Source organism: Mustela erminea, chromosome 1 (genome assembly GCF_009829155.1).
Source record: "Mustela erminea isolate mMusErm1 chromosome 1, mMusErm1.Pri, whole genome shotgun sequence".
Taxonomy (NCBI): domain Eukaryota; kingdom Metazoa; phylum Chordata; class Mammalia; order Carnivora; family Mustelidae; genus Mustela; species Mustela erminea.
The window spans coordinates 62,985,657-63,229,449 of NC_045614.1; the positions used below are offsets into that span (position 1 = coordinate 62,985,657).

The window sequence follows — 243,793 nt, forward strand, 5'->3', positions numbered from 1 at the left end:
AAGCAGACGGCCCACCGAGGCTCCAGGGCGTCCCTGCCAGTCGTCCAGCAGCTTGCCCATGGGGTCAGCGTGCATCTCCAGATGCCGAATCTCCAAGTACTCGAAGCCCATCTCCTCCGCCAGCGCGGTCCAATCCGCCGCAACTTGCGTCCGCACATTCAGGAACAGCGATAGGCGGCGCCGCACTCGCACGTTGAGAGCAGCCAGGGGCAGGGAGGACATGGAGCAGACCCGGGACGCGGACTCCGCGGGGGAGACTTCTGCGGCCATGGCGGGATACCCCGGAGCCTCAGCGCTGTTGAGTCGCGTAGCCTGTCTGAGCTTCCTCCTTCCTTTACCGCCACCCCCGCCCCCGGCCCCGCCCCGCCGGTTTCTGTTTCCGAGAAGCACCGCCCTGCACTTGAATCTGGAGCCCTAGCAGCTGTGCGGAGGTGGGGACGCCCCGCCTCGGTTCTCAGGGTCTGGGGCAACAGGTTATATGCGAACCGGGGACCCTCCTTTGGGGGTTGTAGGAAATAGGTACCTTGCTCTTTGGGATCTGGTAGAATCACGTCCTTTCTGTGGGGGATCTGAGGGGTTCAAATGGTACTGCCCTCCAGGATGGCGGGGAGGGGGCAAAGGGGGAGACATTCCCCCACTACACCGGTCCCTAGATCTCTTGGGAAGGCACATTCCAGAGGTGAGGTGGAAAAGGGTGTACTCCCTTCTGAAGTCTGAGGCATGCCACGGCCCTGCCTTTGAAAGGTGGGAGCCCCTCTGGGTTGGGGGTAACAGGGCACCCTGGCCTTTGGTGTCTAGGAGAGACCCCCTACTACTCTCTCAGGTCGAGGGAACACTTTACCATTGGATTCAAGGGGGGCATCTGGCCTTGTTCTTTAGAGTTGTTCAGGGGCGAGAGGTTGAGAAACACAGTCCTGACCTAGGAAGCTCTGGGCTTTCATTCCATAGGTATTTACTGATCACCTAGTAAGTGTCAAGCATGTTGCAGGGCACCCCGGATACACTCGGTGGAGACCCCAGCTTAGTGTTGGGGGTGGGCACCGATTAAATAAACCCAAACCACTGTAAAATGGGTAGGTATGTGCCACTCTCCTTGTATAGGGAGTTTATCACATCTCGGCAACTTCATACAATCTGTTCTCCTACAGAAAAGAGTCCCCAGTTCCCTATGTGTTCTCGAAAGACTTCCCAGGACAGCGCCAGCACGTCAGGGTAGGGGTCTGGGGCCTCTGGGGATTATTTAAGACTCTCAGCTCCAGTGCAGAGATCCAGGAGACAGCAGAGAAAACTGACAAGTGGAAAGAGGAATTAAGAGTCCCTGCCTCTTTTCCAAGCAGGAAGCCGCCGATGGGCGGGTTGGGGAGTGGTGCTGGCGATCTCCCTCTTCTTGGGTTTGGTAGCCTGCAGCAGGCAGGGTTATAGGGGAAACCGCCCCGGCAATGGCGGACTTTGTTTCAAGATACTGAAAGGGCTATGCAGCTCCTGGGTGGCTCAGTCGGTAGAGCGTCTGACTGCTGGTTGCAGCTCAGGTCAGATCTCAGGGCTTACAGATCTAAGCCCCAAGTGAAGATGCTGCTCATGGTGGAGTCTTAAGATTCTCTCCTCTCCCTCTGCCTCTCCCCTAGCTCGTGATTTTGGGCTCTCTCTCTCTCTCTCAAATAAATAAGTAAGAATTGTTTAAAGCTTATTTATTTATTTGAGAGAGAGAGGAAGACAGCCCCAGAGAAAGAACAAACGGGGTGGGGTGGGGGGACAGAGGGAGAGCAGACTCTCCACTCAGCAGGAAGTGCCATGCGGGTCTCGATCCCAGGACCTGGGGATCATGACCCGAGCCGAAGGCAGACGCTTAACAGGCTGAGCCACCCAAGCGTCCCAATAAATATTATCTTGAAAAATAAAGACACACACAAGCCACCGAAAGGACTCTTCAGTAGGCAGGACTGCAACGCGAAGGGTTTCCGGCCTGCATTTCTGGGCGGGGCTTGGAAAGGGCCCCCCTCCTGGTTGGCAGCCTTGGGCTACGGCAGGCGGGGCTTCGGGGCTTTGAGGGGAAAGAGCTCCACCAAAACAAGAGCTCTGCTTTAGGTGGACTGATTAGAAGAAGGGGGCGGGACCTGAGGTAGATACCCCTTCTGGTTGGCTGAGGTGGGAGGCGGGCGAGACTTTAGGGCGGGGCTCTGGGAAGAGTTAAAGCCTCCTGGTAGAGTGGGTTCTGCGCCTGCGCGGAAGGCGGTCTGTTAGCTTCTACGCTCTTCCGGGCGGAGCGGGGGCTTAACTGGGCGGAGAGTCGCCATGCGGAGGCTGCAGGTGGTACTGGGCCACCTGACCGGTCACCCCCAGTGTCGGGGGGAGCCGGCACCGGAGGCCGCGCGGTGCTTGAGCGGCGCTCCGCAGGTGTCGGCCGAGGACGTGGTGGTGGTGCACGGGCGGCGCACGGCCATTGGCCGAGGGGGGCGCGGCGGCTTCAAGGTGAGGCCCCAGGGTCCGGGCGCCCGGTGGATGACTGGGGGCCTGAGGGGGCTGGGGGCTGGCCCCTCGGCGCCGGAGGGGGCTCCGCGCCCGAGCTGTGACCGCTTTGTGTCTCTCGGGTGGGGTGGGGGAGCGGGGGTCCCGGGAACGCCGTGCACTGGTGGCGGGGGATCACCGCGGCGGTGCCTCTCGCTGCAGGACACCACCCCCGACGAGCTTCTCTCGGCCGTCATGACCGCGGTTCTCCGGGACATGAAGCTGAGCCCGGCGCAACTGGGGGATATCTGCGTGGGTGAGTACATTCCCCGAGCTCTGGGCTTGGTCCTCCTCGCCCTCCATCCGGCCAAAGCCCTCCGCAAACACCTCTTCACCCTCCAGGCATCTTGTAGGTGCTTTCACTGAGGGGAATGTCAGGGGACCCCATGCAGTGAATTTAATCGTTTCTTCAGAGCCTACCCTTCCCTCCCACTTCCAGGCACTCTCTGCCTCTCCACCCCTACCCAAGCACGTTCTGCCTGTTAAGTATGATGGAGAGCAGCGATCTTCTTGCCATTCTAACACCCAAGCTGTTGGCACAGGAGTTTGCAGACACCCGTAGGAGACAGGGTTACATCCTACCTGTGCCACCACAGAACAGGACCATCAAAACCGTGTAGTTCAGCCCCTCACAGATGGAGACACTCAGTCCTGGGAAATTAGCAGCAGAAATTGGACCTGAAATCCAGAGCCTCTTGACATTCTCCAACCTTTTACCTCCAACCCTACTCCTCTGGCCTGGAAACAATAGAATATGGCTAGACTCCTATCAATGGGTGCCATCCTTAGGTGGAGCATCACTGTTCTGCCTCTGAAATGCCAGCAGGTTTGGCTGATGACACTTCAGAGAGGTGTGCATTTTCAGAAATTCATTTTCCTGACAAGACCAGTTTGTTTGCGAGCTTTGCGTTGCAGTCTCCCTTCCATGTTTCCTTTAAAGGCAGGCACCCAGCCTTCCCGCTGTGCATTGATTTGGAAAAGCACAGTCCAGGTCAAGGGAGTCTGTGACTCCTGCGGACTGGGTTTAATTGTATGACCAGGGCAAGCTGCTGTATGACCAGCTCCTTGAAATTCCAGAGCCCCAGTGGAGCCTGCTGGGGGCTTGTGTTGTGGAAGAAAGACCTGGAATGTCCTCTCTCTAGTATTCACAACTGTACCTGAGTGTCTGGAACACTATCTGGCACTGAATAAAGGTTTGTTGTCCACAGGAAATGTGCTTCAGCCGGGGGCCGGAGCAATCATGGCCCGAATTGCTCAGTTTCTGAGGTAAACTTTTCTAGTTCTAGCTGTGGGTTGGCCATTTTGATTCTTGAGTAGGCTCAGTGAGGCCCCAGGGACCTCAGCCTATGAGTGGTTGGGTACCAGATCCAGATGCAGCCAGGGTCCTTGACACCCTGCTTTTGTGGACACTACCTTTCCCCTACTTTGGCATATCCTTGTGTTTTTGTTTTTGTTTTTGTTTTTTTTGTAGGTTTTTTGTTTGTTTGTTTTGTTCTGTGTTTTTTAAGTAACCTCTGTGCCTAGTGTGGGGCTTGAACTCCGGACCTCGAGATCAAGAGTGTGGGCTCTTCTGAATGAGCCAGCTGGGTGCCCCTCCCCTACTTTGCAGGAAGTTTGCATTATCGGTGCTGAGCCAAGACAAACAGGGCCTTTGGGACTAGAGCAAAAGCTCTCTGGGGCCTGATGATTTAGCCAAAGTCAGCTGTTGCTTGCCTAATCGTGGACTCTGTCCTCTTTTGCCAGGCAACTAACCAGGAAGACACACTGAAGGGTGACTTTGAGCTTTTATTTTTTTAAGATTTTATTTATTTAACAGAGAGACAGAGATCACAATTACGCAGTAAGGCAGGCAGACAGAGAGGGGGAAGCAAGCTCCCCGCTGAGCACAGAGCCCGATCCCAGGACCCTGAGATCATGACGTGAGCCGAAGGCAGAGGCTTAACCCACTGAGCCACCCAGGTGCCCTGACTTTGAGCTTTTAAAACCTAGTTGAGCAAGCCAAGACCTTCAAGACATAGTTCATCAGCAGAGACCTGGGGATGCGGCAGAACCCTGGGGTGAGGGGTAGCCCTGGAGGGGCCCTGGGAAACTTGCCCTTCACCACTTGCTGTCCCAAAACAAGGGAGGAGTGCTTAAATTATCGTCATGTGTAGATTTAAGAACCAGTTTGCACTTCTACTACCTGGAGAAGAAATAATAGGAACGTAAGCTAGTGAAGGAACAGGAAAACTGACAAACCTTTAGGGACTAGGATAGGTTCGGACTGCTTAGCGTGGAGTTCGAGGATTCCCTCTATCTAGCTCCAGACGTAGCATCCAGCCTTACCTCCCAGCTGTTTATTTGCCTTGACTTTTACTCTTTCAGCCCACCTGTCTGCCCACTGTCTTCCCTGTGCTGGTCACTCTGTCCCCTTGGAGTGCTGTCCCTCCCTCCTCTCTATGCGCTGTTATTGCAGTCTCTGCCAGCTGATCCATTGTCTCTGTGCTGGTTAGCCTGCCTCTAGGGATGTCAGCATCCCTCACATGGTGCTTTGTATAGAGCAAGTTTTTGGTGAACTGCTGATGGATTGGGTGAAGAAGTGGTAACGAAGTAGTAACTAGCTAGTAAGGAGTTAGGAGACCTGGGAGGGATTATACAGGCTGCATGAGCCTAGGAGGCTACCCACCTGAGAGGCTCTCAGCAGGGCCTGGCCTGGGCACTAGCTCACAGGTTGCTGACCCTGGCTACACACCAGATCATCTCCATAGCACGTTCACCCCCTGAAGTTCTGAATCCAAGGGTCTGAGGAAGGGCTGGGGATTTTCCCAGGGGTTCGTACCCTTGGACAGGGAGGGTTACATCAGGAGGGACAGCCCCACCAGCTTCTCGGACTGGTACCAGTGTGGAAACCCAGGGGAACACACCCAAACAAGGGATGTTAGAATACTTGGTACCCATCAAGGGTTCTTTGTCCAGCTGGGAACAGACCTTCCAGAGAGTGGGAACATAAAGGGTTAGCTAAAGGGGCGCCTGGGTGGCTCAGTGGGTTAAGCCTCTGCCTTCAGCTCAGGTCATGATCTCAGGGTCCTGGGATCAAGCCCCACATTGGACTCTTTGCTCAGCAGGGAGTCTGCTTCCCCCCTTCTCTTTCTGCCTGCCTCTCTGCCTACTTGTGATCTCTATCAAATAAATAAAATCTTTTAAAAAGAAAGGGTTAGGGCGCCTGGGTGGCTCAGTGGGTTAAGCCGCTGCCTTCGGCTCAGGTCATGATCTCAGGGTCCTGGGATCGAGTCCCACATCGGGCTCTCTGCTCAGCTGGGAGCCTGCTTCCTCCTCCCTCTCTCTCTCTGCCTGCCTCTCCATCTACTTGTGATTTCTCTCTGTCAAATAAATAAATAAAATCTTTAAAAAAAAAAAAAAAGAAAGAAAGGGTTAGCTAAATAGTGGTAAGGTTGGTGGTTTCTGGCCTCATGCTTGAGACGTTCATTCATCCATTCATTCATTCATTCATTTTTTTATTTTACTATTATTTTTGCCCTGGTTTTCTGCCCCAGCAACAGATCCGTTCTTTTATTATTATTATTATTTTGAGGAAACGGATGTATAGTTTTCCTTTTTTTAATCTTCAAAGGGAGAGAAAGAAGGATCCTTGTGGTCCAACCAGTTTTCCTTGCCTTTGGGCTGTTCTTGACCTTGGTTAAGGAGACTCAGAGGAGGAAAGAGCATGTGTTGTGGGGCCCTGGGGTACAGGTTCCTGCAGAGATGGGGTCTGCCCAGAAAGGATCTGGCCTAGAGTGGCGACAGGGCTGTTGGGTTTGTTCCCTTGATTTTTGTATCCCTTGCTGGGGCAGTCTTATTGACCAGGAGCATAGGCCTGCTTTCCATGAGAGCCTGGCAGAGGAGAGGGGGCTGACTGTGGTTTCGCTTTCTGTTTCAGTGACATCCCAGAGACCGTGCCTTTGTCCACCGTCAATAGACAATGTTCATCTGGGCTCCAGGCAGTGGCCAACATAGCTGGTAAGTTATGACGGGGTGGGTACCCACTGCTCCAGCCTGGCGTTGGTCCTGGCTCCATGGGTTTAGGTCTTACCTAAGGTCTACCTTACCTGGGTCTTACCATCTCTGAGGCTGGGGCCAAGTCCCATTTAGAGACCAGGTGGGGAAGAGGCTCCTCTGTTTTAGAGCAGATGGACTCTGATAAAGAATGTTTATGAAATGCTTTTGTTGCAGGTGGCATCAGAAATGGGTCTTATGACATTGGCATGGCTTGTGGGTAAGAATTTCTTTCTGCCAGAGCTTACTAATCAACGTCTAACAATAACACTAATTTTCATGTCCTGAGTTCTCAGGGGCCGTAATGACAGGATTCTCCCTTAGCCCTTTTAAGCAGATGGCTGGGAGTAGGTTCTTAGAAATTCAGCTTAGAAGTAGCCCCCAGCTCTGCATGCTCAGGAACTGCTCACACCTCTCAGCACTAGTGGGGAAAGGGAATTGGCTTTTAAAAGCTTGCTTTCTTGGGAATTTGTCAGGCTGGAAAATGCAAGTATTTTGAGAAAATAGAGCCCTTGGATTTCCTTCTGTGGCCCTATGATGCTATTGAGACATTGCAGTTTGGGTTGCCTGAAGCCAGGGACAATTGTCTGCTATGTAACTAGTCTGTTCATTTTATGAGGCTGTGGGTCCTCTTGACCCCCTCCTTGGTACCATGGTGGAAACTTGCAGTTGCCTGCTGGGCTCTGAGGGGCATGGTCAGATCTGGGGTGGTTTGGTCACTGTCAGCTGTGGCTCTGTCTTCAGCGGAAGCACCTGGAGTCACAGAAGGCATACAGGGCAGTGCCTCCAGGGAGGGGAAGGGCCCTGGGACCCCGTCTGGGGTGGGCATCTGGTATCAGAAGGCAGGCAAAGCCAGGACTCTGGCCGGCTCTGGGAGGCAAGCAGCCCCAGGATTTCGACACGTTCTCTCTGCCTTTCATTTCCACTTTGGAGCATTTCTTGGACTATTGTTGGGCTGCCTCAGGGCTGTGCTGCCTGGCACTTGTTGTCTGCTCTTGTAAACAAAGCCGGAGACCACACTGCAGAGCCTTGGGCGAGGCAAGGGCCACTGCCAGTCTGCCCTTGGATTTCTCTCATGGTCCTCTTATCTTCCTAGGGGTGGGACAGGTATGGATAACTTGAAAAGGGTGGAGTCTTCATGAGTTCTTAAGCGGGCATCTGAGTCCCCAGGCAGATTAAAGACTATGTTTCTAGAGTATTGAATGTCTGGGCCAAGACTGTCCCCCATAGACTTTGATCATGAAGAGAAGCCCCAGGGCATCCTGGTTGGGAACGGGCTCTGGGGCCAGACATCTAAGTCTGGATCCCTGCTGAGTGACTATGGACAAGTTACTCAGCTCTTTGGGCCTCAGTGTCCTCATGTATAAAATGGGGGGAAAAGACCTCAGTCCTGTTGAAGTTGATAATATTAAAGGGAGTAGTAACAGCAGCTACCACTCTGGGATGTATGGCATGTGACTGATGCTGTTGAAAGCTTTCTAATATCTGAACAGATTTTCAAGTAGCACAGGGCATGTGAAAAGCATTCAGAGTTACATGTTATCCCTTGAGGCCCTATGTTCCTTGAGGGCCTTGAGGGCCTTTTTTTTAACCTTTTTATGAGAGAAAGCACATGTGCCCGAGCCAGGGGGAAGGGTGGGCAGAGTGAGGGAGAGAGAAAACCAAGCTGACTCTGCACTGAGCATGGTGCTGGACTTGGGGCTCAATCTCATGACCCTGAGATCAGACCTGAGCCAAATCCCAGAGTTGGACGCTTAACTGACTCCGCCCCCCAGGTGTCCCCCCACCCCCACCACAGCCCCTTGAAAGCCTGTTTGACAGCTCCAAACTGAGATCTTGCCTTCCAGAGCTCCTAGCACCTCGTGGTCTGTGCAGATCAGATGCCCTTTGATCTATGGCTTTTAAAATACTCTTCTTTTACCCTCTGAACCTTTGCTGCCTGAGGACAGGGCCTAGGCTTCCTGGATGTGGCCCGCACTAGGTGGCTTTGCCAGGGAACCACGGACTGGCCAGCTGCAGGAGCATTTGCGCTAGAGAAGCACAGCCCTGCCTGGAAGTGTGGACTGTGCAACACTCCGTCCTCGTGTGGGGGTGGAGGGGACCCAGCAGCCCTGCATGGCCAGCTCTGCCTTCCTGGCCAGTGTCCTGCCCAGGGTTCCGAGACAGCCTGCTGGATTTCTCAGGGCCTGCAGCCTTTTTCCTAGCACTCGCCAGAGGCATAGCTCTCCCTGGGGGAGTCCTGGGAGTGACCGCCCTCCTACGCTGCCTCCTCAGGGTGGAGTCCATGTCCCTGGCTGACAGAGGAAACCCTGGAAATATTACTTCGCGCTTGGTGGAGAAGGAGAAGGCCAGAGACTGCCTGATTCCTATGGGGTGAGTTTGCCCCCTCAGCTCCCTTCCTGGCCTGGAGCAGGCACACAGAGTCTTGGATCATCTTGTGACTTCCTGGGCTTGTTCTGCTTTGCTGGGACATGGGGATGGGACTTGCAGCCCCTGACTTCCCTTTCTTGAGGCCTCCAGGTCGTCTGTGCCTCTAGGTTTCTAGTCATGGCCCAGCCTGTCATTCCCACCCTGAGGGGCCAGTAGCATAAGGAACGATGGCAGCTGCATGCCAGAGGTTTGGAGGCCTACAAACTTGATGTGGAAGGGCTTTGATTTGGAACATGCTGGCGCGGGGGCTCGGGCCCTGTCAGAGGCAACGTCACAGTGCCTTGCATTTCCTCGGCACCTTAGCTGTGCAGCCAGCATCACTGAGCCTCTGGGCCATCCCCCAGGTTCATAAGCAGGGCGTCATAGCTCCCCTGAATGTGAGATTTGAGGCTAAGAGAGGGGCAGTACCCTGGCTGCCCCCACATCCAGTGACCCTGTCTCCCAGGGAAGCGTCTAAAGCCAGGCGGCCAGGTTGGAAGGCCTGGCTATGGCTCTGGGCTTTGAGAGTGAGGGCTGGGTCTGGTCACAGTGAGCAGAAAGCCTGGGGGTAGCCTTCCCAGAGAGCCATGAGGGCCTTCCTCTCCCCACCTGAGAGCAGCTTTTCTCAAGGCATAGGGGAAGCTGGCTAAGAGTAACTGGTTAGTATTCCCACCCATTCCTCATCTGCCCCACTACTGGGCTGGTCTTTCCAGTGTACAAGCTTCTCGGAGTCCGGCCAGCACTGCTGCCTCCCTCTCTGTGCCCCCACACTCCACCCTAAGTCATCTTCTGTCTCCATGGCATGGACCGGCCCTCCTGTCCTCCTCTGCCTACAGCCGCAGGAACTCTGAGGTGCAAGCAGAGCTCTGCAGCCTGGCCCAGGCCCCCAGGCTGCTGGACATATACCCACAGTGCGCACTGCTTTTATTTCAGGATAACTTCAGAGAATGTAGCTGAGCAGTTTGGCATTTCGCGGGAGAAGCAGGATACCTTTGCCCTGGCTTCCCAGCAAAAGTGAGTGCCTTTTGGGATGGGGTGTGTAAGGGGCTAGAGAGAGAGAGGTTTTGAGGCTGGATTAAGTGGCCTCAGGTGGAGCTGCCCTTAGGCTACAGCTGGTCAGTGAGTGGTTTCCAAGCCTAGTGCCTATCGGGAGGGAGAGGTGGGCAGGGACCAGGGATGTGCTGGAAGTACACTGACAGCTCTTTCATGTCCTTTTACTGTCTGTTCACCCCGAGTCTCTCCCTAGCTGGGCTTCAGTTTCCCCGTCTATTCATCAGTGTGATGAGGACCAGGACTCTTGATTGTCTGTGGTTTGGTGATTCGACATGGCAGCCATAGGCTTCTCTAGATAGCCTGGCTGTGGGGCCTACACTGCTGGGGACCCTGGCATCCCAGCTCCTGGACCACCCCTGTGTCTGGGGAGCATTAGAATACCCCCGGGGGCTCAGGCCTCTGTTCAGTGGCAGGCTGAGGTTGACAAGCCCCAGATGCCCAGAGAGGACAGCAAAAGAAGGGAGGGGGCTTCTCTGAGGAAGTGGTTCTTAGGCACCTGGGGTCAAGGAAGCATTTGAAAACTGGAATCTTCTCCAGCGGGAAACCCTGGGCACTGACATGTTGCCTGTGATTGCAAGGATCACCCTAAAAACACCTTGTGCTTTTGTACTCTTTAAATAATAAGATTCATTAAGTAATTTAGTGTATGTCATTTTAAATGTTTGGAAACTGGGGAATAAATGAAACTGAGCCATTGGGATGGAGCAGACAAGTTGGTAGAACCCAGCACAGATATTCCTGGAGCTCCATCTTCAATTTGGCGAGGGAAGGGCTAAAAGGGGGAGGTATCACATCTAAACTCACCCTTGCCCTTCAAGGTTGGGATTGGCCAAGATCTGAAGATAGGCAGCTGAAGGCCAAGAAGGCCCCATAAAGGTTTCAGGTCTCCCACTCCCAGGCTGGGAAAGAGGGGCCCTCGGAGTCGCTTAGAGCTCTCCTGAGGCAAGCGTGTCCCCATGTTTAGGAGTCTGAATTAGTGTGTCTGCCCCAGTGGGCAGGAGCGGTAGAGGCAGTGGGAGGGACCCCTGGAAGGAAGGGACCCCTGAGAGGAAGGCACCCCAAGGGAGCCTGAGCCTGGCTGTCCATGGTGCTGGCAGGGCAGCCAGAGCCCAGAGCAAGGGCTGTTTCCAAGCTGAGATTGTGCCTGTGACCACCACGGTCCATGATGACAAGGGTACCGAGAGGAGCATCACTGTGGCCCAGGATGAGGGTATCCGCCCCAACACCACCATGGAGGGCCTGGCCAAACTGAAGCCTGCCTTCAAGAAGGGCGGCTCTACCACGGCTGGTGAGACTGGGCTGGGGGAGGGCCAGGAGGGTCCGTGTCCCTGCGGGGTGTTCTCTGGGAGCCTGGAACCTCCAGGCAAGGTGTGCAGGTGGAGCTCCTCCACCTGCCCTGACGCGTCCTAAGCCCTACGATTTGCCTCTAGGAAACTCCAGTCAGGTGAGTGATGGGGCAGCTGCCCTCCTCCTGGCTCGGAGGTCCAAGGCAGAAGAGTTGGGCCTTCCCATCCTTGGGGTCCTAAGGTCCTATGCGGTGGTTGGGGTCCCGCCTGACATCATGGGCATTGGACCTGCCTATGCCATCCCCGTAGCTTTGCAGAAAGCAGGTAAGGTGGTTTCTTCGAGATCTCTATCTGTTTCCCACTCCTGCCTTTCATGCTGTTGCCGCTGTGGGGGGAGGTCATGTGAGTGCTGCGGAGTGAAGGTGGGCCAGGCTAGCCTCCTGACCCCCAGCCCTTCCTGACCTCACAGCCGGGACCCACCTGCCCATGTGGATTAGGCACAGCAAGCAGTCTTTAGGCCATGGCTGAGATGGGGCCCTGGGGGACAGAGTTCTGCCACGGGGACGCTGGGTCAGCTCAGGTCTTCTCCCTGTGCCCGCAGGGCTGACGGTGGATGACGTGGACATCTTTGAGATTAATGAGGCCTTTGCAAGCCAGGTGAGTTTTCCTTTCTCCATGTTGCCTGGGCCCAGGATGGCCAAGGAGGAGCCCATGGGCATGGGATGCAGGGGTTGGGGAGGGAACTGTAACTGATGCTCTGCCCCCTCCCAGGCTGTCTACTGTGTGGAGAAGCTAGGACTCCCCCCCGAGAAGGTGAACCCTCTCGGGGGTGCAGTGGCCCTGGGCCACCCGCTGGGCTGCACTGGAGCTCGACAGGTCATCACGCTCCTTAATGAGCTGAAGCGCCGTGGGAAGAGGTAAACTGGGGTCGCTGAGCGGGAGGCACATATGCATGTGTGCTCTGAACGGAGGACACAGGGCCTTGACCCCTGTTCTCCCTAAGGGCCAGCGAGTACTTGCCATCCTGGGTGTGGCCTTTCTTCAGCGGGCAGTCTGGGAGCCCCACAGGCCCAGAGGTCTGTGGAGAGCTCAGTGGGGAGGACCTTGCCCTTGGTGCCTTCACCCAGCCAACATAGTCTTGCTTCCCTAGGGCCTACGGGGTGGTGTCCATGTGCATCGGGACCGGGATGGGAGCCGCTGCTGTCTTTGAGTACCCCGGAAACTGAGCAGGGCCCCACTGAGTTCCGCTCCAGTGGCGGTGGCAGCACTGGGACGAACATGAGCACTGGTGACACAATACATGTGTGGTTGAGGTTCAGGGCTGCCTTCTGCCAGGCCACCCAGGTCACCATGTGGGTCCTGGGGATGAGGAGTGCAGCGAACAATAAATACATATTCTTATCTTGGTGGCTGTGGTTTTTCCCAAAGGCCAGTTCTGGCTGTCTCGGGCCTTGCCTCTGGCCCAGCTGCATGCTGAGAGCAGATAAGGCAGGGCCTGGGCTGGGAGCACTGCCCTCCAAGGGAGTCCCTCCCCTCCCCAGAGCCTCTTGGAGGTCCTCCCGTGTGTACTCCAGCCTAGCAAACCTGTTCCTTAGCTCAAGGTCATGTTTTATTTCCGAAGCTGGGGGGCTGAGGATAGAACCTCAGAGCTGGTGGGGTGACATGTATTTCTCGTCGTAAGAGCCTTGGCCACGGAGCCGCAGGGTGCAGGCCTTCTCACCGAGCATGCCTTCCACCACCAGCGTGGATTCATACAGCATGCTGCTCCTGTGTGGGTGAGGGTCACTCGCTGAGGTTAGAAAGGGGACCCTGGCCTGTGGGAAGGCTGGGAGAGGCTGGTACCTGGCAGTGAAGAAAACTTGGAGGGTGATGGTATTTGGGGGCCCGTTGACCAGTCGTGCCTCCAGTAGCCCGCTATTTGGAGATACCCTGAATGCTGCAGCATCCTTGTCTGGCTCCTGCTGGCCTGCCCCAAAGGAAGGGAGCACACAAGAACATAGGCAGCTCCGTGTGCTACCCCAGAGAGCCCCCCTGACCCGCAGCTCAGGTGTGCCCTTCTGGTCCAGCTCAGTGCCACGGGGTAAGGCTACCCTGGAATCACTTGGGATCTGGGAACCGGCCATGGGTGGCCATGGGGCACCGTGGGTGGTGCCAGCCTGCAGGGGACATGGAGGGCAGGTACAGCCTACCCATAAGCACAGCCCAGTAGCTCCGACAGCCACTCAGGTTCATGAGGTAGACCTCCCGGACCCGTCCCTGGTTCACAAAGCAGGTCCCGAAGTCCACCCAGCTGGTGGAAAGCTGCAGCTCAGGCACGGCCACTGTGGCCCTCAGGGGCACCACCTGGGGGACAGAGCCTGGAATGTAGGGCCCTCGTCCCCTCCGTCTGGGCTCCAGGCCAGGGACTCAGGGATGCCAGGCCCTGTTGACCCCAAGTCCTGACGCTTCGGAGGAGCACACGGGCAGGAAGGGGGTTGGCACCAGCATCTAAAACCAGGGCTGTTGGGGGTCTGTGCCGATAAGGGGTCCCGAAGACGCTATCTGCTCTCCCTCTACCTCCCGTCCCCTGCCCTGATCAAGCCCTGTGGTTTCTGCTCCCTTGTTAGGCCACCCTCCCCCTCTGCCCCCATCCCCTGGGGGCCCAAGGGCCAGCCCTCTGCTCCTCCTGGGCTCTGGGCCATCTAACCTCTTCCCTTGGCCTTGGGCCCCACCTGTGCGCTCACCTGCCCAAGCTGCTGGGGGTCCCCCCACATCTGCCTCAGGCACTGCCATACACATCTCATCACCTCAGCCTTCCCCACCCCCAACCCCCGAGGCCCAGCAGCCACCCAAGGACCGGGCTGGAGGGCCTCCCTGGTCACAAACGGTTTCTTCCTCCGCTCCGGCCTCCCTAGAATCCACCCCTTAGGCTGTTCCTTTCTGTTTCTCGCATGGACCTATGAGGCTTCATAGGCCACATGCCTCCTCCAGGAAGCCTTCCTTATTTCCCACCCTCCAGCACCTCACCTGGTTCTGTGCTGAGACAGGTAAGGAAGGATGACCCTCCTCTCTCCAGGGAAAGGCCTCTTCCGGGGCAGACCAGGCCCTCGAGGCGAGGGATGGGGCTCCTCACTTCTGAAGACCTGGAGGGGTCTGTCCCCCTCTGACCCAGGAGAGTGGAGTCGGGCCCATTTCTGTCCTCTCGGACATGGGGCGCCTGGGACTGACCTGAGTGGTCTGGTTGGCATACTCCAGGAACAGGTTCTGAGTGAACACCATCTCCTTCTCCCCGCTGGCGCGCTGCTGAATGTCCACCCCAGGCAGCATCTGGTCAGCCGGCAGCTTCTGATAGGAGAGCAGCTCCAGGGACAGCGAGAAGGACACGTTCACCTGAGCCACGTGAGCCAGCCGGTCACCCGAGGCTGCCGGAGGCAGGCGGCAGCTTCCCCTCCCCCGGGAGCTCCAGTCTCTTTCCCTCCATGGCCCCCACTGCCCAGCAAGGCCCCATTTCGGCATCTGCCCACACCCAGCCCACAGGGTCGGCCTAGACTGAGCATGACCAGGGCTGTGGGTGTGGGATGAAGAGTGAGGAGACATGGAAACTGAGGAGGGGCAGCAACAGGGTGTGGGGGGCTGGCTGGTCAGGGAGGGGCTGTGGAGCAGAATGCCAGGGCTCTGCTTGGGCACAGGGTCGGGCGCAGTGGTATTTGCCGAGATTGAATGCTCCTGCCAAGAGTAGTGGCTCAGGCATGGGCAGGACTGGGTGAAGAGGACAGTGGAGAAATGAATTTGGGCTAGAACTCTGATCAGGACCAGATGCCTGGGTCAGCACATGGAGGGTCAGAAGTCCTACCGTTACAAAATGTCCTCTCTCTGAGAGACCAGGGGCTCCCAGAGGCATTTTAGAGGGACCTTTACTCGGTGACAGCCTGTGGTTTCATGGGTGCCCTGTTGGGACAGGACCTCTGGCTGTGATTCGGGGCTGCCTCAGTCATACCTTTGAAGAAGGGAGCCAAGGCTAAGTGAGCTGAGGGTGCCCTTCCTCCTCTCTTCTGTAGCAGCTGCCCCCTCCGTGATGAGGTCTGGGGCGGAGGGTTGGGGGGTCTGTCACCTAGCACAGCACCTGGCACGTGGCAGGCACTCAGCACACGTGCACGGAAGTACATGGTTTGGAAGAGCGGATATGACCGCTCACGAAAGCTCTGGAGGCAGATGCCATGAGAATGTGCAGTGTCTGGACACTGATGTGGACAAGTGCGGGATGGCGGTGTGCACACGTCCGTCTACACATGTGCATGTGTGTGTGAGGAAGGTGACCTCCGGCCCAGGTGACGGTCTGCAGAGCCCCCACTGACCAGCATGTTCTCCTGCGGGTAGAGCACCAGCTGCTTGCTGGCTGTGGCTTGCTCTTCCTCACCGCCCCTCGCCTGGCCAGGAGCTCTGCGGCTGCGGCTGGCCCCTTCCTGAGAAACGGAGAAGGGCCTGGAGACCAGGAGCCGAAAGTACTGCGGGATTTCAGTGGTATTACTCAGCTTCACATGGTGGGTGGTCACCAGCTCACTCAGCACCTGCGGAGCCACAGAGGTGGGGAGGCCGGGCTGCACTTCTACCCTCCAAGAGCCTGCAGCTCTGGGGTGGAAGCACTCCTAGGGGAGGAGGACCCAGACTGTCAGAGGGCTCACAGGGACCTCTTGAGGCCCAAGTGGACTGGCAGGGCCAGGGAGGACAGCACACTCACCCCAGTACAGGGCTGCTCCGGGATGAGATCACTGGCCTGGTGCCAGAACTCCACACCGCCCCCGTAGTCCAGCTCCATGCTTAGCCTGCCAACAAGGAGCACGACTGGGCCCTGGGGGCCTCCTGGCTGTCCCACTGTGCTCACTGGGCCCCAGCCAGCCTTTGCCTGGGCTCTCCCGCTAGCTTCTCCCTTCCATGCCTGTCCTCTTGCTCCCAGAGTGCAGGTGCTCCCCACAAGGGGATCACGGGAGGCCGTGGCCACTCACTGTGCGGGCCTCACGTAGCTACACAGGTCCAGCTTCCGCGGTCCTGCTGCAAAGTCCTGCAGGCGACGCCTCCTCCCCGGAAGCTCTCTTTCCACCTGTGAGGCCAAGCCTGATTATGGGCTGTCCCTGAGCTGAGGGGCACCATGCCAGCTGGAAGAGGGGGTGGCCGTGGCCCCATCCTGGGCATGGAGAACTCACCTCATCGTCCAAGCTCATGAAGCCCAGGGCGTAGCCAACACATTCCACCTTGTGCAGGACATCAGGGCCCAGGACCATGGGTGTGAAGGAGATGGAGATGGTGCTGCTGCCCCCTGCAGGGACCACCTGACACGGACAGTAGCCTCAGTGCTGCTCCTGCCCATGGAGCTGGTGCTGCTGGCCCCAGTGCGGCAGCCCGCCCTCCACCCCGACTCACCACCTGCTTGGGGCTGATGTAGTACAGGTGGTCAGCGGGCACCCCATCATGCTCCCGCAGAATGACTGAGATGAGCTTCTGTGAGACCTTGTTGCTGACACAGGAGCTGTCCTCGGCCTGTCATCAGGGAGTTGTTGGGGCTCACACAGGCTCGAGGCTCACTGGCCCCAGCTCAGCTGCCATCCCACCCCACCCCTCCACCCCTGCTCACAGTCTGGACGGCTTCGTGGCTGGAGTCCGAAGTGTTGGAGGGGCTTGGGGACGAGAAGGAGCTGCTGCTCTCAGGGGTCTCTGGGCACAAGAGGTCATTCCCAGCTTGGTCCCGCAGTGGAAAAGGTGGCCCGTAAAACACCAGCAGCTCCACCAGCCGGTCCTCCCTGTCTTCCGGCATGTAGGTCTCCCAGTCTAGGCGGATGTCTGCAGGAGGGAGGGGGAGGGCTGAGGAAGGGGCAGGCGAATCTTCCCTGGACCCCTGCCCCGCTACCCCTACTGGTGCCTGTTCTCCCATACGCAGGGTGGAGAAGGGTCTCGCCTTCTCCCTAATGCCACTTCAGGCAATTCTTGTTTTGCAAATAGACCACAGGCTGCGTCAGCTGGCTCTGTCAGCCCTACCCTAAGGATCGCAGCAAGCAGCAAGCAGGCCCTCGCATCCAAATGTGCTGCTCCAGGTCCTTGGGGCTCTCCCCACAGCCTCCCCAGGCGCTCCAGCCCTTCTCCCTGCTTTCTCCCCTCCATCAGCTCCCACTGCACTCACTTCCTTCCCCAGCTGAGCTCGTCTAGACGCCACCATGTCAACCTCCATCTTGCCAGGATTCTTATCCCTCCCTACCCCCAGCCTTCTACCCACCTGGCAAAGCCTTACCCTGGAGAACTGAACTGACCCTTGGCCCCACTGTCACGCCTTCCCTGTTCTCTGACACCTGAGCTGCCTCCTGGGCACAGGGCTGCTGGGCACTGGGCTACTGCCTGCAGCTCTCCTCCCCAAAGCCCCCACATCAAGAAGGCCCTCAAGTCCCATCGCAACACCCCCATTGCTCGGCAGGTATCTCAGCTATCCCCCTTTCCCTTCCACCTCCGTCTGCCTCCACCCCCTCTCGGGCCAGGCATGCCCAGTCTCCCCACCTTGAACAGTTTCCCTCCACCAGACGACCTTTCCAAACCACCTCTGTCCCTCCACAGCACGCTTGTAGGACCCTGTCCACCATCGCCTCCCCCACTCTGCTCTCAGCCACTCCCCAGCTAACATCTGACTCATGGCTAGCCCTGCGGGAGACCTGGCGAACAGGCTTACGCTACCGAGCTCGTATTTCTTCAAGTTACTACCTTGGCACCCGCCTCTTATACCCACCAAATCCCCCTCACCAAGGCCACCAGTGACCTCCCCCCTCCTACCAAAGTTCAGTAAAGACAGAGAAACGGAGTGTGATGATGAGTCCCAAGGACAAGAAGGGAACCACCAAAACAAAGGAAGGTAGAAGAGAAATTCAAAATTAGACAAAAGGAAAATGGCACAAAGTCACAACAAACAAAAGAAAGTAGAAAATGTAAAATCATAAAATAAGTATGTAGACTATTCCTATTAAAAGCTAATGTCAGGTTGGGCTTTTTAAAAGCTCAGCTCTCCATTGTTTACAAAGAAACATATCAAAATGATAAAGGGTAAAAACGGCAAAGGCAAAGATGTGATTCAGTTCTCAAATGCATCGAACAGCTAAGAAATAAAACTGCTGCAAACACCAGATCTTTCTTTTTAAGCCTGTATTTTTAAGTAACTTCACCCAGTATGGGCCTCGAACTTACAACCCCAAGATCAAGAGGCACAGGCTCTACCGACTGAGCCAACCAGGTACCCCTGGAAATGCCAGGGGATCTTGAAAAAGCCAATTTGAGCAGCGAATTCAGTGCCCCTTTCCTAACTGGCCAGACCCCATGGACAGACGAAGCAGGGACACCATGGACAGACGGAGCAGGAGGGCTGGCATTGCCCTGCTGCACATTCTTTACAGGCACCAAGGAGCTTAAAGTCAGAGCTGCTCGGGCCCTGCCCCTGAAGACTGGCTCAGCCCCTCGTGGCCCAGCCTCGGGATGCCTGGAACCCTGGTCCACCTCCAGACGGCCAAAGCTTTTCCTGCAGCCCGGATACCCTCCATTCCCATACACTTCCCCAGGCCCAGCTGGTTCGTCCTGCCTCCTGGACGCCCCCGTTCGATCCTCCAGCAGTCCCCCTCAATGCACTCAACCTGACCACGGCACCCCACCAGCACAGTGCTGTGCTGTCCTGTTCCCTCTGGGTCCCCAGCAACTTGTAGAGCACCTGGCTATGGCTCAGGTAGTGCGGGCTGAAGGGATGAGAAAGGTGTCCCCCACCAGTGTCTGTCCTTGTGCAAAGCGAACCTGATGAGAGCAGGGCACCTGCGCCCCACAGACACTGGGGGCGCCCAGGGGTGAGCAAGGGCACGTCCTGTCCTAGCGCATGGAAGCGGCTATCTCTGACAACCCCCAACCAGCAGGTCACTCCCCACCTTGGCCCTCAGGGGCCTCCCTCAGTAACCACAGGCCACCTGGACTCCTGGGTTAGAGGGTCATCAGCCTCCCTCCAGTGCCATTGTCCTCCAGCCTCGCCCACCACATGGCAGGACATGTCACGAGAGCCCCAGTTTTCTCCCGAAAGCCTCTCACCACAGGGGCTGGAATTATTCAAGCGAAGGATCCGGGTGACTGTGTCCCCTCCGGAGACCTGGGTGCCGAACCTGGAGGCAAGAGACCAGGCTCAGCGCCACCACAGCAGGCACACACAGCGCAGGCAGGGCTGGAACTGGGGCCTAGGCACAGAGGAGGCCCGCAGCGGTGGTGGATCCTGAAGTCACGGAGACCTAGGGCTGGAGGCCTTCTCTTGGAGCGCCCAGCGAGCATGACCCAGGGCTGCTCAGTGCCTTGGTAGCACCCCCTCCCTGCCCCACATCTCCCGACAGATCCCCACTCGTGGTGTGTGGGGCCCAGGGTCTGGCACGGCCCTCAGGCCACCCTGACTACTGGCTACTCCTCTCCCCAACTCCCCCAAGCCCTGTGCAGAGAGAAGCCATGGCCTCAGAGGCCTCTCCCTTCCCGGGCAGCCCTGTCCTGGGGCTTTCTTGCTGGGTGGTGCCACGAAGCCTTGGGCCTCTTGGAGAGCAACAAGGTCAGCATGTGGAGCCAGGGTGATGGCCAGAGGGTCTCAAGGGTTGGGGGGATGAGGCCGGTGGGGTCACCTGATGACTGGTTCCTTCTGCAGCTGGTCAGTGGTATAGTAGGTGGTCCTCTGGGAGCTGATGGGGCAGCCCACCACTGCCATGTGCACTGGGATGACTGCTGGTGGCAAGTCCCCCACCTGCAAATGCACACCAGTTCTGGGTCCCTCTTGTCCTCTGCCCTGGCAGTCCCTGGCTCCCCATCCCCCCCCCCCCCCCCCCCCCCCCGTTCAAAGCCATCCCTCCAACTGAACAACAGACAGAGTTTGCCCCTCTGCACTGAGCTAGGAACTCCTTGTTGCATCATCTGTTCTTATTTGTCCTTGTCCAGAAGGACCCCACAGGAACCCATGCACAGCAGGCGCCCCCTTCAGGCGGAATGAGTGAGAGACGGGCCAATGGGAGAATGAGTGACTGCACCAAGGGCTAGGTGACATGTGGCTCTGGGAGGCTGTTATTGCTTCGCCACACTCACGCTCCTTCAGGTCTCGAGTCCTGGCCCAAGTAGGCAGCCTGTCAGATTCCTCAGTGTGCCCTCCTCTGCCCTCCTCAGTGTGCCCAGCCTCAGGGGACCCCGTGGGAAAAGTTATGAAATGGTCTGCTCCCGAGAACCATTCCCTCCTGAATCCCTGTGGTTGCTGGGGATGCGAATGCCCATCCCAAGCTCATGGGCATTGTCCTCCAAACAGGAGAGATCCAAGAGGCTAAGGGGCTGGAGCTGGGGGAGGGAGAGGCTGAAGGTGAGGCCGGGCTCAGGCTTACCGTGCAGATGAGGTTGTCCCAGTACTCGCCCCACATGTTCGCATAGCCTGCGATGTCGATGCTTAGCTGCTGGTGGGCCCCCAGCATGCCCTGAGAAATGTGGGGAAAGAAGGCAGCTCCTTTCCCATGAGACAACATGCTTTCCATAAAATCTGGGTGATAACCAGGAATGGGATTCAGGACTGCAGGGCAAGAAGGAGGTCCAAACCCTCAGGAGTTAGCAAAGCACTATACCAGACAAGCCAGTCCATAGCCCAGACCCTTCTCCCAAGAGGCCAGAACGCAGCAGGCAGCCTCCTTCACCTCTCAGGGGCCAGGCCCCCATGAGAGCCCACCCTTCTGAGTCAACACGCATCCCAAATCCAAACCAGACCCTGTCCATGGGCTGTATGTCCTAGCCAGGAGATGGCCCCATTCAAAAAGGGTATACTGTCAGGCAGGGGGCCATGGCTATCTTAGAGATCTTGCTAGAAAAGACACTGACATGGGGTCTGTGACCAGGGTCCCCTCCCTGCAGCAGGTGGCCCAGCCCCTGAAAAGGCCCCAGGAAACACTGCTCTGGCCCACCATGGGGCTCTTACTCAGCTGCTCTCGCTTGGCCAAGTGTTCTCGAATCCGAGACGTCTTCAGCAGGGCAGGGGGCATGTCAGGGCTTCACCAGACAGGACACAGAAAGAGCAGTAAGTCATCAGGGCTGTTCCCCAGAGCTGAGCCATGCTCCCGGCAACTAGCATCCTACCAGGAGCCCAGTGGAGGAAGGCAGCTCGGCCTGCTCCTCCCAGGGAAGAGGTCAGGTCTGTACACCTCCCTCTCTGGTCTTGGCACCTGCTATACCCCCACCACCCAAAGCCCTGTGGCTAGGCCACCTGCCAGCCCAGGGACTGCCTTCCAAGAAACACAGAAGGGCGCTAGGGTAGAGACCTCTTACCCCCAGGATCTGTCCTGCCGACCCTGGATACCAACCCAGCGCAGACTCATCTCTTGCCCAGCCTTCTACAAAAGACCCTGTTTCCAGTCTTTCCTGATGACATCTGTCCAGCATCGAGTATCCACTAGCTTTACTGGACTGGGAAAGTTAATGGCTTACAAACCACGCGTGGCTCCCCACCACCCATGGCAGTGGTTTTGAAGCTGGGCTCTCCTGCCTTAGGGGACGGAGCGGTGAGGGGTTTGCTCTGGTGTGCTGGTAAATTGCCAATTTCTGTGGCGTAAAACCTTCCCCAGGCTGACGTCCAGCTACAGATTTGCAGACGCATCACTGTGATATCTCTGACTTCACAGCTCCATCGGCTGCCAGGAACTTCTCCCTCACCTACTGGCCTGAACCGCCTCATCTACCAGGAGCCCCCTCCAGTCCCCCAGCACAACCCCAGCATCTCCCGAAGGTCCCCGCAGAGTCTGGGAGATGGGTGCTGCGAGATGTTTCTCTACATTTCTCCACGTATCCTTGTGAAAACACACCTTTCTCACTCCTCACACCACACAGCCTCGGGCCTCCTGAGCTACACAGATGCTTAGCGGCAACCCCACCAGGCCCCATGCTCCCTGGGGACTGCCCCTGAGAGAAACCAGACTTACAGGCTGGCCTTCTGGGTCAGGCTGTTCTGGGGACTCCCGAAGTACTCAAACTGGAGGGTGAAAGGTGTCTGGATCGGGGAGTGGTTGGTCAGGATGAGCCGGCAGCTCACGCGGGTCCTCAGAGGCACCGTCGAGCCGAAGTCAAGGCGGAGCTCCTCCAGGCGGTCTGGACACAGCTCTGTGCTGGGCACACTGGCCCGGGCCCAGGGCACTGGTTACATGCCGCCCTCAGGCCTGCCCAGAGAGCCCGCTGGGATGGGAGTGTGAGAGCCACCTACGCACTAGGCTTTGCCCTTGGACTGCCTCCCGTGAAGCTGCTGGCCCACAGGCACATCCTTCTTGTCAGCTCGTGAGACCAGGAGAGGCCTCAACCACAAACCCTCTCTGACCAGGGGTGACTGGCCTTGTGTGGGAGAGCCCAAGCTGCCTACAGCCCTGTCCCCTGCACCTCCCACCAGCCTGGATGCCATGTCTCCAGGTGTGTGGGGAAAGACCACACGGAGGGCAGGGTTTGGGTAGAGAGACCTGCTCCAGAGAGGTGTGGGTGGGAGGGTGGCACAATAATACTGTGGCCCTTTCCTGGCCACAGGAGTCAGCTGGGAGTAGGTGCTGGTCCTCTGTGTGGTCGCTTCAACCCTCAGGCCCTGGCCCCAGCCCTGGGTTCACCTGCTGCCAGAGTCCTCCATAGAGATGGCAATAGCCACCTGCAGTCCCTGGGGCTTCCCAGAAATGCCCAGAACCAGTGGCTCCTTCATGCCTGACACGGTACAAGGGAAGGCCAGATCAGTCAGCTCTTCCTATAAGAAAGCGCACCAAGGGCACATCACTACCCATAAGTGCCTGGACTGGGCCCCAGATGATCTTGCCTAGAAGAGGTGGTTGCTATGGGGCCCTCAGCACAAAGGCCTTGACCTCTGTCTAGTCTCCACTCTGTGAAAGGTCTCTCCAGTCCCTCCAGTGAGCCACCATTCACAGGTCCAGCCTGACATTCCACACCTTCCTCAGGGCTCCTGGCTGAGTCTGCTCCAAATATCTGTGCATAGCCCCATGAAGGGAGACCCTCCAGGTGGGCCTCTGGAGAAGCCACACACTTATTCTGATGAAGCTGTTCCCACAGAAATCAAGCCCAACCCAAGTGAGGTCTGTTCCATGTCTGTGTCTATCTGCCTATCACCCTAGTGCTCAGATTCAGCTGAGAAAGTCCACCATCTCCGGGTTTGCCAGGGAGAAATGGGACTGGGTCTGCAAGCCTCTGCAAGGAAGAAGTCTCTCTTCTCACCAGAACCACAAACAGCCAGCAACCCCCAACCAAGTCCTGAGCACATTCTGCCCCGAGGGACTTCCTGTGGGCCATGCCAGGGAGCAGCTGTGCCTTTCTTCCGGGAAGGCGGCCACCGGCTAACCTCTCCCAGTAGCACCCAGCACAGGGCCTGCTGTGAGCAGCAGCTCTGCTCTGCATCTCTGGGCAAATTGGAAAGGCGGGCCCACCTACGGCTGCAGAAGAAGGGAAGGGTAAATCTGGTACCAAAGGCTGGACGTGGCCAGTGGGTTTGAGGGCACATTCAGGCCTGCTCTAGGCTTCGGGACTTTGTATCCCTAGAGAGCAGGCCTAACAGGAATGGGGACCCCAGGCACAAAGGCAAGAAATCTCTTGCCCTCTTAGAGAAGTGGGGTTTGGGGCGGACCTCCCTGCCGGCACATAGTTCCGGGGAACCTTTGTAGTACCTCAGACCTCCTCCCCACCTTACTCACCTGGGTATGCGCAGTCAACTCCAGGTTGAGCTGGCGCTCCTCACTGGGACCCAGCGTGCCCCGTCTAGGGGAGATCTTTGCTGTGCAGACGCTTGCTTGGCGCCCTAGCAGCTGGCAGACATAGGGCCTCTTGTCACATGCTAAATTCCCAGCATTGACCTGGTGTCCAGACAGTGCTTAGTCCTGGGGCACACTCTGGTGGAGGCTGGCAGTCTGGGGGCCCACGGCAGGGCCAGAAAGGGCTGTGCGCTCACTGGTGGGGATAACCCACTCTTCCCTTCGCCTCCCCTCCCCAACCCTGGGCAGACTTCCCACCTGTCAGGAGTTGCCTGGACTAAGCTAGCTGCCCTGGGAGGCCTAGAGTGATGGTAAGCAGAAGACAGCTGCCTTGGAGGCACAGGACACGGCCCCACCTCCCACAACATGCAAAGGAAACTCCACAGTGAGCCCCATGTGCGGTGCCTAGTGGGGCTCCCAACAGCCTGGGGACCAGTCATGGGCTATGCTGGCCGGGAGCCCTGGCTGTGTGCTCCAGAGACTCCTTCTCAGGTAGGGGGGGAACTGGAATTCCCCGGAGGCAGGGCAAGGAAAAACCAGACCAGATGTGCTGCTCCTTCAAGGAACCCAGCATGTCAGATCACCCTGGGGCAAGGGGCAGGCTGCGGGAGAGAAGTGAGACTCTGTTCTGGGGAGCACCTGGGGGGCAACTGCAGGCAAGACCCGCTCCACATGGGCCTCTGGTGCTGAGGACTGCAGATCTGGTGCTCAACAGCGCAAGTTCACTCACCTTGCCCCAGTGGAACTGGGTAGGCAGGAGGGTGCCATTGATGAGTGTGATGGTTGTCTTGGTAGGCACGCCCAGGTAGAGGTTCGTGACTTCCATGTGGCTGCTTTGCAGGTACACGTGGGGCTCCTGTACTTCAGCATACACAGGAAGATAACTGGAACACAAGGAAGTAAGAAGTATACTGATTAGAGAAGAAGAAACAAAACCATCCCTATTTGCAGATGACATGATGGTCCATGTGGAAAATCCCGAGATGATTGTATTTTTAAAAATTCTTAAAAAACAAAAACAACAACAGCTATAACAACCTCCCACAATTATTGAGTCAGGAAAGCAATGAGGTTCAAATTCACATTTTTTGTATGCTAACCATGAACGTGTGGACATAGGAATTAAAAATACAATGTTATTTATAATTGCTCAGAAACACTGAAAATACTTAGATGTACATCTAATAAAACCTATACAAGATTTATATGCTGACAATTACAAAATGCAGGTGAAATTAATCAAAGATTTAATAAAAGGAGAGATGAACTATATTCATGGATTAGAAGACTCAACATAGTAGAGATGTCAATTCTCCACAAATTAATCTATAGGTTTAACATAATTCTTAGGAAAAATCCCAGAAAGGATTTTTGTAAATATAGACAAGCTCATTATAAAATTTATATGGAAAGACAAAGGACATAGAATAACTAAAGAAATTTTTAAAAAGAAGAATAAAATAAGAAATTGCTGTATTAGGTGTTGAGACTTTATGGCTACAGTAATCAAATTAGTGAACTGCTGGTGATGAGATACACACACAGACCAACAGAACAATATAGAAAATCTAGACATACATCCACTCCAATCCTTCGCAAACTCTTAAATGACAGAGAAGGGGAGTGAATACTTCCAGACTCATTCCAAAATGTATTACTCTTGTAACAAAACCAGACAAAGACATCACAGAATACCACCGACCAATATCTCTTATGGCTACAGATACAAAAATCCTCAATAAAATACCAGGAACCCCAATCCAGCAACATATAAAAAGGATCATACACTGACCAAACGGGATTTTTTTTTTAAAGATTTTATTTATTTATTTGGCAGACAGAAATCACAAGTAGGCAGAGAGGCAGGCAGAGGGAGGGGGGGAAACAGGCTCCCCATGGAGCAGAGAGCCCAATGCGGGGCTCGATCCCAGGACCCTGGGATCATGACCTGAGCTGAAGGCAGAGGCTTAGCCCACTGAGCCACCCAGGCGCCCCCCAAAAAGGATTTTTTAAAAGAATGCAAGGTTGGTTTTAACATCCAAAAGTCAATGTAAAACACCATGCCCAATGCACACCAAGGACGAAAAGGACAAAAAGGACATGAACGTTTCAATAAATGCTGAAAAAAAACCTTCAAGGAAATCTAACATTCTTTCAATGAGAAAAACAATCAACAAACTAGGCATAGGAGGGAACTTCCTCAACCTGATAAAGGACATCTACAAAAAGCCAAGAGCTAACATCATTAACAGTGAAAGATTGAGTGCTTTCTTTTTAAGATGGGGAACAAGACAAGAATGTCTACTTCTGCATCTTTTATTCAACACTGTACTGGAGTATTAGGTCCATTAAGCAGAAAAAAGAAATAAAAAGCATCCAGATTGGACAAGAAGAAGTAAAATTATCTCTATACATGGATGACACAATCTTCTACTTAGAGAACTATTAGAAATAATAATGAATTCAGCAAGGTTGCATGATACAAGATCAATGAACAAAAATATTTTCATTTCTATAAAGTAGCAATGAATATTCATAAAATAAAATTAAGAAAACCTGTCTATTTCCAAAAGCACCAAAAATGATATATAAGAATAACCTTAACAAAAGAAGTAGATTTATACACTGAAAATGCCAAAACATCATAAAAGAAAAAAGACCTAAATAAATGGAAAGACATTTCATGTTCACAGATAAGAAGACTTAATATGGTTAAGCTGAACACACTCCCCAAACTGACCAACAGATCCAGTACACTCCCTATTAAAATTCCAGCTGGCTATTTGCCATAAGTGATAAGCTGATCCTATAACTCCTAGAAAATTCTGAGGACCCGAAATAGAAAAAACAATCTTGAAAAAGAAAAAAGTTGGGGAATTCACATTTCCTGATTCCAAAACTTACTACCAAGCCACAAAAATCAAGAAAATGTGTTAACTACCATAAGAATAATTATATAGATCAATGGAACAGAGTTGACAAGCCATAAACAAATCTTCACGTGTATAATCAATTGATTTTTAAGATTTTATTTTTTTTAAGCAATCTCTACACCCAGTGTGGGGCTCAAATTTACAACCCTGAGATCAAGAGTCACGTGATCCACTGAATGAGCCAGCCAGGGGCCCCTAGTCAACTGATTTTGACAAGGGTGCCAAGACAAGTCAATGGGTAAAGAACAGTGTTCTTAAAAAATGGTGCTAAGGGGCGCCTGGGTGGTTCAGTCGAGAGTCTGACTCCTGATTTCGGCTCAGGTCATGATGTAAGGGTCCTGGGATCAAGCCCAACAGCTGGGATCCCTGCTCAGTGGGGAGTCTGCTTCTCCCTCTGCCTGCTGCCCCTCCCCCTGCTCTCCCACTCACTCTCTCCCAAATACATAAATCTTTTTTTCTTTTTTTTTAAATGGTGCTGGCACAACCGGTTATCTGCATAGAAAAGAATGAAGCTGGATCCCTTCCTCATACCATACACAAAAGTTAACTCAAAACAGATCAGAGACCTAACTGCAGGAGTCCAAACTACAAAACTCCTAGAAGAAAATCTTAGTGACATGAGATCAGGCAATGATTTATTTTTTTAAAAGATTTGAAAATTTTTATTTTTTATTTTATTTTTTTATTTAATTTTTTTAAAAGATTTTATTTATTTATATATTTGACAGAGAGAGATTACAAGTAGGCAGAGAGGCAGGCAGAGAGAGAGAGGAGGAAGCAGGCTCCCTGCCGAGCAGAGAGCCCGATGCAGGACTCGATCCCAGGACCCTGAGATCATGACCTGAGCCGAAGGCAGCGGCTTAACCCACTGAGCCACCCAGGTGCCCTGAAAATTTTTATTTTTAAAGATTTTATTTCCTTATTTGACAAACAGAAAGAGCACAAGCAGGGGAAGCAGCAGGCAGTGGGAGTATGAGCAGGAAGCCCAATGCAGGGCTCAATTCTAGGAATCCCGGGTTCATGACCTGAGCTGAAGGCAGACACTTAACAGACTGAGCCACCCAGGCGCCCGAAGGCAATGGTTTTTTAGATATGACCTCAAAAGCACAAGCTACAAAAGAGAAAAATGAAGTGGACTTCATGGAAATTAAGAATTTTTAGGCTTTGCAGTATATCATCAAGAAAGTGAAAGGATATTCCTCAGAATGGGAGAAAATATTTGAAAATCATATACCTATAATATATTCATATCTAGACTATATGAAGAACACTTACAACTCCATAATAAAAAAAGACAACCCTATTTTTTTTAATTGGGCAAAAATCCCCAGAGACAGTTCTCAAAAAAAGACATAACGAAGGGTCAATAAGCACATGAAAGATGCATCAGGAAAAAAAAAAAAATCAACCAAATCCTCAATGAAATGTCACTTCACACACACACTGGGATAGCTACCATGAACAGATCACGAGGATGTGGATGGACAGGCCAGCAGGGTGGAGAAGGCGGGAGGCTAGACCGGGACTGGCCATGGTTACACCTGCACCATTATATAATACCCTGGGCCATTTGTGGAAAACTGTAAATAAAGAATAAAGAAGTACATACGATGCTGCTCTAATGAGAAAGAAAAAGAAGGGCGGCTGTGATCAGATTAGCTAATGACACAGAGAACAGACTATTCAAACTCCCTGGAGAGCTCCCCTAACAGCAGAATGGGGCGCGCCTCCCCGTCAGGAAGAATCCGTGGGGAAAGGGCCGAGGACTTAACTCAAGGCTGCCCGGAGGTGAGCATGGTCAGTTCAGGGCCCATCCTGCAGGAACCCTGGGCCTCTCAGCTATCCTCGGGGAAAAGAGCCACAGAGCTCCACTTCATTCCTATTTATGGATAAAGGAACGCAAAGATTTGGGTCACTGGCCAGCGTGGGTTGCCTCTTCTGCTGTCTTGGCTGCCTTCCCCAACGGTGATCCGTCCTCCTCCCGGGTTCAGGTCGCTGGGTACTGACGGCGCTCACGCCCACTCGGCTCCCTAGAAGAGGAGTGCTCTCCACACCTACACCCACTTCCTCAGAAACGAGACCGCCAGCTGCTCGTGTAAGTCTCCTTCCTGTCACACTCCAGACCCCAACTGGGCAGCCAAGGATTACTTACTGTACAAGAAAACCCACCAAGTGAAGGTGAAGGATCCCAACAGCGACATGAGGAAACAAAGATGACTTTCCTTGGGGGGGATCGGAGACGCTATTGCATCCATAAGACAATAACATATGGCTCTAAAAAGGAACAATCTGAGAACAAAAAGCTTGGAAATTTAAAAATATGACTGCCACAAGGAGGGCATCCACCCAACACTGAATGAGCACCCGGCAAGGCCAAGGACATCTCCCTGAACAAGGAGCACAAACCCTGAGAGATACAAGAAAAATGGTTCAGTTCCTGCCGTACAGATCCAGCAGGCCTGTGGTGGGCTATAGCCTTCATTGTCTGGTGAACTTTCCCACCAGGCCGACCCTCCCCCTCTGGCACAGGCATGGGGGGAGGGGAGGCATGTGACCCAAAGAGGCCCAGTCAGAGCCGGAGAAAGCCGGTTTCATTTTCCTCCAAGGCTGTTAAGCTGGAAGGAAGTGTGTGAGTCTGAGCCCTAAGTGGCCCCCGCCCCCAGGGCAGAGAGGCCAAGGGCCTTTGCCCTCAGGGGAGAGAAAGGCAAACAGAGAAACAGAATTAGAGGCGGGGGCGGGGTGAGGGAAGTGGGTAGAGAACCAGAGAGAAGCAGAAGAACGGACCCAGGAAAAGACTGGAGCCCATGGATTCAGCAGGGCAGGAACGCCCAGCTACAGGAGCCAACAGCTTTCCAGTTTTGCTCAAGTTGGTTACATCTGTGTTTCCATTACCTACACCCGGAAACATTCTGATTCAGGCCGGGTCCTTGAAGAACAGGAGAGATGGGAAAGGAAACCAGGCAGACTTAATAAAAGGCATTCTCCCAGAGGAGAAAGACTTTACCTTGGTATTTAAGGCTCACAAGATGCCACATGGGATCAGTGAGACAGAGTCACACTGAAACCCATGCTGGGTAGAAATACATTCAAACCGAACGGGCACGGGTGGTACTACCCCCCCTCCCCCAGCCATCAGGTGGTCACGCTTAAAAGTCAGATTCTGTCTGTGGCTGGGAGAGGGCGGGGTAATGGGCAGTCAGTCTCCTGCACTGGAGGTAGAAGGATAAAATGACAGTCTTTTGGGAGGTAATTCAAGAGGATCCGTGAAGATTTAAAATAAGCACTTCAGTGTCTTTCTAGTGAAATACCAAATATATGCAGAAATGACTATTATTAACAGCGTAAATATAAATACAGTTTAAAGAATTATAAAAAGAGCGCCTGGGTACTACCCTCGCCCAGCTGAAGAATGAATACGATGCTTCAAAATAATTTAGGAGGGGATGAAGGATAGGAATGAAACAGTATTTGTAGTGACATGATAATTACTGAAGGTAGGTGATGGGTACATGGGGGCTCATTACACTGCTCTGTTTTTATGTATGTAAGAAATTGTCCACAAGAAAGAAAAGAAGGCAGGCAGGCAGGGAGGGAGGGAGGAAGAAAGAAAGGGAACAGCACCAAAAACCTTGGAGCTGTCCAGTGTGGGCCTCCCAGAAGACAGTGGTATTTGCTCATTTAAACACGTCACAATTTTTGGTGTCCGTTCTCCTGCTGGTGAACGCTGGCCGTTTCCAGTTTTTCACGACTATGAACAATGGCGACAAGCATCCGCTGTGAGTGCTCGGCTCCCAGGGCACACGTGTGTGTTTCTCGGGGAGCACCTCTCTGAGGGCTGATGCTGGGTCACAGGGAAAGCACAGTCTTCCCTTTACTGGGTGACACAAAGTGCTGCTGTGATTATACTTATTTCTAATCTTTCATCACACAAACTGGAAAGATACACGCTATAATATGACCAGTGGGTTTTCTCTAGGTCATGGAATTCCTTTTCTGTAATTTCCAAATCTGATAGAATAAACAAGTTTCACCACCTTTAAATTCTTTAATGACTCCAAATCCTTCATGGCATACAATATCCATACACTGTGAAGAGGCCTGGAGTGGGCTGTCCTGGCTGTGCCCCACCGCCCCCTTACCTCCAGGCTCCGTTCACCACCTCCAGCTCCAGGACGGTCTGCAGCCGCTGACACTGCTTGGCCTCCAAGGTGATGGTCACTCTGCACTCCCCCAGAGGATGAATCTGGCCACTTGAGGGCTCAATGTCGAAGGAAGACACCTGATGTGGAGGTCAATCCGGAAGAATGAGGAGAGAGGACACTTGGAATTGCAGAACTGGCAGCTGGGTTGCCCCCAACCAGGGTCGCCCCCAAGCTGCTCTGGCTCTTCAAAGAGGTGCTAGGAGGCAGGACAAAGCAAACAGGGAGAGCAGGGCCCTCGGGATGAAGAGGATAAAGACCAAGTCTCGAAGTAAAGGAGAGGGTCCCCGTGTCCTGGCCCAGATCTGAGAGGTAGAGGACAGAGGGCGTGCCCCCAAGGGGAAAGGGGAGACACACTAGGGCAGGCTCAGTGGCTCTGTGAGGTCTGCCCAGCCCCAGCGATCACACATGGGTCAGGACCCTGATGGCTCTAAGGAAGGCAAACCACCAAGTCACCAGATTGGGGGAAGGGCGATGCTTCCATGACTACCCCCCACCCACAGTTGCCCACTGCAGGCTTGAACCCCTTAGCCTCCATACCAGCCATAGGAAGGGAGAAGAGAAGGGCAAAAGCTTAGGAAGAAGAATGTACCTGGGAGGGGGGCTCTCTATCTTTCTCTTCTGGTCCCAAACCTGCACTGGTCTGACGGAAGGGCCCTGTGGTCACACTTCCCTAGTGAGGGTGTCACTGAACATGGAAAGGTCACACCAAGGAAGGAAGCTCTCTCCTCTGTGGTCTCTTCGTTCCAGGAGACTGAGACAGTGAGTGCCAGGCCCTGCCTGGAGGGCAGCCTGCCCACACCACAGAGGCCTGCCATCTTCCACCCAGTCTGCCACGCTAGCCAAGGTCAGGTGCAGGCGGCCTGTCCTGGGCTCTGTGCTCTCTTGTTTCCTCCCTGGCACTGGTGGGAGGGAGGAGCTGGCCTAATTCAGTAAAAGCAGCTCATGAGCTCAAGTCTGGGCCCCAAGCTCTAGTAGTAAAGAAGAGCCCCTTTGCTTTTATTGGTCTTTGTTCCTCACATGCATCTCCCTGGGAGTCCTGGGGGGATTCTGTAGGCCAGGACTACATCTCTGTGCCCCTGACCTGAGCACATCTAACAGACCCCAAATCCCAACATTATTTTTGAGAGCTCAGAAGAACAGAGTACAGAGAACTGCAGAGACAGGATTCGTACCAGCCTCGATTAAGACATAAATCTTAACATACTATGAAATTGACGGTTACTTCAATTATAAAAAAATTGTCATTCTTCACAGTGGGAAAAAAACGCAGAGGACCTGATGATTCCACTACCCATTAGCTGTGTGATCCTGGGGAAGTCACTATCCCTCTCTATCTCTATCCAGTAAGGAGCACGGCTGTGCTCTGTGCTCTGGGAAGTCCCAGAGTACTTAAGGAAGGGGACTAGGGTGGGGGGAAAAGGCAGGCTAGGGCAGCAGGCACCTAACAAGGGCATCTCTGGGTGGCCAGAGCAGTCGCACTTTATTCTCCATCTTGAGCTTCTGCCTAAGGTTTCATTTGAAGAAAAGCTTCTTGCCTAAAGATATTGATACCACCCTGTCCCTGTCCCCATCTTCCATGCTTCCCAAATCCAAGCAGGGAGACCAATGAGCCTGGACGGAAAGTGCAAAACTCCAACCCTGTGAAACAGGGCACTTGCCAGCGTTTCTTGGCAATGGTGCTGGTAATTTGAGACAAATGGTCCCAACCGCTAAGTTTCAGAGTGCCCAGAGAGAGAAATGAAGCCATTGCCTAAGGAACAAGGCTGGTCAAGTGTAAAAGAGAAGTCTGGGAGAAAGGGAACGCCCACGGGCAGATCTGCAGCTGCACCTGTCTTTCCTCAGCTTCTGAATGCGGAAGGAGGGAAGGGCAATGTTCTGTCCCTAGACGGTATGTGGGCAAGCAAGAGGGGGACCTTGGCAGGGAGTCGGAGGGAGGGTGCTTTCATCACACAGACCTGGTCAGAGCTTCACAAGGGCAACAATGACCTAAGGCAGCTTCCAAGAAGCCACAGTTGTCCCGTGTATGAAGAGTGGGGGTGACCAGTGGTGACACACAGCTAGCCAGAGGCAGGTAGGGAGTAACTGACATTTTGTGCCATTTGCTCTGGTTTTGTTCTGGATCGCACATTGTATTTAGTGATGATAATGATGATTATATTTAATCACTTTTAGTATTCTCTAAGTTTATAGCTAAAAGGAAAGAGCTACTTCAGTGGAAATACCTCTTGGATTCTCTTGTTTGGGGCCACAAGCCCAGGAGCAAGTGCCCCCTGGTGGCAGGTACTGGAACTGCGAGTACTGTCCCTGGGAGGTTGGGAGCCTTGGGGGTGAGCCCTGAGGGCCTGGCCCTCCCTAGAGACTGGGGAGCTTCACGCCCAGCTCAGCTGCCCATCTTCCTCCCAACTCAGGCTGCTCTGACAGAGGGAGAAACCCATATCTTATTTCCACGTCAGAAAGACGGTAGAGAAAGGAACAGGAACATCCAGTTCAGGCTTAAGTTCTGCTGTCAAGGGTAACCCAACTGCGTCAGAGATGGGGAGAACCGGTGACACTGCCAGGCGGGGTGACCAGGCAGGCTCCTCCTCTCCAGCCTCAATGCTCTGAATGTGCCAGGACAGGTGAATCAGCTGCCAGCAGCGGCGGGGTGGCAGTGGGGAGGCAGCCCTGGAGCTGGTGGGCACCCGACTTACATCTTCGCCCCTCTCTTGGAGGCAGACCAGGCTCTCCTTCATGCACCACGTGGCCAGGAGCTGGCTGACATTCTGGATCTGGATGGAGTCCATGGCTTTCTGTCCCAGGCGCAGCAAACCGAACTGAAGGGCTGAGACGCTGATGACAAGGGCGGGCCCCTGAGACACCCAGAGGGGCTTGTCACCAGGCCACCCTGGGAACAGACTCTGCACCCTACCCCTGCCACCCTGCAGGCCCTCCCAGCCGCACAGCAACGACCCCACCACCACCCCCGCCCAGCACCACCTTAAAGACTGCCTCAACGTGTAACACCACTGGCAAGGGTGAGTTTTGGATTTCACACAGCAGGTCCTGGCTTGTTGGGCCAGGGACACCCCCAGTAAAGCTCAACTCAAAATCCTCCACTTCACTGGGCTCTGGAAGAGAGGGGGAAGTGAGCTGGAAAAAGGGAGGGGGACAGTTCCCTGCTGTGGCTGGGCCCAGATGTGTGGCCTCTGCTGACTTCTCATCCACTCCATGTGCCAGGCTGCAGCGGGAGCTGATCCCAGAACCCCCTGAGCCCCTGCACAGGCCGCCATCCTCTCTCAGGTCTCCCCCACAGCCGGCCTCAGGACATCTTGCCTACACCCCCACCCCGCCCCCACCACAGTCCCTGCAGTACCTATGGTCCCCATGCAGGGCTCTACTTCAATGATGTGGCAGTCACTGATCTTTCCCCACAGGTATCTGATGGGGGACTTGCTGTTGTTCCACATCTGCAAGACACACCCCAGTCCAGACTCCACAGGCACCGCCCCTGCACAAATCTGCACCCACCAAAGGACTGCAGGGCTGTGGGCCCACAGTGGGTCCTCCCTACACCCTCCCAGCTAATTCTTGGCCACCCAACAGGCACCCCCACCACACAGCAGGGTTTGTGGGTGCCGTATCCCATCAAAGACCCACGACCATAGGAATGGCCCCACAACCCTATCATTCAGAGGATGCTGGGGAGCTGGTAAAATGACAGACATGCCTGGCCCATCACCTGTGCACACCAAATCAGGTTCAGGAGCCCTGGAGACAGTCTCATCCTCTGTGCGGAGGCTGCCACCCGCTCCTCCAGCCACACCCTCCCCATACTCACGCCAAGTTCCGCACACTCTTGGCTAGCCTAGGCTGGGGGGAGACCATAGCCTACCTTAAAATTCTTCTTCACATTTATGCCAATGTAGTTCTCCCCGGGGATGATGAGGGCATATGGTTCTAGGAGAACCTGGAAAGGTTCCACTGAGCCTTTCACCTCGATTTCCAGGACAATCACATCATCCATAGAGCAGGAGGAATCCTTCCAGTTTTCCAGGTCCAAGCTGAACACAAACCCACCGTGAGCTAAGTGCCAACACAGCCCAGGAGCACAGCCCTTCCCTCTGTCCCTTATCTGTGGTCTTGTAAAAAGAAAGCACTCCCCTATCCGCAGCTCCTAAGTGCCCTCAAATCAGAGGCATGAGCCAACCAACCAGTGACAGTCCTGGGACAGGATGCCTTGCCTGCTGCCTCCTGGAACTCAGCTGTGGTGGCACCCAGCCTGGGGTCTACACATGAGGCTGCCTGGGCCACACCCTGACAGTCTGCCTGGGGAAGAGCTGGTGGAGATGCCCACAATGGGGCAGAGCCTCCCCTCCTCATTGGCCACCACCCAGGGCCCAGCAGTATGGCTGCCCTGGGCTAGGGCTAAGTGGAGCCCAGTGCGTCATTCCCTGCAGCTGAGCCCCTCTGGGCCTAGGTGCCAGGGCAAGGCAGAAGTGCTCCCCCGTGTCAAAGCCTGCTGAGGTCAGGGGGCCCATTGACTCCTTGCCCTTGCCTTCCCCAGTATCCCTAAGGGGGAAGGCAGGCCCTGTGGCCCACCCCTCAAGGGCCCTGTCCCCACTCACTTCATGGGCTCTGGGACTTCCTCTAGCACCATCTGGAGCACACTGTGAAAATCCCTGGACTGCAAGGCAAACACGGCACCTTGAAAACAAACTGCATTCTAATCAGGCTGCCCTAGAGAAGCCGGGAGCCATGGCAGGAATTCCTTCTCCCCCTTGGCCTAGCTGCCAGAGAGGCCTTCCAAAGAACATAGTGGTGCTCCCCTTCTGCCATGCCCCCATCCTAGGGAAAGAGGGGTAGCCTGCCAGGATGGGAGGCAGGACTCGAGTGTGGGGGCTGCCGCAGTCCCGAGACTGGTGTTCCTACCTCAGCTGGGCCAGAGCGGACAAGAAGGACAGGCTCTTCAGACCCTGACATGGCCCATGGGCAGTGCCCTCAACTGTAGGAAGCACCAGGGCCTCCCAGAACAATAGGGCCAGGATGCCGGCTGGACAGGCCAGGGAGCTCTTGGGGGTCCCAGAGCACCCCCTTCACTCCCAGCTCTTGTTCCCCTCTTGAGTTACACACAGGGCCTCGCACAGGAGCCCACCATGTGAACCCAGCCCTCGGCTCCTGCACCTCACTCTTCAGGAGAGGCGGGGGCCTGAGCAGAGATGGTACTGTCACCAACACAGTGGAAACACGGAAGACACCAGAGCAGAGGAAACGAGCCCAGGGCCCCGGCGCAGATGAGGTGTGCGCACCATCAGGACCAGGTAGAATACACCGCTTTGTCCTCCAACCCCACTCTCCGCTAAGTCCTGGCCTTGGAGGATGCCAGGATCTTGTCAGGCTCAGCGGCGGCTTCAGCGTCACTAAAGGAGGACGGCGGTGGGGCAGGGGGTGGACGGAGGCGGGGGATGGAAAGTACCATGGCCCCATCACGTGTGACTACCAGGATGGCATCATTCTTACCTCATGAGGAGAAAAGCTCAGGATGAACTCGTGGTCCGTGTGGGGGCTGAGAAGCCCCCTGTCGGGCAGGATGGAGAAGGCTGTCTCCCTGTCCGGGTGGTACTTGAGGCTTTCCAGGCTGTAGCTTTCCCCAGGCATCAGGGGCTGTAGGTTGGGCTTCATGATCTGCCAGTGGAAGGCCAGCTCCACGTGCCTGTGGGGGCCAGTGGAGCCATCTTGCCAGGACCAGTCTCCTGACCCCCTGCCTGGCTGGGCCCCGCTCCAGGAGTGAGTAGAGAGGACCCAGGATCAGGAAGTGGGGGAGCACGGGGGTCAGGGGGTCAGGCTGGAGACCTCTCTCAGGGAGCTTCCCTCTCTCCACTGCAGTAGCCATGGTGATGCAGGGAGAATGGTAAACACAAGAAATCCAGCTCTGTTTAACTGTAGATATCTGGAGACTTTTCTGCCATGACTCCTACCACACAAGAGTTCCAAAGGTTTGCTGCCTGGTGTCCCCATTCTACCACCCTCTGCCCCTCCAGCTGTGGCGTCCCAGGACAGCTCTGTCCAGAAGGGGGTGTGCCCACCGGCTCCCAGCAGGGCAGTGACAACTCCATGGCGGTGGGGAGGTGGGACTCCGGCATGCTGCTGATGGAGGGTGGGGGATAGCCGACGGGTATAGCTCATCACCTCAGGGGACAGACCCTCGTAAGGCCTGGGGTCGCCAGGGAAGGTCTGTGCTGGCTTAATGGCCGGGCTCACAGACTGGTCAGGACCTGAACCCACTGGTCACAATCTGCCTGATCCTGGAACTTGGCTGGCCTCCCTTCACAGACAGGGCAAGACCTTTCTGCAAAACTGCTCTGGGCTAAGGATACTCCAGAATGATGTAGAACAACACTGTCCAATATAACAGACTGCAGCAGTGGCAGTCTTATGTATCTGCTCTGTCCAAAAGGATAGCCACGAGCTACACCTGTGGCTGGTACTTAAAATGTGACTGGTGCCATCAAAAAAGCGAGCTTTATTTTACTTCTAATTGATTTCAATTGCAATAGCCACATGCAGCTACTGTGATGGGCAGTGCAGACCTGAGTTCTCCCATCCTGTACCCAGATTCCTTCCTGGCCCTTGGAAGGAAGCTCCAGCCTCAGTGGGAACTCTGGGTCAGGTGCAGAAGGAGGAAGGGTGCATGTTGGAGGGCCCGGCACAGGGGTCACTCACGTAACATTTCTAATAATCAGCTGCTTTTTAGCTGTGGACTGAAGGTTCTCAGGCTCAAAGCGTATGAAGTGCTGGGCTGTTAAGTCTGTGAGCTCTCCAGGCTCCGGGTGACTTTCTTCACCAGAAATATAGATCAGATCCAAAGCAACCAGCTGCCCAATTCCTGACACCGTAAGATGGTAAAGTTTCACCAGGGCTGAAATCAGATCTCTATGGCCAAAGGCTGTCCCAGGATCCATGCCACCATCCACATGCAGCTGGCCTTGACCATGAACCCCAGAAGTGTGCAAAGAGGGGAATGGGGGCCATTAGCACACACATCCCATACCCATATCTCCCCAGACTACAAGGAGGTGATTTTGATAACTTGGCACATAACAGACACTCAGTTAATATTTACTGGGTGAAACTGGATGGAAGGACAGAAGGACGAAAGGATGGAAAGAAGGAAGGGAGGGAGGGAGGAGTACATGTTGGAGGAGATCCAGCAGAATGCCCCTTCTAGCTCAGAACGGAACAGGACATGGGATGCCTCTGGTCATTTCTATTTAAGTTTCTGGCAATACCCCAAAGGAGATCCAGGTGAGTTTCAAAATGAAGAAATCAAAGACTTCACCCAGGTTTCCATCTGTCTATCACCAGAAGTCTCCCTGGGGTTGTACCAGAGGCCACACTGGCTTGGGTCTCCAATGTCTGACCAGAGCAAACCCCAGAGCGCGACTAAACCAGACCCCAGAGCCTTGGGGCTGCAACACTCCTTCAGGGCACCCCCCTGAGGTAGGGTGGGCACAGCTGAGCTATGGACAAGGCTAATGTGGCAGTTTCTGGAGTCATAGCACCTGTCCACCCCAGCCCAGGCCTGGGAGCACACACAAGCCTACCTACGGTCACCAGCTCCTTTATCTGGCAGTTGTCACACACAATGATGAAGGTCTGCTCTGCCTTTTCTAGGTTCGTTGGGAGGAATAAGACCTGGAGAAGAGAGGGGCTGCCCTGTGACCTCCCACCTCCTTGCAGACACACACCCCTCCCCTTGTTCCACGTCTCACTTCCCACCCTGTCCCTGCCTGCTCTTCCCCCACCCCCAGCCTTCTCCCTAAGGCCAGGAGGTTCTGCCAGGGCCCCGGCCCAGACTAAAGCAGGAAGCATGTTGAAAGGTATGAAGAAGAAGTTCACAGAGACTGAGATACAAATGGCTCTTCATCACGGGAACACACGTTTAACCTCATTCGTGATACAAGAAATGCCAATGGAAACCACCCGGAAAAAATTTTCACCCTTCATATTGGCAAGGAGCAGAAAGCCAGCAATCAGGAAAGCAGTGACAAGATAGCTGGAATTCTCTTCATAATTATCCAGAGGGGAAGTGTGGGGTTTGGCTGGAAGAGGCGGAGAGGCGCAGATGCCATGAGCTTGGCCAAGAGTTAAGGAACATTGACTGGGCGCCAGAGAGCCCACTCCATGTTTGCATGTGCTTTAAAATACACACGACGACAGGCTTTTCTTGCTTTCTTTCTTAACAGCTTTTCTTTTACATTTGATAACACACTGTACTGGCAAGGGTGTGAGGGATCAGACACTCTGACGCACCCACGTGGTGGGGATTCAGTGCGGTCACAGTTCTGACCAGCAGAGACCCCAGAGCCGGCAAAGCCCCTTCAAGGACTGGAAGCTGCCAGGAGATTCATGGTTGGACAGGGTGATGTACGGAGTTGCCGAAATGGCCAGAGATCAGAAAGAATCTTTGTGGCCAGCAGTAGGGGACAAGTGACCCGGGTTAAGGTTCATTTGTTCAGTGGGATACTATGCAGCTGGGACAAATACGAGAACACTCTTTAAGACAGAACAGAACGGTGAGTGGGCAGAACAGAGTGTGGTCAGTGATTTGTGGGAAGGAAAGGGAGAAGCAAAGGAAAGAAAGCACGGATGCAGTTGCTCATTGGGCATGGTGTTATCTGGCAGGCGGTGAGAGACTGGTGGCGCTGCCTGATGCGGGGCTCGATCCTGGGACCCTGAGATCATGACCTGAGCCAAAAGCAGATGCTTAACCCATGGAGCCATCCAGGCAGCCTGGAAATATAAACACATTTTAAAACAAACCCCAAATAATCGATAAATAAAATACACAAAGGGGATGCCTGGGGGGCTCAGTCAGTTAAACGTCTGCCTTCGGATCAGGTCATGATCCCAGGGTACTGGGGTGGAGTCCTACATCAGCCTCCCTGCTTAGCAGGAAGTCTGCTTCTTTCTCTCTCTCTCTCTGCTGCTCTCTCTGCTTATGTGTGCTCTCTCTGTCTCTTTTTCACTCTTTGGCAAATAAATAAATAAAATCTAAAAAAAAAATACACAAGGAATGCCAAGGGGGGAAAACCTCCCTTTGACTCCTCATGACTCCCCAGAGTCCTGCTGCTCCTCTCTTCCTTTCCCTGAGGATCACAAGAGGATGGGATGAGGGGAAGTCCTGGCCTGGGCAGGGGTGGTCAGCCCCAATTCCTTAAAGCCATACCACAAGGTACTAACAAGGCCTGGACCAGGCAACAGGACCCAAGCCACGCTCCATCAGCAGGTGAGGTCTGACAAAGCCCTATAACACCCTGAACTGGCTTCATCCCAACCCCAAAAGTGAGGTCCTTATCAGGGATCAGACTGGCACAGACATGAACAAGAAGGCATCACTCCAGGACTCCCAAACGAGATCCTTTCAGACATTTGATACCGGAAAGCAGCTTCTAAAGGAAGCCTTCCTCTTCACTGTGCCTCAGACAAACCCCAGACCCATTAACTCAAAACCTCAGGACTGGGGTCAAGATACCAGTGCATTTGCAAGATTCTTAGAAGATTGCAATAGGTAGTATGAAAATGCTATGGCTCTTGGCTCTCACTACCTGATGACACAGTGCAGTCCAAATGCCCTTCCCTAGAAACAAGACCGCTTTCACTCTAGAATGTCAGTGCCCCTCCGACAGGCCAGCAAGGAAGGCCACGTAAGCTTGCAGCTCAGAGTCTGAACCCTGGACCGTGAAGTTGGGGAGGGTGAGGTGTGGAGCAAGAGGTGCAGGGAGAGGGGTGTCTGGTGGCTCAGTCGGTAAGCATCTGCCTTTGGCTCAGGTCATGACCCTAGGGTCCTGGGATTGAGCCCTGCATCATGCTCCATAGTCAGTAGGGAGTCTGCTTCTCCCTCTCCCTCCTGCTCTCTCTCTCTCTCAAATAAATAAATAAAATCTTTTTTTTTTTTTTTTTAAAGGGGCAGGGAGACATCATTGTTTCTCACAGACAGTGCTGGGGATCAATGAGCAGGTGTGATGGGCCAAAGGGGCCACTGAAAGAAGCTGGTTAGGAAAGGACAAGCCACACAGCCAGCAGATCCAAGTCTGGGAGCTTCCGCAGAGGTCCAGGATAAGGGGGGAGGAAGGAAGACTTTGCCAGCCAAGTAACTGAGAATGAAAGAGGAAAGAGAGGACAAAGTCACTATCGTCCCCAGGCACCAGACCTGGTAGGGGTTGAGGGGAGGTGTCTAAGAGAGACCAAAGAACCAAAAGAAGATTCCGGAGGCAGCTAAGATGGGAAGGACTCCCAGGCTAACAGTGCGGACAAACAGCACTGGGGGATCATGGGGGAATGTTAGGGCTATCCGCACTTGCTCTGTAAGAGGGGTCATGAGACGGTCAGATGACATCACCCCACAGAATAACACCCTCCTACACAGAAACCATCCTGGAATGAGAGTGGATATTCAAGTCACGAAAACAGAGGTGAATGAAATCACGTAAGCAGTTGAAGGAACATCCATGACTGATTGTAATGAGGAGAAACTCTATGTGCTGTCCAACTACCGACCTCCATACATATGGCCTGTCCTGGAGCCAGCTCAAACACCGAAGGCAGGATTCCAAAGGGAGGTTGCTCAACGAAGCCAATGGTTGCAACAGCCTTAAAGAAAAGCGGAAGATTACACAAGAGCTTGGAAGAGATTGTAAAATCTAGCCCTTTGATGACACACTTCTCTCCTCCATCTATTTTGCAATCTGAAGGATCTTAAGGATCATCCAGGACACAGCCAATGAAGAAACTGAGGCTCGCCCATTCCGCAAGCACTCTCTCCACCTTCCTTGGGCTGAAGGCTCACAGAACCCCCATGAGGAGCAGAAGGAACTCACCACTGACGAGTGAGTGCTTCAGACATGAAGCAGAAGCATGAGATGAAGCCTCAACCTGGAGGCGGGCTCTCAAAGCATAGTCCTGCCCCCACCCCAGCACCCTGTGTGGCTGCCTCAGTCCCAGATCCACCCCTGGTTCTAAGTCCCAGAGTCGAGGGGAGCTGCCATCTCGCTGGCAAAGTAGGCCATCTCAGTGTGCCGGGGACCCAAACCCACACCTAGAGGACCCTGGCAGGTAACAGAAGTGAGGGAAATGGTCTTGGAACATGCAGTCCTCCGGATCTATCACCTGTTTCCCAGAGACACAGATCTGAAAAATAAGAGCGTGAGCACACAGTCTATGCTGCCAAGGGGCCACAGGGAATCCTGGCCTGGCGCTGCACATCTTCCAATTTTTCTTTTCTCTTTTTCAAAAAAGATTTTTTAAAAGTAATTTCTATGCCATAAGTGGGGCTCAAACCCACAACCCCTACATCAAAAGTCATGTGCTCGGGATGCCTGGGTGGCTCAGTTGGTTAAGCAGCTGCCTTCGGCTCAGGTCATGATCCCAGCGTCCTGGGATCGAGTCCCGCATCGGGCTCCTTGCTCAGCAGGGAGCCTGCTTCTCCCTCTGCCTCTGCCTGCCATTCTGTCTGCCTGTGCTTGCTCTCTCCCTCTCTCTCTCTGACAAATAAATAAAATCTTTAAAAAAAAAAAAAAAAAGTCATGTGCTCTACCAACGGAGCCAGCCAGGCACCCCTCCAATTTTTCAGAGACTGGAAATGCAGATTTTTAGGTGAAATCTCCCTAGTTTTAAATGTTGGCCCCAAAAATGTTTTTGAGCACTGCGCCAAATAAATACAACACAGAACACAGCCAAGGGGCTGCCAACGTAGGGCCTTGGCTCTGTGAAAACGTTTGCCACAGGGATGCCTGAAGGAAGGAGTAGATGCGGTGACACTTGAGCCTGGCTTGGAAGGATGAGGGAGGTGACACAAGCTGCCCAGGTGACACAGGTCTCCGCGGCAGGACAACAACCAACCACAGTGCTGGTCTCTGTGGTGTTGATGACAGCAGGTGGGTGAGATACACCACACCGTTCTTTTGTGTGTGTGTCTCCAATCACAGGTCACTCTAGCAAGTTCCTCATGGGGTGGGGGTGGGCGGGATTTTTGTGGATGGATTTGCTCTAGCTCCAGGCAGCAGCCTGCGGTCACTCACCCGGAAACTTGGTGGCGGCCAGCTCTTCTTAGGCATCACGCAGAACTTGCCGACGCTGAAGCCCACGTTTTTGCAGACAAATCTGGTTATCTTCATTCCCCCGATGAGGCAGTAACCGCAGTCCAGCACTGGTGACACTGGAGCCACAGGAGAAGGGGCACAGCAGAAATAACGTGTTGCTCTGAACAGGCCCTGTGGCCCCTTGCGCCCCTGAGGTCATGCCAGAGCTCAGAGCAGCTGTGGAAGGATGCAGGGCCTCCGGCCCAGCGCCCAGAGCAGAGAGGCTGGATGGGCACCTACCCTGAGCCCTGCACCCACACGGTAGTCTCTGGTCTCCATGCGCTGCTGGCTAGATCAGCAGGAGTCTGTGCTCACTGGAGACTCAGGCCTCAGCCAGGGCCACGCAGCATGGGTCAGAGTCCTGGGTCCAGCCGAAGAGGCTTGCTGCTAATGAGGGAGCCCAGCCCAAGCCAGCTTTCCCAAAGCCACCCATACGGCCACAGAGGTGACATCTGCTGAGGGCCCCAGGCACCCCTGGCTTGGCTCAGTGTGACACAGACCCACTTGGGAATCTAGGAGCCAGCAAAGCCTGTGCTGGGGCTGGCTAGGCTGCTGGCCTCCTCTCTTGCTGTATACAATTCTGAGTCAGCCTCCACCAGGAAGCAGGACAACGGGGGCCCAACACAGCGGAAGGCTGTATGTACTAGCAGGTGCCTCCTTAGGACCCAGAAGCCCCTGCCTGGGAGGACCAAGTCATGTGCTGCCACAAAGGGCCCCTGCTAGCAGACGGGTTTTCCAGGGACGTGTCAACCTGAACTGCATCCCAGGGAGGGCAGAGCACACACTCACACGTCAGCACTGGGGGGGCCCGCCGGGCCTGCAAGGGGATCAGGAGGGTGTGGGCTGACTGGGTCTCGACCAAGATGAAGTCATCAAAATCCCCAAGACAGTCAGGAAAAAACTGGACGATGAACTGGCAGGTCATTCCAGGAGCCACCATTCCGCCTTTGCCTGGGAACATCCCTGTGCATGACAGAAGCAAAAGATGAGGACCTGGGGACCAGTCAGCCCCCGGGGCTTGGGCTCATGTGTTGCGTGCGGCTGGCAACCAGGGGACAGAGGTAGACCCCATCACAGCTGGGCTGCTCCAAGAGTAGATGCCTTCTGTGCCAAAGCCACGCTGATGGCAGAACCACCAGGCTGTGCAAGGGGGACAAGCTGTTAGGGCTGGGAGTCCTAGGGAGACCACCAGGGCCCGGGCAGGTGGGTGGCAGAGTGATAGGGTCCATCTGGAATAGTTAGGGGAGAGATGCCTGGCCTGATGGCTTAGAATTTATTTTGTGGACAGCAGAGAGCCATTTGAGCTTCCGAGCGTGGTTGGGAGGGGAACGACGTGACCAGAGCTATTCTTGGATAAAACACTGTGGTGTGGAAGCTGGAAGGCCAGCTGGGAAGCCCCCACACTGGTTTAAGTGGGGAATGAGGACAGTCTGACTCGGGCCGTGGAAGCATGGAGAGTGAGCAGAGGGCAGGTCCAGGGCCCAGAGGGGGTGCCCGGAGAAAGGGGCTGGCGGGACTCAGAGACATCACTAGGAGGATGGGTGTGAGGTGGACGGGCTATCTGCAGAGCAGAAGGGCCCCAGGGACTGCGACAGGAAAGGAGGGCCCAGGCTCATGTGAGGGTCAGGTGGGCCTGTGCTGGGAGTGAGCCCACATACAATTTCGAGGTGGTCCGGATTACTGCTAGGCTGACTCACCCAGTCCCAGAGCGAAGTACGGCGTAGAAGGTGGGAGGACTCGCAGGTAGCGACTGGTCGCGGTGGTGTTCTGCAGGGAGATCACCATCTGCCCGGAAGTCAAGGGGAGCTCTTTTAGACAACGCACATGGCCAAGTGACGGGAGGCACATGCTGTACGTAACATGGAAAGAGGGTAGAGGTGTAGATGCAGTGAGTCTGAGCTGGGGGATGGGCGCATGGGGATTCAATACGCCCCTCTATCTACCCTAGATTGTATTTGGAAAAAATAAAATACAAAGTGAACATGAAGACAGGAATAGATTTGACCTATGCTTTGCCCTCTTTAAAACAAGACCTACTATTTGCCGAGCATCTGCCATGTGCCCCTCAACGAGCTATCTCTGTTTTACCCTGACAAAGTTGAAGTTAAAAGAGGCCCCTTATCCAGTAAGTAATGGTCTTGATATTTGAGCCCAGGACATCTGGCTCCCAAGTCCTGCCCACCTGGCTTCTTATGTTGCTGACTTCTTCCCCACATATCCCTTTGGGTCGTTTCTTCTCATGGGCCCAGTCAAGAGGTGTTTGTGGGCACCTATATGACTGGTTTGTAATTGGGCCTCCCACTACCACTCAACCCATCCAACCCCTATTAAACCCTGCCTTCTATTCTCCCTCCCTCTGACTGGGAGACCCCCAGGGCAAGGCCTGGGACTCAAACACTGCTAGCCCCCACCAGCACTCCACACAGGGCTGGCAGAAAAGAGAAGCTCAGTGTATGAGCATATCTCTTGCTTCTCTTTTGTGAAATATTATACTAGAAAAAAAATTTATAAATTATAACATGACAAAAGGCATGTTTCCATTACCTAGATTAAGATAAAAACATTAAAAATACAGATGAAGCCCTACCCCAGCTCCCTTGCTGTCCACCAGATAACAGCTACATAAATGTGAAGTGTGTGTCTTCATACTTTTATTCATAGGTATGTATTCCTAAGTCAAAACTTGTCCATTTTTGGCCAACACAACAATTGCATCAGTCCATCTGTAAACCACACCCAAGTGTGGAGAGACCCATATTACTATTTTAACCTTACTCTGTTATTAATGATGATGAGCATTGTTTCACAGGTTTATTTCCTATTTGGGGTTCCTCTTGTGTGAGTTGTCTGTCCATATCCTTTTTTTTTTTTTTTTAAAGATTTTATTTATTTATTTGACAGAGAGAGATTATATGTAGGCAGAGAGGCAGGCAGAGAGAAAGAGGAGGAAGCAGGCTCCCTGCTGATCAGAGAGCCCGATGTGGGACTCAATCCCAGGACCCCGGGATCATGACCTGAGCTGAAGGCAGCAGCTTAACCCACTGAACCACCCAGGCACCCCTGTCCATATCCTTTTACCATTTTGCCATTGTATACTTTGTCTTTCTCTTATTGATTTGTAGCAGTTCTTGATATATTCTGGGTACTAATTCTTTATAAGGTATATGTTGTAAACATCTCCAAGTTTATAACTCATATTATCTTTTGATATATAATTTCTAAGATTTTAATATAAAATTCATCAACTTTTTGTGGTTTGTGCTTCTGTTTCTAGAAATCTTTCAATATCTCCTATATTTTCTTCTTTAAATGTTGTTTGAGGGGTACCTGGGTGGTTCAGTTAGGTAAGCATCCAACTCTTGGTTTAGGCTCAGGTCATGTTCTCAGGGTTGTGAGATCAAGCCCCACATTGAGCTCTGTGCTGGGTGTGGAGCCTGCTTAAGATTCTCTCTTTCCCTCTCCCTCTGCCCCTCTTTCTGAAACAATATAAAACAAGTAATGATAATACAATTAAATTTCACCTGAAAATAAATAAATAATTTTTGTTTGAGATCTTTGCTGAAAAGTACTTTGCTTAGGGTATGGAGTGAGGTAGGGATTAAATTATTTTCCATATGCAAGGATGCCATTTCAGTTTTGTTTCCTCAGGAGTGCACATGTGCATGGAACAGCCCAAGCAACAGCATGCGTGGTTCCCTCCATCAGGCTGCTGTTCCCTCACACATGGAGCCAGCTGTACCCACTGCTGAGATTCATGGTCAAGGTGTTCATGGTTGGCAGCTGTTCCTCACATCCACTGGGCCATCAACAGAGCCTTGCTCCAGCCACACAAGGCAGACCTCTGACCAGTAACGGGCAGGAGCCAGCAGTTTATGTGGCTTCTGAGGGGATGTGCCACAAGATGAAAGAGTCAACTGGGCTCTATGGCGGACAGCTCAGTAACACTTTCTTGGATTAGCACTTCCTGCTTCCACCCCCTTTCCTCAATCTTCTCCAGAGATGTGATTGACAGCACAGACTCTCACTGTCTCAGACCCTGCTTTATGAGGCACCCAGGCTATGACAGCTGGCATCAGAAGGGTCCTAAGGCAGCAGACCCTCAGGAGGCAGGTCTTGTGTTAGTTTTCCCACCAGTCTGGTGGTAATCAGAACTCCAGCTGGTGTGAAGTCGGGTGTAAGGACCCCGGTAGACAGTGGCATCACAATCACCATGGCGTTCACCCACGGTCAGCTGCAAGGAGGTGCAGAGGGACGTCAGGCTCTGGAACGGGGGCAGCTTTGGTGCCTGCAAGTTCTGGGGCAGTGATAATAATAAGCGGGCTGGCTTTCCTTAACAGCACTGGAAGCCCCAGAGGGAAAAATGAGAGGCTTAGGGCAGGGAACTGCCAACTCAAGGCCCACGGTGAAGACATTTCTTGCATTCCTGGGTTATACACAATTTGCTCCCTAGTGCGTGTGTGTGCATGTGCAGGTGCACACGTGGGTCCAAATGCATTTCTTACTTGATTTGGCTTGCCATTTTTCACCTTGTATTTCTGTACCTGGTTTTTTTTTCTTTCAAATGTCTTTTTTAAGTTACCAAAATATTGACAGGAAACAAAATAGCCCCCTGGCTTACAAGGTACAGGACTTTCTTCCCACCACAACCCTTTAGCCTTCACACTCACAGCCTGGGTCCATCTGCCTCCACCTCGGACAGAGCAGCTTTCTCATAACTTCCAGAGGCCAAGGACTGGGAGTATACCTGTGTTCTTAAGCAAGCCTGGAGCATGTTTTTCATTGTTATACCTCCTCATCTGGCTTTGGGGTCAAGGTAAGATCAGGCTCTGTCTTAGTCCATTCGGGATCCTCTACAAAATACTATAAATTGGTTTTCTTACGAACAACAGAAAATCATTTCTCACAGCTCTGGAGGCCAACAAGTCGAAGATCAAGGTGCTAGCATGGTCACATTTCGGTGAGGGCCCTCTTCCTGATTATAGCTGGTACCTTCTCACTGTGTTCTCAAAGTGGTGGAAGGGGCAAGGGATCTCTCTAGAGCCTTTTTTACAAAAGCACTAATCCCACTCATGAAGCACCTCCCGAAGTCTCTACGTTCTAATACCATAGGATTTCAACATAGAACTTTTGGGGGACATGAATATTCAGACCATAGTAGGCTCATCACCTAATAATGTGGGTACGTTCCTTCCTTTTCTAGTCTCCGAAACTGTTTATATATAATAGGAATTAGCTTAAATGGTTGTGGTGTGTACCTGTAAGATGATCTAGGCCTAGCATTTCTTTTGCTAAAAAGTTTGTTTGTTATTTTCATCACAGTTGGACCACCACACAGGTTAAAGAATCAAAGGTTTTGAAAAACAGAAATCCTGCTTTCTTCCCCTGAGCCAGTCTCCTGTCATTTCCTATAATATTTTTTCCTCCCTTTGATTATTTCAGAATATGCCTCCAAATGACATAATATCTTTCTTAATCTGTATGCATTAAATATGGATGCACGCTGTGAACATTCTCTCTTTCCTCTCCCATATCCAATTCACCATATGATATGCACTTCCTATCCCCCATCTTCCCAATATAAGTTATATCATACTACTTGGTTAGTATAGTAACTGATATTTACACTATTGTCACTGTATAAATGATACAGCTGTGCATGAAATTGTCCCTTATATAATTATTGTCCATCCAGAGTTAATCAGTTGATTATTTTGTTTAATATGTACTTATTAATAACTCAATCTCCTTGCACTACTCTAAAAATTTCTTCCCAAATGTCTAGATGCATCAGGGACTCTGAATGATGTCACCCCCATATTGTAATACACTGTAGCAGACAGTATCTCTCTTTTTGGGAGGCCAGTTCTGGGGAAACCAGCCACTGGGCTGGGAGGGGAGGGGAGGGAAGGAGAGGAAAGGAACTAACTGATATGGGCAAGCCTCCACAGGAGGCCCACGGGGAAAGGAACTGAGATCTAAGCTGAAAGCCAGCATCAACCACCAGACACGTGAGTGACTGACACTTCAGAAAATTTCTGCCTCCAGTCTTCTGGCTAAGACTCCAAACATCACAGTAGACAAACTCTTCTCACTGTGCCCTACCTGATCAGCAAGCAAATGGCTGTTTCACAAAGTCTTTGTGAGGCAATTGGTTACATGGCTATCATAACTGGAACACTAAATACATTCAAACAGACACCAATAAAAGTTGCCCTTGAAGTCGTGCCAGAAAAAATATTTCAAGTACTTTTTTTTCTATCAAGTACTTTTAGCCACAAATGTTATTCTTAAGCTCCAGAACATAATACATCTGGGATATACGCCTTCCACTATATAAATACTTGGAATCCTGCCACTGGACATCCACTTATCATGGAGCTCTGACCCTGAGCCTCACTACAAAGCCACTAGAGGCAGAGACTTCCAAAAGTAGAATTTGATTCCAAGATTCTTCACATGATGGTAGGAGAAGGAACCACAAGCATGGAAGAGGAGGAGGTAGTGTGGAATTAGACTAGAACTAGAGGCATCAGTATAGTCAAGATTTTAAATACTATGCAACTGTGTGTGGACATATGCATGAACACATGTGTACACACATATGTCTGTTTATGGTTGGATCTATGCAACTGCTCTTTTTCTCCAGCTCTGTCCATTGAAAGGACCCACAAGCAATGACACCCCAGCAGCAAACAGCATCTCTAGTGCTTAGACCCTGGTTTCTAAATATCAAGTTTCTGTGTTCTCTAAAAAAAGGAAGCAGGGCTTTTTAGAAACTGACTCCAGAACTGGGACAAAGTAAGAACAAGATGAAGCTGGAACATCTTTTAATGCCAGAATGCAAGGAAGTGCTTAAAAAAACAAAAACAAAGAAACAAACCCAAAAAACACCACAACCAAAAACCCCACAAAAGAACATGGGAGTCTCTCATTGGAGAATACTTGTAAGATTCCCACTGGACAAATCTAGGATAATTACAGAAGCAAAATGAATGTTGACTTTAGATAAACTCATTTGAGGTTAGTCTAACATAACTTTATTACTTAGAATGATTCTAAGTAGATGTGCCCTTGAATCAATATTCAAGGCCACACGAACACATGAATATTCAAGAAAATGAACTCTATAGAAATAGCTGTTAAATTTAACAGTACTGCTAGAATACATGTCTTGGAAAAAATGAAATAGTCAATTATTCAAAGGGGGAAAACCCAATTACTTCACTAAGACTGACCAAACTGATCTTTAAGATGATGTATGCTCTTGATTAGATCCATGCAGACAAAAAAACTGGGTGCAAAATAGGTTCTCAATATTTCTTATAATATTTATAATTGCCCTGGTATATTTTGCTCTCCACTGTCAGATGTTCAGGTATACAAATGTCGCTATTGTGCCAATATCAAACTGACATCCCCAAAAGATTCTGCATCAGAGAATAAAGCTCTTCAGGTTAAATTCTCTCCTTTAGGCACTACTGACCAAAATGGGAAGAGCTGAGGACAATGGTTCAGACCTGGACTAAGACAGAGTTACTAACAGTGAACACTGGATGATTCACTATTGCCAGACTACAAGTTTTTTCTCTCTCCTCTTGTTATAAATTTGCTTTTGCTTTTGTTCACTGACAACAGTATACTGACTACTATTCCTCACAGGAGTATGCAGATAACAAATTCCTCTGAATTATTCTTTGACAATATCCCTCTACTAATGAGTCTTCCAATCCATGAATACAGTATATTCAGTAGTGTGCTGGTGAATGTTTAATGACAGGCTCTTGGGGGTGGAAGAGAGCCCTGATTTGATAGTATTTGTTGATTTCCATAGTGTAAATACTCCCACTGTGGTCGAATTCAAGAAACCATCACTGAACGTGGATGTGGGGAGAAGGTACGTGGTCAGCTCTCATGTGCTACTATGACTTGGCTCCAACGTACCACTGGGTATGTACCTATTCATCTATTTGGGTCTCCTCTAATTTCTTTCACTTATATTCTTAGTTTTCTGTCAATGTCTTGCACATATTTATTTAAATTTATTCCTGGGCTGCCTGAGTGGCTCAGTCATTAAGCATCTGCCTTTGGCTCAGGTCATGATCCCAGGGTTCTGAGATTGAGCCCCACACCAGGCTCCCTGCTGGACGGGAAGACTTCTTCTCCCTCTCCCACTCCCCCTGCCTATGTTCCTGCTCTGGATGTCTCTCTCTCTTTCAAGTAAATAAATAAAATCTTAAGAAAAAAATAAAATAAATTTATTCCTAAATTTGATTTTTTAATGCACTATAAATAGTATCTACTTTAAATTCATTTTATAATAGTTTGCTCTAGTACAGAGGAACAAATTTGGTTTTGGTATATTGACTTTGTGTCTAAAGATTTTCAATAAATTCACTTAATTTTATTTAATTCCAATAGGTTATCTGTAAATTTATTTGGATTTTCTAGGTACACGATCATGTCATCTGAATAATAGCAGTTTTATTTTTGTAAATACCTTTTGTCAAATTATGAAACTTTTACCCTATTCCTAGTTTGCAAAGAGTTTTTTAAAAAAAATTATGACTAGATATTAAATTTTGTCTGCATCTAGTGAAAGATAACTTTATGAGTTCTCTACCTTATTGTGTTAGGGTGGGGAATTCTACTTGTTGCTTTTCAAATGTTAAACTAACTTGGCACTGCTGGATCAACCAACTTGGTTGTAATGTTGATCATTTTTAGATAAAGCTGAATTCAGTTTGCTAATGTTTTGCTAGGAATCTCTGCAGTTCTGTTCATGACAAAGTTTAGCCTCTCTTGTAATAATCCTTTTCAGATTTTGGTGTCAAGATTATGCTTGTCTTATAACACAAGTTGGGGTGTGTTCCCTTTTATCTATTCTCTGTAAGGCTTTGTAAAAGATCATTGCAACTCTTCCTCATAGGTTAGAAAGAATTCACTGGTGAAACCATCATGGCCTGAAATTTTATTGGTAGGAAAGTTTGTCATTGTTGTTTTTACGTAAACTCCACATCTAGCATGGAGCCCATTGGAGGGCTTGAACTCATGACCCTGAGATCAAGACTTAAGCTGAAATCAAGAGTTGGATGCTTAACCAACCGAGCCACCCAGGCACCCTATTGTTGTTGTTGTTTTAAACAGCTTTACTGAAATATAATTCCCACGCCACAACTCAACAACTTAAAGTGTATAAGACAGTGGTGTTTAGTATATTCATAGAGTTGTGCGATCATCACAATTTTAAAACATTGTGAGGTTTTAAACAGAGATTCAGTGTCTGAACATTGTTCAGATGTTTTATTTCTACTTGTATCTGTTTTGTAAATTGTATTTTCCTGAAAATTTCTCTATTTCATCTATGTTTTCAAATTTCCATGTTTAACATTGCTCATAAACCTCTTTTTCTTCTATGTCTATAGGATCTATAATGATGCCCTCTTTTTCCTTGATATTGGTGAATTCGTACTTTCTTTTCTCTTTGATCTGATCAGTTTTGCTAGGGATTAATTTCATTAATCTTTCCAAAGAACTAATTTTTGGCTTTGCTGATGCTACCGCATATTTGTTTTCTATTTTGTTTAAATTTCTCCTTGTTTTTGTGATTTCCTTACCATTTCTTTGGGTTTAATTTGCTATTCTTTTCTGATCTTTCAGATATACCTAGATAACGGATTTTCAGACTATTTCTCTTCTAACATGTAAATATAAGTCTACACATATTCTTTTAAGCTTGGCCTTACCTGCATTCTACAAGCTTTGATGTACCATTTAAAAATGATCATTCATATAAATAAGCCATAGAGATGAAAAGTACAACATAGGGAATATAGTCAATAATATTGTGATAACATTGTATGGTGACAGATGTGACTTATCATGGTGAGCACTGAGTAATGTATTAAATTGTTGAATCACTGTGTTGTATACCTGAAACAAAAGTAACCCTATATGTCAAGTATACTTCAATAACTCTTAAAAATGATCATTATTTTCTATTTTTTGATTTCCATTATGACTTCTTTGATTCATGAATTTACTAATGAATTACTTAATTTCCAAATATTTAGGTAGTTGCTATTATATTGCTATTGTTCATTTCTATATTAACTCTATATATGTTTTTTGTTCTTTGAAATTTTTTCGTAATTGCTTTATGGTCCAGCACATAGACAATTTTGGTGTTTCATATGCAATTTTAAAAGAAAATACAGGGGTGCCTGAGTGGCTCAGTGGGTTAAGCCTCTGCCTTCAGCTCAGGTCATGATCTCAGACTCCTGGGATCGAGCCCCGCATCGGGCTCTCTGCTCAGCAGGGAGCCTGCTTCCCCCTCTCTCTCTGCCTGCCTCCCCGACTACTTGTGATTTCTCTCTGTCAAATAAATAAATAAAATCTTTTAAAAAAATACATATTGCAATTGCCAAGTGTAGTCAATATAAGTCAATTAGATGTAGTTTGTTAATTGCTTGATACTTCTATATCTTTAGTGGGTTTTTTTGTCTACCTAGTTTTTAAGTTTTTGAGGGAAAAAAATGTTAAAATCTCCTACGTGTTTGTTATTCTATCTGTTTTTCTTCCAGTCTTGTAAAATTGTACTTACATATTTTGAGGCTAAGTCATTACTGTGTGTAATTTAGAGATTTTGTTTATTTATTTGTCAGAGAGAAGGAGAGTGCAAAGAGGGGGAGCGACAGGCAGAGGGAGAAGCAGACTCTCCATTCAGCAGGGAGCCCAATGCAGGACTCGATCCCAGGACCCTGGGATCATGACCCAAGCTAAAGACAGCTGGTTAACTGTCTGAGCCACCCAGGTACTAGATCCTTCTCTTTTAACTGCAGTACCTGGTCCATTTGCAGGTCATGTGATTGTTGTTGCTGTTCATTCCTTCTTGAATTTCTCATGCATGTTCTTCTGACTAAAAATTCCTTTGGTGCAGATCTCCTGGTGACGAATTATTATTATCTCGTTGTGAATTATCAGTTTTTGTCTGAGAATGTCTTCCTTTTATCTTCATTTTTGAAGACTATTTTCCCTGGGTTTAGAATTCTAGATTGAAAGGTACTTTCTTTCAACACTTTGAAGCTTCCATTCCAAGCATTTTGTAGGTTCAGTCATGTCCATTAGAAGATGGTAGGTCTTTTTTCTCTCGATGGTTTAAGTTACAGTCCCCCCTCCTTTTCTTTGGCTTAGAACAGAATTTTACTAAATATGCCTGGGTATGATTTTTTAAAAAATTTTATTCTGCTTAGTGTTGTTAGTGCTTTACTCTATGGCTTGATGTCTTTGTTAATTTTGGATCACTGTCATCCACTACGTCTTCCAACCCTGCTCCTGTCCCATTCTCCCTCTACCCTCTTTCTGGGACTTCAATTATACAACAGATCTGTTCACTAGGTCCCATATTTTAAAATGCTACTTTACGTATTTTTCCTTCTTTTTTTCTTTGTGCTTTAGTCTGGATCATTTCTACTGACCTCTCTGCAAATTTTCTCTTCATCTGTGTCTAGTTTGCTGGTAAGTCCTATTACTATTGAGTAATGTCAGTTCTAGAATTTTCATTTTTTGTAGATTCTTATTCTTCAGGCTATTTTTTAAAAAGATTTTATTTACCCATTTGACAGACAGAGATCACAAGTAGGCAGAGAGGCAGGCAGAGAGAGGGGGGAAGCAGGCCCAATGTGGGGCTCGATCCCAGGACCCCAGGATCATGACCTGAGCCAAAGGAAGAGGCTTTAGGGGCGCCTGGGTGGCTCAGTGGGTTGAAGCCTCTGCCTTCGGCTCGGGTCATGATCCCAGGATCCTGGGATCGAGCCCCATGTCGGGCTCTCTGCTCCGTAGGGAGCCTGCTTCCTCCACTCTCTCTCTCTGCCTGCCTCTCTGCCTACTTGTGGTTTCTCTCTCTCTGTCAAATAAATAAAATCTTAAAAAAAAAAAAAAAAAAAAAAAAGGAAGAGGCTTTAACCCACTGAGCCAACCAGGCACCCCGCTTCAGGCTATCTAGTTACATAACTGGAGCTCTCCTTAATACATGTATATTTTTAATGCTTGATTTTGAAATTAGAGCTACAAGAGTTATAAAAATAATCCAGAGAGTTCCCATACGCTCTTCACTCAGCTTTCCCTTATGTTAACATCTTCATAACAAGAGAACTATGGTCAAACCTAAGAAATTAAGTTTGCTATAATATATAAACTAAATCATAGGATCTACATAGACTTTTCCAATTTGTCCACTAACTTTCTTTTTCCACTACTGGATCCAATCCAAAATCTGAAATTGTGTTATGTTCCCATGTCTTTCTAGTCTCCTCTGATCTGTGACATTTCCTTAGTTGTTCTCTATTGCCCATGATCTTGAGCCTTCCATTTTTTTTTTTAAGATTTTATTTCTTTATTGGAGGGGCAGCGGGAGAGGGAGAAAGAATCTGAAGCAGACTCTGTGCTGTGCACAGAGGCCCACATGGGGCTCGATCCCACAACATGAGATCAAGACCTGAGCCAAAACTGAAAGTCAGATGCTTAACTGACTGAGCCACCCAGGCGCCCCAACCTTGAGCCTTTTAAAGAGCACTAGTCAGTTATTTTATGTAATATCTTTGTAGAATGGCATTCAGTTTGGTTTGTCTAATGTTTACTCATGATTAGGTTGAGGTTATGCATTATTTGCAAGAATACCAGGTAAGTGATGTGCCCCTCTCAGTGTGTCATATTCGGGGCATATGATATCAAAGTGTCTTATTAGTGGTGATGTTAAAATTCATCACTTGGTCAAAGTGGTGTCTGCCAGGATTCTCTATTGTAGGGAGTCTGCTTGAGGATTTCTCTCCCTCTCCCTCTGCTCTTCCCCTCATTTGCAGGCTCTCTCTCTCTTTCTCTAAAATAAATGAACAAATCTTTAAAAGAAGAATGATGGATCTGCAAGTTCTCTTAAACTGTAAAATACAATTTACATATATATGAAGGATCTGTCATGAGATCTGTCATGATTAAACCTGGTGAGCAGAGCTGGCAACTACTAAGCTTGGTCTTGGTCTGATTCTCTATAATCAGTGGAGTCTAGCATAAACATGAAGGAAACTGGTGAAAAAGGAATCAGGACAGTCACTGTAACTACTCTCAGAGGAATCACTGAATAAGTTTTTAAGTGAAACTAGAAAGATGTTGAGGGCAGTAAGGAGAGGGAGTTCAAATATACCCATATATTTACTTATGATTCCAGAAAGAAACAATGGAAGAAGGAAGAACCCAAACTAATAAAAATAGTTACCAAAAGGTTAAGGAGAGCATAAGGAAGGGGGGAAAGGGATATGAAGTGAAGTTTCTTTTTAAATAGAAAAATCACAGCTAGGGCGCCTGGGTGGCTCAGTGGGTTGAGCCGCTGCCTTCGGCTCAGGTCATGATCTCAGGGTCCTGGGATCGAGTCCCGCATCGGGCTCTCTGCTCAGCAGGGAGCCTGCTTCCTCCTCTCTCTCTCTCTGCCTGCCTCTATGCCTACTTGTGATCTCTCTCTGTCAAATAAATAAATAAAATCTTTAAAAAAAAAAAAAAGAAAAATCACAGCTAATAAACACAGAAGGAATAACAGAATTAGAAATCACCATTTTGTAACCCTTAATTTTGTTTAAAAAAATGGATCTAGGTAACAATCATCTAAGGCTTCTAAAGCCAATAATATGAAAGGTTGACAAAAACTTTATATATGATGGATCAGGCTCATAACCTCCGACGCCATTCTTCACTGGTAATAGGAAAGGCAGATACATTCCTCCTGATGGGATGCAATAAAAAATACACAGCACCACCAAAGAATTACCCTCATCAAAAAATAAAAAACAAAAAACTGAACATGAATCTAATAAAACATCTACATCTAAACTACAGTTTTATAGAAAATATGAATAAAAGAATATGTTTAATGACATCACAAAAATGCAGGGGCATCTGGGTGGCTCAGTGGGTTGAGCCTCTGCCTTCAGCTCAGGTCATGATCTCAGGGTCCTGAGATTGAGCCCCACGTCAGGTTCTCTGCTCAGCAGGGAGCCTGCTTCCCCTTCCCTCTCTCTGCCTGCCTCTCTGCCTACTAGTGATCTCTGTCAAATCAATAAATAAAGTTTTTTAAAAATGCAATTAGCCAAACCTAGGATGTAAGAAACCACAGTTTCAACAAATATGGCATTTTTAAAAAGCAGGTACAGGGATTTCTGGTCCAAGATGGCAATGTAGGAAGACCCCAGAACTCACCTCCTCTACAGGTGCTCTAAATCTGCACCTGAGGGCCACTGAACAGCTTCTATACAATACAAGATAGATACCACATAGATGGAACAGCAAGAGATGAGAAAGAGTGAGTCACAGTGGGAACCGCTACCCCTAATGCTGCAAGCTGCAGCAGGGAGGAACAGTACTGAAGGCATGGGCAACTAGAATATAAAAGGCCCAGTCCTAGAACTCTGCTGAGCAGTGAGAGCTCCTGAAACCCCTCAGCTGGAAAGTTCTACAGTTTGCATTTCCTTTTCACCTCAATAGCCCAGACAAGAGCAGGGTCTGGGCACCATAGCTGGCCTGCTGCCTCACTGGGTCCTTAGCATCTACCAGCCCAAGCCATCCCACCAATGTGGCCCCAACACATTACACACCAGGACACCCCAGCCGGTGCTCACTATAGCTCCAGGATCTTGTCAAGGTGATACAAGTTCAAAGCACCCTGGAATGCTCCAGTCTGGCACTAACCTCTGCTCCAGACTTGCCAGGGGACTCCTGGCACAAAGTGCCCCAGGGAACCCTGGTCCATGCCCACCTCAGCACCAGCTGTCTCACCATGGTAGCCCTATGCAAAGTACCCCAGGACACTCCAGCCCATGCCACCCTTGGCTCCAGCCACCTTGCAAGGGTGCCACTGTGTAGACCACCCAGGACATCCTGATCCATGCCCACTTCAACTCCAGCTGCATTCCCCTACCAGAGCACCCCTGTACAGAACATCCTGGGACAACCCAGCTTGTACCCACTTCAGCTTCAGCTGTCCTCCCAGGGCACTGTCTATACAGAGAGCCCTGGGATCCCCCAGGTTATACCCACTTCAGCTTCAGCAATCCTGCCAAGATGCCCTCTGCACAGAGAGTTCCAGGACCACCCCAGCCTGCATCCACTTCAGTTCTAGCCATCCCACCAGGACAGTTCCAGCATGGAGTGTACCAGGTCCTCCCGCCTATGATAGCCACAGGTTCAGCCAGCCAGCCTATTAGAAGGTGGAGGAGGGATAGGAAAATATCTTCCAAACTGAGAAGGTACTTTGAGACTATAAAACGAAGCAGGTGACTCCATGTAGTTTACAGAGTTTTATTCAGGGTAACTTACTGACAGGGGCGAATTGGGGGAGCAACAATTCAGGCAGCTGTGTGGCTATTTTCCACAAAGTCTGGATCTTAATCCATAGATTTTATAAAGCAAAGGGACATGCAGAAGGACTCTGTAGTGAGATCAAAGGGTTTTGCATGCACCTAATTGACAGCTAACTTTTATTAGATCTTGTGGTGCCACCTGTGCATCAGGAAGGGGAAAGACTATGGTATCTCTATCAGATTCATGGGAGGCCAAAGTAAGCCTCCCCCCATCCCAGCCCTGGTAGCCATTTCTAAGGTATGTATATTAATCTCCAATGGGCTCGCAACACATAACCCCAAGACAGGTCATCTGGTGAACATGAACATGATGGAGAGCCAAAGATGAAGACAGTCTTGTCAGCATTTCTACACTCTACAATCACTAGGCACACACAGTCTACACAGGTAATGACCATACAAAGATTATCCCTTCAAATTTAGGAGAAGTAGTTATTCCACCTAGTTTGTAGAAACAAACACAGAAAGTCAAGCAAAATGAGGAAAAAAAGAATATGTTCTAATGAAAGAACAAGACAAAAATTCAGAAAAAGAACAAAATGAAATGAAGATAAACAATGTATCTGATAAAGAGTTCAAAGTGATGGTCATAAAGATGCTCACCAGACTGGAGATAAGGGTGGAGAAACTCAGTGAGAACTTCAACAAAGAGAAAGAAAATATGAAAAAGAATCTATCAGAATTGAAGACTATAGTAACTGAAGTGAAAAATACAGTAGAGGGGATCAATCACAGATTAGTGGCTACAGAATAATCAGTAATCTGGAAAACAGGGTAATGAAGAACAATCAAGCTGAATAATAAAAAGAAAAAAAAAAGGCAGGTTAAGGGATCTCTCAGACAGTTTCTAGTGAGCAAATATTTGCATTATAGGGGTATGAGAAAGAGAAGAGAAAAGGGGGCAGAAAACTTACTTGAAGATATAATAGCCAAAAACATCCCTGAACTGGGGAAAGAAAGAAACATCCAAGTTCAGGATGCACAGAGAGCTCCAAATAAGATGAACCCAAGGAGCTCTACACAATGATATGTAATGGTTAAAATGTAAGATTAAAGATAAAGACAAAATTTTAAAAGCAGCAAGAGAGAAGCAAGTAGTTACTACAAGGGAAACCCCCATAAACCTATCAGTTGATTTTCAGCAGAAACTTCATGGGTCAGAAGAGAGTTGCATGATATATTCAAAGTGTTGAAAGTTAAACACCTACAACCGAGAATATCCTACCCAGCAAGTTTATCATTCAGAATTGAAGGAAAGATAAAAGTTTTCCCAGAAAAATACAAGTTAAAGGAGATCATCGCCACAAACAGGCCTTAGAAGAAATATTAAAGGGACTTCTTCTTTAAGTGGAAAAGAGAAAGTCATAATTAGAAATAAAATTATGAAAGGAAAACATTTTAGGAGTAAAAGGAAACACACAAAAAAGGTAGGGTAGTCATCACTTTGAAAGCTAGTATGAAGTTGAAAAGACAAAATAAATCAAATCAATTATATTTTAAAAATCAGCTAAGGGGACTCACAAAATTAAAAAATGTAAAATACAATAACATATACATAAAATGTGGAGGGGAGAGTAACAATGAAGTTCTTTTACAATGTGTTCAAATTTAAGTGACCATCAACTTAATATAGATTGCTATATACTTAGAATGTTATATATGAACGTCACAGTAACCACAAACCATTTTTTATGGTACATAAAAAAATGAAGAGGAAGAAAATCCAGCCTCACATTAAAGAAAGTGATCAATCACAAAGAAAGATAGCAAGAGAAGAAAGGAACAGAGAAGAACTACAAAAATAACCAGAAAACAACAAACAAAATGGCAGTAATACTTATCAATACTTAACAATACAATACCTACTTACTTATAGTACTTATCAATAATTACTTTAAATGCAAATGGTCCAAATTCTCCAATCAAAAGACACTGGGTGACGCATGGATTAAAAAAACAGGAGCTCTCTATATGCTGCCTACAAAAGACCCATTGTCAGAATGAAGACACGAACACACCGAAAGTTAAGGAATGGAAAAATAAATTCCATGCAAATGGAAGTGAAAAAAAAAAAAGAAAAAAGGCAGGAGAGCAATACTTATATCACAAAAAAGACAAAGAAGAATATTACATAATAATAACGGGAGCAATATAATAAGAGGATATAACAATTATAAATGTCTATATGCCCAACATTGGAGCACCTAAATACATAGCGCAAATATTAACAGACATAAAGGAAGAAATTGACAATAATATGATAATAGCAGGGGACTTTAACACCCCACTTACATCAAGGAACAATTTCCAGGACAGATCCCATGTTAAGCCACAAAACAATTCATAAAAGATGATATCCAAATGGCTGATAGACACATGAAAATGTGCGTAGTGAGTGATCTCTGATACCTTTCATAATGGTCAGAATGAAAAAGACTGAGTCTTGGTGAAGATGTAGAACCAGAAATCTCGCACACTGTGCACAGCAGCATAAACAGTCTCTTTGGAGGAAAAAACTAGCAGAGGGTAGAAGAGTTATTACCCACTAAGGAGAAAAAAGAGATATTTTACCCAAATGCAATGTTTGAATTCTGATTCAAATAAACCAAATGTAAACTGACTCTTTTTTAACAAATGAAGGAAAATCAAACATGGATTGCTATTAGTTAATACTAATCAATATTAATTAATGTTAATATTCCTGAATATGATCTTTTTTTTTTTTTTAACAATTTTTATTTATTTATTTGTCAGCAAGAGAGTGAGCACAAGCAGGGGGAGCGGCAGGCAGATGGAGAAGCTGATTCCCTGCCAAGCAAGGGGCCTGATGCAGGGCTCAATGCCAAGACCCTGGGATCATGACCTGAGCCAAAGGCAGATGCTTAACCGACTGAGCCACCCAGGCGTCCTGACAATGGTTATTTTGTAAAAGTGCTTACCGGTTAGAAATATAGACTGAAGTACTAACTAAAGAACGACCCTACCTCTAGGCTTTTCCTTCAAACACTTCCAGTGTACGCACGTGTACACGGACACACACACAAAGAAGTTGTGGGAGTGATATGTGAAGCCAGATTTGCAGGAAGAAGATAATTACTGAAGGTGGGTAATGGGCACACAAGGGTTTATTACTGTCTTTTCTCTAATTTTGTATATGGCTTTAATTCCATGAATGACTTCAAAACATAAGGAAGCTGGGGTGCCTGGGTGGCTCAGTGGGTTAAAGCCTCTGCCTTCGGCTTAGGTCATGATCCCAGGGACCTGGGATCGAGCCCCGCATCGGGCTCTCTGCTCGGCAGGGAGCCTGCTTCCTCCTCTCTCTCTGCCTGCCTCTCTGCCTACTTGTGATCTCTGTCTGTCAAATAAATAAAATCTTAAAAAAAAAAAAAGTAAAGAACATGATGAAATGGGAGCTGGAAAGAAATAAGACTTTTACCTCATAAACTGGCCCAATTTCATAATCTGTGAAAAATCCAACTGATGGTTTAGCTAGAAACACTGGAGTATCAGCACAACTGTGGGAGGGCACAAGAGGGAAGAAAGGCTGTTAGTTTTGCCCATTGGATTTGTGCAAAATAAATACACCCAAACTGCCAAAAATAATCACAGTATGTCATTTACTGGGTTTTGTTCCTGTTGTTAAAGCAGATTATGGGATAATTTTACTGGATGATAGACTCTTTATGAAGATATGTGCAGCTACTGTGGTTCATTTTTGACGTGTGTAGGAAGCTATCCTAACTGGGTTTTTAAATATAGGTGCTATGTTTCTTGGCATAGAAGAGTCCAATTTTTCTTAATAAAAATGATGTCATTTGACTAATAAATGTTAAGAGTTTGAAGTCCCGGGGTGCCTGGGTGGCTCAGCGGGTTAAAGCCTCTGCCTTTGGCTCAGGTCATGATCCCAGGGTCCTGGGATCAAGCCCCTCGTCGGGCTCTCTCCTCTGCAGGGAGTCTGCTTCCTCCTCTCTCTCTGCCTGCCTCTTTGCCTACTTGTGATTTCTGTCTGTCAAATAAATAAGTAAATAAATAAATAATCTTAAAAAAAAAAAAAAAGTTTGAAGTCCCCTGAAACTATGAATCCATGAAGCTATTCATTCCCTTCACAAGGACAATTAATGAAATAAGCCAAAGGCCCTCTCTGAAAGAAAATCACAATTTATATGTATTATTTGCAATTAAACAAATTTTAAATATTTTTATTTTTAGGGTCCTATTCCGAGAGAGGTGACTGCAAGGGAAGAGCATGGCTACAGACTGAGACTGTTCACATGAACGCAGGGGAGCGACACTAACCGCCAATCCCTCAACAACACTGGCAGGTCAGGAAAGCACAAACCCAGGTCTCTGGGGGCTGTCCAAAGGCCAGGTCTGTGGGGACCCCTGAAGCCTTGCTCTGCTCAGATACTGACATCCCATCCCCCAGCCCCCGCAAAAGTTCAGACCAGATCCAGGACCTTCTGGGTTTACTCGCATGGGTCCCACCTCCTGACAAATCCAAGTCCGGGAAAGACCCACCTCTGCTCCAAATCTCCCACCAGGAGTGGCTTCTTCGGAGGAAAGAGAAGAGACTTGCCTCCATAGGGAGTGTTAGGAGGGAAAAACCGAGGGTTTTTTAGGAAGTGGTTCCGACTCTCCATTCTGGCAAGCAGCAGTCGCTCCAGTTCTCTCTGGGGCACATGTAAGTGGCTCATCCACGTTTTATTCTTGGGTGGACCTGCCTTCTTTGAAACACACAAAAAATAGAGTCTGTGACAGGCCGGGGGACTGACTGTGACCACTGACACTGGGCCAACTCCATGACCCAATGGTAATCCGTGCCAACTCTCCTCCCTATTTCTCTGTGGACCCACAATGTCCTGTGTCACCGGGGACTCCTTCCACTCATCGCCTCCCTGTGCCCACTGCCCACACACACCACCTTGCATGGACTTCCACTCCAACCTTGATGGCCTTGCGATTGGCCTTTGAACACAAGTCCCCCGTCAGGCTGTCCACGGTGTAGTCTAACTCGTCTTCAGACTTAGTCAGCGTCTTGCAGGAAGCCTCAAGCTTCTTAATCAGGTTCTTCTTGGGGACAGAGCGCTTCTCACAACTGAATGTGAGTTTTGAACATCCGGGCATGGAGATGCCTATGGCACCAAGGAATCAAACTGAGCAACCACCGATGAAGGGGTCGTTTCTAAGAAGACTACATAATACCACCAAAGTCACAGTTGATACCTTTTCCTCAACTTTCACATTTACTACACTAGATATAACTGCTCTGTAGCATATAACTTACTCCTGTAACTTATTCTCTGTACTTGAGTCTTAGGACTAGAGAGTTACGTATTTGTTTGATTGTCGAACGTGGTCAAAGAACATGAGTAAACTACTGTCTGTCTGTCTCTCACTCATGTACACATACCCCATATGAGAACTTGCTTTTTGAAAAGCTCACATGAGAAATCAAAGTTTGCATTAGCTTTTTACACCTCTAAGATCAACCCCAAAAGGTTAAAGGAGAACACCCATTGCTAGCAAGAACTGGTACCAGCACCAATACTAGATCACTCATAGCTAACAATGAAACTAGTACCAGTACAGTTACCTGGGAACTTCTCAAAACATGTTAACTCTATCCTTACTTACCTGCATAGGACACTGAATTCCCAATTAACTTGGCAATATTAGGAGGTCTAATATCATGAAATGCTTACTTCTGCTCTTTCTCTCTGGCCACCTTCTCTACATGGCTCAGATTGTCAATGGAACTCGGTTCTCATGAGCATCCTCAATTCTCTGGATCCCAGTCTTCCCACCCCAAATGCCTTCTCAGTTCCAAAGCCTCAGAGGTCATCAGAGTCCCACTGACTGGGGTGCCTGGAGAGCTCATCCTCCAAGCCTGGCACCACTGGGCCATCCAGATATGTGGCCACAGGATCCACGGAGCAATGTCTTCCTATCCATAACACTGACTCTCCCAAAAGTCTACCTCCCTGCTTAAAACCACAACCCAGCTCCCACCATACTCACTCTCAGAATATCTTGCCTCCCGCATCCCAGAGAACTGGCCCAACACCACACACACAAATACACATCCTTCTCTGCCTCCCTACCCAGTCTTCCCACCAAACTCAAAGAAGGTAAAGCTGCTCTTTTCCTAGGTGCAGTATGGAAAAACCCCATGGTCCATGTTCTGACTCCAGCAGGAACTTGTTCCCTGATGTATCTGCCTTCAGTCCCTCCCTCTCTTGGCTTATTCAATTACTTTTTAAAACATTTTAATCTCTCTTGGTGTTGAGCAGCTGACAAGGGTGCAAATTCCACATGTACGAGTTGAAACTTTTGCCTTGCAGGGGTTAGGAACCCAGAGAGGAAGGGGCATGCTTAGAGTGGATGCGCCCAAGAACCACTAACAAAAATTAAAAAGGGGGGAAACATCAAGGAGGAAATGGCAGCAGAGGTAGCCAGTGTGGTTGTGATCCTAACTTCCCCAGAATGAGAGCGCATGTCCCAGCAGAGGACAGAAGCCTTACCTTTGGGTGCAGAGCAAAATGGCACTATGTCACTGTAGTAATCGTCCGGGCTGATCAAATGGTGTTTCTGTAGCAACTCGCTGTCCACACACCATCTGAACATAGTCTTTGCTACATAGAAGAGAAGGACAGAGGTGTGTGAAGCCAGACTGACATTGAAGAACCTGTACTCCAAACTTCTTCATCCTCCAAATCTAAACCATCTCACAAAGTTCTTTCTAAGAACGATGTGGTCATTTTGAGATTTCCGAAATTAATCAGCAAAAGCTGACCAGCCATTTCACAGAGGCCAACCATTAGGTAAGGCTGTGCTGTGGTATTATTTGAGCTAAAGTACTGTGTGACCCAAGGAGAGGTCTATTAATAAAATGCAATTAAGGGAAGTATGGTAGATTAAAGAAATGGCCCCAATCCTTTACCCTTCTCTGTATCCATGCCCCTTGCCATACGACTCTGCAGCTCCTTTTACTAGAGACAGAGAGCACTTCTTCACCCTTGACTCTGGCCATGTGATGTGTTTTGGCCAATGAGATTCTGGCAGAGGTTTGCATGGCTGAGCCTTCTCTCTTGCACCCTTGCCATCATCATGAGAAGAGCTTTCCTGCCCAAGAAGAGCTCCTGCTTCTTTATCTTGGATTCCAGCACGAATCCATGTGGAGCAGACTTGAGCCTAACTTGTGGCAAGGAGCCAAGTTCAGCTGGGCCCACGGCTTGAAGCTGGTCTAGCCAGCCAAGCCCAGGTAGATCAGCCAACCCCCAACAGACCCACTGACACATGAGACATAAGATCTCATTTAAAAGAGCCGGAAGTCAGTCATTAATATCCATGGCTGATGAGCCAAGAAAAAAACAATAGAGACATATTATTTAGAAGTATTCAGAAAATTAAAAATGGCCACCATTGGCAGATGGACTGAGACCAGGAGAGGTGCCATGGAGGACTTTTTCCAATGGTCTTTTTAAAAAAAAGAAAGAAAGAAAGAAAGATTTTATTTATTTATTTGTCAGAAAGAGAGAGAGTGAGTGAGTACAGGTGGAGCAGCAAGCAGAGGGAGAAACAGGCTCCCTGCTCAGGACTCAATCCCAGCTCATGACCTGAGCTGAAGACAGACACTTAACTGAAGAACCCAGGCATCCCTAGACTTTGTTTTTTAAGGCACTTTTAGGTTCATAGAAAAATTGGGTGGACCAGAGACGTCTCATAGAGCTCCTGGCCCCACGCATGCACAGCTGCCCCCACCATCAGCATGCCCCACCAGACTGGTACATCTGTTCCAACCAATAAGCCCACACTGACACCCTGTTCTCATACGCAGTCCATAGTTTACATCACAGTTCTCTCTTGGTGTTGCAGATCCATGGGTTTGGATAAATTTATAATGATGTGCATGGGTGGAGGCTTTTTATATGTCACTAGAAGCTTTTCTAAACTATTTGGTTTTTTTTAAAAACCATGTATATTAACACTTGGATACAAATTAAGGAATAAATAAGATTAATGGAAGACTCACAAGTTTCCAGACTTTGTTGCTTGCTCCATTAACCAACATGGCCTTGCCCTTTGGAGGTTTCTAGTAACCCAGGGTGAGACAAGCGAAGAATACATGTTTTTCCCATGATATTTGTTAACTGAGGAATTTCAAGGTTTGGCTTAGTTCCTGTTGTAGTCAGGGTTCAGCGAGGAAAACAGAAATCACTCTCTGCATGTCATATATAAAAAGGTTGGATGCAGGGGTCTATGGAATGGGAGCTTGAAGGTCAGGGAAACTATCACTACTGACTTTGGCCAGCAGCACTGAGGGAGGGGCTTCTCAAGAAGCTTTCTGGAAGGGACCCCTGGGTAGCTCAGTGGGTTAAGCTGCTGCCTTCAGCTCAGGTCATGATCCCAGAGTCCTGGGATCGAGTCCCGCATCGGGCTCCTTGCTTGGCGGGGTGCCTGCTTCTCTCTCTGCCTCTGCCTGCCACTCTGCCTACTTGTGCTCTCTCTCTCTCTGACAAATAAATAAATAAAATTAAAAAAAAAAAAAAGCTTTCTGGAAGCTGCTCAGTCATCTGCCTGTTACTACTGCTGGAGAATAGTGACCTCTCCTTCCAAAACTCACCAAGAGCCTTTCATGAGTGACCTAACATAGAACCATCGGGAAAAGCTGAATTCTGAGAAATGCCCGGACTCTCCTTTGCAATACAGAGACCATGGCAGGGGGTGGCAGGAATGCCAAGTTCTGTTCCAGCCCTGTTCCCAAGGACTCTGGTGATGGCCTATTTGAAATATCAAAAGATAAAACTTCTTGCCATGTGGGAAGATGTGGTCTCTGTCTTCTGATGCCATTCCCTCCACAGTCTTCCCCCAGGCTGTGGAGGGTTAGGTGTTATGTCTGCAGAAGCAGGGGGCAGTCTGTATGTCAGCTCTTTGGAAAGTCTCTCTCCATGTCCGGCCTGGACTATGTGAGCCTTGGAACACCCCTCACTGGCCCCGTGAGCAGGCTCCTCCATCCAGGAAGAGTGGGCTTCCTGCAGCAACCCTATGCTACCACGCGTGGCTCTGTTCCACTCCCCAAGAGATAATGTGGACAATTTATCAGCAATGGAACGGAATGAAAGCACAAGATGTTCTGATCTTCCCCCTCTGTCTGAAGAATTTACATATGTTTTCGACTTTGTGACATTTGTATTAACAAACAGATAAAGGCTGCCTCTGTACCTCAAATAAGAAAAGTTTCAGAGGAATGTCATCACCATCAATCATCTAAGGAATAAAGGAGATCCTGGGGTCACCTCACCCTCCTCCCCAAACCAGAAGCAGGAACCGGAGGGATGTCTGAGGAACTGGATCAAGATCTCTAATTCTGCTACTTTTGAAATAAAAGAGAGAAACATGGGGCACCTGGGTGGCTCAGTGGGTTAAAGCCTCTGCCTTCGGCTCAGGTCATGATCCCAGGGTCATGGGATTGAGCCCCACATGGGGCTCTCTTCTCCACAGGGAGCCTGCTTTCTCCTCTCTCTCTGCCTGCCTTTCTGCCTACTTGTGATCTCTGTCAAATAAATAAATAAAATCTTTAAAAAAAAAAAAAGAGAGAGATAGAGAGAGCGAGAGAAACATTACCAGCAGAAGGCTGAGAAACCAGGGCAGATAATGTCTGATTCTAACAATACTACCTTGGCAAAAAAAAAAAAAAGTCATCGAAAAACTCCCCTGACTGGGGTTTCTCAGTTCTCAGTGTTTTAGCTCATTTCATTTAAGAACAACCAAACAATTATTTCATCCCCCTTGATCTCTAGCCAATAGAATCCTAGGAACAGCATTGGACTCTCAGGACTCAGAGGACAGCAGGCAACCAATAATACCCCCCAAGAATCTGCTACCAACAATCTCTGCCAAATCCACAAGAGAGAAGCTATATGACTCTGCTCTGAAGGCCGGGGAACAGAAGGTACGGAACACACACCATCACTCAGTGTCTGCTGGGCTGAGCCTCAGAGGGGCAGGACCGACAGAGGTCATGGCCTCACTGCCCAGAGCCACACCCTTCGGGAAGTCATCAACACCTGTGTGACACCCCGCCTGATCTGCTCCATGAGCCTTTCTCCTCCAGAAGGAAGGTCAGCTCTGACAGCAGACTCACTCAGGTCCAAATTCGGCTCCCAGCCCTTCTGAGTTGTGTGAGTTTAGGGAAGTCATTTGATCCATTCTCTCATAGTTCCTGCAGCTATAAAATGAAGAAGAAACCTACCTCACAGAGTTGTTGGAAGGGTTCCGTGGGATAACCTATATGAAACATCTTACATAGCATCTGGTCCCTAGTAGGACCCCATAAGCATAATGCTTTTTGAAGCCACGACATCCTCCACTTCTCCCTCTCTCTGGGCCACAGATATGCTGTACCTTGAAAGTATAGCCCTCAGGGCACCTGAGTGGCTCAGTGGGTTAAAGCCTCTGCCTTCGGCTCAGATCATGATCTCGGGGTCCTGGGATCAAGACCCACATCGGGCTCCCCACTCAGCAAAGATCTGTTTCTCCCTCTCCCTCTGACCCTCCCCACCGCTTGCACTCTCTCTCTCTCTCTCAAAGAAATAAAATCTTAAAAAAAGAAAGAAAGAAAGAAATTGTTTCTGGGCATACAACGTATAAAGATGCAATTCTATGACATGTGATTTTGTGACATCAACAACCTAAGAGGGTGGAGATGGGTCTATAAAGAAGCAGAGTTTGTATGTTATTGAAGTTAAGCTGCTATAAATTCAAATTAGAGTGTTATAACTTTAAGTTGTTAAATGTAATCCCTATGGTAATCACAAAGAAATGAGTTTATAAACACAAAAGAAATTAAAAAGGAATTTAAACACTTCACAGACACACACACACACAAACTGACCCAACACAAAAGAAGACAGTAATGTAGGAAATAAAAGACAAGAGCTATAAGGTATATAGAAAAAAATAACAAAATGACAGAAGTCCCTCCTTATCAATAAGTACTTTAAATGTAAAACTCCCCAGTCAAGACAGGCTAAAAGAATGGCTAAAAAGACAATGTTCTAACTAGATGCTGTTTATAATGAACTCACTTTAGATCCAAGACACAAATAGAATGTAAAGGAAAGCATGAAAAAAGATACTCCATGCAAATAGTAACCAAAAAGTAACGGATAGTATTCCATGCAAAAACACCAAAAGGGGTGGCTATTCTAACAGACAAAATAGTCTTTAAAAATCAAAAGGTTCCAAGACACAAAGAAGGACATTATATATTAATAAAAGGTTCAATGCAATAGTAAGATATAACAATTCTAAACATTTAGACTCTTAATGACAAGTCATCCAAATAATGAAGCAAAAACTGACAGAATTGAAGGGACAAATAGTTCTACAGTACTAGTTGGGGCCTTCAGTACCCCTTTTACAGTAATGGATAGAAAAAACAGACAGAAGATAAGTAAGGAAACAGAGGACTTGAAGAACACAATAGACCAAGTAGATCCAACAGACCCAGAACACTGCCCAACAGGAGTGTAATGTTCTTCTCCAGTGCATATGGGACATTTCCCAGATCATAGGTAAGGCCACAAATCGAATCTCAGTAGATTTCAAAGAATAGATATCATACAAAGTATCCTCTCTGACAACAATGGGATGATGGATGAGTTAGAAATCAGCACCAGAAGGAAACTGGAAAATTCACTAAATTGTGGAAATTAAACAATATACTTCTATTTTATTATTTTTTTAAGATTTTATTTATTTATCCATGAGAGAGAGAGGCAGAGGCAGAGGGAGAAGCAGTCTCCCTGTAGAGCAGGGAGCCCAATATAGGACTCGATCCCAGGATCCTGGGATCATGACCTGAGCCAAAGGCAGACACTTAACTGACTGAGCTACCAGAGCCCTTTTAAACAATAACAATACACTTTTAAACAACTCAATAGCTCAAAGAAGAAATCACAGTGGAATTAGAAAGTACTCGGAGACAAATAATAAAAGTGAAAACATAACATACCAGAGCTTATAGGACATGGTAAAAGTGGTACTAAGGGGGAAAGTTACAGCTATCAATACATTTAAAAACAAGAAGCATCTCAAATCAGCAACCTAACTTGAGAACTTAAGAAACTAGAAAAACTAAATGCAAAGCTAGATAAAGGAAATAACAAAAACTAGAGCACAGATAAATACAGAACAGAAAAACAACAGAGAAAATCAATGAACCTAAATGTTGGTTCTTCAGAAGAATCAACAAAATTGACAAAACTTTAACTAGATCAACTAAGAGAGAGAGAAGTACCAAATAACTAAAATCAGACATGAAAGTGGGGGTATTACCACTGATTCCACAGAAATAAAAAGGATTATAAGAGAGTACTAGGAATAATTCTATAGCAACAAATTGGATAACTTAGATAAAATGGACAAATTCCTAGAAACATGACACCTACAAAGACAAAATCCCCAAAAAACAGAAAATCTGTATTGACCTATAACTAGTAAGGAGGTTGAATCAGTAATTAAAAGTCTCCCCCTGGGTGGCTCAGTGGATTAAGCCGCTGCCTTCGGCTCGGGTCATGGTCTCAGGGTCCTGGGATCAAGTCCCACATCGGGCTCTCTGCTCAGCAGGGAGCCTGCTTCCCTCTCTCTCTCTCTCTGCCTGCCTCTCCATCTACTTGTGATCTCTCTCTGTCAAATAAATAAATAAAATATTAAAAAAAAAAAAATAAATAAAAAAAAAAATAAAAAAAAATAAAAAAAAAAAAAAAAGTCTCCCCCCAAAAAATGTCCTGGACTTGGTGGTTTCACTGGTGAATTCCACCAAACATTTAAAGAACTAATACCAAATCTTCTTAAGTTAAAAAAAAAAAAAATGGAGTTACTCATTCTGTAAGGTCAGCATTACCCCGATACCAAAGCCAGACAAAGACACTACATAAAAACTACAGACCAAAACCTCTTTTGAACCTCAATGCAGAAGTCCTCAGCAAAATACCAGCAAATCGAATCCAGTAGCTTATTGAATGGATTATATACCATGACCAAGTGAGATCTATTCCCAGAAAGTAAGGGTAGCTCAACATAGGAAAATTGGTCAATGTAATACATCACATTAGTGGAATAAAGGAAAAAAAATCATATGATCATCTCAACTGATGCAGAAATAACATTAAACAAAATTCAATACCCTTTCATGATTAGAACACTAAAAAAGCTAGGACTCGGAGGAAACGACCTCAACATAATAAAAGCCACAGATAGAAAACCAGTAGCAAACATCATAGTCAATGATAATAGACCGAAAGCTTTTCCTCTAAGATCAGGAACAAGGCAAGGATGCCTGCTTTCACTATTTCTAATCAGCATAATGCTAAAAGTTCTAACTAGAGCAATTTGGCAAGAAAGAAAAAGGAATCCAAATTGGAAAGGAAGAAGTAAATTTATGTGTTTACAGGTGATATGATCTTAAATTTAGAAAACTCTAAGGTCCCACAAAAACAAAACAAAACAGAACAAAATAAAAACTGTTAGGATAAATGAATTCAGCAAAATAGCAGAACACAAAGTCAACATGTAAAAATCAGTTGCATTTCTACCCATTAAGAATGAACAATCTGGGGCGCCTGGGTGGCTCAGTGGGTTAAGCCGCTGCCTTCGGCTCAGGTCATGATCTCAGAGTCCTGGGATCGAGTCCCACATCGGGCTCTCTGCTCAGCGGAGAGCCTGCTTCCCTCTCTCTCTCTCTGCCTGCCTCTCCATCTACTTGTGATTTCTCTCTGTCAAATAAATAAATAAAATCTTTAAAAAAAAAAAAAAAAGAATGAACAATCTGGAAAGGAAATTATGGAAACAATTCCATTTAAAATAGCATCAAAAAGAATAAAATACTTAAAAGTTAACTAAAGGGTTAAATACTTTTATAATGAAAAGTACAAAGAATATTAAAGATGACATAAATGGAAACACATTCCATGCTCATGGATTGGAAGAACTAGTACTAAAATGAGAGTACTATCCAAAGTGATCTATAGGTTCAATGCAATCCCTATCAAAATGATGTTCCCTGCAGAAATAGAAAAACCCATTCTAAAGTTCATATGGAATCTCAAGGGATCCCTGATAGCCAAAACACTCTTGAAAAAGAATGAACAAGGGGTGCCTGAGTGGCTCAGTGGATTAAGCCTCTGCCTTCGGCTCAGGTCATGATCTCAGGGTCCTGGGATCAAGACCTTCACCAGGCTCTCTGCTCAGCGGGGAGCCTGCTTCTCCCTCCCTCTCTCTGCCTGCCTCTCTGCCCGCTTGTGATCTCTCTCTCTGTCAAATAAATAAAAAAATAAAAATCTTTTAAAAAATGAACAAAACTAGAGGATTCACAATTTCTAATTTAAAAACTTACTGCAAAGCTGTGGTATTATTATCAAAATAATATGGTACTGGCATAAAGATAGACATAGAAACAAATGGAATAGAATAAAAGCCCAGAAATAAACCCTTACATATGTGGTCAAATGATTTTTTAAGGATTTTTTTCTTAAGATTTTACTTATTTATTTGACAGACAGAGATCACAAGTAGGCAGAGAGGCAGGCAGAGAGAGAGAGGGAGAAGCAGGCTCCCTGCTGAGCACAGAGCCCTATGTGGGGTTCAATCCCAGGACTCCTGAGATCATGACCTGAGCCAAAGGCAGAGGTTTAACCCTTTGAGCCACCCGGGTGCCCCTGGTCAAACGATTTTTGACAAGGATGCCAAGACCATTCAATGAGGACAGAACAGTCTTTTCAACAAATGATGCTGAGGAAAGTAGATCTCCTCATGCAAAAGAAGGAAGTTGGACCTTCTAACACCATTTAAAACACATCAAAGTTAGTAAAAAATCTTTGTCTTTCTGACTTATTGCACTTAGCATTATACCCTCTAGGTCTATCCATGTTGTTGCAAATGGCAAGATCCATGTTTTTTTATGGTTGAGTAAGATTCCATCATATATATGTACCACATCTTCTTTATCCACTCATCTATTGATGGACACTTGGGCGCTTCTGTATCTTGGCTGTTGTAAACAATGCTACAATAAACATTTGATTTAACTCATATGTGGAAATTCAGAAACAAAACAAATGAACAAAGAAGAAAAGACAAATAAAAAAACAGACTCTTAAATACAGAGAAGAAACTGCTGGTTGCCCAAAAGGAGGTGGGTGGGGGTGGTGAGTGAAATGAAGGGGATTAAGGGTAGGTGAGTCACTGCGTCTTAGTCTGACTTCATGCCAAAGGGAGTTAAAGTAATTTCATCACTTCTAACTCCTGAGCTTAGTGAGGCACCTATGGTGTTACTCAACAGGAAGCCATTTGCATCTTGGGATAGATATTTTGCTGTGCGGAACCATCTTAAGTACTGCAGTGTTTCTTAGTTTCCCTGACCCATGGAGTACTAAAAGCCAAGAACACAACCCACTGGCTATTAGGTTGCATAGCAACTGGCATAGCAAAGATACTTCCAAAAATTTCTACTTGCCCCCTAGGAGGACAGCACTGCCCCAAGGTTAGAACTGCTGAAGGTGCTCTCATGTTAAGTATGTCCTTCCCAAAAAACTCAAACCCCTATCTTTCCTGATTTGGATGGTGTGACAGCCACTGCAAGAGTATATATATATATTCCACTTTGACTAAAAGACCTCTTACTTACTAGCTGGGTGACCTTGAACAAGGCAGTGAAACTTGTGGAGTCTCAGTTTCATCTGTAAGATAGGGAAGACGCTTTCTTAGCTCAGAGCAGTAAAGCTCTGGTGCAGAAGCAAGTGTTCCTTCCTGAGCTTCCCTTGGCTCCTCTTCTGGCTCCTCTTCCTTTCCTTGTGGCTCGGAGAACATGGGGAGATCACTGCCTAATTTACCTGCCACAAGGTTAAGGAACAAGGATGTGTAAAGAAATGAAGTCAGTGGGGAGAGGCTGAGTCCAGCTTTAGCATAATTATCTTGGCTGACGCAAATGGCAATGCAGGTGCTAGTCCACAGGCAGGATACGTAGGTGGTTTTTCAATTTTGTAATGGAGAATTCTCTTCACACTGGCGCTTAACACCATTTGCTTTTACTGAATACAAAATATAGGTCTTGGCTATTTTGGAATATCTTTTTTTTTTTTTAAGACTTTATTTATTTATTTGACAAACAGAGATCACAAGTAGGCAGAGAGGCAGGCAGAGAGAAGGTGGGGGGAAGCAGGCTCCCTGAGGAGCAGAGAACCTGATGTGGGGCTCGATCCCAGGACCCTGGGATCATGACCTGAGCCGAAGGCAGAGGCTTTAACCCACTGAGCCACCCAGACGCCCCTACTTTGGGATATCTTGTACATTAGGATCCCTTCAGAATTTGTAGAAAGCTTGTTCCATTAAGCATAAAATTTTATTTAGAGCCAATAAAACAGACTCAATTTCAAAAGAAAAGGGGGGACACACTTATCAGCATGAGCACTAAGTAATTATATAGAATTGTTGAATTATTACATTGTACACCCAAAGCAAATATAACACTGTATGTTAATTATACTCCAATTAAAAAATTTCAGCAGAGACCTAAATGTAAGACCTAAAACAATAAAACTCTTAGAAGAAAAATATAGGGCAAAAGTTGCCCAGCATTGGATTTGACAATGATTTCTGAGATGCCTTGATATGACACCAAGGCACAGACAACCTTTTATTTTTATTTATTTTTATTTTTTTAAAAGATTTTATTTATTTATTTGACAGACAGAGATCACAAGTAGGCAGAGAGACAGACAGAGAGAGAGGAAGAAGCAGGCTCCCCGCTGAGCAGATCGATCCCAGGACCCCGGGACCATGACCCGAGCCAAAAGCAGAGGCTTTAACCCACCGAGCCACCCAGGTGCCCCACACAGACAACCTTTTAAAAAATGATTAAAAATGGGTTTGAAAGGATATTTCTCCAAAGAAGATATACAAATGGCCATAAGTCCATGAAAAGGTGCTCAATGTCACTAATTACGAGGGAAATGCCAATTAAAGTACAGTAAGATACCAACTCACAGTAAGATATCACCTCACACTCGTTTGAAGAGCTACTATCAAAAACAAAAACTAGGGCACCTGGGTGGCTCAGTGGGTTAAGCCGCTGCCTTCGGCTCATGTCATGATCTCAGGGTCCTGGGATCGAGTCCTGCATCGGGCTCTCTGCTCAGCAGGGAGCCTGCTTCCTCATCTCTCTCTCTCTCTCTGCCTGCCTCTCTGCCTACTTGTGATCTCTCTCTGTCAACTAAATAAATAAAATCTTTAAAAAAAACAAAACAAAACACACAAAACTAACAGATGTTGGCAAGGACATGGAAAAATGGAAATCTTGGTGTGCTCTCAGTGGGAATGTGAAAATGATTCAGTAGCTGTGGGAAACAGTATGGTGGGTCCTCAAAAAAAATTACAAATAGAACTGCCATGTGAAACAGCAATCCTTCCCTGGGGTATACCCCCAGAAGAATCGAAAGCAGGGTCTCAAAGAGATATCTGTACACCCCTGTTCAGAGCAGCATTATTCATGATAGCCAAAATGTGGAAGCAACCCAAGTGACCATTAGTGGATGAACGGATTAGCAAAATGTGTATAGATATACAACAGAATACTGTTCTGTCTTTAAAAGGAAGGAAATTCTGACACAGGCTACGACACGGGTGAACTTTGAAGACACCAAGCTAAACGAAATAAGCCAGTCACAAAAGACAAATACTGTATGACTCTACTTATATGAGGTACTTAGAGCAGTCTAAATTGTAAAGGCAGGGGCACCTGGGTGGCTTAGTTGGCTAAGCATCTGCCTTCGGCTCACGTCATGATCTTCAGGGGCCTGGGATCAAGCCCCGCATCAGGCTCTCTGCTCATTAGGAGTCTGCTTCTACCTCTGCTTCTCCATCTGCTCCTTCTTGTGCTCTATCTCAAGTGAATAAAAAAAATCTTAAAAAAATAAATTGTAAAGACGGAAAGCAGAATGGTGGCTGCCAGGTGCTGGGGTAAGGGGAATAGGAAGGTATTGTTTAATGGGTACAGGGTTTTAGTTTTGCAAAATGAAAAGAGTTCTGGGGATGGAAAATGATGATGTTCATACAACATTATGCATGTGCTTAGTACCACTGAACTGTCCACTTAAAAATAGGTAAGATGGTAAATCTTATGCATATTTAGACACAATAAAAATTCTTAGGAGAGAAATACAACCCTCAAAACATGAAAGACAATTAGACAATTATGGAATGAAAAGTCACCAGAATAAAATCCACAGCATAAGGAATGAGGTCACTCTGAGAAACAAACTGGGGGTTTTGGAAGGGTGGGGATGGGAGGATGGGTGAGTCTAGTGGTGGGTATTAAGGAGGGCATGTATTGCATGGAGCACTGGCTGTGGTGCGTAAACACTGAAAAAATAAAATTAAATTTAAAAAAAAAAAAGGAATGCAGTCAATGACATTGTGATAGTGAGGTCTGGGGCAGATGGTGCCCACACATGTGGTGAGATGGCATAATGTCTAAACTTGTCAAATCACTAGATTTTGCACATGAAACTAACGAAACACTGTGTATCAACTGTGCTCAAATAAAAAAGAAATATTTTGAGAGGTTGAGAGAGCAAGAGGAGGGGCAGAGGGGGAGAAAGAGAAAGAGATGGAGAGAGAATTTCAAGCACAGAACTTGACACAGGACTCAATCCCACAACTCTGAGATCATGACCTGAGCCAAAATCAAGAGTCAGACCCTTAACTGACTGAGCCACCCTGGTGCCTCAGAAAAGAAATTTTTTTTAAAGAACACAAAAGACAAGAAAAGACCGAAAAATTCTTCCAAACTAAAGACTCTAAATATGGGTCTTGACAATCACATGCAACATGACTTCCTAGACACAGTCCTGGACCAGAGAAGAGAAAGAACCACTGTGGGACAGCTGGTGAAAATCGGAACGCAATCTGCGAATTGGAGGTTAGTGTTTCACAAACGCTGAGTTCTAGGCTGGAATGGCTGTATGCCGGTTACATAGGAGAGTCCCCATTTTGAAGGCATGCATGTTCGAGTGCTTTGTGGTAATGAAACATCACACCTACAATTTGATCTCCAAACGATCAGAAAACTAAAGAGAGGACCACGGAGCAAACACTAATATAGTACCAGCTGGGGAACCAGGTGAAGGGCATTTGGGAGTTCATTCTACACACCTGGAGGCATCTTGACGAAGGTATCAAGGACATGCACTTCGGCCATTTGCGAGATCCGTTCGTTCTCTGCAAGAGCTCGTGCACGGGCCTGAATGATATGTCTCTCCAACATTTCAGCTTCATCCAGTCGCTGCTTATAGACCTCCCGAATCTGGCAGGTAGACCAACAAATGCACAGAAATATGCGGAGACCGCAGAGCTTTACTCATCCTCCGCATCCCCCCTCCATTTCCGGAGTATCCGGGCTTCCTGCAGAGCGCAGAAGAGCTGTTACAGAACTATGAAGGCCATCTGGTCCAACATAACAGATGTGAAAACTGGGACGCACAGAGGAAAATGGGTTAAAACTTTCATGGTAAAGTCGGGTACAGAACCGAGCCTGAAACTCCCCCTCCTGCCTTCACAGCTGCCTCCCAAACTCTGAAAGAGCAAACACAAGTTACACCAACTCTGGTAGACGGGGCGTGCCACACAGATGCCTACCTCACCTGAGACTCCCTTTCAGGGACTCCTCAGCAGTGTGGGTAGCAGTCAGACGCAGCAGAGAGGATCCAAGTCAGCTGCTTTGCTCCTCGTACAGATGAGGAGGCAGCTGCCTTCCACAGACAAAGCAGGCTTTCTCAAATCTGGGCATGAATGCCTAGGCACGACTGTGGTTTGGGATACAAAGACAGGCACCCCAAAAGGCAAGTGACTTTTGGCCTTATCATCTCCAGGAACAACTATTTGGCTATCTGCCCCAGTCCTTTTATTTATATATGCAATATTTCGTGTGTGTATGCATGTAGAGAAATGAAGATGGAGGGGTGCCACAGACATATAACTTAGGTGCGTATTTATGGGAACGTGCGGTTAGAGGGCACTTCCACTAGGCTGTCGAACACGATCCCCTGTGCCTGGCACCCCGCAGGTGCTGGCACTTTTTCAGCGGCTGAGTCCTGCGGGGCCCTGCATTTCTAGGGCCGCGCCCTGGGTCCCCCGGCACTGTCCGCGGACGCGACACCACTGGTGAGCACGGGCAGGGGGCGCGCGGGGCTCGGGGGCCGCCTTACCCGCTGCAGCTCGTCCACGAACTCCTCGTGGCGCGCATCCTCGCTGCCGCGGGCCTTGATCAAGCGCGCGCACAGGTCCTCGCCGATCACCTCGTTAGTGTACAAGTTGCGGAAGACGCTGGTGAGCAAGTGCGAGATGTCCTGGGTGCGCAGCGAGGTGGGGCGCAGACTCAGCAGCTGCGGCTCAGAGAGCGGCTGGAGCGTGAAGGGCCCCACGGGGCGGGCCCGGCCCCCGACGCCGTAGTGAGAAGCCTCGGAGTGGGTTAAGGAGGACAGCCGGGTCGACTCGCTGAGGCCGCGGACCCCGGCCGCTGGCGAGGTTGGCGTCCACTTGGCGCCCTGGAATGCATAGGACCCCGACTCTGCAGACAGCCGGCCTCTGGCTCTTCCCGTCTCCATGGCAACTGAGACGCCGCTAACTCCTTGCCGCCTTCCGCTTCCGGCTGCGCGCCTTCCGCTTTGCCTCCCTCTGCGAGGGTTGGGCGGGGGGGTGTCTTGGGTGTTGTCGTGGTGGTAAATATTCACATCTTTTGCATCGACCTTGTTAAAGGGAGCTTAGTGTGGGGCACCAGTGGAGAATGGTTCATTGGTACAGTCAGGCCAGGCTGGTTGCAAACCTGGCTCCTAACCACCTCTCTCCATCCTCTGCTCTCTAATTTGTTAAGCAATTATACACTCATTTAATATTTATTGTATAAAGATTCTGTTTCAGGTTTGTGCTGGGAGCTGAAGGTAGCAAAGGAAGTAAGATGTTGCTTCTGCCCTCAGTCGTGTGTGTGTGTGTGTGTGTGTGTGTGTGTGTTTGTGTGTGTGTGTGTATGAGAGAGACAGAGAGACAGACAGACAGATAGACAGATAGACCAGGAAACCAGGGTGGTGAACAGGGAGGGAACTGGAAAACAATGGTAGTTTGATAGTTTAGTGGGTTAAGCCCAAGGTGGCAATAAAGGTTGGTTGTCAGGGAACCACAAAGCACAGGAACTTAATCAGAGGGAGCATGAACAGTGGCTTTTTGGACAAAGTGAAGACCAGACAGAGATTTTTTTAAATGTCCATCATTAGTCATCAAGGAAATTAAAGTGGAAATTAAAACCACAGTGTGATAACACTACACACTTAGTAGAATGTCAAAAAGTTAACTAAATAAATAAATGTATCAGAGGAGTGCTGGTCATGATGTGGAGAAACTCCAGTTGTCGCATTGCCATGGGAATACAAACTGGTACAGCAGCTCTGGAAAAGGGTTTGGCAGTTTCTTAGTAATGTTTCACATATAGCAGGCCCCCTTCTAGGTATTTTCCCAAGGGAAATGAAAACTTACGTGCACACAAAACTCTGTGCCCAAATGTTTATGATGGCTTTATTAATCATCACCAAAATCTGGAAAAAACCCAAATGTCCTATCCACTGGCTAAAAGATAAATTGTGGTACATCTATACCACAGATGCTCTCAGCAATTAAGAGGAAACAGGAATGTTGATACAACAGCAGAGATGAATATCAAATGCGTTATGCTGGTAGAAGAAACCATTCTCAAAAGGCTAGATACATAATGGTTCCATTTTTAGGACATTCTGGAAAATGCAAGATAAAAAACAGATTGGGGTGTGGGGGGTTCCTGGGTGTCTGGTTCTGGTAAGCTTTGGACTCTTGGTCTTAGCTCAGGGTCATGCGTTCAAGCCCCATGTTGGGCTCCACGCCCAGACCAACAAAAACAAAACAGAAAACAGATCAGTGGTTGCCAGGAGCTGGTCATGGAAGCTAGTATTGGCTCCAAAGGAGCCTGAGGAAATGTCCTGGGGTGAGAGAATTGTTCTTTATTGTGGTGGTGGTTGCACAACTGTATGAATTTGTCAAACCCCACAGGACCATAAAGGATAAATTTTGCTGCATACAAATTATACACCCGTTTTTTTAAACCGTGGGAAGAAAAAAGAAAAAAAAAAAAAAAGAATGAGTAGGATTAAGCCAGGAGAGGAGAAAAAAGGGCATTCCGGGCAGAGGGAAATCATTGTTTCAAAGTGGGACGAGAGCAGGTGCATATGGAAAGAAATGAAGGAAGTTCAGGAAATGAACTTCAGAGTTTGAGCCGGAGGAATGAAGCTGGGAGGTGAGTGCCAGATCATAAGCAGATCTATAGGCTACAGTGGGGGATTTATTTATTTATTTATTTTTAAAGCATTTTTAAGATTTTATTTATATGACAGACAGAGATCACAAGTAGGCAGAGAGAGAGGAAGGGAAGCAGGCTCCCTGCTGAGCAAAGAGCCTGCTTCCCTTCCTCTCTCTCTGCCTGCTTCTCTGCCTACTTGTGATCTCTGTCTGTCAAATAAATGAATAAATAAAATCTAAAAAAGATTAAAATAAAAAAAATAAACTACTCTGAGTACAATTAGAAGGGTCATCAAGGATCTTCACCTGGGCATATCAGGATCAGCTCTGTGTTTTACTAAAATCACTCTGGTTGCCATGAAAGAACAGACTGGAGGGAGGCAAGAGGTGTCAGGGTGACAAATTAGGAAACTAGGGATGGATTAGGAAAGTGCATCCATGCAGAAGTTAGGAAAGAGATGGATTAGGAGCTTGGGTTAGGGGGAGGAATTGATCAGAGACCTGCAAGACAGAGAAATCACAAGACCTACTGATGGATAACAGAAGTAAGAGGAGCTCAGAATGAGGGTTCCTGGGTGGCTCAGTGGGTTAAAGCCTCTGCCTTCAGCTCAGGTCATGGTCCCAGGGTCCTGGGATCGAGGCCCACATCGGGCTCTCTGCTCAGTAGGGGACCTGCTTCCTCCTCTCTCTCTCTCTCTTTCTCTCTACCTACCCGTGATCTCTGTCAAACAAATTTTTAAAAATCTTTAAAAAAAAAAAAAAAAAGAGGAGCTCAGAATGACTCCCAGATAGCCTGTGTGGGCAACCAGGGGAGGGATTACCTCCACTGAAATGGGAGAAAGGACCAGGCTTGTCCAGGCCAGCCACTTGACATCATGTGGGCTGGCATCACTGGCATACCACGGCTTCTGCTCACTGCTGATACAGCTAGCCGCTTTTTCCTCTTGGGGTGAGTCGGCTTGCCCTACAGATGAAACCCACTTCCTGAGATGAGCGCCAGGATGTTTGCCCACTGACCTGGGCCACTACTGCTTCCCTTGGCTTGCTCCCTCATCTGTCCTTTCCGGTAATTTTCCAGTCCTCAGAGAGGACTCTGCTCTGGCTTTTCCCAAGCTGCACCCTTCTCTATGGAGTGAGAAGACCAAAGAGTCATGCCCCGCCCCCATCCTTCCAGTACCTGGGACCCCAGAAAGATCTGCCCAGAAATCCTGAGCCCATTGACAGGTCCTGTGCAGGCCTCTGTTTTAAAGCCTTTCCCCCATTGCTGACCAGTGTGTGCACTAGGGAACTGCTGTGGTAGGAGGTGGAGGTGAACAGAACTAGGGCAAGCAGGCTGGCCTGTCCAGTCATCCACACACATGCAAGGCCCCCAGTCGTGCAGGAAGGAACTGTGGGTGGAAAGGGAAGCGGAACAGTCTGGGGGGGGGGGCCTCCGGTGCTCTAGTATTAGGAGTGGGCCAGCCCAGACTGGGTGGTCTTGTTGGTTAGGAGCAGTTCCTGTGGAGGCTCCCTGGCACCCTTCCCTGTCTCAGGGACAGACAGGACAGTGGATTCTTACCCTCACTTTTGGCCTCTCCAACCTGCCTCCAGACAGCCTTGAGAAGATCACAGGGAATCTGCCCCAGCCTGGGAGACGGTTCCCCTTTTTCTGTGACTTCTCCTACCTTCTGGCTTCAGACCCCTCTGGTCTATCCAGGCTGAGGTCTCCAGCAGCCATCCAGTGCCTTCAGTGGCAACAGCTGCTCCTTGGTCCTGGTCATCCTAGGCTGCTCCCTCTTCCTCTTTTGCCTTGCTTTTCCATCTCCTCTGTGCTTCCCACCCCACCAAACCGATCTCCCTCTGCCACTGTTCTCTCTCTGCCTGACCAATTGGATCCATCCCCCATTCTGCCTCCAGCATTCGATTTCTGTTTGCCCGCTGACTAACAGACCAAAGGCATGGTTCAAACTCTGCACCAGAAACAGAGGGCTCAAGCCACCTTTAGAACCACTCTCCAGCTTTTTCCTCCAGGCAGACCTCTTAGCATAGAGGGAATCCCTGGAGCTGACTTCTTCATTTGATGACCTGTTTTACTGACCAGAACTTTTGTTTGTGTGTTTGTTTTTATTTATTTTTATTTTTAAGATTTTATTTATTTACTTGACAGAGATCACAAGTAGGCAGAGAGGCAGGCGGGGGGGGGGCAGGCTCCCCACTGAGCAGAGAGCCCGATGCGGGGCTGGTTTCCCAGGATCCTGAGATCATGACCTGAACCAAAGGCAGAGGCCCAACCACTGAGCCACCCAGGCCCCCTGTGTGTTTTATTTTTAAAACAGATGCAAAACAACCTACCATATGGAAATAAGGTTATTTAACCAGGAGCCCACTAATGAACTTCACCTTGTACAATATTTTTATATACAACATACAGATAAGATCACAGAATTAGATAATAGAATAATATCGTGGAATTAGAATTGCTTAGCCAAAGGGTATGTATTTATTAATATTTGAGATATTGCCAAATTGCCCTCCAGAAAGATTATGCCAGAGTAGATTCCCACCTGCATTCTGTGAGAGCATGATGGACGTTTTTTGTTTTTTAAGATTTTATTTATTTGAGAGAGAGAGAGAGGGCACAAGCAGGAGTGGGGCGGGGGTGGGGAGGAAGAGGGAGAAGCAGACTCCCCACTGAGCAGAGAGTCCGACATGCAGCTCGATTCCAGGATTCCAGGATCATGACCAGGTGCCACCCAGGTGTCCCATGATGGGCGTTTTTAACATGATTTCCGTTGTACCCCAAATTTTATTCCCAGCTCTCATCTCCCTCCAAAACCCCAGATTTGTATATCCATCATATACTGGACATCTTGCCTCTGTTATCTGAAGGCATCTCGAACTTCTATGCCACCATCTGCCTCACCCGAGTTACTACTGCGAGAGCATCCTCACTGAGCTCCCTGGTTCAGCCCTTGCTCCTCCCTGATGCTCCTTCTTCCTGCAGGCAGAGTGATTCTTTTTTTTCTAAGTGGGGAGGTTGTGGAGGGAGGTGCAGAGGGAGACAGAGAATCTTAAACAGACTCCACGTCCAGTACAGAACCTGATGCAGGGCGTCGGCATGTCTTGTCCCCTCTGCCTGGCATCCTCTTCACCAGATATCTCCGAATGGCCCACTCTCTTGCCCACAAGTCTTTGCTCAAGTCTTTACTACAAGTCTTTGTCACTTTCCCTGTGAAATCCAACCTATCTAAAATTGAACCCTCTCTGATTCCCGAATGCCTTTATCCTACACACCTTCTAATCTACCACACAATTCACTTCTCATGTTCATTATGGTGTCTCTTTCCTTCCCATTAGAAGTTAAGCTCCAGGGGTGCCTGGGTGGCTCAGTGGGCTAATGCCTCTGCCTTCAGCTCAGGTCATGATCCCAAGGTCCCGGGATTGAGCCCCATGTCAGGCTCTCCACTCCGTGGGGAGCCTGCTTCCCTCTCTCTCTGCCTGCCTCTCTGCCTACTTGTGAGCTGTCAAATAAATAAATAAATAAATAAAATATTAAAAAAAAAAAAAAAAAAAAAAAAGTCAAGCTCCAGAAGGGCAGGGGTTGGAGGTATATTTTGTTCACTGGTGATTCCCAAGTCTTCAGAACAGTGCCTAGCACGTAGTAGGTGCCCAATAAATATTTGTTGAACAAAGAAATAGCAGAGCAGTGTCTTCTTGGCTTCACAGATTTAAGTGTGCCTCCACCCTCAGAGGAGGGTCTGAGGGCCAGTCCTCCTGACTATTCCCCCACACCAAGCCCTAGACTCTGCCTCTGGGGTTGGATAGGGTGGAGGTGAGCACTGGAACTTAGTCTGTGTTCAAATAAATGTCACAGTTACATTCACAAGCAAATACACAATAAAATCCCACAAATGTCATTATGGAAAAGTAACCCCACGTCGTTCCATATCATCCTGGGATAACCAGCGGGCCCAGACACCCTGCGGTCCATCCCAGCATCCCGGATCCCAGCACCGTCAGGACTGGCATCCTGGTATGATCTAGCATGCACACTTGCCACAGCTGCTTCCTTGGGAGAGGCCGCCTCTGCTTTCCCTACTGGTGCGTCTGGCTTTGGGTCCAGGACCCTCTGGGAGGGGATTCAGAACGGGGTTTTCCAGCCCTGGTAAGCACCAGGGGCAGACCCCTAGACGGAGAGCCTGAGGCTGGACTCTGTGACCACCAGGTTGCAGCAGAGGGGACCAGGGAGGGGACCACTGTGGAGACATCGGATGCCAGCGTAAGTCCCATCAGCAGTACTTGGTAGCCAGCATCTGTGGTTTCAGCGAATTCCAAAGGCGACTGCAGCTCCTGACATGGGGATCACAGAAATGAAAGGGTTTTCTCAAAGTGTCACAGCAGGAAAGGGCACCACAGATTTAAACAGCCCCTCATCCCCATCCCCGTGCCCTGGGACAGGGGCTCCAAAGACCAGGAGGGACAGAAGAAACCTCCTCCACCTCACCTACTCAGGCCTTGCTTGGGTTTGCATTTCTGGGGGAAAGGTTGGGCTGGGCGATCCCTGAAGCACACCAGGAGCCTGACTGTCCTGAAAGTTGACATTCCCCGCTTTGATCCTCCCTCTCCCGGGCCTCTGGGGGGCGGGGGGAGTGCTAGAGGGGCCAAGGGAAGCGTAGGCACAACCTTAACATTGGGTCTCACTAGGTCTTCCCTGTCCCCAGTCATCCCAGAAGTCCCCTTCGCCTGCACCCAGCCTCACACAACACACTGAAGACAGGAGGGCCAGCTGAGACGAAGGGATGTCTGAAACTCCACCATAGGACAAACACAGCTTTGGGCATGCGCGGGCCCTTCTCTCCACATTGACTGAGCCTGTGAGTCACCAGGATCTCAAGGCACTTTGCAGAGGATACCGGGAGCTGGGTTTTGGGGAGAGGAATTAAGGCGCCTGGCCAGGACCAGGGCTGGGCCCACAGAGGGCCCTGCTTGTTTAGGGCCAAGGGAGCAGAAGCCAGCAACTCTGCGGTTGGAGGTAAAAGCCTTTTGCTTGGCCCTCCAGCCCCTCCCGGAAAAGGCGTCTAGTCCACTCACTCCCCGCAGAGGCTGGCTTCCCAGCAGAAGCGGGCGAGTGCCTTGCAGCAGCCTGTAAGAGAGGGGGGGCAGACAGAGGAGGTGAGGGGCGGACAGAGGAAGCAAGGACCATCCCAGAGTGCAGGAGTGCTGGATGGAGCAGCAGGGCAGGGCGGCAGCCTGTCTTCTCTGAGCAGGGTGCTGTCCCGCCCCTCTATTCCGGCAGAACCTGGTGCTTGTGCCAGCTCTGAGTCAGCCACGCTAACCATCTCAGGGGAGGGAGGAGGCTTCAGCTTGGGCCCTGTGCCAGAAGAGGACCTGAGGGGTAGGGTTTCGGGCTACTAGAGGAATGGCCTGGCGGCAGCCCCCACCCCACAGACATCCGGGGCAGAGGGAGAGGCCACAGTGCCAAATAATGCCCTAGTTTGGAGGCTGGGGCTCGGAGCTGGGAGGTGACGTGGATCAATAGGAAATGATGCTTGAGATGAAGCCAAGGCAACTGCTGGTGTCAGAATTTCATCGCGTCTCTGCCTTAGAAAAAGGGGCAGGGCGTGAGGAGACCCAACATGCTGAGTAGAGAGGCTTGAAGGCCCCCAGGAAAGTCAGAGGCCCCCAGAGGGCAGGCCTTTTGTCATATACCCTACCCTTAGGATGGAGAGAGAGAGAGAGAGAGAGGGAGGGAGGGAGGGAGACAGGTGAGGGGCAGAGTAATAACCCCTCATTCACCCTCCCCGCAATCACCCCGTGTCCCCGGCCCCCACCCCGCCGCCCAGGACTGGAAAGTCAGGCCTGCCAGTGTGGATTTGCTTATCCCTGACTGGAAGGGTAACCAAGGAGGGCTCTGACAGGTCTGCCAGGACCAGAGGCACTCTTACTGAGGGACAGGCCCACCAGAATGAATGCTAGACCCTCTAAGTGGAGGAGAGGCATAGGGAGGAGTGGGCTCTCCGATGTCCCAAAGTCCTGACCCAGTCTCGACCCTCAGAATAGGAAGACCACACCCTCTGGCTTACATCCTTACCTGAGGTATTCAAGGCCTGGTTGTACTGGGAAAGAGGAGGGGTTAAGGTGAGCAAGGGGTCCAACTGACTTCTACCAGACTCTCACAATGGCTTTATCAGCCCTCAGGAATTCTGGGCAATTCACTGGTGGGCCCAGCACCCTTCATCCTGGGAGGCTTCTAGGGGCTCTCCAAGGGACTTTCCCAAAGGGTGGTGGGCAGCAGGATTCCTGGACTTTCCCTGGGCGTATATGGGTACCCTATAAAGGGGGTATCTGGGTTGCAAGAGTTGAGGGGGAGCAAGGAGGGGGCGTTCCATGGAGGGTCTAGGGCCCTTCGTTCCGACAGCCCCTTGGGAGGCCACCCAAAGAAGAAACCCTAGAAATTAACCCACCCTTAGGTCCTGTCCCATCACTCTGCTGTACAGATCACCAGGGGTTTGGGGTTAGTCTAAAAGGGTGAGTTCCCTGCACCCAATCGCTGTAGCTTTCCCTGCCTGCGCACCCAGCCCTTCACCAAAGGCACTCCTGGTATTGGAAACTTCCCATCAAGAGAGGAGAGGACCATCCTCCGGACAAGATTTAGGCATACCACTCTAAGGACCTCCTAACCCATGCCCGTGCACCCATTTTTGCAGAAAAAGCAGAGATCCGGGGAGCCGCGGGTGGACGCCAGGACGCCCAGGCTCCCTTTCGCAGCACCCCGGCTGGGCGTCGGAAGTTACGCTGTCCCTTCCCCGAATGACGCCATTCGGGGAAGATTCTTTCCAGCGGCACCCCAAACCCGGAGGAGGCGCCCACAAGTAGGGCGTGGGGCCGGGCCTCCCGCTGTAATGACAGGGCCCACGGCTTGTGGGTGGCGGCGGCAGAGGAAGCGGAGGGAATCCGGCTATTTCTGGCCGAGGCGCGCCACTAGCCCCGGCAGGGGTTGGCCCGGCTGCTGGCCCCGCTTCTGCCCTCCCCGATCCCCAAGAGGGGGCGGGGAGAGGCGCGGGTTGGCGGGCCCGGGGGGCGGGGCGGTTTCCCCGGCCCACCTCCGGTCTCCTCCCACCGGAGTCCCTTCGGGTCCCTCCACCACACTCCGCTCGGACCCGAGGCCGCCGGCGCAGTTGCGGCGCACGTGTGTCCCGCGGCGCCCCCTCCCGCTGCGCCGCCCGTCGGGCATGGACTCGGGCCGGGATTTCCTGACCCTGCATGGTGAGTTCCCGGCTGGCGGTGCGGGCGGACCCTGCATGGGCCGACACCGCGGGAAGCCGTTCAGCTTGCCCTGGGCCGGGGACCCCAGTTCCTTCGGCCGCCTCCGTCCCGCCCGGGCCCCGCCTCTCAGCTCCTTTGTTGCACTAGGGAAAATCTCGGCACAGGACTCTCGGGTGGGACTGCCAGGCAAGACCTTGGGCGTCTCCAGGCTTGTCCCCCAGATCTGGCCCCGAGGTGGTGGTTGGGGTGGGGGTGCGGCTCTGAAGACTTCTCGAAAGGCGACCCCCGACCCCCAAACCCCGCCTCAAGGATTCTGCCTTCTTCTGGTCTCAGAGCCTGGGCTCCATGGTCCACCGTGCACGGAAGGGCCGGGGAGGGACGGAACTAGCATCCACGAGTAACCAAGTTCTCCCCCACACCGTCCCGGCCCGGCTGGAGAGGCTCCCCAAAGTCCAGGCGTGCCTGGACCGCGTCAGTCCGCGTGGGTGTGGCGGGGGGGGGGGAGGGTGGGTAGGAGATGAGGTGCGCAAGGTTGGCTGAGGTCGGGCTGGGCAGCTTCAACCGCTCGGCGCAGAACTCGGAGTCAGCGATGCACAAGCTGCAAGCAGCAGCCGGATCCTCCCGTTTGCGCACTCTCCTGGCGGACCCGCCTGAGTATCACTTCGAACTGCCTGCAGCTCCACCCTTTGTCCAGCCGAGTTCTGTCCCTCTGACCCACCGGGAACAGTCTTTGCCGCATTGCTGTCCCTCCAGGAGAAAGAGCAGCTTCCCACTGCAGAGCCTGGAGGTCTTCTGGCAGGTCAGGCCCCCCAACCTGGTCTGCCATCTCTCTGCTCTAGCCTGGGGACTCACATCACTTTTAAGAGTGCCTTGTCCTCCTGATTTCTGAGATCATCTGCCAGTTCAGCAAACCCTGCCCCTTAGGCCACTTACACTCACTGCCTAACCCTATCTCCCTGTTTTCTAGGATCCCTGGGGTTGGAGACTTAGTGCCCACCCCTTATCCATCCAAGCCATACATGAAGATAATAGGAAAGAGAAAGGCAGGACACCTCCAGCTGCCCACTAGAGACCTCCTGGAATTCAGGGGGATAGGAGATTGTTTCTTTCAGCCAGCCCCTGGTCTGTCTTACATTTCCTAGTGTCCATGGCCCAGAGAGATCTTGTTCAGGCCCAGAGCTGTGACCCTCCCACCACTGGCCTGGGCTCCTCAAGGTAACCTCATCCACCTGGGTCATGGGACTCCTGCCCCTTCCAGTGCTTCCTCTTCTCAGACCAGAGGTGTCCTTAGTGCTCCTGCCAAACTGGCAGGAAGGGAGTCTGGATGGCTCAGAGGGACCACAGTGGAGACCTCTGCTTTCTCTCTCATCGTCCCTTAGTCAGTGCTGTCTGTCCTGCAGAGTGCCACCTCTTCTGGGTCCTGTCTCACCCCCAGATCTCCTAAAAGCCCTTTCTGGTCGCCTCTGACACAGCTCATGTTGGAATGGGCTCCATCCTCAGGCGTCTGTGCCTTTGTCGGGTCTTTCTCCCCTGGTGTCTTCCCTGGAGAGGAAGCTATGTGGAGGCACTGTAGTGGGTTTGGCCCATTCTCTTTGAGATATGCCTCCCACATGCCTCACTCTGTCCAGCCCCTCCTGAGGGACCGTCAGGGACACTGCAATCTGCAGACCCTGCCACTTCAAGGTCATCACCCAGAATCACCTTCCTTAATTGCCTTGGTCCCTCCCTGCAAACCATATCAGGAAGCAAGAGCCTGGCAAAGGGGAGTTGATGGCAGGAAGAGGTGGGTCACTATACCCTGCCCTGTGCCATTCCAGGGTGTCCCACACTGCACATTGGAGTCTGTACCCCTTTCAGATTTGGGGCCCTATGGCACCGAACATGGTGGCTTGGGGCGGTTGGCAGTCTGCCACAGAGCCTCCCTGGATATGAGCTGTCCTTTACGTCCTCACCCCAGAATGCAGTGTAGTCTACAGGCAATGGGTTCTAGAGGCGAATTGAGTTCAAGCCTTGACTTTTTCTTTTCTTTTTCTTTTTCTTTTTTTTAAATATTTTATTTATTTATTTGACAGAGACAGAGAGATAACAAGTAAGCAGAGAGGCAGGCACAGAGAGAGAGGGAAGCAGGCTCCCTAGGGAGCCCGATGAGGGGCTCGATCCCAGGGACCCTGAGATCATGACCTGAGCCGAAGGCAGAGGCTTAACCCATTGAGCCACCCAGGTGCTCCTAAGCCGTGACTTTTTCATCTCAGACAAATCCTTGATTTCTTGATGCCTCAGTTTCCTCAGTGAAGTAAGGGACAAGAACACTACTGATGTCATATGGCTTGCTGTGAGGACTGAATGCTGTCACACATATAAGGCAATGGGAACAGTGCCTAGTGCTTGGTAGCGCCTGTGTTGCTGCAAGGAGGCCCACCCTCAAGGGATCATGCCCTCTTCGTTCTTGGGAGATGAGGGGGGCACTGTAAGGGGAGTCCCTTGCTAGGAAAAATGTGCCCAGAACAGGGCTCAAGAACCAAGGGGCTCCTTCTGGTGTCTGGGAGGCCCTCAGACTGATTGCTCCAGTCTCCTGGCTTACTTCCCCTACTCCACTACCTTTGCTGTCTCTGTTCTAGCCAGACCAGCACTGGCCCTCACCAGCAGGTCCTCCACATATACCCCAAAGGACACTACATCACAGGCCCTCCCCTTGCAGAACAAGTCCACCTTCACTAACTCTACCTGCCCCGAATCCACCCTGCCCCCACTGTCAAAACTAGCATTTGTAAAAGTGGAAGGCAGGCCTGTGGGAGGGGCTCATCTTGGCCCCAGGAGGCCCGGGCTCCAGTCCTCATTTGGCCTCTATTTATAAATGTTTTGACCCAGAGCACATCTCTTTGCTTCTCTGGGCCCTTTTTGTCCCCCCATGGGCATAGCAAACACGCAGTTTACAGGAGACGTCGTGAAGAGAAAGCACAGATTGGCATAGGAACTCTGGGTTAGGCAAAAGAGCCAGTACCCCCAAGAGATAATGGTTCCAGAGCCATCATAGCAATGTGGGAGGCCAAGCCCCTTATCACCTCAATTATGTTTCCAAACTGTGCCTGAGGTTCCAGGCCCATACCCCACAGACACACACTGATGTCTACACTGATCTTACATTTTGTGCCATAGGTCACTTTGGCAGTCAGATGAAGCCTGTGGGCCCCTCCTTGGGGTCATGTTTTTATTTTATTTTGTTTTTTTAGATTTTATTATTTTTATTTTGAGAGAGAGCAGGAGAGAGAGTGTGTGCACAGAAGCAGGGGGAGGGGCAGAGAGAGAGAGGGAGAAGCAGGCTTCCTGCTGAGCAGGAAGCCAGATGATTCCAGGTGGGATCCTGGGACCCTGAGATTGTGACCTGAGCCAAAAGCAGACACTTAACAGACCTAAGCCATCCAGGCATCCCAGGGTCATGTTTTTAAATACATTGAAATAAAATACATGAGAACTCAAAGGGAAGCAAATTATATTGAGATGTGATCCTATCCATAGATCTTTGGTGTGGGGCTGTGGTGGGGGCAGTCCTTGATCTTCTGGGATGAGAACCCTTGTGTGATTTCTCTAAAACGATTCGCCTTACCCTCTGCCTCCTCCCCCTCCACATGAGGAACAACTTGCTTGTGCCCGTATTTCAGCTCATCTACACTAACAACACCGTTCTTTTGATTTATTCTCTGCCCCACGACCCAAGTCACTCCAGTTTATTGTTAGTGTTGCTTTGCTTGGCCGTGCTAATGGCTGGCTTTGCCGGTGACTCACTGCCAGTGCTGGTGACTGGGGCAGCAGTAAAGCGAGTGGAGGAACTATTCAGAGGCAGAGAGTGAAAGAGAGGGGTGAGTCAGGCCTCTGGGTGGTGTCCTGACCTTGGCACACAGTAGGGGCTGGGTGCATGAAAGAGAAGTTGTAACTTACATGAAAGGTCCCACTGTTCCCGAGCACACTGGCAGCGACAGTTTTGTATAAAGTTGCAGTAGTTCTCATCTTATTGCATCAAAGCAAGCCTGCGTTAATGGACTCATTTTAAGATCAGCCTTTTTTTCAAGAATTCCATTCGCATTTGGAACCTTGGAGATTACCCCACTCGGGTGGAGAAACTGTGAGAAGGAAACAAGTCGGCCTGAGAGGCAACAGCCTGCTGAATTACAATGAATTCGTTGAGTAATTGAAGTAAAATATTCGACGGGCTTGGTGGTCGGCCCCAGGCTTCAACCCCGGCTCCGTCTGACCCGCCCCATCCCGTCCTTACAGACTTGACCACCCAGCCGCCGCTACCCGATCTCCCCTCCTCTGCTCAATCTCACTCAAGCTTCGTCCTCCGCCCGGCCCCCAGCAGGTGTCTCGAATTCGCGACTCGGGCCCCGTCCCCGGTGGACACCGCCCCCTGGTGGGACAACCAACTCCAAAGCTGAGGTTTCCGCCCCTCCCTGCCCCGAACCCCGAGTTTTCAGCGCGGGGCCCTTCCTCGGTCGCCCTCTGGGCCTTAAGCTCCGTCCCGGGTCGGCTTCCTGAGTGAGGCTTTGCCTGCACTTCGCCCTCCCAGACCGTGCGTCTTTCCCCCGCCACCCACCCCAACCTCTGTGGCTGTGGCTCCGTCCCCTATCCGCTTTCTGGGTTCTGGCTTTCGCCACTGATTAGCTTCCTGGGTTACAGATTTGTCCCACTCCGCCTCTTGGGTTTTGGCTCCTCCTCTCCTATCCTGGGAGTCCGCCCTTGCCGCACCCCCAGGAACAAAGGTCCTCCCCCTCCCGGACTGGCCACGTCTCCTGGGGTCTGCCTCCGCCCCTTTTAGCCCTGATTTCTCTCACGCCCCGCCTCTAGGGCCGAGGCTCCGCCCCTCCGGACTGGCCCCTCCTTCTGGGCTCTGACTCCGCCCCTCCACGCCCGGGCTCCGCTGTGCTCCACTCCAGGGCAGTAGTTCCGCCCCCACTGCCAGGGCTTTCTAGAGGCTGCGCTGCCCGGGTCAGGCTCGGTGTCCCAGAGGCAGTGGAGCGCGTCATGCAATGCCTAGGATTCCCGAGCCGGAGCCGCTCCAGAGAGCTCTACCTGCAGGAGCAGAGCCTCAAGGTGGCAGCGCTCAATGGTCAGAGGCTGGGTAAGGACCGCAGGGAGCACGGAGCTCTGCTGAGAAGGCAGCTAGGGCAAGATGTAGACTATGTTCCTTTGATCCTTTGGTTGGACCAGTTTAGTACTTCTGTGAGTGTAAGACCCACTGTGGGTCTGTGTTTGCAGGGGTGGCATGTGGAGTGTTTTCGGGGGACGGGGCAGCGGGGGACTGGTTACTTCTCATCTACCTGAGCCACTCCAAAGCCCCCCACCCCTTACCACCCCTCACCCCTCCTGTTTATGTGGCTCAGTGTGTAACTGGTATGACTGTGTAACCCAATGAGATGATTTTCTGAGACTGTGATCCATGTGATGCTGTGTAAGTGTGAATGCCAAGTGTGATAACCTAGTGGTGATTCTGTCCCTCATGTGGTACGATGGGGCCACTGTGCAGCAATGATGATGGGTAACACTGTGTGACCAAGTGTGTGACATTGTGGCACTGTGTGTGACCTTGTGTGGTCCAGTGTGATGCTCAGTGCCCCTGACTGACTGAAGGGCGACAGATCAACAGTGGGTGACCCGGTTGACTGGTTCTGTGTTACAGTATGTGTTATGTGGATTTTCTGACATTACTCAGTGTGCCTGAGCGGGGGACTTGCATAAGGTAATGTTTCCTAGCACTAACCTTGGGCAGGCTTTGGAGTCCTGACTCCACAGTGTAACTTCCTTGAGCCTCAGTTTCCTCATCTGTAAAATGGGAGTAATGATAGTGCTTTCCTCCTCAGGTTGTTGGGGGGATTAAATACATGTGCTAAGAACGGTATCTTATTCAAGTATTGGCCATGAATGTGATGGTGGCTGCTATGATTATCATAGTGATGATGTTTTGGCACTGTGTGTTGAGTGTGGCAGTGTGTAACTGTGTAGCTTTGTGTGGCTGTGGGGTACAGACCCAATTTGTCTCCATTATGCATCAGTACAGGGACAGGACTCCACAGGAGGAGAAGGTACTGGAGCTGAGTGAGTGGGGCTGGGCAACGAGTGCCCATAGACTTTCTGGGTGCTAAGGGAGCAAGGGTGGCAGAGTGGGCAGCCCAGAAGCCTCAGAAATAAAAGGGCCAGCTGTCAATGAGACTCAGAGGTGAGGGTGCCTGCCCAGGTCCTCTAATGGCCCAGAAGGCAGTGGCTATTATCAAGGCCCACCTTGGGGCTGAGAGTCCGTGTTCCGGAAACCATGTCGGCAAAACAGGGGACTTATCTCTGCCTGACCGTAGACAAGGCCACAGCCTGGCTCCAGGACAGGATGAACATGTCATCTCCCCATGGTGTTTTCCAGAACCGGAGGGTGGGGCTCACCTTCCACTTTCCAACCTCCTCCCCCATTACCATCTGTGTTGTTGGCCATGGCTTGTCCTAATGAGTGCCCAGCTTTGTGGGCCAGGGGCAGGCCAGGGTGAGGAGATGCCCTGCCGATTATACTTCAGCCTCAGAAAGGACAATGGAATGCCCCAGCAGAGGCTGAGGGACTCCCTTCTGGTATCTGGGAACTCCCTTCCTTTTGTTCCAAGTGCCCCAGACACAGCCAGCAGTATAGGACATCCTACAGCCCTTCTCAGCTCCACTGAATCTCCCTGGGGTTGAAGGGAGGCTGCTCATACTAAGACAGAGGGGTCTCCCAGAAGTGTGCAGAAACTTGGAACAAAAAAAGAAGAAGGCACATCACACTGTCACCTCTGAGGAGACCCACAGATGCTTTTTCTGATGCTGTTATCACCCAGGGCTGATGGGGGAACAGAGGCAGGGGGGAGGAGAGCTGCCTAAAGCCATGAGGGGGTGTGTGTGGGTTTAGCACTGGGGCTCTGTCCCTAGTGGTGGCAGGAGACTGGGGAGGGATAGAGAGGGTATGGGTGGCTGAGGCCTGGGGGAAGCGGTCCAAAAGGGTTCCTTTGTCTTGTGGGTGTGTGGGCCAGGCTGGTGGGGTTGGGGAGTGGGGAGATCCTGTCGGGCTATGGATCTGGGCTCAGAAAAGGAAAAGCTTATAGACCTCGTCACAGGCCCCTCCGATTGGACCCACATGGTCCCCAATGCCCACCGCTCTGCTGGAGCAGAAGGATAAGGATTGCTGAAGGGCCACATAGTTTTAGTTCTGGGGATAGAGTGAGGTGAGATGGCCAACCAGCTCTGAGCAGAGATGGCTGCTGGACTGATCTGGCTCCGTGGATAGATATGGATCTAGATGCATCTATCTCTGTATTATATTGATGAATCATTGAGATGGGGAGTTGTCTCTCCTTGATCACAGTTCATACAGACTCTGTTTGGGGAATGAGGGGATGAGGGTGCCTGGGGCGCCAGGCCTAGTGCCCCTTTGGTACCTCTTGCTTGGACCTGTTAGGGCAAAGGGCATTGTATCTTTGGGAGCCCATGCTGTGGAGGCCAGCCCGGGCCTCTGAAGATAGCCGAGCAGGAGAGGCCTTGGAGCTAGGGTCTGATCCTTGCTTAGGGCCCTGGGCCGCTGGGTCCTGCCTCAGCTGCTAGGAAGGCTGCACTGTGCTTTGGGGCTATTATTCCCTGAGGGTCCCAGATCCAGGACACTCAGAGATGGGGTGGGCGGGGAGAGCCAGGGGCATCCCAGAGGCCAAACTTGGGCCACAGTGGGCTTATCTGTCTCTTCTGGGGGCAAGGATCAGAGACCTACTCAAGTAGGTGGAGGTCAGGATAGGGGAGCAGCAGGGGTGAGGGTGACAGGGATGGGCACAAGGGTCCTACAGCAACCATAACCTTGACTCCAAGAACTACAACTCTAGAACCTTTTTGTTCCTGCTTGGCCTGTTACTTTGTCCCGGCTCCCTTCAGATCACTCTGACCCCTAAGTATGACGAGGAGGGGCACGTTTGTTTTTCCAAAGTCAGGCCATTTCTCAGGCATTTCTCAGGTGTTCTTGAATTAGGCTGCTTCGCCTTCTCCATTCAGCTGTGGATGACAGGTCACAAGTGAGTGGGTGGTGTCCTAAGGTTTGCATGGCCTTGGCTGGGCAGTCAGAGATGACTTCTTGGAGGAGGCAGGGCTCCAGGATCAGGTTTGGGGCATGGATGAAGGTGGGAGAAGGAAACATGAGCGGAGGATGGTGAGAAATGGACCCTTCTCCAAGAGGGCCCAGAGGTGGGAGTAGTTAGCATGGGGCCTGAGACAGCAGGGACGCCAGAGGAAGTGGCAACTCACCAGCTGTAACCCTCTAGGCCTACAGGATGATGAGGACCTACAGGCACTGCTAAAGGGCAGCCAGCTCCTGAAGGTGAAGTCCAACTCATGGCGGCGAGAACGTTTCTACAAGTTGCAGGAAGACTGCAAAGACCATCTGGCAGGAGTCGCGCAAGGTCATGCTGGACCCCAGAGTCCCAGCTGTGTGAGTGTCTCAGGGCTGCAGGTGGAGGGGTGGGCAGAGTGTGGACCCTGTGCTTGCGTGGGGAATTGGATGCTGGTTGGGGCAGGGGATGGGAGTGGGGAGGTCAGTCCTGGACCAGGACCACAATGGGGACACCCAGGCCTGGCCTGTTGGTGCCCAGATCGGTCACACAACCAGGACCAAATACAGGGAAACTAAAGCTGGCAAGCTGGCAAGGATGGGGGGAGAAGAGTTCTTTAAATCACCAAAGGGACTACTGAGGCCGAGTCTGGGCCGGAGAGGGCAGTCATGGAGGACCAGAGATGGAGAGGCTAAAGCCTTTTGAGGGTAGGGATACATAACTGTGACCACAGGTGGGAAAGCCAGGCTCAGGAGTAGGGAGGTTGCTGGACCATGTTGTCTGAACACACAGGGTATCCACCCAGACCCATGTGAGAAGGAGGGAAGTTGGGGTGGATTAGGACTCCAGGTGTAGTGAGGCCAAAAGCCAAGCCCAAAGTCCGGGGCAGATAAGGCCCTTCCGGGTATCAGTGGCCAGGATGTGAGGTGGGGCTGCAGAAGGCAGTGCCTTCCTGGACTGGGGGCCATAGCAAAGAGGTAGGGTAGAGTGGAGAGAGGCCTTAGCTGGGCAGCTCCCTGGAGGGTGTTGGGTCTGAGGATTTTCTGGAAGCTTTGGAAAAAGACCCTGCAAATGGAGAGCGCCTCCAGAGTCCTCCCAGAGAAAGAAGCTGTGCTGGTTAGCTGCCTTTAACACAGAATGCCCTAAAGATTCTGTAAAATGAGGGGTGCCTGGGTGGCTCAGTGGGTTAAAGCCTCTGCCTTCGGCTCAGGTCGTGATCCCAGGGTTGTGGGATCGAGCCCCGAATTGGGCTCTCTGCTCAGCAGGGAGCCTGCTCCCCTTACTCTCTCTCTGCCTGCCTCTCTGCCTACCTGTGATCTCTGTCTGTCAAATAAATAAATAAAATCTTTAAAAAAAAAATTCTGTAAAATGAGAAGTGCCCACTGCATCTTTACTGAGAATATTTTATTTATTTTTTAAAAGATTTCATTTATTTATTTGACAGAGAGAGATCATAAGTAGGCAGAGAGGCTGGCAGAGGGGGGAGGGGGAAGCAGGCTCCCTGCTGAGCAGAGAGCCCGATATGGGACTCGATCCCAGGACCCTGAGAATCATGACCTAAGCAAAGGCAGAGGCTTAATCTACTGAGCTACCCGGACACCCTAGTGTGAATATTTTAGACCAATGCTACCCGAAAGAACTTTCTTTGATATTAGAAATGTTCTATATCGGGGCGCCTGGGTGGCTCAGTGGGTTATAGCCTCTGCCTTCAGTTCAGGTCATGATCCCACGGTCCTGGGATCGAGTCCTGCATCGGGCTCTCTGCTCAGCATGGAAGCCTGCTTCCTCCTCTCTCTCTGCCTGCCTCTCTGCCTACTTGTGATGTCTGTCAAATAAATAAATAAAATCTTTGGGGCGCCTGGGTGGCTCAGTGGGTTAAGCCGCTGCCTTCGGCTCAGGTCATGATCTCAGGGTCCTGGGATCGAGTCCCGCATCGGGCTCTACTGCTCGGCGGGGAGCCTGCTTCCCTCTCTCTCTCTCTCTGCCTGCCTCTCAGTCTACTTGTGATTTCTCTCTGTCAAATAATAAATAAAATCTTTAAAAATAATAATAAAATAAAATAAAATAAAATAAAATCTTTAAAAAAAAAAAAAAAAGAAAGAAAGAAATGTTCTATATCTATGCTGTCCAATATGGGTGCCTCTAGCTACCTGTAGCCATTGAGCCCTTGAGATGGGCCTAATGTGACTAAGGAACTGAATTCTTAATTGTACTGAATTGTAGCTGCTTGTATTTAAATAGCCATGTGTGGCTGGCGGCTATTGTATTGGACAATGTGGAAGGATCTGGTACCTGAATTTCACCCAACCCAGACCCCCGCCCTCGGCCGTGGTGGGGAGAGGGGGAGAAGGGGCAGGGGCAGGGGCAGCCCACTGGGAGGGCAAACCAGACACAGGTGACAAGCTCCAGATGGGAGAGGGGACAGGAGGATGGGAGGTGCCCAGGAAGGGTTCACTGGGCCTCAGGATACTGGGCAGAAACCTGAGAAAGTATTGTCTACTGTCTGTGTTGCCTGTGGCAGGGTCAGAGGTGAGGCAGGACAGGATCAGGGTTTGATAGGGAGAGCTGGGCTGGGGCTTTGGGGCTGTGGGCCATGGAAGGTTTCTGAGCCAGGCAGGGTAGGGTTAAAGCGGACAGAGCCTGAAGTTCTCTCCAAAAGCCACCCGAATACATGTCAGTCACACAGCCTGGGAGTGACCCAGACCTCGCCTTTGTCTGTTGGTGGCCCCAGCCAGGCTCCTTCATGGGTCTCTGCCCTGATATGGGGCTTCCTGTTAGACACTGGTGGGGGTGCGGCACGGTGGGAAAGGGAATCTCACTCTCTGAGCTCTGGGGATTCCTGAGAGTCACCCCCTCCACCAGCCACTACATATGCCTGGTTCCCCATTGTGTTCCTGGTACTGGGTGGCGGCTGGCATGGGGGCAGAGACAGGAGGAGTAGGGGACCTGAGCTGGAGAGATGAGCCCCTCATACTAGGAGGACTGTGGGCACAAGGGCAGGAGGGGCCTTCCAGGATGGAGACTCACATGAGCTAAGGTGCAGGGGCAAGACCTCACCAGAGGGGCTGCTGAGGGGATGGGTGCGGCGGGATGTGCTAGAGTGACACCGAGCTGGCTTTTGGGCTGAGCATACCTGTTGGCTGATGCCCTTCTCTGGTGGAGCAGTGAGACCATTGTCCCCAAATGCTCTCTCCCCCCCCGGGGAGCCTGAGGCCAGGTGAGGGAGGAGGGGAACAGCGCCCCAGTTCTCTCTGCTCCCTCGTCCCTAAGTTTTCCCTGATCCTGCTGCTGCTCCTGTCCCTCCATTCTGGCTTCCAGGCATTATCAGCAGTGCGGGTGTCTGGACTCTCTCTCTGGTGCGGGTGGGGGTGCTGGCAGCCTGGGAGCTGCCTGGCTCCGATTTCCTGTTTCCACTCCCAGCCCAGGGCTGCAGCAGCTAGTCTGGGCCTAGCAGGCATTAAGCAGGGACATCCCCTACACCCCAGATTGCCTGGGGCTCACGTGCCCCACTCTCAGAGCCTGCTGCCCAGGCTGGGCACATCCCTTCACCTGGGGCTTGCAGGTACATAGGAGGCTTCTGGGCACTCGGGGTGCAGACAGGCATAGGAGAGCTTGGCAGCTGGAGCTGGGCTAGGACCCAGGACAGAGAGATGGCTCAGGACATAGGTGGGGCAGGGGCAGAGCCTGGACCTTGACGCTGAGCAGCTTAGCATGAGCCCAGCTGGGGGACTGGCTCCCAGCCAGGCCAAGAAGGGCACCCTGAGGTCGGGAGGTTGGTGGTGGGCAGGCTGCAGTCTTGCTGCTCCCTGAAGCTTGGAAGGCTTGGATGTGAGAGGAGGGCTCTCCCCTCAGTTCCTAAGGGCAGAATGATGAACTCTCTCAGATCCTTAAGGGCCACCACTTGAGTCCTAGAGGGCAAGAGCCTTCTCGCACTCTTCCTACCAAGGGGTTCCCTGATCAGGACGCACACAGACACACACAGGCCAAGGTCGGGTCTGTGCTGCAGCATACACACTTCTCCCTGTGGCCCAACACCCCAGGGCCAGGGCTGCCTGAGTGTGGCTCCAGGCTCCTGCAGGGTCAGGGGAGGGGCCTGCAGGGAAGATGCCCCAAAGGCCCAAAGTCACGTATGATCTGGAGGGTATGTATCCTATCTGTCACAGGCCCCAAGCTCCAGAATGATCTCTCCCCATCTCTAAAAGCCCTGCCCTGCCTGAGTACTCTGTCAGGGGCCCTCCTCCCTCCATCTGGAAACAGTAGGGCCTGGGGTCCCAGGTGCCCTTCTCTAGCATCAGTCTTTCCCGCTGTTCCCCACCCCCTCCCCGTATTTCTCCTACCCATCACAGCTGTGTCCCACATTCCTCCTCCACCTCAGTCTCTGTCCTCCTTCCTCCCTTGTGTTCCCCTTGTCCGTCCTGCCACCCCACTCCTTGTCTCTGGATCCAGGCCTGAGCTCCAGCCCTGGCTCTGGGTACCCATGCTGTGCTTTGGCCACACCAGGGGTGGGGACAGGCCTCGCAACTCTCTTTGCCACCTATCCCCTTCTTGCAGTCTCCATTGAGGACATTCAGGAGGTGCGGAAGGGGCACCGCACAGAGGGCATGGAGAAGTTCGCCCGGGATGTGCCCGAGGACCGTTGCTTCTCTGTGGTCTTCAAGGACCAGCGCAACACACTAGACCTCATTGCACCATCGCCGGCGGAGGCCCAGCACTGGGTACAGGGTCTGCGCAAGATCATCCATCACTCGGGCTCCATGGACCAGAGGCAGAAGCTGCAGCAGTATCCTTCTGGTGGTGGTGGGTCCTGGCCTAGCCTGTGGATCCTGGCCGTGGTCATGGCCAGGGCAGCCTTGTTATGGAAGATATTGAGCCTGGGCCATCAGACTGACATAACAGAGGCTGGGTGGGTGGCTTACACGACAGACATGGATCTTCTTACAGTTCTGGAGGCTGGAGACCTGAGGTCTGGGTGCCAGTGTGGTTGGGTTCTGGCGAGAGCTCTCATCCTGGCTCGTGAGTGGTTGCCAGCTCACAGCGTCCTCCCATGGCAGAGAGAGTGACAGGCAAGCTCTTTGGTGTCTCCTCTTATAAGGGCAGTAATTCTATTATGAATTACATGACCTTATATAAGCCCCCCATGACTCATCCCCAGATGCCATCATATTAGGGGGCAGCGCTCCCACATATTAATTTCGGGGGAGCACAGTTCAGTCCTTACATAAAGGGAAGCAGAGGAGGTACCTCTGGTCTACTCAGTGCAGCCCCTGCTGTCCCTTCTTCTCCCCCCTTAACCAGCACAGAGTCCTGCTAATGGCAGCAGTTTCCATGTGAGACGGAGTCTTGAGTGTTTGACTGTTTCTTGGAGTTACTACATATTTCCGTCTGGGAATTTGGAAGGCCAAGGTACCCCCTGTGCCATTCTTTGGGGAATGGTCAAATTTTCCAGGGCCTCATGTGCAGGTCAGCCTATAGGCTTAAAACAAATTCACTTCCACATCTGGATGCACAATAGCACACTAGCCTGTGGTTCAAAGTGGTCAGACTTCTGGTACAGAGGATTAGGGTGGAACCAGCTTCAGTTCCTTTATTTTAATGACAGTTTTATTGGCATATAATACACATACCATGTGATTCACCTGCTTAAAGTGTACACGTCAATGCTGTTTAGTATGTTCACAGGGTTGTAAGTAATTTTACAACACTTTCATCACCTTAAAAGGAACCCTGTACCCATGAGCAGTCAGGCCTCATTTCCCCATAATCCTCCAGCCCTAGACAATCACTAATCTTTCTGGCTCTTTATGTTTGCCTTTTTCTGGACATCTCCTATAAATGGAATCCTAGTCTTTTGTGACTGGCTTCTTTCATGGAGCTTGTTTTTCACGTGAATCCATGTTGTAGTGTCGATCAGTACCTCCTTCCTTCTTATGGCTGAATAATACTCCATGGTGTGGTTGCTCCACATTTTATTTACACAGCCAGTGGTTGATGGATGGTGGGGTTTTCACTCTGGAGCTTTTATGAATTAATGCTGCTATGAACACTTGTGCAGAAGTTTTGTGTAGTACATACCTAGAATTTACAAGCCTTATGGTAACTGCATGTATGTTTAACCTTTTGAGTGACTTCTAGTTTTCCAACAAGGAAATTGACATTCCCACCAGGAATATATGAGGGTCCAGTTTGTCACATCTTTGCTAAGGCTAGTTACTATCATTACTACTTTTCTATCCTAACCACCCTTGTAGGTGTGAAGTTGTATCTCATTGTGGTCTCAACTTGCATCTCTTTGACAGCTAATGGTGTCAGCAGTCTTTACATGTGTTTTTTGTTTTGTTTTGTTTTGTTTTGTTTTGTTTTTTAAGATTTTATTTATTTATTTGAGAGAGGGAACACAAGCAGGAGGAGTGTGAGAGGGAGAAGCAGGCTTCCCGCTGAGCAGGGAGCCAGGTGTGTGGCACAATCCCAGGACCCTGAGATCATGACCTGAGTTGAAGGCAGACATTTAATGACTGAGCCACCCAGGCATTCGTCTTTACATGTGTTTATCGGTCATTTGTAGAAATACCTATCAGATCCTTTGCCCACTTTTTATTTTTATTTTTTTTAAGATTTTGTTTTTAAGTAATCTCTACAGCCAACATGGGGCTTCAACTATGATCAAGAGTTGAATGCTTGGGGGCACCTGGGTGCTCAGTCAGTTAAGTGTCTCACTCTTGGTTTTGACTCAGGTCATGATCTCAGGGTCATGAGATTAAGCCTCACATCAGGCTCCATGCTTAGTGCAGAATCTGCTGGAGATTTCCTCTCTCTCTTTTACCTCTGCCCCTCCCCCTGCTCTCACATGCTCTTTCTCTCTCTCTAAAATAAATAAATTAAAACTCTTAAAAAAAAAAAAAGTTGCACTCTCTACCCACTCAACCAGCCAGGTACCCCTGTTAAGCTCTTTTTAAAATGGATTTATTTTTTAAAAAATCTTTACTTGTAAAATCTACATAACATAAGATTTACCATCTTTAACCATTTTAATTGTGTTGAGTACATTCACATTGTTAGTGTAAGATGCAACCCTTCTCATCTTGTAAAACTGAAATTCTCTCCCCATTAAACAACTTCTCATTCTCCCACCTCCAGTCTCCACACCCCAGCCCTGACCCCTCACAGCCACAATTCTGCCTACTGTCTCTCTGAATTTGACCACCCTAGGGACTTCAGACAAGTAGAATCATACAGTATTTGTCTTTTTGCAAGTGGCTTATTTCACTTAGCATAAATGTCCTCAAGGTTCATCTGTGTGGTAGCCCATGTCCGAATTCCCATTCTAAGGTGAAATAATAATATTCCATTGTCCACATACACCATATATTGTTTTTTCATTCATCCACTGGTGGGCATGCTTCCATCTTTTTTCTGTTGCTTCCACCTTTTTCTGTTGTGAATAATGCTGTTGTGAACATGGCTACACAAACATCTCTCTGAGACCCTGCTTTCAATTCTTTTGGGGTCTATAACCCAGAAGCAGAGTTGCTGGATCACAGGGTAATTCTACTTTAAGTTTTTGGAGGCATGCCATATTGTTTTCCGCAGCATCCGACCTACTTTCTACTCCCACAATGCTCCAGGCTTCCAATTTCTTCAAGTCCTCAATACACTTGTTCTACGGTTTTTGGGGGGTTTTTTTGGTTTGGTTTGGTTTGGGGTTTGATTGGTATCTTATCATGGTTTTGATTTGCATTTCCGTAATGATTAATGATATTGAGCCTTGGTTTTTTATTGCTTTTCCTGTATCTTCTCTGGAGAAATGTCTATTCACATCCGTGGTGCAGTTTTTACCCAGGTTATTTGTTTTTTTATTATTGAGTTGTAAGAGTTGTTTATGCATACTAGGTACAAGGCCTGTCATAATTATGCTTTGTAAATAATTTCTCCTATTGTGTGGGGTTTCTTCTCTTGATGGTATTTGAAGCACGAATTTTTAGTCTCGGTGAAGTCTAATTCATCTGCGTTTTGCTTTTGTGGCTTGTGATTTTTGGTGTTCTATCTAAGAAGGCTTTGCTTAACCCCAGATCACTTATGTTTACTCTTACTATTTTCTTCTAAAGGCTCTATAATTTTAGCTATTACATTTAGATCTTTGCTTCATTTTTAATTCATTTGTGTGTGTGGTGGGATGTGGGGGATTCAACTTCATTTTTTTTTAGCCTGTAGGTAATTGTCCCAGCACCACATGTTGAACTTGTCTTTACACCCTCATTGAAAATCAATTGACCGTAAATATGAGGATTTCTTTTCTTTTCTTTTTTAAAGATTTTATTTATTTATTTGAGAGAGAATAAGTGTGAGAGAGAAGTCAGAGGAGAGGGAGAAGCAGACTCCCCACTGAGCAGAGAGCCCATTAGGGGCTTGATCCCAGGACGCCCTGGGATCGTGACCTGAGCTGAAGGCAGACGCCTAACTGACTGAGCCACCCAGGCACCTCAAGAGGGTTTATTTTCATGGCTGTCAGTTTTATTCCATTTATCTATGTCTGTCCTTGCACCAGCACACAACAGTTTGGTCACTGTAACTTTGTAAATTTAGAAATCAGGAAGTGTGAGTTCTCCAAATTTTTTTTTTAAATGTATTTATTTGAGAGAGATTGAGTAAGCAGGAGTGGGAGGGGCAGAGGGACAGCAAGAGAGAATCTCAAGCAGACTCCAAGGGCTTGATCTCATGACCCTGAGGTCAAGAGTTGGATCCTTAACGGACTGCTCCACCCAGGTGCCCCTGTTCTTTTTTTGCAAGATTGTTTTGACTCTTCTGGGTCCCTTGACGTCCCATGTGAATTTTAGGATCAATTTCTGCAGATAAGCCAGCATTTTTATGATAGAGATTGCATTGAAACTGTAGATCAATCTGGAGAGTATTCCTTATATTTAACAATATCAAATCTTGTGATCCTTAAATATGGGTATCTTTCCATTTATTTAGGTCTTCCTTAATTTCTTACAACATTGTTTTGTAGTTTTCAGAGTATAAGCTATACATTTAAAAAAATTATTCCTAAGTATTTTAATTCATTTTGAGGCTACTTGATGGAATTACTTTAATTTCATTTTTTGATTATTCATTGGTAGTGTATGTCCAACGGCTTTAAGGGACATCTTTTGAGCTCTTTTCATTTCCTTACTCTACTTTTCAGCGTTTCGTAGATTTTTAAGTATTTTTTTCTCAGTGCTACCTCTGCCTAATTTTGAGCTTTCTTAAAAATCCAATTCTGTAGCATCCGCTTATCCTTGGACAGTCTCGTGCCTCCAGAGGGTTCTGTTGCCCAGCCCTTGAGATCATAAAGCCATCCCAGCCTGCTAAATAATCATTGGCATGAGGACCTCATGTTTGGCTGGACTACTCTGAAGTTGATTTTTTTTTTTTTAACCTGGAATTCTGCCATAATTATTTTTTCATGTAAATATATACATAAAGTATGGCTATGTTAGAATGAAGTTTTCTTTAATTTTTTTTTAAAAGATTTTATTTATTTATTTGGCAGAGAGAGATCACAAGTAGGCAGAGAGGCAGGCAGAGAGAGAGGAAGGGAAGCAGGCTCCCTGCTGAGCACAGAGCCCGATGTGGGGCTCGATTCCAGGGCCCTGGGATCATGACCTGAGCCGAAGGCAGAGGCTTAACCCACTGAGCCACCCAGGCGCCCCAAGTTTTCTTTAATTTTTAAAAAAGATTTATTGATTTATTTTAGAGAGAGAGAGTGTGTGTGTGTGCATGTGTGCAGAGAGGGGCCAAGGGAGAGAGAGGGAATCTCCAGGCAGACTCTCCACTAAGAGTGCGGAGCCCAAGGCAAGGTTCAATCTTGTGATGCTGTGATCATGACCTGAGCCAAAACCAACAGTAGGACACCTAACTAAACACCTGAGCCACCCAGGTGTCCCAGACTGAAGTTTTAAAGGCTGACAAAATGAAACTACTAATATTTGGGTTCTGCCCCCAATCTTCTTTTCTGCATTGCAGTTGCCTAATGATGCACTTGCCAAAAATATTGGAGATCTTACATTTGTATCTATTTTCTGTGTACCATTATGTCATAATTTTTTCCCTGTGTGAGTAGAGTCTCCTCTACTGTAAAAGCTGTAGTGACTGTGTAATATGCAGTTGATGCCCTCTAAGTTAGTGATCTGTTCTTTTAGTGTTGAACATTTATTTTCAGTCTTTCACTACTATAAGTAACATTGCAAAGAACTATGTTCCTAAATGCTTTCGGTATTCAGGAGTATTTCCTTACCAGTAGATTCCTAGAAGTGGAATTGATGAGGCCAATGATGTAATGGTTTCGAGCTTTAGCTCTGTCTTTGCATTATGTTCCCAAGGGTTGAACAATTTCCTTTATCCAAGTGGTAGATGGGAGTGTCCATGTCACCTCACCCCTACCTGCACTGGATAATAGACTTTTCAAGCGCTGATCTTAGAGTTTAAGGAACTGCATCTCATTTGCAAATTGTTAATGTCTTTGATAACCGAGAATGTTTGCAAAAGGTCAGTCTATGACCTTTTCTTATTTAGTTATTAGGGTCATCATCGTGTTTTCTGGATGGCTTTATTTTTTCTTTATTTGACCCTCAGAATTATTTAAAGTTTACATGGCATCAATTATGTTGTTTCCTTTGTGACTTCTTCTAAAAACCTGCTGTCGTTTTTAAAAAACTATTTTCATTGTCTTTGTTCTTTAATTTCTCTGGAATGTACTGTGGAGGTCCTTTTTCTTGACTTCTCCAGGTCAAGTCTGAGGGGGGAGAGGCCAGAGATAATGGAGAAGTGGGGTTAAGAGCCCCCATTGTGAGGATGTGATGCAGGCTTTGTTTTTGCTTGTGAGACACTCCCCTTCTGATCTGTGGCTTCAAGTTTGCTGTTTTTTGTAAAAATAAGCCTCAGGTGCTTAGTCAGGTTGGCTAACTTATGTGTTGAAAACCAGAAGGACATATCTTGAAATGTTGACCGGGCCATGGGGGATTTGTTTGTTTACTTTTCTACATTTGGTAAGCTATCTATAGTGAATGCTTTCCCAGTGAGAAAATAATTTTTTTTTTTAATGTGAAAAGGTTTGAAGCCAGTAAATAGGAAAAAGCCCCCTTAATAGGATATAACATTTCCTCCTAAGAGGCCATTGGGTCTTGTCTCTGGAATGCTGGTGTGCAGTATGGCAGGCCGGAAGGGAGCTTTGTCTGTAGGTGATCTCAGTCCATCTGGGCCCAGGAGCGGACCCTGGGCTTGAAACCCAGCTACAGCTGGGACCTTGGGCATATCACGGCTCCTGGGTTCTTTCCTTAATTCTTGCCCAGCTGGATTCACTCCTGCTTGCGAAAAGCTGACAAAAACAAGGACAACAAGATGAGCTTCAAGGAGCTGCAGAACTTCCTGAAGGAGCTCAACATCCAGGTGGATGACAGCTATGCCCGGAAGATCTTCAGGGTGAGGCAGGGAGTGAGGGCTGGGTCTGTGTGGCCATGGGTCCCGGGACCCTAGTGGGGAACACACTTTGAGCCCTGCCCACCCGACCTGGCAGGAATGTGACCACTCCCAGACGGACTCCCTGGAGGATGATGAGATTGAGGCCTTCTACAAGATGCTGACCCAGCGGGAGGAGATTGACCGCACCTTCGCGGAGGCGGCAGGCTCCAGGGAAACGCTGTCGGTGGATCAGCTGGTGACGTTCCTGCAGCACCAGCAGCGGGAGGAGGCGGCAGGGCCTGCACTGGCCCTCTCCCTCATTGAGCGCTATGAGCCCAGTGAGACTGGTGAGAGCTTGGCTACAGCCTGTGGCCCGCAGTCTCTGGGGCCACACCGGGCTGGGAGAGCCCTGGAGAGACTACAGCCCGAGGGTAGGGAGCTCAAGGGAACAGAGGGGCACCCTGGTCAGTATCTGCTTGCCCCATGACAGTAAGCAGATGGGAGACGGGGCTCCAGCATCACTACCCCTCTCTTGGTTGCTTCTCCAGAGGGTTTTGCGGACTCTTCCTCCAGAAATAGAGAGGAGGCTGGGAAAGCAAACCCCTTTCCTGCTTCCGCCCTGGGCGGGGCTTTGAGATGGACGGACGGGGCCCTGTCTTGGAGGGGCTTCAGTCTGGAGGCCCAGAGGAGGAGATGAGGCACCGGTTTCAGGGGGCCTCACAGTGTGGGGGATCGAGGAGAAGACAGGGCCCCACTCTGGGGGAGTCACAAGCTGATGGTTGACTCACACTCACCGCCTCCGAGAGATAACAGCTCAGGACAGGGAGACACAGACAGCAGGGGGCTCCCCTCCCAGAGCGGTGGCGCCCTGAAGGTCTCCTGAAGGTGGCTGGCCTGGCCCGAAGGGCTCTCACGGGCACTGGCGTCCTCCTTCGCAGCCAAGGCGCAGCGGCAGATGACCAAGGACGGCTTCCTCATGTACCTGCTGTCTGCCGACGGCAGCGCCTTCAGCCTGGCACACCGGCGGGTCTACCAGGACATGGGCCAGCCGCTCAGCCACTACCTGATGTCCTCCTCGCACAACACCTACCTGCTGGAAGACCAGCTCACAGGGCCCAGCAGCACTGAAGCCTACATCCGGTGGGGCCCGGGGAGGGGGCAGGGGCGGGGTCCGGGCGGCCTGGGGGCGGGGACTGGCGCCTGGGGGCGGGGACGGAGGGCCTAGCCGCCACGCCCACCCGCAGGGCGCTGTGCAAAGGCTGCCGCTGCCTGGAGCTCGACTGCTGGGACGGCCCCAACCAGGAGCCGGTCATCTACCACGGCTACACGTTCACCTCCAAGATCCTCCTCTGCGACGTGCTCAGGGCCATCCGGGACTACGCCTTCAAGGTTGCGCGCGCCCCTGGCGGGTGAGGAGGGACGTGGTAGCGGCGGTCCTTCCACTCCTAACCTGCCCTCGGGCCTCCAGGCGTCCCCCTACCCCGTCATCCTGTCCCTGGAGAATCACTGCAGCCTGGAGCAGCAGCGTGTGATGGCGCGACACCTGCGCACCATCCTGGGCCCCATGCTGTTGGACCGGCCGCTGGACGGGGTCACCACCAGTCTGCCTTCCCCTGAGGTTCGCAGTGGGCATGGGGGTACCCAGACGAGAGAGCAAGGGGACTGGCTGGGAGGCCCTTGGGTCTTAACGAGCGGCTCCTCCCTTCTTAGCAACTGAAGGGGAAGATCTTGCTGAAGGGAAAGAAGCTTGGGGGGCTCCTGCCCCCTGGCGGGGAGGGTGGCCCTGAAGCCACTGTCGTGTCTGATGAGGACGAGGCTGCTGAGATGGAGGACGAAGCCGTGAGGAGCCGTGTGCAGCGCAAGCCCAGGGTTCGAGGGGGAGCTGTGGGGGAGGGGGCAGCCCTGGGGCCCTCCCCCATCATGGGATGTGTGCCTTGTCTCAGTTCTCTGTGGCTGCCACTCAGACCCTCTGCACCCCTCTCTCTGTCTGTCTCCCTCTCTGTCTCTCTGCGTCTGGGTTTCTGGCTCTCTCAGTGCCCACCTGCCCCATCCTCTGAATCTAACCTGGGCCTCCCCATGGCCCCCAGGAGGACAAGCTCAGGCTAGTGAAGGAGCTCTCCGATATGGTCATTTACTGCAAGAGTGTCCACTTTGGGGGCTTCTCCAGCCCTGGCACCCCAGGGCAGGCTTTCTATGAGATGGTGTCCTTCTCCGAGAACCGCGCCCTCCGGCTGCTTCAAGAGTCAGGTGAGCCCCAGCCCGGCACCCTCAGGGTGCTGGCTGGCTGCCTCAGTATTCGGACGGGCGGGGGCCAGGCCTGGCTCCATGACTCTGAACGGGGCACTCCCTGCTGTTACCAGTTGGGGGCAGGGCCGGGAGGGGGGGTGCTCCCTAGGAGGCCTGCGCTTCTGACCACCCCCAACCTTTTCAGGAAACAGCTTAGTGCGCCACAATGTCAATCACCTGAGCAGAATCTACCCTGCTGGGTGGAGAACGGACTCCTCCAACTACAGCCCTGTGGAGATGTGGAATGGGGGCTGCCAGATCGGTATGGGCTGGCAGGGGCTGGGGAGGCCAGGTTGAGGGTTTCAGTCCAGAGGGCCGGGGTCAGGTGCCTCTGGGGACCCCGCAGGGGCCAGACACAGGGACTTGTGGGCTTAGGAGCTGGTAGTCTTGGTTTGGACATATTCCCGCGCCAGTAAGTCAGGGTCTGACATCACCTGGTTAGCCCATTAGCCCTTTGAATTCCGACACCGGAAGTGGAATGTGAGGCTGGTGTGGGTCAGTGATGGGGGTGGGAGGACAGGAGGCACTGAAGGGATGCCAGACCCCGCTTCTGCCTCACTGTGTGGCCCTAAGTCCTCCGTGTACCCTGAATAGGCCGGGCTCTAGGGCCCCCAAGGCCAGCCCACAGCCAGTGACTGCTTTGTCTACCTACAGTGGCCCTGAATTTCCAAACACCTGGCCCAGAGATGGATGTATACCAGGGCCGCTTCCAGGACAACGGGGCCTGCGGGTACGTGCTGAAGCCTGCCTTCCTGCGAGATCCGAACTCTACCTTTAACTCACGTGCCCTGACTCAGGGGTCCTGGTGGACCCGGAAGCGGCTCACTGTCAGGGTATGGCCAGCCACCCGCAGGACGGGAGCCCAGGGGCCTCCCTCCTCCCCACTGCTTCTCCTGAGCCCTCCTCTGTCCCTTGCCTCTGCTCAGGTAATCTCCGGGCAGCAGTTGCCAAAAGTCAACAAGAATAAGAATTCAATTGTGGACCCCAAGGTGACGGTGGAGATCCACGGCGTGGGCCGGGACATGGCCAGCCGCCAGACGGCTGTAGTCACCAATAACGGTACTTGCCGGGCCTGGGTGGGGCCTGACCCCCAGAGCTGGCGTCCCCGCTCTTGACGTGCTGCTTGCACTCCTAGGTTTCAACCCGTGGTGGGACACAGAGTTTGAGTTTGAGGTGGTCGTGCCTGAGCTTGCCCTCGTGCGCTTTGTGGTGGAGGATTATGACGCATCCTCCAAGAACGACTTCATTGGTCAGAGCACCATCCCCTTGGGCAGTCTCAAGCAAGGTGAGTGTTTGTTGAGGGGAGGGGACGGCAAGGTGGAGGAGGCAGGGCCTGTTACTTTGGGCTGGGGCCGTGGAAGCCTCTCGAAGATGCCTCACTGAGTCATGGGAACTCTCTGTGTTCTCTTTCCTTCACATCCCCCTGCCAGGATACCGCCATGTCCATCTCTTGTCTAAGAATGGAGACCAGCACCCGTCTGCCACCCTCTTTGTGAAGGTGTCTCTCCAGGACTAGGTTTGGGGGTTCTGATGGGGGCTGCCCCAAGCAGGCTGGGCCCTCTGCCCTCATCCAGGAACAGGGCTGCTGTGGCTGCTTCCAACCTCTCACTTGGAGCTAGAGGCCCCGCCCTGCCTTCAGCTCTAGCATCCCGTCTGTGCTGCTGCTTCTCTGGGGTCCCAGGAGCTGGCCCTGTCCCTGGAGCTCTCCTCAGTTCCGTTAGGAAAAACACTGCAGCCCTCCGCCCTCTGGCCTGGCCCTGGGCTGAGGGTTTTTTATAAAAGTTAAAAGACTAATTCCTATGGTCTCTTTACCGGAATGTCAGAAAATCCCTATAAAGGGCATGTGTGTGTGTGTGTGTGTGTGTGTGCGCGCGCGCGCGCGCGTGTGTGTGGGGAACTAGAACCCCAGCACCTCTCTTTCTATGTCCCCCACACTTACACTGAGTATGAGGGTTGTCTGTCCCCTTGGGCAGGAAGGACCAACAAGAAACAAACCCTTCCATGGAAGACAGTGGTGAGAGCTCGGTCCCTGGAATATCACAGACCACCCCCTCCAGTCCCAGAGGCCCCTTCCCCCAGAGATGGACCAGCTGAGTGATCCAGACTTGAAAGCCCACACACCACACCTTGTGAGCGCCACCAGCTTTTATTGATGGTGGGGAGGGGGTGACCTGGGAACGTCCAGCTAGACCATGCCAGCGGGGTCTCCCTGGGGGCTCAGGTATGTGTTGGTAAGGTAACCTGTGGGGGTCCTGTCCATGTGGGTGGCCCAGGCAGGGGCAGGTTCCTGGGGTCAGAAAAAGCCAAGCCGCTTTTTTCTCCTGGTGCTGCCTCCACTTGGCCATGCTATAGCTTTCTTCCTTGGATTTCCCAAAGATATCTTGGAAGTCAGATTCAGAGAGGTAGAACTGGACCAGGGGAGAGGGTACAGGGGCAGGGTGTAAGCTGATCCTGGAATCCTCTCTCATCCACCCAGTGGTATCATCCCAGGGTTCAAGGCTCTCCTCCCCCATATTGCTTTGCCCATTACTCCATCTGGAAGACTTATCCCCCGGGCAGGCTGCCCATTTCCCACAATCAGTTGGTCATGCCCTGGGCACCTCCAGCTCATTTTCAGATGCTCCAGGCCCTGGGCAGTGAGTGGCAGGGGACCTGTGGGGCCCACAAGTCCTCAGCAGCCTGGTGCATTAGCTGTTCAGGGGCAGGCTCTCACTGATGGTGGGTCTGGGGCTGCTGTGGTAGCTGCTGGTGCTGGTGCCACTGGCCTTGGAGCCTAGCTGCAGCTCATTCCCTGTGCTCTCCTCCTAGCCCTTGGGGGTCTGCGGGGTCAAGGGGCCTGCCTTGCCATTGCTTGGTCCTCCAGATAGCTGGAAGTTGTTGAGTTCCTGCCCTGAGAGAGGACTCAAGCTGGGGAGTCCTGGGGAGACACTCACAAGGGGAGGCCACACTGAGCTGGTGGCCTTCTTGCCCCCATTGCAAACTCCACCACCCACTAGGGCCTGGCTCCCTTCGTGCCCTTTCTACCCATCCAGACCATGCTGACCTAGCCTAGTCCCCAGCAGGTGGCTGGGGGACCCGGTACTCACTGCTGTTATCTCAGCTGTGGCAGGTTTTGCTCCTAGGCTGCCGTCCACCACCTCCTCATAGAACTGGTTGTTCTGGGGGCAAGAATCAGGGTAGAACAGTATGGAGGGCACCACTGGGACCTGGGGGTGGGAGAGGGGGGCGGGCGCTGAGGACAAGACCAGGGCTTCTCTACCCACATTGGAGGTCTCCCCGCGACAGGGCAGTGCCTCCTCCTAGCCTGCTCAGGGCAGGTCCTTCTCCCTGGAGTATGTGGGGCTGGGAGTCCAGGCCTCACTCACAGTCCACTTGTAGGCATCCCAGGTGACAACCATCCCGTGAAGGTGGGAGGCTCATAGCCCCACTTGATCACCATTTGCGGTTTAGAGCACTGACCTCACGTGTGGTGGTCTGGTGGTCTGCAGGTGGCGGTGGTAAGGGCCTGGGGCAGCTCTTCAATCCCATTCTCAGATCCTCAGCTCTGGGGCTTGAAGGTGCCCCCTCCAACCCCCAGGCCACACACCTGCCACAGGTACAGGATGTACCAGACATGGCCCCTCTTCCGGTAGGTGTAGAGGACCAGGTCGCATATGTCCACATACAGCTGTCCATGGTGCTTGGGGTCCACGGGCTGTCTGCCTAAGTCCTGGATGCACCACACCTGTGGAACAGAAGACTGGTGGGCCCAGGTGGCTCCTCCCCTTGAACCAGCCTGCCCAGCCTATGCCCAGCCAACGAGCTCTCCTCAGCCTCAGGGCAGCCCTTCTCAGTGCAGGCAAGGGCTCTCCTGGGCTGGCGCAAGGCTCTGCTGGTGACCCTTCTCCCCATGGGCCCCTGGGCCCTGCCACACATGTCCTGGCCTGCTGTCAAACAGGACAGAATTGGCCTGTGGTGCATGGGACAAGCAAGTGGGGAGGACTCCAGAGGCCGCCCAGACACCCTGCTCCCCTCCAGCCACAGGTGCGTTAGGGGCAGGCAGGTCTTGGCCCAGCTGCTTGCTGCCCAGGCCAGGGCTGCAGAAGCTGGGTGGATGCAAGGCCTCGGGGCTCTTGGGAAAATTCTCTTTTCTCAAGTGTCACTTAAAAAGACAAAGCCCATTCAAACGCTGAAAGGAAAATACTTCCTTACACTTAATAGCGTGATTTCCTGTTCCTAGTGAGTATTGAGCATGGGCTTTGGAGCCGGGCAGACCTGCATCAAATCCCAGGCAAGCCCGGTGTGGGCGGTGAGACCCTTCTGAGTGTCAGTTTTTCCCATCTGTAAAGTGGGCATACCAATGCCCACCTTGACAATGGCAGGAAACAGTGCCTGGGCATCCTGTGGGAACACGGAGCCTAACTGCTCTCTCTGGGGAAGATATCCTCTCTGGATATCACAAAGGCAAACTCCAAACGACATTGACCTCCACTTCTGGGTATATACCCAAGAGAAGGGAAAAACACTGCCGAATAAAAGCTTGTAGACAAGAGGATGTTAACTAAACTTAGTGTGGTGATCAGGTCTCAGGGCTTGTAAGTCAAACCCTCATGCTGTGCTCCTCAAACTCTACCATGATGTATGTCAATTATCCCAACAAAATCGGGGGAAAAAAAAAAAAAAACCACCGCAAAACGTGGATAAAAATGTTCATAGCAACATTATCCGCAGCAGCCCCAAAGTGGAAGCAATTCAAATATCCCGTGAGGGATAAATGCATAGATGTGTTCTATCCCCCATCATGCGCTGTAGAATTCTATTTATAAAAATGCGCCGAATAGGCAAATCTATATAGACGGAGGGAAGAAAATCTTGGGGGTAAAGGGGGAGTGTTGGCGAAGGGTATGTGGCTTCTTTTGGGGTCACGGAGGTGATGGTGCACAAGTCAGTGACAGACTAGAAGTCACTGAATTTATGCTCTAAATCGGTCGTTGTCAGGTATGAGACTTGTAACTCAGGAGAGACGTCTCCCCCCAGCCCAACACCCCCACGCGAGGGTGAAAAGAGTCACCCTAGGCCTCCCAGCCGGCCTTCTAGCACTCACAGGGTGCTTGGCTGAAGTAGCTGCGGAAGGTGTGGGCCTCTTGGCGCGGCGCCTCCCGGTGCTGCACGGTGCCGGCCCCCGGCGCCCCCTGCAGGTGTTGCTCGAAAGCGACTGCCGCGCCCTCTGCCTCTCTGCCCTCCTTCCTGACCCAACAGTGCAGGTCGCTGGGCACTCCCTGCGGGGCCTTCAGGCTCTGGGGAGCCTAGGGCCCAGGAGGGGGTGGGGGGTCGGGGCTCGCGAAGGATCCAGGGATGGGGTGGACACAGATCCAGGGTGCGCCAAGGGCCTTGGAGGGACTGGGCAGGCGCCTCCCTCCACAGGAGGTCCAGAATGGGGGAAGGAAGGATGAAGAGGCCTCAGAGGTGGTAGCCCTCTCCTGGGGTTGATTCCTGGGCTGCCAGCCTGCCTCTTCCCGAGTGGGGCTTGGTCTGCATCATCACATTCCCCAGCTGGGCCAAGCCACCTCTCAGACAGACTCCCTGCATGCTCAAGTGGAAGACGATGTAGCAGTGTTCCTCGAGGAAGTTCCCAGAAGCCCTCTCAGGAACTGGCACCATCCTCAGGTTCTGGGAGAGGAAGGTGCCCATGGAAAACTCCGCAGGACCACCTGCCTACCCATGACCTTCTGGGGTTGGAGGAAGGAGGGAGCTCTGAGATGGGGGGAGGGAGAAGCCTAGTCTCAGAGACTGCATAGGCTTTGTCACCAGCTCTGTTGTCCGGTTGTGCCCCTCACCTCGATGATCCATACGTGGAGGTCCCTGTGACTCTCAATGGCTGGGAGGTCCTTGCCGATGTCCATCCCGGGCCAGGACTGAATGAGGGAGGAAACAACAAGGGCTGGAGTTCTCAGGCCCCGACCACCTGTGCTCTGGGCTCCAAGCAAGAACACTCCCCGCCTGCAGCTTTCCAAAGCACTGTCATCACAGAACATGCCTTTCACTAGGAGGGCTCTATACATACCCAAAGGCCAGCAAGAAAGGACAGGTACTGCAGACATTGGCACAGAGGCTTTGCAAGCAGGGACCTGATTTGCTATCTGTGGTTGTGGTCTTGAAACAGGGCCCAGCTCTGTGGGCAGAAATGGGTTTTGAACATGGGGACCTCTACAAGCAGGGAGTTAGAAACAGGCTATGAAGACAGGGAGCTCTGCAGCCAGGAATGGCCACTGGAGACAGTGATGGGCTCTGCAGACAGGCAAAAGTTCTGCTGGTAAAAAAAAAAACAGATTCAGGGGCACCTGGGTGGCTCAGTGGGTTAAGCCTCTGCCCTCGGCTCAGGTCATGATCTCAGGGTCCTGGGATCCAGCGCCGCATCGGGCTCTCTGCTTGGCGGGGAGCCTGCTTCCCCCGCCTCTGCCTGCCTCTCTGCCTACTTGTGATCTCTCTGTCAAAAAAACAACAACAACAAAAAACCCCAACCAGATTCAGCAGCCAAGGAAAGGCTCTGCAAACAGATTCTTGAAATGAGACTGAATCCTGTAAACACAGACGGACTCTGTCTACAGTATTCAGAGCTGCGAATAGGCCTAGGTCTTCCAGATGGTTAGGGACAGGCTATGCAAAGAGAGACTGCACTGGCAGAGAGTGATAATTTCTGTGGACAGAAAAAGGCTCTACATATAAACAGAGGCTCTACAAACAGGGACAGCTTCCTGAGACTGAAGAAAGGGATGCAACAGGCACAGGCTGTCCTGATAAAATGAGTTCTGTGGTCAGGGGTCATGTGTGTGTATAAACACAGCCTGCACAAGGAGACAGACTCTACCCAGGGAAATTCAGACAGGGCAGGCAAACAAGCAAAGGATGTGAATACAAAAAAGGCTCTACAAACAGCCACAGACTCAGCAGATATGGAGGAGCTTTGCAGATTGGAAAAGGCTTTGTAAATGCGGATGGGGACAAACCCTTAAGATAGGGACTCTTTGCATAAGAGACAGACTGCAGACATAGAAAGCAAGGCTCTGCAAACAGGCACAGCGTCTTTCCAGAGACAGGATCTTGAAACAAGCAGAAACTCTCTAGGTACGGTCAGACCCCCACATGCAAGAACAGCCTTGGAAAACAGACTCAAATCCTGCATACAGGGAGATGGGAACAGCTTGGGCAAATACTCATGAACTCTGCAAAGAGATCCAGACTCTGAAAAAAGACACAGGCTCTGCAGACTGAGACTTTGCAGAAAGGGAGAGGTTTTGTAAGCCCACCCAGGCTCTATAAATAGATAGGTTCTGTTAACAATGGGAGCCTGTTCAGAACGGGCAGGGTTTGCTGAAATGAGCTGGCAGGGTAATTAGCTTTGTATTCAAGCACAGAATTCTGGGATCTTGAAACAGGACTGAGTTCTATAGAGAGCCCACATTCTGCAAACAGGGGTAGACTTTATAGGGAAAAAAAAAATGAATTCTGGAAGCAGATAAAGGCCTGTAAATATGGCCAGGTTCTGCTAACAGTTACACACAGAATTAGGAACAGAGTATGCAGATAGGCAGAGGCTCTACAAACAGGGATATGCTATGCAGAGAGACACAGGTGCTCCCAGATAGACACAGTGACCTCTGACAATGATTAAGTCTTCACAGAAACAGGTCCTGCAAGCAGGAAAAGTTTCTACCCAGGGAAATTCAGATAGGGTGTGCAAACAGTTAAAGGCCCTAAAAAGATGTTGTAGATTGTACAAATACGTCCTAGGTTCTGCAGACTGAGCGAGACTCTGGAATAGAAAAGGACTCTGCAAACAGGATCATAGTCTAGAGACAGAGACGCTGCAGAGGAAACAAGGTCTACTGATAGGGATAGGTACTGGAAACAAAGCTTTGCAAACAGGAACAGCGTCTTTAGGCTGAAAGAGGTATCCTAGACAAGGACCCAGACAAACTCCGTGACAGGGATAGGTTGTACACACAGTGCAGTCTCTACTATAAAAGCAAAACTAATGCACAAGGAAATAGGGACAGACTGTTTAAAAAGACAGGTTCTGGGGGGCGCCTTCGTGGCTTAGTGGGTTAAGTGTCTGTCTTTGGCTCAGGCTGCGATCTCAGGGTCCTGGGATCAAGCCCTGCATCCTGGTCCCCCAGTCAGCAGGGAGTCAGCTTGTCCCTCTTCCCACCTGCTCCTTCTCTCTCTCTTTATCTCAAATAAATAAAATCTCAGGAAGGAAGGAAGGAAGGAAGGAAGAAAGGGGAAGGGGAGGGAAGGGGAAAGAGAGGGAGGGAGGAAGAAAAGAAGGAAGACACATTTTGAAAAAAAAGACCCTTAAGAGTCTCTAGACACAGGCTCGGGGAGAAGTTTCTGCAAACTCAGACTGCACACAAGGATCATCTCTGAAGACTGTGATCGAGTCAGGAGCAAACAGCAGGCTTCGCTAACCTGAGAGGGCTGGGTAAATCAAACACAGGCACTCTTAAATTCTTGAAACAGAGCTGACCTCTCAATACAAGCAGACCCTGTGAACAGCCACAGGCTCTGCAAACAGTGACTTAGCTCCCTCAGCTCCCACAGTGCCCTGTGATTCTGAGTGTGCACAGGAGAGCAGCATGGAAAGAGAGGTATCTGGGAAGGAGGGGCCTCTCCATATCTTGTTACATTGTAGCCGATGACTCTCAGTTCCCCCAGGCTTCCCTGTAACATGCCCTGGGTGTGAGGTTTGGTCATTTCTTCATCCACTGAAGTTCTTTCTCCATCTAAACTAAATCCTGCCAGCTGCAACTTTTGCTTTTTTAAAAATTTTATTTGTTTATTTGACAGAGAGAGAGAGAAGGAGGGAGGAAGTGAGTACAAAGCAGGGGGCAGCAGCGAGGGAGAGGGAGAAGTGGGCTTCTGATGAGCAGGGAGCCCGATGTGGGGCTCCACTCCAGGGTCCCAGGATCATGACCTGAGCCGAAGGGAGTTGCTTAACTGACTGAGCCACCCAGACGCCCCACAACTTTTGCTTCTTGCCACTGCTTTGCCCGATTGACCCAGAAGTCACTTCTCTTTGAATTTCTCTTTCCTAGTGATCCTAGCATGGTGTTAGTTCCTCGCCCCTCCCCACTTGGCTCCAGTGGTAGCAACTCCCATGGCTGGCTGACCCTGTCTGGGCAGAGCAGACTAAGGAGGAGAGATCTAGAGTTACAGAATCAGAAGAATAGTGTGGCTCGTGCAGGGTGGCCTGCATGCCTTACGCCTTACACCGTTGTCCGGGGCCCCCGAGGGCTGGGCTCAGGCCTTGGTGAACTCACAGGTCACTGTGGGAAATTCCACACCCTCCCGAAGAGGTGCAAGGTGGCTTCTGGAAGCAGGGAGCGAATGCGGGAGGGAGCTGCCCAGAGCAGGGTTGGCAGAGGGGCGGTCGTGTGGGGGTTAGAGCCACACCAAGCAGGTCTGCTGTAGGTAGGGTCTCCTGCACTAGAGCGGAGGGCTCGCAAGGCCAGGGGCTCGTCCTCCTGCTTGCTGCCAGCTCCCAGCTGCGCCACAGCCAGCAGGGACTCAGGGACAGCCACTGCATGAGTGAAACTTGATTGCTACTGAGTAAGGGTGGATGGACAGGGGGCCACCATGCGTTCTCACTGCACCCAGAACAGCTGTTAGAGACCTGCCTGTCGACGTGCCAGGGACGTGGGTGACAGGCAGACACAGAGATCCTGTACACCTGGTCCCAGGCAACAGAAAACATGCGATGACACCGAGTGACAGGCATAGTGACATTTCAGAGGCAATGGACAGAAGCAGTGCCCAGTGACAACCATCACAACACAGGTGGGCAGTGGCCAGAGATATAAACTATGGGCTGTAGGTCAGGTAACTGTGGGAGTCAGGGACAGAGTGACCGGAAGCCTGGCTGGCCACCACACTGTGGTCACCAGGGACCTGTTGGGGGACAGGACAGTCAATCTGGAGACCAGAAGTTTGGGACCGGGTGAGATTCACTGGGCCGGGTCAGCATCCCCTGCAGGGGGTGAGAAGGGCGCCCCATAGCCAGCCAAACTCAGAGGCTCCCAGGGCCTGCGGCCCTCATCCCCACATCACCTGGGTTCTGGGGGGTGGGCAAGGGATTCTCACAGGGATCCTCTCTCCCCTAGCACCCCCTCCCCTCAGGTCGTCTCCTTCTCCCTCAGGGGGACCCTTCCCTTCCCAGAGTGCCAAGCCCTCCCACCGAGACGCCCTCTCTTCCCCCAGGGAGCTCCCTCTATCCCGCCCTGTATCCTCTTTCTCCTGAAAGCCGCTGGAAGCCCGGGGTCCCCTTTCCTCCTAGATGCCCAGTTCCTTCCCTGACAAACCCATCTCCCTCCCTCCCCCATACCCCCTTCGATCCCTGGCCCCCCTCCTGTCCCCACTGGGCATCCCCTGCCCCCAGGCATCCTCCCTCCCCAGCCCCCTTCTCTCTGCCTTCCCTGCCCCCAGTGCTCCCTTCTCTCCCCCAGAGGCCACTCCTCCCCCCATCCCCCTGTTGCACCCATGGCCTCCCCTAACATCCCCTTGCTCCCCTGGTCTCCCCTTCTCTACCCTGGGTTCTCCTCACTGTCAGGTGCTCCCTTCCTTCTCCACATGCTCCCTCCTTTCCTGGGCTCCCCCTCCTACCCACCCACCAGCCCCCCTCCCCCGCCCCCCTTCCTCTGGTGCCTCCATGGCCACTTCCTCCTGAGGTACCTCAGGGCAGACCCTGAGGTCACTTTGCCAGAATTGCAGTAAGAGGGGAGGGGCGCTGCCCTCCAGAGAAGGTGGGAGTGGGAGGAGGGAGGGCTGGGCCTGGGTCCCCAGGTGTTCTGACTCTGGGCATGAGGGAGACACCACCTGTACAGAATCTGCCACTCTCCTCCCCTCGGTCGCCGCCTGCGGCCTCCCTGCCCCCACTGGTGTTCTCACTTGTTGGGTTTTCCCTGCCTCCCAAGTTCTGGTAGCCCCTGGTGACCCTGAACCTGGTGACCCTGTGCTAGACACCCCTGACTCAGAGCAACCCCTCCCCGCTGATTCCAGAGCCCCCTCCCTGCCAGGCCTACCTGCTGGAAGGTGCTCTCTTTCCTGGCCAGCGGGCAGTGCCGGGCCTGTCCCCTACCTGTCGCGGCACTGTAACTCAATCCCAGCTCCCACCTAGCCTGACACCCCACCACCTGTGGGCTGGGTTCAAATGCAGTCAATCCTTCAGTCATTCAGTCAACAAATATTGACCCACCTCACTGAGAGCCACACCATCCCCAGGGCCATGGCTGGTCTGCCAGGCCTCCCTTCCTGGCTACTGGAGGCCAAAGACAGCAGGGCTTGGTGGCCTGAGCTGGTCCACGATGTGGGGTGTGGAATATACCATGACTTTCCTTCTCTGATCCCTGACCCCCAGAAGGCCAGGCTACTCCTACACACTAGGAGGAAGGAGAACCAAAGCTGTTGGGGGATGGAGTGGCAGTCTGGTTCTGTGAGACCCAGGTCACTTCAGGAGATGGGGTAGGGGGCCAGGGCTCCCTCTAGCATCTCTTCTGTTCCCACTGCTCCCAATTTGGGCTTGCTGCCCAGCACAGCCCCTCTTGGGGAGCCCTGATACCCATCGTGGGAGAGGCCAGTCCAGTCCTTTCAGGGAAGACATCTTTCCCACACCTTGGGCTTCTCTCTTCTTTCCTTCCTGATTGTAGGGAGGGGGAGTTGCTGAAAATGGAGCATTCCAGAAACTCCAGGAACAGGGCCACCTCTTACTTTAAGCCATTAGCCTCGTCCTAGCCAAGGCCCAGCCACTGGGACTCCTCTGCCAGGACATACTGCTAAAACCTGCCCGTTGGCCCCAAGACCCTTTCCCCATGTCCAAGGCTTCCCCTCACTGCTCCCTGTCATAGACAGGGGGTGACTTCAGGAAGTCTGGGTCCACCTGTGCCCAGTTGGACCACTGACAGTATGTGACTGTGGTTAACAGAGTTAATGGGTCCCTGTGTGTGAAGGACAAGTGGTTAGGCCCTGTGTGTGTCTGACCCTGTGTGTGTGAGAGCGCCTGTTTAGTCCCTTGTTCCTTTATATGATGGGGGGTGTGTGTGTGTGTTTGTCTCTGCCTGCACATGTCTGTTTCCCTGACTCCTTTTGTCCCCGTGCTCCGCAAAATCCTGTGTCCTCATTTCTCACTTCCTCCCTGCAAATTCTCTCCTCTGTGCACTTTGCTTGGCCTTCGTTCCTGAACTCTCTGGAAATGGCCCTTTCCTGGTCCTCAAGGCCCATGCTTGCCACAGCAAGTGGATGGTTGTCTGTCTTCACCTTACCCTCCCTCTTACCACCCAGGGACCCCACTGACCACTCCTTCCTCTGGAAACTGCTCAAAGCCCGAGTGTTCTCCCCACATCACTGGCCACTCTGCCCTCTCCGTTGGGACCTTCAGATATCAGTGGGCACAGGCCTTAGCTCCTGCCTCTTGTCTGTTTTCTTTCAGGTTCCAGTCCCAGGGGAACACTAGTGTCTCTTCCAACACAGACTCCCATTCCTTCCGAACCCCCCCCCCCACCCCTGCCCACCTTTCATCCTTCATCTGTCTGGTCACGTCTCTCCTGGTGCATCCGACCTCATGGTTGACGTCTGGGTCAGGCCCCTCAGAGACCTCCTCCGAGGCCAAGATAGGGCATGAATCTCCAGCTGGTAGCTCAGGCCCCACACCTGGGGGCTACCCTGGCTTCCTCTACCTCCCACATGCACTGGCTGCCACTAGCTAGTCTGCTTCAACCTAGATCCTGAATGTGGCTGGGCCTCCCTCTGTGTCTCCTGGTCTCTTTGGTCCTGATGTCCATCCTCTCACAGTAACCAAAGGGATCTCTTAACCATAAGTAGATCACCCCATTCCCCTGCTTTAAGCCCGAAAATAAAGCCCCCAATCGCCTGTCCCGCTGGGTGCATTTTCATTCACTCTCCCTGTTCCTCATTGTGTTCTAGCTACATATTTCTTATTGTCTCTTAAGACACCGACCTCATTCTAGTCTCTGGACCTTTGTAGTTGCTGTTACCTCTGCCAGAAGCCTGTCCCCTAAATTTTCCCATGGCTCCTTTTCTGCATTCTGGCCTCAACCCAAGTGACACCTCCCCAGAGGGGCCTTCCCTGACCATGTTAGCTAAAGCAGTGCTCTCTCCACCCACTCATCACTTTCGTCCTCTTCCTCGTGCTTGCAGAAGCAGATAACCCTACTGATTTGGGTCCTGGCTCAGTGTCCGTGTCCCCAGACAGAATGGTGCCTCCCCCAGAGCAAAAAAGGTGCTCTGCCACCCCCTCCTTCTGCTTAGCTCTCCCCCAACGCCGCGTCAATATTGACAACGGTGTAGGTGTGGCCCGGAGTGGGCGGGACAGACGCTGGACACCAGCTCCGCCCCTTCAAGCCCCGCCCACCCCTCCCAGTTCCCCAAGTTCGGGTTCTCTCGTGGCAGTCCTGCTCTCCTCAGGAGTCCCGCCCAGACTGGTGCAGTACGCCGTCCCTCATGGAAACCGGGTCTGCAGGGGGGTGCGACCCTCCACAGAGCGGACAGGGCCTTGGGGTAGGTGGGAGGGAAGCTAAGGCCTGACAGGGGTCTTGGATCCCACAGCCTGAAAACGTCCCGTTCCGGAGAGCAGCCTTAGGCCCACTTGTACCCCCGCCCCCTCCCATGTGGCTGCAGGCTGCGGAGGAGCAGTGACAGGGTCACCGGGCCAAAAAGGGGCTCCTTGGAAGTCGCCGTGGTGGGAACTGCTAGGGCCTGAGGATAGCCTAGAAAAGAGCCCTGGGTCCCTGCAAACAAGGTGTCCCCGCTTTGCGTCCCCGCGGCTGGGGATGTGTCGCCCTGCCCAGTCGTGCCATCTACCCCCTGGAGACACCACTTGGGCCAGGATAGGGGAGGGGGGGTGGCAACGCTCAGTTAGCTTGGTGGGCAGTGTGACGCAGCGCTCTCATGTGAAGTGGGGGTATCCACTCTGCTCCCGCCTCAATGTTAAAGCAGAAACTGTCAGCTGAGTGTGGCTATTAGGCCCCTCTCCTCACTCCTGCCTTGGGAAAGGCTCCCAGTGACCCTATGGGATTTTCTTTGTAATTTTCTGGGTTTCCTGACCTTTTAGCAATGAACTTGTATGGCTGGCCTTTCAGGTAAAGCAATACAAACGATTTCCCCTAAGTCTTGTCCGTGGCCCCTCTGCCATACCTGGGTGTCAAGCCTGAAACAATTTGGGGGACTTTATTTTCCTCCATTGCTGGCCAGAACAGGGGTTCTCAGCCCTTCCTGGAAGTTTGAGTAGAAATGTGATGCCCACAGGGCGCCTGGGTGGCTCAGTGGGTTAAAGCCTCTGCCTTCGGCTCAGGTCATGATCCCAGGGTCCTAGGATCGAGCCCCACATCGGGCTCTCTGCTCCGCGGGGAGCCTGCTTCCTCCTCTCTCTCACTCTCTCTCACCTCTCTGCCTACTTGTGATCTCTGTCAAATAAATAAATAAAATCTTTAAAAAAAAAATGTGATGCCCACTTTCAGAGTTTGGGGTTTAAATGGTCTGGAGTGGACTTGAGAGATCTATGTTTTTAGGAGCCGGCCAGTGATTCTAATCAGGTGACTCTAATGGGGGGCCACAGCTGAGAATCACTGAGCTAAGAGATGGAGCTGTAATGGAAGTTTGGGATGGAAAACTCCGGAACCCCCATATCCTCCTCCTGAGTGCTGGAAGGTCCAGTATATTCTCCTTGGAGACCAGGCTGCTGACCATGCCAACTGTGGCTCTGGCCTCGAGCAGCCTGCTGACCCACGGGCAGTCCCAGTGTAGATCCGCCACATAAGCATTCCAGTTACTCTGAGGAGTCCGCCACAAGCCCCCGACACTCCCCCCATCCATTAGCTCAACAGGCTGTCTTTCCCTGGCCACTCCTCCCCTCCCCTTCCTGGCTTCCTGTTCATTCTTTGGTCCTGGAACACGGATGATACGTGCTCAAACAAGAAAACATCCAGAAGTGAAATCCAAATATGCCCAAGTCCCAAATAAGTGGCTTCTTGATGATGTATGTTTCCTTTCCTACCTGTTCAGAGGATCTATGGACATTCGCTGGGACACCTGCTTCAGGGCCTGCCACAATTCTCAGCTGTCTGTCTGGTTGTAGGCAGACGTGTGAAGCGGTTGTGGGTATGGTGGCAATGCCAGAGAAGGTGGAAGGAGGAAGAGAAGAGGGCTGGGGAGGAGCAGAACCAACGAGAGACACAGAGAGGGACACAGCCTAGTCCAAAAGCTGGGGCAAAGCTGGGGCGACTTCTCTGGCTGGACAGCTGCCCCACGGTGGAGAGGCATGGCACAGACTAGCTGTGGGGGATTTGGGGTTTTGTTTTTGGGTAAATAGTAGGTTTTCTGGGCTGACCCACATCCTGTGTCCTATGTTGTTCAGGACGAGTATACACGCCTGGTGGAAGCCTGTGATAGAGTAGAGATTGCCAAGAATTGTCTCACTGGCCTCAGGTTTCTCATCCATGAAATGGGGAGAAGGCCTGTCTAATGAGACCATGGACTCTGGTGTTATCTAAATTAGGGATCGCCATGAAGCAATAGTCATGAGTGGTGTGGCCAGGCCCAAGGCTCCGCCATGACTCTCCAGCAGAGGAGCACTTGCTGCCCCTCTCATTTTCACGTACAGAGGGGCTGGGCTGAAGGCAATGCCTGGAGGATGTCCCAGGATGAGAAAGCTGTCTCGGTGATCCTTACTCTTTCTAGCCCTTGCCATGCTTCAGCGGGTGATCACAGCAGCTCAGCCAGCGTGCCCATGGGCTCTGGGTTTAGGCACCATACCTCACACACAATGCCAGTGGCTCCCGTGGGCTGGCGTGGGGGTCTGCGGTTCTCTCAGGCTGCGCGGAAGCCCGTTGGCCGGGCTGGAATCTGTGGGCCAGGAGAGCGAGCCACACAGCTTCTGTCTGTGGAGACGCCGCCGGGGGGCCTACCATTGAGCAGGATGGTCTTCCAGCCTGCCCCGGGGTCAAGGTCAGTGGCTCCTGGAATGCTGCGGCCCTGCTCCCAACCACTCCAACTCTGCAGAAGCGCCCCTCACTCCCCCACCCAAGACCCGCGGGGCTGGCGGGAGGCCGTGCAGGTGGAGAGAACAGAGAGCACACAGAGAGCGGAAAGAGGCGCTAGCGCTGGAGAAGCAGTCCATCCACAAGAGGGCGCAGTTTCACGTGTTTATTTTTGGCAGGAAGGAAATCATTGCAAACCTCTCCACCGGACAATGCTCGCCCCTGGAAACGTGCACATTCCACATGTAGTATTTACCAAGTAATGCTGGCTTGTTTGTCACATTCAAATGTCCAACAGAAATCCACGACTACCCAGGCACCAGAATCTCCACTACGGGGTGGGGGTGGGGGTGGGGGTGTTAGTCTGCAGAGAAGCTCCCTGGAGAACCGACAGTTACAGACACCATCAGTTTTACAGTGAGACAGGAACAGAGGCAGCCGGTAAGAGTTTGCTCAGGTAACTGTGAGCACTTCAAGCCACCCACCCTCTCGAACCCTGGCATGCCAACTGCCCATTGCAGCACCTTTAAAAGCAGAGGCACAAACGTCACGAGTGTTTGACCATAGAGGACTGTGTGGGTCTAGATTTTATTAGAGAGCCGTCTTTAAAATGTAGGGTTGTAAAGGGTTGCCAGGTTATAGATTTAGATTTCTTTTTTACACCAGAAGTTCAAATGCTGCAACCATGACAAATCAGTGTCATCAGGGCCTCTTCGATTCTCCAAAGTCACCTCATCAAAACTGGAGTGTCAAAGGAGCTTCCCCACTAACCACTGGCTGTGACATGCTGCGTTCCTCCTTAGGATACAGATAACATTGTTTACAAAGAGCTAATGCATGAAGCCACAGACCAACACAGAGGGTTCCAGAGCAATGGAAGACAGGGCAGTGACTACCTCTGATGGGCCCAGGCACTGCCACCCACAGCCTGGCCAGAGATGTCACATCATAGGGGCCCAAGTCCATGACCCAAGCTCTCTTGTTCCAGATCTTAGTATAAAAAATACTTGTCCGGGAGCCTGTATTTTAACCTGGTACACAAAGGACCAAGAAACTCAGGAGGCTGGGTTTCTCTTTTGGTTGAAGAGTGTGTGCGTGTGTGGGGGGGGGGGCGGATATTTTGGTAACATGGGAAGCATATGGCACAGAGAAGTAGCTAATAGGGTTCATTAGGTTTTAAAGCCCACAATTTAATAAAAGGTAATAATTAAAAACAATACCCGTATTTACCTTAGAAAACATAAACCCCAAACATTCATCTCATTTCTTGGCCTTATGTTAGAATTCTATTGCTTCATTTACATGTAGATGATTAAAAATACATAGAGAGATATAGATATTCTGATTATGTACATAAAGCAGAATCAAGGGTTAAAATAAAAATGGCATTTTGGAGTGTGGTCAACTAAGGTGCACAGAATCCAGAAGGCTCGGGGGGAGGGGAAGGAGGGGCTGGCAACCCCCGAGACAGTCTGTTTCTGCAATGGCTGGAACCGGGCTCCATCCCCAACAGTCGTGCAATGGCGCTCGCGGTTTCAGGAACTACTAGGTACAGTGTCTGGCTCAAGCTTGCCAGCGTCTTCACTCCAGCTCTCAGAAGTGGGACACTATTCCTAGGTTCAATTCCCCTGAAATACTCTAGAATTTCCGTCCTCTCTGCCCCCTATTCCAGAGAAGACCACGTGACACCGGCAGAGAAGAGGGCAGGGGGGAGGGTCGAAGGCTGTGTGGATTTCAACACAGGACAGACACTTGACTGCAACGTTTAAGAACATTTAAGGCAGCGGGTTCATTAATGACTAGTTTCCAAATCAAGGTTGAGGGCATGTGCAGATCTGCCACATAACGCCGTTCTCTGTGGTAATGCCTAGCATGGGGCTATTTCTGCCGGAACTGGCATGGGGACTACTGGGTTCTGCATACCCAGAATGCTAGGGCACCTGGTTACCCCAAACACTTGTCTTCTGAATGCATGGCAGTCCACAGCCTAAAGTGCTGTTGGGAGGACGGGACTGGCAGCTGACTTCATTATTTTGTGAACAAAAGCAGGAGCAAAATTTCACTTCAACCCCCATCTCCAGACTTGTTAGTGCCAGTCTCTCCCACCAGGGCTCTGGCGGAGGCCCAACCCACAGAGGACTAAGGCAATGGTGCCGACACGACAGGGTTCTTTTAAATTATTTTTCAGAGCAATACTTTATAAACTGTCTTGTCAAACAAGGAACATGGCACTGCTTAGAACAGCTCACTGGGAAAGGCTGCAAAGGAAGCCCCAGCCCAGGAAGGGCACCCTGTCTCTCCCTGACTCAGGGCGATGAGCTCCATCCACATCTGGACAGGTTCCCCCAACCCCGGCTCAGAAAGAGGCTGTGCTTCAAAAGAGAAGACCAGGAGTGGACTTGGAACACATCAGTGCAGTGGCTGGTTGAGGCCACAGGTTCTCAAAGGAGAACAGTCAGCTCATCATGGTATCTGATGACGGCTGCCGTTTAGAATGAATGCCATGCCTGGTGCGCTGGCCCCTGTGTCTTTGCTCCCTCCTGAACTCCCAAGGCCGGTACCAGGGAAGGGATACGGTTGGTGCAGTCTGCAGTGAGGGGAGGGTTGGGGGGGACACCTACGTTTCTGACCCTGTCCACGTCTGCAGCTTAGCAGTGAGCAGATTCTGAGCATAGGCACAGTGGCAAAGAACAGTGTAACAGCCGCTGGTCAATTCCATTTGGTGGCAGCGCGGTAGCAGCAAAGAAAATTCCCGAACAGCTCCGTGTGTATCCAGCTTTTGGAAAGGAAAAATTTAAAAATCAATCAACAGATTTCTTTTTTTTTTTTTTTTTTAAGATATCCGAGGGTTTTGGAGTTTCTTGGAACTGCTCTACCCAGAACGACAGCCACAGAACAAAAATTGTACAGAAGTATGGCAGTGGTTGAAAGTAGAGGTGACGATACCACTTTTCAAGGGGAAAGTGTGACCGCAGGACACAACTGTCACCATCCGAAGTAATAGTGATAATATAAAAGTATCTATTGTCTCCTAAAGTGTCGAGCCGCATGACTGCAGGTACATTCCAAACTGGGTACGTAATGAACCGAGACACTGCCATGGTCGCCGAGGCTCCTTGCGGGAGCCCGGTCCTGTAGCGCGTCACCGGGCGTCAGAGCACGCACGCACACCTGCTGGGAGACTGGCTTCTAGGACTCACCTCCATCCCTCGCCACCCGCCCACCCCAGGTTCTAGAAAATTGTCATATTTGTTTTTTTTTAGAGAATCTTAAGACAATAAAAGACTAAAAGATGTCTGGAAATATGTTGTATAGAAAAATTAACTCTCAGCTTAAAATAACATTCAAAAAGGCACTTCATCCTGGAGGAAAGAGATTCTGAGTTGGGTCAGCTGCTCCGAGCTGGGATAGAAAGGGACAGGTTGTCTGCTTGGAGGAGGGGGTCAAGGGGGGCCAGTTGAAAGGAAGTTCTGATAGATCTCAAGCTTTTTTTCTCCCCCCTCCCCATTTTTATCCTTTTTGGTATGTTTTAAGAAAAGCAAATCCAGTAAAATGCATGTCCCTTTATGAAATTGATTAAAAGAGTTCATTTTAAAATAGTTGTTTCTGTTCTTAAAAAAGCAACCAGGTAGGTATGGCCACATGGCCCTCGTGGCCTGGAGCACGGAGTGTCCCCACTGGGGGCTCCCAGGGAGCTGTGGCCGGGTGGGCCCCCGAGGCCGGCGGCTGCAGGGCGCACGGGCGGGAGGCATCGGAGGCCGGCGCTACCTGCTGCAGAGTCTGTGCAGCATGTTGTACACGTCGTCTTCCCGGCTCAGGCCCTCAAAGAAGGGGATGAGGTCCAGCAGCTCTGTGTCCGTCATGTCATCAAACCAGGACTGCACGGGCACCTGGAAGACAGTGTGTGGAGCGGGCAGCAGAACTGCACCTGGTGCGGGAGGGGGAAGCTCCTAGCCAGAATGGGCCCCCCGTACTGTTAGTCTTTTCCTTGGTAAGGAGGACAGGTATCTAAAAACCATCACCATCATCATCTGGTTCTCCCATCCCAGCTAAGGCCGTTCCAAAGCTACCTGGTTTGGGAGGAAGGTAAAGTTCAGAGCATTTGTTTTTTAAGTGAAGTCTAACTGCTAGTTTGCGTGCATATGCTTGCTTTGATTTCCTGCCTCAGGAAAGGTGGCCAGAGTGCAGAATATAGGAGAACTAGCCTTGCTACCTGTCAATTTCAAAAGCTCTTCCACTGTATCCAAGCAGCTCCTTACACCTCACCCGGAGCCAGAGGTCACCTGCCTGCCAACCACTAACACCAGGGAGCCCCCAACACAGGGCCAGGAAAGCTTCCACTTGGGGTTGCCGGGCCATGCTGCATGGCAAAGGGAGGTGGGGAATTTCCTCCCATCCTTAGCAGTGAGCAGTTAAAAGCATAAATATAACATTTCAGGACAGTCTGAGCCAGGGGAACGGACAGGATTTACACTTAGTTTTAGAGAGGAGGGAGGGATGGCAATGGGTGGTAGTCAGGGGTGCAAAAGAAGGGATATAAAAAATCTGCTGGGCGCCTGGGTGGCTCAGTCAGTTAAGCATCTGCCTTTGGCTCAGGTCATGATCCTGGGGTCCTAGGATTGAGTCCCGCATCCGGCTCCTTGCTCAGCAGGGAGTCTGTTTCTCCCTCTCCCTCTGTCTGCAGCTCTGCCTCTGCCTACTTCTCTTCTCTCCCTGACAAATATATAAGTAAATACAAAAATTTTTAAAAAGTTTGGGGAAAGTCAAAGGAGTTCAAAAGTAGTATTTTGGGGCCCTTTTATAAATCTAAAGACTGCTCAGAAACAAAACAATTCACTGTATAATTTAAAAATATAAACAAGGTAAGGATTAGCAAAAAAAAAAAAATAATAATAATGACTACTCCTACAGGAAGGGCAGGAATGAGGGAGAGGGCAGACATGGACACAAGACTTCTCTAAACCCATCTCTGTTGGTAGTTTTGATGTTGGACTCATGGAAATATGTTACATAATTGCAATAAAATTAAACAATTAAGGGACGCCTGGGCGGCTCAGTCTTTAAGCGTCTGCCTTCGGCTCAGGTCATGATCCCAGGGTCCTGGAATCGAGCCCCACATCAGGCTAGCTCAGCCGGAAGCCTGCTTCTCCCTCTCATACTCCCCCTGCTTGTGTTCCCTCTTTTGCTGAGTTTCTCTCTGTCAAATAAATAAAATCTTTAAAAAAAATTAAACAATTAAGAAGAGAAAGCAATAAAAAAATGAACCGAAGTTAATATAAAGCTGGTGACATAGCCACACAGAGAATTACTTCAAGTGATTTAAAACATAACATTCTGCCTGTACATTTCTCCATAAAAACCCTACATGTATTAATTGTCTTAGTAGTAGTAATAACGTTAGTACTGCTATTTGGAAACTATTAAACATGTACTATAGACTAAGTCAAATAGGTAATGATGTTGATATATTTAGGAACCAAGAGTTTCAGCACAAGAAGAGATACAAATACAAAAACAAAACCAAAGAAATTAAATAAAAACTGTTTTAACACTGAATTATAAAAAACCAATATGAATTCATGATTTAATTTTAATTCTAAAAATATGTATATTTTAGGTCTGTCCAGTATAAAGGGCTGGAAGCAAAGGATACCTCAGCAACAATGAGAATCCACCCAGACTGTGGTCTCTAAATACCATTTCCACTAACAGGAATCAGGCTCCATAGCAAAAGTGGGTGGTGATTCCAGGGCTGAGGCAAGAAAGGGACAAGATGAGCCTGGAATACCTCGTTGCACCAAAAAACAGAAGTGTTCAAAGACCACTGTTATATGAAGGGATGTCTGCTATCTGAAGGTGAACCTTTCAGCATCCAAAAGAAGAATATATAGATTAAATGATAACAATAAAAAAATCCATGAGTTCATATTAATACCTACAACAAATTCCCTGTCTACTTTTGGAAGTTGCTAGAGCACCACCTCATTACTCTGAAGACTGAAGAATTAAAGAAAAAGAACCAAGACTTTACCTTGACTTCCTGATTCAAACATTCAAACTGAATTTAGGATAATCAAGTAGTCAATGAGGGCAAGTTTCATTTAAAAGAAACAGAGTTCCAGCCAATAAATGTGGAAAGAATGATAAAATTTAGAAATCACCATTTCGTAGTTCTTAATGATATAGTTGATGGAGGCAATGATCATCAGCGACTTCACATTTTTAGGTGAATGGACAATAGGGAATTTGCAAACAGATGGTACAGGTTAACAACATCTGAATCCAAAGACCGACGACTTAAAATCTTTCAAGGGCACCTGGGTGGCTTAGTTGGTTAGGCATCCAACTCTTGATCTCAAAACTCAGCTCAAGTCTTGATCTTGGGGTTGTGAGTTCGAGCCCCACACTGGGCTCTATACTGGGCATGGAGCGTACTTGGTAATAATAATAATAAAAGTAAAATCTTTAAAAGTGGGACAGCCTGGGGGCACCTGGGTGGCTCAGTGGGTTAAGCCTCTGCCTTCGGCTCAGGTCATGATCTCAGGGTCCTGGGGTCGAGTCCCGCATCGGGCTCTCTGCTCAGCAGGGAGCCTGCTTCCTCCTCTCTCTGCCTGCCTCTCTGCCTACTTGTGATCTCTGTCTGTCAAATAAATAAATAAAATCTTTAAAAAAAAAAAAAAAAGTGGGACAGCCTGACATCACATGCCTCTTGATGTGATACCATGATAAGTATACATATTCTTGACAAAAAAGAAAAACTTGAAAAATTGAACCTGCATTTAACCAAGTAGTACTGATCTAATTAGTTGTTTAAAGGAAATATGGGAGGGGCGCCTGGGTGGCTCAGTGAGTTAAAGCCTCTGCCTTCAGCTCAGGTCATGATCTCAGACTCCTGGGATTGAGCCCTGCATGGGGCTCTCTGCTCAGCAGGGAGCCTGCTTCCTCCTCTCTCTCTGCCTGCCTCTCTGCCTACTTGTGATCTCTGTCTGTCTAATAAATAAATAAATAAACAAACAAATAGATAAATTTAAAAAAAGGAATATGGCAGTTATAAAAACAAAGTAAAACGCCACCATGTGGCTGCAACTAGACAGGGTGCCTGCTTCCTTCTCTCTGCCTGCCCCTCTGCCTACTTGTGATCTCTGTCTGTCAAATAAATAAATAAATAAATAGGAATATGGCAGTTATAAAAACGCCACCATGTGGCTGCAACTAGACAGAGCCAGAAGAGAGGAAATTTCTACAAGACAAATAACCAGAATTCTTCAACAAGTAAACAGGATGGAAGAAAAAGGCAGAGGGGAGGGGGAATTATTAAATTACACAAGAATTACTAGACACATTATTAGCCAAAGCAGTGCTTGGACCTTGTCTGTTACTGAGTCAAACAATCCAAGTGTAGGACAACATTTTGAGATGACCGGGAAAATATGAACACAGTCTGGATAGTAGATAATATTAAGAAACTGTTAGTTCTGTCAGATGTGATAATGGAACTGTGATTATATTAAGAAGTAATCCTTATCTGTTAGAGATGCATGACAAAATGCATTATGCTGAATTTGATTAACTCACTAAAATGAACATGTTTAAATATAATAAATTTGGAAAGTTTACTCAAGTAATCATTACGCACTAACTAAATAAATCTAGCTTGATCTTGGCTTTCTGCTATACGTGGAGCCACAGAGTTCTGTTTTCAAGGAAAGAGCCCTGGGGAAGCCTGTGTTGAGGCTGAGAACCCCAGGCTGGGGAGGAAGCCTCCTGTGCAGGGTGGGCTGCCTGAGCTGAGAGCCAGGGTGGAGGTGCTGCCGAGGGCTTTGCTGTCGCCCGCGGGCCTGGCTGGCCCCTCGTCCCCTGGAAGTGTGGGCTGGGAAGCGGGATGGCATCTCTTGCTTGGAAAGTCATGCTGCACCCAGGGAGCGGGCACTAAGGGCTGCCACGCTCTAGGGAGTTTTATGTAGGAAATGTTCCCACTGTATACTTCTAAGGCATCACTATGAGGCAGAAAAGCCGGGCAGACTTGTCTGAAGGCCTTGACTAAGGTGTTTTTATTCATTCTTGTATAAGAACTTTTGCTGAAGAGATCATCCAGGCCTTCTGAGTCTATAGGAGTCATGAAGCCAGCTCCAGAAGTTACTGACGGTGCTCTTCTCAGGAACAGTATGAAAACTGCCAAGATCCGGCTCCCTGAGCACTAACCCAATGAGGACAGTGTTCTAAGTGCTTTTCACTCCCACACTCAGTCCTCCAAGCATCATATGGGTCAGCATCCCCAGAATCCCCATTTGACGGACAAGGTAACTAAGGCTTGGCGAGGTTAAATGACTCAGTCAGTGCCAAGTATCTGCTAAGTGCCAGAACTGGGGCCCCCCAGGGAAGGCCAAGAAAGCCGGCACAGGTGTTTGAGGGCACAAATGTGGAACTGGCTGGGGCCCTGCGTTCTCTCCCCCTGGGGCCACTTACTGCATTCTCGGGATGGAAGATGTACGAGGCAGGAGAATTGTCCACAATGATCACTTTGCTCAGCTCCCGGCCCAAGCGACTCAGGTCTTTCACGTAGTTCCCACGATGGAAGACGCATGATTCTCTGAAGAGCCGGGCCCGGAACACACCCCAGCGGTCCAACAGGTCAGCCACAGGGTCTGCGTACTGAAAAGCAGGTTGCAGTGAAGGCTAGGCAGCCGAAGAGCCCAGAAACCCTGACCTACTACAGCAAGTATTACTTGCATTACTCTTCTAGAAAGGGATGTAAGTAACTGGATGTGTTTTAGGATCCTGGTTCTTCTCCTTTCCAGGCGTGCAGGATACCCTGGACTCTTCCATTTCTTTCACCTCTCATATCCAATCCATCAGAAATTCTTGGCAGTTCCGTCTCCAAGACTACCTTGAATCCACCTGCTCCTCTGTGTAACTGGCACTGTCCTGATCCCAACCTGTGTAACCTCTGCCTGGGGTGGCGGCGTGAGCCTCCCAAAGAGCCCCCCACATCCCCCGGCATCTCCTTTGCAGCCGTTACCCCTCCCCGTGTCAGAGTGGCCACTGGAAAACTTATCCCATCAGATCATTCCCCTGCTTACAACCCCCGCTCTTGACCTGCGGCCCCTGGAGGGAGGCCCGCCATACCCCACACAGCGGCAGCTACGTGATTTCTGCCACCTCCCAGCTCCAGCCCGTCACCTGAGCTGCACTGGCTGACCATGGTCAGAGCCTCGGCACCAGTGTTTCCTCCGCACGGAACACACACTCTTCAGATCTCCGCAGGAGCCTCTCCTTCTGCCTCTCCGCCTTTCAGTCTTGGCTTCCCCAGCCACCTGTCTGGAGCACGGGCCTGTCCCTCCCTTCCTGGCTCCTACTGCCTCACAGTGGTCTCCTTCACAAGCTCCCTCACCAGCCCTGGGGATTATGGATTTGCTCTTCCCTGCTCGGGGTGCAGGCCTTGTCTGTCGTGCCCACCATGATGTCCCTGGCACCCTGCACAGTGCCCACCTTATGGTGGGGGCTCAGGAAATACTAGTTTCATCCCTGAATGAGTGAGTGGACTTTGAATCTGGCTCATGTGGGATGAGGCCACATTGCCCCCTATGGGTGCTTGGGGCAGCTGGGCCAGGCCAGCCCCTGCCAGTCACAGGACATTATCAGACTCCCACTTCCCTTTCCTTGGAGCCCAGGAGTTTTGAGTTTGAGCCCAGCTCACAGCTGGGGCTAATCCTGCTTGGCCCTCAGAGCCTGGGGGAATTTTCCCAAATCAGGCTAAACAGGATAAAGAAATAAAGGTATCATCCTTGAGGGGAAAAACCTTCATAAATGAAAATGTCTAAAAGACTGGGCTGCCCTGAGTGGCTGGGGCTGGAGGCAAAAAAGTGGCAGTTCCAAGGCCCACATGAGGCCACGCTTCAGCACCAAGACCAGCACAGCCAGGTGTTACCAGGGCCCAGCAATTCTGCCAGGGAGGCAGGAAGCCCCCAAGGCTGGGGTGTTGGGAAGGCCAGCAGTGGACGGCACAGTAGTGCCCGAGAGCAGAGCAATGCCAGCACGTGGTAGGATGCAGGGCCACGGGGCTACAGGCAGCAGCTCCAACTCTGTGGGAACATCCTCCTTTCCCTGAAGGGAGGGGCTGAGGGGCAGAGTCTGGGAGCAGGCTATATTTTCCTGCTGACCAGGTGGGCACTGCAGTTTTCAGCTGGTAAGGGCAGCCAAGTGCCTTGTGGGTGCTAGGGGGCTGACTCTAGATGGAAATGGTGATTAATTTCCCCAGAATTATTAATACTGGTGGTGGCATACATCCTTCAAGCAATGTCTGAGTCTGGGGCTCTAAGCCTTGGAGATGAATGTGGAGAATGTAAGCTTCATGAGGGCAGGGGCTTTGTCTCTTGTTCTCTGCTGCATCCCCAGTGCCCAGGACAGAGCCCAACTTACAGTAGGCACTAAGTAAATATTTGCTGGGTGAACCCATCCATAAAGGAAACCAAGAGGAGGAAGTAGACATTGAAGGGCTCTGACAGTCAGCGGAGGGCTCCCGTGGGCTCCTGGGCGGTGGGCCAGTATGGCAGTGCTGGCTGGGAGCTGAGCCCAGAGCCAAGAACTGGGGAGTGCCCACCTGTCCACAGGGAGGAAAGGCCTGGAAGCCTTCACCTGGGAGCTGATGCAGCTGAGCCAGGCTAGAGTAACACTGGGAGAAGGGATGCAGAGACAGATGGAGGCACAGGTGGGAGCAGGCCAGGAAGGGAGACTGCACGAGGATGCTTAAGTGAGTGCTGGGGGCAATGCCAAGCAAGAGTGTTTCAACTCTGCCAACCTCCTCCTGACGCAGCATCCCCAATCCCACCAACTCTCCATCTCCCCTGAGTGGGTGCAATCGTCCTGTTTGTTACTTCCTTAGCTGTCACTTCAGGCTCCTTGGCACCCCAGAGCACTGCTAGGAGAGTCATCTCCCCTACAGTACTATTGCTCTTGGTGCCATTCATGGGAAAGAGCGCCCATGGGGAGCGCCCTTCCCTGAGGTCGTGCTCTTTTTAGTGTGCGAAAGTAAGGCCTAGGTTTTGGATTTGTGTTCTCTACCAGCTCATGCTTCAAGGCCTGGCAAGAGCCTGGCAGAATGTTGTACAGGTGGGGTTCTCTCTCAACTCAGCCATGACTGAGAGATGGTCCAAACCGGGAATGCCCAGTCTGGCAAAGCGGGGTATCTGGGAACTTGGTTAGAGTCCTCAACTCAGCATGCAGAGGAGAAGGGAGCTGTCCAGAGCCAGGGATTGTTGGGGGTGGTGGGTGCTGCATGTGAGTCCTTGCAGCAGGTCTGGAGATGAGCAGTTGGCTAACCTGGGCCCCGCAAAGTTCATCTCTGGGGCTACTTCAGAGTCCTGGAGCTGCCCACGGAGACACTGGTGGTGCCCCCCACAAATGGATGGTGTTGGCCCCATCAGACTCGGGATTTGAGAGATGATCATGGCAAGGATCTCCTCCGAGGAGTGTGGACCTACCCTCTTCCCCCTTGGCTCAGCACATCTGTGAAAGGGCAGACATAACCAGATTGGGGGTGTGTCCTTTAACAGTAGGAGAAGGCAAAGAAACCACTCTATGTGGTTAGAGCCAGTGTGGATGTGGGGCCAAAGATTCCTGCTGAGCTACAAGGGAAGACCATATAAACTGTCATCATTAATAATTATGATAACTAAACAAAGAACATCAGGAGCTCTTAGCACGTAGCAGGGCCAGCACAGCAAACACAGCAGGGGCTCGGATGAAGACTTGCTGCACGGAAGTCAGGCACTATGCTATGCCCGTCACATGCGTTATTTCATTTGATCCACTCCACGAGGTAGAGGGAATTATCCCTAATTTCTAGAAGACCCGGAGTCAGGAGACTTGAAGTCCCTTGCCCGAGCTCCCGGGGCTCACTAGGGCAGGCAGAAACCTCCTCTGGCCTGTGTATGTGGGTGAATCTCGGACACTCGTCCTTCCCCAAACCTGTGTAAGCTAATGAAGGACACATAGGCTCAAGGCTGCCAGTCATCGAGGAGATGCAGATGCCCCTTCACAATGACACTGGACACATTCATGATATCCTGGTCTGCGGACATCCAGCTCAAGGTGGCTGCCTGCTCAGCTTCGTGGGGCATTTGTTCCAAGGGCTCCCTGTCACCATGGCAACCCAGAAGCCTTTCAGGCTGCTACTGTGCACATGGCCTGCATCCATCCCATCTGGGGTGGGAACCTGTCACCATAGAAACCGCTTCCCCTCCCTTACCAGAGGGCTGTCTGATGGACAGCGGGTCGGGGTGAAGTGGCTGCGGGTGCCCAGCTGGGAGCAGGACATACCTTGGCCAGGCTGGCAGTAAAGAGCACACACTCGAAGAGCTGCCCCATCCTCTGAAGGAACTCATCCACGTGGGGCCGCTTGAGCACGTACACCTGAAACGGCAACAGACAGCAAGCTGGTCAGTCGTGGCAGCTGCTGGGGGTTGCGGAGGGCCAACACCCACGTAGAAGAATTCCTGAAAAGGCAACTGCTTCCTGTCCCCAGCTCTATTGGTGGCATGGAGACCCCAACTGAATGAGCAGAGGTTGCACTTCAGTCCACACTCCTTGGATGGGGCTCCAGGTCTGAGTTTGGCGCAGACGCTCCTCCCAAGGGAGAAAGGGAAGCTGACCGTGATACTTCGGGTCTTGGGGATTTTCCGAACCAGTGAGTGGAAGGGGTGTGCCACGTTTGTGTGAAAGGACTCTTTCTCTCACATGTGTTTCGTGGCATGTGTTCTGAGTCAGGCCCTACATGGACATAGGCCAGGGTCTGGGGGCTGTCCTTTGGGAGGTCCAGGCCCGGCCCATTGCCCGGAAGCGCTGGGATTGCTCCAGCTGCCACCTCCTACCCTTGCCTGGAGCACCTCCCTTGCTCGGCAGGCCTGGGGTTGGAGAGCAGGCCCAGCGAAACTGTAAGAAGAGCCTTCCTGGGAAGCTGTCCACTGGACACTCACAAAGGTTACTCTGCTTGGTACAGAAACAGATGTCAGGGGATGTGAAGCCGGCCTACTCCCAGGCCCCCGGTCAGCCATCAGGAGGGGCCTCCAAGCAGGGCAGGGGGCAAAGAGCAGGCTCTCCTAGAGTGGCTGCTGGGCTCTATGCTCCTGCTTGGGGAACGTGAACCAATCTGAGGAGACTAGGGAGATGGGAGAGAAGGCAGAGCTGGTGAGAGAAGATAGGGAAGGTGGGAGGAGAGAAGAACTAATTAAAACTTGAATAAATTCCATTTGAAATTAGCCACTTCCCTAAAATAATTCAAACTTATTAAAATTCAATTCAGCTCATATTCACTGAGTCCCAGTTCTGTGCTCAGCCTAAAGTTACAAAAATGAACAAAACACAGGCCTTGCCCTTGAAGAGCTCACAGTCTAGAGCAGATATAAATAAAAACAAATCAGGATAGGCATGCATAATGGAAGTTGTAGTACAGGGATATATTAAGGGCAGTTAACTCCCCTCTCAAGGGGAAGGAATCACAGAAGGTAATATCTGGCCTGGACCTTGAAGGATGAACAGGAATTCACCAGGCTGATGAGGATGAGAAGTCAGCTTCCAGGCAGAGGGAAGGGTATGAGCATGAGACTCGGCCTGAAAATACCTTAGTGTCAGAGCACAGCTGAGCCCTTCATGACCAGCCTTTTAGAGGAGACGGGGGATAGGAGAAGCGGCTGAGGAGCAAGTGTGAAAGGCAGGTGCGGGGGAGTATGCGTGGGGTCGTGAATGGCAGATGTTGCCGGCTGTCTATCCCGTGGAGTCACAGAAGGGAGGCAAGGCTCTGTATCGCACAGAGAATGCGTTCTGTGCACTGCACGGGAATTCTGCACAGAGCCAGGGTTCGGTGGGAACTTGGGCCAACTGGAAGAGTAGGGCAAGCACAGTCTGTGGCCAAGGGTGCAGTGAGGGGCCCCGGGGTGAGTGCCAACAGGGCTGTGAGGAGCTGGGAGGCCAGGTGGGGGTGAGGGCTTGTGGCTATAGTAGCTCCAGGCCCCCACTTTGCCCAGGAGACTCCTTGATGCCAGGGAGTGGGTATGGCCTGTGGTCCTCAGTCTCCTTGGGAATAGTGCCTGGAAAGCAAACTTGGCTACATGAAAATGGTGGGAGACTGATTTGGGAACTCTGGTTGTTGGTGCCTCTGGCAGAGAGGAAGGTCCTGGGCCCAGATGCCGGCGTCCAGGCCCGCGTCCGCGTGCAAGTAACCGAGAATAGGCCCATTGGGACCTGCACAGCCTATCCTGGATTACTTGAACGAGGCCACGGCCTTCGCCAGGGCCTTGGTCCTCCTCTTGGCGCCTGTGGCTTCATTCCCTCAGGAGAGAGAGTTTCTCACCCCAGCCTTGGGGCCGTGGAGTATCTACCACCGTATGAATCATAGCGCTGTCTGGAGGGAGGCTGGGAGAGCTAGGCTGGCTCCTTCGAGAATGGGCTGGCCAGAGCAAGTCAGGCCCCGAGGGTCACGCTCACATCTCGAGGTAAGAAGGATTAATTTCTCTCCTAATTTTTGCCATGCTGGTAGGCAGCCTCTCCTTTGTCTTATTACTTTGTAGCAGAAGCCAAGATAATAAATGAAGCCCTAACTGCTTCTCAGATGCTGAGTTAATTCAGCTGATGCTTTTGCAAATGTTAAATGCCCAAGTGCCTGCCTTTTGGCTCCCTGATGGCTTTCAGAAGCATGAAATGTGGAGACACTAGAGATAAGTTGCCTTTCTCAGGGCCAGCTTCCTGGCAAGATTGCCTGGCAGGGGAGGGAAGGGACTAGAGCATCAGGTAAAGAGCCATGGGCCAGGAGGCATAGGACTAGAAGTCTCATTTTAATTCTTCTCATTGTATGACCTTGAGCCAACTCTTTCTCTGACTGAGCCTCTGTTTCCCCATCCGGACAATGAGGTGGCTGGGCCAGCTGATTTCCAAGTCATCACCAACTCTAACACCCTGTCCTCAAAGCCCAAAGAGATGACTGGCATCATTAAGGAAAGATATCCTTTTAAAATGGCTCAAGCACCAAGAAAGATTTTCCTTCCTGGGATATAAACACATCAGGCCAGAGACTGCCCCGTTAAGACCCTGGGGTTGACAAGGAAGATGGTCAAACCATCCCTGTGGAAAACCTGACAAAAATCTCCCCTACTCCTCAACCTCCAAGGCTAGTTTTCCTACAATGTTCCAATATGTTCATAAATGAAGCTATTCCTGGAGAACCATCAAGGAGAAAAAATATCAGAACAAAGATGCATGCCAATTAACTAGGGCATCTTTATTCAAATTTGCCTTTGGATCTGAAAACACACCCTTCCCTCTTTATCCTCTGGGTTGGGATTTTGCTAAAGATTCACTGGAGAACACGATGTAGGAGTGAAAAATCAGTCCGGAGTGGCTGACATTGGAAATGGACACCCTTTCTCAAGATTTGGGATTTTCCTGTTGCCTGCTAGGAGAGTATCCAAGAGCACTTACATGAGGAAGTTAATTAGACCATCAAGCCAGGCCAGCGGGGGATATAGGCACTTCTAAAAGTCTGAATCAAATCAAAGAACTATTTGAACTTGCAACCACATCTATTATCTACAGATTTTTGTTTCCCTTATAAACTCAGTACAAAAGAAATTCATCTGAGTGAAAAAAGCAGAAAACCATTGTATTTATTTTATAAAGCCTGCTCCCTTTTGACTCAGTCATAAAATTATGGATGAAATGGGAATTTAGGAGTAATTTCACAGGAAATGTAATTACTAAAAAATGCTAATTGAAACTCAGATTTAGCTTTGATTTCTTACCTGATGTATAGTTCCATCGATTTCAACCGGAACAATAAAATCAGCATTACTAATAGGCTAGAGAGAAAAGAAAAGATAGTTACTACATCTGAAAGAATAAAATAAAATTGGAAACTTTAGTAAGAATAAAGCTTGCCTGGACTAATGTTTTTATTATTGGAAAAAACAGTTCAGGCAAAGGATGTTCAAGTATGCTTTGGTTCCTTAAAGCACAAGCAGGTTCCTTAAGCACAAGCAGAAAAGCACATTTTTTTCTGTTCCGAGTATCATTACCTTTTCAGCATCTTGGTTCAACCTCTCTATTATCTTCCTGGCCTGAACGACAAAGGGTTGGGCAACCTAGCCAGGGAATGGGGCTTCTCAGAGAGCCCAACTCTTGCCTAGAGCCCTGCCAGGATGGTGCAGAACCACTGCTAGCCACCAGGGGGAGAAGGTGAGCGCCTGTGGTCCCAAAGGATGGCGCTACATGGGGGAGAATGATTTGCACTGGACCCACAGATGCAGGCTGCCCTGTGATGGGCTGCTCAGCAGGAGATGCTGAGCACATGGACACAAAGCAGGGCCACAGAGAAGTGAGGCTGAAGTCAGAGGCCACAAGCCATGACTGTGGGCAGGCTCCTTCCCTCTCAACCTCAGCTTCTCCTCTCTTCCACAGCTATAGTAATGGGTCCATTGAGGGCCCATGGCTCCATCAGTCCCAAGCATCAGTGATTTCAGCCTTGCCCGGCACCAGCTCCTGTCCTGAGCAGTGGGGAGAGCCAGCCCACCCTAGACTGCTCTGCTCTAAGTAACACAATGCCCAGCACACCCATAAACTTCAGCATACTTAAAAGAACTCTTTGACAATATTAATGACACTTAAAATCCAAATATACTTTGGCAGTGCCTGTGTAAGTCACCGCTGGGCTTACATACAGTTCTTAATGGAATTCCATAAATGAGGTGGAAACTACTCAAATGAACAGGGCCCAGAGAATCAGAACGCAAGCCCCTGCGACAAGTAGGAGAGAGAGGGGAAGAGAGCATGTATGTGGTGGCCTGGGGGCAGGGAGTGTGGACAGTGGTGTCTATTACTGAGTATCTGGTCAGAATCTGAACTGGGATCTGCCCTTAAGCCCATCACAACACACACACACACACACACACACACTGTTCTTTGATAAGTAAACTGAAAATAATGTGGAAAATTTTAGATCGCAGAACTGTTCTTAAGGACTCAGTAGAGCACCTGATGTTTAAGATTACAATTTATTCACTCCTGTGGTTGGAAGGCTAAGGATGATAAGTTTGGTATTTTATAATTCTATAACGAAAATAAGAAATCATGCTAAAAAAAACAAGATTGAAGGGAGAAACTCTGAAAAGGTATTAGCATATTGTGATATTGTACTCCACAGAGTACATTAAAAGAGAAAAACCGTTCCCCAGTACAGACCAAGCCTGAGCCTCAGTCTCTTTTCACGTGCTGGTGTTAAGGAGGCCGTGCTAAGCCAGGGTTCTTCGCCTGGGTTTAAGAGCCTGTGTGTCGTACCACTGTACATTTTTAAGGAGAGGCCTCTGAAATGCCCAGAATACTAAAAACCATACATTAAAGGTGTATGCCAGAGGGGAGGTGGGGAGGATGGGTGAAACAGATAAAGGGGATTAAGAGTACATGTATCTTCTTTTTTTAAAAATCTATTTATTTATTGGACACACAGAGAGAGAGAACACAAGTAGGCAGAGAGGCAGGCGGAGAGAGAGGAGGAAGCAGGCTCCCCGCTGAGCAGAGAGCCCGACACGGGGCTTGATCCCAGGACCCTGGGACCATGACCTGAGCCGAAGGCAGAGGCTTTAACCCCTTGAGCCACCCAGGTGCCCCAAGAGTACATGTATCTTGATGAGCATGGAGAAATATATAGAATTGCTGAATCATTATGTCGTGTACGTGAAACTAACACAACTATGTATGCGCAGTATACTTGAATTAAAAAACCCGCACAACAAAGAATTTCCGGCTTGCAAATATAGGCAGGCCAGGGAGCAAAGAGATGAAGAGATGCTGTTCCCATCAGCTTGTGGTATAATGCCCTCTGAGCAGGCCTGCCTTTGGAGGCAGGAACTGTCCGTAACCCCAGGCAGTCTGGCCAGTGTTGGAAGGAAGCCATGTAGGCTGAAATGGCAAATGACCCCTGCTCCAAAGGACTTTCCTCCTGAGGGATTTGAAAAGTCCTAAGCGACTTGCCCATAGGCAAGAAAAGGCTTCCGATGCTATGCAGAGCTGAGCTGGGGCACAAGGTCATGACTGCCACGGGACCAATCCTTGTCCCGTGGATTGGAAGGGCCCTCAAGGTGCTGGGGAAGGAAGTGACACCTCCAAGCCCCAGTGGCTAGGCAGGTCATTTCCCACTGCTAGAGTAAGACAACTGCCTGGCCTTGTCCTGTTAAGGAAGGCTTCTGTTCAGTGAGAAGCAGGCACAAGGAGGGTGTTTCTGACAGAAAGGTCTTCGGGTCAGTTTGATGGCTCTTCCACTTCCCAATACAATAGTCAGGGAATGACTGTGGTTCACGTGATGCCTTTCACATATCTCAGCAAAGAGGAGTTGAGGGCTGGGGATAAAAGGAGGAATGGGGTCTAGCTGGCCAGTGACAGTGCAGCAGTTTCATCTCCAGAAATACCCCAAGGGAAAGTAGGACGAGGATCCTACTTCTTCCCGTGGAACCCCCTATTCCCAAACCTTTCCATCATTTGCCTCTTTTAAACAACTTGTTTCATTTAAAAAAATGGAAAAATGGTTCACAAAGTCACTTCTTAATAGTGTAGCCACAGCTGTTCCCACATGGACGCCCTCTGGGAATTTGTAATTTTTGCTGTCATTCTGGCAAGGAGTGGAGTGAGGAAGGGGACGGAAGGAAGCCGGTGGTTTGATGCTTCTTGTGACATCACTAAAGCCCCGCCCCCTTCAGGAGAGAAGTCGTGCTTATGGGTGGATACTCATTGAACTATGACGTTTAAACACACACACACACACACACACACACACACACACACACAGCAACCTCTTCTCATGAAAAAGCTCAAAAATAAATGGCTGAATCCCAGATGCTGTCACTCTGGAAGTCTTCTTCAGAGTTGGACATCTTTCAAGAACTGGTCTGGGAAAACTTCCAAGATAGCAGGTTGCTTGACAGTTTAACAGTGCCTCTCCTGCCCTGCCCAATAAAACATAGAGCACTCTGGCTACCTTGACAAACACACAGCAGTGTCCTGGGGCACAGGGTACTGACTGCCTTTTGCCACCTGAAAAGTACTTCTGCAGGGGTTGGAGGGTTGGAAAACTCTAATCTCATAAGTAAGAATGAGGTCTTAGTGACACTGGCAGCCCAGCATTTTCCCCCAAACTAACTATGTAACAGTCAACTACTTGAGTTAATATTCACCGAGTTAATAAGCAACTGCTCTTGGGATTTCTTCATGCATAGTGAAGTCCTAACTAACAGCCACAAAATGTCATCCTTTTAATTTTCCCTTTCCAATACAACTGTGACAAAATCACGAAGATCATGGATTGCTTTCTTTGTTGATTTACCTTAAATGAACTGTGCACCAATGTTTCATCTAAATCAATGACCACACATTTCTTTCCATAGTCAAGCACCGTCACCTCTGGAAGGAGGTATTTAGCTGGGGGCTAAAATGAAAAAAAAAAATCAGTATTATTACCTTTATGTAAGAGATAAACCAATGCCTTTATTCTATATTGTATCAATGAGAGTTAAATGAAATCAAACGTTTATATGCCTGATTAAGCACATCACAGAATTTTATTTTTCTTTTTTTAAGGTTGTATTTATTTATTTGACAGAGAGAGACACAGTAAGAGAGAGAACACAAGCAGGGGGAGTGGGAGAGGGAGAAGCAGGTTTCCCGCCAAGTAGGGAGCCCGATGTGGAGCTTGACCCCAGGACCCTGGGATCATGACCTGAGCCGAAGGCAGACGCTTAAGGACTGACCCACCCCCCCATCATGAAATTTTATTAAAAACAATAGGACTGGGTCATTTGCTACTGAAGTTTTAACAAATATTGTGCCATTGTATGAATGGCTATTTGAGGGCCTCAGCTTTGGAACCAGACAAGCCAGGGTCCGAGTATCAACTCTGTTTTTTCTTGGCAGTAAGTTGGGATAGTAACACCTACCATGGAAGGTTGTTATCAGCTCTAACTGTGGTAAAGCCCCCAGCGTTCTGCCTGGCACATATATGGCGGCTACTGTTATAGTTAAAATTGGCTACACAAAAACAAATGTTAGATTGTATTAGCCACTCTCCTACTTCCAGACCCATTTACAGGGGTCATATTCTGTCTGAAATTCACTGTGGTACAGAAGTATATTTTAAAGCTATATAGGAACCATAGTGTTTGTTTTGTTTTAATGACTAAAACTTTCAGGAACTTGAAGAGTACCTATAGACCCACCAGCAAAATGCAATCCAAAGTGACTTTCAATAATAGGAAACAAAAGTAAAAGTGGTCAAGGTAAAGTGCTCTGTCTGGGGTCTGCCCCCGGGTAGTATTCACACTGAGCGAGAGGGACACTGTTACCCGTCAGATTCTTAGTGTCTGGATGTTCTACTTCAATCCACATGCTGTGTGCTAATCAGAAAACCTATTTATGTCTTGGTAGTAGCTGAATCTAATCTTGTGATAAAGAGGTTGTAAAGAGCTAATAAACGGCCAGGTATCTTCAGCCAACCTCCTCCCTGATTTAGATTCATTTCTTTGGGCCTTGCCTCATTCTAGAAATGACTGAAGCTTCTTAGTTTACTCTGTGGTGTTTGTAGCTAGTGTTAAACAGCTAATTTTCTATCCTGGGAAGGTCAAGCTCTCTCTGTTCAATATTTAGTGCAAAACAAAACACACAAAAAAAGGTGTCCCTAGCCACTGAAGAACAGACAATTTAGCTTTTTAAAACAAATTTAAAAAACCCAAAACAAAAAACAAGAAAAAAAAAAAAAAGAAATCAAGAGTTATTCCCTTTTCAATGGGCATTTCCTTTTTCTGATCGTGGGGGGGAGGTTAAAGTGAACATGAGTCAAGGATCCAGAGTTAATTCTGGACTTTGCTGGTTCAGTAGTGAATGTAACACAGGAATTCGACAGGGTAGGTAAATCTGCAAGTGTGATGACCACCTTGTCCAGGCTGGTAGGGTTAGGCTGCGTGTGGTGGTTCTAATTCTACAGGGGCTCCCTCCAGAGAGAGTGGGTATTTCCTCCTGTCCAGCATCATCCAGAAGAAAAAGCCTTCATGGCCTCCAACTCCCTTGGCTCTAATTAAAGTTCACCATGCAGTATATCTCATCCAATACTGTAAGTGCCTGGGAGATGTGCCTTAGACACAGGGCATGGGATCTGGAGTCCTAGAAAGGACTCTGTCCTTCATTATAAATCAGCAAGCAAGCAGGTGGCTGGAAAAAATTAAACTTGCAAGAAGAAGTTCTGCAAAAGCATTTTAAAAAGGCAGGGCACGATGAGCTCTGTAACCGAACATAATAAAGAGGATCTGAGTTATTTCTGTTGTTGAGGCCATAGCAGAAAGCATGCCTGGGACTAGAATAAAATTTGTTTTAATTTTTGATTACACAATTATGTAATAAAAACACATTCTCATTGTAAAGAATACAGACATGTAACAGACAACTATTTCCCTTTTCCCCATTCCTCTCCCCAGGTGCCCCCCTTCTTAGTTCAGTGTATATCTGTCCAGTCCTTTCTCAATGCGTTTATATACTAAACATTTTCACTTTATGTAATTGCAAGCCTGGAAAATAAGGCTCTAGAAATTCTATCCCTAGCAGATCTGAAAACATCAAAGATCTGCCAAAAGTGGCTCAGTTATTTTCCAAACCTGAGAATAAAAAATTACTTTCTTAGCATATTTAACCCACACTTTGCAAGCTTTCTTTGAGCTAACAGTATGGAAAAGGCCTCACAGTACTACCGAAAGAGAGAAAAAAGGGAGAAGGGTGAGAGTCCTCTTAAGCAAGCCACGGATTTAGCATTTGTGCTGCAGAGAGCAAGGCCGGGCTGGGGGCAATGGGCCGGGAGGGTTCCATTAATCCTCAACCTGCTTCCTAAGTACACACAGCTTCTTGAGAGCTTGGCTTTAGACTAATGCAAATTCTTCAGACCACTGGTAAGAATTCTTCTGGACAGCTGTGTCCTTGGCACATGCATGGACCGTACTGAATTGAAACAGTACTTTGTTACTTCAACTGATCTGTTCAGGTGATGCTTGAATTAGTAACTAAAAATGCCCTGAGGCAAATTTCCTCTCAGGCCATCACAGAACTGCAGAACAGAGGAACACGAGTTCTATCAAGAAGAGCGAGCTCTTTTGCTCCAAAGCACATGGAGGGCATTGCCAGAGGGATGGAAGGGGGGGAGGTAGGGGGCAAACATGATGAGGGAGGGGAGAAGGAAGGAACCTTGGCTTGCCACCCAAGGTTTGGGAAGGGCATTCTCCAGTTCTCTTCCTGGGAGTGGGTCTGGAATTTCCTGTCCTTGGTAGTGAACTGGCAGCCAGGAACAGTTAACTCTAAGGTTCTTTCGAGTACCACCCTACTCACTCTCTTCTTGGCACATCAGATTGGCGTTTTTGTCCATAAGAGTCCTCAGGCTCAGAGTTCGCCTGATGGGCTCCCTCAGCCACAGAGCTGAGGGCAGAGATCTCAGGGCCTCTGCGGGAGGGGGCGAAGGAAACCCTAGGCTGTCTTTCATTCCAATCGTTTCCGCCAATGGGTTCTTCATAAGGTTTGGTAGAAAAAAGTATTCTATTGTTTACTAAAAGGCTCAGGTGAACAGCAAAGACACCGTTAGAAAACACGTTTCTCTTCTCCCCTTTCAGCACTTTTACAGCTCAGCTGCACTGCGACCATGTGTGGTGGGTGTCAGGGTGGAGTTAGATTCATGGGAGAGAGGGCACCGGAGGAGTCGGCTCACAGCCCCATTCCTCACTGGGGCTGAAGCATCTGAGTGCTCACCTTCAGCCATGACCACCCAACCTTCAGGGGGTTCTCAACCCATCCTTCTGCTTCTTTTCCTTACCCTTCAGTATCTGGCTTTCACTGAACAGCCCACGAGGCTTCCAGTAAGATGTGTGGAGGGCCGCAAATCCCAGCTTACATCTGGGGGACCAAAGTTACTGAGTGGAATGTTTAATGTCAAATCCAGATAAAGATGTCTTTTTCAAGAGGGGTATAAAAGCTGGATTAATTAATAAATGGTGTTGAGACAACTGCCCTGCCACTTGGAAAAGGAAATAAAGCTGAATCATTTCTTCATGCCTTCCACCAACATGAATTCTAGATGGGTCACAGATTTCAGTGTAGAGATAAAACCATTAAAATACTAGGAGAAAATACGGCTCACAGTGATAGAGTGGGGAGATCTTTCTAAGAGCATGACATAAAATTCTGGAGTCATAAAGGATAAGATTAACGCATTTGCGTATATAAAATTAAACTTCTTTGTGGCCAAAATGATTATAACCAAGGCCAAAAGATATACCATAAATTTGGGGGAAAGTCCTAATTTCCTTGAAATTGAAAAAGGTAGCAGAAGAACATCCAGAAGAAATTAACAGGGAAGAAGAAAGACATATAAATACTAAACTTGTGAAAAAATATTCATCCTCATTCATAAAGAAATGCAAATGAGAGCTATGAATCGATATACCATTCTTCACTTACAGATCAGCAAAGATTAAATATTTGATTATCATCATTTTTGGTAAGGGAATGGGCAATCCCACACACTCCTGGTGGGAACATAAATTAGGCTTTCAGAGGACAATCTGGCTTTAATCTACCCAGAATGTAAGAGATATCCTTTGATCTAGCATTTCCACAATTAGGAAAGGAACACAACAGATGCTGTAACTCAGGTCCATAAACATACATGCGCAGGAATACTCCCAAGTATTTGCAATAGTCCACAAGAAGAAACAAAGTAAATGCCACGAAGGACAAGTGAAAGAAGGAGGTAAATCACTCACAATGCACGAATATTTGGAAAGAGGTTCAAGGTATATTGTTTAAAGCAAAAAACATCTTGCAAATTCCTTATTTATGTGAACAAAACTGAAAAATACAACATAAAATTTGGGGGATGTAGATAAAGTCTTTGAGGTAACTTTTTTTTTTAGATTTTATTTATTTATTTAATAGAGAGAGAGAGAGAGAGAGAAAGGGAACACAAGCAAGGGGAGTGGGAGAGGGAGAAGCAGGCTTCCTGCCAAGCAGGGAGCCTGATGCAGGGCTTGATGCCAGGACCCCGGCCCGGGATCATGACCCAAGCCAAAGGCAGATACTTAATGACAGAGCCACCAAAGCACCCCTTAGAGATAACTTAATAGCATTAAATGTTTATATTAGAAAAAAGATCTGGTATTAATAATCTAAACAAGTCATGTTTATTTAGATTTCTGGAAGAATCCATAACAAATATTGAAAGTTGTTATTCCAGGGAGTGGGACCACGTGGGGAATTTTTTTTCTTTCTGCTTTATTCTTTATTTTTTAAAACTATGAGCTTCAATTATTGCTTAGTAAAAAACCAAAAGACCAAAGTTGCATATGTAAACAGAGTAGCATGAAAATGAAACAAGATGGATATGGGGGGAAGCAGATATGGGGGGGCGCTCCAGCTGGAACTAGTCTGGGCACCCACAGGCTTGAGTGCACCTTTCACCTTCAGGGCCTGGAACAGCTTTCAGGAGGCTAGAGACTCTGGTTTGGGATTAGCACAAAACTGGATTTTCATATTTCCTATGATACAGCGCCCCAAGCTCGCACAGGCTCCCTGACCAGTCTCCTGTGACCCAGAAAGGGCAGGGCTACTCTGTTAATGAGATGTGCAGCCTTGACAGGTGGGTACAGATTCTGCAGGGGATCCCAAGGCTCAAATTCTGGGGCTGAGCTGGCCTCCCAATGGACTTGGGTTCAGCTGTGCATGCTAAGCAGGCAGTGCAAATCATACTGAGCCCATCAGTAGATCTACTTTTCTGGAGGATATCATTCAGTGATGCAAGTTACTTTAGCTAGGTTTTGTTTTTCTGCAAGATATTTCAGAGACTCACAAGACCTGACCTAGAGTCTCTCATTTGTAGGAAGGAGTCAGCATTTTACTGATCTAACCCTACACTAAATTATACAAGGGATCTTTTTCCCCTTGGCTATTTCATTCTGGGATTCTAGAATGTGTCAAAATTTGTGGGGAAAGGGTCATTTTCCTCAGTAGAATTCTATCCTGAGAAATGCTTGGCTTGGCACTTGACGAACTTTGAGAAAAACCAGCGCTATGGGAGTATCTCAGGTAAGGGGAAAGCTGCTGTCACCTGCTTAACATAGGTAACTTTGCAGGAAAAATGTTTGAAACTACTCTGTATAAAGGTTAAAAGGACACCTCTGGTATCAATCCAATGGGTACCCCACTCAAACACTGGATAGGAGGTCCTGCTGCTTGATCCATTTTTTGGGTTAAAGTCAGTTTTCCTGACAAAGTCCAACCTCCAGGCATGCTGGCCAAGTCAGAACCATCTCACAAACCCTTAAAACTAGTTAATGTAGAGCTGAGAAAAATGAAATTTTCAAAAAATTGGGGGGCAATGTACTACTTCTGACAGCAGCTTTCCCCTTACCTGTGATACTCCCATAGCACTGGTTTTTCTCAAAGTTGTGTCTGGATGTTCCCAGATAATATGGGAAGAAGTCCACGGAATGTTAGATGAACAGATTTGAGTCAAACAATTTGAATCAGAGACACTTTATGGATAAAAGTACCCATTTACGGACATCTTTTAAAACCCAGTTCTTTAAGGACATAGGGCTGTTCCAATGGTCTTGTTTGACAAAGACATCTCAAGTTAAAGTTTCTTCTGAGTTAGTCCCTGGTCTGTTTCTTACTGTCTGGCACCGGGCAAAGTGGTTCTGCTATCAGAGCAGGAATAGTAGGGACAGCAGATGTCCGGGGCAGGGTGGGGGCCAGCCTGTGCTTAACACTAGGGCAGCTACTCTCCCAAATCCCAGGGCTGAAAAGAGAAGTGGTGGTCAAGGGAGTGCCCAGCTGGAACAGAGTAGGAGCAAAGCCAGGCTGTAGGAGTCGCGGTGAGTCCTGCAAGTTCAGGGAATACAACTGGGGCAATTTTTTTTTCCTGATCTCAGAGCCAGGGAGGGCCAAGCTACCAACACTTCTGAGTAAGTCAAAAATGGCCGGCCCACGGGCTCACCAAGCCCACTGGGAGAGCGCCTGCTGTAAAAGCCTATGTCCGGGCAAAAGCATGTTCTCCTGGGCTATGGAGATGGGGCTGGGGTGGGGAAGTGTAGCAGGCTGCCTTAGCTTATTAGCCTGGAGGCCCTTCAAGGAAAGAAAGGAAAGGTGAGAAGTTGGTTAATAGATGCTTGTTCCCCTGTTGTTCCTAAGAAAGGAAACTCTGTACAGAACCTCCTGCTCACAGTTTAAAATGCAGCTTCATTTTTTAACAGAACAGAGCTGTTTATGTCACATGCTAAACTCAACATATGCAAGAACATTACAAAATATATTTTATATCAGTAGGCCCAAAGCTACAAGATTCTATGAATGTTTGAATAAAATTGGATAAATATACATACACTTGGTATGGGAATGACCTGCCTCTGGTCACCCTAAGGAAAAAGAAAAAAAAGAAATCATTGTCAGGTTTGAAGAGAAATAAGTAGATCATATGCTCAACAGAAACTTCAAAGCACTCTTGAGTACAGCAGCCCTATGATTTCCTGTTCTCTCTACTTTAGCGGTATTTAATGAACAGGAGGAACCCACAGATTTTCCAGTCAGGGCACTGGGCTCCACTCTGCCTCCCTGACACTCCCTCCCCCGACAAACCAAGGCTGGGTTCCTGAGGCTCATTAATCTTGTTTATTTAAATGGTGCCTCCCTTACTCCCAGGAATTTAATCCTTAATTGAAAAATAAAAACAAAAGCCCATATATTACTTTGATCCATTAATCCCTCTAATAACTGGTTTATTTCTTCTTTTAAGCAAGTTTTTCCCTAAGAAGACTAAGCCTCAAATCAATACAATATGCAGGGAAAGAAAGGCTAGTTTATCAGGTTAGGAAGAAGCCCCTGGCATCTCCTAGTCTTCTTCTAGAGGAGGACTGGGCAGAGGGGACAAGGCAAAGCTCAAGAGGTTGCCTCTGAGGCCACAGGCGTGGAGACAGTGTTCCCTTTAAGGGGAGCAAAACCTGTACTCACAGGGAGTGTTAAGAAAATCCAGGCCCCAAGATGGGGCCTCACCCATTCCTCAGCCTCCGAATGCCAGCCATTCCAAAGCTGGTTGATGGAAAGATTTCATTTGAGCATCATTATGAAATGCTAATAAAATAACACATTCTCTCCGTTATCTCCACTGAGCATTTCCAGTTTCTGCGTTTCTTCTTTTTTAGATGGTGTGACAGGAGGCAATGAAGAGTAGCATCACAGTTCCTGGTGCGGAGACACACTGTTTCCAGTCTCCGACACTGAAGGATTTGTGAACAGTATGTCCATCTTTACTGAGGGGCTCGATGACGACAAGGCTCTCACGGGAAGGGGTCAAACCTGACTGTCGACAGCTGGCTGGTACCTTTCTGAGCTCTGCTCTGACTCTAAGCACCATATAGCAACTTCCTGATTATCTGTAGCCCTAGTTACCAAGTCTGCAGTGTGACAGCAACTACTGTTCCCTCTCAAGGCCACCTTCACCCTCTTTCCTTTTTCGGGCAACTTGGGACTTGTCTTCAGGTTCTAAACCCCTTCTGCCATTATTCAAGGCAGAGCTGTGCTGCTCTCCAACAGGACGGTACAATCAAATCCAATCCTAGATTTTAAGGACTTCCACAAAGAAGTTCCTTTCCAAAGCTCTTAAGTAATGTTACTCCCAACACCTGCTCTTGGTGGGGGGACTTTAACCAGAAGCTCACAGGCCCACTGGGCCACTACAGAGGAGGGTTTCTCAACCCCGGGGCTACCAATGTTCTGGGCCTAATAACTCTGCTGGGGGTGCTATCCTGAGTGTTGTAGGATGCTCGACAGCATCCCTGACCTCTACCCACTGGATGCCAGTACAATGCCCAGTAGTGACAATCGAAAATGTCTCCAGACATTGTCAAGCGTGCCCTAGGGAGGGAAATCATCTCCAAGTGAGAACCGTTGCACCGTGGAGGCTGCAAACAGCCCCTCCACACAGGTGCATCTTCAGACAAGACGAGTGCATCAGTGAAGGGAGAGCTAAGAGTAACAGACATCTGAAGGGCTAGGACCAAAGATGCTCCCCTGGCCACATATTTGGGCAGGGAAATCACCCTGGAAGTTTGCATGTATGTGTGCGTGTGTGACGGGGTATGCATACATTAGTGTGTCCTGCTATCCCTTTACTCTGCCCTCTGCCTGAGAAAGTCCTCCATGGTCCTGACCACTGGGGTCCTTTGGACGCTGACTTCTTCTTGCCTCTGACCAGGGCTCTGGACCTGTTTGTCTTGGGCAACTGGCCTGCAGGTCCAGGTTGTAACTGTGATGGTGGTGGCAGCTGCCGCTCTCGGCCACTGCTGCGGAAGCATTTCTCCAGGCTCAAGCGAATATGTGGGGTGGACAGAACCCCAGGGGCCACCCATAGCATTCCACCTACAACCTTCCCTCTGCCTCTGGTCTGCTGAGTTCCAAGAGGCAGGAGAGCTGGAGGCCAGAAGTAGAGTCGGGCCTAGAATCTGGCTCCACAACTTATGGCCTGGGCTCTGTGTTCCAGACCAAGCTGAGTGCAAGGGAGGGCGGAGGGTCCTCCTACAGGTCTTGGCTGCCCCACTTGGACCCTGGTTCGTTCTGTGGGGTCTGGTCTTACAGACTGAACAGTCAAGTGTTAGTGCAAATGATGCATTACTCAGAGTTAATTCTATTCTTTTTTTTTTTTTTTAAAGATTTTATTTATTTATTTGACAGAGATGACAAGTAGGCAGAGAGGCAGGCAGAGAGAGAGAGGAGGCCGCAGGCTCCGTGCTTGAGCAGAGAGCCCAATGCGGAGCTTGATCCCAGGACCTGAGCCGAAGGCAGAGGCTTAACCCACTGAGCCACCCAGGTGCCCTCAGAGTTAATTTTATTCTTTAAACAGCCATTTTGATAAATATTAAGTGAAAGAAGTCTACGAATGAACACTGAGTCCAGCTCAGCTCTGCCAAAGGAACTGCCTTCAAATGCCTTTATTCTCCCCTATATACAGCCAGCCACTCCAGAAAACCTGTTGGGGCTGCACCATCACTGTCTCATGGCATTTCATTGAGGCAAGTACTATTTTTATTTATTTATTTTTTAAAGGATTTTATTTTCAAGTAATCTCTACACCCAACGTGGGGCTCAAACTCACAACCCCAAGATCTGCCTGGCTGAGCTGAGCTAGCCAGGTGCCCTGGCAAATACTAATTTTATTTTATTTTATTTTATTTTTTAAAGATTTTTATTTATTTATTTGACAGACAGATCACAAGTAGGCAGAGAGGCAGGCAGAGAGAGAGAGAGGAGGAAGCAGGCTCCCCATTGAGCAGAGAGCCCGACATGGGGCTCAATCCCAGGACCCCGGGATCATGACCTGAGCCGAAGGCAGAGGCTTTAACCCACTGAGCCACCAAGACGCCCTGTTTTTTACATTTTGCCCATCTATTTTTCACCTTCTTAAAATCACTATTAGATGTCACAAACTAGTAGCCACCTACTGTAACAGCAATCAGCCCTGTTATCCAAGTAATTCCAGTTTTCCTTCTGGGCACATGGTAGCATTGCACTTCCCTGCTCCCTGAAGTTAGGGGTAGTTCCATCAATTGCTTTGGCCAATAAGAGGTAAGTTACTTCTGAGTGAAAGCTTTTTTTTTTTTTTTTTTTAAAGATTTTTAATTTATTTATTTGACAGAGAGAGATGACAAGCAGGCAGAGAGGCAGGCAGAGAGAGAGGAGGAAGCAGGCTCCCTGCTGAGCAGAGAGCCCGATGCGGGACTCGATCCCAGGACCTGAGATCATGACCTGAGCTGAAGGCAGCGGCTTAACCCACTGAGCCTCCCAGGTGCCCCTTCTGAGTGAAAGCTTTAAGAGTCAGTGTGATTCACCACATTCCCTTTTCCCTACTGTGACAATGACAGAAGTGAAGAGATAGGGCCTTCCCCAGCGTAGTCCATGAATGAGGAGAAGGTGGGTTAGGTAATCTCATAATGGTAGCTACAGGTCACCGATGGTTACTGAGCCGGTGTAAGGTAGCTAGTACAAAGGAAGGCATGCTCTAAGTATAAAATATCTAGAAATCAGACTTTGAAGAATTAAGATAAAAAGAATATAAATGTTATCTCACTGATACTTTTTTTCTATTGATTACAGGTTGAAATAATATTTTGGATAGCTCTGGTTAAATAAAATATGTGATTAAACTTGAGTTCACCTTTTTAAAAAAATAGTTTTAAAATGAGGCTACTAGAAAAATGTGAATAACATATGTGGCTCACATTCTCAGTATCTCCTGGACAAGTGCTACCGAGGAGAGGGCCCACTTAGTCCGTGCTAAACATGCGCATGAGTGAAAAATACACTTTTATTGTTTTAAGCATCTGAGGTCTGGGGGTTGTTACTACAGCAAAACTGAACCCACACTGACTAGTACATCTACTCAGCAGTTACTCCCTTCTCCTTTGTGGAAGAGCTCTGACTCTGTTGAGGGCAGAATAAGCCAGTCTAAATCCTTCCTGTTTTGGGCCTCCCCTGTGGCTGGAGGGTAGCCATGTGACAAAGTTCTAGCCAATCAGCCTACGTGGAAGTTCTCTGGGGTTTTCTGTGAAAGCATTTACTTTCTACAAGAGGGACAGGCATGGGTAGTGCTACTCCTCCCTCTCTTCTTTCCTTCAACGTGGATATGCTGTCTGAAGCTTGTGGCTTTGAGATAAAGACAAATGTGAGGACAAAGGCAAACCCCCCAAGGATGGTAGAGTGGAAAAATGGAGAGACAGAAGAAAAGAACAGAACCTGGGTCCCTTTGATGGCATCATCAGGCCCCTAAACTAACCCCAGCAACTGCCAGACTCGGGCCTTTTATGGGAAAAAATAATCCCCTATTTGTTTAAGCTGTTATTTGTCAGTTTTCTTTTACTTGCTGCCAAAATTGTTCCTATCTGATACAGGTCTATTCTTGGAAATAGCATACAGATGAATTTGTCAAGCCAATCGGATACAGTCTTGGTCCTTTGTCAGGAGAATCTGGTTCACTGAACTAGGTCTCATGCCTACTCTTATGTTAAGTTTACTGTTTATGTTGTTTGTTCTTTTTTTCCTTTTCTTAATTTTGATGGCTTGTTCACATTTCTGCCTGTTCCTCCTCTCCCTTGTGCAATCTGAGGATCTGTTTTCTTTCTTTCTCTCTTTTTAAAAAAAGATGTGTGTGTGTGTGTGTGTGTGTGAGAGAGAGAGAGAGAGAGAGAGAGAGCAAGTGAGCAAGCAGGGGGAGAGGCAGAGGGAGAGGGAGAGAGAGAATCCCAAGCAGGCTCCACGCTCACCACAGAGCCTGACATGGGGCTCTCATGAGGCTCTATTTTCTAACTGTGCTGCTTGTTACAGTTCTATTCCTGATAGTTATATTTATTCCTACATTTTCTATAATTATGTCATAACAGAAGATCAATCTCACCCAGATTTTTTTTGTCCTCTCTCTGAATCATTACATGTCTGAAAATGTACTTCCTTTGCTTTGATAGATAAATGGTATCTTGGCTACATATAGAATTTTTGGTCTGGAATTCTCTCCCAGGAACCTGTACATTTTCTCTCATAGTCTTCTGGTTTTCAATATTATTGATGAGAAGGCTGGTACTAGTATAATTCTTTTGCTTTTGAAAAGATCTTGTTCTGGTAGCTTGCAAGATTTTCTCTTTACACTTAAACTTCAGAACTTCAACAGCATATGCGTGCTCCTCCACTTGCTTCCCCCCATTCTGCTGCAGACTTGGCTAGCCCTTATAATGTACACATTCGAGGCTTTTTTTTCCAGCTCAAGAAAAATTTCTTCTATTACTCTTTCTGGAACTCCTATTACTTGCTGTTAGGTCTCCTAGATGCCTCTTCCTGGCTCACAATAATCATCTCTGTGTCTCTGATCTGAACTGTAAGATATTTTTTCCACTTGTTCTTCTAGAACATTAATTCAGTTCTCAGCAGTGACCATCCTCAGTCTCCTTTTTCTCAGTTTGTTTACTGAATTTTTATATTTAGAAATCATGGGATTTCTTTTTTAAATTCTAAAAGTTACTTCTGTACTCAAAATTCATTTCTTGAAATATCATTTCCTGAGTTGTCTACTTAAGTTCTCTTCAGGGAGCGTGGGAGGCTCAGTTGGTTGGGCATGTGACTTTAGCTCAGGTCATGATCTCTGGGTCCTGGGATCAAACCATGTTGGGCTCCACATTCAGCGGGGAGTCTGTTTCCCCTTCTCCCTCTGCCCTACCTATCTCTTTCTGTCTCTCTCTCAAATAAATAAATCTTTAAAAAGTTCTCTTCTATCTGTTCCACTAGTTCTACCTCAGTGGGAGCCTCATATGCTAGTTTTTCAACTTGGACCTTCTCAGCAGTGGCAAATGAGGGAGCAATGCCAGGCCCCACAAGGAGCAATGTTTTCACGTCCAGCAGAGCCCAAATTGACAAACCACAAGAGAGGAAGAAAGTCCCTGTAGTAACGGGCTCCTGTAGGGCCCAAGAAGTAAAAGCAACTCAACTCATCCGTATGGCCCCTCCAAGGACCACACACAGTAAGTGGGCAGTAAAGGCTCTTTCCAAGGAGATCCACAGCTCTTGCTGGCTGGGGGACTTCAAAGGACTATTTGCTTCAAGTCTCTGTCCCAGGACTCCAAGGCAAGCAAGCATTTTCCTCTGTTGGTAGGTCCCTGTTTCTCACTGAGGACCAGAGAGGATGAATCCTGTACCTGTTCTTTCCCCTGGTGATGTTGGGAAAACTAGAGGCCTTAACGCACTTTCCAGGTTCCACCAGCAGGCTCACCTGGGTTTATCAAGAGAGAGAATTTAAATGGACAGAGCCATGTGCTCAGGTTGTCCTTCCCAGAATCCCTTTCCTTACATTCATATATGCTTTTGAAATAATGTATTTTCTAATCCCAAAAGTAATTTAAGCTTATTTTGTGAAAATTAGGAAAAGCCCAAAGAAAAAAGAGAAAGAAGTAGAGCACAGAAGAAGGGAGAACATCCTATATATAATCCCATCAGCCTGAGATAATCTCTTCATATTTTGGCATATATCATTCTAGTCTTATAAATGCCTGTGGGAGTGTGTGTGTGTGTGTGTGTGTTATGACTACATGTGTACTTATAAATATACTCACCTACTACATTTTATCCCCTAATATACTTATAAGTACACTCACCTACAAGTTTTTTTTATCTCCTAAGTGACATAGGTGAACATCTCCCTATGTCAGTAGTATTTATGAGACATCATTTTTAATAGCTGCCAACTACTTGACTGTGTGGTTATTTTGTGGGGTTTTACTGTCTATTCTTGATCATCAGGTTGCTCACAATTTTGCAATCTTAAAACCTACGCTGGACAGTATCCTATAGTTCAAACTTCGGACATCTATAATTATGTCAATAAATAACTGCTAAGGTTTTATGATTACATTGTCAAATTTCCCTCCAAAAAGGTGTAACCAATTAAATGGCTTCTAATAACCCATTTACATCTTCTACCCTCTTTGTGGCTACCCCTCATCCAAACCAAATAGTATCTTTATAAATATCTTTGATAATTTGACAGATGGAAAAGGCTAGCTCACTGTTTTAGTTTGCACTTCTTTGATTACTAACCATACTAAACACTTTTCCTGTTTACTGACCAACTGCATTTCTTATTCTGTGAAATGCTTGCTCAGGTCCTTCACTCACACTATTTGGGACATAAAGTTTTATGGTTTTTGTGTCCTCAATCTCAACTGTCTTCAGAGCGAATAATCGTCTTTGCTTTCAGTGATTGTTATCTGAAATTCTATTTGACTGAATGACTGTTGCAATCCCTGCTTTCTTCTTGCTTGTATATTTGTGTGACATCTTCTTGCTCATCCTTTTACTTTTAGCTGCTCTGAGTCACTTTGCTTAGGGTATGTCTGTTAGGCAGCATGTGGGTAGAGTTTAGTTTTTTGTTTTTTTCTTTTAACATATTATGAAAATCTGACTTAAAATTTTATATATGACGGGTTTAAAGAATATATAACAAATATATTAGACAAAGAGGTTAAATCCCTTTATACTTATTAACGGTTTTGGGATGCCTCTGTTTCTCTGTTGTCTTCCGTGTCTTTCTCTGCTACTGGTTCTTCAGCTTTCCATTTCATGCAACCAACCACCCAGGACAGAATGTTATAAAAATGTGAAGTGATTCTTATAACTGTCATCAAGCTGTGCTTCAGTTGCTAAATGGGAATGACTGAGATATCCTGACAAAGAAGCTGACCTTTTTGGTCAGTTCAGATCTTTCAGTTAATGGCTGTACACGTAACCATCACAGACCCTTATTCAGGATATCCACGAAGGGTGGGACAGATACGCAGCCACAGAGGCTCTGTTGACTACGCAGTTCGCGCCCGCACTGACCTTCTGAAGCCCACCGTTCTCCTCCACCAGGGGCGGAAGCACACTGGAGCTGCTGTTGGGCGGCGCCTCCACATTGTAGTCGCGGAAGCAGCAGAAGAAGGAGCTGAGGATGCCACGGCTCCTCTGCTTCTTTAAGCTGACGTTGCACTGGGATGCTGGAAAGAGAAACAACACACTATGGCCAACTGCAGCACATACTCCTAGTTGTCATGCAATGGGAAAACCCGAATGCAGCTGTCCCGCCCCGGGGAGTCCCGATACAGGAGACCTACTCAGCACAAGAAGATGGACGGGCCCTAGAAGTTACTCTGAAGGACTGTTATTCAACATGTGATTCCTAGAGGGCCAGCTGGTTGATGGAGGTCCAGTCCTGCTGGCTGGACAGAATTCCTCTGACCTCAGCCCAGTGGGGCTGCTTGCTCATTAACTGACCCATCGTCAGGGCCAGGCACCATCTGCATTCCTGAACCCAGCAGCCAGTCTTCCGACCCGGGACTGAGCACCACTTCAAAACAAAGATCCTTTCAGGCAAAATCAGACTTGACACTCTCTGAGAAGCAGTTCTCTGAGAAGGGTACCAAGAAAGAATCACTCTGAAACTAGTCTAACTTCATCAAGAGTAACTTCATCATGAGATAAGGTGTGTAAGGGCATACAGAAGGCCCCTTCTTAAATTCTGCTGTTTGTCAAGAAATGGATGGGAGGGCTGGAGTCCTCCATGACACTTCAACATAAACAGCAGATGTGGGACTGAGAGCACATCGTCCAGCAGGAGCAGGGCTGGCCAGGGCAAAGCCCATCTTCCTGAAACCTGGGGCAACCCTGTGCCATGGACTCATTTTCTGGCCTGTCCTGGACTCAGCCTCCCAGGGATTGATGCTGTCCTTTCCTGTTATTCAGGCCTCAAGACGAGCTGCCACAAGTCAGAAATAAAAGGCCAAAAATTAGTATAAAATGAGAAACACATCTCAGGGGAGGAGACTGACAACCTGGAGGGCCCGGAGCAATGCCTGGGAATGCAGCCAGGGCTGTCCCACCACATACCATGTCTGGGTGGGTCAACAGCACTGAGCAGAGGCCACAAAAAGCCTGTCCTTGGGGTTAACGGGGAAATTACCAATGTAGGAAATCACTGAGTCCACATGATAACTTGGAGTTTATCTCTCCCAAAAAGCAGTTTTGGCATGATTCCTCTATGTACTTGAGTCATTTGTACAGCACCTTCCCTCTCAAGAGATCACAAAACTTCTGCTAATAGTCTTGGGGTACTTTTCTGCCAGCAGCAAAACCAACATGAAAAAAGACTGAAAAACTTCTTGCCGGCAACTCCACAGGCATGGATGGCCTCCAGCCTGGGCTTGGGCGAGTGGCTCAGTAAGTGTGAGTTTAAGATTTCCATTCACTAACTACGCGCTTCAGAACCGTAACCCCCTGGAAACACTAGCCGTTTTATCTTTCTTGAGAATGCCTGGGCGCATGCCACAGGCACCAGTCTTTTCACTCAATGCACCCGATGGCAGGCCAAGCCAGGTCACAAGGACCTCAGGGACAGAGTCCTCCCAAGCAGCAAAGGAGGGGGGAGGGTGGAGCACACACATGATAATGACCGCTGTTTACTGAGGACCGGCCCTCTTTATTCTACTACTTTACAACCCTCACTTCATGGAACCCGCACAGCTATCCAGGGAGATCTGCATTACTGCCTCCGTTTTACCGCTGAGGGGATACAACCAGGAATTCGTATGCTGGGATCTGAACCCAAGAGGGCCTGTTCCCCAAGTGTGCGCTCTCTCTGTTGCCATGCTGAACACAGTCTAGACAGATCAGGTCAGATCAAGGAGGGGACATGCCAAATGGGGAGAAAAACACTACAATAAATTCTTATTTAATATAAAGAATTGGGTGGGGGGCGCCTGGGTGGCTCAGGCCATTGAGTGTCCGTCCGACTCTTGATTTAGACTCAGGTCATGATCTCAGGGCTGTGAGATGGAGCCCGGTGCTGGGCTCTCTGCCGGGCCTGGGGCCTGCCTGTAATTTTCTCTCTCCCCTTCCCCCGCTGCCCTGCCTCACCTCTAGAAAATAAACAAATAGTTAATTTGAAAAAAAAAATGTCTGATTGGTTTAAACTGTTCTGTTGTTACTTTGGGTGCTTTAGTTTTCATGCCACACTCAAATAATTTAGTCAGAGGAAGAAAAAATATTGCCTGCCTCTTCCTTGGCTGATAGCACATTTCTCTGCAAGTAAACAAGAGATTTGTTCATGTCTCAGAGACACTGAGCAGCCGATGCCCGAGCTGGGCAGTAAATAGCTCTGCAAAAAGCACCCCCCTCAGATCTCATTTTCATCCTCAGATCACATACATCTTCCCCACAACCAACTAACAAACAAATTAAAAAATGAACTTATATGCTAAAAAAAGTCCTGAACCTGGAGCCAGTGAGCTACTTATAATTTCTACCATATGACAGCTTACCACATAGAAGCCACAAATAGAGCGGTGGGAGTGAGTCCCTGGGAAGGCCGTCACCCCTGAGGGGAAAGCAGCAGTTCACTTATTTATGATCTCCCTTTGGTGTACCAGGAGGTGAAGCAACCCAAAGTGGTCTCACTTCCAAGACTGAGGGAGGGGCCAGGACTCTTCCCATTAAATAAGCTTAGTTCTAGGGCCTGCAGGAAGCTTTGGGAGGTCAGGGGATGCCTATTTTGCTAATCGCTCCTGGATTGGTCTGGTACTCTCAAAATTCGGGCTAGCAGGGGCTATGAATGGAGTTGCTCAGGATCAGCATCAGCCTCAACCCCATCCTAGGTACTCATTTGGTCCTCAAAGGGCTCAAGATGCTGACTGGCTGGGTCCAATAACCCTACTGCCTTCCCCCTGCAAATTGCTTTCTATCCATTACCGAGGCCTGGCCAATCTAAGCCATATGACTGGCTTAGAATTGGGCATTTGACCCAACCTGGGCCAAGGAGAGTGTGCCCCACGATTCATGCTACAGCCCTTTGGAAGGATGTTCCCTTTCTGCTGATTTGCCAAGTGGGTAGGATGTAAACCTGGAGCCCCTGGTGGCTCCTTTGTCACTAAGTGAAAGGCACTTACCTGAAGCATAAGCCAGAACTGAGGAAAAAAGGAGCTTGAGATACAGAAAGGATGGTTCTCTGACAATACCATCTGGGGACTTGGTTTCATTAAAACCAGATCCTCCTGGAATTTTCAGTTATGTAAAACAATAAATTACCTGTTTCTCTGGGTTTATGTTTATTTGTGATGGAAAAGATTATTCTTGAAAACGTCAGCTCCAGGCAAGGCAGTGTAGAAACACTGGTGAACCACACAGGTACCGTCCCTAACTCTGGCACGACAGACACTGAACCGTGCAAGGCACTGATGGGGCCCAAAAGTCTAGATCTGGGGTATGGTAGAAGTTATCTCTTAGAAGAAATGTTTTTCTGAGTTTGGCTGACAGTGCATACAATTGCTGGAGGGGGCAGGGAAGTGGGAACAACAACGTGTAAAGGGCCTGATGTGAGAGACAGCACGATGTATCTCAGAAATCAGAGGAGTTGCGATGGTTGATGGCAGCCTTGCAAACCAAGATGATGAGTTTGCATTTGCCTCTACGGAAATGGGGAGTAGACAAGCAGATCGTACTAAATGTCACAGTTTGACCTCTGGAACTGGAACCTCTGAATTTAAATTTTAAATTGACTGATACAGGCTACTGATCTACATCAAAGATTTCCAGAATGCTGTATTTGCAAATCAGAGATATGGACCATTTTGTGTAAAGAGCCTAGAACGGAAATTTCTTACTTTAAAGTCGACTTTAAATCTATACTTTCAATGCCATCCCAATCAAAATTCCACTAGCATTTTTCAAAAGATCTGGAACAAACAATCCTAAATTTGTATGGAACCAGAAGAGACCCCGAATTGCTAAGGAAAATGTTGAAAAAGAAAAAAACAAAACTGGGGCAACATGTTGCCTGATTTCAAGCTTTACTACAAAGCTGTGATCACCAAGACAGTATGGTACTGGCATAAAAACAGACACATAAACCAGTGGAACAGAATAGAGAGCCCAGATATGGACCCTCAACTCTATGGTCAACTAATCTTTGACAGAAAAGCAGAAAAAAAAATATACAGTGGAAAAAAGACAATCTCTTCAAATAGATGGTGCTGGGAAAATTGGACAGCTATGTATAGAAGAATGAAACTCGAACATTCTCTTACACCATACACAAAGATAAACTCAAAATGGGTAAAAGAGCTCAACATGAGGCAGGAATCTATCAAAATCCTAGAGAAGAACATAGGCAGTAACCTCTTTGACATTGGCCACAGCAACTTCTTTCAAGACATGTCTCCAAAGGCAAAGGAAACAAAGCAAAAATGAACTTGTGGGACTTCATCATGATCAGAAGCTTTTGTACAGCAAAGGAAACAGTCAACAAAACAAAGAGGCAACCCACGGAATGGGAGAAGATATTCTCAAATGACACTACAGACAAAGGGCTGATATCCAAGACCTATAAAGAACTCCTCAAACTCAAGACCCAAAAACCAGATAATCACATCAAAAAATGGGCAGAAGACAAGAACAGACACTTCTCCAAAGAAGACATACAAATGGCTAACAGACACATGAAAAAATGTTCATCATCATTAGCCATCAGGGAGACTCAAACCAAAACCACATTGAGAAAGCACCTTACACGAGTTAGAATGTCCAAAATTAACAAGACAGTAAACAACATGTGCTGGAGAGGATGTGGAGAAAGGGGAATCCTCTTACACTGTTGGTGGGAATAAAGTTGGTGCAGCCACTTTGGAAAACAGTGTGGAGATTCCTTAAGAAATTAAAATTAGAGCTACCCTATGACCCTGCAATTGCACTACTGGCTATTTATTCCAAAGATACAGACGTAGTGAAAAGAAGGGCCATCTATACTCCAATGTTCATAGCAGCAATGGCCACAGTTGCCAGACTGTGGAAAGAACCAACATGCCCTTCAACAGATGAATGGATAAAGAAGATATGATCCATATATACTATAGAGTATTATGTCTCCATCAGAAAGGATGAATACTCAACTTTTCTATCAACACGGACAGGGCTGGAGGAGTTTATGCTGAGTGAAATAAGTCAAGCAGTGAGAGTAAATGATCATATGGTTTCACTTACTTGTGGACCATAAGGAATAACATGGAGGACACTGGGAGATGGAGAGGAGAAGTGAGTTGGGGGAAATTGGAGGGGGAGACAAACCATGAGAGACTGTGGACTCTGAGAACAAACTGTGGGTTCTGGAGGGGAGCAGGGTGGGAGGGATGGGTGAGCCTGGTGGTGGGTATTAAGGAGGGCATGTATTGCATGGAGCACTGGGTGTGGTGCATAAACAATGTATCTTGGAACACTAAAAAAAATAAAATTATAAAAAAATAAAAAATAAATACAAGTTACATGGAGAAAAAAAAAACTAAAACTAAAACTAAAACTAAATAAGCAAGTCATATGGAAAGAAAATGGGCTTTGGAGTTATATTTGTGTTCAAGTCTCACCCTGCATGGGTCAGCAAGTGTGACTTCATCTACCTAAGGCCACACCACTAATACGGGAATCTTCATACCTATCCTTGCAGGGGAGGTCTGCTGTGTGGATGCAGCAAAAAAACACATATTTGTTCAAGAGAGAAGATCTACCAGCACCTTAAAATACAGCAGCAATAGACTGATTTTAGGTACCGGAGCAGTGTCTCACTGTGAACATTCAGAAGTTAGCGTGTATCCAAACAACAGTCCTTACAGAAACAGCTGGCTTTATGAGAAAACATGGAAGCAGGTCCCATTTTGGTTTTGGTTATATGAATTCTAAACTTAGAACTTGAAGTGGCTCCTTAAAACTTTACTTCCTATCCAGTGAAGGTTTCTTTTCATGACGACGATGATGATGAAGATGATGGAAACGAAACAAATAAAAGGCAAATCCCCATGTGAAGCTTAATAATAAACCCTAGGACTCAGGACTTTTCTAGGAACTCTTACATGAAATAAGGTTAGAAAGAAAAGTATTGTAATTAATTAGAAACATGAAACGTCCAGGGGAAAAGTCCACCAAGGTGGACAGTGAGGTCTGGTCCTTCAGCGGGATCAAGAGGACTGGTCTAAAGAGCTACCAAACTGTATTTATGCCAACAGATGGAAAGTGAGAGTGGATCCACCACAAGTGGGTCTGCACCGGCTAGGAGGGGGTACCGCTATCCGCTTAGACTTCCTGACCTACCTGGTTCCCTTCTGCATCCAGAAATTGAAATGCTGACTCGACATAGCGTTTCTTATCAGTGTGATAGCCGCCCCGTGCCACCTATCACTGCCCGAACATTTCTCGTGTTCTGACCTGGTTTAGACTGCAGGTGTGGGGAGGCTCTGGCTCCATCCTGAACCCTAGGCTTCAGGCAAACCTCTGGGGTCTACATCGACTCAGGAGCTTCACATACTCACTGCCTTTGTCAACACCCCCACCCATCTGTCCTTATCTCAGATCTGACCTGGAAACTTCCACCGCCCCACACACATCCCTACAATCAAACGAGTGGTTCAGGATGAAGCACGGAGAAGCTGGAACGTAGGTGGAAATGTTGCTACTCACTGGGAATCCATCCCCAATCATTCAAGTTTCTCCCCAAGTGAAGAAACTGCATCTTGGCGCTACAGAAAACAAAAAAGGTTTGCCTTTAATTTCCACGGTGCCAAGCCAGCCTACATGCTGGCACAGGGGCCAGACAGCCAAAGACCCAGCATAACAGAATTTCTAGGAGAAAATGGACTCAACACAAGAAGTCTATGCCAAAACCTGCCCCCAAAACTGGCTTCTTCCTCGTCACAAGAGCAGAATCAAGAAAGGTACTCCATAGCCGGTTTGTATCATCATGTGTTCACACAGAACATTAAAAACATGTTCAAGGGAGGGTCTGGGTGGCTCCGTTGCTGGGCATCTGCCTGCTGCTCTGGTCCTGATCCCGGGACCTGAGCCGGGGTCCTGGATCAAGCCCCACATCGAGTTCCCTGCTCGGCAGGAGGCCTGCTTCTTCTCCCTCTCCCACATCCTCTCCCACATCTCCCTCTCCCCGCTTGCGTTCCCTCTCTCGCTGTCTTTCTCTCGGTCAAAATAAATAAATAAAATCTTAAAAACAAAACAAACATGTCCAAGCATCAACGTGGACACCAATGCTGTTAAGGCTACAAAACCACACATCGGAGTTTCCCAAGGAAAAGGTGCTTCTTCACGCGTGGGGACGTCAGAGCACATTACAGCCTGTGAAGACCATGCAGTTGAATTCACAACTATGCTACTACAGAAAAAAACTAAACACCTTTTTTTTTTTTTAAAGGGGGGAGGGGGAGTTCCAGTGGCCGGCGTTTAAATGAATGCACCCTTTCTTCTCTTGTAGGACTGGGCTGCAATCTCTGGAATGCATCCCAGGGCCGTGGTTTGGAGTGGGTGTCTAACAGGAAATTCTGGGCAGTCTATGCATACATTACATTCCTTTCCCACCCCCAAAAGAGTGGTCAACAAACACAACTTTCCTCTGTTTGAATAAAAGGGGGGCTGTTGACGGGGCTGCTGGGGTGGGGAGAGGCCAGGGCACAGACCGCACAGAGTTCAAAAGCCGATGTGGCTGCTGAGAATCCAAACATCCTTTTCTTCTAGAAAAAGGACTTAGTCACTGTGTTACCTTTTGAGATATCCAGGCAGTCCCTATATCTAGTTCCAAGTGATAAATTCCCCTGGCAATTTTAACCCGGCACTTCTGCAAGAAGTGTCCCTCCAGATGACACCCCGCTTCCAAGTAAGGAAACGGAGACTCAGAGTACTCACAACTGTGTGGTGAGTGTGCTGGGGTTCAAGGCCAGAACTGCCTGACTGCAGGGCTCCCAGCCTTCCCACCAGCCCTCCCCGTCTCTCCCCTGTCCTCTTCTGGGTTTGGGGTTTACTTCCAAAAAGAAAATGAATATGAGGCCTTGTGTTGCGTGCCATTACTCCAAGGCTGCAGTTCTGAAATTCCAAAGTGAGGCAAGGATACTCGTGCTAGGCCTCTTAGATAAGGTCAGACACAGTGGTTGTTTCTCTGAGCCCTAAATGTCCCCCAGGCCACCAACTCTGTGACTCAGCTCCAAGGAGTGCCCCTGTGCTAGGAACGCCCTCCACGCCTCAGCATGTCCCAGACCCCTGGCCCGAGGCCACACAGCTCCTAAGTAAACAGGGCTGGACAGAAACCGGGTCTGTGGGAGTTTAGAAGGGAGCTCTTAGCCATCACTGTACAGAGTCTGTTTTCATAAGCAAGAGCCCAACTAAATACCAGAACAAAGGATTTAAGTAGAAAATGCACTTAAGAGGAAGTAAAGGTTAAAATTTAACAGTAATCAAATAAATGAACACTTAAACAGAGAAACCCAGTTTGTACCTGTTAAATGAATAGAAACAATAGAAAAAAACAGAGAGCCAACACAGTGGGGAGGTTTTGACGGTCCAGGCCCCTTCGTTCACATGTGGCTGGTAACTCGGTAAACTGGAACAATCCATTTGAAAAGCAGAGGAGTGATGTGTTGAAGACCATGACTATTCATGAAAACATGTGCATGTCCAACAGAGTAGGAATGGTTAAGTAAAACGAATGCAGAGCAGCTGACAGAATACTGTGCAGCCACAAGAAATGCCACTGGGAAGACCCAGGGAGAAGTGCCTGTGGTCACCATCTGAGGAAGCATCTCAGAAACACTGCACATGCCTCATGTCTGTAACTTTGTCCTGTGTTTCTGGACAAGATCTGGAATGTAGGCTCCAGAGCTATGGGCCTTGGAACTCATCTTGTTCATGCCTGAGTCCCTGAGACATAGAAGCATGCTGGTACAATAGGCCCCTCGTGACAGATGTTTACCGAATGAATGAATGTAAGAAAGGAAACTCAGAACAATGAAATGACCGGAGGGGGGAGATACTATTAGAAAGAGTATTTTTCTGTTCAGAGAGAGGTCAGCCCAAGCAGCTCTGCTTCCTGGGAAGCCCTCTTGACCACATCGAGCCTCTTCCTCCAAGCTGCTTTAATCTATGCCATCCACTTACGGCCAACCCAAGGAATCCACCCTAGGAACCCAACTCTTAGCTCCCAGACATTTTTAGTGAAGGTGCACAACCCCTATAGAAGAATTAGTGCAAATTTTCAGAGAGCGAGCGATCAGATAAAATTCACCAGGTATGTTCAGTAAGACAAGGTTAACTGTTATTTTTCTCCATACTTTAAAAAAATCATTTCTCAAGTTCTACAATCTATAATGGAAAAAATAGAATGTTAAAAATGTTTGTCTCTACTTAAAAAAATATATGGGAACATCATATATCTGATACTCTTTTACAACCTCACTTTGATTCACTGTATTATATTCCACTGTGTGGATGTACACTATGCCATAACTAAACTGACTTTGGACACTTATGTTGTTTCCTTTAAAAAAGTATTGTGACAAATACTGCAGTTTGTTTGCAACAGCAATGCTACGAACAATCTAGTTGTCAACGGATATGGGACAAAATAGAACAGATCCTGGGTGTGGAATATTCTACAGATGTTAAAAAGAAGGCTGCAGCTCCATAGGTACTAATATTAGCTAACATTTATGTAAGATGTGCCTGTTGCTATTTTATGCACTTTCTAAACAGTGACTCATTGAACTGTTTCAGTAATCTTATGATGTAAGGACTATTACTGTACTCTTTTTATAGATGAGGAAACTAAGGCCCAGAGAAGTTAAAAAAAATTGTCTAAGATGACATAGCTAGGAAATAGTAGAGTTTGTTCAAAACCCCACTCACCTGTGCTTCTCTGCAATTATGTTGCCTACTGATAATGGAGCACATTCTGAGACTTATTAAGTGAGAAAAGCGAGGTACATATGGTACATTTAGCATGCTGCCATCAACCTTCAAATACAAAATTAAATAGATTAGCAAAATAAAAAGCACAAGTATGTGTCTATTCTCACAAGTGCAAAGAGCATCTCTGGGAGGATTTATAAGTAACTGGTTGCTCCACGGCAGAGAAGTGGAGGACACAACTGGAAGGAAAGGAGAATTATTTTTTACTCTATTTCCTTTTAGTATCCTTTGAATTTTGTATTACTTATTAAATTAATAATCCTATGTAATGTATCATGCACTATAATGAGTAAGAAATATCCAAAATAATACTACGATGAACTTAGTCTACATAATTTTAAGTGCATGTCTGATTATCCCATTAGAAGAAATTCCTAGATGTGTAACTGCTAGGACCAAAGTCTTTTTTTTTTTTTAAAAGATTTATTTATTTAGGGCGCCTGGGTGGCTCAGTGGGTTAAGCCGCTGCCTTCGGCTCAGGTCATGATCTCAGGGTCCTGGGATTGAGGCCCGCATCGGGCTCTCTGCTCAGCAGGGAGCCTGCTTCCCTCTCTCTCTCTCTGCCTGCCTCTCTGTCTACTTGTGATCTCTCTCTGTCAAGTAAATAAATAAAATATTTAAAAAAAAAAAAAGATTTATTTATTTATTTATTTGACAGACTGACATCACAAACAGGCCTCACAAGCATCACAAGCAGACATCACAAGCAGGACCCTGGGATCATGACCCGAGCCAAAGGCAGAGGCTTTAACCCACTGAGCCACCCAGGTACCCCATAGGACCAAAGTCTTTGGAAAAAAAAAGTGTCAAGTCTCTCAATACCTGTGGACAATCTGCCACCTAGAGGGGCAGTGTCAATGTGCACACCCACACGCAGGTTATGCCACGGAGGCTGGGCCAACATGGAGACTGTAAATAGCCTCCGCCAGTCTGGAAGGTGGAAATGGCAACCCTTTTGCTTTCATGTGCATGTCTTTGATTGCCATCCAAGTTCTATAATCTCTCCTATAACTTTTGGCCATTTCTCTTTCTTCTCCTGAGAACTGTGCTTATATACTTTTTGCCTATTTTTCCATTTTTTCTTTGATTTTTGAGTTCCTTTATCCTATATTGGAGATGTAATCCTCGGACTGTTCTGTACTGGTCGGTTTTTATGTATTGAAATAGTCTCAGTTTGTTTTAGGCCTTTTGCTTTTGTTTATAATGGCTGTAGATATGCAAAGCTTTGAGTTTTTAGGGAATCAAATCTAATGATTTTTTAATTGATTCCTTCCCACACTAATATGATACACTCTTTTTTTTAAAAAAGATTTTGTGTATTTATTTGAGAGAGAGTGAGAGACAGAGAGCGAGAGAGCACAAGCAGGGGGAGCTGCAGGCAGAGGGAGAAGCAGACTTACAGGATGCAGAAAAAGCAGTACAAAGAGGGAAGCTGAGAATGGCAAATATCTTCATAGCAGCCAGCAGCTTCCATGGAGCCTGATGTGGAACTTGATCCCAGGACTGGGAAATCATGACCCGAGTTGAAGGCAGCCACTTAACTGACTGAGCCACCCAGGTGCCCCCTAATATGATAAAGTCTTCACTTAAGTTTTCTTCTCCTTCTTTTTCGGTTTAAAGGAAATTTCTACTAAATACTCTATCTGTTTAGAGTTTATGCTGTATACAGTAGGATCTATGAATCTACTATCCCCCCCCCCAAGATTAAATATCCTAATACTACTGATTTAACAATTCACCTTCGTACACTGATTTGGGCCTTGTATTCTATTCTATTTCCTCCCAACCCACTCTACTTCACTCCATTCCTCCGCTTCTGCCACTAACACAAAGCTTTGCTACTGCAGGTTTTTGTTTTATATTTAACAGTACCAGATCCCCTTAATTATTTTCTTTTCAAAAATTTCTTGGATAGTCTAACCCCTTATGCTTCCAGATGGATGTCAGAATCATTTTATCAAGTTCTAAAAAAACATACCATTGGGATTTGGTTGCATTAGGCTCATTAAATATACATCCACTAATTCCATTAAAGTAATTAAAGGAAGGTTAAAACGAAAAAGTTAAAAAAATCCATTTGTTGTACCTTATTCCTAAACATTGTTCTAAGATTAAAAATGGCCTTGGGTATCAGCTTAAAATAGACTGTTACAACTATAAGATATTTTCTGTAACTCCCACGATAACAATAAAGAAAATACCTATAGAAGAGACACAAAAGAAAACAAGAAAGGAATAAAATGCATGTCACCACACACACACAAAAAATCAATGACACACAAGATAGCTAAAAAGAAAAAAGAGAGACAAAGAGTTGCAAGACAGAAAATAAAATGTACTGGTAGGACCTTCCCTCTCAGTAATTAGCACAAATGTTAACAGATTAAACTCCCCAATCAAAAGACATAGAGTGCTTGAATGGATAAAAAAATAAGATCCAGCTATATGCTGCCTATAAGAGACCCATTTAGATTTAAGAATATACATAGGCTGAAAGTGACAAGATAGAAAAAGACATTCCACGCAAATGGTAAATGAAAAAGAGAGATTTTAAGTAAAAACTGTCACAAGAGACAAAGAAGAACATTATCTAATGGTAAAAGGGCCAATTCATTGGAAAGACAACAATTATAAATGTATATGTACCCAACACTAGAGCACACAAGTATGTGTAGCAAGCCTGGACAGAACTGAAGGGAGAAACAGACGGTGACCCAGTAATAGCAGATTTCAGTAATGGATACAACATCTAGAGAGAAGACAAATAAAGAAACAGAGAACTTAAACAACATGAGAGACCAAGTGGACCTAATAGGCATATACAAAACATTGCATCCAACAGTAGCAAACACATATTTTTCTCTAGTGCATACAGAACATTCTCCAAGACAGATCACATGTTAGGTCACAAAACAAGATTTAACAGATTTAAGAAGACTGAAATCATACCAAGTAACTTTTCTGATCAAAATGGAATTAAACAAGCAATCAATACTAGAAAGAAAATTGAAAAATTCACATATATGTGGAAGTTAAGCAACACACACTTGAATAACCAATGGGTCAAAGAAGAAATCACAAATACCTGAGACAAATAAAAATGAAAACACAATATACCAAAACTTACAGGATGCAGAAAAAGCAGTACAAAGAGGGAAGCTGAGAATGGCAAATATCTTCATTAAACACAAAGAAGAATGATATCAAATAAACAACCTAACTTTATACCTCAAGGAAAGAAGAGCAAACCAAGCCCAAAGTTAGCAGAAGGAAGGAGGTAGTAAAAATTTTAACAGAAATAAACAAAATAAAGACTAGAAAAAGAATGGGAAAAAAAATCAATGAAACTAAGAGGTGGCTTTTGGCATAGAGAACAAAACTGACAAGCCTTTAACTAGGCTAATTAATAAGAAAAGAAGAATGCACTAAAATAAAAAATGGAAGATGAGGCATTACAACGGATGTCACAGAAAAAAAAATTATGAGACAATTATGAAATGTTATATGCCAACAAACTGGATAATCTAGAAGAAACAGGTAAATTTCTAGAAACATACAATCTACCAAGACTGAATCATGAAGAAAAACAATTCAATAATGAATAAGGAAACTGAATCAGTAATCAAAAATTTCCCAACAACAACAACAAAAAGCCCAGGGTCAGATGGCTTCACTGAAGAATTCTATCCAACATTTAAAGAAGAATTAATGCCAATCCCTCTCATACCCATCCAAAAAATTAAAGAGGAAGGAACACATCACTCATTTTATGAGGGTAGATTCATCTTGATATCAAAGCCAGACCTACAAGAAAAGCAAAGCACAGACCAATATCCCTGATGAATACAGATGTAAAAATCCTTAACAAAATACCACCAAACCAAATTTAACAACACATTAGAAGGATCATATACGATGAGGTATCTGTGGATTGCAAGGATGGTTCAACATACACAAATCAATCAATGTGATACACCACATTGACAGAGTGAAATATTAAGACCACATGATCTTCAACAGATACAGAAAAGGCATTTGATAAAACTCAACACCATCTCATAATAAAACATTAAAAAATGAGGATAAAAAGAATATAATAAGTATTTTTACATATGTAGACCATAGTTTTTTTGTTGTTATTGTCATTATGTTACAGTTAAACATATCTCTCCTATGAAATGGCCCCCTTTCCCCCTTTGAAAAGCCCACAGTTAACATCATATTCAAAGTGAAAAACTGAAAGCTTTTCCTCTAGGATCAGGAAGAAAGCAAGGATGCCCATTTGCCATTTTTATTCAACATAGTAGTGAAAGTCCTAGCTAGAGCAATTAGACAAGGAAAAGAGATAAAAGGCATTTAAATTGTTAAAAAAGAAGCAAAGTTATTTCAGTTCACAGATGACATGATCTTATATGTACAAAACCCTAAGGATCCCATAAAATACTATTAAAAGTAACAAATGAATTCAGCAAACTTGTTGGATACAAAATTAACGACAAAAATCAGGAGCATTTCCATCTGCTTACAGTAAACAATCCAATGATGAAAAGGAAATTAGGAAAACAACTGTATTTTCAATAGGATCCAAAAAAATGAAATCACTTAGGAATAAACTTAGCCAGGGGGATGAAAGACTTGTACACTCAAAATTACAAAATACTACTGAAAGAAATTATAAAAGACACAAATAAATGCTAAGATAGCATGTGTTCATGGATTGGAAGCCTTAATATTGTTATAATGTCCACATAACCCAAAGGAATTTAGAGATTCAGTATAACCTCTATTAAAATCCAAATGGCTTTTTTTTCCCCCCCAGAAATAGAAAAAAAACAATCCTAGAATTCATATGGAACCCCAAATAGCTAAAACAATCTTGAGAAAGAAGAACAAATCTGGGAGCCTCAGATTTCCAGACTTGAAAACATACTAGAAAGCTACAAAACAGTATGGTGCTGGCATAAAGTCTAATGGAACAAAAGGGCCCAGAAATAAACTCACACATACATAGTCAAATGATCTTCAATAATGAAGTCAAGACTACACAATGAGGAAAGTACAGTCCCTTCAACAAATGGTGTTTCTGAAAACTGTATATCCACATGCAAAATAATATAATTGGACCCTTATATTACTCCATACACAGAATCAACTCAACATGGATTAGAGACTTAGACTTAAGACCTAAAATTGTAAAACTCCTAAGAAACACAGGGAAAGCCATTGGTCTTGGCAATGATTTCTTGGATATGGCACCAAAAGTGCAGGTGACAAAAGCAGAAACATCTAAGTGGGACTGTAACAAAAGAAAAAGCTTCTGCACAGCAAAGGAAACCACCAGCAGAGAAGGCAACCTACAAAATGGGAGAAAATATTTGCAAACCCTATATCTGGTAAGGGGTTAATATCCAAAATACATATGGAACTCCTATCACTCATTAGCAAAACAAAACAAATAATCTGATTTTAAAAGTGGACAAAAGATTTGAATAGACATTTCTCTTAAAGAAGACTACAATGGCCAATATGTATATGAAAGGATGCTCAATCATCAAGGAAATGCAAATCAAAACTACAATGAGATATTATCTTACACCTGTAAGGATGACCATTATTAGAGAAAAAACAAAACAAAACAAAACAAAAACAAAAGTAAAAACCACAAGAGAAAATAATAAGTGTTGGCAAGGATGTGGAGAAACTGGAACACTTGAGCACTGTGCTGGAAATCTAAAATGGTGCAGTCCCTGCGGAAACCAGTCTCATCATAAAGCAGTACTATCAGCCCTCAGAAGGCAGTGAATTCACTAGCACATGTTTATTTAGTGTTTATTCTGTATCAGATAGTGTTCTAGATGGACAAAACTTACAAACATCCCTGCCTTCCCTGAACTTACTTATATTCCAGTGGGAGGAGATAGACAATAAATAAACATGTAAAGTATAGAGTATGTTAAATGGTGAAAAGTACTGTGGATCAAAGTAAAGCAGGAAGGAGGTGAAAGAGACATGTATTGGTGTGTGTGTGTGTGTGTGTGTGTGTGTGTGTGATTTCAAATAGGGTATCTGGGGGAAGACCACACTGATAAAGTGACACCGGAGCAAAGGCCTGAAAGAGGTAGAGACAAGCCTTCCTCTAGGCTTGGGCTCAGAGTGCAGCAGGTGCAAATGTCCTGGGGTGGGTGGGAGTGGGGGGCATTCTGGCATGTTCAAGAACAGCAAGGGGACCAATGTGGTTGCGAGAGACTAACTGAGTAGACAGTGGTAGGAACAGAGTTTGGTGGTAAAGTACTAGGTCAGGTAGGGTCCACAGGCCACTGGAAGGACTTGGTTCTTCCTCTGATCAGGATGGGAAAGTTGGAACAGCCTGATAAAAATGGCAGGCTTGGGGTGCCTAGGTGGCTCAGTGGGTTAAGCCGCTGCCTTTGGCTCAGGTCATGATCCCAAGGTCTTGGGACCGAGCCCCGCATTGGGCTCTCTGCTCAGCTGGGAGCCTGCTTCCCTTCTTTCTTTGCCTGCCTCTCTGCCTACTTGTGATCTCTGTCTGTCAAATAAGTAAATAATATTTTAAAAATGGCAAAAACTTACAACAGAACTTAAATAAACCTATTTAGGGCCAAAGTCAGGTCCTGTGGAGTCACCACCCCTGAGGAACAGTCCTGGCTTTGGAGAACTATCACCTCTTTAAGGAAGGAACCTCACAATTGATATATCTCCTCCACTTCTCCCATTCTGCTACCCACCTTCCATCCGCCTCCACCTATACTCCACCCAGCATTCCTTCTGTAACGTTTCCCTACCCTTACCTGTCTGTCAGCAGCTGCCCTACTCCTAGAGTCAGATATATACTTTGTAGGACCCTGTCCAAAACAGAAATGCAGGGCTTTTTGTGAAAAAAGTAAGAATTTTAAGATAGTAACAGCAGAGCCTGAAACCAAGTGTGTGGCCATCTGCCGGGTATAGGACGCACACCCATGAAGCTCACCCTGCTTATTCCTATTTTACCCAAGAAGGCAGATGAAGGCAAAGCCTGGGGAATGAGGCCTTCCTCCCATCCCAAACGCAGCCCCAGTTAGAGGTGCAGAGTAACAGCACCCCTTACCACCTTCTACAAAGAGCTGAACAGGTCTGGGAGGAGAAGAAAGACCAGCACAGGAACCAGCAGAGGGAGGGCAGCCTTTTATATGGCAAGGACAGCTTTCTGAGGGGGAGAACCAGACACTCAAAGACAACCCTGAACAGAAATGTTTCCTGAGTACCTCCTTTGCACTGGGCTTGAGGGAACAAGACAACAGTGGATGATACAGGCAAGTATACACAGTGGTTGGCTGAGGCTTCCCTTGGACAGAACAGTTTCCCAGGAGAGATGGGGCTGCAGCTGGGCCTGGAAAGATGGACAGAGGGACTATGGAGGGATATTTATATGGGGGCAATGGAAAGTTACAAGGGCAAGCAAGCAGCCCGTGTGTCTGAGGGGCCATGGAGAGGCCAATCTAGGTGGTGGCAGAAGATGTCCCACCAGGTAGGACCATGGTGGGGGAGGGCCTTCAGCCTGAAGGCAGTGTGTGTGTATGGGGGGGGGTGAGTGTCAGTGAATGCTCTGAGGAGGGACAGGGACAGGATGAGAGCTGTGCTCTTGGAAGGATTGTCTGGCAGTAAATGAAGGACAGACGGCAAGCAGGGGTGAGGGCAGAGAGGTGGGAACCCATCCAAATTAGCTGGGAAGAGCCTTCCTACCATCGGGAGTGGGTCTGTCCAGATGGACAGACACGAGGGAAGGTTTAGATCCACATTTCCAAGCAAGCAACAACAAATAAGAGAACTGTACATCCCTGAGACAAAGTTCTCTGGCAGGATGCCCCAAACCACGTGCATCCCGCAGAATTCCTAATTTTAGAAACCAGACTGGAACTTGTCTGACCAAAATAAACCTGGCCCCAAATATTTACTTTTGTCATTATTTTGCAATTGTGGAGGCAGGAAGATCAACATAAGCCCAGAAGGTTTTCCATGTTACCCACCAGGATAATTCCTCATGGTGCCCTCTAACCCTTGCTGGAAAAGCTGGTAACTACAATATCGGGGAGTCTCCGAGTAAAAGTAAAAGCTGTTGGCACCGGGTCATTTGTCCCTGTTTTTCAGTCTCTCAAGTATCAACTTTGGACTTCATAACTCTTTCAAATTCCTTTTTCGCATGGATAAACAAGCCTCCCAATCGTGGGATAGCAACCACAAGGGACAAAAGAGCAAATGGCTGGCCTAGAGAAATTTATTTTCATCACATAAACAGGACACACAGCACTCCTTCCCTCTCTCTAGGCCAAATAATGGAAACAGTTTAGTATGAATCATGATGAAATCTTACGGCAAGAATTTTAAGACAAAGGAAATTTCACCTTGGACTAGTTTGAAGCATACGGCAAGAGACCTGTTGTCCTTGTTCCCAGTTTTCAAACACAGAAACTCTTCCCTATTTCGTTTTAACAAGAGAAAGGTAAAACAGAGGTTAGGCTTGTGACATTTTGATAAAAAGAGGCATCAGCTCTCATGCATATGGACAGAGGTTTTCAGATTCACTTTGAAATTTCATCAAATCACATGTTTGTGTCATTCCTTTGCTACAATCACAGTTTTTCTGACAGCCTAAATAAGTGTTTTACTACTGTCTGAACCTTATATTCCTTCGTAAGTGCGTTGTTTCATGTAAAAGAAATAGAAAAAAGCAAGGAATACCTAGAAGGCTTGTTCATATTAACCAGCTAAGCGTTTAATAATTCAGATGGAAATATGTACATTTAAATGTCACCATCGACAGCCTATAGTTTTAACTGTACATTTTTAATTCCCATAAGAGCATGACTTTTTAATAAATCTATTTAGTTATTTGTTCCTTAACCAGGAATCTTCTAGGATATAACCTTTCTAAATGGAAAAAATATTAACAAATGACCCCAAGAAACCTCTCAAGATAAAAATCCTTAAACCACGTATTTCAAAATAAGCCCCACACTTTGGGGGACTGAACATGGAATAAGAAGTACCATGTGACTCTTCCTACACAGAGTTCCATTCTGCCAAGATCAGATATTTTAAGAACACATTTGAACTATCAGTTGGGATGCAGTCCTCTGGAATTCTTCACGGCATTTTTAGGGTTCCCAGAAGAAGAGCTCAGGGCTCCTTCCTCCAGCTGACTACTTGCGTATCTCTTCAGGCACACCAGCAACATGGACAGTGACCTCAGCTTTCCCTTCCACATCCCCCACAATCAAGCTGCTGCCAGGCGCAGGCTCTTCTCCCATCTGTTCAGCCGTCATCCTGGCCCACGCCACCACCCCTCCCTCCCTGGGACCTGTGCAATAGTCTGACTAATGACAGGTCTCTCTGCACCCACTCTTTCAGGGCAGTCTTTTCTGAAATGCAGATGTGCTTAGGCCCTTTGCTGCTTACAGCCCCTCGGTGGCCCCCCATGGCTCAGACCGGGCTGCTGTCATGTTACAAGAGACGAGGTAGCATGGAACAGAGTAAAGGATGCTAGAAGAACTCACCCCTTACTGTCCACAATGGAAATGTGGCCCTGGCTCATCAAACGCCCACAGGCTGGGAGAGTCCTGCAGGCCTACGGGCTCTGAGGCTGGGCTGGCCTGCAGCCTTGAAGGTAGTTCTTCTGCAGAGACACGCCAGTGGCCCAGGCCAGGAGGCGGCAAGCCCCCGGCTGGCAAGCAGGCTGTGCTCACAAGCCTTATTTCGCCAATCACTTGTTTAGGGCCTGGAATATTCTTTCCCATAAATACCATGTGACAAAGAGTGATAAGGTGCCGTAAAAGCTGATTTAACCCATAACTCAACAGAGCTACCTTTGCGAGGAGTAGAGATTTATCTGGCGCTGGAGAGAAGGATGCCTGCTAGCTCCTTTCATAAAGTAACACCTTGATCCTCTCTACTCGGCGCAGAGGAGAATCTCTCCATGGGATGGAGCAATTGGGACTTCGTAGCCCAGTTTTTGTCCTGAGATCTGCTTTCACTTTGGGAATCCAACTGGCCACTGCTGCCCCTGCTTCAGGTACGTCAGGGCACTGCTCCTCAGGCCACTCGGGCTCAGTCTGGGCACAGACCTGGGGCTTCATGCTCCACAGCGCCACAGGTCTGAGGATAGCACTCAAGAGTCAGACTGGGAGTCACCTCCAGCCACCGCTAATTCGGCTGCCCTGGCAATCCTCTCCACAGGAAGTCTCTGGGGCTGTCCCGGGCTACCTCTCTACCCCGAAGCCCAAGTCTTCATTCCCCACGACTTGGGAAGAAGTCCTCAAGCACATGTGAACTCCACAGAGACAAGGCCTGAGATGACAGGGTACAAAGAGAAGAAATGGGCTGCCCCAGGATGACCAGGAGTTGTAACGATCACTGCCTTAAAGGAGGGACGTCTGCCTACCACACAGGGAAGGACTCACGGACCTCAGAAAGTCCAAACAGTTACACATCAGCTTAAAAGTTGTACTGTGTGTGTGTGTGTGTGTGTGTGTGTGCGTGCGCGCGCGCGCATTTGTGGTGGTAAGGGATGGGACTGCTTTTTCACACTAGCTATGTGCCAGTGGCTGACTAGGCACTGAGAACTTAAAATCAGTTAAAAAAATGTTTCTGTCCTCAAGAAAGGCCCATACTAATGAGTGGGAGGGGACAGACACACACATACCCAGCTGCCTATAACACAGCCTCTAAACGTGGACGTAGGACTATGGTATGGGTCAAATGTGTCCAGCAGAATGGGCACTGGTCCTGCATACTGTCTGGTCTCTCTCCTGCCTGTGGAGGAGACGGTGCCATGGGGCACATGCCGTCCTGTTAGCCAAGCACAGTGGTGTTGCTCCTCACGTGTGAGCAGTGCAAAGAATCCCAAATAGCAGCCGTCCCCAACAGCCCCTCCTTGGGCAAGTCACTGAGCTGCTCCAAAGGGAAACTCTGTCAGCTGGGAAATAAAGGCCCTGTGCTGGCCACCTGCAGGGGTTCGAGAAAGAGATAAAGTCATGGGTGAGAAAGTACCAGGACGGCTCTCTCAGCTCCCTCTCTCTCTGGTTCCTTCATGAGGGGTCTGGTTGTCCGAGGCTCACAAAGGCCGAGGGTCACAGATGTAAACCCACAGCTGGTGGAGCCGGGCCCACAGGGCTAAGAAATGCAGAGGGTAGTAGGGCACATGGGGGTTGGGGCAGGGAAGAGACCAGAACTGGACTGAACTATTATGTCTGCTTAAACCTAAGTGAGCTTAGGTTTAAAAGACTTGCCCGTGTCCATACAGCAAGGGGAAGGCATCCACATGAAATCCCTAGTGACTGACAGCACTGCAATGCAGGTGTGAAAGGGACTGTCGGTCTTGAACCAGTCGCTGGTCTTCCCTCCCACAAGGTCACTTGTTGAAAATACCACTCTTTATGAGGACGTTTCCATCGTTTGTGCCTGGCCCTCGACCATCCACAGACCCAAGTGAGGAAGAGCCTGGGCCTCCCCCACACCCCCTGCCAGGGCGCCCAACAGGGCCTGTCTCCCCTCCACTCCGCCGTGAAAGCACCAGGGCAGATGTTCACAGGCAGTGGAAACACAGCTGATCTGAGGGGGAGCAGTGCTACGGAACAGTTCAAGCTGCCAATTAAAAGGAGAAGACTGCTTCCTTCCTGAGCAGTTCCAGCAGCTCCCACCCCTGCTTGCAGCAGCAGGCAAGTCAGCTCTGGAGAGAGCTGCTCCCACAGTGCTCAGTCTCACCGAGACCCGGCAAAGGCCAGGCAGCCTTCCTCCTGCTGGAGGGAAGGTCTGAGGAGCTCAATTCTGGTCACCAGGTTGGTTCAGCCCCCCAAGGCAGGGCGCCGAAGCACATGCTCAAAGACTTCAAGCAGAGATGTGAATTCCTGTCTTTCATCCAGAAACTGTTTCTCACGACTTAGCAAAATCCTTTCTGTCCTACAGAAGGTTGAATAAGACTCCCCAACAAAGGCAGCCACATCTGAACCCCTGGGACCTGTGAAATGTTACCTCTGTAGCAAAGGAAACTAGTATACTTATTCCATTAGGGATCTAGAGATGGGGAGATGACCCTGGATTATTCAAACAGGCCCTGCATGAAATCCTAAGGATGCCAAGAAGGTCGACATAGGAAGTAGGAGACAGGAGAAAAGAACAGGAGGTTGGAGTTAAGTGAGGAAGGGGTCATGAACTGAAGAATGCCGGTGCCCCCGAAACCAGAAAAGGTCAGGAAATAGATTGTCTCCTAGAGCCTCCAGAAGGACCCAGCTCTGCCAACACCCGACTCTAAGCCAGCAAAGCTGATTTGACTTCTGACCTCTGGAACTAGGAGGGAATGTGAGTGTTACTTAAGCTTCTAGCAGAACCTGAGAGAAGCAATCACCCTACAGGCTTCCTAACTCTCCAGCCTCTTCACTGAGCTTTCTGGACCCTGCCTGATTTTGCCAGCTCCCTTCCCCAGCCATCCTGTGGGTTACCTCACTGGGCCTACTCACTGAGGGGAATGCCCTACAAACCAAACTTCCTTCTCTGTCTCTCCTGAGGCCCGGCCACACATAACTGCTGGAACCCAGGAAGGTCTGCAGAGGCTGATGGAGGGCCCATTACCCTGAAGAAGGGGAGCCCTGGCCCTCCTTCCATTTGGTCCCTGATGATTCTTCCTCCGCTTCAGGGTCCCATCTGCTAAATAATTCTCCAGCTCCTGAAACTGCAGCCTTCCACCGATTCCTCAGCTTCTCTAGGACCTGGTTTTGGATTAGCAAATACCTTTTGCCATCAAATCCCTCTGAAAATGGTCCTCCACACCTGCCCCGCCTCTTCCTATTCCGGGCTCTACCTCACACTTCACTTTTAAAATAAAGATGGAGGTGAAAACATATTCAGAGATTCTGTCCTGTCATGTCGTGTTAATTATTAACTTGAGCCAAAATTCCACAACTGTTTTTCCAGGGAAGGGAAAAGCTTTCAATTCTGAACTGAGGACACTGTTTGGAATGTCCTCAGGTGAGGGATACAGTCTTGAAGCAGACTCCTGGAAACAGCAAGGATACTCTGACCATGAGACCCTAAGCCCAATTTCCCAAGGGTACAGAGTTGAGTGTCTTTTATAGAAAAGTATAGTTTCTAAACTTTAAAATATCAACGGGTGGACATTTTAAAAAGGTACATACAAGGACCCTACTATGAAATACTGCAAGCTGAAATGAGCTGCTGTGGGACGGGAGGAGGGCAGGAAGAAAGGCATGATCCTCTCAGCCCAAGGGGGATTTCCGAGCCACCCAAAAACCACTGGTATCACACCGAATCTATTTGTGTATTACACATAGTCTTTTCAATAACATCTATTCCCACCGACACAAATCCTATTACAATAAAAGGTGCTCCTGCCACTCCCACAGTGCCCCTTAGGGTTCTCCTCCCATGATTCTCCAGGTCCTGTTTCCCCTTCCAGAGAGGGAACAGGAGGGAGAGAACAGTGTTTTCCTCATGGTTCTGACTGGCCAACAGCAGCTGATCACACATAGTTTTTTTTTTTTTTTTTTTCCCACACATAGTTCTTAATGTTTGTTGGGTGAATGACTCAAATTGTTTCCAAGCTCCAGGCACTGCCATTTATTTAAGATCCCACCTGATGCAAAAAGACAAATGAGAAACAATTCTACCATAATTGAAGAATACAATTTCTTAGTGTCACCGTAAAGTAATATACGTCTGGTCTGTTTGTTTGTGAGCATATTCAAGCAAAAGAACATGGGATGGAGAACTAGTAAGAGACTGTGCTGATATAAAAACAGAATGTGACTGGCAGGACAGAATGAAGTTAGGATCCTCCAGAAATAGGAGTCCAGATGATATTCCCAGGGAGAAGCAGACCACATTGATAGGCTGGGGGACTCCAAGAGCTACATTAAATACAAGAACTATTACATATGTGTCCTTAAAGGTAGTGAGGCGGTCGGGAGCAGGGGCATGACACCAAGAAGAGACTAGGCACATGGCTCAGGGGGTCACAGGGATGCCTGCCAGCCCAAGCAGACACAGGGATTTCCAGAGCTGGCAAAGCCTTGGCTCGATGAAGCAAGCAATGGGGGCAGGTTGCACAGGGGTGGAAGGGGCTCCAACAAGCTAGACTTAGGAATTTTCTGATACCAGGTGGATTTTTTAGTTCCTTACTAAAGGTACAGAGAAATGAAGGGACCTCAGCAACGTCAGAGTTGGTTAGAGGCAGAGACTATGACTTAGAGCACCAGGCCCAAGGTCTGTTCTCTTACTCAAGAAAGCAAGTACACATGTGAAACTGAGTATAAAGAGTACATTTCCTTCTGGAGCACCCTTCTGTATGTTTCTGGTTCTTCCCTGCCCCTGCCTTTGCTTCTGCTCGCCACCTCTCCTCACTTCATACACCTGCCAGGCCTTCTGCTGGCCCCTAACTCTTTCTTACCTTTTAAGGCCCAGTTCCATGAACCAAAACCTCCAATTTCTCTGCCTTAATTCCTACTATGCTTTTGGGCACTTGGCTCATCTAGCTCTTCTCTCAAATTTTTACTGTCAAACACAATAGCACTGAATTTTACACTTTGCTTCTTTGTGCATTATTTGCCACCATATTTCCACTGCCTGGATACTCAAATTAAGGTTGAATGAATCAAAGAACCAAGGCTTCGTCACTTACAGTTTGTCTCTGGCTGAGGACAGGAACTGTCCAACACTTCCTTTAACACTCCTTTGAAAGTTATAAATAAAAATTTGATGACTGAGTAACACTGTGTACTAAATAGAAACATTTAATAGTAAAACTATATCTAGTACACTGTGGTCTGGCGTTTGCTGTAAGGCTACATTTTCAAGTAGATGGCATCAATCTAATAAAGTCTAAATTTATTCATCTATATTGTGATAATTTAGGACAATTTATCCACAGATAATTTTCTAAATAATTACAATGAGAGTGTCTAACACTTTAGGACAAAAGATGTGCCATAAATATTAAACAGGAAATACAAACGCTTTCTTACATTTCATTTGTATATAAATCAGAGTGGAAAACTCATTTTGCCTGAATAAAATTATTCATACTCTGCTAAGTTCTATTTTAAAAGCTACAATAGGGGCTCCTGGGTGGCTTAGTGGGTTAAGGCCTCTGCCTTCGGCTCGGGTCATGATCCTGGGGTCCTGGAATCAAGCCCTGCATCAGGCTCTCTGCTCAGCAGGGAGCCTGCTTCCCCCCCCACTCTCTCTGCCTGCCTCTCTGCCTACTTGTGATCTCGGTCTGTCAGGTGAATAAATAAAATCTTTTAAAAAATAAAATAAAATAAATAAAAGCTACAATAATTTAGTTGTAAAGATATACCTTCTTTGCCTTTGAGCTGTGAGCTCCTGAGGAGAGAAACTGAGTTCTTGTTCTAGCCTTCCTGCATTTGTCCTTCCCTGTACTATGCTCTCACCTCAATGAGGCATAGGACCTCGGTGCTCGGTAAGTGTCTGCTGAACAAATGAATGAACACAAAAATGAATGTGTGCACTGCCCAGTAAATGTTCAAGAAAATGTTCCATTCCTTTCAAACTCCAAAGCAATGAACATTAGCACTAGAGTCACTGGGCACCTCTCTTGACCTAGAACACTAGAGAGATGGGATGAAGTTGGATGAAAATTATGGCATCTCAGTGGGTAGAAAGAAGCAGGACACCTAGCTACAATTCAGATTCTGCCTGGCACCTGTGTACCTAAATGTGGCACCTAGATGCTGCCTCTCTGGGCCTCAGTTTCCCTAACCGATCTCATTTAGCACTACCCACCTGCCCCCCTTCCTGTCAGGATAGTTGTGGTTTCTGGGAAAAACACTGTGGTTTCTGGGAAAGCACTTTGTACACTATAAAGCAATGTATTTGTGTCTTCAGGTTCCCATATCAAAAGCCATTTATGCCGGGTATCTTAAAATAACAGAAATTTACTGCTTTACATTTCTGAAAGCTGTAAGTCTGAAATCCAGGTATCTGCAGGGCCATATGCCCTCTTGAACTTGCAGGGAGAATGCCTTGCTTCTTCTAGCATCTGATATTTGCTGGCAACCCTCGCTGCTCCTTGGCTTGTGGATGTACCACTCCAATATCTGCCTCTGTCTTCGCGTGGTCATCTTCTCCCTGTGTGCCTCTGTCTCTGTGTATCTTCTCTGCTTCTTATAAGGACACAAGCCCATTGGGTTAAGGGCCTACTCGGCTACAGTATGACCTCATCCTAACTAATTATATCTGCAATGACCCTATTTCCAAATAAGGTCACATTCTGAGGTACTGGGGTTAGGACTTCTCCCCATGTCTTTTTGTAGGACACAATTTAATCCACAGCATGCACCATGTGAATAAAGGCAGCACATTTAAAAACCGCTGAAATAATATTAGACTAGGTAATTCAGACTAACCCTCCTGCTGAGAATGAAGAAAGCTAGAAAAATATTTTTAAAATTCTGCTGGAAGCTATGGAGGATTATCAAGCAATGAAGAATAACAAAGCCAAGATTCAGAAGAGGGAAATCTTGAGAGGCAAGCCTGGAATTTCAGGACACTTCCTCCAAGAATGCCTGCTCCTGGAAGAGCGGGCTAAGAGGCTGAAAGGCTCGGCTGTGCTCTGGACGCCTGTGGAACTAGGGGATCTAAAATTAGAGTCCTATTCCCAAAGTGCTACACTCTGAGAGTAAAGGTGAGCCACAAGCAGACTGGTCCTCACAGATACAAAGGTCCTCTCAATCCCTTAAACTGGATGGCGGTGACAATAGATCACTGGTGCTCTGGGTCCTGCCAGAAGCAAATATAAATGCTCTTGAAAGTTAGATAACATCACTGAAGGTCTCAAGTTATTTCTGTCAACTTTTCATCTCTGATGTTTAGCAGTCCATCAAAAGTAACCAGGTATAGGAGGATATAAGACAATATGAATGGATACTGAATAAAACAACAGGCAATAGAAACAGACTCACAGGGGCTAAAAATAAAAGTGCTATCAGACATAGAATTTTTTTTTAAACTATGCTGAATATGTTCAAAGATAAAATTGAGAAGTTTTTTAGGGAACTAGAAACAAAATAAAAGACAAAAACCTAGAGAAACCCTGGAATTTAAAAACAAAATAACTCACATTAACAATTCAATAGATGTGGGGTCCCTGGGTCATGCAGTTGGTTGAGTCTCTGATTCTTGGTTTTTGACTCAGGGCATAATCTCAGAGCTCTGGGACTGAGCCCTGCACTGGGCTCCATGCTCAACATGGAGTCTGCTTCAGGATTCTCCCTCTTCCTCTGAACCTCCCCCTCACTTGTACTCTCTCTCTAAAACAAATAAATAAATCTTTTAAAAAATGCAAGAAGTTTACAGGACATTTAAAAAAAAGTATTCAATAGATGGGTTTAAGAGCAACTCAAACATAGCTTGAAAAGAAAATTAGTGAACTAAGTGATAGATTCAAGAAAATTCCTAGTTTGAAAGAGAGAGACAAAATGATAGAAAATAAAGATGAGGGAGTAAGAGATATAGGGAATGAAGAAGGGATCATAGATATGCAGTTACAGTCACAGGACAGGAAGAAAAGAACCATGCAGAAGAAGAGCCAAAAATTTTTAAAACTGAAAAAAAGACATCAAGCACAGATAAAATATCTTATATGGATAAACCCCACACAGGATGAATGAAAAGAAGCCATACCTAAGCACCTCACAGTAAACTGCTGTGCACCAAGGACAAATGAAAATCCTAAACCAGCCAGTGGGAAAAAAGACAGCGACTCATCAAGGGACTTAAATATGATGGACAGTTGATTTCATAATGAAAATACTGAAAGCCAAAAGGCACTGGAATATTGTCAAAGTACTAAAAGAAAATATCCAAATGTTTAAAGAACAATTAACACCCATTTTGAATAAACTCTTAAGGAAGAAATAACACATATCCTACACAAATTCTTCCAGAGAAGAAAAATGATGGCACTTACCAGTTCATTTTATGAGACAAACTAAACCACAGCAGAGATATTACCAAAGGGTGAAATTATATGCAATCCTTGTCAGGAGCAAAGATGTTAAAAATCCTGAACAAAATATTCAAAAATGGACCCAGCAACATATAAAAATGATAATACATCACAAGCAAATGGGTTTAATGCAGGAACGCAATTCATCACATTAACAGGATAAAGGAGAAAAATATCATAGAGTCAGAAAAATAATTTGATGGAATTCAATAACCATTTAGGATAAAAATCCTCGCAAACCAGGACTAGATAAGGACTTCCTGAATCTGATAAATTATATTTACGGGCGCCTGGGTGGCTCAGTGGGTTGAGCCGCTGCCTTCGGCTCGGGTCATGATCTCAGGGTCCTGGGATCGAGTCCCGCATTGGGTTCTCTGCTCCGCGGGGAGCCTGCTTCCTCCTCTCTCTCTCTCTGCCTGCCTCTCTGCCTACTGGTGATCTCTCTGTGTCAAATGAATAAATAAAATCTTTAAAAAAATTACATTTATAACTAACTGTAGCACTCATCATACTTGGTGAAATGTTGAAAGCTTCCTACAGAGATCAAGGACAAGACTAGGATGGCTGAATCACAGCCTCTATCTAACATCATACTGGAAAAAAGGAGGTGTAAAAAAGAGGGAAAAAAAAACTCATTCACAGATTCTTTTGATTGTGTGCACAGAAAATCCAAAGGAATCTTTGGATAAATTTCTAGAATCAATTTTTTGGGAGATATAAAGTCAGTTAGAAAATATCTCATGTTTCTAAATAAATATTTAGATTTACATTTTCTAGATATTTAGAAAAGGAAAAAGAATTGAAAGTTATAATTTACACTAGCATCCAAATAGAAAATATCTGGGAATAAACTATGATATGTAAGATATGCAAGACCTATACAGGGAAAATTTTTAAATGTTATTTGGAAAAATTTTGAAGTCCATAAAAATGGAGGGACATACCATGTTCATGGTTTTGAAGATTCCATATTGGAAAGATGTCAATTTTTCCTTAGATTCCATGCAGTCTTAGAAAAAAACATAGCAGTTTTTATTTGTTTTATGGAAACTAGAAACAGATAAACTGATTCTAAGATTTAAGTGGAAAAGCAAAGAGCCAGTAATAGACTTGCTCCACTGGATACTGAAACTTATAGAGCAACAGTAACTAAGAAAATGTAAGTTTGGCAAAAGAACAGATAAGTAGACTATAGAATAGAAGCCCTGAAACAGTTGCAGGCAGATGTATGTTCCCACACAGAGAGAACAAAGTTGCTAGAATCTTGGAACAATGTTCTTACTCTCTGTAATCCTGGGTAAAGCTCATCCTCTGTGTGGACTTCAGTTTCTTCATCTCTAACACCTATAATCTTGACTGTGTCACAAAAATTCTGATTTGAAATAAAAATAGATTAATAGGCATATCCAGTTTGCAGTGTCTCACTTCCACCCGAAAGCAAGACAATCTTCAGGAAACCATTCCCCCTCTGCTTTCTGGGAAAAAGGAAAAGCAGGGATTATGCCTCCCGTTCTGCCACCTACGTATTTTAGTCTTAAATATTCCAGGCAGTCTGAGTATAAAGGGTATAGGTTGCTGAGGCTTATACTGTTTGCTCATTTAGGAGGCATACTAGGCAGTGGATAAATCAAGTAGACCTTGGTTTTAAAATACTACTTTTCATTTACATGTCTATCAAGTTTTGACTCAAACTATTTAAGCTCTTTGAGTGTCAGTTACCCTTACCCATGGAAGGACAGTTTCTGTGAAGGTTAAATTGAATAATGCTTGTAATAATGTTAGGAGAGTGTCAGCACAGAGTAAGCATTTATTTTTTTATTTTTATTTTTTTTGATTATTTTATTTTATTTATTTATTTGACAGATGGAGATCACAAGTAGGCAGAGAAGCAGGCAGAGAGAGAGGAAGAAGCAGGCTCCCAGCTGAGCAGAGAGCCTGATCCTAGGATCCTGGGATCATGACCTGAGCCGAAGGCAGAGGCTTTAACCCACTGAGCCACCCAGGCGCCCCAGAGTAAGCATTTAAAAAGTAGAAGCGAAAGTGAAATAAGCCAGATAAAGACAAAGACCTTATAATTTCACTCATATGTGGAATCTAAAAAATAAAAGAAATGAACAGATATACAACAACAAAAGAAACAGACTCATAAATACAGAGAACAGACTAAAAGTTGCCAGAGGGGAGAGGGTGGGAGGATGGGTAGAATAGGTGAAGGAAGTTAAGAGTTACAAACTTCCAGTTATAAAATAAATAAGTACAGTGTGGTGACAGGTGTTGATTACACTTTTCATCGTCAGTACTGAGTGATATATAGAGCTGTCATATCACTATGTTGTATACCTGAAGCAAAAATGTCAATTATATTTCAATTAACAATAAAATAAATAAAACAAAAGGTGGAAGCTATGGTTGAAAATAGACCAGGGCTGGTGTTAGGGCTATGGTGATGATGAAGACAGAATAACAGAAATAACAAAGCAGACTTGTGAGGGTTTATCACATAGTGCCTAATGTGTAGTTAGTGTTTATGAAATATTTGTGGAATGGGAAGGTTACTCATTTACAGGCTCTCACAAACCCTACAAGTAGTTAAGGTTCCTTGTTTGTTAAGTGTCAGACTCCCTTTGAAATGATAACCAGATTCCTAATACATTTCTTTTTTTTTCTTTAAAGATTTTATTTATTTACTTGATAGAGATCACAAGTAGGCAGAGAGACAGACAGAGAGAGAGGAGGACGCAGGCTCCCCGCTGAGCAGAGAGCCTGATGTGGGGCTCGATTCCAGGACCCTGAGATCATGATCTGAGCCAAAGGCAGAGGCTTTGCCCACTGAGTCACCCAGGCGCCCCTCCTAATACCTTTCTGCCTCCTCCCAGTTATTACTGAACCTGGGCTGGTTCCCATGCTACCCCTCCCCCAAACAACCCCAATACCTGGCCTCAGCTAACATCTCTTCCCTCCTTCCCACCCTAAACACATGGGAACTCTTCTGCCTCTTGTGGTCAACTGATGCCTCAGTAGCTTGCAGCCTAACAACCCAGAGATTCCTAATACAAAACCACCCATAAAAGAAGTATTTCCAAACCAACAAGAAGCTAGGTACTACAATGCCCTATTCCAGAAATTACTCTTGAGGCCTGAAAACATCTGCCTGGATGGAAAGAAGGAGTGGTTGGGGTTGACTGCAGAAGGAGCTGGCCTCCCCTCCTCCAGGGGGAGCCACAGTACTATCCACCTTTCCCTGCTGGGACAGTCATTCTAGACGCCCCCCAAGACACCATAAATCAAGGTGCTTCAAAGTTACAAATGAATATGCTAAACTGTAATTAACTAAAGAGATTTTCCTAATGACAGCTGTTGACTTTTAAGCATTATCAGGGTCCTGCTCCTCCCTTCTCTGCGGAGAGGGTCACACCTGCCATCCAGGTGTTCGGAGCTTCCTGCTTCTTGCTGCTCCCTCACATCTTGCCCTTCCTAGTAAGAGAATCTGAAACCCGTTTTGGAAGTTCACTAAAATGTTAAAGAAAATCTATTTGCCTGCAAAGAAATCCTTATTATTGGTCAAAGGGTTTTCTTGTTGGGTGTTTGGTGGAAAAGTAAGCAGGTAATCTGCACCCCAGATCAAGAAGACTCTGTTATTCCTTCATCCCTCAGCCTACCCCGTTCCAGATGCACAGCTCTACCTGCCTCTTACATCTTGCTGCCCCTCTGTGAATTCTCTCCCAGTTCTTGCTGAGTAACAGAAAGGAAGTCATCACTCTACAGCCTCGACTCAGTTCTGAAGTTCCGAGCGCGCTGAAAATTGTTACCAAAAGGGATCTCCGCAAGTCTGTGAAACCCAAAAGGTACTATGCTCTGACTTAGTATTCAGTCATGTCAGCAAAGCACACTGAGGAAAAGTGAATGTAGCAGTGGCCATAACCACATCGAGGGCTCACCCTTTGCTTCGATTTCCTGAGTACAGCAATAAACTGAGTCAGCCCATGATAAACTTGTTTTGAAAGAAGCAAGGGAATGAAGTGACTTAAATTACCTACATGCTCACTGTAGGCTCTGCGTCTGTCCTAGCACCCATGAAAGACACAGGACAAAATCACCACCTAACAAAGCCCTACTGACAGTCATAAAGCAGGGCAGAGGCTGGGACTTTGCCTGCAGGGCAGGAGCCTTGACCTTGGAACCAGTGGAGCTTGAGAAGAGCTATACCCCACCGCCTCATCTCCCCCAGACATCACAGTCCACATTCACATGTGCTAAGCTCACACCTCTCACAGCACCCCTGGCCCCCACCCTGCACAATGTAATTCAGCCTCTATGTATTTGTCAAGGACAAAAGGACATTGGTTTCAGCAGCAAGCAACTTTTTCCATGGGAATATAGCCCTAAATTTTATTTTTTTAAAAGGTTTTATTTAGGGGCGCCTGGGTGGCTCAGTGGGTTAAAGCCTCTGCCTTCGGCTCAGGTCATGATCCCAGGGTCCTGGGATCGAGCCCCGCATCGGGCTCTCTGCTCCGCGGGGAGCCTGCTTCCTCCTCTCTCACTCTCTGCCTGCCTCTCTGCCTACTTGTGATCTCTGTCTGTCAAATAAATAAATAAAATCTTTAAAAAAAAAAAAAAGGTTTTATTTATTTATTAGACAGAGAGAGAGAGAGAGAGAGATCACAAGTTGGCAGAGAGACAGGCAGAGGGGGAGATGGAAGTAGGCTCCCTGCTGAGCAGAGAGCCAGATGGGGGGCTGGATCCCAGGACCCTGAGATCATGACCTGAGCAGAAGGAAGAGGCTTAACCCACTGAGCCAATAAAAATAAAATATTCGTTCTATTCTATGACCAACTTTTTAGGAATATATCTTCTGTACTCTTGATGCACATTCTTTGCAAGTATTATCTGCTTCAAATAACGGAGAAATTTCATCAAATTACCTCTATACTGAACTTCCAGATCTCTAAAGAGAAGAATATAGTCCAGCCTCTGAGAACCATAGATTCAAAGGGAATTCAACAAGTAAAATCTTAGGGCCTTATGCAAACTGTTGTAGGGTCACTCTATCTGTGACCTAGACTTGTGCTAATACTTGTGCTAGAATTGTGCTAAGAATTGTGCTAGAATTGTGCTAGAATACTTGGCCTAGCATTGTGCTAATACTTTATTCACACTACTTCATTTACCCTTCATAGCAACCCTACAAAGCAGTTACTATTATTCTCCCATTTTACAGAAAGGGACACTGAAGCACGCAGAGGGTAAGTCACTGGCTCAAAGTCACATAGCTAATAAGGGGGGCTGGGATTTGAATCCCGTTCATGACTTAACCACCCTTCCCAGAATATGAAGAGATTGGGAATGTGGGAATTTAAAGTTTCATTCACTTTGTGGGAAATTAAAGTTTAATGTTTAATCACCATATAACTGAAATCCATTGGCATTAGTACCTGGGCACCACAGTTCTGAATTCCAAGCAATGGTGACTTGCCATTCCTTCCTTCATTCCCTCCCTACACATGGGACTTGGTCTCGAGCCTGCTCAAGGTCACAAGGCCTCATGATCAGGATCACAGAGCCCCTGGTGAGAAGGGCCAGGCTTTCCTACTGCAGGAGGAATTAGAGAACCTAGGTTACCCATCCAGGACTATTCCTTTCCCTCCTACTGCTGACTGAGAGAACACAGCTATACCAGGACAAACAGGAAGCTGGTAATCCGATAGGCCAGAACAACAACCCTCTTGTTCAGAGCCATTGGAGAGGGGCACAGCAACTAACCCGAGTCCCTGGACCTCCTGCCTGGAAGGAAACAGGGGGCCCCCGGGGCAGGGTTGGGCACGCCACAGGCAGTCCTGGGTAAGAACGCAGCTTGTTTCTCCTGACCATCCGCTCAGCACCCCCTTTGCAGCCTGCTCAGCCCTAGGATCTGGAGGGCAAGGAGCAGGAAGAGGATCCCTGTTTACTGGGAAAATCCACCATGCCAGTGTTTGTTCATAAGCCCAGCCAGTCCCACAGGTTGAAGGTGGGTCATAATTTCCATGGCAGAAGTGAAGACAGAGAGGCTCAGAACGCTTGAGTGATCTGCCCAGCCAGGACATTACAGTCAGGTACTGAACCGTCATTTTATCTGCCTATAAAGCCCTCGATTCAGTGCATTTTTCATTATGCCTTGCTGTAAAATTTCTTTCTCAAATTTAACCAACAGTATCTTGATTTTTATCTGGCTAACAAAATAAACAAAAAACACCAATGAATCAGTATCAGATTCTTTAAAGAAAAACATTTTATATAAAAATTTTTTTTAACATTTTAAAGGGAAAATGAAAAACAGTTGCAGAATCATGACAACTACTAAACACTGGGTAAGGATTGGGTACAAATTGAAAAGAAAAGTCCAAAACCACCCAAATAGTAATGTAAACAAATGTACTAATCTCAAACTTAGAAAAATTTCAATATCTTTATTAATCAAAGAAACACAAAAATAAAATCAATGCATGTGTACTATTAAATTGGCAATAAAGAACTTTTAAACACCATGTTGCTAAAAGAATGTATTACTGTTGTAAGTGCAAATTGCTACTATCCTTTTTGAAAGCAATTTAGTAATTTGTATCAAAGGTACAGATGCTTTTTGTATACTCTTTCACCTAGTAATTCCATTTCCTGAATCTACCCTAAGGGACTTATTTAAAATATGAAGAGGTTACATGCAGCATTTTCTGCATTACTTATATGTTGGGGATAAGTGGAAAGCAGCTTAAATGTCATTCTAGTAAGTGTTGGTATATTCAGTCAATAAAGTATTACATGGCCATTAAAAATGATGGTGACAGTCCATGTAGCAAAATGGAAAAATATTGTTAAATGCAACATTAAGGGAAGATAACTAGGATAAGGATGTAAAGTGTAATTTATGTAAAAATGGAATATGTAGACATGGGATATCACTTCTGCAGAAAAAAAAATTACCCATAAGAGATTAAAAGTAAACACATCAAAAGGAGAAAGCAGGGTGTATTGCTCAAAATATTTTATGAAGGCTCTTCTGATAAGTTTACATGCATTTGCGGTATCTTCTACTTTCCCTAAGGGATTTTTTTTTTTTAAACAAAAGAGAACCATATTTGGAATAGTCTTGCCTGCTGTGATGGACCTTGGCCCACTTGGGGGGCACTGCCAGGTGCTGAGTTTCCAGAAGTGAGCCTGAGGGGTGGCTCACAGCATCCTTCCCTTCGTGTGGTTTCTACACAGCTTTCGTGCCGTGTCTGTGCTCTGACCCTACACAGATTACTCTTGTTCCATTAACGTTACACTGTGGTTCAGGGGCTACAATGAGGGCTCTGGGGGAAGACCATTCAAACCTAACAGTAAAACCCTTTTTAGGTTTCTTTTAAAACCTAAAAGAAAAAGAAAAACTGAGGACTTTCTTTTGGTTTGTTTTATACCTCAGGAGCAGCAGGCTGCATTTACCATATGCAACAGTTCCTGATTAACACTGTATTACGTATACAAGCAGTTTTTTCCTTTTATGTCTACAGCTCATTTCGGTCCCCCTTGCCCCACAGAGATATTTCCTAATGTGCCTGAGGTGTATCCTTATGTCCACAACAGTGCTTACTAAATGTGCAATGGGTGTTTCTATGCACCTATTTTTAACTTACTGAAATACTAGTTTGTGCATTTCATTCTTCTTTTTTCCCATTAAGTACTATGCTCTTACCATTCACGCACATTGCTCTGTGCAGAGTACTGAGCTGCTGGGTAATAAATACAGTGAATTGTGTATCCACTAGGGCACTGAATGCCATGGACTCATAGCCTGTCATTTCTTTAGCTCCTCCTGCCTCCCCCAGCTCTGCCACTTGTCTATACATGTGGACTGTATGCATATGGCCTAACAAGAGCAACAGTACCAAGTGAATATGATAATTCTTTAAGCCCCTTTATAATTTTTTAAAGAAAAAAACTGGACTTGAAATATGTAGTCTACAAGCAGATATTTTTCTTGTATGCCAAGAAGTCTCTGTGATAATTTTGATATTTAAAAATGTATAAATAAAATATATTCAAATCCTTTATCCTCTCATAGAACTATTTTGAAGCAGCTGCTTTTGGAAGGGCCATAACTAGTCACCTAAGACTGCTAAGGCCGGGATCTGAATTCCAGGAATGTCAGAAAGCTGCTCTTGCTGTCTGATGACATGATTCTGTAATCTGGTATCTCTGAGGTCACACTTTGATCCTGAAATTGACACTCTGGGAGCCACGTATGTCTCAGCAAGTGCACATAGCAGGACACAATGAATGAAGGCAGGTTTCTGGCCAGGACGGAAGCCGGGGTAATGTCCCACTGGGCTCTGTGCCCTGCCTGTGACCCCTACCACAATAAAAGCTGTTTATGACTACAATCCTCTTTAGTCCTGAACTTGATGTTCATCAAAGCGGTTTCCCACAGACTTCCTCCTTTGCACCTCTTAACAGTCATGTGCAGGCCAGGGAAGGCGTTACCAACTCCAGGTTAGAAGGAAAGGTGCTGAGGCTCAGAGGGGGAAGTCACTTGCTCAAAGTCACAGAGGCAGCAAGGGGTAGGAGGGACAGTCCTACCTCAGATGGTGTAAGCCGCCCTTAGGGAAAGGTGGGGAAAGTCCACCACCGACCACATTGGAAGAGCACGCCCGTGTATTCTTTGAAAATCAGGGTTCTAACAGCCTATGCCTACGAAGGCACGGGTGATTCTTATCCTAGTGACTTTGTGCTCTAGAGATCATGTTTCTACCAGTCCCTCCCTCCCCTGATCCTGGTGAACCATGAAGGGAGGCGTGAGTGAAAAATGGGAGCCCCAAAGGGCCAGCTCCTCCCCTGCAGGCATCTTTTTTCAGAGCTGGAAAAGATCTTAGGAACTGTATCCATCAGGGTTCTGGCAGGAAACAGATGGCACTCTCAAACTGGGTAATTTGAGGAGAGTTTAATAAAAGGGCCATTTATAAAGGGTGGGCAGGGACTAGGGGAACCACAGTGCAGTGTTCTGGGACCCGTAACAGTGCCACAGTTACATCCTAAGGACCAAAAGGGTGAGGGAGAAGAGGCTACTGGAACCTTCAGACAGAGTGCCCTGGGGAAAGGGCTGCCTGCCAGGAGACAGATACAAGGAGGAGCCAGGAGAATCAATACTTTGGCCCTATTCCTCTGCCACTCCCTGTCCCCTAATGTCCTGTATGATAATTTCCTTATAGGGTAAGAATGCAATAGGGGGCCAGGAAACAAGGAAGCCCATTCATATAGTCCCTACTGATCAGCTTCCAGAGCACAGGACAGGGTGGAGAAGGCTGGAGAGAGATCTGCAGCACAAGAACAGACTGACCCAACCCTTTAAATTGAAAGGTACTATACAACTCCCAGGGAAATAAATGGATGAATTGCAGAGCTGGGCTGGGAACTCGATCCCTGGGTGCCAGTCTCCGCTCCTCCACCCTCATTTGACCAGAAGGTGAAAGCATGGCTTAAACCTTAAAAAATAGTAGGCCTTCAAATCAGCTGGAAACTGTATCTTATTTGGAGTTGTATGTTCCAAAGCTACTCCTAACTCCTACATGGTTTAGTCTATACTATCTTGGCACTACTCTCCAAATGACTACTTTGTTCATACCTGTGTGCTATACCTTTGACACAGGAGTCAGACTCCCCACAATTTAAAGGGATCAGCTCAGAAGAAAATACCTTGCAGCAGGTACAGGCATGCAAACACAAACGGGGTAGCACATGTCTGCAGTTCTGTAGTGAAGCCCAGCTGTGGCACAAGAGGGGAAAAAAGATCCTTCCATCCAACCTCCCAGTTCAGACAACCAGGCCCCCAACCTTCAGTGAACTGGCAGAGCACACTCTCACTCTACTTACACAGAAAAATAGCTGTGCATTGACCCATGAGCTGCCCAGGCGTGGAAAAGTCCTCCAGGATATTTTAAAAATCACATGTTCTTCCAAACCTTTTAAAATTTGACTAGAGAAGCGACTGGCTAAAAAAAGAGCAAATGACCGAGATCCTTTTTGGAAGCATTGTCTGAGCTACAAATTCAAAAATTAAAGATCGAAATGTTATTTGACTTTCAATTTCCTTATATATTCTATAAACCTCGCCGTTTTTTTAAAATAAGAAGGGTTCCCAATTCTTTGGATAAGAGACATAGCTCAAGAAAACCATAAAAAGATTATCAATGACTAATCTCACACATATATTAGCATGATACTTCTATAGAAAATTTAAGAACACCAAAGAACTCTTATTTGGCTTCCTAATTTTTATATTCATTCACTCCATCTCTCAGTGTTTCCTGAGCGTCTGTGTTTGGAGCTGTGGGCAGGACAAAATGTATTAAGACTCAGAGTGGCAAGTGGGAACCAAATCTCAAAGGAAGGTTCTCCCATTTTCTTCTGTCTCTTGCAGGCAGTGAGGAGGCACTGAGAGCTTCCCAACAGAGGAATAATTAGACTGCGCCATGCTCCGGCAAGTTATGCTAGAAATATATACAGGATGCTGCTGACGACGACGATGATGAGACCCAGAGGCAGGAAGCCTCATGAGGCTGTTGTGCTATTGTAGTTAAGATGCAAGGATGGGCAGAAAAACCACTTTTCCAGATCACAGAACGTGGAGAAGGAAGTGGCAGAAATTTGGATCATGACACAGCAGGGAGATGTGTCCTGGAATGTGGGAATGAAGGGGACTCATGGCCATACGTGGAAAGGGTGCTGAGCAGATTGCTGAGGGCTGAGTGCCCAGACAAGGGTGAGCTGTGCCCTTCTTCGTGCCTTGTCTGAGGGTCTGGAGCTCTGCTCTGGCCAGGGACTGGAAGGGGACCTCTCACCCCTGATAGTCACCCCTGATCCCATCTCTTCCAGTGGGTCAGCACTAGGGTGAGCCAATTCTCCCTTGGCATAGCCCTTCACAAACGAAGCTTTTTCTCAGTGTGGGTGAGACAAGTACCCTGGATTTTCCACCTGCTGGAGTGGCCTCTAAAGCTTGAGAGCGTGTGCCTCTCCTTCTTCTCCTGGGTGTCTAAAAAGAGGCTCAGTGAGGACTCTTCCCCAAAGGGAGTTAGTGCTAAACAGCTGAAACAAGAGCCATGACCAGCTTGGCTCTGCTCAGCAATCCAGCTTTCCTCTCTGATTCAAACAAAAATGTCACATAACCAAGTTCAGAGTTTTAGCAGAGGGCCATTTGGCTGGCCGTCTGAAAGGCAGCCAGCCCACGGAGCCAATTTTATTCCACAGAACTGTTCATGCTCAGGAGATTTGCTGTACAGCTCTCTTGCCCTGGACAGGCTGAAGGAGAAGTCCCGGGGCCAGCAAACGTGTGGTAGGGATCTGGTGAGGGAGGGAGGGCCACCCAATTACTTTCTGCTGACACTGTTACAGCTTATGCGTGAGCCGCTTCTACAAACAAGTTGCCCAGTGGCAGTGGCTGTGGGAAGCTGGCTGGCAGACCTGGCACCAGCCGGAAACGACTGCATGGACTTGGCAGGAACTCTGCCCAGCAGTGGCAGTGCCCTGACCCGCCGCAGCTTCAAGAGGGATGCAGGGTGAATGAGAGAAAAGGGACAACGGGATTTCTGTCTCAAGAGACTCTGAGCTTGTGCCCAGTTTGCTATGAAGCCGTTGCATGGCCCACAGGGACAGGATCTGGTGGAGGTGTGCCACACCCTCTGCCGACGGTTCGCTTGGACAGCCTTGCACCAACAAGGTCATCCTTGCCTGGCTCTGCCATTCGACCCTCAGGCCCAGATCTCTCTATCTACCGAACTCACACAAATACCCTACAGCCACTACAGAGGAGATAGAGCCTTATTCATCCATCCTGCAGGTCCCTTCCCCGATCACTGCCCATCACTGACCGCAGGGTCTCATGTCTCAGGCTGCCCTGCAAGTCCCCCCACCCCCAACTCCCTGCCCCTACCTCTAGGCAGCCTCACACCTCAGGGTTCAAAGCTATTTTGCGGCAGCAGCAGCAGCTGTAATAACACCAACGAGGAGGCCTCTGGAGTGAGTCACCATTTCAAAGTATGTGCACACACATTCCCTCATTTGTCCTGATAACTGCCTCTCACCTCTGGGCCGCTTGGGACGGAGGGTGCAGCTAACAGCAGCCTGCTTTTCAAACAAGGTCCTCCTCAGGAATGCCAGCAATCTGACCAGTAATAGCCTTTTCCCAAGACCTTTCCTCCCTCTCTTCGGAGAACCCACATTCTCCTCTCTGCCCTGCCGTTAGTAAGCCCATGGCCCAGGTTGGTGCATGGCTCTCCAACGGCCAGGTACAAGGAATCACGCCTGCAACCCCCAACCTACCCTGTCTTAGACTTTTATATATATATATATATATATATATTTTTTTAATTTACTTATTTGACAGACAGAGATCACAAGTGGGCAGAGAGGCAGGCACAGAGTGGGGTAGGGGGAAGCAGGCTCCCTGCTGAGCAGAGAGCCCCATGTGGGGCTTGATCCCAGGACCCTGAGCCGAAGGCAGAGGCTTATCCCACTGAGCCACCCAGAGCCCCTGTCTCATGGTCTTAAGCAAGCCAGCCATCTTTGCCTGGCTCTGGCATTTGACTCTCAGGGCCCAGAGAGGCCCAGCTGGGCCTGTACCTCCCTGTTACTTGACTTCAGGGTAACAGAGTTTCCTGGAACAGAACTCCTGTGCATTTCAAGGTGCATGGTGCCCTGTCCCTATAGTTGTTCAGAGCTTTGTGCCCAAGACTCTGATATAATATATCTGTGGGGGGAGTGGGATCTGTTAGCACCTGCCACAGCCACAGGTCTCTACCAAGGAAAGAAGCCACAGTGTGTTCTGTGGCTAAAGGGTGACTGGGGACCACTGGAGTGGCCTGGTGTAAGACTCTGCCTGTGATGCTCCTCATGAGTGATGACTGTTTGACCCAAGACATCATCTCTTTGGGGGGGATTTGACTGTGAGACACAGCACTGGCAGCAAGCACAGAAGCTAGGGTGAGAGAGTAGAGAGGGCAAGAGATAAATGTAGCAAAGAGCCCAGTTTTGCATGCCTGGGAGAATCCCCAGGGTAAGGAGCCCTGGAAGCCCAGTTCTAAAGTGATGGTCAGACAGTAGGTACTTAGAGTTCCTGGTACATCCTGAGTGATGAGGTGTTAAGGGGCCTGCTGGGAAGTACAGAGGCCCTGGGTGAATAAGGTGTATGTGGCTGGGACCCAAGCCTGAGGGTCCCCCTTGTCCCAAGGAGCTCCCATATGCTGATACACCTCCTAGAGATTGAAAAAGCCCGACTAGAATAGGAAGGAATTCTTACCAGAGGAACAACTGAGCTTCCAAGATATTAAACGACTTGCTGATACAGCCACTGATGCCAGCTCACCCATCAAACATCCCCCTGCCTCCCTTTCCAACAGAACACTGACCTCTTTAGGGACAGCAGTGCGTGCAGCTGAAACTTCTCCCAAAGAGCCCCTTACACCTAAGTGGCCACATAACAACTTCTGGCCAATCAGACATAAGCGAGCATTTAGGAAAAAGCTTCTGCCTTCCTGATGGAGCGACTGGCCCTGCTTTCTGCCCTACTTCTCCTTCCTGCTTCAGATGTAGCAGCCATCTGCCACCATGAGGAGGAAAACCACGTGCCAGGGACAGCACAGGTAGGAAGGTAAGAAGACTGAGTCCCTGATGACACTGTGTGAGCCCTGGACTGGCTCCTTTCAGAATTCTCATTGTGCCTGAGAAATAACTACTTACCTTTATTTTTTTTCTAAAGATTTTATTTATTTATTTGACAGAGAGAGAGATCATAAGTAGGCAGAGAGGTAGGCAGAGAGAGAAGAGAAAGCAGGCTCCCCACCCAGCAGAGAGCTGGATGCGGGGCTCGATCCCAGGAGGCGGAGATCATGACCTGAGCCGAAGGCAAAGGCTTAACCCACTGAGCCACCCAGGCGCCCCACTATTTACTTATTTAAGCCACTCTTGGTTGGGTTTTCTGAGTTTTGCAGCTAAATGCATTTCTGACTGATACATCTGCCAAGTCATAGAGCTACTGGTAAATGGTGGGACTGGGCTCCAAACACTCTGTATATTCTCAGAGCCTATCTTGCTTGTTTTCCAGGGGGCAGCACTACTTCTTGCTCTCAGAACAAAGGGTCTGCAAATTCAATAAGATGATGTATGTAAAGCACTTGACACATCAAAGCAGATACCCAATAAATATTAGCTACTGTTGTTGTTGTTGTTGTTGTTGTTGCTGTTGTTGTTATTAGGCCAAGTAGGCTCCAAGCCATTTCAAGCTCCTCTGTTTTAGTGTCTATGACCACAGTCATCTGGGAGCCCATTAAAAGGCATTCTTTCTGAGAAAAAGAGAGTGAGGAAGGGTTAGGTCCTTGGGCCTACCAGGGCTACTGGGAACAGGGGGGTTGTCCCCTGGGACGGACTCCCATTCCCAGAGCCTGCCTGTCCCCTGGGAAGGGCAGCATACATACAGAGTGGCTCCTGCCATCATCAGTGAATTGGAAGACTCCCGTTCTGTTCCTTCAGTCTGGACCCAGGATCCACAGAAAGCCAGACAAAGGCCCTGACAAGGCTCAGTTAGGGGTATCAGGCACCCTGGCAAACTTAAGCATTTCTCTTCCTTCCTTAGACACAGAAGTGTATCTCCGGCAACCAAGGATATTGTTGCTTTTACAACAGAACATTGGAAACAATCTAAAAGTCTAAGAGCGAGGTACTTTTAAAAATTAACATATAATGTATTATTAGCCCCAGGGATGCAGGTCTGTGAATCGCCAGGTTTACACACTTCACAGCACTCACCATAGCACAAACCTTCCCCAATGTCCATAATCTCACCACCCTCTCCCTAGCCTCCTCCCCCCAGCAATCCTCAGTTTGTTTTGTGAGATTAAGAGTCTCTTATGGTTTGTCTCCCTCCTGATCCCATCTTGTTTCATTTATTCTTTTCCTACCCCCCAAGCCCCACATGTTGCATCTGCGAGGTACTATTTTAAAAAGTGATGCTATGTCCACAGAAGAGATTAAATATTCTATAGTCATTAAATATTATTTTCTCTAAGGGTTTTTATAATTTGAGAAAAATTCTCATGTGAAAAATAGCTGACATATTAAGCTATCCATGTGCTATACTTCCCATGATCCCCTTATGACATTATACATGCACATATGTAAGAGAAAGTCAAAAGGCAAGGAGAGTAATAAAAAAGCTAGCAACAATTAACCCCTTTAAGTTGTGGTATTATGCATGACTTTTTTGTCTCTACATTTTGTATGTTTTCTATGATTTCTGTAGTTTCTTTTATAACCACAAGAAAAATTGTTTTAAATAAATTGAAGAAAGGGGAAAGCGTATTAGTGACTGAAGTTGTGATATTGTTATTACTATATGGACAGGATATCTGGCTTTAAAACATGCTATTTGCCAATAGCCAGAAAGCTGATATTTCAGTGAAATACTTTTAAAATGGAAGAGAGTCTCTGATGTGGTATTCCTCATTTCCCAGCAAAAGAAAAACACCACCCCCCTTAATTGGGGCCTGGGTCTAGAGGCACATCCCTTACTCCTTTGAAGCAGCTCTGATCTGAGACCCCTCTCTCTGGGGATCCCTGAGATCCCTGTAAAAGACCATCTCTGCCAAGTTCACAGAGCATAGATAACTGAGACACCTGGAGAGAGATAGTCTGGTGTTCTGATGAGGTCAGGATTTGGTTTCTCTTCCCCTTAAGATGAAAAGTGAATGGATGCTAAGAGATACATTGTCTCTGCAGCTCCATTCTCTGTAAGCATCAAGCTTGAGTCTTTGGAACTGGGGGTAAGCCAGCCAGCAAACCACCACAGCCATGGCAAATTTATTAGTGCTCTGGGTGCTCTGGGCTACCTTTCTTTCTCTTTTTCTTCCCGAGGAGTTTGTGTTCCCACACCACACAACTTTCTCAGCCTATCCTTTCTTTTCTCACATGAAACGCTTGGACCCAGCGGTCTGGAGGAAAGAGTATCTCCATTATCTTCCTTCACACTTGACACAGCAGGTGTCCACCTGGACCTGGATACTTAGAGATGGAAAGTTAATTTTTCATCATGCATCCAATGATTCAATATATATTTTGGGGGACTCTGATCTTTGGGACCAAAGAGCAGAAGACATCAGATACAATAATAAAACCATGAATAAAAACTCACATGGTTAAAGATACTCTTTTCATCCAAAGAAATTGTGTTGTTCCACACAGTTTTAAGATTCCATTTCCTTACACTCAGGAATTACCAGAATGCTGTAAGCATTCTGTGAGGAGTCTCATTTCAAGTTCAGATTATTCAGACGCATCCGTGATAGATGCACAACTCCCAGATTCCCATGAAGTGTTTTAAGTTTTCCCTGATAACCCTCATCTGGCTTGACATCACGACATCAGTGATTTTTTCAGAATGTGAAAGTTCAACAGCTTGAAATGTTAAAACTCTGTAAAAAGCAGCATTATCACCCAGCAACAGCTCAGAGGTCTGACACTTGAATACAGGATTTGTAATATATCTAACAGTACAATCCAGACTTGATGAAGAAAGAATTGGCTAACAGAGTACAATAATATTGCAAGAGGAAATATTTACTCTGTTTGAGCAACAACTTTTTCAAGCAGCCACAAGATCACAGACTGTTGGAACTGGAAGGGCCATGGAGATCCTCTAATCTAATTTCTTCAAATCGAAGCTAGGGCCTGGGCACCCCTCCAAGGGAGCACATGACTACAACAAAGCATTACGGTGAGGAGGGGGTCAGGGATCCCATCTGGGCCTCCAGTGTTCCTAGGTACTACTAAGTAACATTTATGTTAAAGCATCTGTCTCCTGGCCTGGGGCAAAGACACAATGTCTCCCACCTATCTATTGAATAAAATCCAAACCTGGCTTTTAGGGCCCTGGTCTCACCTTTCTACCTTTATTCCACACTCTCCCAACACCTGCACAGGCTCCCTTCTGCACCTGGGATACCATCTCCCCTGCTGAGGCCTTCTGTCCATTGGTATTCAATATATCCCCTGCTTCATGCAGCCACCACGGTTCCTCCAACCTAAAAATGCTCATTCCCCTGAACAACTACACCAGCTTGTCCCTATTGCTAATCGAGAATGTATCATATTCTGTACTCTATTATTGGTATGTTTGTTTTATATCCTCCATCAGATTGCAAGTTTCCAGAAGACAGGGAAAATGCTTGATTCATATTAATTAATTAGTTAATTATTCCGTGGTCCTTTGCTTATTAGCAGTGCTTAAGAAACTCAGAACAAATGTGTTCATACTACATTTTTCTTGTCTCTAAAGGTAGATCCAATAAAGGCTCAATTCACTGCACTGCAGTCATTATTTTTCTCTTGAGGGAAAATTTATACTCAATGAAGTGCCCAAATCTTAAATGTATATACACTGAGTTTACATAAATATATACCTGAGTTAAAAAATCCCTACTTTGCTGTAAGGAACCACTGTTTTGATTTTTCCCTCCACCAAAGGTTAGTTTTGCCTATTCTAGAATTTGATAGAAATGGAATCAAATACCAAATACTCCTTTTTGTGGAAGGCTTCTTTCACTCAGTTCCTTAGTTTCATACATGCTGCATGTATTAGTAATTTTTTTCCTTGATATTGCTAAGTAGCATTCCATTGTATCCTACTGCTTCTGTATTCATTTTCCTACTAATGTGGACACATAGGCTTTATAAGTGTTGTCAACATATATTTCAATTTCTCATGTGTAAATAACTGTGAGAGAATTGCTGAGTCAAATAAGGATATATTTAATTTTAAAAGAAATGCTAGAGGGGTGCCTGGGTGGCAGTTAAGTGTCTAACTCTTGATTTCAGCTCAGGTCTTGATCTCAGGGTCAGAGTTCAAGCCCTGTGTTGGGCTCTACACTGGGCATGGATGGAGCCTACTTAAAAAAAAGAAAGAAAGAAAGAAAGAAAAGAAAAGAAAAGAAATGCTAGGGCTTTCCAAACTGGTTATATCATTTTACATTCCCACCAACACTGAGAGCTCCAAATTGCTTGTGGGAAGGTTTTTGCCATTGAACTAGAATTTTTTCTATAGACATAGGGCTATTCAGATTTTTTGTTTCATCAGGTGTCAGTTTGTTTGTTTTTTAAATAGACTTATTTATTTGCAAAAAGGAAAGAGAGACTGTGCAAGCATGGGGAGCAGCAGAGGGAGAGGGAGAAAGAGACTCCCAGCTAACCAGAGAGCCTGATGCAGGGCTTAACCCCAGGACCCTGGGATCATGACCTGAGCCAAAAGCAGACGCTTTACCAACTGAGCCACCCAGGTGCCCCCAGGTGTCAGTTTTGGTGAGCTGTATTTTTCAAAGAATTTATAGAATTCATCTAAGTTGTTGAATTTTTTTGGCATAAAGTTGTTCCTAATATTCCCTTATTAATTTTTTAATGTCTGCAGGACTGGTAACACCTCTTTCATTCTGGTTCTTGGTAATGAGTGCTATCTATATATCTAATCAATTTTATTGATCTTTTAAAAGACAAAACATTTGGATTTATGGTTTTTCTCTATTTTTTTTTCTATTTTCCAGTTTACTGACATGCTCTTATCTTTTTTCTTTCATAACTGAATTTTTATTGGATCAGTAGAAACATTTCAATTTGTATACAATTCTTAACATACGTACTGAAAATCTTAAAAATCATGTAGTTATGATTCTTTTCTAAAAGTTATTCCAGTGACCTTCCAGCTTAAAATTTGAAGGCACATTTTCCTTAACAGTATGTCAAGTATCAGTATCTTCAAATGTTAATACACTATCATCTGTTAAGTCATGTGAATTTACAATTTAATATCACATACACTACATTCTCAAATTTTCAATCTTGCACAGCACATTAACAAGTTACTAGGAAAATTGGACTACCAGACCAAGATGTTACAGAGTGCACAAAATTCTGACAGGGAGAGCCAAGATCAAGGAGTGGTTTTCTTTAGGAAACAATTCTACCAAAAACAACATGCAAATAGAAGTAATTTAAAATGCTCAAGACATATTAAATTCACAAATGACTCCAAAATGCCATTTAGTATGCTTGTTATTATAGGATATAAGAACTACCCCATCTATGGAAAGTTGAGCTGACACACAAGACAATCAAAGCCTCCCATATTCAATATCTCACTATTCTTTGGTTGTACCAAAAAATGAACAACCAACAAATGATTTCACCTCTGATTAAAAAGCATTTACCCTTAAAAAATAGGATGAGGGCACCTGGGTAACTCAGTGGGTTAAAGCCTCTGCCTTTGACTACTGGGTATTTATTCTAAAGATACAAACGTAGTGATCCGAAGGGGCAGGTGCACCCGAATGTTTATAGCAGCAATGTCCACAACAGCCAAACTATGGAAAGAACCTAGATGTCCATCAACAGATGAATGGATAAAGAAGATGTGGTATATATACACAATGGAATACTATGCAGCCATCAAAAGAAATGAAATCTTGCCATTTGCGACAACGTGGATGGAACTCGAGTGTATCATGCTTAGCGAAATAAGTCAAGCGGAGAAAGACAACTATCATACGATCTCCCTGATATGAGGAAGTGGTGATGCAACATGGGGGCTTAAGTGGGTAGGAGAAGAATAAATGAAAGAAGATAGGATTGGGAGGGAGACAAACCATAAGAGACTCTTAATCTCACAAAACAAACAGGGTTGCTGGGGGGAGGGGGGTTGGGAGAAGGGGGGTGGGGTTATGGACATTGGGGAGGGTATGTGTTTTGGTGAGTGCTGTGAAGTGTGTAAACCTGGAGATTCACAGACCTGTACCCCTGGGGATAAAAATATATTATATGTTTATAAAAAATTAAAAATTAAAAATTAAAAAAAAAAAAAGCCTCTGCCTTTGGCTCAAGGCATGATCCCAGGGTCTGGGGATTGAGCCCCGCATCAGGCACTCTGCTCAGTGGGGAACCTGCTTCCTCTCTCTCTCTCTCTCTCTCTCTCTCTGCCTGCCTCTCCGCCTACTTGTGATCTCTCTCTCCATGTCAAAGAAATAAATGAAATCTTAAAAAAAAAATAGGATGAAGTGGGATTCTCTCTTTCTTAAAAATGTTTCTAGAACTACTACAAAATTGGATTTATGAAACAGTTGATAAAAATATTTCTCTGGATTGTACAAAAAGGGACACGGGGGCACTAATAAGACATTGTATAATGATATTAATCAGATGGCTTCTTTCTCTCTTGTTTCATCAGGGGCTGGACTCTCCTCATTTTTAGTTTCTCTGTTTTCTGCAGGTAAGTTTCTTGGTTAGGTACTTCAGCCTGTTTTCCCTTTGCTCCCCTTTTCCCCTCTGTAGGCACCTTTTTGTCTGAAGATTTATCCTCTCCTGCTGCCTTTTTTTGCTTCGTTTTCACTTTTGCAGGTGCAGGTTTAGCTGATAACCTCAAAGATCTCTTGGGCTCATCTTTTGCTGCCCCCTTGCAGGAGTGGACCTTCCTCCTGGGCATCATGGTGGGAAGTGGGTGAATGCCTGGTGCCTGTGCCAGGCAGGTGGGGCCAGGTGTGTGCAGAGCCTTTGTGAAGCTGGGTGGCCTGGCTACTGCTGCTCCTCCCCACTGTTCTTATCTTTTTCATGTCCTTCTTACTACTTATTTTAGATATTTTTCTTAAAAAGAAACCTTCAGTCATTGAGTTTTAGACCTGTCTTTTCTTTTATTTTATTTCTTTTTTTTTTTTTTAAAGATTTTATTTATTTATTTGACAGAGAGAGATCACAAGTAGGCAGAGAGGCAGGCAGAGAGAGGGGGAAGCAGGCTCCCTGCTGAGCAGAGAGCCCGATGCGGGACTCGATCCCAGGACCCTGAGATCATGACCTGAGCCGAAGGCAGCGGCTTAACCCACTGAGCCACCCAGGCGCCCTAGACCTGTCTTTTCTGATATGGTAGCCAATGACCACATGTGGGCATCTAAATTTAAATTAATTTAAATTAATTAAGAACTAAAGCCACATATGATTAGTGGCTATCAGACTTGACAACACAGATACAGAACATTTCCATTGCCAAAGAAATTTCTGTTGTACAGTGCATTTAAGATTTTTCTTTCTGAGGTGCCTAGTTGAACCACCAACTCTAGATTTTGGTTCAGGTCATGATCTCAGGGTCATGGGATCAAGCCTCTAGCCAGCTTAGCGCTCAGCAGAGACTGCTTTGGATTTTCTTTCCCCTTCTCCCTCTGCCTCTCTTCTCTCTCTGGTAAGTAAGTAAATAAATAAAATCTTTAAAAAAATCATTTTATAAAACAAACATTTAAAGCTTTAAAATTTCCTCTCAGTACTGCTTTAGCTGCATCCTACAAATTGTGATGTTATATTTTCATTATCATTTAGTTGAACTATTTCTGAATACCCTTATGATTTTTTCTTTGAAACACAGATTATTTACAAGTGTGTTCCTGAATTTCCAAACATTTGGGGTTTCTCAAGATATATTTCTGCTATTGGTTTCTAATTTAATTCCAATGTAGTCAGAGGATATACTACTACATTTTTTACATATTCCAAATTTTTAAACTTTATTGAGACTCGTTTTATGGTCCAGCATTTTGACTGATGTGGTAAACATGCTATGTACAACTGAAAAGAACACGCATCCTGTTGCTGAATGTAGTATTCTACAAACATCAATCTGGCTTATGTCTTCATCTATGCCTTTTACTGATGTGTGTGTGTGTGTAACTGATCTATCAGTTGCTGACAGTGGGAAAATCTCCAACTCTGATTGGGTAACTTTTTGTTTCTCCCTTTAATTCTGTGAATTCGTATGTGAGTTGCTGCCTGGCATCTTTAGTTGGCTAGTATGAAAAAGAAACTTTGACTAAAAGATTTAACAAAGAAGCTTCTGGTATCTCATTAATATGCTGAAGTATACAATGAACTATGTTGCTTAGTTGTTACGTTAACAGTAGTTAACATCTTATGTTAACAGTAGTTTACTAAGACCCTAAAAATGACAGTTTCCTCTAGAAGTTTTCAAGTCCCATGTCTTCATCTACTTATAGATATACTTTTCAAATTTGCTAATCTTAACTAATTATAGGAAGGAGCAGTTTGCACTTCAAATGTTGTTTAAAATGTGTGCTTTTGGTTCCACCTCTGGTATGGGCAAGTTAGCTCCTACTGGACCAATTCTCCTAGAAAAAGCTGTACACTCAGACAAAATATAAAAACAATTGCCTGAAGCACTGGAGAAAGACAAAAAATAGGGAAATTCTGCAGGAGGGCTGAGATGTGCGAGAAAGGAAAAGACATAGATGGGGTTCTCAATTTTATAGCTTTTAGCCTGGTTGAAGGCTGTGGTCAGTGCCATGCTGAGTGGCTAAAACTCCAACAGAAAGCATGCAGTTCTTTCAGAGACAGATTTTGGGACCACCACAGCCACTGGAAAGTGAAGAGGGAATCCCAGAAAGAATAGAGCCAGAAAGAGAAAGCCTCAAATTCTGTGTAAAAACTCTGTCCAAATCTCCTAGACATGCATGCATGAGGCAGACTCTCAGCAACCTAGCTAAGGATAAAATAACTGAGCCAAGAACTGAGATGCTTAGCCCAGTGGCCAAGGTTTGTGGTTCAACCAAAGTAATCACTAGCTAAGGCAAAAACCAAAATAAAAAATAACCTCTCTCAACCCTGAGAAACCTCTTCAGAAGAATATAATAGAATCCAGAGTCTCTATAATGTAGTAGTACAATGTTTAGAATACAATCTGAAATTATTAAACATACACAGAAATAGGAAAATGCAGCCCACCCTCAAAAAAAAAAAAAAAAAAAGACAATCAACAGCAATCCCAAGATAACCCAGATGTTGCAATTAGCAGATAGGGATTTTAAAGCAGCTATTATAATTATGCTCAGTGGCATAAAAGAATATATGAAATATACAGAAAATCTTGGCAGAGAAATAGACTATAAAAGAGAACCAAATGGAAGTTCTATAATTTAAAAAAAACCTATATACAAAATTTTCAAAAAAAAAAAAAAATCACTGGTGAACTTAATTGAATGGAAATGATATTGGAAAGTGTCAGTGATCTTGAAGACAGACCAATGGAAATTACCCAATCTGAAGAACAGAGAGAAATAAAAGACTGAATTTAAAAAAAAAAACAAAACACAGAACATCAGACCTGTACAACAATACCAAAAGGTCTATCATAGTGGCCAACAGACACATGAAAAGATGTTCAACATCACTCATCATTAGGAAAATGCAAATCAAAACTACAATGAGATGTTCTTCACACCTGTCAGAATGGCTAAAATGAAAAACACAGAAAACAACTATTGGCAAAGATGTGAAGAAAAAGGAAATTCTTGCACTGCTGATGGGAATGTAAAGTGGTGCAGCCACTACAGAAGACAGTATGGAGTACCTCAGGAGGTTAAAAATAGAATTACCCTATAATCCAGTAATCATACTACTGGGTATCTACCTGAGAAATTTAAAAAAAAACACAAATTCAAAGGAATACATGCATCCCTATATTTATAGGAGCATTATTTACAATAGCCAAATTTTAGAAGCAGCTCAAGTGTCCATCTATAGATGAATGAATATAGAAGAGGTGGTACACATATACAATGGAGGATTATTCAGCCATAAAAAAGAACGAAATCTTGCCCTTTGCAATGGTACGGATGGAGCAAGAGCATATAATGTTAAGTGAAATAATGCAGTCAGAGAAAGACAAATACCCTATGATTTCACTCATATGTGGAATTTAAAAAACAAAACAAATGAGCCAAAGAAAGAGAAAGAGAGAGATAAACCAAGAAACAGACTCTTAACTACAAACTGAGAGTTACCGGAGGGCAGTTGGGTGGGGAGACGGGTGAAGTAGGTGATGGGGATGAAGGAGTGCACCTGTGATGAGCACCAAGTGTTGTATAGGATTGTTGAACTGCTATATTGTACACCTGAAACTAATAAAAATCGTATGTTAACTATATTGGAATTAAGAGAATAAGCCAGTCTATCATAGGTATAACCATAGCCTCAGAAGGAGAAGAGAGAAAGAATGGGGCAGAAAAATATTTGAAGAAATAATGGCTGAAAATTCTCCAAATTTGGTATAAAACCTAAATTTACAGATTTAAGAAGCTCAATGAACTCTAAGAAGGATAAATAAAACCAAAGATAAAGACAGGAAAATCTTGAAAGCAAGAGAAAAAGGGTAAATTCCATAAAGTCAAAAATGATAGTGACCGCTATCATATCCAGTGACCACTGACTTCTCATCAGAAACCAAGGATGCCAGGAGATGGTAAAACAGCATCTGGGGTAAAAAATAAAAAATAACAACAACAAAAAAAACAAAACCAAAACTCAACCCAGAATTCTATATCCAGTGAAAATATTCTTCAGAAATAAAGTGAAGTGAAGATATAGTATATTGATCATATCTTTCAGTTAAAGCTTTCCATTCTACCCTGCAAGTTTGTTAGCTATGCAGCGGTTTGCACACCAATTCACAGCAACTTTAAAACACGTGTTTTAAAATGAACAGTAATCTTTTTAAAAAAGATTATTTATTTATTTATTTATTTATTTGACAGACAAAGATCACAAGTACGCAGAGAAGCAGGCAGAGAGAGAGGAGGAAACAGGCTCCCCGCCGAGCAGAGAGCCCGATGCGGGGCTCGATCCCAGGACCCTGGGACCATGACCTGAGCCGAAGGCAGAGGCTTTAACCCACTGAGCCACCCAGGTGCCCCTAAAATGAACAGTAATTTTTTAAAAAATCATGTGAAGTGGGCAGGGGAAGATCAACAAAACAACCTGTCCTCAGTTTTTCCTGAAATGGTAAATAGTGGATAAGAAGCTATTTCTACATAATCTGATCTAAGTCTGGGAATCATTTACACTCCACCAAGATTTCCTGGTCTCAACAGTCTCTTCTCCTCCCTCCTTTCCCACAAGTATGCCACTGGGAAAGGAAGCAGTGGTTCAATTTATGCCTCTTCACATTATTCAGACCTATAGACAGAATGCAGAACCATTAAAAGCTCACCTACTAAGAGTTCAAAATGAAGGGTGGGCAAGGTATGAGGCACAAGAAAAGAAAACAGGCCAAGGAAGCCTGAAAGGACACATTCAAGTTGGAGAATTAACTGCAAAAGGTTGAGACTGAGTCAATATTTGCATTAGAAATCTCAACCTGAATTAACATGTTTGTTGGACTTGTTAGTCCAGAAATAGTTCCCAAGAGAGCTCCGGAAGTCTGACCTTCTCCTGCACATCTGCTCTGACTTTTATGAGTTCTCTTAATACTTTTTTTAAGCTGCTGCTAAGTGTTAATTTTTGTTCAAGGCAGGATTACCAAACAACCTGTTAGCAACACGAAGATTCCCTTCATACTCGCCTTCCTTAAACCGAGAAGCAGACTGTTTTCCAAACTGCTAACATCCCAAGCTGACTGCCAAACACAGTCATTAACCAGCCTCTGACATCTAAACAACAGCTGTGTGCTGTCCTGCTAAAGGACACCCTCACCCAGACAGTGAGTCTCCAAAGGTCAGCTGTGTCCTGCAGCAGGAAGTCCACGCCATGGTTGGTGGCACATGCCGGAACAACGGAACAGTCTATGTTTGTCCCAATTCCCTTTCCTCCCCTTTGGCTAATCTTCACTGATCATAAATGTTCAGCTTGCCTTGCACAGGAAGCGGGAGCCTTCAACTTCATCCTGCTCACTCATGCAGTTCTCACTCTTACACACACTCTTTTCACTGAAGATCACCTTAGAGTTGCCACTGAAAATGGTGCGATGACAGAGGACCAGAAGACAAAGTGAAAACACGTGTCTCCAAAGCAAGCACATTTAAAAAATATTCATTGTCACGTACTCTCCCAGGGCTTTTTACAATATCCTCACCGTCTACTCCCATAAGGATCATCCCTCCTGGTTACTAGGTAGGGAAGCTGCAGCCATTCAGAGCATTTACATGAACTGCCCGTGGTCATGAGGCTTTGGAGGGTTACTGTGAGACTATCTAGTTCTCTTTAACTCAACTCCAAGGGTCTTCCTACTCTGGCAACCTTCAAGAATATAAACACCCTTCAAGATTCCAGCTAGATTTTAAAAAAAAAACAACCTGTCATACTGATGGGAGGTAGGTGGAAAGTTGATTTAAAAATTTACCTGGAGGAGGAATGCATAGGAATAGCTAATGTCATTTCAATAATAATAATGCCGGACTTTCTTTTGCAGATATAAAAAAACGTGTTATAAGGTTAATGCACAAAACTGTGGTATTTGTTGACCCACACAGTGACAGGCTAATAGGAAGCACTCAATAAACACTAGCTATCATTAGTATAATATGCTAAATAGATTACATACTATCTTACTTAACTTTTTTCATAGGGACACTCTGAGGACAATTTTATTCCCCTATTACATATCAGGAAACTGAGGCACAGAGTTTAAATAACTTGCTACAGGTCACAAAGTATGGACTATCTGGAACCTGAACTAAGGCTGTTTGATTTCAGAATTAAGGATGTTATTGCATCAAGAATATTAATATCAAAAGTCTAGAAGAATCCAAATGTCCATCAACAGGGGGCTTAGATAAATGAAGGTGCATCCTTATAAAGAATATTTCTGAGAATGAGGTAAATCTATATAATATGAAAAGATGTCTATCATATATGTCAACAGAAAAAAGGTGCATTGCATAGGTTAGATCTCATTTTTGTTGAACAATAACCATATATGTTGAGTCATGGTTGTTTGCAAAGACACATGCACGTATATGTATGCTGTATACATATATGAATAAATATGTCTATGTTATATAAAGTTGTATATACATACATATATACCTTTTTCCTATGAATGGGATTAGGATGGGGAAATCCTTTTCTAACATACTTTTGTATTGTTTCAATCTGTTAGAAGCACGTATTACTTCCGTAATAAACCAACAAGATTTTTAAAAATGGCTCACTACCTAAAAAATAAAAGGTGTTCTTTTCAAAGGAGAACACTTCCATAAACAGGTTAAACCTTGGCTAAATGAAAGTGCAAGGGGTCCTCCCCAGCTAGGAGTGTGGTACAGTCATTTCCACTGTAAAACTGTACTCCAAGCCTGCAAGAGAGGAGAGTCTGGGCTTTACTACAGACCCATGTACACAAACAGCTGTGTCCTAGCTTGCGGCTGGCCTGTTGCCCTGCACACACCTGTGTGTAGGAGTAGAAAGGCTCTTTCCTGTGCAGTTACTTCTTTCAGCGGGTGTTGGTCATCAGGAGTAGAGTATAGAGAACTGAATGGCTGCTTAAATACGGCCATGGTCTGGGTGGTCCAATTCTAAGAGACTTGGTGCGCCCAGATGGATTAGTTTAGACTGGGATAGGCCCCAGATTTATGATAAGTCACCTCCAGTGAGTAGGGGTGATACTGGAGAGGTTACCCCTGGGAGGGAAATCTGGTCCAGTCTATGTTTTCTAGGTGGATCAGGTTGGCCATCTCCAGGTTGGGCAAGCCTGGAACCCTTAGTACCACTCCCCAACTCCAACCTGGCCAGTGGTGAAAACAGGACAGCCCGGTGTGCCCACCGGTTAACTTTACTCCCTGGGGCTGGCCTTGAGACACCCTGAGACACACCAACAGCCTTCATGGGGTAAAAAAGTAGTATCGTCATCTGATGCCAGATCCAGCTGGATGCATTTTGGATAGAATTTCCCTGAAGCTGTCTCAATAACAAAGTGCCAAATTGTTTTCTAAATTCATCTATGAAGGGGATTTTCTCCTTCCTTCCTTCCTTCCTTCTTTCCTTCCTCCCCACTCCCTCCCTCCCTTCCTGTTAAGAGGCACACACCCCTGCTCTGTCTTATAACCTCACCTGAAACCTGGTATGACTGGAGCAGGAGACAGCCTAGTCACCTGCCAGGGGACAAGAAGGATATCCTGTGACAAGGAACCTGGAGACAGAGAGCCTAGATCCAATCAAGACTTTGTGTGCCGTCATCTACCACACAGGTGATGCCTGTGCTGGCATATTGAATGATGCACACTTGAATTTCCCACTGATGGCCAAACTTTGAACCTTTTATTTTATTTTTTAAATAATTTTCATTTTTATCAGAGCAGACAAAATCCCATGGTTTAAATAAAATTTCTTTCTTTTTTTTTTTAAGATTTTATTTATTTATTTGACACAGAGAGACACACAGTGAGAGAGGAAACACATGCAGGGAAGTGGGAGAAGAAGAAGCAGGCCTCCCACCAAGCAGGGAGCCTGATGTGGAGCTCAATCCCAGGACCCTTGGATCATGACCTGAGCTGAAGGCAGACGCTTAACGACTGAGCCACTCAGGTGCCCCTTAAATCAAATTTTTGAAAAATACTGAATTAAAAATCTACCAGGCAAACACTGAGGCAAACACTTTCAATGCTTTTAGTTTTTTTAAAAACCCAAATAATATGTTAATATTGCCATTTCTTGGTTTATCTATTTATCCTTCATCTATTAATTTTGTTATAATAATTTAGATTTCAGCTCTTTTACACCATCTACCACATTTCTTCTTCCTTTACATTATGATGAGAAAGAACTCTTCACTGAAAAGCCAAGTTTACTCTGATTTTTTTTGTGTACCATTTTTTCCTTGTAGTTAACATTTTCCTTTTTATTTATTTAATCTTCTATGCACATTTATTCAAATTCTTCCAAACACCCTGCCTTAATTATCAAAAAATATTATTTTCTAAATGGCCAGATATGTCTGATAATCTGTGAATTCCAAAACAGCTGAGCCAATTTTATACACACTGGGCTTCTCTGTACCATTTTCCTGTGTTGGTTCCCTGCCTTCTGGATTCTGTTTCTTTTGCCTTTTTTATTTATTTCTTCATTTTGTATTTAGTCTGGTTGTTCCCTAGAAAAGGATCCACAGGAAGCAAAGTTTTGAGTCCTTGCAGATTGAAAATGTCTTTGTTCTATCTTCACATGCAACTGAAAGTACAGCTGAGTATAGAATTCTATATGGAAAATTTCCCTCAAAGTTTTTGTTGACTTTGTTCCATTGTCTTGTAGCTTCCAGTACTGATATTAAAAACTCTGCTAGCTTTCTGATTTTCATTCATTTGTTTGTGACAATTTTCCCCCTCTAAAAGCTTTTATAATTCACTGTTTAGTCTCGAGTTTTAAATGTTGATGACAATACATGTGGGTGTGAGCCATTTTTTTCATTTGTTGTACTTTTCTTCTTAAGATTTTATTTTTTTAAGTCATCTCTACACCGAAAGTGGGGCTCAAACTCATAACCCTGAAATCAAAAGTTGCATGCTCCACTGACTGAGCCAGTCAGGGAGCCCCCCCCCCAATCATTGCATGTTTTAATCTAGAGTGCCTTGACTTGATCTTCAGTTCTGAAACTTCTCTTTGTAGTTTTTCTTGGATAATTTCCTTCTTTCTATTTCTGTGTTCCTTCTCCTTGGAATTATTAGTCAGACATTAAAACTCTTGGATGTGCTAATAAAAATTTTTAAATATTATTCTTCCCTGGTTTTCTTTGTTCATTTTTTCAATTTACCTTTTGGAAACACCCTGATTTTGTTTTCTAGTCCTTTGTCATACTTAACAAGTGATTAAGTTAGTTACATTAAAAAAAAAAAAAAAAGATATTATTTATTTATTTGACAGAGAGTGAAAGCAAGAGGGAGCAAGAGAGAACATACACAAAAGGAAAGGGAGAAGCAGACTCCTTGCTAGGCAGGGAGCCTTGATGCAGGACTCCATCCCAGGATCATGGGATCATGACCTGAGCTGAAGGGAGCCGCTTAACCAACTGAGCCACTCAGTCACCCTAAGTTAGTACATTTTTATCTTCAAATATCTCCTTCTTGTTCTCAAATATGCTAATTCACTTTTTAAATGCTAATTCACTTTTTAAAAACTTTATTAGGAAAAACTTCAAACTGGTATTCAAAATAATGTCTTAGACACATGTGCTCAGTCTGTGCAGTCATCGTCCTTCCTCGAGAGCACAGTGTGGTCCATGCCTTGCACGGGAGGTATCGCGTGAATAAATAAAGGTGACAGCTAGCTAAGGCTTCCTCGCTGCTGCCTGCCACCCAGCCATCAGGCTAGCATTCTGATTTCCCCGCACTGCCTGGACAGGCCACAATAAAAAAAAATACATACTCATCTCAAATTTTGCTCTCATTTATAAATATTAAAAAATTATTTATTTTAAAAGACCCTGAGGTAAGACAACAACATTTTCCTGGGCCTCGGCCATTCTAGGGACTCATTCCACGGCAGCTTCTTGCTAAGGCGATGGGAGCCTACCAAGTGCAGAGGCAGAGTCAAGGCATTCAACCTGGCCTGGCCTACAGCAGCCCCCTCTGGCTTCCTCCCTATCTGTGGATCTAAAGGTCACTGATTTGAGCATTATCTCCAGAATGTATGGGCAATAAATGAACGAGTCTGGCTTCTCCTGTGAGGTAAGAATGATGTTTGGCCTAAAGATGGTTCCCAAAACAAACTGGTTTTCTAGTCTCTAGAAGCTTGAGCCTGAGGTTGTGAAAAACACCAAACAGTCTATTTAAATCGGCCAGTCCTCTTTTAGAGAATATCCCACAACTCAAACAGGGGAGTCTAAGAAGTATTTTGGTAGCACAGGAGATCACTTGGCAGGTGCTCACAGACTAACATCTCCTACCCCCCTGAAAGTAGTAAACCTCTGGAACTTGCATTTCAGCACCCTCCTAGGGTGCTCCTGTGCTTGGCATCTGAGGGAGGGCCCCGTTGTGTCTGAAGCACTGAGAAGTTTAACTTGCCATGACGACTGCAGCAAGGTGATGCTTTGGCAACCTCTCAGCTGAGGTTTATTTTTTTTTTTTTTTACAGAAAAGTTTGAAAAACATATCATTTCAGAGATTAATTCAGCTTTGTATCACGTTAGAGACTGAGGCAATCTTACTTTGAGCCTAAAAACATTACCAAGGGGTGAGAAAACACTGGCAATATGGCTCATATGAGAAAAAATTTCATACCTCCCATTGGTGTTAGCCTGAGAGTAAATGTCGAGAGATGTTTTTCCTGTTGTCAAGCCAACATGTGCCATAACGGGCATGCATAGATCTCCTGGACCCAAACTTTACGGAGCCTTAACCGTGGCCACGTCTGTCATCTATCACACCCTTCACTCCAGCACTCACACATCTTTTCAAAGCACCTTCTCCCCCACCTTTGGCTCTGCTCATCTGCGTGGTTACAGCCTGTTATGTAACTGCCACTTCTCAAGAACCAAAATGCTGAAGTGCTGTGTATTTCTTAAATTATGCAAGGCTTGACCTTATTGCTAGGAAATACCTGGCATATTTTCATGGTCTTCAGAGGTCCAGGCAGCATTTTGAAGAGCTATTCCCACCTTATTAGTCATTTCTCTGATGCCCGCTCAGGCAACAAGGAGGGAATTGATAACTCAGACTGATAACTGTCTTTGGCTATAAGCTGTGCCTTCAGGGTCTCACGATTTCAACAGAGTTTCCATGAAAGAGTGATAGTAACTGCAGTCCCTTACTGAATACTTATGTGCCAAACACAGCTTCTAGTGCTTTCCATGCACTGATGTGGTATCCTTATAACCATCCTCTGAGGTAAGAATTATTTTTATTTTTCTAACATGATTTCTTTTTATCATTTTTATTCTCACTTTCTAGAAGAGAAAACAGAGGCGAAAGAATGTCAAAGGTCATGCTGCTGGAAATGGTGGAACTGAGATACAAACCCCAGGAGGAAATATGCCTGGAGCCTTGCCCTAATTACTGCACAGACGGCCTTTCCGCCTTGGCATACTGGCCCAGGGCTGCACAGGCCAGGATTTGGAGAGCTCGAAGCACATGTCTGGGTTTGGTTTACTTGGGTGTCTTGCGGCACAGACAGTTGGCAGGCCGCAGGGGCTGGACATCCGCAGTTCAGAAGGTGCTCAGAAACACCTCGGCAAGTGGGCTGTTTCCAACAAGAATTCCTCTACACTCAGTATTCCGCCAAGGTGTGCCTAAAAGTACTCTGGAAAATAATTTGGCTCCTAGGGCCAAACGGCCAAGCATGTCAAGGGAGGGCAGCAGCGGGGGCCCAGGGCAGTCTGAGCCTGAGGAGGTATGCAGACTACTGCACAGAGCTGTGGCTGGGAAATCTGGTTGTGGGTTAACCCAAACCTCTCCTAACATGGGAAGCTTCAGAAAAGCTTAAAATTGTCTACAGGGGCAATAACAGGGAGCTTGAAACAGAAAGACACAAATTCTACTTCTCAAAGGGTAATCTGAGGATCCCCTGCACCAGAGTCAAGTGGAGAGCTGTCTTTGTTTGTTTGTTTTGTTTATTTAATGAGGAAACTCAGGTTCTACTCCACCCCTACTGAATCAGACAGTTTCCCCTAATTGGGCTTAGAAATCTAGAATTTTAGAAATCTCCTGGGTAATTTTTTTTTTAAGTTTTATTTACTTATTTAACAGAGAGAGGAAGCACAAGCAGGGAGAGCAGAAGAGGCAGAGGGAGAAGCAGGCTCAGCAGGGAGCCTGATGTGGGACTCGATCCCAGGACCCTGGGATCATGACCTGAGCCAAAGGCAGGTGCTTAACCCACTGAGCCACTCAGGCACCCCTCCTCAGGTAATGCTAATGTGCTTTAAAAATGGATAATCATTGCTTTAGTCTTTGGGGCTTCACATCCAGGTATCACAGAAAGTCTACTTTAAAAGCAAATTTCAATTCAACATGTAGAATTTAGGTCTGAGAATTAGGGTTCTAGTTTCAGCTTTATTAACAGCTTGCTGGTTGACCATGGGACGTCCCTTGGCCTCTCTGAATCTTAGGCTCCTCATCAGTAAGATCGGGGAGTAAGTTCCTCCGGGCTCTAAATCCTGTGCTTCCACCTAAGTGTACTCCAGTATACTCAACACACCTAAGTGTTTACTGAAATGCCACTGATGAGGTCCTAAAAGGGGCGGTCAGGTAAGTACCTAGGAGGCCAAATATCAGTCATTATGGGCTGGAGTAGGGCACCAGACCTTCATGGGGGGGGGGGATTTTGGAATGGGGTGGTTGTCCTAACAGGGGCATCACACTAAGGGGACAGAGACCCAGATGTGAGGCTGTGGGAACGTAAGCTGGGAGGGCAATAAAGCATGTCGAACAAAAGGGAACTATTTGGAAATGACTGTAGGGAAATAAGATGGTTCCAAGTTAGAGAAGCCCTTGAAAGTCAAGGGAGGGGATGTAATATACAATGGAACCAACCAAGAGAAGCGACAATGGAAAGTGGCATTTGGGGAAAATGACTGTGTTGGTTTATGCAGGATGGGAAGGGTGGGAAAGGAGCTGGGGCAGGCCTAGGGGCGCAGCTAAAGACAGATTTATGACCCAGAGGACAGGCTTATTGTAGAGATGATGTGGCCTTGACCTGGTCTATGGCAGTAGGAACAGGAGGGGAGGGACATGTCAGTGGGAAAAGCTCCAAACCCCTGGGATATTGAGTAGTTCTTATGGTTTTCTGTTTACTTGTTTTTGCTTTTTGCTTATCTGTAGTTTCTGTTCTTTCTGTAGTGAGCTGATACTGCTCTGTGCTAAGAAAAAGAAACATACAGTTCAGCATTTCCTCTGGGAACCCAGCAGACAAAGCTTCACCCCTCTGCAGCTCAGCCTTTCCTCTCGCCAGCCTGTTTCTCTTTAGAACCCCCTTTCTCGTATTGTTTGCCCACTCATCTGCACCCCTTTGTCCCTGCCCCCTTATCCCTTTGCTTAGAGGCTTCAACGGAGCATTTCTTTTTTTCTGGACAATTCCTCCTACTAGTCTCCTGCATTGCAAACCTGGCTTTGCCCATCAGCCTCAAGGACAGACTTCCTGGATCCTAGCGTTCTGGGTCTTAGGAGGGCAAGTCAGTAAACTCCTTTCTCTCTTGCAGTGACTCCAGACCAGGGCTCCCCCAGCTGTCTTCATCAAACCTTCTCTGAGGGGTCAGCCTTCTTTCTATCCTTGAAACCAATCTCTCAGTACCTGCCTCAAGACCTTCTTCTCCAGAGTTCCCATCACCACCCTGGAAAGTGCTCCTATGAGGAAGACCACTGAAACTCCCAGCATCACAATCCTGACCTTCCCAACTTCTACAACCATTCCTGATATTCCATGGCCAGCTAGCCAACCCTGTGTCCCCTGTAACATTTCCAAGTCTGAAACCCCAATTTGACCATGAACACTCATCCTCTGGCTTCTTGAATGTCCATATTCCAACTCAATATCCAGTCCTTAGCATTCTCTCTAATTCACTTTCCTCCCGAGCATCCTGAATTCCAAGGCCAAATATTTAAGTTGTCCTCATCAGTACCCTGAATTTTGTCATCCTCTGAAGCTCTGCTAAGCCTGCTGCTCCATCCTAAAACCTGATACCAGCTGTGCATTCTGCTAGAGAAAGCACTGCGCCCTTTCAAAAGTTTCAGTAAGCCTCTGGTCAGCTCAGCTGCCCACATATCCACATCCCTCTCGGAAAGCCAACTTTATGAGAGAACCACCTGCTTGAAGACCCCTGGTTCACTTTCATTTCCCACTCTTGGCAAATGGTCTTACCTCCGATTTCACTAAGAAATCGGCAGCGATTTGCGAACATTCTCATCTTCCTTCTCTTTGGCTCTGACCTTCTTCTTATCTCCAGTCCTCTTTTCCTCCCTTCGGGGAAGGAATGTCGTCCTGCTCCTTTAAGGCTAACTTCTGTGTCGGAATCCAGGCCCTCCTGTCTTTCTAAGGGATTTTACTCAACTGACTGTCCCTTCTTTCTTATAGCTTCAAGCTTTCCTTCCTTCCTGGCTGTTCTCCATCAGGCAAGAAAAATGCTTTGACACTCCCCTCCCCAACCACCCTCTCATCTTGTGACTGCCAAGCTCTTTAGAAAGTTTTGCTATTTTTGTAGAAATGATGCATGTTCATGCAAACATTTTAAACAATACAGAAGAGCAAAAAGAAAATAACTATTATCCAACACTCTACTACCCATAGGTAACTGCTATTAGAAATCTGGTGGCCAGGGAACCTAGGTGGCTCAGTCCATTAAATGTCCAGCTCTTGATTTTGGTTCAGGTCATAATCTCAGGGTAATGGGATTGAGCCCCAAGTGGGGAAATCTGCGCTCAGTGGCAAGTCGACCTGAGATTCTCTCTCCCTCTCCTTCTGCCCCACCACCCACTCATGTACTTGTGTGTTCTCTCTCAAATAAATAAATAAACCTTTAAAAAAAAAAAAAAGAAATTTGGTGACCATACTTCCAAATGATTTTCTTTGTCTACATTCACATATAGAAGCATGTATTAACATAGAAGAGACTACACTGTACATGCTCTTTTGAGACTTGCTTTTTATAACTAATAGTACCCCCTAATTCTTTTCTATGTCAATGTCCTGTCCTAAGTTTCGTAACCTTAAAAGTTATTCTAGTGAATGTAACCAACATAATTACTTCCCTGTCCCCTATTGATTTGTTTCCAGGTGTTTTTCATTTGCCTGTTTGTTTTTGCTGCTACAGATAACACTGTGTTGATTTTGCATTTGTGAGATTATTCATGGCAAATTCCTTTTCAAAAATGTTGCTGGATAGAATATACTCACATTTCATTTGATATACACTGCAAAACAGTCTTCCGGAAAGACTGTTAATTCCAACTCCCATCAATAGTTGTCATTTCCCTAAACCCTTCTGAACCCTGAGTTTTGTCCATGTTTAAAAATTTTACCTAATACCAAGAATGAAAAAGAGGACAGTGTTACAGATTCTATAGACATTAAAAAAATGTGGATGAAATGGGCACTTTCTAGGAAGAATAAATTGGCCAAAACTTATAAGAGAAGAAATAGAATATCTGAATAGTCCTATATCTATTAAGTAAATTAAATCTACTTTAAAAACCTTTCTATAAAGGAACTCCGGACCTGAAAGGGATTCACCAATGTATACTACTCAATATTTAAAGAAGAAATAACACTAACCTTAAACAAATTCTTCCAGAGAATAAAATTCTCCAATTTGTTTTTTGTGGTCAGCATAACCTTGATACCAAAACCTCACAAGGACGTTGGAAGAAAGGAAAACCACAGGCCAATCTCTTTTGGACATCATGACAAAGTTACAGGCACTGTTAATACTATAGTGGTTTATTTCCAGTTATCTTCATAACTGAGAAAAATGCTCAATTTTAGTTAGGGGTCAATGAAAATTAAGAATATCTTTTGCTAACCAAATTGCTAGACTCCCTGAATTCTATTCATGGGCCACTTGGGGATCGGTGGACACCAGGTTAAAAATCCCTTCACTGAAAAACCAGTGCTGAAGGTGGCCCAGGTGACTAGGAAACCAGAGCTCCCATCCAAATGTTGATCCCATCACTTCAAAGCCTTGTGGGGGCCTCTGTGCAAGGGATGCCACAGGTCTTCAAACACTTTTTCATTTGATTTCTTTTAAGATAACTCCTTTTGATTTTTTGCATTTCACACATTTCTTTGTTCTCCTTCCAATATGATTTTACTTTGCTTAATATAAAGGACTTGACTAAACATTTCAATTCCTTTATTCCTGAAAGAAATTCCCATGATAATGGGGTAGAACTGGCAAATCAAGCAAATCACCCCTTTGATGATACCCAAGCTATTTGACTACACATTGGTAAACAGACTGTTTTAAACCAACACAGACTTTTGTGACCAGCACTCTACACAAAGCCAACCTGACTCCAGACTAAGCACTCACAACATCCTTTGAAAGGCACCTGAGAGAAACATAATAGGACTGGAGTGTGACCTGGCTCCAACCTGCGTATCTGGCACAGCCTGAGTTAGCACTGAGATCACTTGAACCCCCTCTGGAAAGCTCAATGACCAAGATTTTGGATATCTTCCTGAACACTCTTCCACTGGGAAAAGAACCAAATAAATTCAGTAACTGCCTCTTTATCACTTCTTCTGAATTTATCTCTATCTAAAGGAGGCAATAATTTTCAAAATTTATCTTAATACTGAAGTCCAGAATTAACATTTTTAATTGTGAAATATTTAAACATAAGAGAAGTGCAAGGAATAGATATAACAAATGACTATTAAGCTACCCAACTACCCAGCTCTAGGACCTCTTAAAATCTTGCTGTATTCGTCTCAAAATATAGTTCATAAAAAAGCATTCAGTATACAGCTAAAGGTACTTATACAGTCTTCCCTGATTCCATCCCCTTTCCTCCCTCTTGGGAAATAAGCACTATTATGGATTTGTTCATCAATCCTAAGAATGTTTCTGCAGTTTTACAATATATGCATATATCCATACACTATGAACTGTTTTTGCATGTTTTCAAATTTATGTATGGCTTCATACTCTGTTACTATGGAACTTGCTTTTTCATTCAATGTTACATTTGAAAATTTTAGTCATGTTAATATAGGTGTGACTCTGGTTTATTCCTTTTGATTGATTGCCTTATATGATCTCATTGTGGGCTTCCTGGGGCTGGCTTTGCTGGCAGAGCATGCGACTCTTGAGCTTAGAGTTGAGAGTTCAAGACCCATGTTGGGCACAGAGCTTGTTTTAAAAAAGCAGAAGAAGAAGAAGAAGAAGAGGAGGAGGAAGAAGTAGTAGTAGTAGTGGCTTTCTTTTGGTTCTAGTAGTTTCTAGAAAATGAGCCCCTTGTAAGGAAGAACAAGTACTGCTTTGGTGATGCTGCTAAACTGAATTATCAGCAGGCGAGGGCAGACGTGTATTCTACTAGGAGAGCTCTAGGGTGCACTTAAGCATTTTGCTCTAGCTGTAAAACAGCCAAATCTGGTTCTTTGGCCACATCAGATGGCTTATAAGTCACAAAAATCTTTTGATAAACCCCTTTCCGTCTAAAACAGTTCACATGGATTCTGTGGTTTGCTGCTGAGAACTCTTACCAGTACAATGGGATTCAAGCATCTTTTGAGCCTTCTTAGCGCTCTTTCCTTCCAAAAACATCTCAAAACTCCACTTCTATTTAATGACACACCTAGAAATAGTGTGTAAATAATAAGAGGCAAACCTATCACTTCTCCCAGAATCCTAGAGATAAAAACTATTGGCTTTTACTTTAACTTCTCTCATTTCTAACTGTTTACAATACACAAACAAATATGAAGCAGGTGAAGAGTTAACAGTAAGACTCAAGGAAACAGAATTTGTTATATAAATAACAGAGCACGAACTGTAAGAAAATATGGCCTATCAACTTGGGCGAGCCCTAGAATTTATCCTGTTAAATATGCTACATCTGGCAGAAGCAAAAAGAAGCATCTCTTGGAAAAATATGGTTGCTGTCTTTCAAGATGTAAATCTTTTGAGCTTACGGTATTCTCCAGATATTTCCTGAGTTTCCTTTTAACGGAGTCATACACACTAGGTTTAACTCCTGGCTCTACTACTTGGTAGGTCTGCATCTGTATCATATAAGCAAGTTACTTAATCTCTCAGAGACTCTGTTTCCAAGGACCTAAAATATGGACTATAATACCTACATCTAAAGGTTGCTGGAGGATGAAATGAGATATGTATGTCAAGTACTTGGCATACAGCAGGCATAAAATAATTAGTAGCTTCCATGGCACTTTGTATGCCCTTTTCTCAGAGCACTATGCTTGAACACCTCAACTACCTGGGCAGGTCTCATTTCTCTGTGCAGTGCATCCCAGGCACCTGGGATGGGTGAACAACGTATAATGAGTGCTCAATAAATGTTTTGGAAAAAATGAATTAGAAATAATATTAATAATAACAAGAAGAAATGTTTCTAAGACACTTATGTACTTTGATATGCCATATATATATATACACACACACACATATTATACTGTTTAATCCTTACAATAATTGTATGAAGTATTAGCTACTATAAAACCAAGGCTCAGAGAAATTAAGAAATTTTTCAAAGTTCACACAACTCATAATGATGGAGCTGGAATTCAAACCCAAGGCTATGCCTTTGAACATTACACTCTATTTAACGCATCCTGCTCAGGCAGCATGAGGAGCTGTCAAAACCAGATGATGCTTGAGCTGGATCTTAGAGGAAGACTAAGATTCCATCAGGAACGTAATGGAAAAGGCAGCTCAGTAAGGTGAATCAGTACATGCACGACAGAGCAAAAAATCACAGCCTGCTTGGGCTCAGCAAGTAGTTCATTACAGTGTTCATTACAGTGTACAGAGTCACCGGATAGGAGACTGTGAAGGTGGGCCAGGATCAGTCCATGAAGGGCTCACAGGCTACGAAACATGTTCTTTTCTTGAGGCCAGTGGGGAATCACAGAGAAACAGATTTAAGCAGGCAGTAGCATGAGCAGAGCTGTGCTTTAGAAATTTACCTCCAGCAGCCTCACAGAGGAAGAGCTGGAGTAAGAGCCCAGATAGGAGGTAGGAAGATAGAAAAGGATATTAGCCCTTTGCCTGAGCTTTCCCATCTCTGAGACTCTGGATCATCTCTATGTCATTTTCAAAGCGACATCTTAACATTAGTGGCCAACACAACTGTGAGCTCTATACAAACTGGGTCACACCTCCTGGATGAGGACTTCTTTCTTGGGCAAGTTTCGCCTGTTTACTTACCTACAAAAGAAATGAAGCCACCCAGTGAATGAGCTGGCTCTGCCCTTTTGTTTCAGGTAGTATAAGCACTTCTCCCTGCCTCTGCCACCCCAGGCATCTGCAGACAGCCTGAAAGGTATCCCTCACACCCTTCAGAGCCCAGACCCTCTCTGCAGAACAGGGGCCTCGCCACACTTCTCTGTCCTAGTGCTATTCTACTCCTTTGTTCTCTTAGACTCCATCAAGATAGTCACTATTTTTATACTAAAGTATAACTATGGGAGGCTATATTTTAAATTCAAGTCCTTATTTATTTTATCTCATACTTTTGTATTAGCTTTCTCCAGAAGGATACTCAAGATCAGAAGAAATTCTCAACCCCAATTCTAAATTTGAAAAAAAGATATACTGTACAAAATCTGTTTGGGTTAAAAAAAGTCCTATAAAAAGACTGGAGGAAGTCATAGGTCTTGTCTTTAAGAGCCCCCATCACTGCAAAATGCAGAGTAAATCTTCCCTGCCAGATTGCAAAATGTCTTGGTCTTCTCTTCTGCTTAAATCATGACCAAAAATTTACTTCTGAGGGAGGGCTGGTACTATATTAAGCTTAACACCACTTCACATTAAGGAGGTGATCAAAATTTAAGGAGAGTTCAAAATCCAGAAATAGACCCACATATATGCAGCCAATTGATTTTTAATAAAGGTTCAAAGGCAGTACAATAGAGAAAGGATGGTCTTTTCAATAAATGAGATGGAAACAATCGCAACATCCACATGCAAACAAATAAACTTCAATTTCTGCTCTTCTGAAGACATCAACATCTCACACCCATTATGGTAGCTGTTATCAAAAAGACTAAAAATAATAAATATTGGCAAGGGTGTGGAAAATTCTGAATCCTTTTATACCTGAAGGAAATGTAAAATCATGCAGCTGCTAGTGAATACAGTAATGGCTGATCCTAAAAAATTAAACACAGAATTACCATATGATGTGGCAATTCTACTTTTGGATATACAACCGTTCATAATGACTAAAACGTGGAAGCAACCTAGTGTCCACTGACAAATGAATAATTAAGCAAAATGTGGTATATTTTAGATACCATATATGCATAAATTTATACAATATGTACAATATATATGTGTGTGTGTGTACTGTATATATAACATATATGCACACATATATAATACAGTTGCCCCTGAAGAACATAGTTTGAACTGTATAGATCCACTTACATGTGAATTTTACAGTACGGTAATGTAAATGTACTTTGTCTTCCTTATGATTTTCTCAATATTTTCTCTAGCCTACTTTACTGTAAGAATATAGTATACAGTACATATAACATACAAAATATATGTTAATTGTTTGTCCAGGCTATCAGAAAGCCTTCCTGTCAATAACAGGCTATTAGCAATTTAAGTTTTCGTGGAGTCAAAAGTTATGTGTAGAGTTTCTACTGCATCAGGAGGTCAGTGCCCTGAACTTCTGAATCATTCAAGGATCAACTGACTGTATATACAATGGAATACTATTCAGCCTTAAAAAGGAAGGGAATTTGTAATGCATGTTACAACACAGATTAGCCCTGACGACATTATAGTAAGTGAAATAAGCCAGTCATAGAAAGACAGATACTACCTGATTCCTTTTACATGGGGTACCCAGGAGAGTTAAAATCAGAGACAGAAAGTAGAATGGTGGTTGCCAGGAGCTAGGGAAGTGGAAGTTAGTGTTTAATGGGTACAAATTTCAGTACTGCAGGATGAAAAGAGTTCTGGAGATGGATGGTAGTGATGGCTGCTCAACAATGTGAATGTACTTAATGCCACTGAACTGTACACTTAAAAATGGTTAAGATGGTAAATTTTATGTTGTGTGTATTTCACTAGTTAAAAATTGGAAAATAAAAGAAACTGCTAAGAGAATGAAAAGACAAACCAAAAACTGAGAGAAAACATTTGTAAAACACATTCAATGAAGAATGTGTATCCAGAATATATAAAGAACCTTCTAACTCAATAAAAAGAAATCAAACAATCCATGGGGTGCCCAGGTAGTTCAGCTGGTTAAGAGTTCAACTCTGGATTTTGACTCTGGTCATGATCTCAGGGTCTTGGGATCGAGCCCTGCATGGAGCCCCGTGTCAAGCTCAGCACTCAGAGGGGAGTTTGCTTAAGGTATCTCTCACTCCTTTTCCCTTTGCCCCTCACATGCACTCTCTGTCTCACAAATAAATAAATCTTAAAGAAAGAAAGAAAGAAATCAAACGATCCCATTTTCTAAAACCGGGCAACAACAATATGAATAGACAAATTAAAGAATTTATTTACATGGCACACAAGCACATAAAAAGAACTCAGCACCGCCGTTTGTTAGGGAAATACAAATTAAAACCATGACAAGCTACCACTAGAAACCTACTACAATGACTCAAATTAAAAACTGACAGTGCCAAGTACCAGCAGGGATGGCACTGCCATACGCTGCTGATGGAAATGCAAAATGGTACCACCACTTTGGAAAATAATTTGGTAATTTTTTCATAAAGTGCAACATATACTTTTAAACTATGGCATACAAGCGAATACTACCCAGCAATAAAACACACACACACACACACACACACACAAAAGAGATACATGCAACCATCTGATTGAGTTTCAAAAGCATCAGGTTAAATGAAAGAGGCCAAACTCAAAAGGCTACATATTGATTCCATTTAGTATATGTCATTCCAGAAAAGGCAAAGAAACAATAGGGGAGAGAACAGATCACTGTTGGGGGCTGAGTGTAGAGGGAGGATAGGTATAATGGGGCACCAGCAGTATTTTGAGACCGATGTCAGTATTCTCCGCCTTAACTGTGGAGGTGGTTATCCAGCCGCCTGAGTTTGTCAACACTCCCAGAAATCTGTAACCTTGGTACACCAAAAAGAGTGATTTCTATTGTATGCAAATTTACCTGGATATAAAAGCAAACTTAAAAAAATTTCAAAAAGAAGTCAGGCCTATGGCAGTGACACAGGGTATATACTGCAGTGTAGAAAAATTAATGCTCACTAATAACTTTAAATACCTAGCAGAGTTAATAAGTGACTCAAATTGCACATTTGTTTGATGACTGCTATGAAATGTATTTGTTCTAACCAAAACTGAAATAGATGTGTTGAGCTGTTTCCTCAAAATGAGGAAAGAAAATATGGCTCTGACTGAAGTCTATGGAATTAAGGTCAATGGTTTCTGACTTAAACATAAGTGAGCCAAATCCTTAGAACAAATTTAATGATATGCTAAGCATGAAAGCTGAATCTTGATCAGAATGCAAGAGATATTCTATACAATGTCAAATACAGTGTACATTCTTATTGGAACACTCACTTCTCTCTGGTACTAAAAGGCTACATTTTATTCAAGCCGTGCTGACAAGGTGGTGCAGTTTGTTCTTCAAGATACCCTGAAACATTTAAAGCTTTGGTTAAATACTAATCATGAAAAATAAGAATAGTATCCATCATCAAATGTTAAGCCACTTCTCTTCAGTTTTTAAAGTGCTTTAAGTACCAGGATTTTAAAACATTTTGGCAAATAGCCTTAATACAAATCACAATTACAAAGAAACCTTTCAGTTTTTAACTTGAAGCAGCTACTCAGAATCAAAATGAGCTATTACTTAGGTGATTACATAATCCTTAGCATCCATAAAGACCACTGTTTATTATGCCCCGGTTTCAGAGAACTATGCCACTAGTGTTTTCAGTTCTGATCCCAAATACAAAAATGTCCACATCCCAATCCAGTGCTACAAACAGTTCCTAAGCCTTTGCTCCATTATATGATGTCATTTCAGAGCCATAAAGGCAAATATTTGCTTAATTTTATTTTAAATATAGCACAGAATGTATCCTCACTTTTTTGAAAATAGGAAAATGTATGTTAAAAGATTAAAGGGAAGAAAACTATTTAAAGAAAGTAGATTTTATAAAAGAAAGGCAGGTTATTAAAAATGCTAAACCTTAAATACCTGATAAATCAAGATTTAAGATCTGGAAAACAAAATCAAAGGTATATCTCATACCTTTAATATTACTCAAGAGCCTCCTTACACTCCCTGACCTTGGCACCATACATTACTGACAAAGCAAGTGAAAAAAATATATATTAAAAATATATATGTATATTTAAATCTAGAATCATTGGTGGCCAGAATGTTTCCTGACCTCTGTTAGTTCTAGTGAACCCACTAGCAATGTCATGTATCCCACTTCCTCAACCCTCAACATCACTAAAAGAGAAAGAGGCATTTACCTCACTTCTGGGTATATATCCAAAGGAAACAAAATCACTGTCTCAAAGAGACCTCTGCCCTCGCCCCACGTTGATTACAGCATTATTCACAACAGCCAAGACATGGAAACAATTTAAGTGTCCATGGATAGAGGAATGGATAAAGATGTAGTGTATGCCTATACAACGCAATGGTATGCAGCTCTGAAGAAGGAGGAAATCCTGCCCTTTGTTACAACATGGATGGACTTTGAGGGCATTATGCTAAGTGAAATAAGTCAGACAAACATAAATACTGTATGATCTCACTCATATGAGGAATCCAAAAAAAAAAAAAACAAAATTCATAGAAAAAAGCGGTCAGATTTGTGGCTGCCAGAGGCAGGGAATTGGGGAGAGGGACTGGGTGAAGATGATTATAAGGTACAAACTTATAAACTCCCAGTTACAAGATAAATAGGCACTGGAGATATAATGTACAACACGATGCCTACAGTTAACACTGTTGTATGGTATATTTCAGAGTTGCTAAGAGAGTAAATCCTAGAAGTTCTTACATGAGAAAAAAAAAAGGGAAGTTTTTCTGTTTTGCAATTACACAAGAAGGACATAAACTAAACTTACTGTAGTAATCATTTCACAATATGTATGTATATAAGTCTTCATGCCATATAACTTGAGCTTAAAGAACGCTGGATGTCAGTTATATCTCAATAGAACTGGAAGACAGGTAGGTAAGTAAATACATACATACCTCAGAATTAAACTCGAGGTTCTGTGGTCCCTCCTGAAAACCCAGTCCTGCCATTCCAAATGGGATTACTCTCCAATAGTCAAATGCAGTCTTTGCCAGTTTCTAAAGCCCTAAAACCTCCTTCCAGAACAGCCCATACTGAAAGCAGACTTTTCCAGTCACTGGCCAGCAAGCCATGCTGGGGGTGGGGAGGGTGGTCATAAGTGCTAAATCCAGAGATAAGCTCCTTTGTGTTTAACCTATGAAAACATTTCTATTTACTTAAACTGATGCAAGAAAGCAAGAAAGCTTGAGAAATAAAATTGAAGATATAAGTTTAAACATGCTTGCCAATCAAATGGAATATTAGATCAAAAATATATTTAAATCAAGATGTTATGAACTCTGATTTAAAATTCTGGTGTTAAGACCAAAGCTTATGAATGCATCTTTTTAAGGTTATTTAAACAACAGTTGTCACTGAAGCCCTACTGATCTAGCCTTGATTTTACAATGAATTCATTTTCACGTCTCTTTTTAGGGGACAGTCAAGATTCTCAAAGCACAAACTCACTTTGACTTTTACTTTACACAATGTTGAAATAAACCTTTAAAATGACAGCTTTCCAACTCCAGTCTTCCTTAAAATACCAATTTGGATCAGTGTAAAAGCTAATCAGGGGGCTTCTGCTTCCAGGTACATGGCATAGACATATTTCTTCTTATTCTTTCCACTAAATATTACTAACAACCTGGAAACTGTTTATAAAGTAAACATAAGAAGACTCTGAAAGGTGGAAAGAAGATAGACCAGCTAGGGACTTTGAGACTTGAAATGACATTGCAGTGATCTCTGGGGTTTCTTTTTCTCTGTAACAGCCCAGACTTAGCTGCAGAAGCTACATGAAGTGAACCCCAAGAGCTGCAAGCAAGGGTTCCCTCAAAAGACTATTCTTTATAACCAAAGGCCCAGAAAAGGGACAGTTTAGCGAAACAGAAAACTTTCAGACAATAACCACTCTACTGTAGCCAAACACCCCGACCCAGAACACACATACCGTGTAGTTCCAATTTCACCCATGCCAACAAAATCTGATGGGTACCTAGAATTCCACTCTCATCAAGGTGTAAGGAGGCTGGAATAGTGTCAGAGAAGGTCAAATGGGGAGCAGAGACTTTCATCCCTGACAGCTGGTAAATGGCCTCCCTGTCTCCCAGAGGTGTCTGTGGAGACCATGTGGCCGGCTTGGACTTCCATCCCTACCTAGAATAATGAAGCACTCCTCTCCCATTGTAGTGGTGTTGAAGAGTCAGGGCTTTCCCATCACCCAGTGGCAATAAGACCACTCCCACTGTAGTTCAGTAGACTGTGTGGGAGCTGAAACTCCCTCCATGCCCAGCAGTATGTCAAAACAGGCCAAGTAGAAATCCTGGGCTTCTACATCTATCTGGCATAATGAGGCAGTGCTCTCCCTTTCCTGCTGCAGCAGTTCAGAGAAAACCAAATAAAACAGAGGTTTAAATAAGATCCAGAGTCTCATAACACAGTATGAAAATGTCCAGGTTTCAACTGTAATTTACTTATTATACCAAGAACCAGAAATTCTCAAATTGAATGAAAAAGTACAATCAATAGATGCCAACACCAAGATGACAGAGATGTCATACTTATCTGACAAAGATTTTTAAAGCAGCTATGATAAAAGCAATTAGGGACACTTTAAAGCAAATGAGGAAAATAGAAAGGCTCAGCAAAGAAATAGAAAGCCTCAGGAGAGAAATAGAAGATATAAAGAAAAACTAAATGGAAGATTTAGAACTAAAAGACACAAAAATTGAAATAAAAAGTTCAGTGGATGGGAGATACATAGCAAAATGGAGGGAACTAGGAACAAATCGATGAACTTGAAGATAGAACAGTAGAAATTACCCACTTTGAATTAATAGAAAAGAAAAAAGAATAGTTAGTACTGACAAACCCGTGGACTACAGCAAAAGATTTAATATTTGTGTCTTCAGAGTCCCAAAGAAGAGAAACAACGATGCTGAAAAAGCATTTCAGAAAATAATGGCTTAAAACTCAAATTTGGCAAGAGACACATACAACAAACTCAAGAAACTGAGCTAATTCCAAACAGGACAAACCCAAAGAAATCCACACCAAGGGGCGCCTGAGTGGCTCAGTGGGTTAAGCCTCTGCCTCCAGCTCAGGTCATGGTCTCAGGGTGCTGGGATTGAGCCCCACTTCGGGTTCTCTACTCTGCTGGGAGCCTGCTTCCCCCTCTCTCATTGCCTGCCCCTCTGCCTACTTGTGATCTCTCTCCCTCTGTCAAATAAATAAATAAAAACCTAAAAATAAAACAAAACAAAACAGAAATTCACATCAAGACATAACTAAACTTCTGAAAACTAAAGATGGTACAGCCACTTTGGAAGACAGTTTGGCAGTTTCTTACAAAACTAAAAATATTCTTACTACGGTACTCCTTGCTATTTATCCAAAGGAGCTGAAAACTTTTGTCTCCAGGAAAACCTGCACCCAGATGTTTATAACAGCTTTATTCATAACTGCTAAACTTGGAAGCAACTGAGATGTCCTTTAGTAGGTAAATGGAAAAACTACGGTGTGTCCATACAATGGTATATTATTTTATACTAGGAAGAAATGAACCATGAAAAAACATGGAGGAAGCTTAAATGCATATTACTAAGTTAAAGAAGCCAATCTGAAAAGGCTACATACTGTATGATTCCAACTATGTAACATTCTGGAAAAGGCAAAACTATGGAAACGGTAAAAAGATCAGTGGTTGCCAGGGGTTGTGGGGAGGGAGGAATGAATAAATAGAACACAGAGGATTTTTAGGGCAGTGAAACTATTCTGTATGATACTCTAATGGTGGATACATGCCATTGAACATTTGTCAAAACCCAAAGAATGTAAAACACCAAGAGTGAGAAATAATGCAAAATGTGGACTTGGGTGATAACAATGTATCAATGCAGGTTGGTAGACTGTAGTAAATGCACCACTCTGGTGCAGGAAACTGATAGTGGGGGGAGGCTGTGCATGTGTGGGGTCAACACTAGATGGCAATTCTAATTTCTACTCAATTTTACTATGAACCTGAAACTTCTCTAAAAAGTAGTCTATTTTTTAAAAAAACATTGAACTGAGTGAAAGTGAAAATGTAACATCAGAATTTGTGGAATGTTTGCGAAAGTAGTGTTAAGAGAAAAATTTGTAGCACTAAATGCATACATTTGAAAAGAAGAAAAGTCTCAAGTTCTCCTCCAAGAACAAGAAAAAGAGCAAAATAAACCCAAATCGAGCAGAAGGAAGGAAATAATAAAGGAAAAAACAGAAATCATTGAAGTTGAAAGCATAAAAGCAACAGAGAAAATTAATGAATCAAAGAACTTGGTCATTAGAAAGATCAAGAAAATTGAGAAACCTCTAGCAAGAATGACAAAAATTACCAATATCAAGACTGAAACAAAGTATATTACCTCATACTCTGAAGGCATCAAACAGGTAATATGGGAATGATAGTATAAACAACTCTACACATGAATTTGACAAATTATATGAAATGGATTAGATCTTGAAGAAAAAACACCCATAACTTAGCCAATATGAAAGAAATAATCTGAATAGCTCTATAAATATTAAGGAAATTGAATTTGTAGTTAAAAACTCCCCCAAAAGAAATCTCCAGACCCAGATGATTTAACTGGAGAATTAACACCTATTCTGCATAATCTCTTCCAGAGGAAAAGAAAAAAAAAGGAGCGAGAGAACACTTCCCAATTTATTTTGTGAAGCTGATACCAAACCAGGTTAAAGACAATGCAAAAAAAGAAACAGTATCACTCATGAATACAGATGTAAAAATTCTTCAATAGAATTCATCAATATATAAAAAGAATTATATACCTCATAAAGCCATGAGGTTTATTGTAGGGATGGAAGACTGGTTCAATATTCAAAACTCCATCAATATAATCTACCCCATTAGCAGACCAAAGACAAAAACTCACACGATCATTATCAGTTGATGCGCAAAAATACATTTGCGATAAAAGCTTTCAGAAAAGTAGGAATACGGGGAAACTTCCTCAACCTGATAAAGATTTTCTACAAAAAAACCTATAGCTGACATTATACTTAATGGTAAAAGACTGAATGGCTTCCCACTGAGAACAAGGCAAGGACGTCCAATCTCTCCACTATTGTTCAACATACTTCTGGAAGTTTTAGTGAGTACAATAAAGCAAGAAAAAGAAATAAAAAGTTTACAAATCAGAATTGAAGGAATATAAATGTTTTTATTTGCTGATATGTTTGTCTATGTAAAAAAGGCAAGAAATCTACAAAGCTTCTTATAACTAATATGTGAACTCAGCAAGATCACAGGATATAAGACAAACATACAAAAATCAATTATATTTCTATATACTAGCATTGAATACTTGGACCAAAATTGAAAGTACAAACAATCACTTAAAATGAGAAAGAGAAGGGCCTGGGGTGGCTCAGTCAGCTAAGCTTCTGTCTTCGGCTCAGGTCATGATCCCCTTGGTCCTGGGATCCAGTCCTACATGGGGCTCCCTGCTCAGTGGGGAGTCTGCTTCTCCCTCTCCGGCTACCCCACCCCCTGGCTCATGCTCTCCCATGCTTGCTCTCTCTCCTAAATGAATAAATAAAATCTTAGAGAGAAACATTTAAATGTAAATCTAACAAAACATCAACAGGATTTATATGCTTAAAACTACACAACCCTGATGAAAGAATCAAAGAATATCTAAACAGATAGAGAAACATAATGTGTTCATGGACTGTAAGACTCAACATCGTAAAGATGTCAGTTCTCCCCAAATTTTTATATAGGTCTAATATAATTCCTATCAAAATCTCAACAAGACTTCTTATATATATAGACAGAATTGTAAAATGCATAGAGAAAAACAACAGAACTAGAACAGCTAAAACATTTTTGAAAAAGAGCAAAAAATTGGAGGAATCAGTCTATCTTATTTCAAGACTTAATACATAGCTCTGGTAATTAAGACTGCACAGCATAGACAGTAGTATAGACACAGCGATCAGAGGAACAAACTCAAGAACCCAGAAGGAGACTTACACAAATATGCTGAACTGATACAGATGCAAAAAAAATTCAAGAGGAAGGATAGCCTTTCCCACAAATGTGATTGAAGTAATTAGACAGCCAGAGGCAAAACAAAACAAACAAAAATCCAGAACTTAAATTCCTCACCTTATAAAAAGAAAAAAAAAACTCAGAATGGATTTTTTTTGCCATGCAAGTAATGTACCCATCAGTGAAAATGCTTGCCCATGTTTCTTTGATCACTTATGAGGACAGTTCTCTAGAAGAAAAACCCAGAAGTAGAACTGAAGCTTTGAAGGTATGGCCAATATTGTTGACTGCCTGAACCAATACCTGTTCCCACCCATTTCTAATCATCTCCTGCTTCCCATAACAAAGGCTGAAAAAGCTAGACATTCCCTTTGCTTGCAGCTAGGGGTGGCCCTGTAACCCAGTTCTAGCTAAGTAAACATCCCCCAAAGTTTGCTGAGCCAGGTAAAAGGGATGGATCTGACTGGCACTTTCCCTTTTTTCCTGCCCTGAAGGTGGCTGTGGTGTTTGGAGGGGTGGCAGCCATGTTACACTGAGGAAAGCCTAGAGAATCAATGTCATGTCAGTCTTGCTATCAGTGAGTAGCCAAACAGAAACCAGCAGGAGCTTACCTCCAGACTATTTGTTATGTAAAAATAAACTCCTCTTGGTTAAGCCATAGTAGGAGCCTGGTTTCCTTTTACTTGCAGCCAAATGGGTTCCTAAAGAATTCAGTACTAAAATACTCTCTAAAAAATCTGTACTTAATTTATTCTCTAACAAAAGTCTATAAGAGTATCCACTTCCAAAAACTTTTATTTACTTTGTTGTCATGTAAATGCTTTACCAAGCTGATGTAAGCAACTACTGCACATGAAAATGAGCATCATTTCATACATTTATTGAACAGATTGCCTCTTCTATGACTTCCTTGTTCATATCTCCCTTCTCTACTTTTCTACTGCATTGGGTAGCTTTTCCTTATTGATTTGTAAATTTCTGGAGAGCAAAGCAGGCTGAGTTGAACTCACAGGGAGATCTGTCTCTGCATCTTTATACTATCAACGAAATCAAACACAACTAAGAAATAAATCTTCCCTGACAGGCCAGGCAGACAGTAACAATCCTGACAGTTGTCTCCAAGCAGTGCACCACCACGTGGCAATGTGTCAAGAAGTAATTCAACTCGTGCAAAACACCATAGCCCACATTTATTAGCTATTGTGGTTTTTTGTTTGTTTGTTCGTTTGTTTTACAAATCTGCACCTAAAGAAAGGTTTATGGGATAGTGGCACATGAGGCAGAGTCCTTAATATACATCGTCTCACTTAACCCTCATATCAAATCCAAGAGCAGCATTTTTTATTCGTTTCACAGAATAAATGAAAATAAACTTTTAAAACTAATAGTTTCTTTCCTATCTCCAAAACTTACAGCATTCCAGGCCCTGTAAATAAAAAAAAAAAAACAAAATGATTGTTTACCTAAAATTAAAATTATGTAAAATATATTGTGCCTATCTAAATAGATCAAGATGCTTAAGCTAGAAAAACTGCTGAACCTGTTTAGTGCATTAGGAATCTGAAGAAGCTGTTCCGAAGTCTAGCTATTAAGTTTATTGCCACATTGTAATTAACAATTTTTTTCCCATTTTTTAAAGTGAAAAGCTGAATTAAGCACTGTTTTAATGCTTCAGCAAGAAGAACCTGCTCTAGCTAGCCACTTCATCCCAGAGCAGCAAGTATTCACCTAACCAGTTAACAATCAGCCAACCTGACACTAGAAAAAAACAAAATAAACTATTAAAGATAATAAAAGATCCATCATGAAAAGCAATGTAAACAGGTTGAAGAGAACAAGCATCATCCTCGAGTATTTGTACATGGTTGGATTTTGGCTCAACTGACTCTACTTTAAAAAACCTCGCAGCTAGAGGAAAAGAGAAAGTTGGGGAGGATCCTGCTCCAAGACTCAGATCAGGGACAGCAGGAGGGCTGAGGCCCTGACAAATATTTCCCTGCTTTATGCCACACCTCTCCTCATAAGAGCTGTGGATTCTCTCTCTGGCAAAGCATCACACAAAGCACTCAATCCAGAGTGGGTGAGAAGCACAGATATCAAACCACCTTCATGCCTCGCACTAATCCTTCCCTAAGAGGACACACCCAGCCCAGAGCATGCACACCAGGGCCCCAAGAGCTGACAGCCCTCAATGGCAGGAACCTATGTGTTGCCCACCTAAGCACGAGGGAGACAAAAGAGATTCACCTGAAGCACCCTCTCTGCATAATTTTTTAGCCAATTTGTAAGGCACAGAAAAATGCCTGGGGGAGTTCGATTTCTAAAAGAAAACAAGTCTCCAGACACAATGTTGATGGCCCACAAAAGTGCAAATGCACTGATAAATCCCCAGTCTGAGGATACCTCTGGCGGTTTCTTGCATTTTCTGATGGCCTTGCCCAGTGGTCCCTGCTTGGAAAGAGACAGAGGCTTGTTTTCTCCCACCCCATCCCCCCTTCCTCAGAAAGGCTGCACACCTCACCCCACGGGCACAGAGAGGATGCTAACACAGGGAAAGAAATCTGATTCTTTCCCAAAGTTGGCTGTGGTCAGATAAGACTGGGTGAGGAGAGGGTGTCCTGGTAGGCTGCTCCAGATATCAATTCAGATGTTTTTGGGGCGCACAGCAGGAAGAGAGGGAGGCAGGGCTTTAGTCACCAGAACGACCAAACCAGATTCCTCAGTCCTTCAAAACCTCAGGACAACTCACTAGAGGGACGGTAAGCAGGGCGTATGAGAAAGAGGCCCAAGTCTCAGAGAGGGACAGAGACACAAAGAAGAACAACCAGAATAAAGAGAAGACAGCGGTGGAGTCAAATGTGCTGAAACCAAACCAGGCACTGCAGCACAGAGGAAAGAGACATACCCGGTACTGTGAGGCCCCTATGAGTGCCCGTTAGAGGCAGACCCTAAAAGGACCCAGGGAGAACCAGACCTTGCTGGCAGCCCCAACAGGCTGGTGTCATTGAGACAGCACAGTCGAAAAAGAGGGGGATGGTTTAGGCACTGACCATACCTTCTTCGCTCCAGCACTTGCACCACCAATTAAAACACCCGGACACACAGCCTCAATGCTGCACACCTACGACACAGGCAGGCACACAGCCTTCATGTGTATGAGTGCCCAAACACATACCTTCCTGTCCATGGACACAATTTACTCAACCTGCCTGCTGGGAGGTGTGGGCACACAATGCACACATAAAAACTCTGTCAGGAGGGAACACACAGAACTGCAAGCTCAAGCTCATGCAGACACACACATATCTACTCCACAACCTCTTAGCTACATACAAAACCTCTACATAAGGTACATACAAAAACTCATGGCCCGGCAGGAAAACCTGCACTCACAACCTCTCTGGGAGGTGCACACACACCTTTACAATCTCAGTTGGTGTGTGCACACACACGTAAGTTCACACTCAGAATCCACCAGGCACATATACACACTCATAACCTGTCAGGTGCACAGCGTACTCAGCACCTCTCTGGTAGGTGCACACCACACCCTCTCACCACCTCCCAGTCCCTTGCACACGCAAAACCTACCAGGGCACACTCACTCACAGCCAGCCAGCAACACACACACGCACACACACACACACACACACGCTCACAACTTCTCCGTCGGCGGAGCGCAAACCCAAACTCGCAGTCCGTCAGGGTCACTGCCACCCGCTCACACCCCAGCCCGCGGGCGCACCCCACACCCACGCATCCTCCGCCGCGGGCGCAACCCTCCCCCAGGCCCGTGCGGGCGCGCGGCGCCCAACTCCGGCGGCGGCGCGAGGAGTGCGCCCGCCCCCAGCCCGCGGCCGCCCGCCCGCGCCCCCGCTCACCTTTCTCGCTGGCGCCCCGCGCGCGGCCCTCGTCCTCCTTGGGGTTGGTCACCTGGGTGATGATGGCCGGGCCGTCCATGGGTGCGCGGCGCGGCGGCCACCCGCCGGCCCGGCCCCCCGCAAGCCAGGCGCGCGGGGGCGCGGCGCGGGGGGCGCGGGGGGCGCGCGGGGCCGCGGGCCGGGGGAGGCGCTCGCCGCCGCCGCCGCCGCCGCCTGGGCGCGCCCGCCGCCCGGCCCCGCGCTCAGGGAGAGGCGGCCCGGGCCCGCGCCCCAGCTCCCGCCGCCGCCGCCGCCGCCGCCGCCGCCGCCGCTGGGCTGGAGTGGCCGCCGCCTCGTCACCATGAACCCCGGAGCCGCGCCCGGGAGAGCCGCGCACGGGGAGGCGGAGCGGGAGGCCGGGCGCCGCGGGAAGCGGGAGCGACCGAGGGGGAAGCAGCGAGCGCCGAGCGAGGGCGGGAGGGCGGGCGGGAAGGAGGGAGGGAGCGAGGGAAAGAAGGAGGGCGGGCGAGTGGGTGTGTCCCGGCCCGGGGACCGGCCTCCGCCGCCGCCGCCGCCGGCGCTGCCCGCCGGCCCCCGGGGTGTGGGGGAGAGGGTTGTGGGGTGAGACGGAGGGGTGAGTGGAGGGCGGGAGAAGCGTGCGGGTGGGGGGGGGTCTCGGGCTGACGAGTGGGTGCAGTGCTGGCGGTACAGGAGATCCAGAGGGGTTCTGGCCGTAGCTGCGAGGGGCCCGGGGGTGGGGGAGAGGTGTGGGGAGGAGTCTGGCCGACGGGGTGAGGGGCGTGGGGGCTAGGCGGGGGCCCGCGGGTGTGCAGGTGGGGTACAGAGGGCTGAGCGCTGTGGGGCCCGAGGGCCGAGGAGGGCTCGCAAGGCTGCGTGAACGAGTTTGGGTCCTGACGAGGGGTGTTCACCGGGGAAAGGCCGGAGGAGGAACTTGGCCAGGGGGGAGGGGGTCCCGTGAGGATGCTTTAGGGGAGAAGCCGGGTGAGGGACGCCCGGATGCGGGGACCGAGGAGTCTGGGACCAAGGCGCGAAGGGCAGCGCTGTGTGGAGGTAGTGACTGCTAAGGAGTGGTCCCTTACAAAACCAGGCGGTCCGCCAAGGAGTCCCGGGCGCTGGCGTGAGGAAGAACCGGGGGCGTGCGGGGCGGCGCAGGGTGGGAAGAATCCCGGAGGGCTCAGGAGGGGGCGTCTGTGGTCGCGGCTGGGGGCTCCGAGCGTGGGGTGCCGGAGGAACCCGCATCCGCACTGGGCCTGAGAGCCTGCTTGCCTGGCGACGGGTCTTGGAGGACCAACCTCCTGGCACGTGGGGGTGTCGGCGCCGAGAGGGGCCCGGGCAGTGGGCATTTCCGGTGCTCTGCAATTAGGGGGGTGGGAGAGCCGGTCGAGGGCTGAGGAAAAGAAGGGGCCTGTGGCGGGCCAAGCTGGGCAGGCACTGTGCTTCTGAAGAGCAGCCAGCCACTGTCAGGC

At 47.3% G+C, this 243,793-nt stretch overlaps 6 protein-coding genes and 1 pseudogene across 10 annotated transcripts in view; 2 read left to right on the plus strand and 5 right to left on the minus strand.

Moving 5' to 3' along the window:
• MYD88 (MYD88 innate immune signal transduction adaptor) overlaps positions 1-356 on the minus strand; it is a 3,642-nt gene extending 3,286 nt beyond the window's left edge. For 2 of the 4 annotated variants that reach the window (XM_032353665.1, XM_032353587.1), the window contains exon 1: positions 1-353. This exon is cut by the window's left edge and continues 58 nt beyond it. In XM_032353665.1, the coding sequence (XP_032209556.1) occupies positions 1-270 (270 nt within the window). In that variant the 5' untranslated portion in view covers positions 271-353. The other 2 variants (XM_032353734.1, XM_032353698.1) reach the window with 2 other exon arrangements.
• Positions 357-2,200: 1,844 nt separating this feature from the next.
• On the plus strand, positions 2,201-12,687 carry ACAA1 (acetyl-CoA acyltransferase 1). Its single transcript, XM_032353840.1, has 12 exons — positions 2,201-2,469; positions 2,668-2,761; positions 3,714-3,771; positions 6,422-6,501; positions 6,715-6,757; positions 8,812-8,910; positions 9,880-9,960; positions 11,097-11,287; positions 11,430-11,609; positions 11,887-11,942; positions 12,057-12,202; positions 12,436-12,687. The coding sequence occupies exons 1-12, from the start codon at positions 2,293-2,295 to the stop codon at positions 12,509-12,511; spliced, it is 1,281 nt and encodes a 426-aa protein (XP_032209731.1). The 5' UTR covers positions 2,201-2,292; the 3' UTR covers positions 12,512-12,687.
• Positions 12,688-12,872: 185 nt separating this feature from the next.
• On the minus strand, positions 12,873-82,836 carry DLEC1 (DLEC1 cilia and flagella associated protein). 2 transcript variants are annotated; one of them, XM_032353772.1, is made up of 38 exons: positions 82,752-82,836; positions 78,975-79,443; positions 77,923-78,073; positions 65,232-65,342; positions 63,655-63,842; positions 63,229-63,434; positions 62,147-62,225; positions 45,007-45,094; positions 44,099-44,272; positions 43,250-43,386; positions 41,730-41,822; positions 38,774-38,864; positions 37,893-38,055; positions 36,690-36,882; positions 35,798-35,856; positions 35,065-35,233; positions 34,546-34,639; positions 34,170-34,300; positions 33,884-34,042; positions 31,131-31,270; positions 24,789-24,942; positions 24,002-24,112; positions 22,916-23,046; positions 22,250-22,441; positions 21,253-21,323; positions 20,672-20,823; positions 19,931-20,049; positions 19,362-19,432; positions 16,894-17,099; positions 16,683-16,799; positions 16,466-16,591; positions 16,268-16,362; positions 16,003-16,087; positions 15,620-15,832; positions 14,493-14,654; positions 13,475-13,628; positions 13,128-13,251; positions 12,929-13,052 (listed from the first exon to the last, which is right to left on the minus strand). In XM_032353772.1, the coding sequence occupies exons 1-38, from the start codon at positions 82,802-82,804 to the stop codon at positions 12,929-12,931; spliced, it is 5,355 nt and encodes a 1,784-aa protein (XP_032209663.1). In that variant the 5' UTR covers positions 82,805-82,836. The 2 variants fall into 2 exon arrangements, with proteins under 2 accessions (XP_032209698.1, XP_032209663.1); XM_032353807.1 differs by lacking the exons at positions 78,975-79,443; positions 82,752-82,836 and adding an exon at positions 66,743-66,889 and having other exon boundaries at positions 12,873-13,251; positions 77,923-78,005.
• A 10,409-nt stretch (positions 82,837-93,245) lies between these two features.
• On the plus strand, positions 93,246-111,944 carry PLCD1 (phospholipase C delta 1). The gene is given in 17 exon segments (XM_032353959.1): positions 93,246-93,448; positions 96,642-96,751; positions 96,753-96,788; positions 96,790-96,808; positions 100,980-101,208; positions 107,756-107,885; positions 107,980-108,211; positions 108,803-109,004; positions 109,109-109,253; positions 109,333-109,482; positions 109,575-109,733; positions 109,952-110,111; positions 110,296-110,412; positions 110,805-110,983; positions 111,077-111,209; positions 111,286-111,435; positions 111,581-111,944. Coding segments are annotated over 17 exon segments (2,334 nt in total). The 5' UTR covers positions 93,246-93,351; the 3' UTR covers positions 111,667-111,944.
• VILL (villin like) lies at positions 111,766-116,510 on the minus strand. The gene is made up of 4 exons (XM_032341279.1): positions 113,610-116,510; positions 113,237-113,356; positions 112,034-112,558; positions 111,766-111,819 (listed from the first exon to the last, which is right to left on the minus strand). The coding sequence occupies exons 1-4, from the start codon at positions 113,823-113,825 to the stop codon at positions 111,766-111,768; spliced, it is 915 nt and encodes a 304-aa protein (XP_032197170.1). The 5' UTR covers positions 113,826-116,510.
• Positions 116,511-126,327: 9,817 nt separating this feature from the next.
• Positions 126,328-243,108, minus strand: CTDSPL (CTD small phosphatase like). Its single transcript, XM_032354052.1, is given in 8 exon segments — positions 126,328-130,065; positions 134,642-134,827; positions 138,494-138,586; positions 141,967-142,023; positions 145,536-145,637; positions 160,646-160,800; positions 242,328-242,610; positions 242,613-243,108. Coding segments are annotated over 8 exon segments (1,059 nt in total). The 5' UTR covers positions 242,670-243,108; the 3' UTR covers positions 126,328-129,939.
• On the minus strand, positions 208,712-209,875 carry LOC116596921 (annotated as a pseudogene).
• Positions 243,109-243,793: the final 685 nt, after the last annotated feature.

Bases quoted from the DNA above. Each gene is read 5' to 3' on its own strand.
- DLEC1 (XM_032353772.1), bottom strand. From the start codon at position 82,804: ATGGCTGCTGGAGACCTCAGCCTGGATAGACCAGAGGGGTCTGAAGCC. The intron at 35,234-35,797 runs GTGAGTGGGGAC...GTTTGTGTTCAG, and splicing joins GAAGTCCCAGAGCCCATGAA to CTTGGACCTGGAAAACTGGA. The intron at 13,252-13,474 runs GTAGGCTGTACC...CCTTTGGGGCAG, and splicing joins CTACTGGGCTGTGCTTATGG to GCCAGCAGGAGCCAGACAAG.
- ACAA1 (XM_032353840.1), top strand. From the start codon at position 2,293: ATGCGGAGGCTGCAGGTGGTACTGGGCCACCTGACCGGTCACCCCCAG. The intron at 2,762-3,713 runs GTGAGTACATTC...TGTTGTCCACAG, and splicing joins ACTGGGGGATATCTGCGTGG to GAAATGTGCTTCAGCCGGGG. The intron at 3,772-6,421 runs GTAAACTTTTCT...TTTCTGTTTCAG, and splicing joins CGAATTGCTCAGTTTCTGAG to TGACATCCCAGAGACCGTGC.
- VILL (XM_032341279.1), bottom strand. From the start codon at position 113,825: ATGGACAGCTGTATGTGGACATATGCGACCTGGTCCTCTACACCTACC. The intron at 112,559-113,236 runs GTGAGTACCGGG...CCCCTGGTCCAG, and splicing joins CCACAGCTGAGATAACAGCA to TTCTACCTCTCTGAATCTGA. The intron at 111,820-112,033 runs GCGCGCGCGCGC...CTGGGACCCCAG, and splicing joins TTCTAGTTCCCCACACACAC to AGAAGCAGCAGCACAGACGG.